The sequence below is a fragment of the Mustela putorius genome, unplaced genomic scaffold (assembly GCF_011764305.1).
Source record: "Mustela putorius furo isolate JIRA1106 unplaced genomic scaffold, ASM1176430v1.1 tig00000145_pilon_pilon_pilon, whole genome shotgun sequence".
NCBI lineage: Eukaryota > Metazoa > Chordata > Mammalia > Carnivora > Mustelidae > Mustela > Mustela putorius.
Window position 1 is genome coordinate 32,330,377 of NW_025421294.1, and position 254,133 is coordinate 32,584,509.

Below are 254,133 nucleotides of genomic sequence, written 5' to 3' on the forward strand. Positions count from 1 at the left end.
AAGGTCTTCATGTTGCCCTATTATAACCGTACTTACTTTCTTCCCCAGTCTTTAACGTCTGGCCACTACTAATCTGTTCTTCACTTCTATAATTTTGCTATTTGGAGGAAGCCTGTGTTTCTCTGTCACCTTGAAGAATAATGTTGCCGATATAAAATGCTAAGTTGGTGACTTTTCTTTCAACAGTTTAAATATTTCACTCCACTTGGGGTGCCTGGGTGGCTCAGTGGATTAAGCCTCTGCCTTCAGCTCAGGTCATGATCTCAGGATCTGGGGATTGAGCCCCAAATTGGGCTCTCTACTCAGCGGGGAGACTGCTTCCTCCCACTCTCTTTGTCTGCTTCTCTGCCTACTTGTAATCTCTTTCAAATAAATAAATAAAATCTTTAAAAAAATTTTTTTTACTCCACTCACTTCTTGTGTGTGTGGTTTCTGATGAGGAGCCCAGTGTAATTCTTATTCTTGTCCTCTCTAGATAAGGTGTTTTTTTTTTTTTTTTTTTTTTTTTTTTATCTAGGTGCATTCAAGATTTTCTTTGTCTGCTTTTTGCTGTTCGAATATGGTATGCATAAGTGTGTGTGTGTGTGTGTGTGTGTGTGTGTGACATTTATCTTGCTTGGCATACTCTGACCTTCCTGGACTTGTGATATGGTGTCTTTCATTAATTTCAGAAAGTTCTTGACCATTGTTACTTGAAGTATTTTCAAATTATTGAGCAATTCCAGTTACTTTCCCTTTACATATTTTAGAACAATCTTTTCTATGTATTCAAAAAGTCCTCCTGAGATTTGATCAAAATTGCAGTAAACCTATATCATTTTGGGGACATTTAATGTCTTTACTGTTTTGAATCTTCCAATCCATAAACACAAGGTATCTCTCCATTTAAGTCTTCTTTAATTCCTTTTATTAGTATATAGTTTTCAGTATATAAGTCCTATATGTGTTTTCTTAGCTTCACATATAGAAATTTTTAAAAGCTTTAAGGATTTTTTTTTTTTTTGGTATTTTTTTCTTATATCCTGGGACCTTGCTGAACTCACATATTAGTCCTAGGACTTCTCCATACATCTGTACTAGTGACAGTTTTACTTATTTATTTCCAGTCTACATGCCTTCTATTTCTCTTTCTTGCCTGGTTGAACTGGCTATAACTTCCAGCACTGTGTTGAATAGTAGTGGTGAGACCAGACATCCTTGCCTTGTTCCCATTCTTAGGGGAAAAATGCTTAATCTCCCATTATTAAGTATAATGTCATCTGTAAGGTTTTTTTTTGTAGATGTTCTTAATCAAGGGAATAAGTTCTTCATAAGAGAACAAGTTGAAAATTTCCCACCTCTATCACTATATCTCTGAGAGTTTTTAATCATGAGTGCATATTAAATTTTATCAAATGTTTTCTTCTGCATTGTTTAATATGGTCATGTGATTTTTCTTCTTTAGCTTATTAATGTGGTAGATTATACTGATTGAGTTTTGATTATTATATCAGTCTTGAATCCCTGGAATAAATCTCACTGAGTCACGACATGTCATTATTCCTCATTATTGCCAAATACTATATTGCTAATATATAGTGTTCCTTCCTTGTGATGGTTAATTTCCTGTGTCAGCTTGGCTAGTACACAGCACCCAGATATTTGGTCAAATATTATTCTAGATGTTTCAGTGGGAGTATTTTAAAAAATGAAATTAACATTTAAATCACCAGACTTTGAGTAAAGCAGATTACCCTCCATAATATGGGTGGCCCTCATTCAAACAGTTAAATATCTTAATGGAAGAATATGACCTTCCTTAATGGCTGGAGAATTTTCTCAGTACACTGCCTTCGGACTTAAACTGCAACACTAACTCCTCCTGGGTCTTCTGACAGCCAACACATCTTGTAGATTTTGGACTTGACAGCCTCTGCAATCACATGACCCACTTTCTTAGAATTAATCCCTCCCCATTTCCACACACACACATACATACTCACAGACACATGGATACACACACACACACACACACACACACACACACATTCTGTGGGTTCTATTTCTCTGGAGAATTCTAATACACTCCAATATATTCTGGACAAGATATCATAGAACTGGTGTTAATACTTCTTTAAATATTTGATAGAACTTGCTGGTGAACCCATTGGGCCTAAATATTTCTCTTTTTTTTTTTGAATTTCAAAATTATTAATGCAGTTTCCTTACTAATATAGAGCTATCTTTATTATCTATTTCAATCGGGCAGAGTTGTAGTGGTTTGTATTTTTCAAGAAATTGGTCCATCATCTACATTGCCAAATTAAGGTGGGCAGAGTTGTAAGCAATATTCTTACATTGTCCTTCAGTGTCCATATGAATATCCCCAGTTTTGCTCCTGATATAACATGCTGTCTACTTTTTCTTTTAGCTATATTGTTCTGTTAAAAAAGAAAGAAAGAAAGAAAGAAAGACCCAGCTCCTTATTTCATTGATCATTTCTATTCTTTTTCTGTTTTTAATTTCATTGATTTTTTCCCCTGTTATGTTATGATTTTATTTTTCTGCTTGCTTTAGTTTATTTTGCTCCTCTCTTTCTAGGCTCCTTCTCTGAGAACTTAGTTTTTTATTTGGGAATTATCATTTTTTATAATGTATGTACTTGAAATTGAAGATTTCTCTCCCAGCACTGCTTTAGCAATGTCCCACAAATTTTGATGTGTTGTATTTTCATTTTCATTCATTTCAGGGCATTTTTCAATTTCTTTTGGAACTGCTTTATCTCATGGATTGTTTAGAAGTGTAATATTTAGCTTTCAAGTTGGAGATTTTCCTATTGTAATCTTGTTACTGATTTCCAGTTTGATTTCATAGTGGTCAGAGAATATTCTTCATGTGATTTCATTTCTTTTACATGTGTTGAGATTTGTTTCAATGTCCAGGATATGGTCTGTCTTGGTATATGTTACATAGGCACTTGAGAATAATGTTTGTTCTCTTGTTTGAGGGAGTGTTCTATGAAGTGTTGATTAGATCCTGATGGTTATTGTTGTTGCTGAGTTCTTCAGTATCTTTGCTGATTTTTTGCCTACTTGCTCTACCGGTTGTTGAAATAGGGTTATTGAAATATTCAATTAAATCATGATTTTATTTCTCTTTTTAGTTCTAGAAGGTTTTGTTTCTCATATTTTGCAGTTCTTTTGTTTGGCATATATAGATTTAGCACTGATATATTCTCTTGGCAGATCAACTCATCACACTATAATGCCCCTCTCCAGCTCTGTAATTTTCCCTGCTCTGAAGTCTACTTTATCTGATATTAATATAGCAACTACTTCTTTATTTGATTAGTGTTTATGTATCTTTTTACATTTTTAAGTTTCCATTTATCTATAATGTTACATTGGAATGAGTCTCTTAGAGGCAACAGATAATTCAGACACGGTTTTAAATCCACATTGCCTTTCTCTGTTTTAATTGGTGTGTTTAGACCACTTCCATTTATATTCAACTGTTGCTATATTAGGTTTTGTTCTGCTATTTTATTTTTTAATTTTCTGTTTGTTCTCCTTGGTTTTTTGTTTGTTTGCTTGCTTCTCTGGGTTTTGTTTGTTTTAGGTTTATTTATTTAAATAATCTCTACACTGAATGTGGGGCTTAAACTCATGACCCTGTGCTCTTCCAAAAGAGCCAGCCAAGTGTCCTTCTGTTTTCTTTTTTTTATTTTCCCTTGCATTATTTGAGCATCTTTTGGAATTCCATTTTGATTCATCTATGCCGATTTTGAGTGTATCTTTTTGTACAGCTTTTTTCATTCTTACTCTAGATATTACCATATACATTTATATATATCTTACCAAATTCTGTTGTTGGAGATGAGAAAATATTGTACATTATTGAATTCATTTTAAATGATAGTTCTTTTAATCATGTGTGGATAATTTTCAAGGTGAGAAGTATGATAGTGCCATTTCATTACCCAGCCCCCTATGATCCTTTAAAATTCTTTTGAAGAAATTTTATCCACTGTGATTCTATAAAATTATTTCAAAGAAATATACCACAATGAAGACTCTCATAAGGTATTGTCCACCTGGAAGGAAAGTTAAGTTGCTTATTTTGTAAAGCTTCCATAATACTCCCTTTAGTTCAGTACAGCTAAGGTCACCAGGAAGAATGAAAAAGCATCTATGAATATCTAATATACATAAGACATGTATTTTCTCAAGTTGTCTCACTTTATGGCAAATTCTAATTAACTTTACTCTGGGGAAAAATTCTACCAAATTCATCTTAGAACAAATCTCACTATTACAAGTGCTGGCTGGAAATGACAGAAAATATTTAACTCTCTTTTTCCCATTACCTGGAGTTCAGATTGGCAGTTCCCTGTCCAGTCTTTAGCTGTCATAGTTAATTATGCTTGATCAAAACACATCTGAAAGAACCATAATCTAATCATCCATATAGAAGGCTAACTATGGTAGTGCCATGGGCAGGGGTGAAGGGAAACTTGTATCTCTAGTTCCCCTTTAGTAACACAGAATTTCTCGTTTCATCTAAGGACTCATTACTCCTGTAGAACATTCATTAAAGCAATAGAGCATTGGTATGTTGGGACTTAAAAATCTTAGAGATTTGCCACACATTTTCCTGGGGGGGGGGGATAAAAAATATTGCAACCCATTAAAGGTTAACACTAATAGTAGAGAGAACAGATGGGGTTTATCCTCCAAAAGGGTTTTCCATCTTTGGTTTGTAATTTAAGTATTTTATTTTCTGATTTTAGTTACTAAAGGAAAGAAATTTCAATATAGACACAGGCTCACTTTTTAAATCTAATTCTGTTTTCTTAGTATGCATTGTGTTCTCCAGTTCTTACTGAAAAAGTAACAGATGGGAATTTGTTCCCTGAAGTTATACATCACTCTAGAGGCCTATTCAGTTTCAATATTTGATGAGGTCTCAGGGATCTGTCAGTATGGTCTGATGCTTGCAACATCTCCCACTCTTATGGATACCCTCTTCCACAGCCCGAGCCCCTGATTTCTAAACATTTTAGGAGATAAGAACCATGTTTCAAAATTGGGAAGGGATAACAAGATGGAAAATTTTTTTTTCTTTGTTTTAGGATGTCCAGTTATTCAAGTTCTTAGCAAAAAGCAATCTAGAAAAACAACTGCATGGAATGAGTCTAAGTTTCTATGGTAAAATAGTAGGATTGAATAACTCCCAGAGGATAATCAGATTAATTTAAATTCTTGGCATCTTTGTGAGGCTGGAGGTAAAGTGAACAAAGGGAACCACAGCCCTTCTGCATCGGAGACTTTCCTGCAGGCTTCTGAGTCTGTAATTTGCAGCAGATTGCACATGGCCTGCCTCTCTGAAGGCCATTCGCCTCTGCAAAGTAGCATTCATCCCCTCAAGAAAGTCTGTGGAGGCTTTCAAAAAAAAATTTCCTCTCACCAATTTCAAATGTATTTATAAAAGGAAATGTGGCATAGAAAAACTCCCCTTCTCCTGATTTCTTTTTTACCAGCCATTTCTTGAACTCATTATTTAATAAACTTAAAAGGTGAAGTAAACAACCTCGAGGCTGTAATAAACTCTTAGTCTCTTTATAAATTTGGGATAAATCTACACATCTGACATGATTGATAGATCATACGATAAGTACAAGCTCCTAATAAGTACTCAGTAAATATTTGTTGAGTGAGGGGAAAATATACTCTAGGTATTAATAAGTCCCCCCAAATGGGAAATTTTACCAAAAGTGACAGTGTATTGAGGAGGTTTTGACTTAAATTTATAGTGCTCTATATAGTCTTCGAAATTGGAGAGGATGATAGGACAGAGAAAGAGACTTTGTTTTCTATAAAAATTGCCATATATGTTATCAGCAGCTCTATTTCTAGAGTTATAGTTTTAAATCATCTTTGGAGAAGCCTTCCTTTGTATTAGAAGACTCACAAAAATAGTCATTTAATTGCCAGAATATAAAGCAAATACCCACTTCTCTTTTTTAGGGTAAAGTCAACATATATATGAATATAGATGTGCAAGCTAAGAAACTTATTCTGTATTATATTGAGTATATATATAGAGAGGGAGAGAATGAGAGAGGGAGAGAGAGAAAGTGAGTAAGTATTCTGGAATATATTGAGAATATTTCCTCAATATATTGAGGGATGTATTGAGAATATTTCCTCCTAAGTATAGATATCTGTAAGAGTGTCAGTATCCCACAGAGAGTGTTATTTAAGTGTGAATAACTTGGGTTCTAGGACATATGCTTAGAGTCCATGAAGTCAGACCACAACTTGTAGGTGGGTTGGAGTTATCTCCAGAAAAATATTGTTATCATTAATCATCCTGGGATTCAAAGTGAACAGCTTCGGTTGGGTGAACTGTTGACCTGCTCCTCTCTCTGAGAAAGGAACAGAGCGTCTGCAGTGAAATGCCAGCAGTGGTAGGTAAGCTGATGTTTGCCACATGGAAAGAACAAAGAAAGAGCTTGAGATCTTAAGTTCAGGCCTATGAGTCAGTTGAAATAACTGTGTGGTATTTTACACCATATTTTGGGTGTTCCCAAGCATTTAATAAAGTTTTGTTAAATATCACAGTCTGAGGTGTCTGTGTTTTGGGGAATTGAGGGAGATGCTTCTGTTTGTGGCCTGAGCCCATCCCAGTACCACAGTAGAAGCATGGGGGAAAGGGGGTAGGAAGGCTGTCATAATGTGGCAGGAGGTGATAATCATTCTCTGAAGCTATAGACAGAGTGAGGATGCTGGGCTGAGGTGTTGAGTCACCAACAGTGGAATCTTCATAAATCTTTAGGGGAGAGGAACTCAATGGGATGCTGGACCCGGTAAGAATTTCTGGATAGAGGTATGGAGACTTTGTGCATTGCATTTTTAATGTGGACACTTAATAGCTTGGCTTATGTGAATCTCAATCTGGAAACTCATGTCCACACTAATTCCTTTTCTTTATTTTCTATAAATTAACTGAGTATTGACTGTAAGCCCTTATCTCATGAGGGAGGCAGGAAGTTCACCCTCAGTAATACTGAGTCTTCCATTTCCCTGGCTTTATGCCAGAATTCTTGATTCTGAGATCTTTCTTTGTCACCTGATGATGCTGAGTTCCCTGTCTTTCCAGTCAGCTTGGTCTCCTCAGGTCTTCCGCTTGCTTACATCCAAGGTGCATGTGGGTATGGGGCTCTTCATGGGGCCTAATGTCCTGGGCCTCCAGAATCCAATCTGCCTGGTATTCCATATAGCTTATCCTTCTGAGATTGTGCTACATCCCTGAAGTAATGTCAGAGAGCAGGGACAGGCTCCAGCTGCTGGTGAGACACACATGCCTCTCTTGTTGTCCTTTCAGTAGTGGTAGGAATCCTTCCCTGACTCCCATGTTCCTGTCAGAGGCACTTTTTCATCTCTTCTCTCTTCAGTGAGCTTAGACTTTGAAAAGAAAAATCTAGAAAGGAAGTTATCTCATGGTCAGCTTCTCCTTATACTCTGTTCCTTTTACACAGAGCTTCTGGGTCTTAGGCACAATCACACAGAGCAAGCCACCTTTCTATTGTGGGAATAAAACAGATCAATACATGGAGAAAAATGTATTAATAATTTGAAAAAGCATTCAAATGCTTTTTCGATGACAAAAGACATATGAGCCTATTTTTTCAGTCATAGTCTAGAGGAATTTGAGGAGCCCTGGATGATATATATTTTTAGGATGCCAAGTTGAGAACGGATCTGTGTCGAGAAGTGTTAGTTCCCTGATCCCAAGGAGTACTCTAACCTGGAGTAAGAACATCAGACTCAAGCCCAGTTCTGAAACTTACTAGCTCTATGACTTTGAGTAGTTCACTTAACTTTTGTCATAGAGGCTCAGCTATTTAGGCTTGCTGGTCATAGGTCTCTGTCACAACTACTCAATTCTGCCATTATAGCAAGAACAGAGCCCAGATAACACCTAAATGAATGAACATGATTGTTTTCCAGTAAAACTAAATTTATGGACAGCAAAATTTGAATATCATATAATTTTTGTTCCATTAGTTATTCTTTGATTTTTGTTGTTGTTGTTCGGTTGTTGAAAAATAGAAGAACTCTTCTGGGCTCACTGGCTATGCTGAAACAGGATTTGGCCTCTGGCTATAGTTTGTGGACTCCTGTTGTGGACTCTGAGATTATAGCTCTAATGTCTAGGGCTCAGTTTCCCCATATGCAAATGAGAAAGCTGTAACTCACAGGATCATCAGGATAAATAGAGGCATAATTTTTTACTTTGCTTTATAAATTTAAGGCATTATTGCGTAATATGCTCTATGCACTGAGGAGACCCAATGCCTGCATTTAAGATCAAGCAAATAGAGCTACAATGGATAATCTTTGCAGATGCCCGTAACTGATTGTCTTTGTTTCTCCACCTGTGTAGCATAGAATCCATGCCACTGACTTGAAGGGAGAGTTTTGTTGTCTTGAAAAGTGGACTATGTGTGGGATTCCTTCCTTTAGAAAATGCCAGTTCTGGTATCATACTTTCCTTGCTTACTTGTGTTGATGATGTGGATAAGATGACTTTTTGCTATCAGAATTCCCGTCTTCTACACAGCACATCAAAACAGAAAAATTCAGAAGCTGTCTTGACCTGATGAGGATTCTTGATTAGTTACTTTCTTTAGGTCTTAGTTGTGTTGTCTCTGTTACGCTTATGAGAATATGCATGAATATTGAATGTAGGCTGTAATATACTAACTTTGAGTGTATCCATTACATTCTAAATCAAAAGATCAAGGTGGTAGAATTTTTTTGTGACAACCACAACACATCAAAATTATCTGTGAATATTTCCAGCAGTAATTCTAAACCCATTTATGTACAGGGCCAGCCAGATAAGATAAATGTCTTAAGGAGCCTTAAGATGTAAGACAATTGAAAATGGTGAGGTCTAGAGAGAATTGTACTGTGCTGCCCCAGACTCTTAAAAACATTTATTTAAAAATCAATTTAAAAAGCAAGAAACGTGGGGAACCTGGGTGGCTCAGTTGGTTAAGTGCCTGCCTTTGGCTCAGGTCATGATCTCTGGTACCTAGGATGATGCAGCTCCCAGCTCCTTGCTCAGCAGGGAGCCTGCTTCTCCCTATAGCCTGCCACTCCCCCTGCTTGTGTTCTCACTCTCTCTCTCTGACAAATAAATAAATACAATCTTTAAAAAAATAAATAAAAATAAAAAGCAAAAAACATAATAAGCAAACAGACCCCAAAACACTATTCTGGCTAAACCCAATAAATTGGTTAGTTGAATGTCTTTGTTTCTGTAACCACACAGAGACAGTGAGTGTTGCAAAAGTTATACAGTCCTGGGGGTCACAAGTCTTGGTTCTAACATTTCCTAGTTGTCAACTTTGGGATTAGATATTTGATAAAAACATACCTGATGAGGATTAAGTAAAATCATCAATTTGAAAATACTTTGGTTAACTATAAATTGCACTGAAAATGTTAGCTGTGTGCCTATATACATAACTGATGGCTCGTAAATGCAGGCCCCCATCAAGGGCTTCCATTATTTGTGGTTTTTTTCATACCAATTTAATTTAATTAGCAGCTAGGCAAGAAGGCACAACTTTTATTATAAGACCTGTGATTATATTACCAACATTTTTTTCTTTTAACTAGAACTTACTGTTGTTTAGACCCCATGTGACAAAGAGCTAGTGCTGGGATAATTCTTTCTCTCCTATTCTCCTATCATCCTTTGTCTGTGCTGTCATCCTGTGAAAAAGGTGATATCAGATAATAAACTCTTGGTGGGACTTATTTGTGACATTTGGGAAAATGAATATGTCATGGGATTTTCCCACCCAGGAACAAAAATTTGGGTATTTTTGGATTTGAGTACTAAGGGTCCTCCTTTGTTAAACAAAAGTAAAGAAGTAAATGTAAATCTTATAGTTGGATGTGGTCAGACAGTTAAATGTCACCTTACCACAGGTTTGTGTTATTGAGAATGTATTGAGTATCTGATTCCAGATACTCAATTTCTTTGAAGCCGGGAATATGAACTGTTTTTGGTTTTGTTTTGTTTTTCCATAAAAGTTCTCATTTCATTAGGTATGGGAAATCTCATGGCCCTGTCTTTTACTGTGAACTTTGTCCCGTTGTACTAGTAATTTTATTTAAAAAAGGTTATTTCCTACATGAACTTGATTCTCTTCTGTTTAGCAAAAAAGCTCTCTTGTGTCTGGGAAATCTTAATAAAAGTTGTTGTTGTAAGAGCAGGGGAAAATTATCATACTGATTTACTCTTTACAATTTCCTTTTTTTTTTCTTTTTTTTTTCTCTAATTTTTTTTTTTTTAAATTACTGGAGTCAGACTTTTTGAATCTCAGGCATTTGATTAATCAAGTCTTTTAAAAATGTTTTCTTTCATCTTTTGGAATAGTGTTGTCTCTGCAGTCCCTCTACTTGATAATTGCTAAATAAATATTATTTTGGCTTAGGCCTGCAACATTCATCAACACTTCTCCATTTGTTGCATTAAACCCAAAATATTTTACTTCAGTGTAATGTGGAAGGGAATGATTGGATTTGGGGATAAGCAGGGAGGAGTGTAGGAGATAATTAAAATTTGATTCAATTCATTCTTTCCCTGAAATGCATTTAGGCAGAAAACATCATAGTTTCTTTGCTTTTGCTGAACTTCAAGGAATCCTAGGGCACCCCTTTCACATTTCTGAGCTGGTTTCTCCAAAGACATGGCTTCCTGATAGTCTTTAACAAGTCATTTGCTGTGATTTCAGCTTGCCATGAAAGTATGTAAAAGAACACCAACATAATAATAAAACTAAATTGTTAAATTCAGCATTTATTTAAATTAGATATTACACATTCAATTAAACTTTCTTGCTGAGAAAACTTAATGACTTGTGAGAAAAAAGGATTGAAACTATACATATATTTCTGTGAATGTTAGGAATATTAGGGAGCTTCTTGACTTACTTGTTAAGTGTTTTAATTTTCTGAATTTCTGGTTGTCAACCAGATGTTACCTGAAGATTTGCTAAATTTTCGTTAAGAAGTAGGGTCCTCAGTTTGCTAATTGTCTTGTAATATTTACACCAGATATTTGAAAGATTATTAGGTTGCTTCAGCAACCTGGCTTATAAGAAAATAGACTTTGCTACATTGTGGAGCATAATCTGATTTTTAGTTCATTTGAACCAGGGGTTGGGGGTATAGATCAATGGTAGAGCATTTGACTGCATTTGAACCAGGTTTTGAGCACAACTGAAGATTACTATTCACTCCTTTAGAGGAAGAGCCGAAAATGGAAATGAACTTTGGGGGTATACAGTGGTGTAAATCTCCAGCTGGGAATGTGAATTTTCCATTTAGAAAAGCCTCAGAGGACAGCAACACCTCTTCCCACTACCACTCCTCCTCCCCCAACTATCCCCATCCCACCCCATAAAACCTGGATATTTAAAGAATGCTTCTTACTAAGATTCACTACCAGAGATTAGTCTTTTCATCTTTAGATGGAACCTTCTTCCCACTTCTGATTTGGAGATCACCTGGACCTGAGTCTAGTAACCCAGAGGACCTTCTTGTAAGGATGGTTTTGCCAGGTAATGAGAGCCTTGATGTTGACTTCTTCACTGGCTCATCTTGGATATTTAGAGGTGACAGGCTCAATTAATTATTAACTTCATTTCTAGCCCTGCCTGTTATTTTATCTCCATTGTCAGTCTGCTTTCCTTCTAAGGGCTCACCAGGGCATTTGGAAGGGGAAATTGACCTAGAAGTTAACATCCCCCTATCTGGGATATGATGGGATTTTCTGTTCTCTCCTTCTCCACTTTCCATCTTTCTTACTTCCCACCCCACCCCATATCCCTTGGGATTAAGACAATCTCTGGTAAAATAAAGAGCTGGAAAATTGATAATCATAACAGCTCAAAATTTTGGAGATAGTCCTTTGTCTTGGAGATAGTCTACTCTTCAGAAATAGAGATTTAAAGCTTTCTCACAGAAATACACAATGAGAGCCATGTTGTTTGAAACAATGGGCAAAACTTCAAGGTTGGAACAGAGTGACCTAGTCAGGCCTAGAGAAATAGAAAGACCCAGGACATCAAAGGGTTTGAGGAGGTGAGAAGGAGAAGAGACCAGAGAGAATGGATTTCTGAAGTGGATTCTATAAGGGCTGAAGCACACTCCATGGAAGAGGTTCTTTTTGGAACCACAGAAAAGTACCTTGAGTCACTTTCTAGTGTAGGTGTGTGTTCATGATCAGGGAGTTGTAAATTGGTTTCATTTCGGATCATGGACTGTACCTGTACATACTTGCTGACATTACATGTGAAACTCTGAGATTATATACAAATATAGGAAGATTCTAGCTTTGTATGAAACAGTACTTACTGGCAGAATCTGTGTGTTTTGTTTTGGAATGAACACCTGAGTCAGTGTTGTAAAGCTATTAGGAGCCAGAAATTCAATCGCTCCCACCGCCTTTTTTTAAGTCAGATTTGGAATCTTTGTTTTATAGATAGTCAGGATCCATAACCAGATTATGTACAAGTTGCATTTTGTAGAAGACACTTCCCACTGGTTTGCAAGAAGCAATTTTCCTTTTGGGAATAGTCTTTTTTCTGGGAATGAAAGTGTGACAGCTCTGCTTGAACTCTGCCCTAAACCAACGTATCTTGAATTGTAGGAACTGAAATAACATTCCGCAGGAATACCACCTGTGTTAAAATGCATGTTCATGGGGCCTAAAACCAAAGACCAGAAATTTGAATTCTTGCTGTTTAATCATGCTCAGTAAATTTGAGAGCCTTTGTTAAGGAGCGTTAATCAGGTTTACTCTGTTAAATTCTCTCTTCCATTTCTTATCTCCCTTCCATTTGAAGAGATTCATGTGTGTCTATGAATTCTTGCATTATAAAAGTAGTGGTGATTCTCATGTTTGCTGTGATATTTCTGACTTCTATTGTTGTCTCTGATAGACAGAAGAGTTTCAGGGAGTATTTGTTGAACTGGTCTAATTAAATCAAGAAGTAGTGATGTAGTCAGACTTATGGGAGAGCTAGAGCTGTTTGTCTGAGTCATTCTGTACTAGCCCAATAAGAATTAAGTCCCAAAGTCTTTCCCAAAGTTAGTGCCTAACTGCTCCCTTTGTGTGGGAAATAGTTTACTTGAAGGGGATACGGGAAAGAGGAATGGGATACAATTCCTTCTAGCCCATTAATTACAGGGTAGCTTCCCTTTGCCCATCCTTTATTTTTCCCGACATAATTTTGTGCTGTCCGCACCTCCTTGATACAACAATAACAGAAGAGTATATTTTGTTTTGGTCCGAGTTTGGGTCCAACAGGAAAAATCAGTGTTGTCTGTTTTCCCAAGGAGATGTTGTCCCAGGACACTTTTCCCAAAGGACCACAGTGCTGATTCACCCATTCTTTATTTATTTTTATTGCTTTAATTTTATTTCACTTCTCCGCTCGCTAAGTGCTAATAAGAGACATGCCATAAAGAAATATAGTCTAGAGGATATGAAAAAACAGACCTCATGGCTGTTCACTCTGCTGGCAATGATTCTACTCTTCAGTACCCCTATTTCCCCCAGTTTGAAGCTTGCCTTCTATGACAGTTTTCTGTCCACAGGTGAGCTGCTTATGGATACAGGTATGGTGCCACCTTGCAATGTGATAAGACAAACCTCTGATAAGACAATGACACTATGTTCTTTGACCATCAGTCTAGCTGTATGTTTTTCTTTGTCCCGTGGTTATCTGGGATATCTAAAAAATAGTATTCTGCAAGTGTATAGGTTACCTGATGGCTGATGTCTGAAGGGGAAGTATTCAGGAATTACTCCTGAAGAATCCCCTTTGTTTTGTTTCCTTCCAATACAAAAGCTATGGGATCTATTCAAACCCATCATCTTGAACTTGAGTTTGCTACTGGGGAGACTAGCTGGGTTCTGGACTTTACGCTGGTGACACTTAATAAACATTTATTATTTTCTTACTAGGAATGCTTACATATCTTCATCAGAGACCACGGGGGTGACCCTATTATTAAAGAAAATTGGGGCTTCTTGTAAACCTTCTGGAGTGTCCTCAACCTCTTGGAAGGGCTGGGATCCCCACTCAGCTTCCAGCTGCTGAATTTTCCTTTCCTTTTCCTCTAAAACATCTTCCAGCTGGGTGATCTTCTCAGTCTGAAGGGAAACCTGTGTCGACAACTCCATAATCAGGTTAATTTTTCGATCACTTTCTTCCACAGGCGGGAGACCACCACAGGACTCTTCCCGAGCATTGTCTTCTAGGGCAAAGAAGAAAAAGAAAGTCTGAGCAGTTTTAATTGGATTTCCCAGAACTCAAAGAGAGGGAAGATGAAAAAGCTTTATTTCTCACGTTCTTAAAAGGGAACACAGATGTTGCGTCATCTGGTCAGATAGACAGAGAATGGAATCTGGATCCGGTGAGGGGAAAGTTTCTGGGTGCTCATGAAAAAAGAACTTGGAAGCCTCCAGAGAGGGAGGAGTATCAGTTTTTGCCAACTCTTTTTGGTACTCATTGAACTTTTAATTAACCATGGGAATGAGCACGCCTTGAAAATCCAATCTATAAACAACAGCCATCCCAAATTTCACAGTATCCTTTTGCCTAAGAATCTTTCACAAAAGTGACTATCGAGTAGAGATATACTTTAAAATTGAATTTTTCACTCAACTCGGAAAACAAAAAAAAGTTGTTATTGCCCCTTCTGGAGGATGTGATGAGGAAAGACTAGTTTCTTAACCCAAGTCAGCTTTACAATTGGCAGGGGTGTAATTTGAGGTGATCCAGTATGTGCCATTGAGATTCTTTTTTTGAGGTCTGAAACTTTCAGCATCTCAATAAAAATTACCAGTATCTCCTAGAGGTAAAAGCTTATCCTTTATAACTTCTGACCCTTCAGATAAGGATAAAAGCCTGAGGAGAGAGGGAGAGGGAGGCTCCAATAAGGAGATAAAATTTTGGTGGCTGGCAGTAGGGAAACCGGAAAAAAAAAAAAAAAAAAGAAGTCCCAGTAGACCATCAAAAACTGTAGCTGCTAAAAGCAAACCTCATCCTACTGGGGTTTAGTAGGATCACCCTGCTTTACCACTCTCATCCTGGTATTTTCACCATTAAAAATCATGTCTCTATGTTACATAAAGTGCAGACATTAGTTTTAAGTAAGGGTTGTCAATTGCTTGGGTGTCATTGTAGGAATAATGGAGCTAATAGCGTATGAATGAATGGTATTGACAGCCGATTACTGTGGTTAAAGGTCCAACATTTACTCAGTCCTCAGTGAACACAAACCCTACAGCTGCACCCTAGGGAAATCTAACTGCAGGTCCAGGAGACAGATGCCTGTTAATATTGTGTGAAGATGGGGCAGCTTTGCTGTGATGGCCCATGCAGGCAGGGAATCACCCACTTCTCAGCAAATAAAACTCATTTTTGTTTGTTTGTTTTCTAATTTCCCCCAGGGGATCCTGGGATGAAAGCTTGAACACTGGCGTGCACAGTGGCCAGGATGCTTTGGGCCTCCCAGAAGTGATGAGAAGGAAGATCAGGATGTTCTCTGCTCTTAGCAATTGTGCTTAGTGATGTCTAAAATTTTGAGAATCTGGGGGGGGAGGTTTTTTGTTCTGAAGATGGGAAATTTTAACACTAATACTGAAGGAGATGGTCGTTTGCCCGCCTTTCTTTGCAAGCTATGAAAAAAATCTCCATATCTCAAAGGAGCATGTAGTTTGTTGTCTGAAATGAGATGTACTGTGAATATGAAATACACATTTGATTTTGAAGGCTTAGTGTGAAAGAAATGTGAACTATCTCATTAGATTTTCAAAATTGGCTATGTGTGAAAACAATATTTTGGATCTGTTGTGTAATATAAGATACATTTTAGGACAGTATTCACTCATTTGTTTTTCTTGTTTTAAAAATGTGGCTCCTAGAAAATGGAAAATTTTGTATGTGGCCTGCATTGGTGGCTCTCACTTTTCTGATGGCTGGTCCTGGGCTCGAGTTTCCTTTTGGATAAGCACTTTCTGAAATCCAGGAAGATGGGTTCCTCGTAGGTGTCTCTAGCTAACATGTATGGTTGTTATTTGGGAGGGAGGATTGTTGACTCTCCACCTTTAGCACACAGTTCATTTTTCTGTTACTTCCAAAGGTGGAGGTATGGAAATCTGGGCTTGGGAGAATGGGTTCTTGTAGGTTGAAGTACGTTTCCATGGGAGCAGAGAGAAAAGACAGAAAGTGGCAACAAGAGGCAGTGAGAAGATAGAAAGGAAAGGAACAGTGGGCAGGATAGGGAAGGCAGGGCCTTCGTGAAGCTCCGGGATGGAGAAGGGCCTCGGAAGCCTCCCTCCTTGTTGTGCCGGCTTGTCCTCTTTCTCCTTGACCCCTTCTTCCGTCTTTTCTTTCTCCAATTTCTCCTTTTTTTTTTTCAGGGGGAGTTATTCCTACCAATTTACACAACTAAAAAAAGGTGCTTAGTGCCATTACAGAAGGCAAACTGGTCAAAAGTGTTTGTTTTTTAAAAGAATGCAGTGTAGGTAGAATACTTTGTTCATCTGATTCTAGTGATAAAGGGGTAAAAATGCAGCAGGAGGGCATTACCTAGGAATTGCTGTTACTAGGTCTACATCTGTAGAGTGCCCTCCCAGAGAGAGTAATCGAGAGAGAAGGTAGAGAGAGAATGAGGGAAAGAGAGACTGGGTGTATTGGTTAGTTCAGGCCGCCATAACACAAAACCAAACCGTTGCCAGGGGAGCTTGAACAACAGAGATTTATTTTCTCACAGTTCCGGAGGCTGATAGTTTGAGATCCAGGTGCAAGCATAGATGGGTTCTGGTGAGAACTCCGCCTGGTTTGCGGAGAGCAACCTTCCCACTGGGTCCTCCCGTGGCACAGAGAGAGACCACAAGCTCTCCGATGTTTTCTTCTAAGGTCACTCATCTCATGACCCTACCCTTATGACCTCACTGAAACTTAATCACTCCCAAAGGCACCATCTCCAAATGCTGTTGCACTGGGGTTAGGGATTCAATGTATTTCGTTGAGGACACAATTCAGACAATAGCACAAGTAAAAGACAATTGGAAAAGGAGAGCACAAGGGCCTTGATTCTCACTGTATTGTTTTCATGTATTAAATGGAAATGCTGATAAGTTAAAGTGCATCTACATACCAGCTTTTTTAGATTCCCCGCTTAAGTGATACCTTATAATATTTGTCTTTCTCTGTCTGACATATTTTACCAAGCATAAGGTACTTAAAACCTGACCTGATCGAAAAAGAGTGGAGTGGTATTTACTAAGAGATGGGGGTTAGGGAGCGAAGAATTGGAGAGGTATTGGTCAAAGTGTACAAATTTCTAGTTATAAATTCTGAGTAATGTGTAACATAATGATGATAATTAAAAATACTGTACTGCAAATTTGTAAGTTGCTGGGAGAATAGATCTTAAATGTTTGCTCCACAAAATAGAAATGGTAATTCTGTGATGGGATGGTATTCTTAGCTAACTTTGTGGTGGGATTGTTTTGCAAAATACACATGCATCTCGTGAATACATGGTGCACTTTAAACTTGCACCAGGTTTTAGGACAATTATAATCTCAATAAAACTGGGGAGAAAAAAGGAAAAAAGAAGTACATATGCCAAGAAGGAAATTTCTCATACAGCTATATTTTACAGCCCAATGACCTCTTCACACATACAATGAAAATATTTTTATTCTGTTTCTAAGCACATTACAAATCACAGAAACATTTTAAATTCTTCAATGAAGTGGGGAACTCCATAATAGGGACTCCTATCCTATCTGTAGTGGAAATAGCCCAAGGCCACCCCAGTGATTTGTCCAGACTCCACCACTAATCTCTGCCTGATCCGCTGTGCCCCATTCTTCTGGAGTCAAGGCTCCCTTACCTGGAAGCTCCTGACAGCTCTACTCATCCCCACATCTGAAACACTGGTGGTCCTTCCTAGATTTTCATTAGCAGCTCATATAGTCTTGCCAAGGTCACATCTGCCTGAAGCATGGAGGATTCTGTCATCTGACCAGATAATCTCAGGAATGGTTAGCCCCATTCCCAGGGGCTCCAGGAGACACAGAGACAAGAGAAATTCTCCTGTCACAGGGAAGGAGAAAACCTGATTAGCCATAGTCAGGGTATGACAACCCGATTGCTACCATTGCAGAGGTTTTTACAAGTACATGCTGTTTTTCATGATTTCCCCTCCTTCTGCTTCAATTTAAAATAGGCGTGAAGCAAGAATGAGAATGATGGCTTAGGGTCATGGTGACAAGGAAATGGGAGGTGGCAGTTGTGCAAGGTTAAAAAGGTTTAGAAAGAAGACAGACAACAGGGGCATTCTTTTACTCACAGCTGGGGCAGGCTGGGCTCACTTTTTGATGTAGCCTTGAAAGACAAAAGGCCCAGAAAAAATTGTGCCATTTGCCTTAGACCATTTCCAGCTTCTCATTCTTAATAGCATTAAACCCTTCATGCTCTTAGCAAAGTGCTGTATGTGAGTTACATCAAAAATACCAGTAACTAAAGAGATAATAGCAGAGGTCATTATAGTTTGAGTAGCTTAGAGACTTAGACTCGGCTTAGAATTGGTATTTGGGACCATCTGATCTGACCTGCACATTATACCTGAACATCCCTAGTAATTAGGGAATTCCATCTGCAACATCCCTAACTGATGCTTTTTAAAGTGGCTCTCAGGCATGAGTGTCTCTCCTGCCCTTCATAGGTCAACTGCCAGTAGTAATCAATGAGTAAAATTTGCCTTTTATCGTTCTTGTGTCTTCACATTGCTAGAGAGATACCCGGTGGTTAGAAAGCTGTGATGGGCAGACTGAAGGAGAGCAGTCCTTTCTCTGCTAATCAGAGAAAGGACATATGATGTAATATAGGTTCAAAGACCTAAATCACATGGAAACATTGCTTTGTGCATCCGGGAAGTTAGTAGTTTCATGTCCACAGTGATACATTGCTGAAGGGTGACCCAGTGAATGTCTGGGAGGCTTTTTTTAGATTTTCTAAACACTTGTTTCTAAAAATGGGTGTTTCCCCTTTGGATCCCTTCACTCATGCCACCAATGTAAAAATGTTGAATGAACACAGAAATGCTAAGAACCAGTGATCTAGTTTCTGCTTCCCATGCCTTTCATGATGGGAAGCACACATCTCCCCAGGCAGGTCTCCACAGTCATTTAAAAAATTAATTCATTAGTAATTAGTCACTGGGACCCTGCATGTAGAGAACAAATGAGATACGCACTTGGCTCCCACATTCACAGTTCCATGCTTGGGCAGGAGAGAGGCGGCGTTGAGTTGGGCCCCAAAGGACATTCAGGGTTTAGCCTAAACAAACATCTGTGCTGCGTACCACCTCATCAGTGTTTACTTTTCTCTCTGCTTTTCAAGCTAATGACCAAGACTGCCAAGTGTTTACTCAATAAGAAAGACTCTTCCCGGTGAGGTGATTAAATACCTTATTTCATCAGAGCCACCCAGGATTACTGTTTGGCCTAAAAGACTATGTCAGCTTCCTCCTCTGTACAAATGCCCATCACTCTGACTCACCTTCATGTGGTTTTGGAAGCTGTATATATTTCTCAGTAACCACAAGGGAGTCCAGTTTCATCTACTGCCATACTTGGACTTGAAAATTGGCTCATCCTTGTAAATAGCACTCTCTCACTACTTGAACAATAAACAAAACTTCAACAATAACCTTCCTAGTTTTCTGTCCTTCTCTAGACTTTCACAGTTACCCTCCAAGGAGAGTACTTTTCTGCAATAAATGATTTGCTTATTTTGGGGGTTCCTATAGCACAAGTATTTTACTTCTTGAAAGTCAGATTAGGGGACGCCTGGGGGCCTCAGTTGGTTGAGCTGCTGCCTTCAACTTGGGTCATAATCCCAGGGTCCTGGGATTGAGTCCCACATCAGGCTCCTTGCTCAGCGGGGAGCCTGCTTCTCTCTCTCTGCCTCTGCCTGCCGCTCTGCCTGCTTGTGTTCTCTCTCTGACAAATAAATAAGTAAATAAAATCTTAAAAAAAAAAAAAAAGAAAGATTAGTCTTACTACTTGAAGTTTTCTCTGTTTGCTCCCTTCAGTGTTTTTATTAATACGGAGACCAGGGTCTCTAGTGACAAACGGCCAAGTTCAAGGAGTTTTTAGTTACTTTCTGTTAATGCTGTGAATGCTTAGAATACATTTGAAGTTGGCACGTGTTTGTTGATTTGGAAATGAGAACAACACTGAAAAAAAACAGAGTTAATTGGGGCACCTATGTGGCTTAGTTGGTTGGGCATCTGGCTCCTGGTTTCAGCTCAGGTCATAATCCTGGGGTCCTAGGATGGAGTGTCACCTTGGGCTCCAAGCTCAGCAGGAAATCTGCTTGGTGATTCTCTCTCTCCCTCTCCCTCTGTCCCCCATTCCCCTGTGCTCTCTCTCCCTCTCCAATAAATACACATTTTTAAAGAAGAATAGATTTAATTGGCAAATAAGTTTGGTCAGTTAAAAGAACTGAAATGTCATTTGATAGATGCTTATAAATTTTCAATGTGTATTCAAAAACTTCCCACATCTTAGTGATGACCACTGTTTCGATAGGATTTTATATTAGCAGAAAAACCTAAGATGCAGTGGTGGACTGGAGCAAATATATATTTTCACCAGCTGCAGTCCAAGAGCCCCACACCTTAGATCCTGAACACATGTGTTTTAGTAAATGCTTTGGAAGGAACAAAATACTTCATTTAAAACTACGATGGCAGGGATACAGGGCTGATGACATGGGAAGTGCTCTGGAGAGTGAGCAAAGAGCTTATAGAGCACTTAATGAAGAAAACACTCAGGAAAAACAAGGACTGAGAGAGAGTATGTAGGAAGCATTTGTTGCTTCAAGTTTTGGGGCCTCCTGCAGATGTTGGGCCCATGCCAGTCCCCAGAACCAGCATGAGGGGTCTGGCTGATGTGGATGCTTTGAGGACTTGTACAGTGTTTGAGGACCAGGTAGGATGAAGAACACTCACCTCCAGCTGTTAGCATTGTTCTTGTGGCTGTAGGATGCTCTCACTGGGAGACATGTTGAAGAAGTAAATGGGTTGAGGGAACTGCAAATCCCTACCCTTCTTCCTTTGTTGACTTAGAGGCATAAATGCACATGATGCCCATGTTTTGTGTTTATTGAAATGGTTAGTTCTCTCTTGCCCAGCACAGGTACTGTAGTTGAAGGATTGCAATAGCTTCATGTCTGGTCCTATTGCTTCTGTGACCTGCCCTTTCAGTTTGGTTTCAGCTCTGTACAAAGAGGTCTCATTCAACTTTATGTTGGTCTTGACAGTCTTTTGTCTAAAATCTTCTGATGATTTTTCATCACATGTAGACTAAAAACTCAGCTTCTAGCATACTATGTGATCTGGCCCCCCTTTACCTCACGAACACATGTATTCTTTCTTTCCTTGTTCCTAACAGGCTAGGCATGTTTCTGCCTCAGGGCCTTTACATTTGCTACTTCTTCTGCCTGGATAATTGCAGCTTGGATGCATACATGGCTATTCCCTCAGGTCCTCGGGTCTCTCTTCTCCAAAGTCACCTTCACCCAGCGAAGTCTCCCCAGATGTCTTGCCTACAATTTCAATGCAGTCCCCACTCCTGGACAAGTCAGATTCTTGTTCCCTGCTTTTTTTTTTTTCTAAAATGCTATGTCTGACTATTCATTTTTGTCTTCTTGGTAGTTTCTTTCTACCCCACTAGAATGAAAGCTTCTTGAGGGCAGAAATACTTGACTGTTTTGTTCACTACTATGTCTTCTCTATCTAAAGCAATGCCTGGCACGTGTCTTAAGTCATTTGTTAAGTGACTAAATGGATGAAAGTTAAGTGCATATATGATCCAAAACCACGGTAGCAATGCACCAGTCTAAAGATTTCCATTGGTGCATAGTTCCCAGATTTCCTCCCCAGGCACATATTTTATTCACAGAAAGCTTTTCACTACTGCATCTCCACACCCTCACATCCCATAAAATAAACTGTCATGATTGTAGAACATTGTACTTAACACTTGTGAAGTTAAGTTTTTGTTAAATGAAAATGGAAAAGTTAGAATAACTCTCTTCCAGATCTGTGACTTAGATTCTATGAGCTATAAAAATGGTTCTTCACACTGGCACTTGGGGAGTTTCATCAGTATGGAGAATCCAAAGTCTCACTGCTAAAAGTCTGCTTGAGTGAATCTAGGAGGGTGTCTGGGAATTTATAGTTTTACAGAGTGCCCTAGGTGCTTCTGATGATTGGCCAAGTTTTGGCAGATGAATTTCTGCTGACCTGTAATAAGCATGGGGAGCTAAATTTCTGGCTAAATCCTAAAAGGTAGGCCAGAAATCTTCCAGGCATGCCCCTTCTTGACAAGGCTGCAGTATGCATAGCCGACAAGAAATCACATCTATTATACTCTCAGTGCCTCTCCCTTGTTACCTGACATGGCTCTGCCTGTGAATATTACCACTGACTGAGTGTATCCATGGTCTTCTCCTCCCTCCCTCCACAATTAGCTTAAATCTCCGCAAAAACTTGCCAGGTCTAACTTGGCAAGTTAGACCAAGAATCATCTCCAGAATCCCAAGAAAATTATGAGTTTGAAGGTTTGTTTTTGCTTTTGTTTCTGTTTCTCAGTTGGTGGATGGATCCATTTCCTCACAAGCTAGTCTGGAAAGGAAAAGAGGTGTCTCTAAAAAGAGAGATGATGCCTTGAGGGCAAGCACAGTGATTCCCCGGCTTCCAAAGCTGCCACCATCACACAGGGAGCAAGTGAATTCCCTTCAGCAGATCTGAATCCAGGATTTTCTTTCTGGAGCTTCCTGAAGCCAATTGATCTGTCCCCAAAAGACTGATAAGGATATTATATTAGAAAGATGTGTGAATACCTTGATACTAGCTTGGGAGGTGGGAGAGATTTGTGTGGAAGAGCAAATGAGGACATCTCAAAGATGGTGCCACAAAATGAATATAGGCTGGTCCATGATGGGAGAGAGGGGAAAGCAACCAGTGGCCAGACACTAGGTGGGGGCCTAGTGCAGTGCTGCATTCCACCTTCTCTCTTTACCAGGTGAGGGTAGAACAATGTGGGTTAACTTAGTCCTGCTCCCTTTCAGGGACGGGTGTCTTCCTACCCTCTTCAGGGTCTTAGATCTTACCAAATTGTTCTACAGAAAGAGTTCGTCAGCAAGATTGGGAAACAACACAAACACTGTTAGCATCACAATGCACATGAGTTATGCCTAAAGGAAATCAATCTAAGGGGAAGAAATGTTTTTTATTGGAATCTCTTCTACATTTTCCAGTGAGCAGGACCTGAAGTCCCCTCCTATAAATCTGGTTGCATTGAAGAGAAGAGTGGTTCAAGCACAATGACTGATGCCTGGTCAGAGGCCGAAAGGTGAAAATGGACTCTGGTAGGGGAAAAGGAAATTCATAGGAGGGAGATACATAGGAGACTGAGAAAAGAAGAAAAATAAGAGATAGTAGATGAAGGACTATTTCTATGCTTATTGGCAGTGGAATAAGTATGAACTCAAAGGCAATTGGAGAAATAAAAATAAAGATAATTTTATATTATTTGGACTGCATGTTGTACTAGAGTGTACAACTCTCCTGCTTTTCTTCTTGATTCACAGGGGTTATATGAGGCCAAGTCTATAGAATGAAGAATACCAATTTGGTTGTTTGCATTAATTTTCAGTTATTTGTTACAATTTCTGATGTTTCATGGCTTTGAGAATTTATATAATGCTGTAGTAAGAACAGTATTGGCAGTGTTATTCTTTGACAGGGGCGATGAAAATTTTCTTTTTAATGGAGAAAGGTAAGATAAATAATTCCTCATCTTTGTGGATTAGGGATTTGCTTGTATCAACAGGGCAGAAGAATGGGTTTTGTGGAGAAGAGTGCAAGTCATTTTGGTTGAGTTGACTTGACAGTGCTATTAAATGTTCCTGACAACAGGACACTTGGATGTGGTCATTTGGAGTGACATGGCAGCTATAGCTCACCACATATGGGTTCTTCTCTTCCTTAAGTCTTATCCTATCCCTCAACTTCTTCCTTTTGCTTAGCTTAGTGATGGTATCACGGAATTTTACCAGCCTCCTGGATTCAGTGCTAGGTCTAGACTCAGTGCTTCTTGGATAAAGATAAGAAATATATGCAGAAGATATAATAAATTGCAAAAATAAATACTACTGTAACAAAGACTCTTTTCCTAACCAAACTTTACTTAGGCTCCTCTGAACTCATCTTTCAACCTTGTCTCCAGGTGCCCACTTGCCGAGTGAAGTCTGCTCAATCAATTTTTGAGAATCCCCACCCTTAGAATCTGATCATCGTCCAGATCTGATGAAATTACTTATCCTCTACCCAGGTGACATCTGGTCACCCTGGCTTGCCTCCCCCCTTACTCATACCCCACCAACAAACTGCACACACAGCCCCTATTATAAATCCCCACTTTTCCTTGTCATAATGTAGAATAGAGTCACCCTTTCTTTCCTACTGTGTTAGTCTGGACACTAATTGCCATCAGTAGCCTTTAATAAAGTCTTCCTCACTGTTTGCCCGGGTGTCACTATTGCTGTTTTCTTAAAAATAGCAGCTGAAGGATCATACAGAATTTATTCAGATTGTTGATGTATTTCACCCTAGAATCCTAAAAATGATAAAATCAACTGCACCTAGTACTGTTCAAGTTCAGTTTTCACATCATGTAGAACAGTTGTCCAAGTGGTGAACACTCCTTCTTTTGATAATGACATTGCTCAGATTAATTACTGAGATTTTTAATTGTGTAAAACATTAAGCAGAGGATGCTCTCCTGGCTCCATCCATTATTTTAAACAAGCTTCTCAGAGTACTTTAGAAATAGAGAGGTAGGGTAGGCAAAATACTGCCCCTCCCCAATGATGTCCACACAGTTATCCGGAATAATGGGCCGCCAAAGATGTCCCCAGACCTCTGAATAGGTTTCTGAAGATGTTACACTGCTGCCTTTGAAGATGGAGAAAGGAACCACAAGGCAAGAAATGTGGCCTGTAGAAGCTGGAAAAGTAAAGAAACAGAATCTACCCTAAAGCTGCCTTGTGGCAACAAGGAACATAGTCTGTTGATGCCTTGATTTTAACGTGGCGACACCTGTTTTAGACTTTTGGTCTTCAGAACTTTGAGATAATAAATCTGTACTGTTTTAACCCACTAAATTTGTCATAATGTGTTATAGCAGTAATGGGAAGCAAATATAGAAGGGAAAACTAAGGAACATCTAAGTAATGAGGAAAATCTATAGGATTCCCAGAAAGCTCATTTATGTGCAAAGTCGGCAATGGACTTGGATTTCAGCTTAGGTTTCCAGACATCCAGAGAGAACTAGATTCCAGATCCTCCTGCATCCTCTAGAATCTCATGCCTTTGTTATTCTCCATTCCTTATAAGTTTTAACCTTTCCCCTGACTCTAACTCATTAGCATGTAGTCCTCTGATGCCATCTTAAGAAGGAAATAAAACCTGGGGCATGTGAGAGGCTCAGTCCCTTAAGCATCGGCCTTTGGCTTAGGTCACGATCCCAGGGTCCGGGGATTGAGCCCGACAACGGGCTCCATGCTCAGCAGGAAGACTGCTTCTCCCTCTGCCTGCTATTCTGCCTGCTTGTGCTTTCTCTCTCTCTCTCTCTCTCAAGTAAATAAATGAATAAATAAATCTTTTTTAAAAAAGGAAATAAAACCCTTTTACTACTTAAAGCCTCTTCAGTTTTTGCTCTGTAACTGTTCTCCCTTTTACTATCAGATCTCTTGGGAGAGTTGTCTATACTCTGATTCCCTTTCTCCTTGTGAACGTAGCACGCTCTAGATTTTGTTTTCCATTACATTATTCAACTTCACCTTGCTGAACTTACTGATGTCACTAAATCCATTGGACTTAACGTTCATCCTGTAGGGCCTCTGAACTTTGGCGGTTGTTGACAGCCTCCCATAAGACACTCTTTCCCTGACTTCTGTAATATGAAACTGTTTTCCTCCACACTTTCTGACTACTCCTTTGGTCTCATTTTGTGGGCTCTTCCTCAGAGTAATTACTGCATGGAGATCCTTTAAACTCCTGGTCTTAAGCTTTTTTCTTTCTCTCTATAGGTCTTTTCTGTGGCCTGGGTTGCATTCTGTTTGTATGGATGATGCTCCAGTTTCCAGCTCTAAGTGAGACCTGAGCCCTGGACATGGGACCCCTTCCTTTGAGACCTCTCACAAACATCTAAGATACAATCCATCCTAAACTGAACTCATTATCTAACCTCTAAAACTGAGGTCCTTTCAGTATTCCCTAGCTGAGTAAAGTGGCATCACCATGCCTCCCCTTGCTAGAGTCAGAAAGCTGAGCATTATTTTAGGTTTCTCCTTTACTTTCATGCTCTTCCATTTCTCTTGTCCCTAAGTGCTATTGGTTCAAACATCTAAATAACTCTTAACTTTGTCTAGTTGTCTCCATACCTATTAGATCAGGCTATGTATTCCTGTAATACCTTTCAACTTGTAATTCTCATTCAAAAACTAAGTTCTTAATCTCCATGGGGTACTATTTTATCAAGGACTTTCCCAAACTCCATTATTCCTTCCTCAGTTTTAGTCACTTGATGGAACTATAATAGATAGCCATAAGGAACTAACGGTTGGTGGGACCTACTTTTCAGATGACAGAAATGGACTTTATAGTGACACACCTGAGCATTTGGACATTTATTGTTGGAATCTCCAAGGTTTAGTTCAGAAGAGACCAAGAGAAATGTGGGTTGCAGAGAAGAAGCCCTGAAGTTCCTTTAAGTACATAAGAGGCAACAGCAGAGTTGAAGTGGGTAGGAGATATCAAATCTCACCCTTGAGAAGAATAGCTCACAAAAACAAGGATTGCTTCTCTGTGCCACCTCCTATACAAGTCTAACTTCATTTTTATTAGCTTTCTTTTACTGTTATGCAACTTGCTATTTGTTTACATTTCACGCTAAGAAGACAACAGTAAGAAATGGACTCTGGGAAGGGTGAATGCCAGGGATGTCTGTGCTAACTGAAATCAGCAGGTTAAATATGTTCTGTTCTTGACAACAGCCTATGGAACATGGTTCTTTCGATTCCTCCTCCCAGTGGAATGACATTCCAATTTTATCAGATTTATTTTATTTTTTTGAAATTTCAAGATGTAATTTCATCTTAAAATTTCAAAAGATAATTCAGAAGTGATGGGGAAATTCCTCATGAGGGAATTCACACAAGCTTTTCTTTATTTATTAAATCTGATATTTGGTACAAATGTTAATTTTCATTGATGTTGTTCCCATTAATTAACTTCCTTTATCATGTAATTTATATGCCTTCAGAACATTATCAAAGCTAATGTCAAAGGAGTTATTTTCAGGTTGGGCTTAAATTGAAGACACCGTAGAGAAACACAAAAATGTATCTAGGAGACTACTGAAATTCTTAGAAATTTGCTTCTCATACTGGAAAATTTTGTGGTATACTTTGGATGCATTGTATATTTGTATTTGTATTTGTATATTTGTAATATTTGTAAGTTTTAGAGCTATCAAAGAACTCCCACAACTATAATTTCACTTCTTCCTCTTTCTATGCAACTCCCCTCCATACTTGTAAGATAGGAGGAAAGAGAGAAAGAGGAAGTGGGAAAAGAAATAAACATTTCCACAGCACCTATTGTGTTACTTTACTAAGAACTAGTTCAGTTTTTTCTGAACTAAAAAATGCTAACATAATAGGAATCTTAGGAACTGGCAGCTAGATTACCATTAAGACTTGTGGGCATTTGTTCTGGCTACTTTCCAAGATGACCCTCCCAGTGTCTTCTGGTTTGAACCACCTGGATAAACAAAAGCTTAGAGACACTTTAATCTTCAGCAGGATAAGTTCTCATTTTGTTTCTGGCTTAAGGTACATCATTTAATTATTATTTAAATTAGTTAAATTTCATCTGCCTTATAAATGAATTGGTTACCTCTTTTCTTCACATTACTTAAACTGAATGTTTAAGTAATGATAATGATAAAGTATACCTAAAATTGTGAAAGTATCTGCTACATTTTTAAGACTCAGATTGGGTTTAATTAATTAAGATTATTTTTGCTTGGAGACAGCCTCAAAGAATTAATATTGTCTATGAATACAGGTGGTACTCAAGGTCTGATGGCTCAACTTAATGATTTTTCAGTTTTATGATGGTGTAAAAGTGATATACATTCAGTAGAAACCATACTTCAGATTCTGAGTTTTGATCTTTTTCAGGGCTAGTGATATAAGGTATGATACTCTGTCTTGATGTTGGGTAAGTGGCAATGAGTCCCAGTCCCTATCAGCCACATGATCTTGGGAATAAGTAATTGATATACTTGCAAACCTTCTTTACCCATACAGCCATTCTGTTTTGTAATTTCAGTACAGTGTTCAATCTGTTACATGAGATAATTCCACACTTTATTATAAAGTAGTCCTTGTGTTAGATGATGTTTCCCAGTTGTAGGCTAGTGTGTTCTGAGCACATTTATACCTATCTAGGCTAAACTACTATGGCTGTTCTGTAGGTTAGGTATATTAGACACATTCCTGATTAACAATGTTTTTAATTTACTATGGGTTTATCAGAACATAATCTCATTATAAGTCAAGGAAGATCTGTACATTAGTCAGGATTATTTCAACTCCAAATAAGAGAACATGTGGCTATTGCCAGCATAGACAATGGGAAGTTTATTATTGCACCTAAGGTGAAGTCTGGGGAATTCCAGGGACAGCTCATTTTGTGACTCAAGGAAGCCAGGTTGGATTCCCTTATTTTTCTCTCCTATTTGCAAAGTGGCTATATTCTTCACAGAAGGCTATCTAAATGTTGGAAGAGAAAAGAAAGTCTTGTCTCCACCCAGCCTTTTTTAAGAAAGTTTTTTAATTAAAAAACACTTTTTATTATGTTTAGTTAACCACTATACAGTGCATCATTAGTTCTCAGTGTAGTGTTCAATGACTCAATAGCAGCATATAACACCCAGTGCTCATCACAACACATGCCCTCTTTAATACCCATCACCCAGCTACCCCATCTCTCCACCCCACTCCCCTCTAAAATCTTCAGTTTCCCAGAGTCCATAGTCTCTCATGGGTTGTCTCCCTCTCGATTCTCTTCCCTTCGGTTTTCCCTTCTTTCTCCTATGATCTCTTGTGCTACTCATTATGTTCCACATATTAGTGAAACCATATGATAATTGGTTATTACCATATTGCCATATGGTAATCTCTGCTTGACTTATTTCACTTAGCATAATCCCCTCCAGTTCCATCCATGTCTATGCAAAGAGTGGGTATTCATCCTTTCTGATGGCTGAGTAATATTCCATTGCATATATATATACTACATCTTCTTTATCCATTCATCTGTTGAAGGGCATCTCAGCTCCTTCCACAGTTTGGCTGTGGTGGACATTGCTGCTGTGAACATAGGGGTGCATGTGCCCCTTCTTTACACTATGTCTATATCTTTGGGGTAAATATCTAGTAGTGTAATTGCTGGGTCATAGGGTAGCTCTTTTTTTAAAGTTTTTGAGGAACCCCCATACTGTTTTCCAAAATGGCTGTACCAACTTTCATTCCCACCAACAGCATAAGAGGGTTTCCCTTTCTCCACATCCCTGCCAACATTTGTTGTTTCCTGCTTTGTTAATTTTTGCCATTCTAACTGGTGTAAGGTGGTTTCGCATTGTGGTTTTATTTGAAATTTTTTGATGGCTACTGATGTTGAACATTTTTTAATGTGTCTGTTAGCTATATGTCTTCTTTGGAGAAGTGTCTATTCATGTCTTCTGCCTATTTTTTTGACTGGATTATTTGGTTTTGGGGTGTTGAGTTTGAGAAGTTCTTTATTGATCTTGGACATCAGCTCTTTATCTATACTTCAATTTGCAAATATCTTCTCCCATCCTGTGGGTTGCCTCTTAGTTTTGTTGACTATTTCCTTGCTGTGCAGATATTTTTATCTTGATGAAATCCCAAAAGTTCATTTTTGTTTTTATTTCCCTTGCTTTTGGAGATGTGTCTTGAAAGAAGATGCTATGGCTGATGTCGAAGAGGTTACTATCTATGTTCTCCTCCAGGTTTTTTTTTTTTTTAAAGATTTTATCTATTTATTTGACAGAGAGAGATCACAAGTAGGCAGAGAGGCAGGCAGAGAGAGAGGAAGGGAAGCAGGCTCCCTGCTGAGCAGAGAGCCTGATGCAGGACTCGATCCCAGGACCCTGAGATCATGACCTGAGCCGAAGGCAGTGGCTTATCACACTGAGCCACCTAGGAGCCCCTCTCCTCTAGGATTTTGATGACTAGGATTTTGATGAATTCCTGTCTCACACTGATGTCTTTCATCCATTTTGAGTTTATCTTTGTGTATGGTGTAAGAGAATGGCCCAGTTTCATTCTTGTATATGTAGCTGTTCAATTTTCCCAGCACCATTTATTAAAGAGACTGTCTTTTTTCCATTGGATATTTTCCCCTAATTTATTAGTTGATTAGTTGACCGTGTAGATGAGAGTCAATATCTGGGGCCCTATTCTGTTCCATTTATCTATGTGTCTGTTTTTGTGCCAATACCATGGTGTTTTGGTGGTTACAACTTTATAATATAGCTTGAAGTCAGGCAATGTGATGCTCCCAGCTTTGTTTTCCTTTTTCGAAGTTCCTTTGGCAATTTGGGGTTGTTTCTGGTTCCATACAAATTTTAGGATTGTTCTGGCTCTTTGAAAAATGCCAATGGCATTTTTTTTTAAAGATTTTATCTTTATTTCACAGAGAGAGATCACAAGTAGGCAGAGAGGCAGGCAGAGAGAGAGGGGGAGGGGGAAGCAGGCTCCCCGCTGAGCAGGGAGCCCTATGTGGGGCTCGATCCCAGAACCCTGGGATCATGAACCGAGCCGAAGGCAGAGGCTTAACCCACTGAGCCACCCAGGTGCCCCTGCCAATGGCATTTTAATAGAGATGGCATTAAAGTGTAGATTGCTCTAGGCAGTGTAGACATTTTTTTTTTAATTTTATTTATTTACTTATTTGACAGGAAGAGAGATCACAAGTAGGCAGAGAGGCAGGCAGAGGGGGAGGGGAAGCAGGCTCCCCGCTGAGCAGAGAGCCTGATGCTGGGCTCTATCCCAGGACCCTGAGATCATGACCTGAGCCGAAGGCAGAGGCTTAACTCATTGAGCCACCTAGGCACCCCCAGTGTAGACATTTTAATGTTTATTCTTCCAGTCCATTAACATGGAATGTTTTCCATCTTTTAGTGTCTTCCTCAATTTCTTTTATAAGTGTTCTGTAGTTTCTAGAGTATAGATCCTTTACCTCTTTGGTTAGGCTTACTCCTAGGTATCTTATGGGTTTTGGTGCTATTGTAAATTGAATCAGTTCCTTAATTTCTCTTTCTACAATTACATTGTTAACATATAGAAAAGGAATGGATTTCTGTGCCTGCCTTTTTTTTTTTTTTTAAGATTTTTGGTTTATTTTTGATAGACAAAGAGTGAGCACATGTGGAGGAGTGGCTGAGGGAAAGGGAGAAGCAGACTCCCCGCTGAGCAGGGAGCCCAACATGGGGTTCAATTCCAGGACCCTGGGACATGACCTGAGCTGAAGACAGATGCTTAACCAACTAAGCCATCCAGGTGCCCCTTCCCTTTTTATGAGTTAAATACTCCATGATGCACTCAGAATTTACCTTTTTTATTTTTGTCCATAGTTATATCATATTCCTAAAGAAGCCCTTGACAAAGAAACAGAATCACTATGATTGATTAAGATTAATAAATATTAATGTTTTGGGGTAGGTTGGAGGGTCCCTGAAGCACATTATCTACCCAAATGATGAATAAAGTTGGAATTGTGTTAAGAAGGATGAAGAACAGTGTCTTTTATGTAGGTGACAAATAGCATCGGCTGCAGTGAACAAAATTTTTAAATTAAAAATGCCAGTAGAGGCGCCTGACTGGCTCGGTTGGTAGAGCATGAGACTGGTGATCTCAGGGTCATCAGTTCAAGCCCCACACTGGGTTTAGAGCTTGCCAAAAAAACCAAAACAACAACAACAACAACAAAAAAAAAAAACCCCAAAAAGCCAATAATAGTATATCATTCAGTAATATTTGTGCTGCAATAAAGCTGAAAACCCAACTCTAACTGGTTTAAGTAATAAAGAGAAAGGTTAACTCTAGAGGTAAAGGCTAGTTTCAGGCAAGAATTGAACTAGTAGTCCCAGTACTGGGGACCCCAGTAACTGAAGATCATTTGGTCTTTCTGTTCTTCACAAGGTGAGCTTCTCCCTAAGCCTAGCTCTATTCTGGTACCCAGACAACTGCCAGGGTCTTCCTGGGAAGACTCTCCTTTCTATCTAGGGTTTCTACCTTATTTACTATGGAAAAACAGGAGACTTTTCTATCCCTTAATCTTCAACAAATATCCATCATGTTCCATTGGCTTATATTAGGTTATAAGCTCATTCCTGAATCAGTGCATGGGCTGTGCAACTGATGTTTAAGCTTATAACACTGTAATATATTTAAAGCAATGCTATTTATAACAGTAATTTTCTGACAGAAGTGGAAAAAAAATCAGGAAGACAAAATGAATGAGTGAATGAATGACTGAATGATGAATAAAGACCTCTCTTGGGGCACCTGGGTGGCTCAATGGGTTAAAGCCTCTGCCTTCAGCTCAGGTCATGATCCCAGGGTCCTGGGATTGAGCCCTACATTGGGCTCTCTGCTTGGCGGGGAGCCTGCTTCCCTTCTTCTCTCTCTGCCTGCCTCTCTGCCTACTTGTGATCTCTCTGTCAAATAAATAAATAAATAATCTTAAAAAAAATGTAAAAACCTCTCTCAATTATTATGAGTAGCCATTTACCTAGCAAGAGTCTCAATAAATTGAATAATTGTTGCCTGGAAGATAGCTAAAACCAAGCAATTCATAAACATCAAATTTATAGGAAACATCTAGTGAAAGCCACATGAGCCTCAAAATCTTAGCAGAAAAAGAAGCTGGTCGTTTTGGATGCAGTTGTTGGTTTTGAAAAAGATGAAGTTATTCATTTGACATTTTGATATTGAGGAAATTGAATTAATTATTTCTTGGCTAAAGAACACACACAGAATTCAATTCGTTTAAGTTTAAATTTGCCTTTGATATTCGTTTATCATTTGAAGAGACTTTTTAAATCTAAATAAATGAGAAGTGTTTTTAGTAGCATGGACTATTTAGTGTGCAAAGATGTTTAATGTCAGAAACGTCAACATTTCTAAAGTGACAACTATACACACCATGAAGTAAAACATATATGTGTGTGTGTATATATATATACACACACTTACACATATATTACACATATATGTATACATATATACAGTATATATACACATATATACACAGGTATATAAATATATATGTATAAATATAAAAATAAATATACATATATAAATATATAAAAACATATACATATTTATGTACTCTAAAATATACCCTTGGACAAATTAATAGTGTCTAAGAGCCAGAGAGTGAACTACATAGTTCAGTATAGGGAGAGAAAGTAGCTCTCAACAGATGCAAGGGGAGGGTTCACAGCCTACACTTATGGATTGCCACTGCAATAATTACTTCAACTCGTGGACAAATCAGCTCCTCTGTGCATGGGTCTCTTCATTTATAAAACAAAGATGTTAATATTTTTTTTTGACTGCTGAGTCCTATGATTGTATTAAAAATGTTGAAGTTCCAGGCATACATTCTAAACTATTTTCCAGTAACACAATGTGTTTGTTGGTTTATCTCTTGGCATTTAAGCTCCTTATGCTTGGTATAACAACCCACGCTATGTACTTATTGCCTATAGTGGATACATATTAAGTGCCAGATTCTTGTTGAATTAAATGGAAAGCAATGAAGCAATAACAGTGATTATGACCTTGTCTTCTTTAATAGATGGAACGGTAGGAGTGAATACCTTATTTAGAATTCCTCTAATGTCACTATGACCCCCCAAACTGCTTGTCAGTCTTTTCTTATAGGAAAACAGCCAAAGGACAGAAGTTGGACAGAAATAATACTTCTTTAGCTTTTTCATCCCCTGGAAATTAGGACCCCTATTGATGATAAACCACAAAGTTATATATTTGCCTAAGAGCATGAATCTCTCACGTGTGGAAAATAAGAATGCTGCCAAGTAAGAATTTCAATTAAAATTTTAAAAAACACTTTTAAAATTTGTTCTATAGTATTACTACTATAATATATGTTTGAAAAGCCAGTAGAGCACATAAATCCTTAGATTAACATCTCTCTGCAAGGGTGACCTAGAGATGCAGGTGTGTATATCTGTCTGTGTATAAACAAGTATCTGTGTGGTCGAAAAATATCCAGAGAGGAAGTAGATAATGTGACACAAGAAGTAAGAGAGGGTAAGTGGCTACAACCCAATGGGGATCCTTAATCTGGACTTAACCCCCTTAATGTTGTACTCTTTATTGGAATAGCTGATCCTGCCCCTGTAGTATAAGATGGATAGAAGTACAGAGGGACAGAGAGAGAGAGAGAGAGAGAGAGCGCTAGAGAAAGAGACCGAAGGGAAAGAAGGAGAATGAGATCTAGCAAGGCACCGTAGTTGAGGGGAAAAGCTCCAAGACTGAGTAGTCATTGGGCAAATTTTGCAGAGAATGCTTTGGAAAAGAGTAATTCCTTTTTTTTTTTTTTAAATTTTTTAAAATTTAATTTTGTGTGTGTGTTCCATAATTCATTGTTTATGCACCATACCCAGTGCTCCATGTAATATGTGCCCTCCTTAATACCCACCACCAGGCTCATCCAATCCCCGAGCCCCCTCCCCTCCAAAACCCTCAGTTCCTTTCTCAGAATGATTCATTAAAGTCTCGGCACTGTATTAGGTAGTAACAAAGTAGAATTTGCTATAAAATCCCAGTGACAAAGACTCTGTCTCAAGGAAGAACTCTGTAAAACTGCAGATAGAGAAGCTAAGAATTCTATGCTTTGTGTATAGTATGAGAAAGTGGCGCTACCATATACAGTCTGAAACTGGGACAGTGCAAGGGATTGGAAAGAAGAGTGGATCTTGTGGATCAATGGTAATGATGCAAAGTATGGACAGAAGCAGGAAGGAGTTGTTTCCTTATCCACAAATTCCTTAATGAATAGGATTGGAAATTAACATAAGAACTACATACTTTGCTCAAGGTAACTTTAGAAAACTGTGTAGAGTGTGTTCCATTGTATGGCTTTAGGCCTTCCCAACCTTTCATCTTTACAACATTCTGAGTCAAAGAACCCTTTAGATAGTATTAGAGATAGTCATGGGAACCAGGTGGAAGCATGTGACTATAGCAATCAAGCATCTGGAGTGGTAAGACTGGATAGGCAGCATCATTTTCCAAGTGCTGGTTGAATAAGTCCTGATCCTATCTGGATGTGTCACACATTCCATGTGCATATGTACATTATATATGTATATATGTATAAGCATGGCTAGGAGTTGGAAGAGAAGAGTACAATCATAGTCAACCAAATGCAAAGTTCTAAACACCCTTCTATCAAGGCTATACTTTTATACAAAACAGATTAACATAAAAGTTTGATTTCATACAAAATTCTAATGGATTAACATCAATTAAGAGAGAAGTCTAAACAAATGGAATACTATAAATGAGCATTTCTGAATGGGACTTACTTGTTTTGGAAATGTGGATACATTCATTCATCCCACAAAGTGCCCATTATACACATACCTCTTAGTTAGATCTTAAGGATAAAACAGTGACTAGAAACTAGTCTACCCTGAAAGGGAAAATATAATTGCTCAGTTCTTCTTCTGTTAGTCATAATAATCGTGTTTGTGTCAGCACTCTCTTAATTGTCTCAGTTGCAAGACAAAGAATTGCAAATGTTCTCCAATACCAAACACACGCCGTGATGAAAGCAAGCATCCTAAGAAGTATTGAAGTAACTGTACGTGTACTATATGTGCCTTAGTTTCCTATAGTCAAGAGGAATGTGAGTAGAATGATATATAAGAGCTGTTCTCTTTCTGTAGAACTTAACACTAGAGTCTTAAGATTCATGGAAAAGAGAAATCTGTGTTCAAACCACGGCCCTTCCAATCACCTTGCTGTGTGAACATGACAGAATTACTAAGTCTGTGCTTCAGTTTCTTCATCTGTAACTAGGTCTATCAATACATCAGTATTGTACCTCATAGAACTGTAAGAGACTTAGGTAGGTTAATTCATGTCAAGCTCTTAGGATAATGCCTGTCACATAATATTTGCTAAAGAAATGTTAACTGTATTATTGTTATTGTCTACCTACGTTTTCTAAGCATATTCCCTGAATTAAAGTTTCCCATCTTTCTATAAATTGATAGATGAAAATAGATGTTTCCATCTAGTAGAATGCTCAGATAGAAGTTTCCGTTTGTATAGGTTCACAATCCTGTAGCTCTATTTCCGAAATCCTAAAAGTTCTGGAAAAAGAAAGTTTTTCATAGCTCATCTGGTGGCAAAACCTGACCTGACCTGATCTGAATTCATTTGGCAGCAGAATCTGATTTGAGCTGATGGGAAGCTATTTATAGCATTATATAACCCATTCAGTGTAAATATTATATGAATATATTTGATTATGGAATATTGTCCCTATAGGGAGTACCTTTCAAATTTGAAAAATTCAACCTTCTGAAGCATATTTGATAAGAGATTGTAGAGCTATACTAGTCAGGATAGACAGTATAGAAGAAATTTCCATCTGTGGTTCTGCAAGGCAAGATTTATTAAGCAAGGATGTGAGTTTCTCCAATTATAAACATCCTGAACCAATCAGCTCTCTAGATCCAAAAAATGTGAAACTTGTTTCCTCCATGACATTCATTATCACTAAATCAGTCTTCCCTCCTACTTGTTCTTCCTGCTGTAATTTCCAAGGGGCAGTTATTTTGGTTTGGGAACATATATTAAATTATAATAATTCTACCCCCTCCACTTGTTGTATGGTCTTACCTTCTCCAATCTCTCTCCACATTCATACAAACACATCATAAAGTACAGGTTAAAACAGATTGAAACTGTTGTCCAATCACTATGTTGTACACCTGAAACTAATACAACATTTTATGTCAGCTCTACTTCAAGTAAAAAAAAAAAAAAACCCTCAAGTGTCATGTTGGTGGTAGGTATGTATTCCCTCAGCCCTATTCTTGATTGCTTTTTCCACCTTCCTCAAGCTGGGCTAAGTGAAGGATTTAAGAAGGATGGGTCTTACTAAGCATATGAACTCCATTTTGCCCTCCAGCAAATGTCCTATTATGCCTGAGCTATTGGTTGGAAGAACTGTCTAGTCTTCAGGCAATTCATCTGGTTTTATCTCAGGAAGTTGACAGTAGATCTCAATCTAAAAGGCCTATTCTTTTAAATGACTCCGAAGATCTTCAGAGATGTCTAGGAGAAAATTCTTCTACAGCTCCTTCCTCTGTGTCTCCAGGGGATCTAAAGTCATATGTTTTACAACTCTCCAAAATAGACAATCTCCACATCAGATTAACTACAGTAACTACAGCTGGATTTCAAAATCTGATCTCATCAAATTACTTAGAGAAAGCAGCAGTCTAGGTAGAAGTGAACCTGAAAATCTTTTTTCCAGTGTGCTCAGGATGTTTTCTTTTTCTTCTGCAGTCAGGGAGGCCTCAAGATGTACAACTATGCAGTTACCAAGATGGCCAACAGTTAAGAGGTAAATGTAGGGGGTGCCTGGGTGGCTCAGTGGGTTAAGCCTCTGCCTTCAGCTCAGATCATGATCTCAGGGTCCTGGGATCGAGCCCCTCATTGGGCTCTCTGCTTGGCAGGGAGCCTGCTTCCCCCCCACCCCTCTCTGACTGCCTCTCTGCCCACTTGTTATCTCTGTTAAATAAAAAAAATTTTTTTTTTTTAAAGAGGTAAATGTCGGCTTATTACAGATAGTCATCCAAATGAGTGGGGCATTCAAGCTCCAGTGAGGTGCAGACCCAACTTTAAAGGAAATATGTTAAAATGATATCTGCATTTGAATTCTCCCTGGGCCATTTGTTTATTATGTATCCTGGAGTAAAGTACTTCTCTGGGCTTCATTTTCTTGGTCTGTGAAATAGGCATCCTCATACTGCTTTTAGAGAATTGCTCCACAGTATAGCAGAAAATTACTCAGCTGGACTTCAAATTTAGATCTCTTTGACTCCAAAACCACTGATCTTGTCATGATACCTCTGGAAAATTCACACATAAAGCACAACATTTCTGCCTCTGCTGAACACCGTGGGAATGTATTAACAGACTGTGGAAGAGCTTTTGGATAGTGTAACTTTTGGTGAAAGGACATGGTGCTGATCAGGGCTACATGCAAAACATAGCTGTAGTCAATTTTAATTTATTTTTAGATTGCAACCACTGCCTTGTTCTAAGTAATGAGGTGGCAGGAAAAGCAGTCAGGAGCTGGTCATGGATAGGTGTAAACCCAGTGAGATGGTACCACATAGCAAACTTTAAGAAGTCTCATTGCAAGCATTGTGGAACTCATTGAGAGGTGAATGGAAGAGAAGGAACTGTAGCAGAAATGTCACCGGTTTATAAAAATCTAAACAGAAAGTCACGAGTCCCTCTTCCTGAACAATCCCCAGGGGTCTCCACTGAACACCTTCTTATCACCCAAAGGAATCCAATCAGATAAGAGGGGGGCCAGTTTTCTCCCAAGCTTTCTGTAAAGGCAGAAGCCCTTGGCTACCTGGAATGCTTTAAATTCCACCATCTCTTTGGTATAACCTTTAAATATCATACTTAAAAGGAAAAAAAAAAGAGTAAAGTACAACGTTTCTTCCCCCCTAACCCCATGAACTTGTTCTCATTGGCGATAATAGGAAAACAACAATACATCTGTTGTTACGATGAGGATGCCGGTCTTCTGTTTTACTGGAAGAGCAGTCAGAAGATACCACCATATGTGAGTAGCATTCTTTGCTTGATGTTTCCTTGTTCCCTGACAAAAACTTTTATTGGCAGGAGATGGTGGGGGCTGGGGGATAAGTGGGTCTAGGGGTTAAAATAAATGGGTAAAAGGCTTAACATGAGGCAAAAATAGGGAATTGTGGTATCACTTCTTTCCCTCTCTCTCGCTTGTACTCTATGTGGTCATCCCCTCTGTGGCCCTAGAAGAAAAAAGTCTCTCTATGAGTATCTGTCAATCAATACATACAAGTTATGGAGCATACCAACTTGTGCTGAGAGGAATACCATATATGTGTGTGCATTTAGCTTCCTGTGATCACTTTATGGGAGAGGGTATAGGATATGTCCATTTCGATGACAAATAAACGGCACCATCTCTGGAATCATGAGGATTTCCCAGGTTTAAATAACGGCAGCAGGTTTGTTGCTCAGTTTTCCTTCACGCTTCAGAACATGGTGGATGATTATTAGTATTTGCGTATCTCCATCTGCGTTCCTCCTCTGGCTTGTAAACTCCTTGGGGACAGAGACGGGGTATCACCTGGCTTCTTACCTCCAGGACTTGAAGACCTACGTGACCCACAGTCATGTTCCACAAATGTGGTTTGATGTCTTCGCAATATTTTGGGACGCACTGTTCGCCTTGTGAAATTTAAGAAAGCAGTCTCCATTCTAGGATTTGATGATGCGACTGGTTGTAAAGGGGCATTGTGGGGAGCTATTTTGTGTTCTTGTTGGATGATGTGCTATATATAGTTTGAAGGTCACATTTTACATTAAAGTAAATATCTCAGTGGGCTACTATAAGTCATTCAGAGCAAGTTTGTTTATGTCTAATAAAATTACACAATGCATGAAGCTACAGGAAACTCATATTCTATCTTCATTTTCCAGCTAAATTAGGCTCCAAGAAAGGAAATAGACTTCTCTCTCATAGCCTGCCACTTTTAAACAACCTCAAAGGCCTATTCCCCATGGATTATACTTTGGCAGAACACTGCTGTTAGCCTGCATATGGGGTCATGTGAAATACTGTGATCTGGATAGTCAGTGGTCCACTGTTTACTACTGGACACTACCTTTCCATGCTCCGGCATGGGAACAAAAATCCCCACGTTTGCTACAATGGCAAAACAATGGGAATGATTGGGGCAACTGTGCTACATACAATTATTTAAACTCCTGTATATTTATTCAGTTCCGAACAATCACTCGTTCAACTCTGGGAGCTTATTGTTGTCTGGATTTCTCTATTACACACCCAACCCTTTAGAAGCATAGCTGGAAGTTTCCTTTTATACTGTTTCATTCTGCACCACTTACTTGCTAATGAAGATGGATACATTAACCAGCAAATCTGAGAAAGGTACAGCATTGGTCCATTTGATCGTGAATTCTTCTTAATTACTTAGGAAGCCAAAATCAAATGTTGCTACTTGTTCTTGTCTGTTGAGCTTTTGAATTTTCTCTTACATGAGGATGTCAAAGGCTTCTAGGGACCCACTTCATAGTGATGGGGCTTAAAGGTAGATAGAGAATTTTACAGTATATCACCTTGAAAGCAAAATAGGCATATATAATTTTGCAGATGTACAAACAAGACAGGAAGGGTCTTGCCTCTAGCTTCAGGGAGAAGCTAGAGATCTGAAATCACCTTGAGGCTGTGGAGATTCAGGAAGGTCAACTTTTCTTTCTAACACATTCTGATTGTCTCCATCTTCTTAGACTCAATCACTCCCCCTGTTTGTTCTGTTTGACATGTCTCTTTCACACAGGTGCTTGCCTTGGCAGACATAGCGGAAGGAAGGAAACTGTGCCAAATTAAAATGAGCACAGTCTGAAAATACTGAAATTTGATCCTTATACTGATGCTTTTTCACAGGAGACGTAGTAAAAAAACAGACCAGAATTGAGATTCTGTTCTTCTCTGAGAAGTGAAATAATATATATAAGCCATTTAATCAAATCTTGAATTTTTCTATTTGTCTATCTTGACCAGAAAAATAAAAAAAAAGAAGCCATTTATCATTAGCTCAGTGAACTTCAGTGTATCATCATCTTTGTACTTTATAACTAAAATTTAAAAAACAAACAAAACAAAACAACAAAACCCTCTGTTTATTAGAAAGCACTCTTGGTCTAGTGTCAAAAATGACAGTGCAGTTTATAGTTCTTTCACTAACTGGCCCTATGATGATGGACAAATTGTTTAGCTTTCCAGCATTTATAGCTGTTGAGATTGGGACCATTGAATATGAAGGGCATAGAAGTCTACAAAGAAGGCAGCAAATTAAAAAGTTGCATATAGGATAAAAATAGGAAAAAAAAAGTTTCCTAAATGCAGCACATCTTGAAGAACATATTTATCCATGTCTGGCATGGTATGCCTCAAAATTTAATTGATGTCTTATTTTTATTGATCTCTTATTCTCACTTGGGAGCCAGGGAAAAATAGTGAACCTCATTTTGCCCACTCAGGGTTGCTATTTCCTTGCAGTTGAAAATAGTCATCTCTCTGTCCCTGTAGGAGTGAGGTCAGTTCTGGGGTCTTCTCACCTTCTTCTTCCATACTTTGCCATTATGACTACCATACTGCTGTGGTTTGACAGAAAGCTGCCTGATACTTGTACAGTGTTGCAGTGATCACTGTTGTCCCAGTGCTCTCCTGAGTCCATAGCTGATTGGTGTCTGAGATACAGCTGGTTTTCCCTGCTTTTCAGATGTTACAATGGAACTGGCCATTGGACAGGACCTATTCCCTGGTTTCTTCTCTAAATGTCAAAGCTGTCTTCTTGCCCCAACCCTAGCCCTCTTTGAGTCTCCACTCTTTTGCCCCTGACTCCTCATCCCAGATGGGGACGCAAAGGAATTCCTGTTATTTCCTTGGCTAATATCTAAGGCATAGGGGATCAGAAGTATTCCCACTTCTGTCCTTTCAGCATGGGGTATCTTGGAGGGCACACTGCTCAGGCTATGTGGTAAAGCAGTGAATTTGCCCCCATTTAACAGGGTGTTTATACTACTGCCTATTGCTTTCTCCTAGAGATTTGACCTTGTGTCTGTCTTCACATTTTTTCTTTTTCTTCTCTCTTTGGCTCTTCCCCCCAGGGACAGTAAATTAAGAATTTTCTTTATGTCACCCCACTTAATATCCTTTCCTTTTCTAGGGTATTGTCTTGAGCCATCTTTCCAAGCTTGTGTTCTTAAAATCTGTTGTAGGATATAGGAAGAATAATAATAGGTTTCCATTCTTATTGGTAAAAAATGCTTGAATATTAGAAGCTTCATATGAATCAACCTATGAAAGAATATGATTTTGAGAATCTGAGATAATGACCCTTTTTGAACCCTGATTTTCAAAACTATTATCTTCTTATGGATTTAAAAAATCTCAGTTTGAATGCCAAAGTTAAACAATTATTCTTTGTACTATACAGTTGGTACTCTGCCCTGCCCTATTCTAAGGAGTAAATCTTAGTCTCAAGGTCTACACTTAATGGCAAAAGGAAATTCGAGGAGAAATAAAAATAAAAACAAGTTACTAAGACTAGAAATTATATCAGGATATTTCAAAACACTTTACTACTGCTATAAAAATTCAAATAAAAAAAACCAGTAATAACAGTTCTAAGTTTTCCTTGAGCAAGTAATATGATAGCACTAATGTACTTAGATTTTTATCATGGAGAAGTATTATTAAAATTTATTTCTGTTCTAATTTATTTGGAGTTTTTATTCTGTTTTGGGAAGGTGAAAGATGAGACAAGAATGAATGATAATGTTAGCTCATAAGTAATCGTTCCTAATACTTCTGTAAAAATTCAGATGTAGAAAAACATCTTCATATAAACTTTATTTCATTTAGTTCTTAGTAGAAACCTTTAGACCTTTAAGTTCTAAAGGGAAAACCTGATCTGGCCCAAGTCAAAGAGCTCTCAAATTACATTACCAGGGGAAATTACTGATCTTAGACTATTACTGCATTTTAAATATTTCCTTCTTTTAAAAAAAAAATCATTGATCCTGAGAAAGAACCATAAAGTTTGCTGTCCTAGAGATGAACAAGCTATGAGTATGTGTGGAAGATGAGGCATCAGATGGCATGACTCTTCTGCAGAAGAACAAAGTGATGGCATTAAGCCACTCTGAATTGGGAACATATTCTTAGAAAGCACCAACCCTGAGTAAACAATAAGCACCTACATTCCTTCACAAATATACTTCCTGTTTATTTCAGTCTAGCTGCCATATCTGAAGAGTTTATACACTGTTGCTATTGTGTCTAGAAGGGCAGAATGCTGTGGGCTACTGAACCAAGTATCTCACCTGTCATTTCGGATTGACTCAGTTGATTACAAAGGGGATAAGGATTATTATAGGTTTCCTTGGTTGCGCCATTTAGTGAAGAGTCACCACAATACCAAAAATTTTTGGTGACTTACTTTTTTTTCATGTTTTGCCTACAAGTTTTAGCTGCTGCTAGTATACTTAATGGAAACTTGAAACCTCTTGAAGTAAAATTGAGGTTAAATATTTAATTATTTGAAATAGCTGATTAAGATAGAGCCAATTTAAAGTAAAAACTTTAAATAGGTGTTAGACTAACATCTAATTATCTAATTCTTTCAAGAAAAAATAATTGAAAGATTTTGTGATGTATCTAAAAATTCTGTGATATTAACACTGAATTACACTGACTAAAAAATTATAATGTGCAAAAAAGCTTTTTGATGTGAATGACTTGAGACAAATTTATAATCTAAATCTAAGGCTTTAAGGTAAATGAAACATTTCAGTTTGTTCTAAAAGAGAAAATTTGAAAAAATTTTGCCCCTATATAAATGAATTATTTACTTGTGTTGCTTTAAAAGGATTACAAAGCTAACTTGTGGGTTAGTTCGACATTGTTCATTGGTGTGATTCCTCTTGTAAGCAGGAAGTCAGATGTTTTCAAATTCAGAAAACAAGTGACACACACACACACACACACACACAAAATAAGGTAACATTTCATACTCATTAAGATGGCTACTATGAAACAAAAGAAAACCACCCACACCCCCCAAATCCCAGAGAATACCAAATGTTGGCAAGGATATGGGGAAATCAACACTTGCACATTGTTGGTGGGAATGTAAGATGGTACAGCATCTGCAGAAAATGGTGTGGCAATTCCGCACAAACGAAAAATAAAATTACCATATGATCCCAGCAACTTCCCTTTTACATGTATACCCACCCCCAAAAAATTAAAGGAAAAACTCAACAAATATTTATACACCAATGGTCACAGAGAATGCTGCTAGCTATATTCATGATAGCCAAAACATGGAAACAAGCATAAAGTCCATGGACAGATGAATGGCTGAATAAATGTGGTACATATTTTCGATATATGATTACTTGGCCTTAAAAAGGAAGGAAATCCTGACACATATTCCAACACAGATGAACTCTGAAGATACTGTGCTTAGAGAAATAGGCCAGTCACAAAAGGACGAACAATGATTGAGTCCATTTAGAAGAGGTACCTAGAAGGGTCGCAGTTATAGGGACAGAAAGCAGAATCTAGTTACTGAGGGCTGGGGGAGGGGAGGGAACAATTCATGGGCACAGAGTTTCGGTTTGGGATGAGGGAAAAGTTCTGGAGATGGATGGCAGTAATGCTAGCTAGCTACATTATAATGCTAATAAGTAATGCCACCAAATTATACACATGAAAATGGTGGAAATGGTGAATTTTTATATTGCATGTATTTTATTACAATTAAAAAGATGTTAGTTTTGGTTCTCTAAATTGAGATTAGCCTTAACAATATAGCTACTTTCTGAATTTCCTGTCCCTATTGGTTACTGGCATAAACTAATAATCCTCAGTTTTGTCTTCTATCAAATGAGTGAGAGGAACTGGGTAATCTCTGGCTCTTCTTGAGCTGTTATTATCACTCTGGATGATTAAATGGAAAATATTAAGCCATTTGTCTGTTTAAAATGGACTGATTTCAGGTTTACTTGTTTTGCATTCCGGTTGTCTTAGGAAAGCATTTAAGACTATGAGTTTACTTTTCCTTGTCAGTTATACTTTTAGATGGCCATAAGCATACAGTTCAGCTAAAATTCACTGGTATCTTGGCAGATATCTTAAATGTAAAATATTGATAGAAAGCAGCAATTTTCATCCCACAAATATAAATCTCCATCATACAAACTTAACACTGAAAGTGTAGAATCTCCATTATCATTACCAGTCAATGACAGAAAAACAAGACTGTTGTTTCTTACTTAAAAAAATACAAAATTCCTTTCTATTTTCTAAATTAAAATTCATTACTGTATGATGAAAACAACACAAATGAAATGAATAGTCATTTATAGAATATTGACTATTTTCCCAAGTGCTGTATAAAATTACCCATATCCCAGTTGTACATACAGAGAAATTGAAGCATAAATGATACAACTTAATAGGTTAATAAGAGAGGGAATTGCAAAGTAGTTTCCCTATTGAGCTAGATTGGTTGGTTCCTTTGTCTCCTGAGATAGCTTTATTCTGATTAAGTATACCAGTCAGGGTAGTCTTGATTAGTCTATAGGAACAAATAAACCTGGAAATGTCAGTAGCTTAAAATACAAAAATTTATTTTTCACTCATGCACAATCTGTTGCAAGCAGTTCTCCAGGCAGCTCCTTTTCAGCAGACTCTCAGGGATCCAGGCAGGATGTTTGTATCTTAGGACACTACCATTTCTTCAAGAGCCTTCCAGTTTTCCCAGGCAGAGAACTAAAGAGCTGGGCAGGGGAAGAGCAGGGGCATTTCATTGTCTCAGCCTGAGATGCGATCTGTGTTACTTAAGTTCGAAATCATATGACCCTACCCACCTGCACAGAGCTGGGGAAGGTGGGTGACACATGCATGTTCAGTGAGCAAAAAATGCCTCTGCCCAAATGGGGCTCTTCAGTCTGAGCTATTCCAAATGGTATGAACTGATCACATCCTAAGTGCCAGAATAATTGTGAGAATTTTTTGCTGCTGCCTAACAAAATGCCACAAACAGCAGCTTAAACAAGACGAATTTACTCTTACCATTCTGGAGGTCAGAAGACTAACATAGGTCCCTTGAGCTAAAATCACAGTGGTGGGCAGTCTGTGTTCCTTCTTGGAAGCTACAGAAGAGAATCTGTTTCTCACATTTTCCATTTTCCAGAGGCTGTCCACATTCCTTGGCTCCTGATTCCCATTCTATATCTTTAATGCTATTTATGTTAAATCTCTCTGACCCTTCCTCATGATCATGTTTCCCTCTGACCACAGCCAGGCAAGGTACTATGTTTTTAAGGAGTTGTGTTCTGAGGTCCCACCTGGATTACCCAGGATAATCCCCACATTGCAAGGTCCTTAATATTAATTGCACATGCAGAGTCCCTTTTGCCCTGGAAAGTAACATATCCACAGGTTCCAGGGTTTAGGATTAGAATATCATAGGCAGGTAGGTGTTAAATTTAATGTTACTAACTGGTTGCCATCTTAGAGCAAAATCATTTTCAGTAGAAGTTTCCATTTCCCTGGATTTTATTTCTCTTAAAAACTATTGGTTTAAATATGGTACGGTAAGACGAACTTGAGACCAAGTTTTTTATCATGTCTATTTGCAGTGTACAGCTATTTTTGTTCGTTCCTATTAGTGCTACTATTATTAGTAAAACCAGCTTAACTTTGTTTGGGTGATTTCCCCTTTTCTGCTCTCAGGCCATATAATTCGGGTGCAGATGACCTTGTTAAAGGCTCCATGGTGCCCATGTAGACCAAGCATACCCATCTAAAACTTCACATTATCCAATTGTAACTATCTACTTAAAAAATTTCCCCGAGAGAGTGAATTGCAGAACTTTGGAGAGACGGCTCTAAGAAAGGAGTTCTTGTCTGATGGGGGGTGCTAAGCATGTGCATTGCAAGTGGGAAGCTACTTGCTGGTGTCCACCTCAGTCCAGCAAGTGGGGAATGAACCCACTATAGAGGAAGGCAGGATGGAAAGACAGGGACAGAGTCCCGGATCCCGCTGACATTATCCACGCATCTAGATCTAGCCATGCTTGAGATTTTTATTATAAAAGTCTACACTTGCTCTTTTTGGTTTAAACAAGTTTAATTTGGGTTCCTGATACTTGCAACCACATGTGTCTTGACCGATGAGCCAATAATCGGTACCTAGTACCCTGAGGCACTAGGGTATTTCATAGTCTCTGCCCACCCGGAACAACTGGTGTCATCATTTATACTTCTCTCTGCAATGCCACACAGACCCAGAAAATTGTTCACAGCCATGGCAAGCAGAAATTTTTGTGGGTATTTACTTTTCTCTTTATAGTCATGCAGAGTGTTGAATGCTCTCTTGACGACCAGTCCAACAATACTTTCATGGCCAAGTATGATGTTTGTTCTACAAATGCATAGACATAGGAGGCATTTGGAAATGGCATTAACGATCAAGTAAGCAGTACTTATGACAGTCATTTGAAGAGCATTTACTAAACTATTTGAATGAGGGCAGGAAGGTTTTTTGTTTGTTTGTTTGTTTGTTTTTAACAAATATGTTGTCAATGTCGGGACCCAGATTCAAGAATGGAAAATACTGTTTTATGGCTTCCTACTGTTGCTAGACTTTTCAGTTATGGTTAAAAGAAAGATTCACATCCCTCAGCAATTATTCTTTTGTATATATAACTTATTTACCAAATTGGGGATCCCCACAGTACTGAAGTTTGAAAGATCTTATTAAAGTAACAGAATATATAATACAGCACTTAAATTATAAAACTATGTATGAATATAACTTTTTATTTAGAAAGAGCTAATATGAAGAAATAATATTTTGTTGGGACAATGAGATTATGAGTTACTTTTATCTTAAAAATTTGGTTAATATTATTAATGAAATAGTTTTTAAGTACTATATTTTTAGTGGAGATAAGACTTATCAGCTTATATGTAAGAATGCTTATCTAAATATGCTCTGATTTTTTGGATGTATGTAACAGTTTCATGGGTCTTTGATTTAAAGTGGACTACCATTAACTTTCAAAGTGTTACCGTTCTCTCACTCCTATAACATTTTCCCCTGACCTCTGTTTCCTAAGGGTCAGAAAGAACATGGTCCTGGTAAACTGTCCTAAACTTGCCTCTTAAAATCCGCCATGACTTCTGAGCAGTTGTAGAAGTAACATAAAGACAATTTGTATTGATCCCCTTGTTCTAACCATGAAACAGGGATAAGGCACTGGGAATCAGTTCTGAGTTTCCTGACAGCAGTTTGGTGTAGAGAGAAGGGCCATAAGCTTTCCTCAAGTCCCAGGAGGATAAATGAAGCTATCTGCCATAGTAGAGTCCCTATGTTTCTAATTTGGGATTTTGCTTTGTTTTGTTTTCTGAATTTTCTGAACTGAAGTAAACTAGGCAGAAGAGGTTTTCAGAAACATCTCTCAGATTTATCAGAGGCTGCTGGTCTTCCCTCACCACAAAACCCAGAAGGCTCTCCAGCATGGGTTGAAAATACAAATTCCTGTATGGGCTAGTGAGGTAAATGTGAGTGAGCGAACAGGGTTAGTGAGGGCTGTAGTGGACTCTGGAACACACGCGATCTCAAAAGGAGGCGACACACAGCTCTCGCCATTTATCCTGTGCATGGAAAAACACCAAATCTGAGAATTGCTTGGAATCTTGTTAAACAAGTGGATTCCAGGCCCACCCCAGATATTCTAATTTAATAGATCTGAGGTAGGCCCACGATTTTGCATTTGTGTCTCTCATCCAAAGTAATTTGGATGCCAAGGGTCCCGAATCCTTCTTTGAAAAACACTCTTGAAAGTTGCAGACTGAGGAACAGAACTTTCCAGGTTATAATGGGTGGCCAGTGAAGGAGATCAGAACACGCTACCCCAAAATATGCTGCTTTGGCATGTTGGTTATTTGGAGCTGAAGGAAGTTGAGAAACAGCAGAGACAGGAAGGACGTTGTCCCCTCCCCCTTTCTCCCTCAGAGCAGAGCAAAAATTTCCCACGAGAAAGGTACCTTCCTTGTGCCATCCTTATCACTAGAAATACAGAGTTGATGCTGAGCGGAATCTGTACAAACAAACCTTGCTAAATGACCCCAATCCTTCATTAATTTTTCCCTATATGTTTACCTTTCCACAACTGACTCCTTCTAAAAGCCCAACCCTTTGTTCTTTGTCTCCAGCATATCACCCTTTGTTAAAATGGTGTCTGAGCTCTCAGGACTAACCATGCTTTGAGGTTTTCACTTCTTTCCTGTGAAGCTCTGTGTCATATAAAAATATTAACATCAAATATATTTGTATGCTTTTCTCCTGCTCATTGTCTTATTTCAGTTTAATTTACAGGCTCCAATTACAGAACCCAAGAGGATAGAGAAATAGGTTTTCCTCCTCTACACTAAGTCTTGACTCAGTTGAAGAGTGAATTCCCTGCCAGCTCCTTGACCACTTTGCCTTAACCATTTAAGACCATTTACTATCTGTGATGGAGCCACAGGCCTCCATCTCCCTAAATAAGATGTGTGTGTGTGCAGGGAGATCAGGAAAAACTGATTTTTATTTATTTTTGCTGGACCAAGGTTGGGGATGGTACCTGGTTAGTGTTGCCCACTTTCAACTTTGGTCTTGGTGCAGAAATGTGCTCCAAGGACCTTTATAAAAAGAATACCTTGAAGAAAGCTCATATGTTTCATCCAGCTTATTACCCTGATACTCTCATCTATACTTCATTCCACTTGGCACATTTCCATATTGAGAAAACGAGGTTGCTCACTGCTCCTCTGACTCTGTGCTTGAACGACTACTGTAGGTAGACTCCTAACTTGGGTTACTGGGGTTGGTTTGACAAAGCTTACAAATAGGACAATTAGGTAATGATAGAGAATAGAGCACAATCACAGGTGAAAATAGGAAGCATTTGATTAGGACTACAGGTCAGGGAGGAACCAAGTTAAAATAGGACTGGAATGTTGCAATCACTCCAGTGTGGTGGGGTTTGAGATGAACCATCAAAATTGTGTGTGTTGGGGCACCTGGGTGGCTCAGTGGGTTAAAGCCTCTGCCTTTGGCTCAGGTCATGATCCCGGGGTCCTGGGATCAAGCCCCACATCGGGCTCTCTGCTTCAGCAAGGAGCCTGCTTCCTCCCCTCTGCCTGCCTCTCTGCCTCCTTGTGATCTCTGTCTGTCAAATAAATAAATAAATTTTTTAAAAAAAAATTGTGTGTGTTGGGGATTGATAAAAGGTGAAAAAGTGAGCATGAGAGGGATTCTTGACTTCTCTTAGGCTTTCTTTAAAGCTAGTGTAGAAACAACCTCCTTCTTTTTTCTCAGTCCATCATCATTGAATTATTTTTGCTTTTATTTTTAATTGTGTTTGCTTTTCATATCTAAACTAATGTCTCTGATTTATCTTTTAATTTCCAGACTGTTTATATTTGTTTACTTTTCTAATCAATCAAATTCAATAGGGATGTGAATATAGTTTTATAAGGTGTCTGGCACCTCATGTATATATTTTTCTCATCAGCAAAAACTTTTACTAATCATTCATAAAAATGAAAAAGAGACACAGGTTTGGCACCAAACTCCTAGGCCCTCCTCCTTTGCCTTACGTCTATCTAGAACTGTGGATTACTAATGATTGTTCATGCCATTTCAGTTTTTGAAATGATTGATTTTTTGCCATTTGGAATGGAACTGTTTTTTGTTGTTTTAAGTTTCTGTTTATCTATCTAGGAGAGGGAAAGAGCAGGAGCAGTGGGGGAGGAGCAGAGGGAGAAACAGTAGGGAGTAGGGAGCCCAATGTGGGACTCAATCCCAGGATCCTGGGATCATGACCTGAGCTCAAGGCAGACACTTAATCAACGGAGCCGCCCAGGCGCCCCTAGAATGGAGTGATTTTTCATGCCATTACCTAGCAATGCTATAATTTAACGAAACAGTTTAATTTCTTGAGGAGCAGTTCAGTGAAACAACATAGAATGAGTAGCAAGCACTACGTAAGCTTCATGAAAACAAGGAATCTGTTTTTCGTCTGCCCCAAGTATATGCTTAGTTTTATGGTGTGAAATAAACTTGATGATAATCCTGTCTAATTGTTTAGATTAATTCATATTTCTGCTTAAAAAATAGCCTATATAAGACTCATGTTTTTAACCAAACTGTATATTGTCTTGAGAAAAACATTTTATCCTGAATCCGGAAGTTAAAGTGTTTTTCTCAAATCAGTCCTTTTGCAGAAGAGACACCAGCTATTCAGTAAGACCTGAGCCACGCAGCAGCATCATCTCTTATGGCGCATACTACTTTAATAAAAAATAATTTGAAAGGAAACCCAGTTAAATAAAAGAGTTTGCTCTGTTTCTCTTACTTGGTATTTAAGCCTGTAGGAGGCCAAGCAATTATGTCCATGAGGCCCAGGCTCAGGATTCTTATCTGTTTATCTGAGTCTCTGGTGAACTTATGAGAATGTTTTACGATACGTAATGTGTGTTTCTCTTTTGTCTTCCTGAATCCCAAATCCTTTGTACTCATCCACTCTAAGTATTTATCGGCCTGAAGAGTAACTGGAATTTGTTACAAAGAAAATAGGAGCAGACTCTACTCTGCTTTGGACCCTCAAAATTGGGTTATGCAGCCAGCCACGTGTGGATGACCATCTTCCCAAAGATGGCCATGCAATATATCCCATCTCATGTACTCTTCTGGAATACAAACTGGCTACCACCTCCTATCAAGATGTAGAATCTAATTTCCCTCCCCTTGAAACTGGACCAGCCTTAGGGACTCTCTTGTAACTAATAGAATAAACATTACTCCATTTTACATCTGAGTTTAGGATGAACTGAAATAAGCCACATGGCTTTATGGGTGTAGCATCTCTAAGAAGAGATGCCTCTGGGAAAAGGAAGTGGCGTGGAAGTTTCTATCTGTTTTTTTCCCAACAAACTCTTAACAATGTTATTCCAGTTTTAGAGCAATGAGGAAACGGGGGCACAGCCGAACTATTAGGATTAGCAGAGCTGGGATTCAGATCCCTGTTTTTCATTTTCTGTTCTCCCTCCTGAGAATGAGCTATTCAAGACAAATGTTAAAATGTCTCTATCAAATAATGGATAAACTGCCACTGATGCAGGTGCTTTTTGGATCTGGCTGGACACTTTTCTCTGGGGATCTGAGGCTACTACTTGAGCATCAACAGAAACACGGACTTGACTGAGGTTAACCACTCAGGACACCTATCATCCCACCTGGAATTTAGAGCCCCTTCCTCCTTATTATGCTCATTGCCTTTCCTATGGAATGTTCACACATTCATGATATCTGGGCAAATATTCAAAGACAAATGTGCAAGTTCTTTTGAGAACTTACATTTGTGGAAACACTGCACACAATGAGTCTGGTAATAGAAGATTATGATCAAGCCCGGATCTTCAAGCTCACAGATGGGCTCTGAATCTGCAGGGTCTCTTGCTGGATGACTGGGTTTGCATGGACAGTAGCTGAGTTCTCCTTCATCCCATTGCTCCTTTTTCTTTTTTCTTTATTTATCTGTGGTGGGAGGGCATGTGTAGCCCCCTTTCATATTTATGGGTGGCATTTGAGAAGCTGTATATATATATATATATATATATACATATATATATATATATATATATATATATATATGCCTTTAAATTCGGAAGCAGGCCTTCTGCTTGCTGACTTTGGAGCTTTATAATTAAGTCAGCCCTGTTGTTCCAGAAACTGTCTCTCAACATTTCCTCTTCTGCAAACATTGTGTGAGCTGATGGAGGCTCATTCAGCAGCCTCAGAGCAGAGCCTGGGTCTCTGCTTCTGGGTGTCTTCGTTTTTCCACTGCTTGTCTTCTACATCTGTCCTCTTCAAGCAAATGTCAGTTTAGGATAGTTGTTTTTTTAGCCCTCTTTTAACCCATCTTAAACCACATCTTAAACTTTTTTATGGGAAAGAAGTCTCCCCTATCCCACCCTTATGCTCTAAAAAAAAAAAAAAATGCAAAACAGAAAAATAAAAACATCATTCTAACTTTTAATCTGGAGTTTAAAATGACCAGCATTCTATAACATTGGAACTCCATTTCAAAACACATCCGTGACTCATGAGTCATTTACTAAATTTTTATTCTCTTCCTAAAAAGCTACTTGACTCTAAGAAACCCACTCTCTGGATGTTATCACTGCCCTGGAATCCGGAGCAGGCGCCACAGAGAAGGCAAAACTGAGGTCAGGGACCCGTGCTCACAGAGCAAGTCTGTCTTCCTCAGAAGTGACCCACGTGGTCCAGAGCCCCAAGTCTTGTTGAGAAACCATAGTTCTGTCCTAAGTACAGAATTGCTACAATTTACCCCAGAATCCTTTTGGCCCCAGCGGCCTCCATCCTTCTACCCTCTCCCTCTCTCCCACCTCAAGCCTGAGAGCTGGTAGGACAGTGCTGGGGATGTACATCTGGAAATGGGCCTCACCGTAAGTCTGGTCCTTCCATATCCTGGGTACTTCATGGGATCCAGCAACCTTTCTCACTTGCGGTGCTGTGTTAGTGCCCATCTCCTCCCTGTTTATCCTACTTCTCCCTTCTTCTACCCCACACCAACCTTCCTGCAAAACAGGGCTACTTAATGTTGCCTAAAGTAGGGCATTTTTTTTTTTTCTTAAGTTACTGCACCTATAAACAAGCCCTCTAGTACATAGGGAACTCTGATTCTGGTAACTAACTCAGCTCTCCTACTCTACTAGCTAGTATTTGGACCACATTAAGAATTCTTTCAGACCCTTAAAATATTCTTTAGCCTGTTTTAAAGGTATCCATTTGCTAAGTTCCTATGTTAATGATAAAGCTGAAACTAACTTTTTAAAACCTCTTTTAAAAACCGCTACTGTTGGGGCACCTGGGTGGCTCAGTGGGTTAAAGCCTCTGCCTTCGGCTCAGGTCATGATTCCAGGGTCCTTGGATAGAGCCCCACATCGGGCTCTCTGCTCGGCAGGAGCCTGCTTCCCCCTCTTTCTCTCTGCCTGCCTCTCTGCCTCCTTGTGATCTCTATCTGTCAAATAAATAAATAAAATTAAAAAAAAAAAAAACCGCTACTGTTGTACTACCCAGTATCTTAAAGTTCTCCTTTGATATCAGGAGGGGCTAAATTACTGGATATAATCATGTCAGATAATTCCTTCTGAAGCATATTAACCTATGTTTCAGTATTATAAAAGTTACTTTTGAAGTAAAACACATTAAAAAGACTCTTAAATATTTTCACATCCTCAAGTAATTTTTTAAAGGGCTTTCCTAAAGTAAAACATCTATTTTAAAGCAAAATGTTGAAGGATAACAAAGGAATGAGAAAATCCTCTCAAGTTAATTCTTAAGAGAAAAACTGAGAAGAGAAAACATTATATATGCCCCTTTCTGAAAATTGTATTATTCCATATATGCATAAGGTTGGTTTCCATTAAATGATACTAAAAATCTTCCATGGCCTTACCTCTTCTTCTAAGAGTGGCCTGATTAGATATGCCTGCTTTCACATCAAGAATTGCTTTATTGTTTGCACTTATAACCCGAGAACCTGAACTTACACATTCAAAACTAGACTACTGGGAGTTCAGCTCTGCTTCTATGAAATTCCCCTTCTTTCTTGTTATCTTCTGTAATGTGGTATTACTTCTGCAGACTTTCGGTATGGATTAATTGAAGACAGATATTCCTTTTTTTGGCGACCTCTCCTCTCTAAGAAACTAATATTTTACCTCACTTTTTTTTTTTTTTACCTTTTTTAGACTGAATATAGAATTTTTCCCTTTAAAACTACTTTGAGTAAGATAAGCTTAAGTAGATTTTGCTCTAATATAGCATATGAGATCTAGTTCAACTGGGTGGAATCAAATCATGGTCACATGGGAGGGAACTACTATGTAACAATATTTATTTTGCTTTTTTGGTTATATTAAAAATCTGTCTAACAGGCATAGGAGACAAAGTATAAAACCTGTAAAAGATACAAATTTTAGGGAAGAAACAAAACAAGTTGACTTCATGTTTTAAATCAAAGTTTTAAAAATTCATGGTAGACTTGGTTCATAAAGGACTTTTTTTTTTTTTTTCAGTTCTAGTTGAATTTTTTTCAATTCAAAGCAAGTTTTCTTTAGGAAGAAGAGCTGAATCCATAGACATATAGAGTCCATAGAGTGGGTAGAAGATACTATAATCATTAACCTAGTCACTGAAAAAAACATTCCAATAGAGCAATTATGTTTAGTGAATTACATTCGGATCCCTCTACTCTGTCAGTTGTATCTTCTTTGGATTTTTCTTTCATAAATCACAACACAGAGAACACAGAAAAAGAAGGAAGCTAATGCAGGAACCATGGTGAACATCCATTCTCTGAGTGAAGAGGACAAAGCCCCATGCTTAAGGTCTGGAGCTCGAGATCAGAACTGAATATCTGAAAGTGACCTCTTACTGTGACAAGTATAATAAATCACCTGTGATACTCATCAAAAATGCAAATTCTTGCATTTCACCATAGCTTTAGTAAGTCAGGACCTCCTCAAGAAAGGGCCTGGGAATTTAAATTCCACTAATTCTCCATGTGGTTCTGAGTGTGTATTAACATTTGGAACCCAAATAAAGGCAGTTTAGAAATTAAAAAAAAATTATATGATCCAATTGCCTGAAAATAATTAGGCCTCCTTTTAAGAATATATTTGTAACCTAGGATTACAAATTTTATAGTATTTTGTCTGTGGTGCCATTACTTTTTACCTAGATATTTCAATCCTTATAGATATTGCTCTGGATTGTATTTTTGTGCTTACTTGATCTCTTCAGAAGTAGCCAACACTCTAATACTCATCAAAGACTTTCTAAAATGGGAAAACAGGGCGCCTGGGTGGCTCAGTGGTTAAGCCGCTGCCTTCGGCTCAGGTCATGATCTCAGGGTCCTGGGATCGAGTCCCGCATCGGGCTCTCTGCTCAGCAGGGAGCCTGCTTCCTCCTCTCTCTCTCTCTGCCTGCCTCTCTGCCTACTTGTAATTTCTCTCTGTCAAATAAATAAATAAAATCTTTAAAAAAAAAAAAAAAAAAAAAAAAAAAAAAAAAAAAAAAAAAAAAAAAAAAAAAAAAAAAAAAATAAAAAAAACAAACAAACAAACAAACAAACAGCTGTGTGGGAGAACTAGGTCCAAGAGCTAATATCAGTCTTTTGATCTCTCTGAGCTTTGGTTTTTATCTCCTCTCAGATATGGTTTGGACTCTAGCAGGAGCTGTGAAGGTAAGGCCAGTGTGTGGAACTGACCTGAGTAAGCCCATCAGCAATGATGGGAGACGGGCCATTGGAGCACACTCACTGCATTTAAGGGGGCTACAACTGTTCAGTTCTAACAAAAGGCTGGCAGGCAAGACTTCAAGACCCAGAATTACCATGGTGTCCTGATTTTCCAGGGAAGCTAGAAGCCCGCTTATAATGGGAAATCTCCTAATTGTTAAAGGATTGAAACTAATACAAAATATCTATCATATAGCACAGGCCCGTACTTCAAGGAGTAAATAAAGCACTTTGGTTAACAAGATTTAGCCTATAGGCCTCCTTACAATCCTTCCTAGTTATGGAATCCTTTCCATCTCCTACCTTTCTCAACCATCCAGATCTAAGTTACCATATTGGCAACTCTAGGCACATGAAGATTACCTAAACGGTAACTAGCAGAAACCAGTTAGAGGGTATTTTCCTAAAAACATAATCCTGTCTAATTAAAAAAAAATCACATTAATTTTTAAAAGGGCAAGTCTAAAGAGGGCATTCAACAGAGCAGATGCCTGATTGTAGAAACTTAAATTGTTCCTCCTCATTGATTATGTCATGGCCAATGACTGTGTCTATAAGGTACGTTAGCATTAGATAGGACTGAAAGGTCTCAGCAGTCAGATTGCCTGTGATTCATTAAGTCTGTCATGTCAGTGGTAGGGCCTGTATTTCCACGTTAGGTACACTGACAATGGAGATAGCTAATTAGGACAGATAAACATTTCAGCTGTCTTACTCTTTGATAAATCGTTGTCTTCAGAAATCTTCCTTTACCTTCCTATAAATTCATTCAGTCTTTGAAGTTTTGAAGTTTTTTTCTGTCTTAAAAGGTAGATATATCTAACACAATCTTGTTGAATTAAAAAAAAAAAAAAAAGGCCATTGTGTACTTAGAAAGCCTAGTTTGGCATCTTGGGGCACCCGAGTAGCTCATTTGATTGAGCATCCCACTCTTGGTTTTGGCTCAGGTCATAATCTCAGGGTCGTGGGATCAAGCCCCGAGTCAGGCTCACTCAGCATGGAGTGTGCTTGGGATTCCCACTCTCTCCGTCTTCTTCTGCCCTTCCCCTGCTAAAATAAATAAATAAATCTTTAAAAAAAAAAAAACAGAGTTTTGGCATCCTCTATGAAGCACTGAAACCCCATCTCCACATACATTTATGTATTGAAGATTCAGTTCAGGAAGTTTCCCTCAGTAGTATTTAGAATGTTTGCACCAAGTTACTAGATTTCTGCTCCTTCTGTTCAAGTGTCCTTTACTCTGTTTAAGAACTGGAAAAATCTGGAAGTTCCATTTGGCATTTTATACAGTAGTGACTCATTAAATATTTCCAGGTTATTAAAAGCCCAAGTATTTATAGAATAGTGTATTACCCTTACCACACTCATTTTTTGGGGGGAGGAAGTGTGACTGGGGATCTCTGAGGATATATTGAGGATACACTTGGATTGAAGAGGGCTTCCTTGTTCTGCCACTAATCCCAGGATTGGGGAGAATAAGACTTAGCATTTGCTGATTCTCTAGGTGCCAGATGCTTTGTGCACTTTATTTCTGACATCATAGACCCTCTCCAGAATAGTTACTCCCAAGTTGTAGCTGAAGAAATTAGAGTCAGAGATAATAAGGGGCTTGTCTGAGTAACTAAGCTGGGTTCAGACCAATTCTGTGTGGCTCTAAAGTCCATAGTCTGTGTATTACTTGGCTGGTGCTCCCAGCACCTGCAGAGTGGAGAGAGGGTTTTCTAGGACCATTCTTCTCATCTGCAAAACATGGGAGTTGGACAAGATGATCACTAAGTTCTGTTTCACTTCTAACATCCTATACTGGCATTTTAGGGCTTCATGCTGCAGAGAATATGACTCATTCTTAGGCGAAACCCCCTTTGGATGTTTTCAGATACCTCTGATCCTGGCTAAGATTTTCAAACAGGATGTTGACAGATATACTTAGTATTAATCTTGTCTCCCATGGCACTTGGATGCCTGCCAATTCTTTGTCACTCTGAACAATGGAGAGCATTATTTTCTCTGTTCTTTTATTTTCACATAAACCTACTCTCTACTGTTTCTTTTCCTAATGCTGGCATGGGTTTATATTTAACCAGACTCTGACTTTTTTTTTTTTTTAATCTTTATTTGCACATTTGACCAACTCTCATACACATTACTAAAATTTTTTTTTAAATCCATAAAAATCTAAGTTTTTTCAGAACATCATGTGAAACAATACTGTACCTTCGTAAGACTGGACAACAATGATAATGTGATTTAGAGAACCACTGCAAGTTGCCAAGTGAACTGTTAGATTGATAGAGATTAATTCTCTCTGTATCAGTGATGTATCTAAAAAGCTATGTATGCACTTCGAAGTACTTCTCATTATACTAGGAATCTGTATTAAGCTCACATAGATTATTCTAAGGCATTTGGAAATCTAGGCTGCATCTCAACTAAGGTGAGAAACTTAGATACTAAGTTAGAAATGACTGCATCTGTACTTTACTGCTAGTTCCATCTAGGACTTGATCTTTCTGATGATTAGATTTACATGGTAACAAAACTAAACAATGACAGCAGCAAAACACAGGCCCTCAATTATCTCAGGATTATCTACCTTTTCTCTTGAGGTAACAAGGTTCTATAATGTTGAGTTTGTTAACTTGGGGGCTTTTAACTCTGTTCCCAATCTGTAATGACACCTTAATTCTGATAAAAAGAACTTAAGCAAGGCACCTGGCTGGCTCCGTCAGTTGAAGCCTCTGCCTTTGGCTCAGGTCATGATCCCAGGGTCCTGGGATCCAGCCTGATGTGAGGCTCTCTGCTCAGCAGGGAGCCTGCTTCCCTTCCTCTTTCTGCCTGCCTCTCTGCCTACTTGTGATCTCTGTCTGTCAAATAAATAAACAAAATCCTTAGGAAAAAAAGAAAAAGAAGAAGAACTTAAGTTGGGGCTTAAGTGACTCAGTCCGTTAAGTGTCTGACTCTGGTTTCAGCTCAGGTGTCTTAGGGTGGGGCTCAGTGCTCAGCGAGGAGTCTGCCTGAGATTCTTTCTTGCTCTCTTTCCCTTTGCCCCACCTCTCCCGCTTTGCATGCCCTGTCTCTCTCTCTAAAATAAATCAATTTTTGGAAAAAAGAACTTAAAAGTCTTCAAATAATAGTTTTTGAAATTCAAAAGTTGGATGCTTAACTGACTGAGCTGCCCAGGCACCTGGGCATAACATTTTTTCCCCCCATTCCTAATAATGATATTCTCCTAAAAACCAACACATGTTGACTATTTTCTTTATGCAAGGCAACAATACTTGGTACAGTGAGAGAATACAAATATGCTAACAATGTAATACAATTCCTTTAAAGGGCTTATGGTGTAGTAGGTAAGAAATAGACACAAATGGTTTATAAGCCAGAAGAGGTAAAAGTCATTAAAAGAACATAAGTGCCTGAAGAGGCCTGAAGAGGTGGCATTTCACCTGGGACTTGAAGATCAGGACAATTTTGAACAGGGATATGAAGAATTAGGGAGAGATACTCCAGGTAAAAGAAATAAAACAAAAATCATCATGACTTTTATCACTGGGTCCTTTCTTTTTCAATTTTCTTCTGTATCCAGCCAACTCCCATGCATCTTTCTCTATATGGTTAACTCACGTTAATCATTTAAGACTCAGGGGAGGCCTCATCCCTCAGGAATCCTCCTTCATCCTCAAGGTTATGAACTCAGTTTGATTGGGATTAAAGTATGTCTTTCTAAGTGTTCCCCATTTCATTCAATTAATCCCCTGAAATTTATTTTCACAAGTTAGAATCCTAGGAATCATCTTTGTTAACTTCATATCCATCCTCACATCCAATTCAACACGTGTCTCACTAATTCTATTTCCAGAGTAAAGATCAAGCCAATTTTAGATAAAATATGTGGCACATACACACAATGGACTATTACTCATCCATGAAAAGGAATGTTGTTTTAATGTTTACTCTGACATGGATTACCTTGAAAACATTATGCTTAGTGAAATTAGCCAGAAACTGAGGTATAAACATTGTATAATCCCTCTTATATGAAGTACCTATAATGGACAAAGTCCTAGAAACAGAAAGTAGAGATTACCAGGGGCTGGAAGGAAGGGCGAGTTATTGTGTAAAAAGAAGAGAATTTTTTTGGAGATAATGAAAAAGGTTTTAATATCTTTAGTTGTGATGGTCACACAACACTGTGAGTGTATTAAATGCTCCTGAGTAATGCACCTACCAAGAGTTAAGATGACAAATGTTTTATGTCTATTATACCACAATCAAAACAATTTTTTAAAAGTTAACTGAAATCCATTCTATTCAATTCTGCTTCTTTGGTCCCAGCCACCACTAACTCTCACCTGGACTACTGAAATACTCAGATTTGATCTAGTCTCTGCCTATCCTTACACACTCATCCTGTTATTTTCCCCCCATTTACTTCTCTCTGGGGATATTAGACTTGTTACTATTATGAAAAAACACAAAACTACATTTCTGAAACAGTTTTAAGACTTGCTATTTCCATCAGAAAGGATGAGTACCCACCATTTGCATCGACATGGTTGGAACTAGAGGAGTTTATGCTGAACGAAATAAGTCAAGCAGAGAAAGACAATTATCGTAGGGTTTCACTCACACGTGGACCATAAGGAATAGTGCAGGGAACCACAGGAGAAGGGAGGGAAAACTGAATGGGAAGAAATCAGAGAAGGAGACAAACCATGAGAGACTCTGGACTCTGGGAACCAAACTGAGAGTTAGGGAAAGGATGGGGGTGGGGGGGAGATGGGGTGACTGGGTGATGGATATTAAGGAGGGCACATGTGGTGGTGAGCACTGGGTGTTATACATAACTAATGAATCATTCAACATATCAAAAACTAATTTTTGGCTAATTGAACATAATTTTAAAAAGAGAAAAAAAACTTGCTATTTCCTTTTGGAATATGCTTTTCTTCTGCCTCTCTGCTTCACTGACTCTTTCTTATAATTCATGTTTCAGTTGAAATGTCCTCTCCTTCTTAAAGAGTTTTTTTGCTGACCTACCTCATCAATGTGTTCTTCCCTTCTATTCCAACCTTTACTTTATATCATAGAGCTCCATTTATTTATTGCAGTGATCTCAATCTGTAGCTTTTCTTCTTACCAGTGTATTTCGATTGAGCAATTGGGTAGTGGCGATGCCATTGCCTAGGATGGGAGAAGATAGGAAAAGACCATGTTTGAAGCACAGTTAAATTGGAAGATTAGATAAACAAGAGGAAATACAAAGTTCACCTGCAAGTATATGAGTCTAGAGTCAAAAAGTGAAAGATGGACCTGAGATACAAATATAAGAATTATTAGACTATCAGTGATATTTGAGGCCATAAGAATGAACAAATTAATTCAGGGAAAACCTGAAGATTCAGAGGAAGAATGGGTCTTGAACTAGGCCTTAAAGATCTTTAGAGATTCTATAAAGTAGATTTCAATAAATTAGACAAAAAAGTAACTAATAAGGAAGAAGAAAAACCAGGACTCTGTGGTTTGACATAGGCCAGGAATGGAAATCTGTGAAGAAGAAAGGGGTGGTCATTTGTGTTGTACAACACTATAAATTCAAGTAACGGGAGCATAGCAAGGTTTACACTGGCTCTGGCATCATGAAGGTTGTTGGGGACCTTGATTGCACTTTCAATGGAAGATGATCATCTAAATGGGGTGGAGAGACTAAGACTGGTGGATTAAATGGCAAATGGGAAGGGTGTGAGCAGTTGAAGACTGTAGAGTTGCTTATCTTAGAATAAGAGTGGGAAAAGGTACTGAATGATGAGAAACCAGAGCAAGCTTTTGCAGAGATGTGAGATACCAACATGTTCCTATGCAGATAAGAATGATCTGGAAAAGAGGAGTCTGTGATGCAAGTGTGAAGCAGGGTAAATTTTAAGGGACATACATAGGAAGGTGAGAAGCATGGGGACTAGAGCACTAGTGGAGGATAGAACCTTGAAGGTGAGGAGGAACACTTTTTCCACTGATAAGAAAAAGCAATCAGGAGAACACATGTGACAATATGAAGCAAGAATTTAGTTTTGGCAGTGGAAAGATGAGAGAGTCCCCTTTTGACAGCCAGTGTATTCATAGTAAATTATAGGTGAGGTCATCAGCTGGGTGTAAGTGTAGGGGAGGGGAGCAAGGTTTGAGAAGAGATAAGAAGGTAGAGAATAGTTGTTTTAGAGAGTGAGAAAGCAGCTTCCTGGAAAAAAATAATCTCAGCCCTTTGGCTGGGCAAAGTTAAATGCTCATCTGAGATCTGTAATCATGCAGAGTAAAACCAATCAGGCAGGTTTTGTTACTTTGTCAGCAGGAGTAGAGACCAGAGATAGAGGGCTTCCATCAAAGGTTTTGTCGGCAAGGGATAGAGAGAGGGAATATGAGTATGTAAAGGGAAATTTTAAGAAATAAATCTAGAAAGATAAGGTGAGTCTACTTTATGGAGGGCTCTGAATGTTGGCTAAAAAAAATGAATTTTATTTCACTGGCAATGGGAAGCTGTTGAAGTATTTCTGACTATGAAAAATGATATTACCCAAAATCTACTTCTGCATGATTTATCTTCCCTTAATGTAAAGTGCTGAAATGACTGAAGAAAAGAAACCAATGAGGCCATTTGTGAAGGACCAGAGATTAGATAATCATGATTTAAATGAAAGTAAGTAACAGCTGACTTGAGCCAGACCACTGAAGGTTAAATTTCTAAGAGATCTTGGTATCTATGGGAACCAGACCAGCTTGATGGGAGCATCAGGCCACAGGGGAGAGAATCTTAATGTCTGGGCTAGGATTAGGCAGGATATTACCTAAATATCTGTCTGGAATCTGTCTGGATATTATCTAAATAAATGTCTGGAAGCAGATATACATCAAGGGATATATTGGTCAGTCACTAAATGAGTGAGAATGCAAAATGTCACCTAAAGTATTAAAACCAAATAAATCATCATAAAATTGTTGACCAGTGATAAAGCTAGAAGATGTCAAGAAGAGTTCAGAAAGCAGGAGGCCTGATGAGCAGGATCAGGGTGGCTCAAGGTATAGGCTCTAGCCAACACAAGAATGCTGGTTACAGGTCCGAACAGCTGAGTAGGGCAGGGAGACCAGACAGTTTTAAGAGTAGATATAAAGGATTTTGGAACTAGTGGTCAGTCCAGTTTTACAGGATTGACCAATGTAATGACAAACCCCTGACTTGAACACGGGTGTCAGATTTTAAGCCATCTAAATATATGTACATGACATTGGTCACAGCTGAAATAGTAAAGTAAAAAGTCACAAAATAACACAGCTAGAGATAGGTCAGAAGCAACTTATGATACAGTGCAGCACAATCAGCAATCGTTCAAATCACTCCCAGGATTTGATAATCTACTTCAACCTGGGAGCCAGTAGCTGTGCTAACAACTCCGTGGGTATCTGAAAATACAATTTGTTCCCTGGGAAATCTGCCATATGAGCCGGTACTGAATTTTTAATTTAGTAGGCAAACTCATTCCATCACCTAGCAATTCATAAACATATTAAGCAATAGAGCACCAGGACCCATTAAGTTTTGTTCAATATCCATCCATCTAACATTTCATGACCCTGAAGCATCAGGCACTGTGCTAGGCTGTGGATACAAAGAAAAATAAGACACCATCTCTTGTTTCTTTTTAAGAAACCTCAAGTCTATTGGTAATAAAGAATAAGCAAAAAGATACTTGTAATAGATTTTATGACTTTGGTATACTCAAGATCTATTGGTTATGTAACTCATGGGAAGGCCAGGGGGTGGGTGGGGAGATGCTAGGGGTGGTGGAAATGGCTGCAAAAGAGATTCTGAAAAAGGATCAAAAGACAAAAGAAGGCAAGGTTGGGAGTTGAGAAGAAAGGTTATGACATCTTAGAAAGAGGAAGTGGTGAATGCAGGCAGCATGGTACTTTGGGGGAAAATTCCTAGTCATTGAATATGGCTGTCATATTTCAATTAGGCTTGAATTTTGCTCATTTCATGTAGATTTTATTTCTCTCATATAATCTTTTTATTATATTTTCCTCTCCTGCGATTTGAAGTTCAATCAAGATTTTTTTTTTTACCGTTGCTTCACTTTTATAAGCACCAAATAGTGTTTAATATAATGGATGCATGTAATAACTCCAGGAATAATATGAATACAATTTCACCAAAATAGAAATACACATGTGAAACCAGTCATTAAGAATGGAGAAGAGTGTTTATTACTTTAAATTAACCCAAAGGAAAGCTGATGTAATTGAGGCAATAAGACTATAGGTCTATCACTTTTCTTTCGGAATGATTTCAAAGGACCAAAGTCTTTTTATATAACATTAATAGGAGTGTTCATCATGTGCTCATGGGGAAGGAAAAAAGAAAACCTCAAACCAGTTTCCATTTCCTTAAGAATTTATTCAGAACTGAATTCTTAGCATCTTGGTACTGCTTTATTGACAAATAAATTAAGGTGCTTTATTTTACTTGTCAATATTCCCTCATATACATTGTTGTTTGGAACTCACAGCTTCTGCTAAATAAATTACTTCCCTTTGGCTTTAGATCAAAAGCAACTTCAAAAGAAGGCTCAAATTCAATTACTGACTCTTGGGACTTATATGGAAAAGTTATGATTATGGAAAAGAAAAGATCATCCACTTGCATCTGGAAATGTTTATAGCATTAATATAGATGGATTATATAAGGTCTGGTTCCAATATTTTCTTATGAGTAATTAGTGAAAGATAAGCCCTAAGTCTCGCTTTCAGAGTAGGCAGCTCTGTGTTTCGTTCCATGTCCCCTGACATTCTGCTGGATTTGTGGTGTTAATTACATTCCACTAACTTTCTCTTCTAAGACCCTGGGACTCTTAGCTGCTAAGGTTCACAAGTAAAATCAATTAGATAAATTTGGCATTTCAACTATCTCATGTAATCCTTTTTAAACTCTTAGTGATAACTATATATGGGATTTTGTAGCACAGTCTTGGTTTCAAATAGTTGTGGGTTTTTTTTTTTTTTTAAAGATTTTATTTATTTATTTGTCAGAGAGAGAGTGAGTGAGAACGAGCACAGGTAGACAGAGTGGAAGGAAGAGTCAGAGGGAGAAGCAGGCTCCCTGTGGAGCAAGGAGCCCGATGTGGGACTCGATCCCAGGACGCTGGGATCATGACCTGAGCCGAAGGCAGCTGCTTAACCAACTGAGCCACCCAGGCGTCCCGGGTTTTTTTTTTTTTAAAGATTTTATTTATTTATCTGAAAGAGAGAGAGAGAGAGCAATCCCAGGAGCATGAGTGGGAGAAGGCAGGGCAGAGGGAGAGGGACAAGCAGACTCCCTACTCAGCAGGGAACCCAATGCGATGTGATGCAGGGGTGATCCCAGAACCCCAGGATCATGACCTGAGCTGAAGGCAGATGCTTACTGGACTGAGCCACCCAGGCACTCCCTGGTTTCAAATAGTTTTTAGTATGAATATAAATTTATATGTTAGATTTTATGGCAGTCAGTATCTTGATTTTTAGTTCTAGTAATATGATTTCTGTAGGTATGTGAGATATTAAAACTTAATTGAAAGTATATATTCAAAGAGTTCTCCTTTTAAAACTCCAGGTAATCTTTGAAAGAGAGCCAACAAAACTGATATATGGATTAACATTATATGTAACTTTAAGATTTTTTATTTATTTATTTGACAGAGAGGCAGGCAGGAAGAGAGAAGAGGAAGCAGGCTCCCCGCTGAGCAGAGAGCCCGATGAGGGGCTCGATGCAGGGCTTGATCCCAGGACCCTGAGATCATGACCTGAGCTGAAGGCAGAGGCTTTAACCCACTGAGTCACCCAGGCACCCCACATTATATGTAACTTTAAATGAAAATGAATAGCACCTGGTTGTGGCATACTTGGCAAAAAAAAACAAAAAAAACCAAAAAAAACCATATTGAAAATTAACTACCTTTTATCGGAAATTTACTTAGCAACCTGGGATAAAACTGTACATTTTGGCACTCATCCAGAGTTGGAAAAACCTGTTTACCCTAAAGTGCCACCAAAAGTGTTTCTCTATTGAGCTGGGATAAAGCATCTGGAAAGAAATCTTTGTCAAATAGGTTTTGAACTCTTGGGATCAGCTCAGAAGATGAGACTTTTTTATCTTAAGTCAGAATCCTCTTGTATACATAGCTCAGTGTGGTAAAAGTTTTATTACCCATTACCTTATAAATTTAGGAATATTAGAGTGAAGGTAATGTTAGGATTCTATAAAACTAAGAAGGTTTGATCCTATTGACCTGAGTTTTGTAAGTGCTTTCTTTTTTTTTTTTTTAACCTTTGAGGCCTCATAATTTATAATCCTTGCTTTTGGCCATTCGTGAAACATACATGTACCTCTCCACCATATGTCTTGTATCCTTTAATTCTTTAGTTTCAGAAATTTCACCTTTTGGAATTATAATTGATAAGTTCATAAGAATTCAAGATCGGTTTGTGACTAAGGGGTCTTCCCACTTTTGTTTGCCAAGTTTGAGTCAACATCCCTTGGAATGGGAACAGTGCTCTTTCCTTATTCACCAGGGTTAGCCAGTGAAAAAAAATGGGCTTAGACCATGCTTAGACCATCTTTGTGGAGCTGATGTTCTGCCAGTGGGCTTAGGTCTAGAAGACAGCTTGGCATGGCAAGACTTCCAGGTCTTACTGGAAAAGCAGAGCAACATTCTCAGCTGTAATTTCTGGGATTAAGGAAAGCATCTCTAGAAGAGCAAAAAATGTTCTCAGATCGTACAGGCACCAATTATTATGCCAGCTTCTTCTGGATCTAACTGCATATTACACAAATCAGGAATAATGATGTTCCTCTTACATTCCCTCTTGATTTCTTCTTAGTTACATCTTTTTTGTCCAACATGAAATTGTGGCATTATTTGCTAAGATAATCTGGTCCAAGTCAGGGTATCTATTTTTTTCTTTTTTTAAAAAAATTATTTTTTAAATTTCTTTTCAGTGTTCCAGAATTCATTGTTTATGCACCACACCTAGTGCTCCATGCAATACATGCCGTCCATAATACCCACCACCAGGCTTACACAACCTCTCACCCGCCTCCCCTCCAAAACCCCCATATTGTTTCTCAGAGTCCACAGTCTCTCATGGTTTGTCTCCCCCTCCAATTTCCCCCAACTCCCTTCTCCTCTCCAGCTCCCCATGTCTTCCGTTTTATTCCTTATGCTCCACAAATAAGCAAAACCATATGATAATTGACTCTCTCTGCTTGACTTATTTCACTCACCATAATCTCTTTCAGTCCCATCCATGTTGATTCAAAAGTTGGGTATTCATCCTTTCTGATGGAGGCATAACACTCCATAGTATATACGGACCACATCTTCCTTATCCATTTGTCCATTGAAGGGTATCTTGGTTTTTTCCACAGTTTGGCAACTGTGGCCATTGCTGCTATGAACACTGGGGTACAGATGGCCCTTCTTTTCACTACATGGCAGTGTATCTTTAAAAACAAATATTCTTATAGACCAACACAGTGCACATAGGGGTATGTATCTAATAAGTATACAAGAGTATGTATCTAACACTATCATACTACCAGAAATAAATCCTGTGCTTTCAAACAAAAGACCCCCACTTGTCCAGTGGAATCTTGCTCTGCGCATCCTTTCTCGATTTGATGAGCTCAAGCCCCCCAAAAGTACCCACTCATTCCTCCAGACTTATTCATATGACCAATGTAGCTATTCTCTACTTCAGCCTCCTATCAGGAAACACTGAGTCATTAAATGAAATCATACTGAGGTTTCTGGGGAATGCAGGAGAGAACAGCATTCACTTTTTCTACTTGGGCACCAAGATGTTTGTACCCGGAAAAGCTACACTGACTTGTGTTCCAGCTGGCTGACAACTGTTTGCAACCCCACATTCTCCAGTTCATTTTATGTTGACAAACCTCTGTCCGTTGATGTTTGACAAAGGAGTGTCCCACTGTTTATCTGCAAATTGCCTGCCTTCTCAGCTCTAATCTGGGTTGTTTGACAACATTGCCAAACAGCACATGCTCTTCTGGTGATCACAACAGTCTCCATGGTTAAGTAGGAAACCTTTGAAATTGATCAAGGTCCAATTCCCATGTGCCTGGTTTGACATCAGCTGGTGCTTGCCCTTTTATCCAACTTCTCTGGATCTAGAAGCTGGGATACTTAAAAAAAAAAAAAAAATTCCTACGGGATGGACAGAAGGAAGGGACACCATTTCCGGATAATAGTATAATTCCAAAATTAGTCTTACAAACAAAGGAGGGAGGAGACCTTGAGATCATTGAATTCCCACAGCTGGTATAGCTAGCAAAGGTCCAAATTTTGGACCCCTACCAAAAATCTCAGAATGGATCTTCTTACCCTTTGTTAATTATAAAATGAATAGATTTCCAGGCCTTTTGCAAAGGAAGGGCCTAAATATGCAGTTTGAAATTGAAAGTAGATAAGTTTTGTACTTTCCTGACAAGATATGACTGATGCTTCAACTCGTGGGTATCTTCTCTAAGTTTATAAGGTAAACTAAAATAGATTAAAAGAGGATAGTGAGAAGTATTTTTTGTCTTCTGTCCAGAAAGCTTTCCCATTTCCCTTTTTCTGATAACATTTCCTTGCCCTTGACCTCTGGCACATGACAAAGGTATGGTCAATAATAATATCCCATGGCCTTGGCCGCAGCGATTGATCCATGGGTTAGAATGTGATACAAATCCGGTCGATCAGATTCCTTCCGTAAAATACTGAATAAATACTGTGAGAAAGAAGTTCTGTTCCCTGGAGTTGGGTGTAAGTTAAAGTTCTTTGGTTGTCCAAGTATTGTAAGCCAATGCTTATTAAAGTTACTTAAAAAAAGAAAGAGAGAGAAAGTTAATCAGAAAGAGGGTAAGATAGCTATTCACAAGGCTTCCCTTGGCTCAAGGGGGAAGGGACATTGTGATGAACCATCGCACTGGACTTCAGAGAATGGAAGAGGAACACAGGAGATCATGCTTCTGCTATGGAAGAAAGAGGTAAGTGGTTCTGAGCAGGTAGAAGCATATCTTCACTCAAGATGAGCACAGCTGGGCCATCCTTCCTGATCTGCACCTGAGGTCGTTCAACTGGAGCCAGTAGCAAAGAGGAGCCAAATGAGCCATCCAAAAGCCCTGTGTCTCTGCCTCCTTCCTTCTTTTCTGCTTACACTTGCATTTCGGTTAAAGTTTCATTTTGGTTTTTGTCACTGGCAACCCATAAAGTCCTCAGCAACACTTAGTTCTCACATGAGTGATTTTTCAGGCCGAGAGGTTTCCAGAATGTCCTTTTAAAAATTAGAATTGCCCTAACTTTGCCCATCGTAAATAAGTAACATATCTTGGGATCTTCATGAAATTTCTGCAGGGAGTCCTGGAGCAGTGGCTTATCCTTGAAGGAAACCTGAAATCAGACTTTGGCTGTGGGGTTCTATTTTAGGAAGCTGCTCTATTTCAGAAGGACTTCAGTGGACTAAAGAAGAGACAACTGACAGGAAATCTCTTAGTGAGACCTAGAGATTATAAAGATAAATATAAACTATTTCTATGAGGTAAATACTGAAACTCCTCAGGAACGTCTTATACTTAGCACATGTTGAAGTTACCACTCCTACGTTCTCTCATTGTCCCTGTTGTTAACTACCGACATTTATTGGTCTACAATGTAGAATATCCCACCTTGCGATAGCTTCTATTTTTTGAGGATTAGGTAGAAGTGCTTAAAAGAAATCCCTTTTCTGAAGATGTTGGGATAATGTGTATGTCTGAGGGGGGAAATCTCCACTTTTTGTTTTCCTAAGTTCTTGTAACCTCTGTCCAAGATAGTCACACCCTTGACAGTGGTCGGGAAGTATAGGCTGTCTGTTTATGCTTCCACCAACCATCAGATGAAAGCCCATGCAGCCTCAATAAATGGCTGGTGAGGAGAGCCTGGGTGGCTCAGTGGGTTAAGCCTCTGCCTTCGGCTCAGGTCATGATCTCAGAATCCTGGGATTGAGCCCGGCATCGGGCTCTCTGCTCGGCAGGAAGCCTGCTTCCTCCTCTCTCTCTCTGCCTGCCTCACTGCCTACTTGTGATTTCTCTTTGTCAAATAAATAAATAAAATCTTTAAAAAGAAACGAAAAGAAAAGAAAAGATAGAAATGGCTGGTGAACAGTATGTTTTGACAAGTCCCACTATTTGAAACAGTGAGATCCCAGGGCCTTCCTTGATACTTTCTTTGAAAACTCTGGTAAGATAAATATCTGTGTTCCATAGTGAAAGGATGGTTGTATGTAGAACTATTGATCAAATAATTGGTTCTTCGTCTGAGGAAGAACAGCCTTTCAAAGAGCTAGGCTGATAGAAAATCAAGAGCACAGGATGGCATTGTTGAAAAAACCTAGACCAACATGAACAACTACACAAGATAAACAGGAATATGACCTCTTTCTGAATGTTTGGAACTCTACCAACTCAAGATTTTACTTGGGCCCAAGGCACTCTCATTAAAATACACTTAAAACTGACAGGGTGTTAGTCATTACATCCTAGTGAGGATCGTTTTTCCCCCGGTTGAGATAAAATTCACATAACATAAAATACACCATGTGTACAATTTAAGTGTATAATTCATTCATTTTCCTATATTAACAATACTGTGCAACCACTATCACTGATTAATTCCAGAATGCTCGCTTCACCCTCAAATCCTAGGGTTTTTTGTTTGTTTGTTTTTTAATACCTCGTTACAATAGGAACTTTGATCCGGGGGAAGTTTGTAGGAGGACAGAGAGTAAGAGGCCTGAGTTCCCTGGGGTGGACATCCTGATAAAAGATACTCTTGAAAATATTGATCACAGTTGGCTCTGGGATGTTGACAAAGAGATAAATCTCTTGATTCTTTTTTTTAACAATATAGAACAGCAATAGTCTAATTCTTAAAATTAATAGTGTTTAAAAACCATCTTGAGCCCCTGAAAATCACTGTCGTGTCGATCGATCGTTGTTCATGCCTCCCTGAAAAGAATGGCTGGCTCTGGCCGGACACGGAGTCCTGGAGAAGCTTGCTCTGGGATGTACCTGCATTGACTCAGAGGATCTTCTTAACAGGAATAAAACCAAGAGATGACTCAGTGCTGATATGGCTGTTATCCGGGCAGTGAGAGTTTGCACATTGGGACTAGATACCTTGCTTGGTATAAGAGCTGTGCATATTAGGAGAAAAGAATTGAAAGAAAAAAGAAATCCAGAAGAATGCATCATAAACTGGCTTGAGATCTATGAACCAGGTCCCTGATGTTTTGGTCAAAGATAAGAGCTTTCATCATAGCAAGTGACCTAAGGCTCATGTACCAGCAACACTTAGTCACGAATGATTTTTGCAAAGTAACTTTGCCCTCTTCAGACAAAAGAAACAAAGATACTTTTTGAAATTTAACCTTAGCTTCCTGCATACTAAGGTTTACTAAAAGGTGACCCTGAAGGCGTATAATAGACATTTCACTGAATTATGCTAGTAAATAAAGCCATAAGCACTTTAGGTGCAGGCTGTGGAAACGTAGGAAGGAATCTGCCTTGGGCTGTGATTATTTGCACAAAGCAAAATCAACAAACAACACTCAGGCTGTAAGTAAGTTTCCTGCTGTGCCAGTTTTATAATAAAGGTGTTTTTCATTTCAGTTGAACTTTCCATTGACTTAAATCATTTATTTCCTTGGAGGTAATTTAAGTACATAGCCAATGAAGAAGTTTACTGTGTTTATATAAAAAAGTTTGGTAGCTCACTGCTTCATCAAATTGAGAATATGCTTAAAGGTATTCCTAATATTCTGGAACACTCCTCTGATTAGAAGAGCTGAGCAGCAACCTAATATATATAGACTGACTTAGAAAATGAATCAAGCAAGGGGGAAAATGCACATTTGGGTAAAAAAAATATTCTACTAATTTATTTGGCAAAGTCTTAATCTGCTTGTTAGAATATAGGCATCAATCTGTAACTATAATAGAGAAGTAGTTTTATGTTAATCCAGGTAACACGTCATTTAGAATAAAAACCTTTTTTCCCTCTTTCAATTTCAATTGTTAAAATAAAGTACGCCTTCAGAGTAGGCAACCATGGTGTCACTTGATGGAGGCTGGAAGGGGATTCCTTTCCCAAAGTGGTTCACTCTCCCTTTTTATGGGGTCTGAAATTGTATCATGGGACATTTATTACTTGGATCACAAAGGTCTTTTGTTCATCAAGAAGAATCTATTTAAAAAATGCAAACACTCATGGATGGGTGACTCATTAAGCATTACATTATATTTTAACTTGACCACTGTTAAGAGTGTTTAGGACATGTGGGTTTTGTCCCTCACTCTTTCTTTCTAGGAATGGGTTATCTCTTCCTTTAAGTAAGTGCTTCTCTCCCAATCCAGCCCTGTGCTTCTGGTGGGAGCTGCCAGTCAGAACATTCTCCTTTTCCACCCTGATTTTCCTCTGCCCTGCCACCCAGTAGCAGGTGCTTGACTCAAGCTTGTCCAACCATAGTTCCCTACCCTTGGCCACAGACTGGTTCATGTCCCTACATGGGAACCCACACAGGGACAGAGTGCTTTATTATACTTTTTCTATCTAGAATTGGTGGGAAAATGCTTTCTTTTTCTCTCTGGAGGAAAGATGAGAACAGCCCATAGTTGCTCATGGCCACATTTCCAGTCTCTTCTGACATCCCACTTGAGCGAATTAAGTCTCAGTGAAGAGAGAAGCAGCAGTGAGAGACGCAGTCTTTTGATGGTATCTGAGACCCTGCATCTATTGTACTATATATGGTTAACGGCATGCCCTTTCTTAGTTTGTTTACACTTATGACAATAAATTACCCTTTCTTCTTAAGCTGTAATGTATGACTGGAACATCTGTCATTTGCAAACAGAGGTCTGAGAACTGAAAACATTTTATAAAAGGACACAAGATAGCTAGGGGAGGGGTGTTGTTCTGGTCTAGGAATGTGTGTGGGAGGTGGGTCAATCCTCATTGTTGTATGGCTAAATGGAGGTCATTGTGTGTTAAAGTAACCAACATCTTTGCAGACTTTACTTTCAAATATGTTGAGAGGTAGAACAAGGTGACCAAAGTCTCTGAGAATGAAAGCTAATAAGACTCTGGGGCCAAAAGTGCTTTGACATTCTCTTGGGCTATTGAATTCAGGTTGAGGGGCATGGGAGCAATGGGAGAGCAATAAAGTGCAAATATTTTATTTAACTCAGTGCACTGATTCAGTTTTTCCACAAAATAGAAGCAGCAACATATGGTTCAAAAGGAATCACTGTTTCCATCCATAATGACCTTGGAATACCTGTCTTTATTTAAATTTATATCTGTTCATTATACATTAGGGTTTTGTATTTTTTTTTCCTGTACTGGTAGTTGTTTTTTGTGTTTTTGTTGTTTGTTTGTTTTTTTAAATTAGAAATATAGAGAGAAAATTGACAAAGGTAGGATTTCATGTTTCCTATCCTCTCTCAAACCATTAGAGTCCTCGTACCTCTGTTATTTTGATTTTGACCTACTAAACTATCAGAGGGACAAAATTGTTATTAGACAACAAATGGTATTTTTGTCAACAATGAGAATTATATACCTTGCAATAAGATCTTTTTTCACTAAATTCAAAATACAGTTGAGAAGTTGAAAGCTTCTCTCAGGTAAACTGGAGAACTTTCTCCAACGTGATGTACAATCATTATCAGCTTCTTGTGATGCAGCTTGGAATCTGGCTATGATGCCCTAGAATAAAGACCTTTAAGTGGATAATATCCTTGAATGGATTTTATTCTCTAAGTTTTCATGGTGGTAAAAGTAAATTCATAAACTATCATTATGTTCTGTGGAAAGGGAAAAACAAATTGACCTTCAGCATGTGTTTCAAGATGACTGTATTGCATGCCATTTCAACCCCAGGAAAGTACTATTCAGAAGAGAAAATTAAAACCAAACTCATTTTAAAGGTTTACCACGTGGCCAGGATGCGGCCGTGTCTCCCCTTCTAAAGCCACCACATCGCCTACTTTCTCCTCCTCCATTTATTTCCACGGTCCTCCTCTTCTTCCAGAATTATTTATGAGTAATAAAGGAAGCCAGGGTAAGAATAATAGCATGTTTCTGGCTTTACAAGAGTGCCACACATGAAAGAAAGACATTTATCCGGGGGAACCACTGTTTTCCAAGAGATTCACCAGGCAGAATGTCACAGCTGTAGAACAGAGATGAGGATCCCTGTGCGTGGGAAGGGTGCAGGCACACTGGGGAGGGTAAGTGGCTGGCAGGAGGTTCCCTGCCTGGGTGTTGCTCACACTTGTTTAACCTGGGGCAAAGTAATCGACATCCCTAAGCCTCCGCCGATTCCTCAGGAATCCATAAATGAACTTACTTCAGAGGTTATTCTGAGAATTAAATACATGTGAAGTGCTTAGCCAAACGCCTGGCACATACTATTAAATGTTCACTAACATCATTCCTGGGTACAACGATCCAAGGGGTTTTCCTCCCGCACTTAGAGAAGACTTGTTCAGAACTCCAAACCATAGTGGCCATTACAGGTTTTCGGAATCACCCAGATTTCATCCTCACCCAGCATTCCCTGCTTGTTTCTGGCTCACTCATTCACGGGTTGTTCCAACACTCACTTCTTAACTTCCCTGCGCCTGCCCCAGCATATAAGCCTGTCTACACTTGAAGACAAGCTCCTCTCTTTGCCCCACTTCAGAGCTTCATCGCTTGGGTCTTCCTTAGGAGCGCCCTTTCCCACGCTGCCACCCAGCTCATGCAAAGACCCTTCTGAGATCCATTTAGTCCAGCTCTTCAGCTTCACGGACTTTTCCTCTAAGGAACCCTTTATTCATTCCCTACCTCACAGACAGTGAACTCGAACCCAGCCTGGAGTCAGTTATTTGTGTCATGTCTGCTGTTCGCAGGGAATGGAGGTGGGGTAGGCCAGGTCAGCGTGCTGCTGGGCCAGGATTCTTCCTGGCCCTGGGGCCTTGCCTTTTGATCTGTGGCCAATAAAAGCATATACCTCACTCATGCCCTAGGGCCAGTGTAACTGTCACGTGGTAATACTGACCTCTAGGGGCTGGCTTCCCTTCACATAGAGTCCTTATCTTCTCATTGAGCTCCAGGACTGTGATGGCAGCCTCTTGCTTAGCTGTTGCCAAATCAGTTTGCAGCTTTTTCAGTTTCCTTTTGTGCTTTAGTTTCTTGAAAAAATAAGAGTTTCCGTCACTAGAGACAGACGCATCAAAGGAATAAAAAGAACTAATGAAGTCTGAACAAACATGGCCTTTGAAGCCCAGCTTGGGTAAACTAGTCCCTGTTTATCTAGCTTAAGTCCTTTCTGAGGTCTGTGAAACAAGTGCATGTGCTCCCGTCCGAGAGTTCCAGGCCCCAGCTCCAAAAGTCACTCTATACATCAGAGTATCTTTTACCCTCTTCAGGGTTTTAATCTGCAACTGAACCTTGTATTTTGGTTGCTTATAGTAGAGGCAATTAGAGAACAACTCTAGTTGATGGTTGGCATTTGACCAGAGAGGTGCCCATGCCTAAAAGTGCCTGATTTTTTTTTTTTTCAGTCTGTAAGTAAACTCACAAGAAATAGTGAGTGTGTTTCAGAGAGCCTTGCTTCTGTGTCATTTTCTACCCTAATACCATCAAGGTTTGCCTTCCAATAAACTCTGAAGAGTGTGATGCTACCATTGAAATGCTGATGTTTACAGATATTTACCAGGGTGTCTCTGCAGGGAAAGTGGTCAAGGGTACAAAATCATTGAGCAATAGAAGACAGGAACTGCTTTGCTGTAAAATAGTCTGGTTTATGACATCTAAGCCTTTGAAAGAACTACTTGAAGTTCTTACCTAACCAATTCACCTGGATACTTTATGACTAGAAAGCTCTGTTTATGGATTCCAGAGTGAAATCACTGTGTCAGAATTAGATTTATCTGACACTGTGGAAAAACTGTTGTGCAAAGTGTTGTATTTATACTTATGTACTGCTGCCCTGCTGCCTTTCCACTGAAGAGCTCACTTTGCCAAGTCTTTGTGGACTGGTAATTAGGAAGCCCAGAATATAAATGACTAACATTTCTTATCAGACATAAATCTTGAGATAGGGAAACAAATGGTTTTTCCACATCAGGGAAAACTTCAGGTAGCAGGGAATCACTTCCTTTTTTTTTTTTTTTGAGAGTAGAGCCAGTAGAATCAGTTCATCAAAGATGGGATTCTATAGTTGTAGACCACCCATTTTAAAGAGCACTTGTCTTTCAGACCAAAGCAGTATTAGGATTTCACAAAAGCTGAATTAATGGCAGACAAATGGTTAAAAGAGAATGTATTATTAAAATGGGAATGGTAGTCATGGGAATTTTTTAGTGGGAGTTGGCGGGGTAGAATCTGGCTTGGTTCACCAACACGGTCCAGGAGAGAGGTGCCCTCATCCACAACATGAGTTCCTGGTCTGTTCAGCAGTTCTCTTAGAGTGTGTGGTTAGTATGCATATTCATTTCATCTTTGTACTAATTACGAAGCACCCCTTTGGTGTCAGGCAACTGTTGAAATATCAGCGCTGATAAGGCTCCATGCCACTAAGACTTTCTTACTATTTCCTTTCCTCTGAGTCTCTTTGTTCACCAAAATCCTTCAAATTTGACCTGTTTTGTAGATTAACTCAGAGAAGGAGACTGAGCTGATCAAGAAATATCTTGGCCTGGGTATTTGATAGCTAGCTGTGTTTCCCACAGGAAATTACTAGGTTGGCATGCTCGTTGATACCTCCCCCTCTTGTAAGTTGGTTTGTGCCAGTTCACTCATGAGGACCTTGTCCATCCCAGGCCTGAGATGATAATGCCTATGAGGTCCCTTGTGGTCTTCAGCATCCTTTCCTGATACTACTTCAAAGACTGTCCTGTGATCAGATTTTTCACACTTTGTTTTTTACCATTTAGAACCCTGGGGCTAGAGAATGGGAGGAATGATATAGAAATGAGGGACAGAGTGGCAAGGGGATTCAGAAGAGAGTGCTAATTAAAAGTATCAGAAAAGAACCAATACCAGTGAGTGTGCAAACTGAAGCATGAGGGTTAAGTGTGTGGATGAACGCACATGTGTAAAAAAGTAAGACGGAGTGATGGACGGAAAGAGATACTGATAAACAGGTGATGAATGGAATTGAGCAAAAATGGTACTTGTGTCTAGTTATTAAGCATATGGGTGTTTACTATAAAATTCTTTCCACTTTTCTGTGTTTGAAATGTTTTATAATGAAATACTGAGAGGAGTAAGAAGGAATGTTTGCATTTCCTTACATTGCTTTTCTCTTAACTCTTAGTAGATAGTATTCACATTCTTTTCAGAATGTGTCATAATGACTCATACGTGGATCCGTACCTTTCTGGAAACTTTTCTCAAAGTAGACATTGATAGCAAATAAAGCAAAAACTAAAAGCAACTTGGAGAGACTTGGTGAGGCGGACACTGTCAGGGAGCTGGAGCCAAGAAGTCGTCTTTCAGGTTTCATTTCTGTTTTGGCTGGATGACTTGATGGATGGAGTGATTTGATAGCTATGTCTTAGTGGAAAGACATGATGCTTCTCAATATCATTTAAACATTTCAGCTTTTTGGTTAAAAAAACCTTAAGTCCCTTAAAAAAAAAAATCCAATTTTCAGGGGCGCCTGGGTTAGCTCAGTCGGTTAAGCTTCTCTCAGTTTTAGCTCTGGTCATGAACCAGGGTTGTGGGAATCCCCCCACATTGAGCCCCTTGTCTGGCTCCAGGCTCAGCAGGGAGTCTGGTTGGGATTCTTTCTCTCCCTCTCCTTTTGCCCCTCCTCCTGCTCATGCACACGCTCTCTCTCTTTCTCTCTTAAATAAACAAATAAATAAATAAATAAATCTTTTTAAAAAATCCAATTTCGAGACCACCTTTTTGTCTTATGGTGATCATATGTTTTGCCTTTATTATTGTTATAATACTTGTATATTTGCCATATGATCTGAGAAAGAAACAGGATATTTGGTTTGGAGAGGACGAGAGGACGGTATACAGGGGAGTTACAACATCTGACTTCAGTAATCTAAGGTATTATTCAAGAGGAAAGGAAGTTGAGTTAAACAGTATTATTCTAGATATACCATGGGGAACAATGGGTAAAAAACTCAAGAGGAGGCAGATTTTGGCACAGCATGAGAAAGCACCTCTAACAATCAGAGCTGTATTCATAACAAGATAGGATGGGTCCTGGCAAAGGCCTCCTGTTCTGGGAATGATCAAGCAGAGACTGGATGAACATCCTCAGGCAGGCCCATAGTAACCTCTGGGACCTGGGTCGAGGGGTAATTAAAGGTCTGGCTTACCCCCAGTTCTTTCCACCTCTGGCTTCCTCCAGCCTCTGAGAGGCAAATCCCATGCTTGAATGGACACCTCAGTCCTCAAAGTCTCTAAGGTGGGTACAGTTTTCAGGGATCCCTTAAAAATAATTCCAGAACTTGTGGGATGTTCCATCAGAGGGCCAAAGAGGCTTGTGGGGCCCTTAGAACTTAAGGATGACTGTGACTCAGAATGTGCAAACTTCATTATTAAGCTCCAAAGGAAAGGTGAAGGAACATTTAGATTTAAATTAAAAATTGAATAAAGAACATAAATTGATTTCTCTTGGGACCTCTCATTTATTCAGATAAATTTTAAGGGAGTTTAACATCTTTGTCCTTTCCCGCCCCCGCCTTTTCTCCAGACAGAACTGCTGTATGCCATTAATTCATAGCTCTAACCAAGCCCTTTGGGCATTTCTAAAAATTCAGTTTGCCAACATGTTTTTTATTAGTCATAGACATCAAATGATTTCAGTAATGCTAATATTTTCCTTTGCTTTTTTGGCATTTTCTAGCCAGGCAACCCAAGTGTTGTACTTGAACCTAATGGAGTCTGTTATTGTCTCCTTAGTAACTAGGAACTCCCCTCCATGATTACTGAAAGGGGAGGAAGGCTTTATAGCTTGGAGGTAAATTCCTATTACCTTGCTCTTTTCCTACTTCTCCTACAGGGTGGACAGAGAGAGGAAATCATGTATTTGTGCAATGTTTTGAAAAGGAAATATCTATCCGTATCACATTGCTGAATAGCTCGCATTATACCAAGTCATCGGGAATTAGAAATCATCAGGGAACTATTTATAGAGAAGTTTCAACACAAAGTTGCCAGCATTGTTTAAAATTTCTTGGTCTTTCCACACACTTTGAACCGTGGCCTCAGGTTCTAAGGCTGGGCTTTGTCAACTATTGGCCCTGAAAATTTGGGCTGGACATATGTTATCTACAGGCTCTCCATCCCCTATATCATATAGGGGATATCATATAGCTGGTGGGGAGTCAGTGACCTAACACATAAATGACAATACTCAGTGCTATGTTTGCCAAGTGGCAGGTAGGTCTTTCTTTTTTGTCATTATTTCTTGAAAGACATCAGAGGAGGTCTCAACCCTCCACTAAAAACTCAAGAGTATCTTTTCTAAAGATGTCTTTGTCACACTTTAGGAAATAAATTTGTATTTCATTGAAAACAAGATTTCTCTTTTTTTCAAGATTTGCCTTGTTTTCTTTCTTTCTCCTTCCCCATCTTCCACCACTTCCTCCTTCTTGTCCTTCTCCTAAATTAAGCTTTCTCTATAATTGCATTGCTCTCCTTCTCACTTCATAGACAACACTTAATGTCCTGAAGACAGATATGCAAATACCCTCGATCCAATCTCCTGCCAGAGCTGGCTCAATGCCTGGCAAAGTAGGTGGTTGCCTCCATGGAATGATGTGAGGAGCTTTCTAAAGCCCTACCTCTTGATGCCTGTGGCATCTGTGGCAGGCTTGCTGGAGCGTAGCTTCTTCCCACCTTGTCTGAAATCCACCCAATTCAGCCTACCTTCTTTACTTAGCATATGAAACAAAGACTGGTTTTGTCTCCAGAGGGCCCCTGATAAAATGCTCCCTTCCAAGGACATATCCGAGAATTTGATTTGAATACAGCACCTCTAAGCAGATTTCTCCTTTCATATCTTTTCTAATAATCCATTGTTAATACTAAAACTATTAAAAAGTGATGGTAGCTTTTGGCTACAACGTGGCTTAAAAAATCAATTTCACAACTCTTACTTTGTTTTGTATTAATGCTAACCTCAGGTAAATATTTTAGAAGCCCAAGAATGGCAAACACATGCCTCATAGTTTCCTTTCTACTCCAAAGGCAGGCCTTTGATTTGGGAATTCCTCCACCATGGGTTGCCTGCTTGCCTTCGCCATCCTTGATCCACAATCCCAGCAGCCACTGCTCATTGATTATACCTAATTGTTATGTATGATACTGTCTCTATTTTGTAGGTGAGAGAGTTGAGGGCCCTCAACTCTCAAGTTCACTAATCACCACGACTTCACCATTACTTTGTTTAAGTTACTTAGAGCTAGCTTTTTCTAGTTAGAGCGAGAATGGCTCTAATTAGTAGAAGTAGGCAATAAACAAGATTTAGTTATTAAAGAGTGACACTGAAGCATGATGGAGAGACACTGGAAGCATGGATTGCCATGATTTTGCCAGAGAGCCTAAGAAATAAAGGAAAGATCTGATGAACCCAGCTAAGGGCTATCTGTGTCCAGTGTTGCTTTGAGCCCTCTTAGTGTCTCTCATCAGAAGGTCTGGAATTGATCCTGGAGATTGTAGCCATTCTGTTCAGTCCTCTAAAGTGACAAAGAGTAGATTAGATGAAACTCTTGATATAATGCCTTGAATGAAAGACCAAGCACAAAAGCAAAATGTAACTTAGTCTTCTTTCATTTAATAAGGTCATTGGGGGAATTGTTAATACATAAACCTTTAGGCAGCATCTCAAACTTGACCAAGAATTGGGCCCCACATGACCACTATTGACATTTCATGACCAATAGTAAGACTTTGGAAATCATAGCTGATACTGTTCAGTTCTTTGCAGGTATCCCTCTGATTTGAGTAGCTTATTTTTGTTATCACATGCTACAGAAAGAAATTTTATTTCTGTTCCCTACACCCAGAGGGTTTGGAATTTCTAATTAAAAGAAAAGAAAATCCCAGTAATTAGACAAACATCTTGACTCACTACAAGGGAAGAGTTTACCTATAGCTGGAGCCAAGTCTCAGTTTTTTCCCTGTATGGGATAAGTAATTATTAGAGACAGAGGCGGAGTTTGCCAGTAGATGTCCTAGTTTCCAGAAATGTCTGTGTAAATGTTTATGTAAGACCAGTTACAAATTAATACAAGATAAAGAGATAACTTATACTTGGAGTGAATTCCAGTGATAAGACAGATGTTTCTAACAACACAACTGTCTAAAAGTCGGAATTTGTTACACTAAAAGACCATAAGCTACCCTTCCTTCGATGTAGTATACAGGCTACTATTGGAAATGTTCCAGAGAGAAGCTGATACTTACCACCTATAATATGCCAGGCATAGTTCTGAGAAGTTTTTACATACTAGCTAATTTCATTTTTGTAGCAACCCAATGAAGTAGAGCTATTATTAATTCCATTTTTAGGTGCAAACACAGAAGCACAGAGAGATTTAAGTAACTTTCCCAAAGTCAAATTTTGACTCACAATTTAAATCTGAGTGATCCAGCTCTAGACTATCCCTTCCATCCCTTTGCCATGCATGCCTCAATGTCCTACTCAGGTTCTTACATTGTGAGCAGTTAAATAAGATGACATTTCCTATTTATAAATCCTTTTCTTAAAGCAAGAAGTGTCCAATTTCTGATCATGAAGCTCTGAGACATAGGCTGACCCCCCTCAAGCATGATTTAGGAAAACAGAATCACTTAATCTTCAAGGGAACAGAATTGAGTATAATCTTTGAAATCAAATCGTCCAGCCCTAGAACTGTAGGGATGCTGAAGTATAAGCAGAGAAAAATTACATGATTTGTCCAAAGTCACAGCTAATAAAACTGCAAGAAACAAGACTCAAGTTCAGATTTTCTGACTCCTCATTTCAGTGTTGGTGGGTCGCCCCACCACCACCAACAACTGTATCATGTTGCTCCTTGGCCATACAAGCTGAAGGGCCATGAAATGGGTCTATGATTGGAAACTGGCCAGTAACTAAAATCACTGGTGTACAAGTTCCTAGTGTCAAAAATAGTTATTTAGGGAGGCTCCCTTCCCTTTAATCGCTCTTCAGACAGAAAGCCAGGACGGACTGGATCCAGGTCGGTCTTTACATTTGATAAAGAAAAGAGTTGTTAGGTAATTGAGATCCCACTCACTTCAAAGAAATTAACTGGACCAATTTTGACCAGTCAACTCACCCTCAAGACACCTGGAACATCTGTACTCAAACCAACTCATTCCTAAGATTAAGGGGTTTTGTCTACAAGCTCTTTTTTGTGTGAGTATAACCCTGCCTCATCAGTAAGCATTAATCAGGCTGACAACCAAGGTCTTTGAGAAAGAAAGAACTTACAGTGGCAGCAATGCAATAAATAAGTTTTCATACTGGCTGAGCTTAGCACAGAACAAAACCAAGTGTTCAGAGGGTCTCTCTCAAAAAAGAAAGTGTAGCCAGTGCTTGCTGAAGCCAAATCCAGTTTTTGGTCTCACAGTCTCAAATCACACCCTGAGAACAGAGAGAGGAGTGCACGGTCACACCTAACAGAGGCTACTGGGAAGGTGTTTTCCAGTCTAATATTCCCTGAGGACAGAGAGAACCCAAAGGGCCAAAGCTGTACATGAAGCAATTTCAGCTTCTCAGCCCCACCTGTACAGGTGTTGGTGTCATTGGCAAATTGCTATAAAAAGTGATGTGGGTGGAAGAGAACAGAAACCAGAGGACAGAACCTACAGGTGGGGAAAAAGAATTCCCATGTCTGCCTTGTGAAAGTACTGCTCAGCTCTCCTAACATGATTATAAAAATGATGCACAATTTTTCTCTGCAATGACTTTATAATTGGGCAGATACTTTTGTTTTGTTTTGTTCTGTTCTGTCTGTGCCCAGAATTCCTTTTGAACTTGACTAAGGCTACCTTCTGGGAGGAAGTCAGCAGCTATTGGCCATCCGTGACTTACCTTGAATCATAAAGCAAAGGCATGTGTTTGAAGGCTGGAAAATTGAGATGCTGGAGCACCAAGGTGCTTAAATCACCTTGAAGGGTTTTCTGGTGTGATAAAGAGAACCTCATAAGTTAACCTTCTCAGTAAGTATTTCTCTCCTTCAGAAATCCCATTCTTCCCTCAAAGCAGAGAAATTACAAGGCCTCCAGACAACTGGCCTTGTAAGTATAAGAGCTGGCTTCCAGACAACTTCAAAAATGATAAGCAGCTCTAAATGGAGGGAAGGAAAATAATCATAAGAGGAAAAATGATTCTCATATAGCTTGAAAAAGCTTTGTATAGTGTATAAGAGAAATTAGAGAAAGCAAACTGCCCACCTGGGAAGTTTTCCTCAGTATGTATGTTTTCCCAGGAAATACAATGTTTAAAAAACTGCAGCTTTCTGGGGCACCTGGGTGGTTCAGTCAATTAAGCATCTGCTTTCAGCTCAGGTCATGATCTCAGGGTCCTGGGGTGGAGCCCCACACTTTGAGCACCCCCAACCTCCAGTCCAGCTCCCTGCTCTGTGGGGAGTCTGCTTCTCCCTCTGTCCCTCCCTCCCCCCGCCCAGCTTGTGTTCTCTCTCTCAAATAAATTAAAAATCTTAAAAAAAAAAAAAAAGTCTTCTGCTTTCTTAATGCAGACTTGAAACTATTTTACCGCAGAAACTTCTTTTAAAAGATTTATTTATTTGGGGGGGGGCAGGGAGGAGCAGAGGGAGAGGGAAATAAGCAGACTTTGCACTGAAAGTGGAGCCCCACGTGGGACTCTATCTCACAACCCTGAGATCATGACCTGAGTCGAAATCAAGAGTCAAATGCTTAACTGCCTGAGCCACCCAGGGACACCATAGTGCAGAATCTTCTAGGTTTAAAGTGAAATGGACCTAATTTCATGTGGAAAAAAAAAGTATTTAATATGTTAAAACTCTGAGAGTGAGTGTTTTGTACATTGCTGATGTTAGTTAATGTTAACACCATCACTATCTTAAAATCTTTACTCCTTAGAACTTCTGAAATAGCTGTTCCTAATAATGAATTATTGAGAATAAATCTTTATGGTAATATCCATCAAATATTGTATAGCTGGAATGAAATGAGTTATTTGTCTATTCTGTAATTTTTCAATTGCTTTAATCTGGAAACAAAAGTTTCATAAGGGCTAAAAATCTCAAGTCAAATTTCCCAATAAGAAAATTTAAGTGTTAATCAGGTTCATTGCAAGCAATGTTTGACAGTTAAATTGACTAGGGACATTTAAATCCATGTGGAGAAATCACCAGAAATTGAAGCATTGTACTTGGTTCCTAGCTCAAGATGTGATATGCCTTTTAACTCTAATACTTTAAAGGGGGGAAAAAAAAGGATTCACTTCACTATTAGACTAATAGAGTAATATAAATTCAAGGGAATGGAATAAGTTGATGAAGCAGACAGTGGGAAGTCACAACCACCTAGTACTACTGAGCCACAGAACAGGAACCAGTGATGTATAGTCTGTCTCTGTCTTCTCAGTCAGTCACTATTATTAGAGGAAGTATATTGTAAAAAAGACTCAGGCAGTATAGCAAGTATCTCTAAACCTGTGTCCTGGCCTTCAGTTAGAAAAACCAGGTTCCTCAAGATGTTTGAGATATGAAGCAAAGAACAACTGCTAATTAAATAAATTACAACCCTATAGTCTTGAGGATACTTATAACCCAATGATTAAAACAGAACTACCCTGAAGTTCATTTGCCCACGATCAGCAAGGCAGGATCACCTTGGTGGTCTTCTTTGAGAAAAAAGAAAGCTTTTTTCTTGACTTATACTGAGGATGCATATGTAGTAGATGACATTTTATCTAGCGATTGTGACATTTTGGTCTATGTCTGTTGATGATAAGAAAACATTTCCAAAATTGCAACAAAATTACTCTTTTCTGAGCTAAAACCTTATACTTGGACAAAGTTTTCTTAGTCTCTTCCTTGGGGTTTCCCTGCAATTCCTGTTCTTCACCACTGGGGCAATCTCTACCAAAAAACTTTAAAGAGGGAAGAAACAACTGTGGTTTGCCACATCTGGAAACTTCCATACCAAATGGTGTCAGTCCTGCTCTGTGGTAGGGGCTTTGCATTTGGGGGAAATGGTCTCCACAGTAAGCAGTATTTGCAACTGAAATCCAGTTTCTTCCTTATAAACATTGTTCCAGCTGGGACTTGAACATTTTTGTCTTGTCCTCCTCCACTATTTAGAGAAGCTGCCTTGTTCATGTCACGAAGCCACATTTCATAGGTAGAGAGATGAGGATGTTTGGATTTATATATAGTTAGTTTCAATATTCCTTAGAACAAAAGATTATTTTCAGAATCTGATGTTATGTGTGAATGGAGTTATATGCATGCAAGATGGGGCTGTAAAAGCATAACCCAACAAAGAAAATATTTGATACTTGTGAATAGTCTGCAGAGAGAGAGGAAAGGAAAGGCGTGGTGATGATGTGAACTTTGGCTATGTAGATATTAGCTAGTTTCAGATTGCATATTTTAACAAGTCTAGACAAATGTCCTTGCTATAAAACAAATCATTGAATGCAGATCGTTCCTTGGTTTTGTTCCACTCAAGAGTCTGTCTCTCTTATTTCACTCTTTAGCAAGGTATTTTCTCTAATTCCATTAAGCAAGCTAGCAGTGAAAAAATAGCCCATGAATCTGAACTCTCAAACAGAAGTCTAATTAGATTTCAGAGTACTATCTGGTAGACCTCTAAGCCTGTTCCCATCAACACACCCTCATCTCAGATATGCAAGGATAATGGGTAGGGAGGGGAACAGTGGACTGGGCTTAAAGCCACTTGCCTCATCTCTTGCTAGTGACTAGCAATGTCATAACTTCCCAGAGTCTGACATTGCAAGATTTAGGGATAATCAGATGAATTGTTCAACAGGAACAGGTTGAAGATGTCCCAAGTTAGACAAATGGTGAGTCGTTTATTGTGGTCCTGACCCAGAAAACCCTTCAGGAGCCATATTTGATCAGCTCTGTTTTAGCCTACAGCTTCCAGGTGATTGTTAGTAGTAATGGAAACAACACTGGCCTTACAGGAAACCACTCAGGTCTGGAAATGTAAGGACCCCAGGAATATACATTTGCTATACCCTGGACTGAATCTAATCCTCCCCAGATAAGAATGAGGCTGACCCAGAAGCCAGTCAAGCTTCTATAAACCTAACCCAGGAGATACACAAGAAATATATAGTTTTTGACTGTCTGGATGAATTAATAGATAAGTAATATGGTCCCTAATTTTGCTCATATATCCTGTGTCAAAGTCATAACTGACTTCTGCTTGGTTTAATTTCAATTCTATAGTGCCTTATCTAAACTGGCAATGTCAATTACTGAGTCTTGCTTTTCAACTGAAGACGTTTCTTTTTTTTCCTTTTTAATTGTGGCAAAACACACATGGAATGAAATTTACCATTATAACTATTTATAAGTTTACTATTCAGTAGTGTTAACTGTATGCACATCATTGTGCTACCAACCTCCAGAACTTTTTTATATTGAAAAACTGAGACCCCACACCCATTGAATAACATCTCACCATTTTCCCTCCTTTCAGACCCTGGCATTCTACTTTCCGTTTCTATGAACTTGACTACTCTCATACCTCATATGTGGAATCACATAGTATTTGTCTTTTGGTAACTGGCTTATTTCACTCAGCCTAGTGTCCTCAAAGTTAATCCATATTGTAGGGTGTGATAGGATTTCATTCCTTTTTCAGGTTGAATAAATTCAATTGTATGCATATATCGAGTTTTGCTTATCTATTCATCTATCGGTGGACACATGGGTTGCTTTCACTTTTTGGCTCTTGGTGGAAGACGTTTCTTGAAATTGTGATCATAGCAATACACTAATTACAATACTTGCCTTTCTTACATGAACTAAAACTTTTCATCTTTTTTTTTTTAACTTTTCATCTTTTGATTACAAATTGCATTTTCCTTTCCTAAAAAATGTTTCCTTTTTGTTTTCATTGTTAACCAAGTACATTGGTCCTAAAGTGGGAAGACATTTAGGAGCCTCCCAGATCGTGAATGATTTTGGTAAGACGATTTTCTATCATTAGAAATCTAATCATTTCTGATCCTAAAACCAGGTGTTTTATGTCTGATATAGGGCCTTTCTTTTTTATGGAGAAAAGGTGTATACTCCTATCAGTATGACTTAAAATTCTTTTATGAGGAAATGCAAAAGTCCACTGCAAGCAAACAGGCCTGGAGTCATTAAGCAGATACAACTCAAGAATGCAATAACCTAAGAAGTGGGTGAAAATTGATAGATATCCTGTGGTTGTTGGAAAAGAAACACATAGGAGAAGATTATTATCAAGCAAGCTAACTCAGTGATGAGCTGTCTTTCTCTTTCATTGACCTTGCAGAAGTGGGCTGTTAAGGTTTCCCCTACTGTTCTGTACTTTGACATCTGCACATCAGATCCATCTGAGGAGCTTTTGAAACAATACATCAGCTCAAGCTTCTCTCCAGGCCTCCTCAATCAGAATTTGAGGGTTTGGATGTGGGATGGATAATCTAGTTTTCAAACTTTTTGGATGGTTCTGATGTGTACATCTGTGAAGGCTAACTTGAGGAGTATCTATAGACAAGAGCCAGGTGCTGGCCACAAAGGAAATATGAGTGTCCTAAGGACATGTGTGTTCTTGTATGCGTGGGGGCACTGAGGCAGGCATGAGTGTGAGTTGGGAAGTAGGGACAGCAGCAACTCTGGAAGGTTGCAGATGGGGGAGGTTTCTGTGCAGGCTTTGTCCATGTAACATGTCTGTCATTTTTTTGATAGATGGCCAAATTCAGCTATAGAAAGAAAGGAATTAATTGGAGCAAGGAATCTCAGGTTCTGGAAATGATACTATGTAATGGCAGTGCAGTGAGGGAACCTGTGGGGTCTATCACCTTCCTTCCTTAGAGTAAACGTGAAGAGATAGTTATCACAGTACCCAACTGCAACCAGGCCACTCAAAGTTCCAGTACTACTTCCCTCTTTGGCTTGGAGGAAGAAAAAAACCCTCCATCTCTTTGATTCTTATTTCTCACTCACAGTTCCCTTGGAACTCTTTTCAGGCTACCAAAGTTAAGGAAATTCCCATCCCTACTTTCACACTCATTGCATTGTTCAAAGTTATTTCAGTGACTTTCATAAGCTTCATAGACGTCTAGCAGGAAAATTCTAAGTCCTGTTCCTAATTCTGTCAACAGCACAGTAATCTGAGGCAGGTGCCTGATGTTCACTTTCTCTAATGACAAATGGAATTTTTTAAACCACCTCAGGGTTTACATATGGATGAATTAACTCATCCTGATTAAATGCATTAAGCCTTAAATGTTCAAAATGAGGTGGGGAACAGAGACAATGAAAGGATATTTCAAGAAAATCTTATTTTTAGCTTTAAAATTATATTTTATTTTATATTACATTTTATTTTTCTTGTCTAAAAATAATTGAAGATATTTTTAAAAAGTAATTAATGGTTCCTGAATGCTTTAAATCCCATGAAAATCCCTGTATGCACTTAACACACACACACACACACATACAAGGCTGAAAAGAAAAATAAATCATTTTTTTTTTTTTTTTTTTTTTTTTTTTTTTTTTTTTTAAAGATTTTATTTATTTGTCAGAGAGAGCGAGCGAGAGCGAGCACAGGCAGACAGAGTGGAAGGCAGAGTCAGACGGAGAAGCAGGCTCCCTGCGGAGCAAGGAGCCCGATGTGGGACTCGATCCCAGGACGCTGGGATCATGACCTGAGCCGAAGGCAGCTGCTTAACCAACTGAGCCACCCAGGCGTCCCAAATAAATCATTTTTGTGGCATTAAATATCTCAAAGATATTTGAAGGCTAGCCTAATTTTGTCCACTATGGAGAAAAATCTTATAGGACCTCAAAATACTCCAAGATATTCCAATATATGAAAAGGAGGAATCTAAAGAAGTCTGAAAAAGTTTAACATGGAATATAATTACTAGCCAGTCTTTGCTCATTTGTATTGTGTCTGTTTATTTTTTTTTCCTATCCCAACCTGGATTCATACTGTGCATAGTTTAAGGAGAGAATATACTATATCTAATTGTTTCTTTATTACTTTTTTTGTTACTTTATTACTTTTCTCTTTATTTTTCATTGGGACTGTTACTACTATTTTCTATGAGAGAGCAAATGAGGGGAAAAAACTATAAATTTGATAAGGAATTATACTAGAAGTGGTATTTCTGTCAACCTGACAGCGCCAAGACAGCATGTCCACAACAGTTGAACATTTCTACTGGATTGATCCCAATTTTCCAAGTACATAATCTACTAAAAAAACCTTTTAGATGAAGACTTTCAAGGATGTGTTTTTCTGACCAGGTTGATTATTTCAAAATATTATCAAAGTAGATAAAATTTAAAGAGAGAATCCAGTTCATTAGAAAGAGCTATTTTTCTGGAATTCTCAGTAATTTAGTTTAGTTCAACAAATGTGTTATGTGCCATCCTCTGAGGCAGATTTTGGGAATACAAAGATAAAACATAATCCCTTCTCTTTGGAAGCTCTTGTCTTGTGTGAGAGACATATATATTAACTTTCACTATAATGTTTTGTGGCAGAACACATATATGGTTCTTTGGGTGCACAGATGAAGGATCCCTACCCCTGCCTGGAGGGTCAAAGACAGTTTCCTGGAGGAGATATTCTGTGATCTGAGTCTTAAAACAAGCATAGGATAGGTGAGAAAGAAAGAGTTGCAAGGACAAGGTCATTCCAGTAGACGCAAGACTAGAGTTCATAAACATTGTCTATATAGGTAATCTCATGAGGTCAAGTTCAAGATAATTGAGATAAAAAGCAGGAGAGATATAGACTAGATAATGGGTGATCTTTTATATTCTAGGAAGTTTGGGCTTTATCTTGTAGAAAGTAGAAGAATTTTAGGCTTGGACAAGTAGATGCTGTAGATAGATCACCCTGATGGTATGAGGTGGGTACAATTTTAAGAAAGAAAATCTAAATGCAGAGATTTCAGTTATGAAATCATTTCACTGGTTCAAGTGAATTGGGGTTTGTAAAGGCAAGAATATTTAGGAAGTAAATTGAATTTGAGTCACAGGCTATGTGTTTGTGGGGTGGTGAATGTGGAAGAGTGGTAAAAAGGAAAGTATTGAATTCCATAATGCAGTAATTTTCAAACTTCATGTGTGATTTCCAAAGCCTAGTGTCTATAAGATTTACATCGTGAGTTTGTTAAAAGTGTCAGTCCAGACTGTTGATTGAGATGACAGATTGGATTGATTTGGGGAGACACCCTTCCCACACAAACCGTATGGTAATACAGAAAAATACATTACCCATATAAAAATATACGTTAAAAAGTCCCAAAGGAGAAATGTGAACTATCTGGATTTTCAAAATGCAATTGAAACTCAAAACTAGTAATCTTGAATAAGAGTGGAGTTGAATTAGCTTTCAGGGGTATTGTGAGCAGACCTAAAACTTAGGGGTAGGAATTATAATGGTCATTTAGAATTGGGAGTCAACCTTTGGAGTCCTTATGCCTGAAAGGGGCTGGAATAAGGCTGCCTTCCTCTAGCATGTAAACTTGAGCCAGGAAGAGTCATTTGATTTGGGAAAATGGCTGAAATATATCCCTTGATAACTCAAGGGTGTCTCAAGAATGCAGGAAAGAGGTCTCGGAGAAATTTGAATCTCGAATCCATGTTCTTTATTGTGTATGGTTCTGATTCATATTTATCTTACCGTAAAGAAACCATGAGCCAAAAAGAAAATATAAAGAATTGGTTCCAGAATTAATGGAACATGAAGAGAGGCAAACTTGAAACTGAGTATTAGGCATTCTCTTGGAAATAATCCCCACTGAATATAAACTCACAGACTAAAATTCCAAAGTACAAAAGATGACTCACTGCAGTGAGAAAGAGAGGGAGTCTCAGCATACACAAAAAAGGGAAGAACCATACCTGGAAACTCTTTTCTTTTCTTTTTTTTTAAGATTTATTTATTTATTTATTTATTTGATAGACAGAGATCACAAGTAGGCAGAGACACAGGCAGAGAGAGGAGGAAGCAGGCTCCCTACTGAGCAGAGAGCCTGATGTGGGGCTCCATCCCAGGACCCTGGGATCATGACCTGAGCCAAAGGCAGAGGCTTTAACCCACTGAGCCACCCAGATGCCCTGGAAACTCTTTTCTTGTTTAAGATTTATTTATTTATTTTAGAGAGAGAGTGAGAGCAGAGAGAGCAAGTAGAGGGAGAGGAGAGGACAGGGAGAGGGAGAATCTCTAGCAGGGTCCCACTGAGTGGGGAGCCCCACACAGGGCTTGATCTCACCACCCTGAGATCATGACCTGAGCTGAAATCAAGAGTTGGATGCTTAACCAACTGAGCCACCTGGGCACCCCCACCCAGGAACTCTTAATAATGGAAAAATCTGAAAGGGTTTTAGTGTCCAAAAATAATTTTGAAAATCATATGACAAGAATAAGGGATTATGGTGGGGGGGGAGGAGTATAAAAAAGAACCAAGTGAAAATTTGAAAATAAAAATCATTGAGGGACACCTGGGTGACTCATTCATTTAAGCATCTGCCTTCAGATTAGGTCATGATCCTGAGTTCCTGGAATTGAGACCCATGTTGGGCTCCCCGTTCAGCAGGGAGTCTGCTTCCTCTCTCCTTCTGCCCTTTCCCACCACTCATGCTCACTCTCTCAAGTCCGCTCTCTGTGTGTGTCTCTCTCACATAAATAAATAAAATCTTTTAAAAAAATCTTTGAGGGACGCCTGGGTGGCTTAGTTGGTTAAGCAGCTGCCTTCAGCTCGGGTCATGATCCCAGAGTCCTGGGATCGAGTCCCACATCAGGCTCCTTGCTTGGCAGGGAGCCTGCTTCTCCCTCTGCCTCTGCCTGCCATTCTGTCTGCCTGATAAATAAATAAAAAAAAATAAAATCTTTAAAAAAAATCTTTGAAAAATATATCTATTAAATTATAGAGTAGATAAAGCAGAAAAAAGACCGGGACATTTGTAGATAATCTAAGTGAAATCATGAGAACCTACAGAAGTGAAGAAATAGAAAATAAGAAAGAATATTTAAGAGATACAGAGTAGGGAGAAGAATTACTAATTTAAGATACTTTCCAGAAGGAAGGAAAAGGGGATGAGGTAAATTTTATATTTGAGGTAATTTTTGAGGAAATATGTGAGGTATTTAAGTTAAAATGTGGAGATATTTGAGGTAAAAAAAAATATGGAGAAATTTCCAGAAATGAAGGAAGACATAATTACCCAGACTTATTACACTGAGTTCTGGCAGCCAATGTTTAAAATAGGCATTTGGGGTCCTACTTCTAGAGATTCTAATTTACCACATATTTATTTTCCTTTCATATCTCCTGGCACACCTAGAACCCATTCTTGGAACACACAGTACTCTGACACTCCACTTGGTAAACTGTGAAATAGAGCAATACCTCAGTCATGTGGGCTCAAGACAAACCATTTTATTTCGCTTGGAGCTATGCGGTCATATTCAAACATTGACAGGAAGGATCTAGTTGAGATGAGTGGCTTAAATATACCAGAAAACAATGAATAGTTGATATTCTAAGATTCCTAAAATGGTGGGACAGGATTGGATCTCACACCAGCTGAGTGTTGGCCCAGAAGTATGCGCACCTATGTATGTCCTCGTAGAAAGGTAGGGTCTTGTCTGGTAACATTTCTAGGATAATTTTTAGCTCTATGCAGTGCTCTACCAGCCTCAAAACTCTCCCTATCCTAATCTCTGCTCAACAATTTTATTTAAACCATTGAGACCAATTTAAATACAGAAAAAGCTGAGAAACGGAGAATCAGACTGCAAAACAAGCTGGACACAAAAAAGACTTCACAGCAACCAGCGCAACCACTGAACTCACTGGCAGGACTGGGCTAGAGTCATAGGCAGCCCTGCTTGCAAAGCCTTCACTGTGGCACTGGGTGATGGATGCTTCTCCCACCTCCTGTTAGTCTTCCCTCTGCTGCTTTGGAAACTAGAATTTGCTGTTGCTCAGAGGAGTTCTCTCTGCCCTTTCCTGTGCATTTCCAACCCCCAGTTCATAGTCCAGGGAATGTACAAGTCACTGACCACATTCCTTTACCCTGGCTACAAGGGGACCTAGAAGGTTATCTGGCTTGCTACACCCGGTGTGCTCTGTTTCTTCGAAGGTCTATATAACAGAGAATTTCCCCGTTGTGGGTAAGGGGATCATAATTCTGAGAGCTCAAAAGGTCCACCAAGATCACTGCTGCATCCCAAGGAGTACCTTCACGGGAGTTAGTAAAAGACGCCCACAGAGGTCAGCACATCTTTGTGCATTAGATGGAGTACCTTTGGAAGAATTTTTTTAAAGGACCCTTTCCTCTAGGGGCATCCTTTCCTGAGCCAAGGTGTTCATTTAGATAAGCAGAATAAAACTGGAAGTGAGTCCCCACTTGCCCTTCAGCTGTGCATCCTCTTCACAGCATAACCTACCCGACTGTATGTGTGTTCTTGATGGCTCCATGCTCACCAAAGACCAAGAGATTAAACGTGATCAAGAAACCACATGCACAGAAGTGGCAGGTTTAGGTGGCAGCCCTGATCCCAAACTGTATAATCAGTATTTATTTTACAACCATCCTTAAAGCTACAAACCATTGCACAGTCATTTGGCAGATGTTATCAGGAAAGGCAGATGAACTCCCTTTTTTCCTTTGGTTGTTGCTGTCCTGATCTGACCTGGCCAGGCATGATAAGTTCAAGTCTTGTGTTCACTCAATATTTGAAACGTCTTATTTGAATTTTCTGAGTCTGTGTTGAGAGAATCTTCTTCTTCTTTTAAATTATATTCAATTAGCCAACATACATTACATCATTAGTTTTTGATGTAGTGTTCAACAGTTCATTAGAGAGAGTCTTGTTCACAGGAATTTCTTTAGCTTAGGAAACCCTGAGCTGTAGATACCTGGGTGGCTTAGTTGGCTAAACATCTATCTCTGGCTCAGGTCATTATCTCAGAGTCCTAGGATGGAGTCCTGCATCCTGCTCCCTGCTAAGCCTGGATCCTGCTTCTCCCTCTGCCTGCTGCTCCCCCTGCTTGTGTGCTCACTCTCTCCCTCCCTCCCATTCTCTCTCTCCCTCCCATTCTCTCTCTCTGTCAAATATTTTATTTATTTATTTGACAGAAAGAGAGGGAGCACAAGCAGGGAGAGCTACCAGCAGAGGAAGAGGGAGAAACAAGGCTCCCTGCCCGACATTGGGCTTGATCCTCGGATCATGACATGAGCCAAAGCCAGATACTTAACTGACTGAACCACCCAGGCACCCCAAGAAATAAAATTGAAAATAAATAAATAAATAAAAGGAAACTCTGAGCTGTTAGTCAGTTCAGTCCTGAAAACAGGACTGGCTTTGGGAAAATGTACGCTGAGAAGCTGAAGATTAGTTTCCACTCTCTCCACCTTCTATCTCTCCCTACCTCTCATGGGTCTTATGTGTCTCTAACCCCAGCTGGAGATAAATTACTTGTATAGCAGGGGCTGGCTGGACCTTTTGTGACTGCCCTAGATCAGAGTATCCAGGATCAGTCAGTATCCAGCCCCTGTGGGCTGTGGCTGGGCTGGGAGTACACGGACATAAAGCAGTAGCTGGAAATTCTGGCTAAAGAACTAGGGCCCAACAGGGTAATCTATATTCACTCATTTCAACTCAATTCAACATAAGGTGTAAAGAAAGATTTCTAATATTTGTACAGAAACCTTTATTTCAGGGTAGGTGATCAATTACTCCTATTGTATATATTATGTTCCATGTGACATTCACAAAACTAGGGTTATTCCAATTTAAACTATGGATACTGCCTTTCCTTCCAGGATGAACTAAGTGTCTCTAAAGTAATAATGAGAGTTGCCATATATTCGGTGTTTTCTCGGTGAGGTTCATATAATACCTTGTGAGAATTGTAAGAGCCCACATCGGGCTCTCCTCTCAGAGTCGAGTCTGCTTCTCCCTCTTCCTCTGTGATCTCTTTTGCTTTCACTCTCTCTCAAGTAAATAAATAAAATCTTAATAACAAGAACAAAAAAAAAGGCAAGTCCAGAAAATGGAAACACGCTGTGGAAACTAGAGGATTCAGTTCACTGTCGAGTTGGGTAACAACTGAACTCCTCCACAGCCCACCTGTTGTGAAGTTATATGATGACTTTCAAAATACAAGAACTGGGAATGTGGGGCCATGTCACGGGTTTACTACAGTCCAGTTCTAGAGGACCTACACATGCTTCCTCAAAAGTAATCATAAGAAAGAACCAAGTCTGTGCTCAGGAGCAGGAAAGAGGAGAAAATAATATTGCTCAACAGCTTAGCCATCAAATATGGAAAAGAAAAAAAGCTACTTAAACTAGAAAAGAATAAAGGAAATTTGTTTTATTTTACAGTGGTGTTATTGAAGGAAAACCAATTATGGTGGATCTATATTTTCCTCCTAAGTGAAAACCCTTATGTTCTGTTCAAGTCAGGTTAAAAATAAAACACAACCAAAAAGGTTAGATGTCCCTCCATCACTTCTTTTTACTTCCTATGATTTAATTCTCTGGTAGTGATGGTAGACATGTTAAACTCAGGTCCTGCTGAACCTCAGTAGTGGCTCCAGAATTTCTAGACCAGGGGCTTTGGAGACAGTAATCCAGATGATGTATTTGACCAGAGCACTGGCCTAGGCCTGTTTGCATAGAAAGCACACTCTCATAAGATAGCTCATGGTTTTATCTTGGGGTGCTTGGGAGATGAGGGAATTATCCCCCAAGCCACCCTTGGCTGCTACCTCTGACTACACACCATGGAAGAAGGAATGTCTTTAGTTTCCCATCCATTTCCTCCAAATCTTCACAAATACGGTCAGCACCTATGTATTAATGCAGGTTGCCTGAAGACATATCCTGTTTCTTGTTCCCTGACCCCAGCCACTACAAATCTTCTGGCTGTGGAGAATGGAGAATTTATTCACTATATCCCTTCATGGGCCTTCTTCCTTTTTTTTTTTTTGAAACACAAACCGCATTATCTAGAAGAAACTAATACATGGCATACAACCACAATGAATGAGATTTATTTACTGAAGCACCTACCAATTCACATTAAGACCATATTCCTGTCTGAATCTCAACTTCTTTTTTTTTTTAAACATTTATTTATTTATTGAGAGAGAGAATGACGGGGGAGGGACAAAGGGAGAAGGAGAGAGAGAATCCCCAAGCAAACTCCATGCTGAACACAGAGTCGACGTGGTGCTCCCTCCCAGAACTGTGAGATCATGAACTGAGCCAATAACAAGAGCCAGTGTTTCAACAGGCTGAGCCACCCAGGTGCCCCTGAATCTCAGTTCTGATGAGGAAAAAACACTGGAGCAACTGAGGAGTTAGACACATAACGGGGCTGACACAAGGAATAATTTTGTAAACACAGTTGGTATCTGCATTAAAACGTTTTAAAGATATTACTTTCCTTTCACAAAGGATATACTAACTTACATTCTCGCAAGCTATTTAAAAGTGCCTCTCTCTTGCTTCTCTTTTTCTTTTTAAGTATTTATTTATTCATTTAAGTAAGCTCTGTACCCATCGTGGGGCTCAAACTAATGACTGTGAGATCAAGATCTCATGCACTTGAGACTGATCTAGCCAGATACCTCTGTCCTGTTTTTTAAATCAAGCTTTTGTATTTTGCCAACTGGAAATACAAGGAGTTATTCTGGCTTACTGAAATCTAATTATAAAGTCAAATATACTATCTGTTTATTTTTTATGGCCATATGATTTAATAATACTGGGTTTAAATATTAACTTAAATTTGCTATTTTATCTTTATCTTATATCACTAACATTGTTACATATCTTTTAAAATAAGGGTTTTTATTTTTTGAGAAATACTATCAGTGGCAAAAAAGTAATTAGTCACTGTATGAATTTCAAACAATGAAGCTTATTGGAAGATGGATTAATAATGATAGGAAATGTGAAGAGTAATTATAACTTTACTATATGGGCTAAAAGGCAAAGTACTCTAAGCAGAGGAAGCAGTACCAGAAAAGTCATAAAATTATGAAAATATGGGTCAGTCCTGAATGGCAAAAGTGCAAAATGGAAAGAGACAAAGCCCAAAGTGTAACAAGGGATTAGAGTCTGCAAACTCTTAAAGGCCATGCTAAGGAAATTTATTCCGTAGAAAATAATGGTTCATATTTTTAGCCAGTGAATGGATATTTGGAAATAACACTGGACCAGTGGGGAAAAATTTGGGTCAGTGATCCTAAATATAGGACCAGTACAATAATCAGGTTGAGAAATGATGAAGGCCTGCATCGACCAGGACTGTGGGAATGTTGAAAGGGAAAAGTATTGATCAAGCTTTTTCCAAGATAACAGTGAAGGCTGTAGGAACCAGATAGTCCTAGAAATGAGGGATAGTGGGGCGGGGGGAGGGGATTCATTGTTCTTCCCCTATTTTTTTTTTTGCTTTGTTGACTATGTGGATGGAAACACCTTTAATTGCAATAAGCAAAACAGAGAAAGATCAGATTCTTTTGTGAGGGTGGAGGTGCTGGAGGGTGAGAATGGGTACAAAGTGAGTCCCATTTTGATTTTAGGAGGTCAAGGGGAAGAGTTAGCCTTGTTTAATGCAGTCATTCATTCAACAAATACTGAATGTCGATTCATCCAGGTCCTGTTCTAGTTTCTGAGATGCTGTTGTAGAAAAGACGAAGTCCTGGCCTTTATAAGGTTATAACCCAGTGAAAGTAGCCAGAGTATTAATTTCAGATGCACAAAGAATAAGTTTACTCCCTATGTACACTGAGGTACATGGAAGCCTTTTGTATAGGTAATATGCATAGCACATATATGTTCCTCTTGACTTAGCATGATTTTTTTTAAAGTTTGTTTTATTTATTTGAGAGAGAGAAAGCACCAGGGGAGGGGCAGTGCGAGAGGGAAAGAGAACCTCAAGCAGACTCTGCACTGAGCACAGAGCCCTATGTAGGACTGGATCTCATGACCCTGAGATCATGACCCGAGATGAAATCAAGAGTCTGACGCTTATCTACCTGAGCCACTCAGGTGCCCCTGAAGCCACAGTTTTACTCAGCAGTGAAATCCTCATTTATTACAAAGTTCGTATAGGAAACTGGGGAATACATTATAAAGATTTGTTTGATGACAGTCTTAGAAAATTAGAGGTTAAACTAGCCTCCCTCAGCCTTAGTTGCCTTATTTGTTAAATAAAGAGTTTGCACAGCTGATCTGAATTGCCGCCTCCCCAAGCTCTGGTGAGTCCCTCCGTTGGGCTTTCTTGTCCTGTCCCTTTAGCTCTCTTCTTAATATTGTCCACAGCTTTCCTCCATCATCCTCCCGTGTACGCCACCCTCGCACCCGCCATGCTTCACTTGGTCCTAGCCTTCCTGGGACTGACATCACTGCTACTACATTCTGTGGGAGAAGAACCTCACAACCTTGCATTTTAATGACACTCTGCAGGGGTCTTGGTTTCTAATATCAGTGAATTCCCAAAATAACCCAGCAATTCTTTTGACTCTCTGCTGCTGCTTGCTCTCCTTTCCAGCAGTGGCCAGCTTAGGCTCTCGTTACTACTCACAAACCTTCAAAACAAATTCTCCACAGATGACTTTGCTCATACAGAGAAAAAAACAAAAACAAAAAACAAAACTCACTCAGGGAAACAATTCAGACAGGAGCTCCCTCAAATTCAGGCCCCAAAGTCCGTGGTTACTTGCTTTGGTGTCTGTCCTTCTCTCCTCACCTTGCAGTCCCAGTGGAGGAAGTGCCCTCTGTCTCCATGTGGCTCATCCCTCCCATTGCCCTTATATGCTCTGGGTCCCATCTCCTCCTACCTTCATGGGGACTCTTTTCTTCTCTCATATCCCTTCTCCCACAATCTTCAGACTATCCCTCTCTGGGGTCATTCTTTTTTTTTTTTTTTACTTTAAATTCAATTAATTAACCTATCAGGTGTTATTAGTTTAAAGGTAGAGATCAGTGGCTTCTCACTCATATATAATACCCAGTGCTCCTTACATCACATGCCCTCCTTAATGCCCAGCACCACCACCCACTTCCCCTCCAGCAACCCTCAGTTTGTTTCCTATCATTAAAAGAGCCCCTTATGGGTTGTCTCCCTCTCTGGTCTTGTCTTGTTTTACTTTACCCTCTCTTCCCCTATGATCCTCTCTCTGTTTTTTTTTTTAATTTTATTTATTTGACAGAGAGAGAGATCACAAGTAGGCAGAGAGGCAGGCAGAGAGAGCAGGGGAAGCAGGCTCCCCGCAGAGCAGAGAGCCCCATGCAGGACTCAATCCCAGGACCCTGAGATCATGATCTGAGTCGAAGGCAGAGGCTTAACCCACTGAGCCACCCAGGCGCCCCCTCTGTTTTGTTTCTTGGATTCCACATATCAGTGAGATCATATAATTATCTTTCCCTGATTGAGTTATCTGACTTAGCATCATACCTAGGGTCGTTCTTTTTTTTTTTTTTTTTCCATTAACGTATAATGTATTATTAGCCCCAGGGGTACATGTCTGTGAATCGCCAGGTTTACATACTTTACAACACTCACCATAGCACATACCCTCCCCAATGTACCTAGGGTCATTCTTAACAGGTATAAATATATATAATGTTTTCCTTTCTTAAAAACAAATTAACAAATGAACCCCCTTATTCATCTCACATCTTCCTCCAGCTGTTACTGTCTCTTTTCTACCACAACCAAATTTCTGGAAAGGCCCACACTTACTATTTCCACTTGTCATCTACCACTCATTCCTCAACCCTCTCTAGAATGGTTCCCATCTCCATAACTGATCCACAGGTGTTGAGTAAATGAAAATATGTTTGATCGATTGAAAGAAATTAAACACCCCAGGTTACTTTCAGATTTTTAAAAATTTATGAGATTCTAAGTAAGGAAAGGTATACCAGAACATCTTTCTTCCTTTGAGACAATTTACACTGGATCAGTCATCCTAAATACTCAATTCCATTCTTTTGATCTAAAGCATTTCTTCTCTCTGAACTGGTCGTTTAATGAAATCTAAAGGGGGGAAAAAAAAAAGACTATCCTTTGATAGACCAGGTTTTGACTGAAAAAGGACTCCATTTCACAGACCCAGTATTTTGAAGTAAATATGGAGATGGAGTTACACTGTGAATGGCTAAAACTGCTTTCAACACGAAACTATAACCTCTCTAGTAGAAGTCATTGCCTGTCATAGATATGCCTGCAGGATACTCTTGTTTTGGACTACAGTGTTTCTTCACTAATAGAACAAGGCTGAAGCATATAGGTAAATAGGAAAGGTTTGCTGGTCTTACACACAATGACTTACGTCTCTTTACTGCAGCTGGATCCCAAATGCAATCTTTCTTATGATCTGTGCACACACACCATGCATCTCTGAGGAGTAACACACTTGATACACCAAGAAGTCCTATGCATGTCACATAGTTTCTTTGGATGATAGCAGATCTTCCTTAAAGTGAAAATTTCTTCTTCTCTGCTCTGCTTGGGTGCTGGCATTCACTTGTTTCATTCCAAATGTGATCTTTTCAAGTCAGTCCAGCTCCCTCACATTTTCTTGGGGTTATTTACCTTCCACACATAACCCTTCTTCAGAACAGAGAAAAGCAGTGGAATCTTGCTGTCTTCAAAGAACCACAAAGAAAAGGGTGGCACCCTTTGGTTTAAAAATAATAAACAAATAACAAAAGCCAGTGCCCTGTGAAATAATGGCACAAGGCCCTCTGTGACCGCAAACATTACTTCCTCCTGCCTTCCCAGGGCTACTTGGTATTTTAGGGGCACCTGCTGACGGTATCAGCTGGCAGAATATTGCTGGCACTGCATGGTACCCAACAACAAAGGAGCAAACATAGGGCACTGTTGGCCTGGCGGCCCGGCAGGCTGCCACCATGAATACACAAAGAGCAGCCACGCCATCCACATCCTGCTGTGTCCCCAGAACATCTCACTTGTCTGCCACATAGCCTTTCCCCCACCAAGTTTGTCTCTGCAAGAAGGAAATCCAGTCTAGCACTGGGCATCAAAGATCCAGAATGATCTGAGGAAGAACAGACACCCTTTCAGGGTAGGGTACACATTCCCTACACATTCCCAGAACAGAACAAAACAAAACAAAACAAAACAAAAACACCCTTAAATTAAATCCAACCCCTAATCTGGCTTGGACTAGGTCTCTGTTATATTTAAGGCACAGGTTACTTGTTTTTGACACTTTACTTGGTGGTCCTTTCTTACCCATATAACCCATACAATCTTTCAACTAAGTTGTCCGTAAATCTTACTACTCCATTAAGAAGTTTAATCTGTTTTGAAAATCAGACTTTGAGGCATACAAGGGTGGCATGATCATACGAGCAGCCTCAGATGTACCCTTTTACCATCAGAAATACAACCATTCCATGTTTCAGGATCTGTCCAAATACCTACTCAATTATGAACAGTCCACCAGAGTTCTCATAGGTCCCAGAATTCCACAGAACAGAACAGGAAGAAAGGTATGGAAATGGGGGCATGAAATCAAAGAAATGGAAGCTGGGGGAACTCTTGAAAAGATGTTATGGTGTTTATTTCACATTCTTAAAAAGTAAGTCGAAGTCCAACCTACAATGAAAATTTCTAAAGAGAGCCAATCACTATACTATCTGGCAACCCAGGAGAGCATTCTTTTCCAATGTACTGATTGATGATAAAGGAGATTAAAAGTCATGCTAGAAAATGATTATACATTTGAGAGTGTTATTTTCCCTGCCTCTTACATCACGTAGATTGTTACCAAAGCTGGTGACATGAAACAAGGAAGAAAACAAGAAATTGCCCACATAAAAGCCTGCAGCCCTTGGGTAGGATCTCTTAGGGTACCTCCTGCAGTAGGCTGGTTCTTAGAAGTATGGAGTCCTGGCTCAATCAAGAGATATTCCTTGGATAATTACTATATAAATCACAATAGAATTAATAATGGCTTATAATCACTAGGAAAAAATAGAAGTCACCCAAAGAGGAAGCAAACTTTCTTGGCAGATCCACCATCTAAGAAATTCAAGTCCTGATTTAAAAAGTACACACTGCCACAGATGCCAGAAAACTCGTATTCCTCAAGGATGGTAAGAAGTATGTCCAGGAAAAGCTGCTCCCAACAGGCCCAGGATAGTGGGTGTTCTCTACGACAGCCTGTGTTTCTATTTTCAGTCCTTGTGACTGTTCCCTCATCCGGAGGATAAGGGGATTGGCCAGGTTGCTTCAAGATCTCACAGCTCCAAGTGCTAATAAGATTCAAAGATAATCCCTGAGATGACACTCTACAGGGTTAAAGTCTGCTGCCCAGTACTAGATCTGTTAGCTTGCAAATGCTTTGCCTTCACCACATTTAAAAATTTGAATTGCCAGTATTTAAAAACTGGAATATATTACAGAAAACCATGGATGCACAGCTTTTCTTGAAGACAGGACTGGCTACATCATTTGAGGAGCCCAGTGTGAAAGGAAACATGCAGGCATGCTTCTTCAAAAATTATTAAGAAATTCATGACCGGGACAGCAGAGTGTTAAAGCAAGTATGGGCCCTTCTGAGCAAAGGCATGGTGTGACTGTACAGATTGTGTGCCCAGCCACACAACCAGCACCTGTTGAGAATTCAGAGGAACTGAAAACAGGCTCACATTCCTCACATGGCAGTCAGTAATAGGAGCCAAGGGGTGGCTGCCCCTTTAAAAAGGAGCCTACCTTCTTCCAGCCACCACAGCCTCCTTCAGTCTCTTTATCTCCTCCAGTGATGCCAAGTGTTGGTCAGCATTTGTCATTGCACTTGCCTGACTGATTTTTTTCACCATGGCTTCACTGAGCTCATTTAAACAACCTGCCTAGGCACTGTAGAAATAATGAGTTTATGCCCTGTGGTCCAAACTGCCCATATGAGGTCATGCTTACAGAACACCTAGTGGTGGCAGTGACCCACAACAAGGCTTTTATTGCTAATTCAAAGTGGGAGTCACCCCCACACGGGTTGGACAACTCTTTTGGTTCTAAGACAGTGAGGTAAAGGGGGAGGGTGAACATATGATAAGAAGCAGGTCAGCGTGACCCACAGGGGTCTCCCTCCTCCATGACCTCAACATGCTTTTCCTCTTCCAGGGGAATGACAGGGAATAATTTAAGACTATAAGATGGATGAAGCCCCTTTTGCTCTAGGGTTTGCAAAAGTCTATCATTTTATGAAAACCTCCAAGATTCTGTTCTCAAAATTAAAACCAAAAAGAAAAAAAAAAAAGGCAAGCACAAATACTGATTTTAAAAATCACTCTTTTGAAATCAATACCCATGCAAAGTGTTGAATGGCAGTTATTCCACTGACCCCATCTGTTGTACTTTGATGAATCTTTCTCCTTCCAAAAAGAAGAAATTATGCTCCTTGGGAACTTGGAAGACAGATCTAAAGGGCTTAGCTCTTCCTGAATGGTAATATATCCCCAAATGTCCTTTGTTCACTGGAGCCTCAAAACTTCCCCAAAGCTTGAATTTTATTACGGACCCCAATATAGCTGGCTGCACTCTAAAACTGATAGGCTTGCTAGGAGCACATGAAAACTGAAGGAATATCTTTCTATCAACAGTTCCTTTTGCCCTTTGTTTGACCTCTGTGTGATTTCTGGCACCATAGTGTATTTCATTTTTCTGGACCATTTCCAGACCAGGCCTTGCTTCAATACAAAACCTGAAAAGGTTCAGTGGTCAGGGTTCTGGCTGACTCATTCTGCCAGATTTCTCCCACTTGGTCAACATTCTTTATTTCCTAGCAGTAGGTTTTGCCAGCACTTTTGCACTCATCTAACTTAGGCACCCACATGGTAAATATTTGGTAAATACTTTATATGTGAGTAAATAAAAACAAATAGATCCATCCTTTCAATGACCAATATGATGAAAAATATTTTGTAATGCTTTTAATAACTTTCTTATTACTGTTGCTCATAAGCTAAGATTATTATGAATACATTGTATTCAGTCACTATAGTCTTTTAAAGAAATGCTTGAAGAAAAGCATTAATTTCCTGGAACCTTGATGTAGCTCAGGAAATGTGTGATGATTTACTAAAAACATTTTTAGCTTATCTCCATTTTTCGCTTATCTTTATTCAGCACTACTGCAATATATGCATTTAGGCATGTAAATTGCAAGTATTCCTGTATGCATATTTTTATTTATCATTTTATTCATTCATTTGCTTGTTTGTTTGTTTTTTAAAGGTTTTATTTATTGGACACACAGAGAGAGTGAGTACACAAGTAAGGGAGTGGGAGAGGGAGAAGCAGGCTCCCCACTAAGTAGGGAGCCCAATGCAGGGCTCAATCCCAGGACCCTGGGATCATGACCTGAGCCAAAGGCAGTTGCTTAACAAACCGAGCCACCCAGGCACCCCTGTATATTTTTATTTTGCTCACTTGTTTGGAAAGTCTTTAGGAAAAGACACCACGAATGTGCTTTTAACTTGTGGCTTCCTCTCCACTACACCCATGCCACTGCAAGGCTCTCTATAAAATAGATAAGTGAGATAAATGAGATAATTTAATGACTGCAATACTTAAAGCCACTCAACCTCAACTTGTCTTCCTCTTCCTCTTTTTTTCTCTTCAAACCTCAACTCTTCATACACAGTTATTTGGGAGTTTCAAGTTTTAGGATGCTACATAATATTGCTTTCTAAAACAATGGCTCTATTTTCTATTGGTAGCTTTCACATCTAAGCAAGCAAAGGTAGGGCATGCGGACTTCCGGTCTTCATAGCTAGAGTCATTCTTCCCTAATGCTCACCCACCTTCGCCCTTTCCTCCATGTTAGTCTACTTGCCATCCTGAGACCTCTCAAACTAGAATCTCTGCCTTCACTCTCAGGGTTTGTCTCGTCATAGTCCCAGCTTAAGTGAGTGTGCCATAATGGCTCACATTTTTTAAGCATTTATTAACTGTGCCATAATGGCTCACATTTTTTAAGCATTTATTAACATTTATTTTCTAAGAACTTTATGTATATAATGTTATTCAATCCTCACAAAAGCGTATGGAGTAGGTACAAATATTACTGTATTGCATCAGTGCTCTAACACATTTATTTCACTTTTCTTAAATAGGAGTGTGTCTTAAAATGGAATATTGGCAGCATTTTAAGAAACTTATTGGCACATAAAGTGGTGGTGTATGTATCTTACAATCCATGGAATCTTAAGTTCGATGAAATATATAGTATCCTCATTCACTTGACCAAGAAACACAAGCTCAGGGAAGTTAATCTAAGGCCATGAGGCCATATGTCTTATTCCAGAGTTCCATGTCTTGACTACTTCTCTGCAACTAGGGTAGTGATCTTTGGTACTTTTCTCCCTCATTTCCTTTTCATGATCAGATTTAAATGTATAATTAAAAAAAAAACAGTGATTGTTTTCATTTTGTGATTTTAAAACTACCATACATTCATTATAAAAAATTTAAAATGCGGGGCACCTGAGTGGCTCAGTGGGTTAAAGCCTCTGCCTTCAGCCCAGGTCACCATCTCAGGGTTTTGGGATTGAGCCCCGCATCTGGGCTCCCTGCTTAGCAGGGAGCCTGCTTCCCTTCCTCTCTCTCTGCCTGCCTCTCTGCCTACTTGTGATCTCTGTCTGTCAAATAAATAAATAAAATCTTTTTTAAAAAATTTAATGCAGAAATTTAAGGAAGAAATATAAATTACCTTGAATCCTAGTAAAATATTGCTATTGCCAATGCTGATATAGATTTCCCTGGCTTTTTTTAATAGCATTGGTAACATAGCATGATGCGGTTTTGCATCCTTTTCTTTTCATTTAGCATTATATGGTGAGCATTTCCCCATGTTCTTACATGTCCTATGAGCACAAGACTGAATGGCCATCTAACTAACCACTATAAGGTCATCCTATAACTGAACACTTAAATGGTTGCCAAGTTTCACTGTAAGTACATGTGGTGGGCAGCCTTATTATCACCTTAGGGTTTCAAGAACTTCCTTTTCAGTTATCATAATATCTTTAGCTTATCAGTAGAATTAAGAGTATGTGCCACTCATACAGAAGAAGAAATGTGAGCCTCAAGTGTCTGAAAAAGCCAGAGCTCAGTGGCCTTCATTTCCCTAAAGAGAACACACACTAATGGCTTCTGTGGAGTTACTACTCGACATCATCTAGCCTCTTTGGGGAGGATTTCATCCTCCCTAGAAAATGCTCAGGTGGCCAAATGTGGTTGAAGTTGAGTTACCATAGCAAAAGAGTCTTTGCTCCATCCAAGTCCTCATCATATCATTGACGTGGAGGCTGTGAACTGGACACTGCTTTCACAGTGTTGGGTTCTAGAAATTGGATGTCGGAACTAGAGACCAGGCAATCTACACATAATTTTTTTAGTGCTCTTCATTTTTTGGCTTCATTTTCTTTTCCCCTCTTTTTAATACTGACAAGAGAGGAGGAAAATCAGCAAGTAATCATCATAGCCGAGATCAATCTTGAGAAATGTCACAGTGAACTGAACAAAGGGAGGTTTAAGAAAGCCCATGGGAAGACTGCACCCTTCTGACAGCCTATCCACTAATCCCCAGAAAGACATTCTGTTCATAGTCCCACCTTCAGAGAATAACCGCTGTCAACTGTGGCTTTTATTTCCTGGGTGCATTCAAGCTTTCTATTGTTATTACAGTGTATCTTAAAAAGTGAATGTCCCTTGAAGACTCTGGTATTTTCTCAGTATCCCCAGTGGAAAATCTTCTATAATAAATTTTAATTTTCAGCAGAACAATCTAGAACTCAGTAAGAAACCTTAACTTCCTCTACAAAAAATGAAAATAAAGCACTGTACTTTCTCTAACTGTTCTATCCTCAACACTTGCTTCATGTCAGCTCTATGTGTGACACGTGCTTGATGCTCTACAGACTACCAAGTACAGATATCACTTTGCCAGAGGCTCATCTGAGGCAAAGTTTGAGACTGTATTTGGTATCGGGGGGATGAAACAGAAGAGCGAACAAAGTTGCTTACTTATGGGGTGGGGAGCCATTCAGGTAACATGTATAACTAATGCTTTCTAGAGTTCGTGTTTCAGAAGCCTCAATATAGATTCTGGCCTAATGCCTATTCTTCAGTATCAAATAATGAATTTGTTTTGAGACTAGTGGATGCCGTTTTCCAAGGTGACTCTTACACATAATCAAAGTGTAATCCCTATACACAAGGTATTTACATTCTAATAAGGGGAGAGGGATTTCTCCAGAAGCACCATGACCCAAGGCGTCATCTGAAAAGGGCCATCAGAGAGATCCAGCATCCAAAGGAAGAAAAAACTGTTTGGTGAAGGGCTCTCTAGGGACCTGACTGTACCAGTTGATTAGGAATTTAGCCTTAGAAATTGAGCAAAAGGAACCCGATGAGAAAAGACTCCAGAGGGGAAAATAACAGAGTAAATTTGGGAAATTTTGTAGATTCTTGGTTGACTGCTCAACAGTATGGGCTATTTCCTCTTGTGTGAGACCAATTTCTCTTTAATATTTTAGTTTCAGTAAATGTCCCACCTATTTGGGAATCCCTCTGAATTTCTTGTGGAATGAGATGGGAAGGATATATACCTGACATACCAGAGAGCCACATAAAAAGAACTAAACTTAAAAAAATTTTTTTTTGTCATGCCTGTTAGCTTAAAGAGGATTTAAAGCCATGATCATTATTTTTAATCTCTTCTCTTAAGTTGCAGATGCTTGTTGAGACAGTTGGTAGGCTTTGGCTGGAGAGAGAAAATTTTTTGGAATTATGCAGTTTTTATTTTTTATAACAAGTTTACCAATTATTTAAAATCTACTTTTCTCTGTGTTGTGAAAGAAAAATGGACTCAGGGCTCTTTAGGCTACTGGGACACCGAACAACACGTTTATCTGTATTTTATTATTGTGCAATCACATTTTCCTCACTCATTAGTTGATAATGTTTTTATAAGTCTAAGACACTCACAGCTGTCTTACCTTCACTTGAGACTCAGGCAATTAGCAGCTGACCCTAAGGGAGGGGATTGTTTGATTCTACCCAGGAGAGGTAGTTGTTTGCACAAGAACAGTTGATCTCTTTAAAAAATTCTTGCAGTGATGATTTTATACTATTTTTCAACCTGAAATCCTTGCCTGCAAAGTTGCTATGATTATGAAAAGTTACAGCATAGAACACACTCATATGATTTGTAAAGTTTGAGCACTGTAATAATTCACTGATGAGAAAGTTTCATTTTTATTGTGATTTCCATTTTCTTGATTTCTAATTACTTTTCTCTTAATCCTGAATGCTTAGTAAAATATGTGTAAGTTTCGGTATGTGACAAAAGAGACATTTTCAAGGTCTAGGTCTTGGTTGGAAATTAAGAAATTTCCTGAGAGACAAAGAATTCAATTTGTTTTTACATGGCTTTATTCTAACACTATTCTAACTAAGTGCAGTGATTTGATCTTATATAACTAGAAAATCAGCTCATTATATTAACAGGTTTATTAATTCTAAGAGTATACACAGCAATCATCTGCAAAAAAAAAAGTACTGATTTTAAGCTCTGGAACTCTCTGAAGGTCTATAGATATATAACGTTGCTTTGGTAAGGGGAAAAAAAGAAAAAAGTATTCTGCCTAACCAGTCATTTAAGCAGTATGAGATAACTGCTATATGTAGCAGAGTATGCAGAAGATAATATCCCTCAATTAGTTTACTATTTATATTTATAATATAGCATAAACAGAGACCAGAAGAAATAAATCAAAGAATCTCACATCATTATGTATATTGAGCACCTAATGTATCTAATATTGGATACTAGGATGGTGAATTAGAAGCTTAAATCATTTTGAAAGTGATGACCACTTAAAATAATTCTAACAAAATAATGAAATAATTCAAATAAAAGTCCTAGAATAGAGGGATAAATTACATGCTATAGGAGAATTAATTAGCTGAGTATCTGCTATCATTTTATCAGTGAAAGGGAATAAGGCAGGACTGTGAGATGGGAAAGAAGAGGCAGATGCAAATGTTGCCACTTGAATTTTGCTCCAAGCCACATTTGCTGAGTAAAGAGTACATGGAGTGGAGGGGGGGTCCGGGGGAGAAGCAACCAAAGAATAAGACTATGTCTTAAGGAAAGGGGAAGCCTTTTTAGTGACACTGTAATTAAATATTTCCCTCAATTTCTATCAGAATAACCCCTCTTTTTGTCTGAGTTGAGAATAAGTGCTTTAAAAGGCTAGTTATTTGGCTACCGTTTCAACAATTGGGAGATTTAAGCCCAAAGAGGGTCCCCAGTAGATTAGGGCTTGGACAGAACCTGATGGCACATTTCAGATAACACATGTGGCCTCCAAGATCATTCACAGATGCCTCGGCTCTCAGGTACTCTGGCTTGGCTGGGTTTAGTTTGGTTAGGTTTGGTTTTTCACCTAGATGTGAACAGGATATAAATATGTAGCTTGGCTTCTGGTGATTTGGTTTAGACATTATATAAATTACCATCAAGATAGCATTTTACCAACAAATTTAAAATCCACTTTGTTCAGTACCCACTGCTACTTTCCAAATTTCTTCTTCCCCAGAAACAGCTACTACTTTGAATTCCTTAGTTATTCTTTCAGATTAAGATTTTTATAGTCTATGTAGTTCTATTGATTCTTCTATGTGTACTTTCACTATAGGCATTTTTCTGCCTTTATTGTTTAATGTGTTTTTTAAAAATTCCACATTAGCAAAATTATACGATTTATAATAGTGTGTGTGTGTGTGTGTGTGTGTATTTCTATCTTTGTGATTCTCCTTCATTGATTTTCCTGGTGCAAGAACTTCTCTAAGAAATATACCCAGAAGTGGAATGGTAGGGATTTGGATGTGCACATTTTCATATGTCTAGCTATTGCCTGATACTTCTAGAGTGACTGTACCAATATAAACCCTTGCTAGCATTTTGTGAAACTTCCTGTTTCTCATATCCTCTCCAATATGTGATGCTTTTCCTAGTTTATCTATTTTATCATATGAAATTGCTTCTTATTGTATTAATTTCTATTTTCCTAATTACAAGTGAGATTATAAATATTTTCACATATTTATTGTCCATTCAGTTTTAGTTGTCAGTTTTAAGTAAATCACTTTTGCTGATTTTGTTTTCTTTTTCCTTTAAAAAAAAAACTGACTTGAGGAATTCATTATTTTTCCAATTTTGTATTTTATTCCTTCTATTTGAATTTATAGTTTTATTCTTTATCTAGCATTTTCAGATTAACAGATAAATGAAATTATTTTCAGTTTTTAAGAAATAAATACAGTTAAAGTTGTGATTTTCCTTCTAAATATCACTGTAAGTTATATTCATAGAATTTTTTAATATGCTATTCTTACTGTAATATTTTTCTAAGTATTTCATAATGTTCCTTGGTGATTTATTTTAAACTCATAGGTTAATTAAGAGTGAGTGTGTGATATGTATGTGCATGTGTTTATATAGTTAGTTTTCAAATGTATTCTTAACTATCTTTTTATTAAAAAATTTCATTAAAATTTCATTTCAGTGAGAGATCATGGCCTACATGATAACTGAGTCATTGGAGAAGTAGCCAGTTTTTGAAAATGTTTTATGTGTGCTTGAAAATGATATACTTTTGCTCATTTATGAATTCAGGGTTCTACATATAAGAAAGAGTTTGTCCATCATGTTTTTTAAAATGAACATATAATGTATTATTAGCCCCAGGGGTACAGGTCTGTGAATCACCAGGTTTACACACTTCACAGCACTCACCTTCCCAGTGTCCATAACCCAACCACCACTCTCCTTACCCCCCTCCTCCCAGCAACCTTAGTTTGTTTTGTGAGATTAAGAGTCTCTTGTGGTTTGTCTCCCTTCTAATCCTGTCTTGTTTCATTTATTCCTTTCCTACCCCCCAAACCCCCCACGTTGCCTCTCAACTTCCTCATATCAGGGAGATCATATGATAATTGTCTTTCTCTGATTGACTTATTTCACTAAGCATAATACCCTCTAGTTCCAGCCATGTCATCGCAAATGGCAAGATTTCATTTCTTTTGATGGCTGCATAGTATTCCATTGTGTATATATATATATATATATATATATATATCTTCCTTATCCATTCATCTGTTGATGGACATCTAGGTTCTTTCCATAGTTTGGCTATTGTTGTCCATGATGTTTTTGAATGTTTGGTACCCTATCATTTTTTCTTACTTACCCATTGTTTCTGAAAAAAGTATATTGAAATATCCACCTGTACTAGTGCATTAATCTCTTTTTCCTTTTAATTCTATTAGTACACACACACATAAACAAACACTTTTCTTGGTCACACTGAAATACTGTTCATGTTCATTGAGTCAATGTCTTCTTGGTAAATTGTTTATCATTATGCGGTGTCTTTTCCTATCACTATCAAACCTTTTTGCTTAAGATTCCATTTTGTTTCTTCTCAGTATGATTAGTATTTTGGTTATGGTTATTATGTGGTTTTGTCTTTGCCTAGTATTTTATATATATACCTTTGTATTTATATGTATTTATATATATACCTCTGTATTTATATATATACCTATATATTTATTATATATCTCTGTATTTTTACTAATTCTATGCTATTTTGCCTTAAGAGTATATCAGGTGAGCTGCTCAGAGTTGGATTTTATAATGTTAATCCAGTCTGTTTGTCTGTGACATTTAGTGCTGATGTTAGTATGTTTGCCACTTATTGTGATTCACGTTTGGACTTGTTTCTGTCATCTTATTTGATATTTTCTACTACTATTATTTATCTTTGTTTCTCTTTTTTTTCTTGTTGTTCTTTCAGGCCTTCTGCCGAACTGATCAGTTTTATTTATTTTTTCTCTCTCTTCTTTCTTTTTTTTTTTTTTTTGCTTTCAGAATTCTCTCATTTTGTCTCGTTTTTTTCTCTCATTACTAGTTCGATAGTTAAATACTCTAGATCCTCTATTTTCCTTTTAACTTTTATTTTTTAAACACATTTACCTGAAGTAACAAAGTCTAAGATTACTTGGTTTCTTTATGTTATATTCCAAAAGCGATGAGGACATTAGGATTTTTTAACCCAGATCTCACCCCGGCACCTACAACCTTCCATGTACAGATTGTTATTAAAATGATAGTACATCAGTTCATTGCACCACCAACTTTTTATTTCGATCAATGTCAAACCTACAGAAAAGTTTAAAGAAGAGTATAATAAGCACGGTGTACTCTTCATTTAGATCCACAAATTAACATTTTGCCACCTTTGCTTTCAAGATCTCTCTCCGTCACGTATGTCGTTCACATCATGCAACACTACTCCCTCATGGTTCAGGAAGGATCCCCTCAGAAAACACCCCACCCCTGTATGACATAAAGCTGCTCTCACATCCCGGAAATTCATAGCAATGTAGGAAACTCATCCAATATCCAGTCCTTATTCTAACTTCTCCCATGACTCTGAAAATAGCCCTTATAATATTTTATTTTCTAAATCCAGCATCATTTCAAGGATCATGCACTGGATTTTGTTGTCCTATTTCTTCTTTAATCTGGAGCTTTAATCTGGAGCAGTCCCTGCCCTTTCGTTTCTTGCATAATCTGACATTTTTTGAAGAGTTCAAGACAGTTTTCCCATAGAATGTCAGATAACCAGGATTGATTTATTTTTCCTTATGATTAGGTTAAGCATTTTGGGCCAGAAATCTGGATAGACAACATTTTATGTTTTCTATCAGGAGGGACATAATAACATATTGTGTTCTTATGGTGTTTTCCAGACAGCATTATTGTAAATGTCTTTTTTCCCCATTTGCAATAAGTAAGTAATCTTTTTTTTTTAAAGATTTTATTTATTTATTTGACAGACAGACATCACAAGTAGGCAGAGAGGCAGGCAGAGAGAGAGGGGGAAGCAGGCTCCCTGCTCAGCAGAGAGCCCAATATGGGGCTGGATCGTGACCTGAGCCCAAGACAGAGGCTTAACCCACTGAGCCACCCAGGTGCCCAATAAGTAAGTAATCTTTAAGACCTCCTATGCTTTAAGTTTTTTTTTTTTAATTATCGAATACTGTGTAGAAGAAAAGTATGTATATTGTTAGTGTGTTCCTTAGTAAAGTTTCACAAACTGAACATAATCATTTAAGTGACTGGACTGCAACCCGAGATCTAGAATATCTCAATTATTCTAGAAGCTCCCCTCACACCCTCTTTCAGGTACTTCTTTCTTCAGGGATAACTACCATCAGAACTTCTAACATCATGAATTGATTTTGCCTGATTTTACACTTTGACTAAATGTAATCACACAGCCTATACCTTCCTGTGCCTGGATTCTTTCACTCACTGTTATGTTGGTGAGGTTCTTGTGCATTGTTTCATGATGGCTATTTTTTCTTCATTCTTATTGCTATTTAATATTCCAGTGTATGGGATATAGAAATTATTTGTCCATTTTCCTCTGATGGGTTTTTGGATCATTACCAGAAGAACATTTCTTCTGGTTCAATATGTGCACCTTTCTATTTTGATATATTCTAGCCTAATGGATTTGCTGGGTCACAAGTTATGACGAAGCTCAGTTTCAAAGTGATTATATTAATTTACCTGCCCACAGGAGTGTTTAAGAGTTCTGGTTATTATTTATTCCTTGTCAACACTTGATATTATTGATCTCTTTCATGTTAGCCATTGGGGAGGGGCGGTTATAGTGGAGTTCTACCTCATTGTTAAAGCTCTATAACTTAGTCTACTGGAAAACATTTTTAAACACTCAATACTAAATTATATATGCCAAAACCTTTTACCCGTTTCTGTGCTTACCATTTATTTTTACATCCAGCTACTGCTTTCTTGGTTCAGTTTCCTTCCTGATACAGAACTTGAGAAGTCCCTTCCATGGGAGAATAGTATAATCTTTCTAACTCCATTGATCTTAATTTTACTTTCACTTAAGTGAGAATGTAGTTGGAATTTGGGGATGACAACTATCTCTTCTCAGCCCTTTAAGGATTTTTTTCCCATTCTTTTTTTATGATCATTGTTGATGCATAGTCTGATATCAGTTTAATTGTTTCTTTGCAGACAGTATATCTTTTATTTTTGGTGACCTTTAAGATTTTCTCTTTTTGACATTGATATGTCAAAATATCACATCATTACCTTTTGCCATGCCACTATAACATACCTCTATGCAAACTTCCATTGTTTTTATGGCTGAAAACAATGAAATCCTTCAACTTGGAGATGTATGTGTTTCTATTATATACTAAAAGACATTCATTATTACTTTAAATATTGCTTCTTTATTCTCTTTAAAAACTCTGAGCTCTTTTCATTCTTTTTGCCTTATGTCTTGAATTCTCTTGAATACTATTTATTTATTTTGCATGATTCTCTTGGATTTCTCTTTCTAATTCACTTAGTCTCTCTAATTATATTACTCTACTGTTAAATTTGCCCTTTTGGACTTTGGAAATTATAACTATGTATTTTTATTTATAGAATTTCTGTTATGTTTTAAATCTTCCTTTTCTTTTTCATACTGCCCTGTTTTTGTCTTATAGCTTTCTTTCTGAGCATTGTAAATAATTGGAAGTCCCTTTAAAGTTATTCCATTTTCTCCATTTCTAGTGTATTTACAAATCTGCCATTTGTTTGTAAACTCACTCTAATGTAGTTAATTTATTCAGAGAGGTTGTCATTCTTTTAAAATGATTAACTTTTTTTTTTTTCATAGGATTCCATTCCTGTAGCAGTCCTATTTGCCCTATCTTTGGTAGATTTTTTTTATATTAATTTCTCATATGGAGGATATAGTACCTTGTGTATCACATAAATTCAGATCTGTATTCTTGAATGGGGCAGGCTTAGGTTTTCAATTTCTTGTGATTGGTTATATTTCAACACATAGTAGTGGGTAAATAGCAAACTTCCTTCTAGTTATTCCAGGAAATTCTTGTTTCCATTTCATTTATGAAACAGTCTTACTTCACCCTTGGGTTTATGCATGAAGCTCGGTTCCAGCTCTCTGCTCCCACGATTCTATGTCTAGTGTCCCTTCCCCATGTAATCTAAGTACCAGCCATTAATTGATAACTTGTTCCTGATTTCCCTTAAGCCTCTTGGCACTGACTGCAATTTAACATGCTCACTTTGAAGTACTAATCATGTCTGGTATCTGAGAATTTCCTTCTTTGGGTTTCAGTCTGGACTATGTATTTAAGGTCTTTTATGGGGTGGGGTGATTGTTAAATATTGCCCAACATTTCAACATCTATGCAGCAGGTTGGGAGATTTCCTTATCCAGTATGTCTTCTACAAATGCTGAAAGTCCTGGGTCATTGTTGTTGACAGGCTACTCCTTTGCCTTGGAGCCTACTAAGGGAGTTACTACTAAGATAGATGGATTAGGCATCTACTTCTTTGATAATGCCCACCCTTACTAATTCAGTATCCTTTTGTAATGAAGGGAAATCGTCAGAGAAATAAGAAACTTGAAGTTTGACAAGTATCACTGACAGAGGAAGGACACCAAGATTAATTTCTACCACTATGCCATGATACTTGACATTCTACAATTAGGAAGCACTTTTAGGTAGTTATTTTTTCATTTTTAAGACTCTTAAAAACAAGTATGTCAAAATCAGTGATTAATACTTGTTAAATTCTTTATTAGCATTATCTGATTGTTTTCTGGTAACTATTTTAAAAACATACATACAATATAGGAATATTGTTTTCGATGGGAAAAAAGCTATATAAGGAAGCTCATACTAAAAAAATGCCTCGCATGCAACATGGTTCGTTCGTTTAATGACTGAAGAAATACACACTCACACACACACAATCTTTCTTATATTTGAAAACATAATTTCTTATCTAATTACAGATTGATTTTAAATTTATTTAATCTTTTACTATAGTTAGTGCTAAATGCTTATGAATTTTAAAAGATGTAACATTTCTTAATCTTTGACAGCACAAGAAATGCAAAAACTTTGGGACATAAGAAATAATTGAAGTTTTAGGGAAAAAACATTTATTTTGTTGTTAGGACTTACCTTTCAAACAGTCAATTCAATTTAGAAAGTCTCTAGTGCTTCTACAAAAAACACAAGCTACAGTTTGTACAAATTTAGAAATGACATCCCTCAGAATTAACTATAAACAACTCACCAGCCCTGGAGGTTTTGCCTCTTTGCCAAGCTTGCTAGGTGAGTTTGCTAAACACAGTGCATTAACAAATACTCAATTATGATTGCCATGGGTTGCCAAACTGTGTCCTTAAGCTATCATTTTACATTCTGTATTTAGATAAAGTTTTACTTTTCCATAAAAAAGAATCTTTTTAGTTCATTTTTTGGATTGTAAAGTCACAGAAACAAGAGAAAACAGTGTTCAATTCTTCTTGCTTCCAAAACCATTAGAGTTGTTCTTACTTTCCTGCCTATGAATTTGAGGCAAGCAAGGTGTTATGGGCTCAACTCTGTCTTCTCAAAATTCTTAGATTGAAGTCATAATCTTTTTAATATCTCAGAATGTAACTAGATTGTCTCTTGAAATGAGGTCTTCAGAGAGGCAATTGAGATCTCTAAAGATCCTAAGGACCCTAAGGAAGATCCCCACCTCGTCTGCCTGGTGTCCTTATTAAGAACAACATGCATGTATAAAAAAGACAGACCATGTGAGGACATAGTAAGAAGGTGGCCAATGCAAGCCAAAGAGAGAGACTTCAGGGGAAATGAACTCTATTACATCTTGATCTTGGACATTTAACCTCCAGAACTATGAGAAAATAAACTTCTTTTGTCGAAGCCATGCAGTCTGTTATGGCACTTTGTTATGGCAGCCCTGCAAAGTAATACACAGAATAATCACCCCTTCTGTTCAGTCTCTGCAGTAATTAAATGAAAACCCCTGCCAGAGCTCACTTTCTCTAGTGGCCTTAAAGGCGTGGACAAGACAAGAATGTATCTACTAAAGTCTTGACAAAAACAAAACAAAACAAACAAACAAAACACACTGGATGAATCTTTTATTTTTTTAAGAATGCAAAAGGCACCTGTGTATTTTTTGTATGTGAGCATTTTTTTGGTTTTTGTTTCTTTGCTATATAGCATATATAATTGATCCAATAATGTCAACTGCTTTGAAAACCACTCAGGTCTTAGAAATAAATTTGGAATGAATCAAAGGTAGATGAGAAATATGAATTCATATTTTTCATTCTACTTCAAAATGCAAATTTTCAACTTTTTAGGAAAATGGATAATGTACTGAGAAAAAAGTACTTTTTTTCATGACCCTTCTCAAGCTACCAATAGGTTATTCTCAATTGCCAAAGGTCCCTGTCTGTGTCTAGATTATCATTAGTAAATGGTTGTGAGGATTACAGAAAGGATAATATTGCTGTATTGAAGTATATTTAATGGCTTCCATAGAAGTCAAGAAAGACACAAAACACTGAATCTGAAAATTATTATTATTTTTAAAATATTTTATTTATTCATTTGACAGACAGAGATCACAAGTAGGCAGAGAGGCAGGCAGAGAGAGAGAGGAAGGGAAGCAGGCTCCCCACTGAGCAGAGAGCCCGATGTGGGGCTCGATCCCAGACCCTGAGATCATGACCTGAGCTGAAGGCAGAGGCTTTAAGCTCCTGAGCCACCCAGGTGCCCCATGATTCTGAAAATTATTAATCCAAGAAGTAGAGTAGACTTTAAAAAAATAAAGAATAGGGGCACCTGGGTGGCTCAGTGGGTTAAAGCCTCTGCCTTCAGCTCGGGTCATGATTCCAGGATCCTGGGATCGAGCCCCACATTGGGCTCTCTGGTCCGTGGGGAGCCTGCTTCTTCCTCTCTCTCTTTCTGCCTGCTTCTCTGCCTACTTGAGATCTCTGTCTGTCAAATAAATAACAAATCTTCAAAAAAAAAAAAAACAACTAGAGAATAAAAACCCAGTAAAATATTGTACTTGCTTCATGCATCTAATTTTTATTGCAAATATTTTATGAATAGGAAATATTTTATTTTCTATATTTTAAAAATACATCTCACAGGGTGGCTGTTCCTCACCTAGCTCTTCCTGTAGCAGTTTATTTTGTTCCCTATTGTCTTTTCTCTCTGGTTATCAGCAATAATGTTAAACAAGCTCATTAGAAATTACAGTGCTGTCACAGATATTTGAAGAACAAAGGTGGGAGATTGTGTTCTCTGGAGATTCCAGAATAAGTTTACAAAGTTAACTAAGTTAACTACCATAAAACAGTTCTAAAAATATATATAAAGGAGGATCTAAATTTCCCATTTTGTTACTTGACTTGTTAAAACTGTTTCCAAGCCCATTCTCATTTTTCACTTTAGATCTGCTTTTTCAACTTACTCCAGACCATGTGCATTTTACATATCCCCCAGGCAATTCAAAGCCAGTGTGTTTAAAATCAAATTAATTATCTTGCCCCCAACTTCTTAATCAACATCTTCTTTCCTCAGTGAGTAGTACCACCTGCTAGTTCCTTGCCCAAGCTCTCACTTCCTATCAGTTTCTCCTCTCCTATGACCCTTCCACACATTTCTAGTCTCTCATGGTCCCAAATATGTTGCCCCCATTTTCAGTCCCCCTGGTGTCTGTCCAAGGAAAGCCATCACCTCCTACCCGGTTACTGAAGTAAGTGCCTTTGGGCCATCTTCTCCAGTTGATTTTTCCCATTGTCCTCAGTTTGACATTTCTAAAATACTAGTCTGTTTATATCCAAAACCATTCACTGGCTACCAACTGCTCTTGACAATGTCTACCTCTTTGGTCTTATTTCTGGACACCTTCCTATTCCAGAAAATGCCCGTAGTCCTTTTCTTTTAAGATTTTGTTTATTCATGAAAGACAGAGAGAGAGAGGCAGAGGGAAAGGGATGAGCAGGCTCCCCGTGGAGCAGGATGTCCAATATGGGACTCAATCCCAGGACCCCAGGATCATGACCTGAGCCAAAGGCTGTCACTTTACTGACTGAGCCACTCAGGTGCCCCCATAGTCCTTTCTGAAGAAATGAACATGATAGTCTCTCTCACCTGTATTCCTATGTGCACTTTGGATCTCAGGTTCTATGTGATTTCTTCTGGGAAACCTCCCAACTACCCCCAGTCTCAATTAAGGTCTCTTCTTAAGTGTTGTCACAAAGACGTATGTCTTATTCATGCATATTTACCCTATTTTAGCACTTTTCATACTACATTGCAAATGGCTTAACTTGGTCATATCATCTACCAGTTTGAAGGTGCCAGAAGACCAAGGCAGTTTTTATGTTGTTCATTGTTGTATGTGCACACAGCCTGGCATATAATAGGTAATTAATAGGTATTTATTAAATGAAAAGATAAAAAGTAATCATAAACAGAGATTACACTATTTCTGATGGACCTTTTATTCTGACTTCTTGTTTGGATATTTTAATAAAATAAGTGGTCGCTCAAATGTAGTTGAAAAATCCAGAAGTAACTTTAGGTGAAACTTTATCTAATTCCTCATACAATTCTCAAGGACAGTATAATGATAGGGAAGGAGAGTTAAACGGTACAGATTCCAAATGGATCAGAACGTTGACTCATTAGGCCATTTCTGTTACTTAATAATAGAGCAAGTAAATAAGTGCCATGACTCACTGTTCTTCTCAAGTGTAATATATTTTTCCCAGGGGTTTCTAATTACTAAAGAGAAGTCAAACCTTTTTCCCAGACTGTATGTATAGAAAGTGAAGGATAATTTAAATGTCTTGAAAAAATGGGAAAGAGATTTTAAAATGAATTGATGATAAGGATATATACACCTCTTGGTTTTTCTGTCCAGGAACACTTGGGACTACTCCAAAGGAGTAAGGGGTTACTATCTGAGGGAAAGATCAAGCTGGAGGCAAGAGTTCCTTTATCCTTTATTGCTTTGACATTTAATGTTGGTCCAGTATTTTAGGACAGTCTTTGTGCATTGCACAGCTGTGTCTAGCACAGGGGAAACTTGCCAGCATTAATGGCAATCAGCAGCACAAGGCATTCTGCTGACCGCACCTAATTCTTTTACACTGATTAAATATTTAAGAACAGAAAGGTTCTGCATTTAAAAACACAGTAAACCATGCTAGTCCAAATCAAAAATTTTAAATTGTCATATATCTCCAAGACTTTATACTCATCATTCACCATTAGAATGATAGAATTTTCCTAAACTGAAGTGAGTTTTTAGATGCTGCCATTAAGAATGTCTAAAGTGGGGCAACTGGGTGGCTCAGTGGGGTAAGCCTCTGCCTTCAGCTCAGGTCATGATCCCAGGGTCCTGGGATCGAGTCCCACATTGTGTTCTCTGCTAAGCAGGGAGCCTGCTTCCCCTCTCTCTCTGCCTGCCTCTCTGTCTACTTGTGATCTCTGTCTGTCAAATAAATAAAATTTTAAAAAAATTAAAAAATAAGTAAATAAATAAATAAAAAGAATGTCTAAAGTGGAAAGAACTTCAGGCCAACCTTTCCTTCTTTCAGCCTTTATTCCCAAAGGATGCAATGAATATTGTGTGGGGTGTCAAAAACTAAAAGCAGTAAAAACTACTCTTTGAAGTTTACTACCAGGATCCAATGTCTCAACAGACCAAATGGGTGTGTACCTTCAAAGAAACCTGTACTCCTTTAACTCTTCCTAGAAGGAATTAAGGTACAGATGGACTTCTCTGGAAAAGGCTCTGTGCCTTGGTAATTTTTATGCCTTACTTTGTGGAGCCTACCCAGCCCTACCCATATATATCTTGCTTCTACCATTGCCAATGTCTTGGAACACAAACCTTGGAGAAACTGTATAGGTGACTTTGTTCATCTACTTCCCTAATAATGATTTATTCAGCCTTTCTATTTTATCTTGCTTTATCCTATCTTAAAAATTAGTATAACTATTTTAATATTTGATTTTAAATTATCTTTATAAGAGTACACTGAGCAAAACATGGTTCTTTAAAAAAATATATTTCATTAAAGTTATCACCAAGATGTCATCAGGACATTAAAAGGTAGAAAAACTTGAGAAGCAGTCTTTATTCTTGTTATTTAGTAAAAGGAACTTATTTCTAATGTCTGTCTTTACAAAATTCAGTTTGTGATTACTGCAGACCAACTTCTATTCAGCATACTATTGGAAGTCCTATCCACAGCAATCAGACAAGAAAAAGAAATTAGAAGCATCCATATTGGTAAGGAAGAAGTTCAACTGTCACTATCTGCAAAAGACATGATACTATACATAGAAAACTCTAAAGACTCCACCAAAAAACTTTCTGCAGTAATAATGCATTCAGTAAAATAGTAGGATACAAAATTATTACCCAACAATTGATATTTACATATACCAGTAACAAAGTAGTAGAAAAAGAAATTAAGATAATGATTCTATTTACACTTACACCCAAAATAATTAAATACCTAGGAATAAACTTAACCAAAAATGTGAAAGACCTATACTCTGAAAACTGTAAAACACTGAGAAAAAAAACTAAACACACAAACAAATGGAAAGATATTCCATGTTTGTGTATTAGAAGACAATATTACTAAAATGTCCATATTACCCAAAGCAGTCCACAGGTTCAATATTATTTTATTTAATTTTTTAAATTTTAAATTCTTAAATTTTAATTTAATTTAATTAACTTTTAATTAAGTCCTTATCAAAATACCAACAGCATTTTCACAAGCCAGAACAAATAATGCAACAATTTGTATGGAACCACAAAGGACCCCAAATAGCCAAAGTAATCTTGAGAAAGAAAAACAAATCTGGAGGTACTGCAGTGCCTATAGTAAAGCAGTATGGCACTGGCATAAAAAGAGACACATAGATCAGCGAACAGAATAGAGAGCTCAGAAATAAACCCTCAATTAAATGTATCAATTCATCTATGACAAAGGAGACAAGATATATACTGGGGAAAAGACAGTCTCTTCAATCAACTGTTCTGGGAAAGCTGGACAGTTACATGCAAAAAATAAAACCAGACCACTTTCTAACATCATACACAAAAATAAACTTAAAGTGGATTAAAGACCTACATGTGAGACCTGGAATCCATAAAAATCCTAGAAGAGAACACAGGCAGTAAATTCTCTGACAATTGCTATAGCAACAGTTTTCTAGATATATTTCCTAAGGTAAGGGAAAATAAAGCAAATAAATAAATAAATGACTATTGGAACAACATCAAAATAAACACTTTGTACAGCACAGGAAACCATGAGTAAAACAGAAAGGAAACATACTGAAATGACAGGGTTATTTGCAAATGATATATCCTATAAGATGTTAATATCCAAAATCTATAAAGAATTTCTAGAAGTCAACACCAATCAATCAGCCAATCAATAAACACACACACCACACACACACACACACACCCTCGATTAAAAAATGGGCAGATGTTTTTAAACAGGCATTTTCCCAAAGAATATACATAGATGGCCAGCAGACACATGAAAAGATGCTCAAAGTCTGTAATCATCAGGGAAACAGAAATCAAAACCACAATGAGATGTAACCTTACACCTGTCAGAATAACTAAAATCAAAAAGAAAAGAAATTGCAGACATTGGGGAGAAAGTAGAGGAAAAGGAATGCTTGTACACTGTTGGTGAGAATGTAAATTGGTACAGCCACTGTAGAAAATAGTATGGAGGTTTCTGAAAAATTAAAAATAGAAATATCGTGTGATTCAATACTTCTACTGGGTATTTACCAGAAGACAGTGAAAACGCTAATTTGAAAGGACATATGCACACCTTTGTTTATGGCAGCATTATACAATAGCCAAGACACAGAAGCATCCTAACACATCATCAGTAGATGAATGGAGAAGGAAGATGTACACACACACACACAGAGTGAAATCTTATACTGCCATAAGAAAAAGACAAGATCTTGCCATTTGCAACAGCATGGAGGACCTGGAAGGTATTGTGCTAAGTGAACTAAGTCAGAGTGAAAGAGACACACACCATATGATTTTACCCATATGTGGAATTTATTAAAAAACAAACAAACAACTGATGTGAATAAACAAACAGAAAGTGGAATCAGACCTGTAAACACAGGGAACAAACCAATGGTTGCCAGAAGTGATAGTGGTGAGGGATGGACTAAAATGGTAAAGGGGAGAAGGGGGTACAAGCTTCCTGGTTATGAAATGAGTAAATCATGGGAATAAAAGGCACAGCACAGAGAATACAGTCACTGGTATTGTAATACTGATGGATGGTGACATATGGGAGCTACACTTATGGTCACCATAAGTATAATGTTTAAACTTGTTGAGCCAGTATATTTGTACACCTGAAACTAATGTAACATAGTGTGCCAACTACACTCCAAAAAAACAAACAAAAAAAGATAACCATGGCCAAAACTCCCTGAGGAGAATGACCTTGAGAGGACACAGAGATTGAGCATAGGACAATCAAAAGAAGAGAAGAATTTTGTCACTCATTTAGTCTCACCTATGCTAACAGGGTTTCTTTGGCAATCTGACTACATCCTTAGTAAAAAGCAAAAAGGCTCATGTTTAAATGTCTCTGACTTTAGGGTGTTCTGTGGTTCAAAGAAGTAATTTTTCTACTTTTTAAAAAAAATTATTTGAGAGAGAGAGAGCGCACGAGCAAGCACCTGAACAGGGGGAGGGGCAGAGGTAGAGGAGGAGAGGGAATCTTAAGCAGACTCCCCCAGTGATCCCAGGACCCTGAGATCATGACTTGAGCTAAAATCAAGAGTCAGATGCCCAACCAACTGGGCCACCCCAGTGCCTGAAATGTTTTTTGTTTAATTGTGGCCCACTTTAGTGATGGAGGATTAGTGGGAACTAAAAGTTCTAGTCCATCTACACAATTCATTCCTCCTTTTAGACTAAATAATGCATGGATAACAAAGGAAAAAATCAATATTCAGTGTGAGCTTATACATGTGTACTATAAAATACCCTCTAAGCAAAAAAAAAAAAAAAAAAAATTATCACACTTATTTTGATAGTATGTTGACACTCACTCATCCGTACAAATTCAATTAGTACATCTACCAAAAATGTGCATGTTATTAGCCATTGTTGAATGTAGGTTGAGGCGGTAGTATGTGGGTTGTACACATCTTCTCTAGCATTATAACATGAATGATTCTTATTTAAACCTTAATATGCACATATATTAACAACTAGCTATTTGAAATATAAGCCAAAATTACCATTAATGCAAATATTCATTAACAAATGATAACCAAATTATCTTCAACCACATGATCCTCAATAACCAAAAAATGTTTAGTAAATTAAATTGAGAACAATAAAGCTACCTAGTAATTTGTAAGTATGAAGTGAAAAAAGCAACAATTAAAAATAAAAAATAAACCACAAGATTAACGAAGTTCTGAGAACAAAGCATCCTGATTGTTTTCATGCCTATTACTAGCTTTCCAGTATTTTGAGCACTGAAGCAACTGACTACTTATAAAGTACCTCATTTCTTAAATTCTATGACGTGCTGAGTTGTTTATGATCTTCAAATATTAGTAATCTATAATAACTCACTTATTCAACTGGTGGAAAATCTTAGTTCTATGTAAAGGTTAATATATACGGGATTATACTTTTTTTAGTAATAAATGAAGGAAAGGATTTGCATTTGGGGATCATTTGGAAGCCCACCAGAAGTCTTTTCCAGAAGCACCTGGAGATGTGAACCATTCATTCTTTGGGAAACAGCTATTACCTCCTGTGGTGTGAGTTGAAAGGCTGATTAACTGCTGAGCACCAGAGTCAGGCCTATTGAAGGATGTCATCCTTCAAGGACTGGGATGCTGCTGAGAGATTCCAGTCTTTCATGGACTTTGAGCCAGATGGCCTCCAAGTCTCCCACTGACCCTGGATGTCCCCATTTATGACTGACGAGGAGATGTTGACACGTGTTTCTGCTAAGAGTTTCAGCTACACATGTTGTTTCAAAGACAATACTCTTTATGTTCTAGAGAGAGATAACACTAATATGATTTGCTGGTTTCTGGGCTGTATCTCCAAACTGATACTCTGATGCCAATGAGAGTTTTTATATTCATTGTAAATTGGGAATGAGTTTCAGTGGATAAAACAGAAGTAAGGGCTGTTAGCAATCCCTTTCCAAGTATGCTAATAGTTTTTAGTCAATCCTCCTCCACAAGCCTTTTCAAACTAATAGTTAATAAAGGTACCTTAATTTTCAGTTTGATGACGATATCAAAATCTGGTCAAAGAGCTGGATGGCTCTGTTGTGTTCCTGTCAAGATATTCAGATTATCTTTTATTTTTATTTTTTATTTCTTTATTTTTCCAGAGAATGCACACGGAGGTGGGGGGAGAGGCAGAGGGAGAAAGAGAATCTTAAGCAGGCTCTGCGCTTGGAGCTTGATCTCATGAGGGCATGACCTGAGCCAAAATCAAGAGTTGGACGCTTATCTGACTGAGCCACCCAGGCGCCCCAAATTATCCAGATTATCTTAAAGAGCACCTCATGTGCTTGAAAAACTACCAAACTTGCCCTTTCCATATTAAAACCTTTCATGAGAACTTTCATTGTTTCTCTTGAAATGAGGAGGTTTGGCTTCAAAGATTTGGCATAAACACAACTTCATTTATCTTAACATGAGTGGTGAAAAAAATAGGCTATTTTGTAAGGACCTCTGTGACTTCCTGAGCATTCTCTTTTCCAGGAGGACATGACCCTGAGTGGAAGACAGTGTCTCCCATGAGGTAGGAGGAAAGAAGGCAGGTGAGTGATATGGTTAAAACTCATTCTACAAAGCACACAAGGCTTCTGTCTCCATGGGTCACGATAAATTTTTTTAACACAGACTTTGATTTCATCTCGATCTATCTAGGACAATGTTGAAATTAAATGGTATCCAAAGTCTAGGCAACAGTATCTTTGTCCTTGGATCTGTGAAATTCCACAAGAAAAGTGCTCAGAAAGAGTTGCAAGAAGTGAAGGATTTAGGGAGTTTAGGAATTATTCAAACAAAACCAGTTAAATTTATAGGAATCCCCAATGAGGAAAGCATTAAGAATGGGAGTTTTGAAATGAAAATTTTCCACATTATTTCAGAGGTCCTGCTTCCTGACTGAATGTTGCTTGTGTTTGCTCTTATAAATAATATTTCTTCCAACTGGCACCCTTAAACAGGATCCATTCAGACAAATTTCATGGGGCATTGAGCAATTCCGGTACCTTTCTCAATCAAAACTAAAGGTTATGTTATTCTCCTTATCCTTTCCTTTTGAGTGGCTACAAAGGAAGTTGTTGATATTATTGTTAATGTTTCAAAGAAAACTAGAGCTATGAGTTATTTTCTTATGTGAAGCAGGGCGCCAGCCTTGGAAATGTCCTTGAAGAAAGGCTTTTTTGGGTGCCACTACTCTTTCTCACAGGGCAAAGGGTGGTAATAGCAGTCTTTAGTTTTCCACTAGTTTGCTGTCCTTTCTTTGCTGTGTTAGGTTAGGTTATGGTTAGGAATCTCATTCTTGGGTGGCGGTGCACACAGCTAGTGTGACAATTTGGTTGGCCTGGTGTGCTGGGAGGCACAAGGAGGGAGCCTTCGGGAAATGCCCATGATTTCCATCAACAAAGAAAAAATTGGCTAGTTGGCAACTGAGGGTCAAATCAATAATGATTCTTTTGTGTGGGCACAGTTGGAACAAAATGCCTTTCACCAATTTTAATAAAACCTCTGAAACATGATTGTAAAGGGACATTGGGGAAAATCTTGTGACCTCTTTGGAACATATAAGAAGGACTCTCAAGATGACCTTTGAGTTCAGAGATGGAATGGATCTCTGGGGGTGGCTCTTTCCAATGAGCGCAGACCTATATGCTCATTGACTGTTTTAGAAGGAAAGAAGAGACTTCAAGAGAAAAAAAAAAAAAATAGAGGGCACCTGGGTGGCTCAGTCCTTAACTGTCTGCCTTTGGCCTGGGTCCAGATCCCAGGGTCCTGGGATAGAGCCCCATATCAGGCTCCCTACTCAGCAGGGAGGCTGCTTCTCCCTCTCCAGCTCCCCTGTGCTTTTGTTCCCTCTCTTGCTATCTTTCTTTTTCATAAATAAATAAAATCTTAAAAACAAAAGAAAAAAATAAAATTTATTGGGTAGCATGGGAGACAGAGGTGGACTCATATAACCCTGTGCCCTTTAATCCATGGGGTGGAAAGAGGCTAGTGTACTAGTAAAATAATGTTCAGTGTGGGATTGAGAAATTGGGGAAATAAGTACAGAGAGGAGAAGACTATGTTAGGGAATACTAAAATGTGAATTTCACTGCTAAGGTGGCATAATGGAGACTTCTGGATTATCCCAAGGGCATACTGGCACTCAGTAATAAAAAAACAAAGGGACTCTTTCTGACCAAAGACCTGGACAGATGGTAGGGGAAACAGGTGTGGTTGCAAACAGCCCAAGGCTTTTCAATATCAACTGTACCCACAGGCTTGAAAAGACTGACGTTACCCATACAAAATGTGGGAGAGACACCTATATGATCAGATTACCATCTGTACTATCGCTGTCAATAACTACTCAGAGGATGAGTACAAACCAACCAAACACCATAATAGCCACCTTTAGGGGAGGGCAGGTGTGCCTGGATTTTTCTATGGCCTCGCAGAGCTGACAGGCAAGGGATTTTGCTGGTTTGGGGAACTTCTTGAGAAGCATGGGGGGGCAATGGTTCCTATCCTGGAAATTTTGCCTTCAGGCCTAGCACCAAAGAAAGCATGTAGCCTATGGCACAGACATTGTCTAAATCTGGAGCTGTCATTCTCTGTGCCTCAGGGGCCTGAGGGAGTTGGAACAGCCTCTGATTGCCCGCAGCAGCCCCTCATACTTGAGGGCCATTCCATCTGTCATACTTCAGAACTTTTCATCTGCAGAGGTCTGTGCTCTAAAGCCAAACATGTGGCCTTTGCACTTCCTGGGGCTTCAGGTGGAGTGTCCTTCCGTCAACGTTCCCAAAACTTACCCCCTGCTGTCTCTGCTCTGATGATACCTCACCAAAAGCAGCCTTCTCTTGTCATTCTATATAAAATAAATCCTCTCAGGGCACCTGGGTGGCCCAGTTGGTAAGCATCTGTCTTTAGCTCAGGCCCTGATCTCAGGATCCTGGGATCAAGCCCCACCTTGGGCTCTCTCCTAGGCGGGAGCCTGCTTCTCCCTCTTCCACTCCCCCTGCTTGTGCTCCCTCTCTTGCTGTCTCTCTCTCTGTCAAATAAATAACAAAATCTTAAAAAAATAAATAATAAAAAAATAAACCCTCTCTCTTGGGATCCCTATCCCGTTTCCATAAATTTGTTTTTCTCCTTGGCCTTTGCACCATCTGTTACTTTATATATTTACTAGTAAATTATTTGCTTGGCCTATTTCTTGCACCACTAGAATATAAGTTCCATGAGGGGAGGGATTTTGTCTGTTTTGTTTACTGTAATATCCTGCCACTGGCATCTTGTGACTATTTGGAAAATGAATGAATGGGGCCATAAGTAAAACCTTTAATTCTTTCTGATCTGTCTCAATTGACTCAGACCTGTGGGCTGCTTGGGCCCCAAGGGGGAACAACAGATGTAAAGGGCTTTTTTTTTTTTTGGCAAAGTGTATAACCTAAACTAATCTATAGACCTAAGCAGCAAAGTGAAAGCTCTTCGCTCTGAGAAAGACAAACTGTTGTCAGGGTTTCCTATTTATCTTTCCAAGGCAGGGTCCTACCGCGTCCAGAATGTTGTGCTTGGAGTGACCGTGACAAATTTCTGGTCCTCAGTGAAAAAGAAACAGGACAACTGGGTCATACATGCCCCTGGCTCATGCCAACATCCAGTCATGATGGACTTGTCTCTGTATTTTAGGGTCTTTAAATCTTCTTTTTACTGTCCCTCGATTTAAGGTTTTGAAACCAAGGCAGCCAATAGAGCTTAGGAAATATTTATAGTTATCTTAAAATTAAGTTTATAGGAAGATGCATAAATGACTGTTCACCCTTCTGTTCCATGGTTTCTGAGTATCATCTTCTATTCCAAGGGCTTTGATGGCAGTTATGCTCATGCTTCCATGGAGGAAACTTGTCACCCATTAGAAAAGATTCTCCAAACATCAGTGGGCTTAAGGACCACCCAAAGTAGTAGTTGAACTCTCTAGTTCTCTTCTTTGTAACTCTGAATTCCAAATGTCAGAGACAATAGATTTGAGCTGGGTTTGATGACTTACTGCAGGATTCCTGGACAAGCTTAGCTTCAACATTAATACAATGGAGATCAATCCATCAAGTCTGTGAAAACCTGGTTGCCCATCTCCACATTAGAGATCTGGTAGGAATTTAGAAGAGATTCATGGGATCCTTAGAAAGATGAGCTCTCTGGTCTCTTGTCAACTTTGGATCAAGAAAAGGAGCTAAGATAACTTTTCAGATTTCTTAAAATAGGCTGGTCTTGGGTTGCCTGGGTAGCTCAGTTGGTTAGGAGTCTGCCTTCAACTCAGGTCATGATCTTGGGGTCCTGGCATCAAACCCTATGTCAGGCTCTGCACTCACTGGGGAGTCTGCTTGTTCCTCTACCTCACCCCCCACCCCCACTTATGCTTTCTGTGTCTTTCAAATGATTTCTTTTTTTTTTTTTAACAAAAAGAGGCTGGTCTTTAAATGGTGTCTCCACCAGCACCAGGATGCCCTATACAAGTCACAGCACCCTCTACCATCAGCAAGCACATCATAGCCTCAGTCAATGAATATTCTGGAGGCAGCTCATACAGGTGTGTGAGAACACGTTATTAACATTTTGGGAAAATTGGGAACTGGTTGATCTAACAACACTAGCTTAGAAGGGGCCCTGGTGGGAGGGAGTAAGCCACTGAAATAAGCCTTCTCCAGCACTCCATGGAGCTAGTTCTTAAACATTCACCAGCAACATCCCTCAACATTACAGTAAGCCCTTTGCCTTCCTGGGTTGTGTGTGTCTGTGTGTATGTGTGTGTGTATGTGGACATGCTTTAAAATATTTTGTAAAAACAAAAAAGGATAAAAGTATCCCAGAAAATGGAGATGAAAGTCACCTGACCAAGTTCAAGCACCTTACAGACAATGGACTATTCATTCATGCTGAGGAGCTGGAGTCTAACCTTCCTTCCGCATATTCCAAGTATGACACCAGCAACTTTCCAGTCTTAGACCAGCTGTTGACTCTCCCCATAAATTGTGGGGATCTAAGCAGAGAGTTAACTCCTTTATGAAAGCATGTCAGTGGCCATGAGGCCATATACAATATATGTTTTATGAACACATCTAAAAGAGAAACAGCCATCAGAAGATCTGGCTCCTGTACTAACTTTCACTGTAGTGTTAAATGTTTGCCAAGAAGTTAAGTTTCCTCCTCTTCAGATTTTAAAAATCTCATTATAGTAGTGACACCCAGCTTTACTAAAAGAGAATGTATATGATCATATCAATGGCTCCACCACATGAGATAAGGACAATCTCCCTAGAACTTCAAATATTCTTGTGGAAATAACACATGAATTGTTTATCCTACCTGAGAACCACCTCTATTTGAATAGCAGCCTAGAAAGATATTAAGAGTACAGGGTTGGGCCCCTGAAGCAGGGTCTGTTGACATTATTAGGTGTTGACTCCCCAACTCCCAAAGTTCTTTTAGCCATGAGAAGGAAAGAGACACCTCTTGCTCTATAAGGAAATCCTTTTCAGTCTGTTGCCTAGTGATTGCCTAGTTTATGCCTTTCTGCTCTTCTGGGGGTACTTAATATAAGGACACTAGAGGATCTTCACCTGGCACCAGGGGCTCAAATGCTTCTGGAAAAGCAGCTTTGCAATTGAGATGAGTAGATATGAATTAATCATTTTATTTATTTTTTATTACAGATTTATTTATTTATTTATCTATTTGACATAGAAAGAGAGAGAGAGAACAAGCAGGGGGAACAGCAGGCAGAGGGAGAAGCAGACTCCCTGCTGAGCAGGGTGCCCGATGGCAGGACTCAGTCCTAGGATTCCGTGATCATGACCTGAGCCGAAGGCAGACACTTAACTGAGTCACTCAGGTGCCCTCTTTAACCAGTTTAGAAAACAAATCACTCCAGGATTCATGGCAACAGCTATTCAGTTTACCAGGAAAGCCCAGCACTACTAGATTTTCTTCCTCTCCGGTCAGTCCGTAATCCAGAGTACTAGGATATTGCTACCTTTCCTCAAATGCAGGAAAATAGGAAGGTGCCATGACCTGAAAATCTCAGCTCTGAAAACTCAGGCTGGTTTCAGAGGAAACTTCCAGTGGATGAAACCAGCTACAATATGCATAACATGTCTGTTGTACTTTTGGACTTAGTCCTTTCCTCAAGGTAACATTTGGGTTCTTTCCTCTCCTTGCACAGGCTGCTACCTCTGCTTAGATCTCTTCTGCTCACCTCCATCTTCACTTGACCAGTTGCTCCCCATATTACAGTACTCAGCTCATTTGTCACCCCATGTCTGAAAGGCTCCCCTGGGCAATCCTCATCTCCAGCCTGGGATAAGGAAGGTTCCTCTGAGTTTTTATAGTAATTTTTTATTATTGCCATCACACCATAGGCCATAACATGCAATATAACCTCTGTATGATTAATGTCTTTCTTATAGCAGTGGTTCTAAATTTTGGTTGCATGTTAGGATGATCTAATACATAACTCTATATGCTATGCCATGCTCACCACTACTGTCTCTCACCATACAACACTATTACCATATCATTGACTATATTCCTTATGTTGTGCCTTTCATTCCCAGAATATTCATTCTATAACTGGAAGCCTGTATCTCCAACTCTCCTTCAGTCCTTTTGCCCATCCCCCTTCTCCTCTCCCCTCTGGCAACTATCAGTTTGTTCTCTGTTTATGGGTCTGATTCTGCTTCTGGTTTGTTTATTCTTTTTTTTTTTTTTTTTTTTTAGATTTCACATATATGTAGAATTACATGGTACTGTCTCTATTACTCTGACTTATTTCACTTAGCATAATACCTATCCATCCATGTTGTCTCAAATGGCATGATCGCATCCTTTCTTAAGGGTGTATAGTATTCCATTGTGTGTGTGTGTGTGTGTGTGTGTGTGTGTATGTGCATGGCACATGTATATCACTGGACACTGATATTGCTTCTATATCTTAGCTATTGTAAATAAGGCTACAATAAACACTGACATGTATATAACTTTTTGAATTACTGTTTTTGTTTCCTTTGAGTAACTACCTTGTAGTAGAATTACTGCATCATATCGTATTCTTACTTTTATTATTTTTTAGAAACCTCCATACTGTTTTCTACAGTGGCTGTGCCAATTTACATTCTCACCAACAGTGTACAAGCATTCCTTTTCCTCCACATTCTCCCCCGTGCTTGAAATTTCTTTTCTTTCTTATTTTAGCCATTCTGACAGGTGTAAGGTCACATCTCATTGTGGTTTTGATTTCTGTTTCCCTGATTATTACTGATATTGAGCATATTTTCATGTGTCTGCTGACCATCTATATATCCTCTTTGAGAAAATGCCTATTCAGGACCTCTGCCCCTATTTTAATTGAGGTGTTTATTTTATTTTATCATTATTATTATTATTTTTTGGTGTTGATTTGTATAAATTCTTCACAGATTTTGGATATTAACCCCTTATAGGATATGTCATTTGCAAATATCTTGTCCAGTCAGTAGGTTGCCTTTTTGTTTTATTCATGGTTTCCTGAGCTGTACAAAAAGTGTTTATTTTGATGTAGTTCCAATAGCTTATTTTTGCTTTAGTTTCCCTTACCTTAAGAAACATATCTAGAAAAATGTTGCTATAGCAAGTGTCAGAGAATTTACTGCCTGTGTTCTCTTCTAGGATTTTTATGGATTCCAGGTCTCACATGTAGGTCTTTAATCCATTTTAAGTTTATTTTTGTGTATGATGTTAGAAAGCAGTCTAGTTTTATTCTTTACATGTAGCTGTCCATCATGGTTTTTTGAAAAGACTGTCTTTCCCTCAGGGTATATTCTTAGCTCCTTTGTCATAGACCATAGTGTTTTCAAAGCTCTTCCATCTTGTAGCATGGATCAGTACCTCACCTCTTCCTATGGCTGTTACCAAACTGGCAACTGCTAAGTTAGTATAAATAAGTGAAAAGATCACACTGTTGTCTTTGTTTGACAAGTTAAATCCAAGCATAGCAAAGGATAAGATTTAAAGAAACAAATAGCAAGGAGTAAAGCATCACTTTTTTCCCAGGGGACAGCTGAATACGCCTCAATTTCTTTTTGTCTCAGAACCAAGAGTTTACCTGGCTAGGGATGCCAAGGAACCAGATTCATAGTTTGCCAGGCATAGTGAAAATATGCCCTTCTTTTTGCCTTCCAATAATTTTGAACGCTTTTCCTAAGAGTAGAGGTTTCCCAACGTTACCAGTTCTCACCTCAAGGTAGACATCCAAACTTTGCTACCTCCCTTGCATCCTCAGGTCAGGCGTGGGACCTCCTCTACCAGCCAAGAAGCATCCTTGCCCAAATTCCTGTCTGAACAGTTTTGGATGCACTCCACTCACTGCAGAAATACCCTGTGCAGGAAGAGCTTCTAGGGGAAGCTTCCAGAGCTGGCATTGGAGGTAGTAGTTGGAGTGATGCAGTGGTGGGCTGTTCCCCTGGGGCAGTTTTGTCATCAAACTGGGGCATCACCCCCAGTTTCAGCTTCCAAGTCTGGTCCTCTGGAGAAGCCCCCCTGGAGAGTCTGGGAGTTAATCATGATCTCCAGTTAATTCTTTTTCTGCTTAAATTGGTTACAGTGTATTTCTGTCAAACAAGAAGAGGATTGCTATCATGGACTCTACCTTAGAAACCCTGAACTGGTGCTGAACTGTAAGGAGATGCTTGCCCCAAATTCACTAATTAACTTTAGGGCCATACCAATCTCTTTTGCTTGCATGGCTCAATTTGACAAATTCTCTCTGTCACTCAGAATAAAAAGTTTCACAGGTGCAGTCTGAATAATTGTGACTGTGACATTTGACACTAATAAAACAATAATCCCAACAGTATTTTGTTGTCTCTGCAGAACACTCATTCTGAATCCTGATCTTTTTACCAAGTCCACCGTGCATGTTAATTCAGGTGACCTTATTTCTTTACCACCCTTCCTGACCCACTATTTTTCTCACACACAGGGGCTTTAAAATACGTTGTCTAGATATTTAAAATTGTTAGATCTTCTTGTTGGACAGACCCTTTGAGTATGATATAGTGTCCTTCCTCATCTCTTATTATAGTCTTTGGCTTAAAATCTAATTGATCTGATGTAAGGATTGCCACTCCTGCTTTCTTCTGATGTCCATTTGCACGGTAAATTCTTTTCCACCCTCTCACTTTAAATCTGGAGGTGTCTTCGGGCTTAAAATGAGTTTCTTGGAGGCAACATATAGATGGGTTTTGTTTTTTTATCCATTCTGATACCCTGTGTCTTTTGACAGGGGCATTTAGCCCATTAACATTCAGGGTAACTATTGAGAGATATGAATTTAGTCCCATTGTATTGCCTGTAAGGTGACTGTTACTGTATATGGTCTCTGTTCCTTTCTGATCTACCACTTGTAGGCTCTCTCTTTGCTTATAGGACCCCTTTCAATATTTCCTGTAGAGCTGGTTTGGTGTTTGCAAATTCTTTCAGTTTTTGTTTGTCCTGGAAGCTTTTAATCTCTCCTTCTATTTTCAATGATAGCCTAGCTGGATATAGTATTCTTGGCTGCATGTTTTTCTCGTTTAGGGCTCTGAAAATATCATGCCAGCTCTTTCTGGCCTGCCAGGTCTCTGTGGATAAGTCAGCTGCCAATCTAATATTTTTACCATTATATGTTACAGACTTCTTTTCCCGGGCTGCTTTCAGGATTTTCTCTTTGTCACTGAGACTTGTAAATTTTACTATTAGGTGACGGGGTGTGGGCCTATTCTTATTGATTTTGAGGGGCGTTCTCTGAACCTCCTGAATTTTGATGCTCGTTCCCTTTCCCATATTGGGGAAATTCTCCCCAATAATTCTCTCCAGTATACCTTCTGCTCCCCTCTCTCTTTCTTCTTCTTCTGGAATCCCAATTATTCTAATGTTGTTTCATCTAATGGTGTCACTTATCTCTCGAATTCTCCCCTCGTGGTCCAGTGGTGCTGGGAAAATTGGACAGCCACATGCAGAAAAATGAAATTGGACCATTTCCTTACACCACACCCAAAAATAGACTCAAAAAGGATGAAGGACCTCAATGTGCGAAAGGAATCCATCAAAATCCTTGAGGAGAACACAGGCAGCAACCTCTTTGACCTCAGCCTCAGCAACATCTTCCTAGGAACAACGCCAAAGGCAAGGGAAGCAAGGGCAAAAATGAACTATTGGGATTTCATCAAAATCAAAAGCTTTTGCACAGCAAAGGAAACAGTTAACAAAATCAAAAGACAACTGACAGAATGGGAGAAGATATTTTTGCAAACGACATAGCAGATAAAGGACTAGTGTCCAGAATCTATAAAGAACTTAGCAAACTCAACACCCAAAGAACAAATAATCCAATCAAGAAATGGGCAGAGGACATGAACAGACATTTCTGCAAAGAAGACATCCAGATAGCCAACAGACACATGAAAAAGTACTCCATATCACTCGGCATCAGGGAAATACAAATCAAAACCACAATGAGATATCACCTCACACCAGTCAGAATGGCTAAAATAAACAAGTCAGGAAATGACAGATGCTGGTGAGGATGCGGAGAAAGGGGGACCCTCCTACACTGTTGGTGGGAATGCAAGCTGGTGCAGCCACTCTGGAAAACAGCATGGAGGTTCCTCAAAATGTTGAAAATAGAACTGCCCTATGACCCAGCAATTGCACTATTGGGTATTTACCCTAAAGATACAAACGTAGTGATCCAAAGGGGCACGTGCACCCGAATGTTTATAGCAGCAATGTCCACAATAGCCAAACTATGGAAAGAACCTAGATGTCCATCAACAGATGAATGGATCAAGAAGATGTGGTATATATACACAATGGAATACTATGCAGCCATCAAAAGAAATGAAATCTTGCCATTTGCGACAACATGGATGGAACTAGAGCATATCATGCTTAGCGAAATAAGTCAAGCAGAGAAAGACAACTATCATATGATCTCCCTGATATGAGGAAGTGGTGATGCAACATGGGGGCTTAAGTGGGTAGGAGAAGAATCAATGAAACAAGATGGGTTTGGGAGGGAGACAAACCATAAGTGACTCTTAATCTCACAAAACAAACTGAGGGTTGCTGGGGGGAGGGGGTTTGGGAGAAGGGGGTGGGATTATGGACATTGGGGAGGGTATGTGCTTTGGTGAGTGCTGTGAAGTGTGTAAACCTGGTGATTCACAGACCTGTACCCCTGGGGATAAAAATATATGTTTATAAAAAATAAAAAATTAAAAAATATATATATGTTGTCTAATAGCTTTATCTGAGTATCAGTGATGGATAGAAAATTTTGAGACACACAAAAAAAACCCATAAATCTGTGATTTTTGACCTTGGTATGGACATGTTATATAATTAATAACATCTAATAAGAATGTATTCAACTGCTGATTTTGATAATATTCCTTCTTATACTTTTCTGTGTAAAAACACTCCCAGATTCCAGTGGGCAATCTAGAAGGCCTGCAAGAACATTGTTTTTGTGATGCTAAAGGTAACTTCCATGCAAGAACCTGTCAGAATATGGAAGTTATGTCAAAGCCCCTTCTCTCTCTACCCCACTTCATCTTCAAATGAACTACTGCACAGATCCAGCTTTAAGATACCATGTTTTGAGTTTCTGAAAGCACTCTGGAATGAAATCCGGGAGGAGAGAGGTAGCACTTCAATTGATATTCTGACATTTCTCCTCCATCTACCTGAGATTTATTTTATTTCGGCATATGGGAGTCTACAGAAAATATCACAAATATTAATGGACCTTTCCAAAAATATACAGAAGCTGATGATACAGTAGCTCCCAATACACATGGTGTATGCATACACCATATGGACCTAAGAATATACCTGTGACCATACCATTCTAGATTGAGAAACACTAGCCTGAAGTCTTAGTAACATGCATTTTTAAGGTGACATGTGGCCATTACAAAAAGAGAGAGACCTTGCTGTCATAATATTTATTCATAAGGGTTGTGGAGAATTATATTTTTAGGCTAAAATTTTTCCCAGAACATATGGTCTCATATGTAAAAATAAAACAAATAAAAACCCATCCATGAAAATGAATCAAAATTAAAGTATCCTAAGAACAAGAATTTGCCATAATTAAAGAAGATTTTTGAATACAGCTCTTTGTCCTTAACAATGTTTAAGATAATACAGATATGTAAGACATAAATGGGAGACCAATGAGAGCCAAGTAGCATATGATTTCATTGGCATGAGTTCCCAAAGGGGTCAGACTTGAAACTAACCAGCAAGAGATCAATTTGTTAGCAAATCATTCTGAAATCTTAAGTTCTTATGGTAAAGTCCATGGCCAAATGGTAAATTAATACTTCAGGCAACACACTTTTGGAGAAATCAAAAACTATCTTCTGATTCTCTCTCCAATTCAACTTTTCCAAACTGTACATCTATGAGCATTTAACATGCTAGTTGTACAGGCTTAAATCCACCTCAATCCTGGGTTTCCATCCAGTGTAACTTTTATCTACAATAATGACTAGCTGAGCACTATAGCCTTTTAAAGGGTTACTGTGATAGAACTCTTTAATTACTCTGGTTACCTCATGAGCTCTGTCTCTGGGGATGAGTGTGTTTCAGGCGTGGAATAGTGTTGAGGGGGAAACATTCCCATGAGCTCAAACTGGACATAACTTGTTTTTAATGCTTAACGTAAACATCTAGCTATATTCTCATTAGCAATTCCACAAAGCAGCATAATGCCTCCTGTTCTCATTTCCGCCTATTCCCTCCTCTGAGCTTCCAGTTTGACTGACTACGTTGTTCCAACTCCCACTCACAGCCTGGTGCACTATGCAGTTTCCCCTACACTGGCAGTAGCCTCCCTGTTTGACCACCTTGCCTCCTCCTCCTGCTCCTTCGAATCCTTCCCATTAACCATTTCTTGCAGGAGGACAGACAGTAACATTTCACAACCATGGCTCCCAGCACCTATTAAACTGAAGGATAAGAGACTGGCTTGCTAGTAACAGCAGAAAGAATTGAAGAATGATCACTTAATAACTATTTCTTTTGGTTTTGTAATCCATAACCTCTTCCTAGAATCTTGTCATTTACTTGTGTCTTCTCTATGAGAAGCCCAAATCTTCCATATTTCCTGCAACATCGTATTGCCATAACTTATTAATGGAAAAAGTTTAAAAGGTGTGGAGTTATTATTTTTGGTTTTATTTTTGAAATGACTCAGACCTAAGCCATTTGTCAACTCTGTGACCTGATTGTCCCTTTCTGAGAAATCACTCCCATTTAGATGAGTCTGTCTAAATCATTTATTTGTATGGTTGCTGACTATTATTACAGGTTCTAAGACTATAACAATAACTTCTCATTTATAAAAGCTCAAGAGATCTCTCCCAGACCCTTCTTCCTCCCTGCAGCCTCCTGGTAGGGTTTATGTCAGCTCTCAGTGACACTACAACCAAGGGAAATGATTGGACAAAAGGTAGAATTATTTATATTTGAAACACTACAGATGTTAAACATCTACACATAAGCAGCTACTTAAATTACCATTTAAAATTAGAAACAACTTCCTTTTTTTATTTTTCAAAACAGGAGATTGACATCATCAGTAGTATCTAGGAAACTGTATTAAAATTTTAAAAAGTAAATCCTTGACAGCTCTGAAGTTTCTCATTCAACTCAGTTGAGGGTGCTTCTGTCCTAGAGGAATTCCTCATGGTTTTTTAAAAAGGGAAGGCTAAACAGAATAAGGACAGAATAAAACAGGGCAAATTTAAGTCATATCTTAGGTACTGAAATCAGGAAAGTGAAGAACAACATCAGAAAGGTCTCATAGAAAGTTGTGTGCCCACAGACCCACCTCTGCCTTCCACTGGCTCTCCCACTAAAGACACATTTATTTCCAGAAATGTGCATCCAAAAACGAATGTCAAATAAGACTTTGGCTAACCCAGCTGCATTTCATTTAGCACTACACAGGGGCAATATGCGTCATCAAAACTCCCAGTGAGGATCTTTTCTTTAAGGGGTCAAGCAAGAATTGGACAGAATCAGGTAGGACGACATTCCCCAGAGGACTGAGAAAATAAAGGCTGGGAAGGCAAAGGTAGAAGGGCAGGAGTATGCTCAGAATCACCTCTGAGCATCAAAGATGATCTATTCCAGTTGCAAAACTTTTCAGCAGTAGTTTTCCATTCCCTGTGGCAATTGCATCTGTGTAACACAATCACTATGTTCTTGCTCAAGCGAAGGTGAGCAAAAACACCCTATTAGCTCCTCTGGGCTTCCTTTGGCAGGTGCAGATGATCTCCAACATGCCCTTTTCAGACACAGAAAGAATAAGTCCTTATTAAGAATAAATTCTTATAAGCATTAACACTTCTTTGGGTTCAGTAGGGACATGTATTTATTGTGACTACAATGAAGTACTTGAGAGTTAAACTCAATGAAATGGATTTTGGTACTGAAAAAAATATGCTTTTTGACTTATATAAACATCAAAGAATATGTAGCAAATGAAGATCAGGGTAAAGCAAAAGAATGGCAATTCTTCATGGGCTATGCCCTAGTCACAATTTGAAGCCCTTTACCTTTATCAACTCATTTCGTCCTTTCAGTAACCCTATTAAGATGGGTTCTATGATGATACCATTTTATAGATAGTAAGGATGCTAAATTTTCTCATCAAGAATGCTGTTAAAACTCAAGAAAAAGCCATAGGAATGTTTGCTGTTTTGTTTTGTTTTGGTGGTGGTGGTGTTATTTTTGTTGTGTTGTATTAGTTAGCAAGCACTTGTATAAAATTTACAGCACGGCAGGTACTGATCTAAGAATTTTCTAAGTATGACACTAACTAACTCATTTACTCTTGATGACGACCCCATGAACTAGATCCATTTATTAGAACCATTTTGAAATTGTGGGCTCTGAGGTCAAGCAATCTACCCAGAGTCATATGACTGGTAAGCTAGAAGAGTGGTGCCTTGACCCCAGGTAGTCTCTTTTGAATGTGCAGTGGGAAAAAAGTGCAAGCAGGTAATGCTTAAACATTTCTTGAATACTTAGCTAATATGCTCAGTTTATTGGGTGTATGTGTGTGGAAGGTGTGGGTCATGGGAAGGAGAGGTTGAGGAGGGGAAGGTAGGTGCTTATCCTCTCTCTCTCTCTCTCTCTCTCTCCCCTTCCTAGACCTTGCCAAAGACTCTGTTATACCTCATGACTAGTGTGAGAGCTCACACTTTCTCTTATGGATGTTACTGTCTAATATACCTAGTAACAATGATAGACGAATCCCTGGGGATTGGAAACTGAGATATGAATGAAAAGTCAAAGTCAATTTCAAAGCTAATAGCTAAAGTTAACAGTTCAGATTTTAGTTTAATCAGTAATCATCATACTTCTTCACATTGAGCAACAAAACCAACTAAAAATACACTAAATTTCTACTCAACTATCTAAGCATACATTTCCACATAACTCTTTAGACAGTCTGAGTTTCACATAAATCCAACCTGGAAACAACAGCCTCATAAAGAGGAATTGCCCCTAGGCCAACACCAACACCACCCTTGATTCCCATGCAAGGGAGGGAAATTAACATTCATTGATGAAGTTTTGAGCATCTGGAAAAGCCTTTGGCTGAGAGGCTTTGTCTCATTAATAAGAGAACCTAAAAATATCTCAAGTAGAAGAGAAGTGGAATCTGGTGCTTTGAGAAAGAAAAGAAAGTAAACAAACCTGAGAGGAGGAAGTTGATTCATCCAAAGAGAGAGGGTGAGGTATTGGGGGTTCTTCAGATGGCAGGGAACATACTCTACTTCTTCCTAATTCCTTTGGGCAACAAGACTGCAAATAGGCAGGTGTGCTTGGCTCTGACTGCTATGTATAAGCCAGAAGCTCCCACAAATCTTCTATTAAAACTTAGTGCTCCACCGAAAGAGCCACAGGTCTTCGTATGGACCCATACGCATGGGCACAGCACAGAAAAATGGCAGCCGTAAAGAACATAGTGCTCCCCAACTTCTGGCGAGTAAAATCCCAGGGGTACCTTGGCAAACCTCAGAGAGGAGAGGGAACCATTGTTCCTACCAATAACTGAGACCGAATTTCTGGATAACAGTGACAGTAGGGGCCTGAGTCAGATTTGATTTTATTTAAGGAAAAAAATACTATATTTTATACATTCTCATGAAGTTAGACATGGAGGTAAATTGTACATTCTCTCTCATACCTTTTGATTGTCTGGTATTTACCTGTTTAGTAATAGTTTTACTTGGTTTAGTAATAGTAGTAGTAGTAATAATAATAAACCAATTTCTCATGTCCTTTACTCTGAGGTAAAGTAAATACTTATAGATCCAGGATAAGTAAAATGACTTAAACTCTGGTGTGGTCAAATCTGATACTTGCTAACCAAAATCCATGCTTCCCTCTTCTTCCTGGGTATACAGACAGAATACCCTTCCCAGGATTCCCTACAATTACTGTGGCCTCACAACTAAGTTTTAGTCAATGAATATAAGAAGAAGTTAGGTGCATCATTTGCAGATAGGTAGCCCCCCTTATCGGTGGTTTTGCTTTCCACGGTTTTAATCATCCAAGGTCAACCCTGGTCTAAAAGCAGCTGGTCTTCCTTCTGGTGTGCTGTCAGAAGGCCAAAAGTAGCCTCATGTTACATCACAATGCCTATGTCAGTCACCTCACTTCATCTCATCACAGAAGCATTTTGTCAGCTCTCATCATCACAAGGAGGAGGAATATAGTACAATAAAATATCTTCAGAAGTAGAGAGAGACCATATTTACATAACTTTTATTACAGTATATTATTGTACATGTTCTTATTATTAGTTATTGTTATCTCTTACTCTACTTAATTTTTAAAATAAACTACATCATAGGTATATATGTGTTAAAAAAAATGTGGTATGTATAGAGTTCAGTACTATCTGTGGTTTCAGGCATCCACTGCAAGGTCTTTAAATATATCCCCCATGGGATGAGGTCGAGAATGGAGACTACTCTTTAGGTCATTATAAGCTTCCCAAGTACATATCTCCATGATCTCTTCTAGTCTGACCATCTAGAAAGGGGATGATCCCAAATCATCATAGTGGGAATCTACCCTTCGAAGATATTGGAGGCTTTGTTAGTCTTTATCACTAAATGACCTTGAGTGACAAAGAATTAGCAGAATCTCTGCACGAACAAGAGCACTCACAATACTTGAATAGGCAAGAAATTTCTTTTGTGCTAAGCCACTGAAATTTTGGGGTCTATTTGTTACAACAGCTAGCCTGTTTCTAACTCAAAAAACTAGGGTGGCTGGAATAGCAGCTATAAAAGCAAACTAATTCCTTCTCACCTACATTCATGACACAATCATGTCCTCTGTAAAGAACATCTCTCAAAATTGTAGAAAAGATATAAGAAAATGGTAGCTTAAAATCCGTTCTAAAATTCATATTTAGGCTACCTATAAATGTGTTTTGTTTGCTACACAGAGCATTCTATTTTTTTTAATTAGTTGCCAACATTTATAAGTGGGGAAATTTCACACAAAAATCTGGATTTTCGTCTTCTGAAAAACTTGATAATCTAGCCAAGTTGGGCTTTAGTCTCCCTCTTAGGGAAGCTATGCCCCCTCCAGACCCATATGACTTATTCTGGCCATCTTCCTTCTTATGCATTACTTACTTGGGCTTTGAATGCAATTGAATGTTCCCATTGAATTATCATAAAGAACTGGGGATTTAAAAAAATATGCAATACCAACTAGACTATACTTAGAGTGAGTAACGATTATTTTAACTATTTACATGCTACATCCTTGGCTTCTTTTGATGGGGCTTATAGAACTAGTCATATAAAATCTATAACTGCATTTGTTGACCTGGTATTACTGACAGTTTTTACCCTCTGATTGTATCTCTTAATATTCCTAATATAAAGTCCAACATAAAGTCTCATTCAGAATTAACTCACTAGAAAATAATTAATAACCTCCTTCCCACAGTACGATAAGAACTACTCATCTATCATTTTCTCCATTTTGCCTTTGGCTGTTAAGAACATCAGAGCTATATTTCTGTTTCAAGTATACTGCATGGGAAGTTATGATTTAAACATGTATATTCAATTTTTCTCCTTTTATTGCTATTTTGTTTTAATATATATTCTCATTTATAGTTATTTATGTACTTAAAAAATTCATCTATTTCATGCGTACATTTCTTGTAGCCTATCTCAAATTCTTTGTGAAGTTAAATAGAGTATAAATAAATAACTATGGTTAAATTAAACATTATAGTTAATGTTTAATAACAGTATAAAATTATATCAGGAGAACATAAAGTTTAATATTCATAAACTACAGGCCATATCCATTTGAGATATAACTTTTTTTTTTGCTTTTGTTTCTTCACTAGGGAATTATTAATAAGTAATTTCTTAGTATCTTTTCTAGGTGATTTGCTATCAACTAGAGGGGCACACTTAATTTGCTTTTTATTTATTTTTATTTTTATTTATTTATTTAAGATTTTATTTATTTATTTGACAGAGAGAGATGACAAGCAGGCAGAGAGGCAGGCACAAACAAAGGAGGAAACAGGCTCCCTGCTGAGCAGAGAGCCCTGATGCAGGGCTCGATCCCAGGACCCTGAGATCATGACCTGAGCTGAAAGGCAGTGGCTTAACCCACTGAGCCACCCAGGCACCCCTTAATTTGTTTTTTAAAATTCACATTAAATAGCAACTATCACATACAGATAGATTCTTATATTTATTTGGTCATTCATTCAACAAGGTATTTATTGAACTTACTTTACACCAAGAACTATATGAGATTAAAGCAAAGTCTCAGAACTGGGGAATTCAACTAACAGAGTAGAAGTGAGCCTGAAGGAAAGAGCCATAGAATATGCACTAGAGGGAATGATAGTTACAGCCTGAGGAGTCCAGAGAGGCATGTCAGTTGGGGGAGATGTACTCCTGGTTTTGAAAGGCAAGAAGTGGGTGAAGTAGCAGAAGGAAGGGTCCACCTTGGGAAGGGTTGGAGGCCAGAGACTAGCAGAATATTTAGTGAGTCCTAGATCTTCAAATCACTGTCATAGTTGAGTGTCAATTGTCAGTAGAAGGCAGGAGACAAGGTCAGGAGTTCAAACTGTCAAAGGAAAAGTAGTAAGGATCTGGTCAAGGTCCTTACCTGACCTTTACTCTCTTACTGTTCATAAGCAGCCACTAAGAGATTTAAGTAAGAGACTTACATCTTTGAATCTGTAGTCAATGGAACCAACTCTGGAATCAGTCTGATTACTTCCTTTATGATTCACTGATTTCCTTTGGTAATTATGCATTTCAGAAAAAAATTAGTATAGCTTGAAAAAGTAGGTATATTAAGTTAGAGGCCGCTGAAATAAACTTGAAAGATACGGTAAAAAGAATGTAAAGGCAGGAAAATAAGATGGAGTAAGTTCAGAAGTTTGGTTCACACAGTTCATGTCCTGACATCCTACCTAAACACTTGTTAGAGGTGAGGCACAAAGAACTTGACTCTCAACCTTCTGGTGGTCAAAATAACCATTTATAGAGACAGAATCCATGGAATAAAAGTAAGCCCAGTGCTTAATGAAGGTACCAATATTTGTGGGGCAGATGGCATATTCTCTAATATAATAATAAACTTCCTCAATAATAATCTGACAGTAAACAATAATGAGCGTTATAGGACAGGTTTTTTTTTTTCTTTCCTTCCTTTTTTTTTTTTTTTTTTTTCCTTTAAAGATTTTAGTTATTTGAGAGAGAAAGAGCACCAACAGGGGGAGGGAACAGAGGGACAAGCAGACTCCCCACTGAGGGCAGAGCCCAATACAGGCCCTATCTCAGGACTCCAAGATCACGCCTGGAGCTGAAACCAGGAGCCTAACTGACTGAGCTACCCAGGTGCCCTTAAGAAAGCTTTCTTATAAAGTCTTCCCAAACTAAGTTATTAGCATCATGCCATACGTCTTCTCCCACATTCATTGAAAACATTTCTCAAGCAACTTGATACAGTGTAGGAATTGGCTGTCTGCTGACCTCACTTAATTGAGAAAGGATTTTAGGATGTCTCTCTAAAAGAAAACGTGGACTTTATTTCAGGCAGTCCTCTGTGATATGCTTTCTCTCATCCAAGCTTTTTAAACCTAAGTATGGAGTGATACTACTGGTTAGACCCTAGAGTACAGTGAAGCCCAGAGCTCTCTCGTAGAAATGGCCAACTATGCTGGGGATATAGCTGATATCCTTTCTTGGAAATTGTGGGACCTGAAATGATACTTCTTGAATTCAACTTACATTCATCCACTCACCCACTGTCTGACTGACTAAGTCATTTGACCCCTACTTATTGAGAACCAACTGAGGAGCAGACATCAGGAATTAGATGCAGGCTCTACTCTTAGGAAACTTATAATGCAGAGAAATAGAAAAATTACAAGGAGATAGTTCTGCCAAAGGCTTAAAAATATATTCACCAGGGAAAGAATTGAGCTGAAAAAGTGCTGATAGAGCACAACCAGATTCTCTTCAGAAAGTAATTTTGTCTTTAACTTCCTAGTACCCCCTATAAAATAAACTGGCAGCTAAAATAAGGTACTTTATTCTATAAGGCTGTTAACCACAGTCCCATAAAAATGGTGAAACAGTTCATTTTAGAATAACTGTTAGTAGATTTTTTGAACCTTCATATTTGTTGGGCACTCTGCTAACTGTTTCATACATGTCACCCTACTTCACTTTTAAAACACCCTGTGAGGCCAAGTGATGTTATTAGCTTCTCTCCACAGATAAGAGGAACAGAACTTTAGGAACCTTTGCCAAGTCCTTCAAGTCCAGGGACTGGCTCTCGGTTACTACCCTCTCTCTGGCAAGAATCAGATAGTGGGGCCTTTTAAAGAGCCCTCATGAACTATATCAGAACCTTATGTTTCTTTGTAATGGAAAAGTATCATTCTCACTCATCCTAAAGTGATTTGAATTCTTAAGAAAAAATAATGAAAATATAATGTATACTAGATTCTGTTAACAATAGTACAGTTTGAGTTCTGTGTGAGCATTAATGGCTAGATTAATGCAGCTCGGAATCAAAAGTGAGAAAATGCTTTGTGTAATCATACATTATTCCCATCTGGTTTTTTGACAAGTAGATGGAGATTATAACAATGACCTATATTGGATGCTTGGACCTCTAAAACTTGTGTATTTCTTTGATAAAATGTTGGTGTGAGAAGTACATGCCTATCATATAAGGCACAAAAATAAGTGTTTGAAGAAATGCATAGGTAGCTAATAGGTATTTACAAAAAAAAAGTGAAAGCATTATACTCTGTATCCAAGTCAGTGGCAAAACCAAGATCCAGCACATGTGATGGTTCTAAAAAGGTGGAGTGGCACGAATTGTCTTTGGGTGCTTATTCAGCTTAAACTTAGTTATCATCTCTGGAACATGAAGAATAGCACTCAGATCTGGTTGAGGGGAAAGTGAGCCTCTTGGACATCAGCCAGAATCTAGGCTTGCAAGATGTGACCAGACTCATGCCTTAGGTCACTGTACCTCCAACTGCCCTCATTAGGAAATCCAGCAGCTAAGATTAGTGGTTCCCACAGTAATTTATTGTGCCTTGGATTTCTAGGCAAAAGAAACAGAAATATAAGTTGAATAAGATCCTGATGGAGTTCCAAAGTTTTATTTTGAATATCACCTCATCAGTATTTAGAATTTAGCTACTTAATCACATCTTACTACGCCAGGTCTGTTTGATGGCTCAAAGTTCAGAGAGCACTGATTCTAAATTACAAGCATCCTGCTGGTGTGAAGTGAAAATTCAGACCCTTTCCCCTTCCAAGACCACAGAGAAGTTTGGTAGTAACATTTATCCATGGTATTTGAAAGCCTCTGTTACTCTTCTCTGATTTTTAACCTCTCTAGCTCAAGCATGTGGGAGATGAACCATGGAATAACCAGGTATGGGATTCAGAAGAGGGACCACATAGTCATCTAGTCCAGACAAACCAACCAAAGAAGGTGGGGTGCAGAGAGGGTTGACTATAATATAATCAACTAATGTGATAAAAAATATTTCTGAGATTTATTCCACACGCAACTGTGTGGTATTCATAAATAATCATAGTGGAATTTTCCATTTTGATCAACATGTCTGGCTCTGAAAGAATGGCCCCATAGGGCAGGAATTTCCCCATTGCTCATTGGCTTCAGGTAGGTAGGGCACCATGTGCTTGTACCACCAAACCCTCTCAGGGTAATTAACAGCCAGGAGGTCTATAGAATACAATACAGCTAAAAGATCATAAAAATGAATTTATTGACATACTGGCTTATGCATGTAGGCATATATATTCAGCAAAAATTCTGATTTAAGTGTGAAATTTTAAAATGTGAAACCAAACTTATGCATCAGGGATCCTGAAGTAAATATACCTATGTTCGAGTCTTTACTTTGCCTCCTACTAAAAGTTTGCTGTGAGCAGGCTTCTTACTATCTCTGACTCTCACTTTCTTCATCTGATAGAGGAGTAGTAATACCTGCCTCACAGGATTGTTGTGGGAAATGAATGACATAATGTGGGTGGGAGCATTTAGAAAACGGTAAATCGTTAGAGTACTCTAAGGTGTATTCATTACTGTCACTTTATCTTAGAATTAGTCATGACAAGCTTTGGAAATGAAGTGATACTTTGAGTACATAGAAGTATGGGATTTGGATGGGAAGAGTAGGGAGATTGTTCCCATTTGGCTCATCAGTTGAACAAACATATCCTATGTGCCACAGTCCCAGCTTGCTGTATTAAGAATCAGGCCTAGAGATGTTTCACAGAGGTAGGAGCATGAGGACAGAGAGGTTGGCCCCCAACAGCAAGATGCTGTTCAAGGATTCTGATTCTTATAAAAATAAAGGGTCCAGGTTGAAAGTGGTAGGCTTTTATTGGACAGTCCAGCACTTCTCAGACATTAGCCATCATCACAATCAACTGGATGATTTCAAAAGCACTATCGCTGGGTCTGCCTCCAAGTGTTTCAGATTTGGGAGGTATGAGATGAGGTCTCAAGATCTGTATTTCAAACAAGTCCCAGTGACTCTGATGCTTCTAGTCCAGGGGCCACTCTTTGAGAACTACTTGGACAGCATAAGAATCACAACTTCTCATGTCTAAAAACCTAGTGTGATTCTGACTAGTTTAAAGAAAAAGGGAATTTCTTCAAACTGTGAGTATTGTTGGATGGTTCCTAAAATGCACAGGAATCACATTCAGAAATAGACGAACTAGAGCAGTTTTGGTGCCAGCAGCACAAACCCCTTCATCATGCTTCTTGGACCAGAGCATCACAGAAATATCACTTCCAGGTATTCTTCCTCTCTTGCTTCACCTGAATTAATATTCAGAATCTAATTGGCTTAGAGATGATGCCCACTCCTCAGCTACTATATTGATAGGGAATTTTGAATTATAGACCCTCCAAGACTGTGCACGATGAAAGAGATGTAACTGAAAAGGATATGAGGGTACGATTGCCAGATATGTTAATGGATGCTTTTGTAGCCAAGAAACACAATAACAACAAAAACAGTCCATGTCTTCTATCATACTAGGAAAAGACCAATTAACAGAGGGCCTGGAATCCTAGGGGAGAGGAGTTTGCTCTTGATCTGAACTGAGGGCTCCTGTAGATTCTTAGAAGGCAGCTGATAGCTTCTTTGGAGGAGGAAAGAAAGAAGTGAAATCAGCTCTTCAGGAAAACTCTGTCTTGGGTACCCACGGTGGGCCCTCCCATGCCTTGTTTTCCTGATTCCAAGCTTCAAGATCTTTATTGCTTAATCTTTATTGCTTCCAGGTTTAACTATGTCCTAAGGAACTTTAAGTCAGGAACTTCTGATTTCAAAGAAATACTCATCTGCCCTACAGCTTGAAGCATGCTATACAATTCATTGGAATGGTTTCTTCTTCTGGATATTCTTAACTTTTTTACTTTACTAGAAATATGTCAAGCATACAAGACAGTGCAGAGAATAACATAGCACTTGAGTATCAACCTCCTAGTTACCCAGATTTCTCTTTTTGAAATAATCCTATCGACTATGATGGAACTTTTGACCATGGTAAGGTCTTGGGGGATAGCTAGAACAAAAGATGGGTTGGCCATTGAGATGGAAGTGAAGCAGGGAGGCAAAACTCAGGGTTACTGCAAGTAATCAGATCATCAACAACAGAGTAGAGACTAAGTACCTATACCCCCAAATACTAAAAACAGTAAAGCAATGGATTCAACAATTTGGAAGGCACTAATTTTAAAAGGATATTTTTCCTTAACGTACCTAGTCCTGACTCAAATTGCCCTGACATGAACAATTACCTTTGAGCAATTATAAATATTTGCTTCAAATATTTGTTTAATCTTGTGTAGATCTCTAAGTAGATAAGTAATCATGTGGGAAGGGTTGATAAAAATGCCTCGGGCAGGTCAGCCCTCTGGGTGGCTGGAGTGGGTATTCATGTGTGCACTTATGACCCTTTGTAATCTTTGAAAAGTGTAAGCTGTGACTACATAAAGTTAATGAGATGAGATTTTAAGCTTCCAAATAATAGTAGTGACAACTCAGACTGAAATTTTTAGGCTTCCGTCTTCTCTACATTTTATAGCTATCAATTTAATTATATGAAAATATAAGTCACCTTTTGGGTAACAGGAAAGCAAACTCTGAATAAAAGAAAGCCACAGGTTGTTAATTTTCATGTTAAGACCATAGTTTTCTTTGGATATTCTTCTTTCTTCTTTTGAAATAGGGGGTTTGCAGAACTGTACTCCTTTTGCTACTACTTTTTCCTTCTATTTCCATTCTAAGAGATCATTACTTTTTGTCCTTTCCTTGTTATTCCTTGAAAGTATCATATTCAGATTATGATAACACCTTATGTAACTGTATTTTTAGGAAATAAAATTTAAAGTAGATGGCTATAAATACCAGAATAACTTTGTTTTTAATTTAGCCATTTTAGTAATTCATTTCAGTGAAACCTGAAGAAGGTATTGAGCTACACCCTGTGAGAGGCATAAAGATAAAGAGACTTGCTCCCTCTTCTCCATGAGCTCACAGTCTTGGGGAAAAGCTAGTTCACATTGCTTAATTCTCGTATGCGTCATAGTGTGACAAGCGACAAAAGACAGGTATAGAGATGTGCTATGAAAGTACTAAAGAAAGAGATTACTTCTGGTTGGATGGTCAGGAGAAACTTCCTGGAAGGAACAATTCTGATGAAGAATGGGGAAAAAACTGGCATTCTTCATCAGAATTGTTGGTGGGAACTGATATTCCAGATTGAAAGAAACCACAAGCGTAACCCCTAGGGCAGGAATGCATGGCATTTTTGGAGTCACAGATGTGTGATACGGCTGTGTGATACAGAGAAGTCGGGGAAGGGGGTCAGAGCCTCATTTTCAGTGTGATAAATGCCATAGTCAGGAGGTTGGACTTTATTCTGGAGTAATGGGCAACCATTGTCTTACTCTAGGCTTTGAAATGGGCGAAATGACATGATCAAAGTAAAATTCATTTCAGTTTAGCAGATATATTGAGTGGCTGTAATGTGTCTAGCCCTGTACTTGCAGTGATAGTTACAGAGACACGCTCTTGATGTTGCCCTCAATGACCTTTGAGTCTAGTAGGGGACAGATATATGAACAGATAATATCAACAAAAAGTATTATTTTGAGCTAAAATAGATGTATATACAGGAGGTTATGGGAGTCCAAAGAAAGTAACCTGGGGGCTAAGGAAGAGGTTTATCCCTGATACAAGTCTTGCAAGAAGAGTAAGAATTATTTGGATAAAGAGCAGAGGTAGGAATAGTCCAGACCAAGAGAACACAGAGAGTAAACTCACAGGGCATCAGCTGGCATGGGATGTATAAAGAAGACAGAAGTGCCATTTTATTAGCTTATTCAGTGGGGGGGGGGGGTCAGAGTTGGAGTAGGGTAAGAGTGGAGAGATTGGGGTAGGAATGGTCCTTTGGAAATCTCTTACACAGCAGAGGCAGGGAAACCAGAAGACTACTACAGGGTCACATCCTGCAGTAGTGTGACATTGAGGACGCACAGCCCAAAAAGGAATTCCAAGCTTTATACATGATTCCTAAACATTTAGGGGGATTCAAATATATACTGCCTGACAATTCCTATTAATATTCTGTTATTTCTTTTTTTTTTTTTAGGTTTTTTTTTCTTAACATTTTAACATTTTTCTTAATCATTTTTTTTTTATTAACATAGAATGTATTATTTGTTTTGGGGGTACAGATCTGTGATTGCTCAGTCTTACACAGTTCACAGAGCTCATCACAATATATACCCTCCCCAATATCCATCACCCAGCCACTCCATCCCTCCCACCCTCCTTCACTCCTCCGGCAACCCTCATTTTGTTTCCTGAGATTAACAGTTATTTCTTAATATTAGGCATCCCTAGAACTCCCAGGAGCCTACTAGTGTCCTATCCCAGAAGGACCCTCACCCCATCTACAGAGTTCTTTTCTGACCACCTTGGTCCTTCAATCCCTGTTCTCTATTCTGCTGCCCCAGTAGGTTTCATCCTCCCTTTGAACATTACTCTTTGTCTCTGTTTGGTTTTCTGCCTCCACCCCGCATCTTCACACATGAGTTTTACCCTTTCCGTGCTCTGCAAACAGGATTTGATGTTGTGAGAGCAAGAGGATTACATTGTGATTTGGGTTAGGGGGACAGACAGCAGGAGCTTCTGAAGCTGAATATGTTAATATTGGGGGGCCAGTAGCAATAAGATGAAAGATGGTGAGAAAGAGTTAGGGATATGACAGTATGATGGAATAGAAGACATAGAAGTGAGAAAACTTTCAAAAACATATCCATAGCCTGACAACTAACTAAATGGTGGATGGAGGCAGAGAGAGGTAGGATTTTAATACTGGTTGGTAGTTTGGATGTAGAATAAAAGACAGCGGTGTGATATTATTCACTATTGTGGGGATCCAAAAAGAGGGACATATTTAAGAGATAGGATTAGAAGATGATAAATTTGACCTTGTGTATGCTGAGCCTAAGGTGTCAGCAAGATACTTAAGTCATATGTAGCAAACATACTGCTTTAATTTGATGCAATATGCTAGCAGTCTCTAAACCTTTGTGCACTCATGGTCAAACACCCTTGGAAGAAAACATAATATGATCCTCTCTTGGCGATTGATTATACACTGATAAATCCTGCAGTAACTAAACCCATCTAACTTAACTTCATTTCCAGTGCCCCTCCCAATTTTTTTTCCCCCCAGAATACCTATTAACATCATTTGGAAGGTTATTTTCAAGGAACCATGTTTTAAGAAATTATTACAGTCCTAAGGAGCTTTAATTAGGGGATGATTAGGATCGAAAGAATTTGATGGGGGTGGAGGGGGTTGTTTATTTGCATGGAAGTGAGAGTTGCAGCATTATGTACTGATGAATCACTCAGAGTGAATAGAGAGACAAGCTTGCAGAAAGAACTTCTATAAACACCATTTGATACCTGAAATGGCATGTAGAGAATACAATTTGGAGAGACAGCAAATTGTGCTTGCAAAAGCATGGGTAGAATTGACATGTGTGACAAGTGATCTAATCTCTAATATTGTTTTCCTACCTGAAAAATAATGCCCACCTTGTTGAGTTGTATTGAGACTTAAAATAGAAAATATATGAAGCACCTATCACATAATAGACACAAAATCTACTCTCAATAAACACTGTTATTAATATTTTCATTTAAATCTTCTTGGTGGGTTGAAGCAAAGCTTTCGCAACCACCCTGCTCTATTAAAACCTAACTTTGAGCAGTTACATAGCAGAAATCTCCATTGTGGGTATCCATACCCTAATACAAGAAAGTAATCCCAGTTCAGACAAGCCCAGGCCAGGACCAGCATGGTGCAGGAATAGACTCCCCACAAGCTAGGCAATGGAAGAAGACACCCCAGGAATTTCCTAAAGGCATTTGTGACTATGGTTTTGTTTTGTTTTGTTTTTTAAATCCGCTTTGCATGAAGGGACGCTGGAAGCTAATATCAGAACCTTAGTGAACAATCTGCTCTCCTTAACAAATTTCTGAGCTAAACCCACCCTGGGCAAATGGCCTGCAGCCAGTATCAGTCTGGCATGAGAAGACTTCTCTGACAATAGTCATTATCTGGCACCCTCAGGGGCAGACTGGGGTGGGACCAGAGGGTGGCATCTGCAACAGAAAACTGAGCTAATGAGATATACTGCTGTCTGAATATGTCACCATGTCACAAATGCAGGCCTTAATCATTTTCACGCTTGGTCAGTTGAGCATACAAGGCCAAAAGAGTTCTGAAGTTAAAGCTAAAAGCTCTGCTAACCGCCACAGCACATTAGCTTTTCTTTCTCCATACCCAGCCCTCAGTCAATTACCATGATTTATCCAGATTAGCTTATTTCAAATATCAAAGGGATGGTGATGAGAATTTGTTATTTTGCAGTTATTTCTGTAGGACTTCTGGACAGTAGTCTCTCAGGTCTCAGATAGTATAAGACCTTGTTGTTATTCAGATTAGCCGTTTAACATGACCAGCTAATATACGTAATCAGGAAGTCCTCCCCCAGCGCCCAACATATGATAGAAGAAATCATTGAAAAGAGGGTGAGCAAGTCTTCCGGGAAACTTGTAAAATATCAGAATTGTTCAGATCCTTGGGAAGGGACAGAGGCAGGGTGACAACTGGTTTATGTGTGTGGAACATGCAAGGATCTTGTGGCAGGAGATGCTCGTTCATTCTCTGAGTGAAGATAGGCCAAAGTGTCAATGAAATACACCCTAGAGGGGCGCCTGGGTGGTTCAGTGGGTTAAGTCTTCTGCCTTTGGCTCGGGTCATGACCCTAGGGTCCTGGGATGGAACCCCGCATCAGGCTCTCTGCTCAGCAGGGAGCCTGCTTCTCTCTCTCTCTCTGCCTGCTCTCTGCCTACTTGTGATCTCTGTCTGTCAAATAAATAAAATCTTTAAAAAAAAAAAAAAAAAGAAAGAAAGAAAGACACCCTAGAATTTCATACAGCCTCTCTCAGTGGAGTACTTGTAGGGAAAATGAACAGTTCTGCATCTCTTATGGTCACCTGTCCCAAGAATTACTAGACTGGGGCAGAATGAATGCACACAATACAGTGCTACTTGAAATGTGGTCCAAAATTGGCAGCATCAGCATCACCTGAATCTAGGATCATCTGGAAGTACAAATTCTCAGGTCCTACCCAAGGCATGCAGAAATCAGAATTTCCAGGCAGTTTGTTTCTAAAAGTTTCCCAAGTAATTCTCGAAACACTGAAGTTTAAGCAACACTGTTCTAAGCCTGTATTCAATGTGCCAATCATTTCCACTTTCATTCACTCACTAAACCCTTAGTTTCTTGTTCTCTTATCCTGGTGGTCCCTGATTAGACCATGTGGTTATAGATAACACATCAATTTTATAATTTTTACCATCAGCAGAAATCAGCACTCTATTTATGGAAAGCAACTTCATATAGGCAGTAAAAATACTGATTCTTAGACTTGTGATTTTGTATGCAGCAGAAAGACAATAGTTAGAACTTCTGAAAAATGACTGACTGTTCATTCCCAGGATAACCGTGATGTAAGATAAGGGATTAAAAAAGGAGAAAACCACTTACATGGGCTGTAAGTTGCTCTTGGGAAGCTTTTACTTCAGCTTGTAATTTCTCAATGCACTGTAAAGGAGAAAAGTTTAGAAACAAAGAGTATAACTCTTCCTTTTACATTTTCAAAAGATTCCAGATAGAAATAGATACTAGCTCTCAAATCCTATGAATGGCAGCACTAACTTGCCTACATACTTTGGAAATCATCATTGAGAAATCCTTGCTCCTATCCCTACCTTTTGTCCAATCTATTGAAGAGCCCAACAACAAAGAACACAGATATGCTAAGATTTAGGAAACGAGTGAGAAAATAATGTTTGCTTGATGTATTGAAGGTATTGCTGACCTACTTTATATTACATATATATATATGTAGGATCAAATGGGTTTATACCTACCTTTGGAACATATGGATATGTTTTTGTGTGAAAATATATATATATACCAAAAATGGATACAAACCCATTTGAGTTGAACAAGAAAAAAAAAAAAAATTTTTACATAAATGCCCAGAGAGTCCAAGATTTTTAACTTCTTATCATTGATTTAAGTGCACGCAAACTTCCTGATCTATTTATTTTACTCCACAGAAGCTATTCATTGATTAAGTTCAACCTGAAAAACAAGGAAACATTTGTGTAGTTCATGCCACTTACAAGTAAGTAGAATATTCAGCTAATATGGTCCAAGAGGCTCCATATCAAACAAACTTTTAAAATATCACTAACAAAATTAATTTTTATATGTGAATATTCATCAGGAAATACAATTACATTTACCAAATACATATTTTTATGTGCCATCTTGAATTTAAATACGAACTTCCAGCCTATCCAGAAAGGACTACAGAATTGTCAGTTCATATAAGTTCAGGTAACTTTTTAAGAGAAAGGTTATTTTTTTCTTCTACAACATACCTGGTCTTTTGCAAGAACCATTTTTTCATATGGTTCCCCACTATCTTCCTTATGGTTCAGAGTCTCTAGTTTCTCCTCTAGCCAGGAAACTTGCTCAAGTAGTTTTGCTTTTGTTCCTTCAGAGGCTGCAAGCTAAAGACACTTCTTGTAAGTAAGGGCGTGCAAATACAGTGATTTTTTTTAAAGCTCCTTTTAAAAGTCTAATTATAAATATTTTGCATACCACTTATATCTATTAAATATGATAATGCTTTCTGGAATATTCCTCATAGCTGACAAAGATTAGTATAGAAAGATAAGGAAATAATGTTGATTTTATTTTTATTAATAGATCTTTTGGTGTAAGAGATGAGACTACATGGTTATAACAGGCAGAGCAATTTCTAGAGCAACAAGCTCAACACTCATCTTTCTTACGTTTTAAGATTATACTCTATTTGTACAGCTGAAATCTGAATTTTGGCTTGTATGTTGTTCTTGGAACTCTTGGGGGACTATAGCTCTTTAGAAAGAGTAGGGATTCTGACAGCCATGAATATTCACCATATAAGCAGCTGAAGGGAAATGCAGGAATTTCAAGGTAAAGTCTGATTGAAGGTAGATCTATGCTAAAACATAAGCAGAAAATGTCTGCGGGTGACGGTCTTCATTCTACTGTTTGCGGTTGCCTCTTGAAGAAAGGGTAGTTTGATAGTGCCTCATTCCTTAATTCCCTTGGAGAGCCCCTGGGCTAGCATTTCCTTTCATTCAGACAGCTTATTGTGCATTTTCCCTATAGCTCAGCAACAATTCTGAAAGAGCCTCTGGAAAGGGACACACACCTTGTATTCATTCCAGTTCCCAGTGTGTCCTTGGAGGCATGAACTATCTTTAAATATCTCTTTCATATGACTCCAAGGGTCACTGTGAAGCCTACTGTCTCATCTTGAAAAGTGCAGCAAGTTTTTAAAGACAGTTTACCAAATGTGGAAGCAGAAGCATGAAGAGGTTGGTCTCCATGGAAATGAAGTGGGCATATCACATATACCCTGGCATAGATCCAAATCCACTCATCCTCGCAATTATTCACTTTACAGTTATTTGTTTAGTTGTCACTCTCCACAGCCGTTGTGTTATTCACTGGAGATTCCGAAGGGCAATGTGGAGGACCAGAGGGGCACGTACGTGATCAACGGCTAGCTACACCTTTCAGCTCTCAGTGACATGGGAGACCCGTAGTGCTCCTCACAGACAGTGATGCATTTAACTCTAAAGTACATGATAGTTTAGAGATGGAGCCTGGTTTTTCTAGGCACCCTTCTATTTATTCCACAGTACGGTGTAATGGCTAAACATACAGATTCTTGAGTCAGACCGTTGGGGTAAATATCTCACTTTCCTATTTACTGTCTGTGGGATTTAAGCAAGTTTCTCAGTCTCTCTGAGCTTGATTTTCCAATCTGTAAATGGGAATGGAGATGAAAAGAATAGTACTTGCCTCACAGGTTTGTTTGGAGGATTATATAGGTTTATATAAGAGAGATACTTAGAATAATGCTCAAAACATATCCTGTACTCAGTACCTATCATTGTTATACTTTCTTCTACCTCCTCTAGATTATAGTAAGTATTGATAGGGATTTTATTCAAACATTTATTATTTATCAAATTATAAAACAACGTGTCTGAAGACATCACTGCATTTTTGAGCCAGTTGTCCTAAACTCGAGTTGCATTCAGTTCACTTACTTCCTGCAACCACTCCAGTGTTCGGGGGGAAAGGCCTCACTAAATCTGGCAATTTTTTCTCTCAAATACAGTTTTTCTCAGGCTGGCCTATTTTATTCTCATTATCCTCCCTGACCTTTCATTGACCAGTCACCATTTGGTTGTCTTTCTTTTAAATCTACGTTCTGTTGTTTTCAGGCTTTTATTTGTTCACTCAAGAGATATTCATTTATTCACTCATTTGTTAAAGAAATATGTTGAACACTTATTATATGTAAAACTTTAGAGGTAACACATGAGAGTGATATTGCTTCTATGCTCAAAAAACTCACAATTTACCTGAAAAGGCAGACCATTTTAGAACTATTATATAATATGAAAATACATCGGTGAATAAAAATGACATTAATAATTTACTGGGTGCTAACTACTTATCAAGCCCTCTGCAGAAACTTTTGTTTTCACTTTTATTTATCTCAGTTCTGCTTCCTACCCATTTTGCAGGTAAGGGAATTCAATAAGTTCAGTAAAGTTGTGTAAGGTTGTCCTTTGCCCAAGGGCAAAGCAAGTAAGTGTTGGAACACAAGCTTTCAGCAGCCGACATTGGATCTGATTCCCTAAACCCAAATTTGACCTCAACTCCTAAAGCAGGGCCTGAGAATCATGAAAACCCCATTCCTTTTGCTGCTGATTGGTTCAGGAATCAAGGTCTAAACCAAGTAGAGTCTGGCTTTTCTTTGGCCACAGTTAAGTATGTGAAGAGAGGTGAACTAATTTGGACCCCTCACACTGCACAGGAGGAAATTTGATGATTTGGAGAAGGATTTTTCTCTTACCTACCAGATATGAATGCTACTATAATCATCCTATAAACATCAAGGAAACCAGTATATGGTAAAGCAACACTCTGATTAAAGGGTGGACAACAGTATTGAAATGTTTTCTCAAATAATCTTGAAGCACATCCTACCTTGGACTCACTGAGAGTGAGCTAATAAGTTTCCTTATTGTTTAGAAATTGAATTTTTTGTTACTTGTTACCATAAGCATTCTTTTGGTATACTAACTGATTCCAAAGTTCAAGCTCTTGGCCAAGTAAGTCAAGTCTATGGAACAGCAGCTGTAATTAACATTTATTTAGTAGCTATACCTTACCACGAATTCTGCGGGGTACTTCTTGACATAAATTACCTTAGTCCATTGTTCAAAACTCTATAAGGAGTTTTGCTTTTATTTTTTGTTAATTATCACCATTTTAAAGAATGAGGAACTAGATACTTTTTGGAGTGAATTAGCTTGCCCACAGCTAATAAGAAGATGTTGGATTTGGGTCTACATTGGTCTGCCTCCAACTCTGGGTTCTATATTATATCCAAACCCCCTAATGCTAAGGCTGCCTGCACAGATGAGGCCTATGATCTGAGCACCACCCCCCTCCATCCTCTCCTAACTACATGACCCTCAGCATTCTTTCTCAGCATGTTTACCTATTTACCTGAAAGAAATTTATTTTCTTTTATTCTAAGACCTGAGAACTATGTCCTAACATCTTGCTTCTTTTTTTCATAGACATCAATACCATCTTTTTTCTTTTCCTCTGTCTGAATACCCCTTTGACTCAGGTATATTTACCTCACGCTTAGCTTTCCTCTAAGGAACTTTGACTGGTAGTCAAGAGATCTATGTTTTAGTCTCAATCCTACAACTCACTAATACTAGGACCTTGGTAACCATAATAGAATTTTACGTGCTACTTTGCTCTATTTTTATAGGGTATTTCTCCAGTCATATGTATTCAAACTAGATTATAATTCCCCAGAAGGATGAATGGAGAATTCTGTCAAAACTTACAATACGTAGTCAAATTGGCTGGGAAAAATCTTTGCTAAGATCATTCTACTTATTAACTTTGTAAACTTAATTCTCATATGTATGTACCATCACCTTACAACAGCAGAATAAAGGAATATTATTTTTTCTTCCACATATAGATACATTGGGGGCAAGAATTAATAATTTCCTGTTGCATTCCCTTTTATAGTGGTGAAAATGTTTATCGGCTTAAGACAATATTTCTGAGCTCTCTTTGAAAATAGCCTGTCAAATAAGACTGATAATCCAAAAGGATAGAAGAAAAAAGAGATGGGAAATAAAATGAAATAAAATAAACGTTAGACATCAGAGGTTTTTTTTTTTTTTTTCTCTAAATTTAAGCACTGCCTGAACGACTGTGCTCTATTGCTGAGTCACAACATGTTAGTTGCCATTTTGAATTTATGCCCTTGTTTAGATGGGGGTTTTAGGACTTTTTAAAGTCTAATTTTCAATTCAGGAAGCCTTTAGGAATGCTGCCTAAATTCAAATTCAAATTATGACACAGGAAAAAAAAAAAAAGCATCAAAGTAAGTAAGAGGAAACCCAAAGTTACCCTACAAGATATCATAATTGAATTTTTAAACTCTGGGGACTTTGGGCATTGCTTCTTTTTTGTTGCTTCCTTTTCTTTTTTAATAAAAACCACTTGGTTTTACAGAGTAATTGTTCTGGGGAGCATGGAGACAGTTTAGTCCAATTAGTGTCAGTATCTGCTTACATAAAGAGAGTAGAAATATATATCTTCTTTAAATGACCAATTTTCATATATCCTAATTATCTACTTTGTTGAAACAGGTTCACATGGTGTTGGAATGCTAATGTTCAATTTCTGACTCTTTTTGACAAACAGGTACCTTTCCTTCTGCCTATGGTTTTAACAAGTTTGGAGGCAATAGATGACTTTAAAAGTATGAATAATATTTGTGTTAAGAATTATAGAAAACAGAGAGGCAACATCCATATTATACCTTTGAGGCTATGTAAATACACTAAAAATAATCAATTTCCAATATTTATCCTAATGTTCCATAAAAGAGCATTAAAGAAGTATTATAGCTAAAAGTGAAAGAAGGTAAATTTTATCCATTGTGCAGTTGATTGACAGGGTCAAAGGGTACTGATATATTTTAGAATTGTATTCAAGATAGTGGTTAAAGCAAAACAACTTGGACTTCACTGAAGATGGCAGAGTAGGAAGCTCCAGGAATAGGTCCTTCCACTTAAATAAGTATTGAGCTGGCAAGACCTGGTAGAGCCAACCATTTCAAACTCTGGAGTCTAGTAGAACACCTGCAGCATCCCAGTAAATAATGGGTGAAGAAAGAGACTGGCACTCCAGGAAATCTGTCAGGTCACCTTTGTAACTATAGAGATAATGGAACAGGAGACTTCAATGATCATATATGAGAAGAAATATAGTCTTGGAAAGTTAATTTGGAAAAGTAACCAAACAAATATACAACTACAGTCCTTGACAAGCAACAGCAGCAGTTCTTGGTTTAAGGTCAGGAAAGAATCTGATTTCCAGAGTTATCATAATGCAGTATTCAAAATGTCTAGTTCTCAACAAAAAATTACAAAGCTTACAAAGTAAAGTATGGTGCATTTACCAAAAACAAAACAAAACAAAAAATCCCCACAACACACACACAAACCACCTTGATGAAAACTGTACTGGAAGAAACTCAGACATTGGACTTTTGGACTTATTAGACAAATACTTTAAATCAAGTATATTAAATATGCTCAAAGAGGTGAAAGAAACCGTGGAAAGGGAGAAAGTAAAGGAAATCAGAAAAATTACTTATGAGCAGATAGGAGATAGGAATAAAATAATAGAAATTATAAGAAAAAAAACAAGTAAAAATTCTGAAGTTGAAAAGCAAAGTAGTTAAAATGAAAAATTCTCTAGAAGAGTTGAAGAGCAGATATAAGCAGGCAAACAAAAAAATTGCAAACTTGAAGGTAGAGCAACTGGAATTGCCTGGTCTGAGGAGCAGAAAGAAAAGAATGACGAGAAAGGAATGGACTTAAGGGACCTCTGGGACACTAAACAAGGCATACTGGCATACACATTATAGAAGCAAATAACTAAAAAAGATGCAAAAAACCAAAAGTGAATCAAAATGGTATGCTAGGAAAAATTAAGCACAAAAGAAGGCAGCACTGGAGGACTTGAGGAAAAAAAGATGTAAGATTTATAGAAAACAAATAGTAAAGTAGCAGAAGTACGTGCTTCTTTATCAGGAGTACTTGAAAAGTAAATGGTTGAGGGGGTGGCTGAGTTGGTTGAGTATCCTCCTCTTGATTTTGGTTTCAGGTCATGTTCTTGGGGTTCCTGAGATTGAGCTCCACCCAAGTCAGGCTCAGTGCTCAGCGTGGAATCTGCTTGTCCCTCTCCCTCTACTCTTCACCGTGCTCTCCCTCTTTCTCACTCTCTGAAATAAATAAATCACATCTCTAAAAAAATAAATAGAAATGAATGGTTTAGACTCACCAATTAAGTGACAGAGAATTGTGGGATGGATGAAAAATATTATCCAACTATATGCTGCTTACAACAGACTAACTTCAGACTATTTGAAGAAACAAATAGGTGGAAAGTAAAAAAAAAAAAAAAAAAAAAAGATATTCCATACAAATAGTAGCCAGTATCTGGTGACAGATAAAATAGATGCTAAGTCAAAATTAGCACCAATTACAAAGAAGGGTATTATATACTGAAAGAGGTGTCAGTTCATCAAATGTACAAACATACATGCATCAAACAATAGAACCACCCCAAATATATGAAAAAAAAAATTGACAAAATTCAAGGGAGGGATAGTGGCAGTAAACAGTAATAGAATAGAGTAGAACTGTAATAGAATAGTATAGAATAGAATAGACTTCAATACCATACTCTTAATAATGGATAGATCATCTAAAAAAATGGACTTAAACAACATTTAAAACTAACTAGACTTAACAGACATATATAAAGGCAAATCGGGAACATCAGCAGAATACATATTCTTCCCAAGTGCATTTAGAACATTTTCCAGAATAGCCCATATGTTAGACATAGTGTTAAAAGAATTGAAATGATACAAAGTACTTTCTCCAACCAGAATGGAATGAAGCTAGAAATCAATAACAAAAGGAAAACTGGAAACTTTGAAAATGAATGGAAATAAACAACACATTCTTGAAGAGTAAGTGAGTCAAAGAAGAAATCACAAGAGAAATCAGAAAGTACTTAGACACAAAAGAAAAGAAAAATACAGTCTCCAGGGACTCTATCCCAGGACTCCAGGATCATGTCTTGAGTCAGAGGAGGATGCTTAACCAACTGAGCCACCCAAGTGCCCAAAAAAGTGTTGAACTTGAGAGAAGTGGTGGTTGCACAACCTTCTGAAATCCATTCAATGCCCCTGAACTGTGTCCTTCAAGATGGTTAATTGTGTGCTATATGAACTTCACCTCTGTAAAAATACAATGGCTTTCTAGTCAGCTCTCAGTGGTCATGAAAATTATTAGCATCACACCATTTCATGGAATGCTATTAGGAAAAAAAAAAAAAATGACAAAATTAGATTGACTGCTTTCAGTTTAACTTCATGAACACAGATCTCAGGGTTGAGTACTGCTGACCTGAAATCAAACCGTCATTCTATTTTTCTCTTAGTAAAGTGCATTTCCTCTTCTCTGAGATACTATTATGCTCTATTCTTTCCTCAAATATCATTTCTTACGTTCTCTTTCCTCAGATTTCCACTCCCACCCCTCAGCCCCAAATGACCACATCATCAATAATTTACTGAAAGAACAGAAGCTGCCTCCCCTTCCCACCAGCCAGGATATGAACCTTACTGCAGCAGACACTGCTTATTCATTTCCCAACAGCTTACCTATTTATCCCTTGCTACCAGGCACCCAATTTGGATTTGCTAGTAGCCATGTGTTTAGGGGAGCTTGGCCTTGTCTAGTCCCAGGGAATGAATCACAATTAAACTAAGCCAGCTATGTTGGTCTCATTCCCAGGTATATAAGATTATTTTAGGCCCGGGCCTGCACCCAGGAGAGGCCTCTGGAGCCCCAGGAAAAGGATTTTACCAGATTTTTTTTTTTTTTTAAAGACACACAGGAGGAAGTACATCACTTTTTCTTGGTATCTTTTGGCTGCATTTCATTCTTGAAATTGCAGCACATCTCCTACAAATATGGCACAGGGGATAGTGGAGTGAGAATGGGTAACACCTGTGATCTTGGTGACATTCTTGAGCCACTGAATTAACCAATGTTAATTGCTTCACCTTAAAACGTATTCTCCCATGCTGGCCTTACTACATTACTTTAATTGGATTTCTGTTTCTAAGAGGGGAAGGCATCCTTTATTACACAAATGGAGAATATATTCTTCTAACAAAGCCCAGCACTTTCAATAGGCTTTGAATCCCATCTCCTTGATCACAAAGCCTTCAGCCCTGTCATTTCTGCCCCCCCACACCCCTCCCCCATCCATTCCTGCATTATCTATCTCACCCCTTCTGGTTGGTTTTGGTTAGCATGTAAACATGTTAATAGTAATTCTCATGAACAAAAAATGTCCATTGACGGCCTAAAATAATGGCTTTTCTTAAAATAATTGCCTACCTACACTGTTGTCACTTTCTTAGAATATTCCCACTCTTCTGTTGAAAAGAAAAAAATATTGGCTTATATAATTGGGGAGCCAGAAGTAGATTTTGGTTTCACTCCCAGCTAGATGTACAAACTCAGAAGCCATCATACTCTGTCTCTTTTTACCTCTGTATCCGGTATGAATTGGCCTTATTATTTCCCAGTGCAGACAAGCTTTCTTCACACAGTAAGGAAAAAAAAAAAAAAGTTACCCATAGCTTTCCAGGTTCGTGACCTCAATGGTAAGACAGTTTGTCCTCCAGTAACACACTGAACAAGGACTCTTTCTGGCCCATTTTAGTTAATATGACTTCCCCAGGATTAGTCCTTATGATCAGGGAAATTGTATATCATAAATAGCTAGAAAAAAATAATGGACTAGACTAGAATCTAGGTCATGTGCTCAATGATCATTTCTTTGACTATAAGTGACAGCCACAGAATTATTATAAGATTGGAGCCAGGAAAGACATTTCTCCAGAAAAGTTAGACACAAAAACAGAGGCCAATTAAATTAAAGTCAAGCCTCTGGATATTAAGCACAGTTATACCGTGGTCATAAGAATATGCATTTCCCACAGTGCTCCAGCACAGGATGAAGTGTCTATTCTCCATGAGTCCAAAAAGGCACTCACCCCTCCCCCAAGAGGAGATAACCAGGAGTTCTATCAAGTTACTGCATCTAGCTCCACATGTAGATCTCCAAATTATGAGTATTCTACCCTGAGTCACATGTAGATGACATTCATCATGACATAATGCCTAAGGATTTAATAAGAAAAAAAAAATACCCTCCCTAAAAAGAGCACAGTCATAATTTAATTCCCCTTTTAAAGAAATGGAAACGGGGAAACAACATACAGTTGTCACTGACCATTGCAAACACCACATAGGATTGGCCAGTGATAACAAGGCCAGTCCTGACTGTGCAGTGAGTGACGTTTCTGATGGGTTTGAGTCTGCTTCTAACCTCTGGGAACCTTCTATGTCCTTTTCTTCCATGGCCATTGTCAAGAAAAAGGCTAGAGGGTATTCCTTTGTGGGGGTGTGTGTGTGTACTGAATTCGAGTTTCAGGTATGTCACCAATTCCTCTTTTTGTCAGAACCATTTTGGTTATGTTACAGAAATCCAACACAAACTAGCTTAAAGAGAGCGTAAGCTGGTTTCTTAACTAGGAAGTAGAGACACCTCTATGTCCTGAGTCTTAAAACAGATTCTCAGAATTCTCTCACTTCACCATCCTTGGTGTGCCCTCTCTTTCTCTCTCAAACTATAAGAAAAAACTTCCCAGGCACTGAATTTTATTTCTCTTCTAATCTCTCTTCAGTTGCCTTCTGCCCTCTACTAATCTACTGACACTGATCTTACCAACGTTACTTATGATCCTCATTTTAGCAAACATAATGGACAAGTTTCTAGTCATCTTATTCAACCTCCCAGTAAAATGTTATAAATGTTATAACACTTAAAACACTCTTATGGTTCTCTGGATTTCTTCTTGATTCTCAGTTTCTTTGGTTACATATTTTTTTTCTTTTACTTCTCTAAATATTGAAACCTAAGAGTTGGGTCTTGTCCCTTATCTATGCTCATTCTCTAGCTGATTTCATTCAGTGCCATAATTGAAACATGTTGGTTACTCCCATATTTTAAATGTATAACCACTTAGCTTCAGCTAATATGTATATATACCCAACAACCTACTTAATAGTGCCACCTGAATGTATATGAGGCATCTAAAAAGTAATGTATTAAAAATGGACTCCTCATATTTTATACATTCCCCAGACTTCCTTCTCATAATAAATGGAATGACCTATCCAGTATGTGTAAGCCACAAATACAGTTAAAACTTCTCTTTCTCTCATCATCCACCCAATCCATCATAGAGTGTGGTTATAAAAACCATCCCATTAATTAATGTGAATTTTCACATTTATCTCCTCTCATTGTCTTTTCTCCTAGAACTCCTACACTACCCATACACATACATATAGCAAATAATATTTCAAGAAAGGTTTCCAGTGTCACTAAACAACAAACTAAGTCTTGACAAACCTTGTAAAACATACTAGAGAGAAAGGAGTGATTTCATTCAAAAACAAAAGTTTTCCTTGTCAAAAATGCTCTGAAAGCTGATCTGGACTAGTACTAAAAACTGTGAAATATTTTGGCAATAAATAATGGAGGTAGGCACTTTAAAAATTACCTATTCAACCTGTGGGATGGACAGGCACCCCTCTGTCTGAGGATACATTTAGTTCACAGAACTTGGTTTGTCTTGTTTCACTTTTACAGTTGAAAACAAACAACACATTCCTCATCCTACCACCATCCTAGACAAAACAGACTTTTACATTTATTAATATTTCTGCCTTTACAAAGTTATTTCTAGCCATTTCTAGGTTCATGTACATCTTAAAATAGACTTCCTTAAGCCTATAATTTGGAAGTGTAGTTAACTCTGTATTAGTTTGCTAAGGTTACTATAAAACTAGGGGCACCTGGGTGGTTCAGTAGGTTAAGAAGCTGCCTTTGGCTCATGTCATGATCCTAGAGTCCTGGGATCTAGCCCCACATTGGGCTCCTTGCTGAGCAGGGAGTCTCCTTCTCCCTCTGCCTGCTGCTCTGCCTACTTGTGTGAGCTCTCTCTCTCTCTCTCTCTCTCTCTCAAATAAATAAATAAATAAATAGATAAACTATATGTCTTAAACATCATAAATTTATGTCTCACATTTCTGGAAGCTAGAAGTCCAGGATCAAAAATTTAGTGGGGTTAATTGCTTCTAAGAGGTATGAAGAATCTCTTCTATAACTCTCCTCTGGATTCTGGTGATTTGCCGGCAATCTTTGACATTCCATCTCTTGTAGAAGCATCACCCTGGTCTCTGCCTTTGTCTTCATGTGACTTTCTCCCTGTATGTCTGTGTTTAGGTATCTACTTTTTGTAAGGACACCAGCCATGTTGGATTGGGGCCCATCTTACTCCATTATGTCCTCATCTTAACAAATTACATCTGCAACAATCCTGTTTCCAAAAACAAAAACAAAAACAAATCCTATTCTGAGGTCCTGGGAGTTAGAACTTCAACATTTGAATTTGGAAGGGGCACAGTTCAATCCATAACACCCCTAAGTTGTTCAGGGAAAGAAACTCTGAGTAAAAAAGGAACATTTAAGCTCTAAGTGAAAACAGAGAGAAATATTTACCAAAAGATCAATCGATAATTGAAATATAAAGTCCCAGGCATAGAAATTCCTAAGATTTCTTTAATCTCCAAAAAACTCGCTGTGTCTTATCAACAGATAAGAATATCAGAGAGAAATGAGACATGGGGAAAGTGAGGCAATTTATCATTGACTTGGATATAAAGGTCAAATGCTTGGAAGTAAACATCAAAAAGCAACAATACCAGGTTCAGAGAAATTAAAGTCAACAACTTAGTGGCCTAGGACTCATTCCTAGGTTACTACACCCAGTCGGTCCAAGTTCCAGCACATTCTCAGAGCACTTTCACACAACAGGACACAGACTCCCCCGGCTGGTCGGGCTCAGCTTTGACTCTGCTCTCTGGTTTGGGGGCCATCATTCTGCCATTCTAGAGTTTCTTCTCCTCAAACATCTTCAACATCTAGCTTCATACAGCACAGCTGGATTCTGATACCTGCTCTATGTTCAATCTTTGGTGTAACATCTGGGAAACCTCTGCTTGTTAAAGAATGATAGTAGAAAAGGCCAATAACATGTTAGTAGTATTATGCAAATAGTTTTGACTTTGAATATCTCCTAAAGAGTATCAAGGACTGACCTGCCACTGTGCATCCATTCAGTCATGGCAAGAGACTTGCATTTATAGAACTCCAAGTTTAAACATTAAACAGTTCCTGAGGTTAATAAATGAGATCTTCATACAAAACACACAGACATCCAAAATTTTCTCCAGGAAGACTCTCCTTGAAAAGTGGGGAGGAGAAAAACCTATTGCTAAAATGTGGGTTAAGGCTCTGATATAATATCGAAGGACTACAATATTCACAAGATATAACTGAGGAAATCTAAATTACAAGGCTTTGAGAAGAATCCGGACCATACATGGCGTAACTTGAGCCTACATAGAGCCTTTCAGAGGAAATGAATCACCTTTAATATTTATTGATTCAAATATAAGATAGTTGGGGTAACCACTGATCACCCAGGCACCTAAAACTTGGGATCTGTCTTGACTATTACTTTTCCATTAATTAAACACTAAATCCAACTGTTAAATATTTTTTGTCTCTATCTTCTCCTCAGAACTAGTAGGCAGTTATCATTTCCAAACTGGATTTTTGAAAGAGCCCCCACATCAATGTGCCTGACTCTGGTCACTTCACAGATATGTTCATCTTAGCCTCCTCAGTGTTTTCTAAGTGCAAATATTTATATGCTCCCATTTAATGGCTCCCCCATTGTCCATAGGTTGACTCAAATTGCTATTTTGGAAGGGCTATGAACTTTGACACCAGAGAGATAAGTGGTTGGATTTGAACTTGATTTGAGACTCAGAGAAGTCACTCTCTAAACTTCTTCCATGAGGCACACTGTATAGCAGGATAATTACAATTGATGTGGAAATAGGAGATGGATTATGAGTACCTAGGAAGCCTATCTGACCCCAAACTGAAGGAAGAAGAAAAGCGTTTTTGAGGAAGCAGCATCTAACTGAAGATCTGAAAACAGGAGTTGGTTGGGATTTTGTGGATAATGGGAAAGAAGGTAAGAGGAAGTGGTGGGAGAAATTCTAGGCAGAAGCAGAATGAAAAGGATATATGAAATACAACTTGACTGTAGGAACAAAGCCTTTCGTTTTTCCTTAAATGAGAAAAAGGTAAGAGAGAATATCGTACACGCAAGGAATCAAAAGTGGTATAATGCAGATAAGCAGTGAGTGTTGTAAGAGGAAACTGAAGGAACAAGTAGGGACTCTGACCAACTCTGTAGGATCAGTTAAGGAATATAGATTTGACCCTGATGGTAAAAGGCAACTAATTTAGGAGTTAAGCCAAGGAGAAATATGTGTTGTGGAATCTTCCCTCTGGCTGTAGAGTTGAGGAGTCATTAAACAAGGACCATAAAGAAAGCTTCTGCTATTGGTGGCCTGAACAAGGGCAATGATGGTAGCGATAAAGAAGAGAAGATGGATTCAAGAACTCCTTGAGAGGCATCATTCATAGTACTTAGCAATTGACTGGATGTGTGGGATGAGGAAAAGACAAGAATCAAAGCAGCAGAGATTTCTGATACGCGTCACAGGGTGGCTGGGGACCCCCGTCCCAGTCTTAGGGGATGTGGGAGAAGAAATAGGTTTGAAGCAAGAAGCTAATGAACAGGTAGAGCTTGAGTTGAATGAGAACTTTGGTGGTACTACTCAGTAGGTAGTTGGATATTCCATTCTGGGGTAATGAGGAAGATCAGGACTTATGATGAAGAGGTGATTCTTGGCAGACTTTGTGCCCTTAGGGCTGGTCACCAAGGAATAATGTCTAGGAAGAGTAGATAAGAGGGCTGCAAACCCATGAAAGAGTTTCCTTTGCAAAATGGGGATAAGATTTCTCAGGGCCTTCGGAAGAAATGCATGAGCCAACATATCCGGAAGTACCTAGCAAAATGCCTGGGTCACAGTACAGGTTTAGTAAGTATTTACTGAATGAATAAATGAATAATTGATATAATGCATATACCTAATTTACTAATTTCCTTGCAGAGATTAAGGAACGTGAGAGTTAGTTTGCCCTCTCTGAGAAAGCTTGTAAAGAAAATGTCTATGCAAAAAGACACCTGCTTTTATCACCAGAGCCATGACTCATAAGGACAAGGCATTTTGGCTTTTTCTTAGACAAGATAGTCACATTTATTAGCGCCCAGTCAGCTATTTAAAACTGACCTCTGTTTGATCTTGACATTTACAAGCAAAAGGAAGTCTTTAGTTATGTAACAGGCCAGCAGTCCATGCATCCCGCCTGTAACAACAATAGCAACAGAAGCCCATTTGTCATTGTGCCTGACTCTATTCAAAACAACACATCTCTTCACTAGCTGGTCTTTTTTCCCTTGCATTCCCTTAAGCTCTCAATTAATGCCCAGCAATCCAGGAGGGGGTAAAAATTGGCACCTGCTTAGATAAGAGGGTGTGTGTGTGTGTGTGTGTGTGTGTGTGTGTGTAAAAGAGAGAATTCTGCCATAAACTCAATGAGAACAAAAGTGTTAAATGAAGTTCCCAGTAACTAGGTTTCATGGTGATAAGGAAACCCATTCCAGGTCAAACAGACAGCTTGTGATGTTATGGCATTAAAGTAGACTTCCAAATAGACTGGAAAACAAAAACTCATTCACAAAACCTCATGATTTCAGATTGGCATGTCAAGCATAATTTCTGAGCATTTGCAGAAATGAATACTCCTACCAAGGGCACATTACTTATTTCAAACAAATTTGACATCAAGGGATCTACTGTTGCATTTAAACAAAGAAAAAAGAACCAGAACATTTTTGGGGGGCAATCTCAGTATGTATCAAGTCACTTTTAGCCATTCATACACATATTTAGCATCTAAAAATTTGCTGAAGATCTTTATTTTTTTTCTATTCCCATACTTAAGGGAAATATTGATTGACTACTAAGAAGCAAATAATGGGAGTTTATTTTAGAGCCTTAGGTAAAAATTGATAAATAATGTTGGATTATTAGAGTCAAATGTAGTCTTTTGTCTTTGTGCGTGTTTGCTTACTTGCCATACTAAATGCTTAAAGTAGAAAATCAGTTAGAAGAGTCATTCAGTTTCCAGCTATTGTGTAAGTAAGAGAGGTCCACTGTGCATCTCACAGTAAAAAAGGATTAGTAAAGGACCCAGAAGACCAAATCTAAATTCCCTCTCAAAAATTTTTGTGGGATTTCCAACCAAAAGTATCTGTTAAAAGTCACGGAGTTATAGAGCAATGGAATGGAATTGAGAGTCTACAGAATCATGCATCTGTACACAATTGATTTTTGATAAGGCTGTCAAGACTATTCGGTGGAGAAAGAGCTGCCTCTTCAACAAATGGTACTGGGAAAACTGGATATCCCATGCAGGAGAATATCGAAGTTACCTGGACAAAGCACCAAGTGCAAAGGTATGGTCAAGGGGTTGGATGAGCTAGGCAGAGATCACTATTTGCCAACTTAGTATCTATTTTCCCCTTATCTATTTTCCCCTTCTTAGAAGAATTCCCATACTCTTTGGGTGGCAATGAACCCAACTAAATATTCGTTTTCTTAGCCTCCACGTAAATAGCAGTGGTCAGTTTGAGAAAAGTTCTTAAAAGTTCTTGAAAGGAGCTGCACAGCTGGCAGTTGTCCTTCCCTATTTTGCATCTGCTTTTTGCTTCTTCATGCTGCCTGACACGTGAATAGAATGGCTGCAGCAGGGCACCTGGCTGGCTCGGTCGGTTAATCGTCTGCCTTGGGCTTAGGTCATGATCCCAGGGTTGTGGAATCGAGTCCTGCATCAGGCTCCCTGCTCTGCAGGGAGTCTGCTTCTCTCTCTGCCCCTTCTCTCAATATCTCTCCTCTCAAAATGGCTGCAGCAGGTACATGTTGGATGCTGAGAGCAGAAGCCGTGTTTGTGAATGCATGGAGAGACATAGCCCAGGCTTTTGAGTGTTGTGAAGCAGCTACCATGCCTGTCCTGGGCTGCCTGTGTCCTGACTTACATTATATGAATGAAAAATAAACATCTACTTGTTTTGGCCACTCTTTTGGGGGGTTGTTTGTTTTATGTTCCCAAGACTAGTCCTAACTGATTCAATCAGTTCTGTGCCACTGGGACACAAGACAAGATTGAAGAGGACCTCTCACCCACAGACTGGGTTAGGACTAGAACTTCACTTCAACTTAGAGTGGGAACTATGAAAAATGCAAATTGTTGGCCCCCACCCCAGATCTAATGAAATAGAAACTCTGAGGGTAAGGCCCAACAATCAATGAACTCTCCAGGTTCTAGTTTGGAGATTAATTTTTGTTCAGTGCTGCTTGAGCGGGAAACTTCTTTTAAGTGGCATTGTCTTATGACTGTGTGTTCTTAACAATAGGGACTGTGACTTTAAAAGCCCTTAGGTATGATTTTGGGCAAATGACTTAATGTCTTTGAGTCCCATGTTCCTCCTGGGGCTCATCATAATTGTGGCCCTCCTAGCATTCTTGTGTTGGTTAAATGAAGCATCTGTACATCTAAACCCACTACCCAGAACACTGTAGGTGCTTAATAAATATTAGTTCCTCTACTCAGTGACTACCATTTACAGTGCATTGCAGGGGTCTGGCACAAGGTATGCATTCCTGTGGGATTGCTTAGACACCCTACCCCACATCCATCATCCCCCTTTCACACTTTATCTCCATTATTGCTTCTGTTATTTTTTAAGATGGATGTTAATGTTAGGGAGATACCAGGGAGCGAAAGTAAAGGAAAGCAGTCCTTTTTGAATGTAACATAACTGATCAAGTTTGCTACAGTCAGGATACAAGAAGACCCTGTTACCAGTTTTATTTAGGGCCTTTAGAAATGTCCTTCTTATCAGGTAAGGGAAAAATTATGCATAGCTGGCACATGAGCTGTTACCAAGAAGGAAAAAAAAAGGCTCACACAAGCTTTTTCCAAAAACTGGGAAATACTACCATATTCTTCTCCATTGAAATGTCTCTGTATCCTGAGGAGTATCAGCAATAATTCTCTCTTTATGGAAACAAAAAAGGCAAAGTTAACTCTATGCTGCAAAACACCATAATGGGGTTCCTTGTTGTGGCTTGTCTATGTCTCATTCCTACCTGGGAAAAACAATGCTTTGGAAAAAAAAAAAAAAAAAGTCAAGTTTCCCACCAAGCTTCCCACCTCCTAGCTCTTGCATCAAATTATGCCTCTTTCCCAACTAGTGTGTAATAATATTTTGTAACTAATGTAGCTAATATTTCGCTCGGTACTATATCCATAAGACACCTGAAGCTAAATCTGACTATGTAGTTGTTACTGGCTTCACCTCCTTGGCGAAGGAATTATTACAAATCTCCCCTGCTCCCCAGTTTCCCCCCTAAAACCCTGAAATGACCACATCCCAGTGCTGCCCATTTAGCTCCCATGTGGAGCAAAATCAGAGAGCAGGAAGAAACAGAAGACCCAAGAGATGAAGTAGAAAGGATGAACAAGGTGAAAGTATTCGGGTCCCTTTACCACATGAATAGCTGAGAAAGAGTAAAAGAGAATGCTGGATCCTCATATAGCCAAGCTAGGACAAGGGGCATGGAGTGGGAGGGGAGCTCTCCTGCAGAAAAGATTCTAAGGTTGTGAATGCTGAAGAAGTGCTGTGTTACAACTTAAGTGTCTTGCAAACACTTTGAGAGACACCAGCAACAATGAGAAAGTCCTTATACACACACACACACACACACACATTAGCCCATGATACATGACACAGAGGATGGTACATATTTTTGTTACAACTCCTGAAAGTAGAGATGAATGAACCTTTGTTGAAAAACTACTAAAAGTCAGATATCCCTCTCATTTAAACTTCACAACTGCCTTTGAAACAAGTATGTTTACCCCCACCCTTTTAGTATTTTTTTAGATTTGTTTATTTATTTGAGGGCTTTGGGCAGAGGGAAAGAGAGCATCTCAAGTAGATTCCCCGCTGTGCGCAAATCCCAAAGTCACAGGGCTCCATCTCGCGACCCTGATATCAGGACCTGAGCTGAAATCAAGAGTCAGACACTTAACTGACTGAGCCACCCAGGTGCCCCCACCCCACTTCCAGATATGACAGCTGCCTGAGACTTGGAGAGATTATGTGAATTGCTCACCTTCGTTAAGCAAGCAAGTAGTGGAGCCTGAGCTCTCCTGGGTCTGCTGCTAGGAGCTGGGAACCAGAAGCTGCTAATGAATGAGAGAGACGTGGCCCAAAATTGTGGCCAAAGGAACTGTCTCAGGAACTTCCCTGCTGAGTCCCTCTGCACTGGGGGAACCTCTGGATCTGTGCTCCATTGTCAAACTCTGGGCTTTCCTGAGACTCTCTTAGCATGAAAAGCATTGGGATCCCAGCACAGAAGCAGTTGGGTCTATTTGTTCGGTCATAAACTACAGCCCACCGAAGCCCATTTCTTCATCTTCTCATCTGTAGTAGTGCTAGAAGCCAGCACACATGGAAGAACTGCTTTTTGTTGTTTTCTCCAGAGACCTTTTTATTCTTCCTTCTGTCTAATCCTCTAACACTTACCTTTGTTTCTACCTGCCCCTCCTGGTCCTTTATCTACTACCAAAATTTCCAGACATTTCCTCCCACTGATCTCAACCTGCTAGAAATATAATCAAGTATTTTCTTTCGCAAAACTTGCTAATGATGAGTTATTTATTGTATTACCTAGGATAGGCGTTTGATTCTCATGGCCCTTTCTTACTCTGGCCCCCTGGGTTGTTGCAAAATTTTTATAGCTATAAATAGCTCAGACTATAAATCTTAATTGCAAGTTGTACTGATCTCATATTGTGTTTATTTTGACAACAGAGACATTACAGCGGAGAAGTAAAGAAAAATTTGTTAGCTAGAGGGAAACCAACAAAGAATTCTGTTTACTGTATGATGTCGCAGAGGAAGTGGGCACAATCTTCTTATTTCCTCACTATTTGTAGGTTTCTTCTTCATAGTGAACCAGCAAAGAACTTGCTGGACCTTGCTGACCTTAGAAACGTTCAGTGCAAGTAAACTGAGGCACAGGACCAATAGATTCTTAGTGCAGATGAAACCTTGGGCACCTATACTTTCCATTCTAAGTTAATTTTATGTTCTAGTCTAAGGCAAAGCCAGAAAGTAACAATTTGGCTAACAGTAAAATTTACTCTTTACCCAAAGGCGGTATCAACTATTGACAATACCATGTTCCACTCCTTGATTCCAGCACAAATCTCTGTCCTCACCATCTCCTCTGCTTCCCCTACCTGTTTCTAGCCTACCAGGCCAGACTGCCTGGCTAATATTCAGCCATAGGGCTGGCAAAATGATTTGGATTACCAGTGAACGCCAGCAAGCATTTCCCACCATCCTTGTAACAAGTCCTAAATTAATAATATTTAAAAGAAGATTTAACATGTATACATGGATACTGACAGAAATATTCCTACGTACACACACACACACACACACACGCACATCATTGTCTTAAATATTAGTGACAGCTTCTCTTTTTGCAATCACTTAGTGGCACAGCCTGCTAAGGAAGACAGTGGCACCCAGTGGACAAATGTTTGATTGTTTGACACAGGTGTCCCATTTTGAAATATTCTCATTATCTTAGCCTTAAGAAAGGTCAGTTGCCCCTTTCTCTTTTCCTATTCTTCTGCCATCACATTTTTAAAAAAATATCTCTTGAATTTAAAAAGAGAGGGAGAGGGGAATGTTCTTAAACTTTTTATCTGCTCAAGAATAAGACTAAGCTACAATACTGAAGAAAGCAAAAATTTCAGGATTAATTCCTCTGAGAACAGTGTCTCTATTTAATTAACCTTTTCAACTATAATAGAGACAGCCAAATCTAATAAAGTACTCAATTTAATTAAAAACATAACATTCAAAATGCCTATAATGTGTTTTTTTTTTTTAACATATCATACCTTCCTTTTCTACAAACCATTACCAACTTCCAATCAAAATCACTTGATTAGGCAACTCCAAAAGCAATACTTCAGGAAAATAACACATACAGACCCTGCAATTTAGTGCTATTGTGCAATCTATCTAAAGTCATACAGATGGCTGTTTTCACTCACTAACTCTTTCAATGATTCTTTTGGTTGTGAGTTACTTGGGTACAGAAGCCCTCCTTTTATGTCTTTCTTCTCCAAACACCCAACTAGCATCTTACTCATTGTAGGTACAAAGAAGTTGAGTAAAATCCAGTTTCCATTTTATATATTTAATCTGCTAAATAATCAAAAAAATGGGAGTAATTGTTTGATATTACAGATGACATCATCAAGCTAAGAATCTTCAGTATTAGGGGCTAACTGTATTAGATAAAAAATATTTCAGGGCTGCCTGGGTGGCTTAGTTGGTTCAACATCTGCCTTTGGCTCATGTCATGATCTCAGGGACTAGGATCAAGTCCCACATCGGACTCCTTGTTCAGCGGGGAGTCTGCTTCTCCCTCTCCCTCTGCACCCCCAACCCCACTTCTGCTCTTTTCCGTCAAACAACTAAAATCTTCAAAAATACATACTTTATAAAAAACAAAAGAGATGAGTGGTAAATGGGTGAATCGAATTTTAGTGGTTTAAATGAGAAATTATGAAAAGACATTCGATTGCAAAATCTTCTCAGTGCAACTAATCAGGACTGGGGTGCCCTGTTTCTGTTAGCCATTCAAACTTTCTCCCAAGTTTGCAGGCTCTGGTTCATCAGCATAATCTTTATAATTCATAATTTTGCTATAGTTTGAGACTTGTTTTTGTTTGGTTTAGAAGAAAGACCCATTGGTAAGCCAGGGTTAGGACATGTGGCTAACAAAGAAACTTTTCCAAATGGGTCTGGGCCTAGGTAACACCCTTTGTTTCATTGATGTAAGTTTTTCATCAATCATACTTGGTCAGTAAACAATAAACATATCCCAAAGTAAGAGATGCACTTTTTTGGTAAATTGGAAAAAGAAATGGAGGCCATTTGCATGTGTCACCACATTACATGTTAATTATATTTCTTTCTTTTTTAATTTTTTATCTTTTATTTTTTATAAACATATATTTTTATCCCCAGGGGTACAGGTCTGTGAATCGCCAGGTTTACACACTTCACAGCACTCACCAAAGCACATACCCTCCCCAATGTCCATAACCCCACCCTCCTTCTCCCAACCCCCCCCTCCCCCCAGCAACCCTCAGTTTGTTTTGTGAGATTAAGAGTCACTTATAGTTTGTCTCCCTCCCAATCCCATCTTTTTCTTGTAACACAGGCACATCTCTCCTACTTTCCGCCAAAAAATCTTATAAAACTTTTTATGCAATCCAATTTTGCTAGACAGACCTTGTTATGAAAAGAAAACTTAAAATTGTTTTTCATAATAATATACAACAAAAATATACCAATTCATGATAAATCAATAAATGTTTGTAACATTTCTGTCCTTTTTCCTCCACGGTGATCACCAGAAGTGGATCACAAGACTCCAGGTAGTTTTGCCCCTGGGGCCAAGCCTCCCTGCTCTGGCAACAGGGCAAGAGTGACATTCGGCTTTGCGGTATGCACTGTGCTATTTGCAAAGCACAATACTGGGGAAAAGGTCCAGTCCCTGGTCTGAGCTTTGCTGATACCCATAGTAAGTGTCTCTGGGAGCAGAGCTCTGCTGTGGATGCAGGTCTCCACTAGAGTGTCCAACACTGCCCACTTTCAGGTTGGCCTCCACAGCTCCTGTAGGTTTTAAAAACCCAAGAGGGAAGCCAGTATTTGAAAAAACTTTATTTCCTCAGATAATTTGAGAAAATTTCTCCAGTGTGGTTACTGTAGGTTTTATCTTACCTTTGGGATTATCTGTGTATAATGCAAATACACTTTGCTGATTCAGGAGAACCACTGGCTTAAAGATGGCTTCCCTACCTCATGGGCTAGACTGAATGGAAATCAAAATAGAAATGTAAAAGGAGTTTTAATAGTTAGGAAGGTCCATAAAGATTAAAGTATTGTTATATCTAAAATGAATGAAGTCCTCTGTGTGTGTGTTTGTGTATCAATAGGTGGAGAGGTCAAAACACAGATTGATTGATTGATTGATTTACCTTGAGTATAGTTGGCACAAATGTTACATTATTTTTAGATGTACAACATAGTGATTCACCATCTCTACAGGTTGTGCTATGCTCACTGCAAGGGTGGCTACCATCTGTCATCATACTGTACTATCACAGTATCACTGACTTTATTACCTATGCTGTGTTTTTTATTCCCATGACCTATTTGTTCCATAAATAGAAGCCTGTAGCTCCCCCTCCTCTTCACCCATTTTGCCCATCCCCTGACCCCCTTTTCCTCTGGGAACTGTCAGTTTGCTCTCTGTAATTATAGATCTGTTTCTGGTTTTTGTAAAACATGTATTTAGACTCACACTCGTTCTACTGAATGCTTGACGAAAATATATTTCTAGTCTGAATGACAGGTATTACCTGTTCAGATAAGGATTTAGCCTTTTCTTCTGCTTCCTTCAGGCAAATCTCCAAGGCCTCAAGTTGAGCCAAAGTAAATGCCATCTGTCCAGTTTCCAGGGACTCTTTCTTTAAAACAATAATCAAGTATTACTTTTTGATATGGATAGCTTCCTGAGTGTATCTTAAGCAACTTTATGGATTAAGGACAGGGTTAATAAACTCATACAAATCATCTTTTCTTCAACAGAGTAATAAAACAGTGAAATGTTATAAAAAACAATAGTCTTACTTAACAGTTTAATGTATAACGGGAGGGTAAAAAGCACATATTAAAGTATGACAACAAATGACTTTGGAAAGTGAGACTAAAATTACCCACACTGGAATTTGGTTCATCTGCAGCTTTTTGTTCTTGATACAAACAGAACTTCCCTTCAAGAGGCCAGAACGAGAATTTCACATTTCTAGTGAGAGCTATCACCTAGAATGCCTTTATTTTTAGCATTCACCTATCCTGAGGAACAGAACCATGTGAACATAGAGAAGCTGGTTTCCTCTGATCATCACTTCCTTATCACAAGTGTCATTAAAGCAAAGAAACCACAGGGTTTAGAATCAGATGATTCTGACCCGGAATATGGCTAAGATGACTGGAATAAGCAAATGTAGAGAGACTTTGCCTCTCCAAGTTTTCCTGCAGTTGATCTTTCCCATCGCCAAGCAGAAGAGTATACATTAGTATGGAAGTATCAGTTACAGGCCCTGCTGAGACTAGAGTACTTCCTGACGACTCTGGCTATCTTGACAATTAATTAGTAATTACACAGCAATGTGAAAACTTGAAAAGGGAGACCTCATACGTGCTAAGATTATGACCTTCCTCCAACCTTGGGTGTGTTCTGTACTTTTGTGAATGCTCGGACTCCTATAGTTGCTTCCAATTAACCCCATAAAAGAAAGAACTGTGTTCATTCTTTTCTTTTCCTTTTTTCTTTTCTCTCCTTTTCTTTTTCTTTCGTTTTTTGTTTTTTGTTTTTGTTTTTTTTTTTTTGGACTGCTGCTTTTTCTTCCTTTGGTTTAGGAGCCCACCAATTTAAAATGCATTTTTATACATTTCCTAGTGGTATAGTAGAGCCATCTGGTGGTAAATGGAACCAGCCATAAAGATAAAGCATTCATTCAGGTCCTGTAGTTGTTTGTACAGTACTCTGAACCCTAAGGCCCTGCCATGGGCCTCTGAGAAATTCCAAAGGATACAAGGCAAAGAAATGGTGCTACGTTCCAAAACAGCCTGGATCCTAGATCAAATAAGGCTGAATAATCTCCCCCAACCCCGCCCCCCACACAGAGCCGACTTTGGGGGATGAACATCTTGGGCTACAACAATATTTGGAATAAATCAATGATCCTCAGCATCCCATAATGATTCCAATACATTTCAAAAGTCAGTCCAGAAAAAATAAATCTCAAAAAATGAGCCTCAACACAAAACTCTTGTGTATTTACACCTATAGATAATTCATGCTACAAAACATTTTATGTAGAAAGGGGAAATGTCAAGAGACCAAACTGTTCCAAAAAGGTTGGGAATTCTGGATCTAGTTGCTATTTCCAGGGAGAAAACTTCTTGACTAATGTTTGCTCTCAAGAGGAAGTTTCTTAAATCTTTAGTGAGTAGATCAAGCAAGATCAACTGGTCTGTTTCTCCAGAACTTTGTCTCCAAACATCCCAGATTTCGCTAGCCAAGGACAATCATTTTCAGTAAGAGAGAAGCATTGTAAGCCAAACAGACTTACCTGAAAAGTGCTAGTAAATACCGTAAGAATTTTTATACACGTGGTTTTAAGAAATTACCCTGTGTTATGGAATGGGGAGAGTCTGAGCAAACTGAATTATGGGGTCTATCTTGGACACCTGTGCTCCAGCTATAAGCTATCATTCTCTACTCTCTGACTGGCCTTCCTATTCTCGAACTCCCTTAAGGGAAAGAGCCATAAAAAGCCATATATCTACACAGATATAATAGGCAAGCACTCTTTTTTTTTTTAAGGTTTTTATTTATTTATTTGACCGACAAAAATCACAAGTAGGCAGAGAGGCAGGCAGAGAGGCAGGCAGAGAGAGAGGGGGAATCAGGCTCCCTGCTGAGCAGAGAGCCTGATGCGGGGCTCGATCCCAGAACCCTGGAATCATGACCTGAGCTGAAGGCAGAGGCTTAACCCACTGAGCCACCCTGGCACTCCAGGCAAGCACTCTTGAATAGGAAGCAGCTCCCATTTACCAAACAAAGGAATAAAAATAAAACCAAGAATAGTTTCAGAAACAAGGCATACATGGGGTTTGAAGTTTTAGAGGTAGGTGTGTTGTTTCAAGGACCCTAAATAAGTTAGGTGTAGTTAGTCACTGTCCTAGTTTTGCAGGATGGAAAGCCAGAAGAGCAGAAAAAAGGACTTCTACCATTAAGTTCCTTCTGCCTCAAGTACACGTGGACAGACCCCCACATAAAGCCACTTATGTTTATTATGAATATAAAACTGTTTCAGTAGCTAAAGTAACTGATGAGTGAATTATACTAATCAAAAGTCTTTTAAATGCCATCACATGTTGAAAATATATGACACACACAAGTGTTTGGGTTTTGATCCTGTCTGTGGATTTTTAGGTGGTAAATTCTAGCGATCAATGGGAATTCCCGTTTTTAACTTCTACTTTTTTGTCTTAAAAACTTCTACCTAAATATCAAGCCAATCATCTAAGTACAGGTAACTAAGATAACCAAGATGAGTGAACTAAAAGAATGCTACAAACTAAGAATTCAAATTAAACTCTTTGCCTCCAATGACGACATGAGAGTCTTATGCATATGTGTTAAAGTTCCTCATTTGAGGATCTGGAGAAAAATTTATTCTTTTTTTTCATTGTCTTATGATGACCTTGCCCTTCTTCCTCAGCCATACACACTCCTTGTACTCTTAGGGACTGGTTCAAGGTCTCTGAACCAGATCCTCCCCCTACCTCTCAATCCACGTGCAACATGGGTAGAAAGGGTCCTGCCTGCAGAAGTCAGATTGCACAGCACTGAGCATTTAGTAGGATCCCATTAAGTAGTTATTGATGGATTGAAGGCTCAGCCATCAAATACAGTGTTTGCACCAGGGGAGCACTCCATCCTGCTGAGAGGCTTCTTTGAGCAATCCTTTCCATGTATCCAGCCTAGGATGCTGGCATGGGTTAGAGCCCTAGGGAAATTCTGCTCACCAAAGACCAGGTAGACGCTTAAGTAGCAGAAAGCCAAGAGGTGACCATGAATTGGGTGATGATGGCAGGGTTGTTCTGAAGACTGAGTAGGCTAAAGCAGGTAACTACTTAGAAATGCTCAGTTCATGTTATTACTAGTAATTCCTTCCCCCAACTCCTTTAAAGAGAATCATTTGATATGAATACTTCCTAGCTTATTTTTAAACCCTAGTAAAAGAATGTCCCTGTAGAGGCCCTTGTGCTATAGCAAATGATCCAACAGCAGCAGTGGGGAATTCAAGCATGCAGTGAGAACAAAGTTAATGTGTTAAATATATGTGTGTGCATTTGTTTAAAAATACGATTGCTAAATAAAGGTGTGCTTATTGCCAAGAAAGTCTTCACAGGAGAGAATCTTGATATGGGTCAGTTGAAGACAATTGAATGTTTCCAGCAACCTGGAACTTCAAATGCGGAGGGATCCCCAGCAGCCCTCACTCAGTGTTGCAGTCACTTCATGCCAGATAAAACATGCTTTCAACACATTTCGCAATGGTCAAGATTCACACTTGATGTCTCTTCTATGCTTTCCCCCTGCTTGACTGGCACTGAAGGCTGTAAACGTGTTTACCTTACTGTGACTTGCTCCTATCTCTCATGCTGATGGAAGGTTTTCCCTAGCCTCCTACCTCAACCCCTTACTCTGGACGGTTGATGTTATCCCTACCCACCCTGTTTGGTGATCAGAATTCATCTTACGGTGGAAATTTCGTCACTGTCATGCCCTTTTATGCTTAACTTTTGCAACAGTATCTTGGGCTAAATTGCCAGTTTCTCTTTAGGCAACCATTTAAAAACTCAATATTTTCCTCATTTCAATCCATTCTAACGGAAACAGTATTCCTCTTTGTTGGAATTGCCTAAATAGTCTGCTAATATGATATTTTTTATTCAAAATTGAACACAACTGCGACTCTTGTCAAAGTCCAGGGGAAAGAAGATTCTAGAAAGTGCCTATCTGGGGCGCCTGCGTGGCTCAGTGGGTTAAAGCCTCTGCCTTTGGCTCAGGTCATGATCTCAGGGTCCTGGGATCGAGTCCTGCATCAGGCTCTTTACTGGGCGGGGAACCTGCTTTCCCCTCTCTCTCTGCCTGCTTCTCTGCCTACTTGTGATCTCTGTCTGTCAAATAAATAAATAAAATCTTAAAAAAAAAAAAGAAAGAAAGAAAGTGCCTATCAACATGCCTGTAGGGAGATCAACATTGGGAAGATGACAGATGAGCATTGACTAAGCATAATACTGCTTGTAATCTGGTAGGCCTCATTCTGGACTGCACTGCATCCCTTGGGCTGTGTGACTTCTGGGTTTCACTTCTTGAGGCCACAGTTTTTCCTCTTTAAATGAGGCATGTATTGGGCACATCTCAGCGGGAAACAGTCACTCCAGTGGAGTGGTTGAGGGGAGTTTAATGAAGGGACTGTATGCAAACCTGTGCACACAGCTAAGGTCCGAAATGAAAGATGGCGGGGCACTCCCAAGAAGTGAAGGTCATCTTTGCCTCACCTTGAATTAGAGAGGTAGGGAAAGAGATAATGCAGAGTATTAATATGGATTCTAGAAAGAGAGATTGAGGAGAAGGCCATGTCTATGAGTTGTTATCCTGGTTAGAGAAATAGAACCACTATGCACCTGTGCTCAGACCTAGTGGTGGACAGACCAGTGGAATAAACAGCCTGATCTCCTTTTCTCTAACCACGTGTTCTTCTGTATCTCCCTTGCACTGAGCCCAAAAAAGGCAGAAGGTGAGTGATCCTGAATGACAACTCTAGAGAGACCAGTTAGCCTGGAAAGGAGCAGAGTAAGGAAAGGGTAAAGAATGGACCTTGAAAGGGAAACAAAACCTCTGGCCAAGAGGGTTTAATAATATGAGTGGTTCCCAAATGCTAGCCCATGGATCCACATTGGTTTGTGATAACATCTCCACCCACAGCAAGGAAAGGACAGAAGTAAAAATTTTTAAAATATTATGAATTTTTCATGAAACCAAATTTATCCCATTTAGAGAACTGTCCTTTATTCTGAGATTATGATCATTCTATATATTTTGGTGTTAAGAGGATGTTTCTTTAACAAATGATGGTGATAATATATGGAAATTATTCTTTTAGTGAATTTTCTTCAAAAAAAAAAAAAAAGAAAAGTTGGCAGTGTTATGAGATCTAATCCCAATTATTGTGGAGGTGGAAATTCTTGTGGAATCTTATGAAATCTAAAAGTATAGAGACCCTCTAAGTCATCTCTGTTAAATTATGAATTGAATGTTTATCAGGCAGTCTTTCCAGAACTATGGTCTCTGAATTCCTCTGGACCAAGCCCAACATGGACCTGTATTCAATATCAAGTTTCTGTAACAATGTGCAGGATACTACTTTTCTAGGAAAAAAAAAAAAAAAAGAGAGAGAGCATTTCTAAAGGTCAACCTTCCATCCTGTGAAAGATTTAACTACTTTTTCATTTCTATAGCATCACTGATATAAAAAAGAATAAAAGAAGAGGGATTCAAAAGGAATTGTTGACTCATATATTAACTTATTAAAAGATTGTTGCCATGGAAGTTAAAGAGAAATGACCATATGAAATTTGATAGCTTTGTAAATAACTTTAAAAAAATGGCTTACCGGAAACTCTTAACAAGCTAATTCTTGTTTTAATTCAGTTCAAAGCATTTCAACTCATTAAGTTAAAAAAGTATTTATTAAAGACTCACTCTTTGCCAGATATGATGCTAAACAATGGGGAAGTGAGCAGTAAGAAGACTGACAGTATTAATACCCTCACCAGAATTCTTAGCTTAGAATTTATCTCCAATACAAAAATCCTAGGATTTTAGTTTTAATGTAAAAATCAAAGAATGTCAGAAGTTTGGTGATTAATTTTATCTTTTTATGCTCATTCATAATATACAGTTCTTGGCTTTGGGGGCTTGTTCTTTTCTCTTTGATGAGTATTCTGGTGGATGTTAGAAAGAGGTGAGAGGCAGTACTAACCTGTTTTCAAGGATTCCAGATCTTTCTCAAATATATCACTTTATGGCTTCTTAGAGACTATGTATGTATAGTATCAGAGGAGAAGAGGGACCTAGGAAACAATATGTATCTTCTGTTGTTCAAGGTCAAATTAACAGCAAAACAGGGACTGGTTTTCAGGTGTTCGGGTAAGAGGACTCCTGGATTTGCGTTCGTATTATGTTACAGAATTTGTTCTGTGACCCAAAATAACCCTCCATCATTTTCATTTTATGAGACAATTTCTTAGAACTGTGAGCATCACAAACCTCTTTTAGAACCTGATTATATCCATAAATTTTTATTAGAAAAAAAATGCAGATGCATATGTTGCTTGCACATGCACACATGATCACACATGCACACAGGCACATGACCACAATTCTGCACATAATTTTAGACTATTGAAGCATCTTCTTCAATGATATTCATGTGGCCCAAATTATGGATTCCTTGTTCAGGAATTCATTTTTATTCCAGCTACCTTTAATTTTTATTTTGAAATAAAATATCAAATTTTAATGAATGAGAGTATCACTGCATTCTGGCTGCCCCTACTGTTAGTCATGCAAATGAATAAAAAAAATAATCTTTTCTTCCTAAGGAAATGACCCAAATTCAAAACAAACAATATAGTTTCTCTTTCGGGTGGGGAAAGCAAGTAGCATGTCTTCCCAGGGGAATCTGATTCTAGTCACTGAAACCTCACAGCAACCAATGATAACACATCCTATTGACCAAGAAGCAAACATTTTAATAATGTCTCTATATTTCCTTCATAATAAAAAGGACACAACAAGAGAATTTCCTATTAAAAACAAATTTTGATTTCTTTAAGAAATGAATGAGAGGAAAAAATAGGGTCTTAATGGATATAGAGTTTCAGCTTTGCAAAATGAAAAAGTTCTGAAGATCGGTTGCACAAAAATGTAAACATGCTTAACACTACTCAACTGCACATTTTAAAAATAATTAAAATGTGATACGGATTTTACGATTATTTTAAAAAGTAACAGTATAAAGCTAGTTATACAGCAGATAAATTATGGAGTGAATGAATTAGCTGACATTAAAATTAATTCAACTACTCTTTACCTACTTCACAGGATTGTTGTAAGAACAAAATGAAAAAATCTTGGATTTTGGTTTAATAAAAAAAAAACAAAATGCTATTTGTTTTTAAATCAAACTTTTGTTCAGTGGGACATGTAATAATACAAATACTTTTCCCATTAGTAAAGACAGTATTTTGAATAGATGAATCTTTTTGTGACAGGATTATTTCTTTTTTCCACACATCATACTTGGGTTGAGATTTTGAGTCCTTTGGCATATTAACCAACAATGTTTTTAGGTTCCTACTGTATCCCAGTCTTTCAGGAAATGCACTTGCCTCTCAGAAAAAGGATTTTCAGCATGGTTTATGGGGGACGTTATGGCTTTTTATTTTTCAGATTGGCTGTGGCTTTTCAAACAGTTTTGAAAATAAATTATTTCTATACTGTGTATAATCAACAACAGTTTTGTGATTGTTCGGTGTATAGGTCATTTTTTTTTCCACCAGCGAATTTTAGGCTCCAAATAAATAAACTTAAAAAACAAAAAAAGCCAAAAAATTTAACTTTAATGGTAAGAACTTCTGTACTCTAATGATACTGTTCCAGAATTTAGCTAGAAGATCCTCAGTTGAACTTGATGTTCCATGAGAAACCTTTTCCATGAAAAGCCTTCCCCCACCCTAGCCCAGACTGGCATTTGCACAGACTCCTTTCCTTACCAGGATCTAAAGGAGAAATGTGTTATGAATCCTTTCAGATCAGATAAAAGTTCAGCAAGAGTTTCCATAGTACATTCCAACATGATAAGGTAAGCAGAGGACAGATGGGAGAGCTCTCTTTTGCTGTGAATTTCCACTTCTTTTAAGGTCCTCAGTCAAAATATGACTAAGAGGCATGGCCAGCATATCAAAGAAGAGGACACAGCATGCCCAACATTAGCTACTCAGTAGGCTTCACTTTCTCATCTCTGAAAGGAGACCATTATACCCAATTCATCTTGTACCCTGAGATAGCCATTTGTCATGCTGTTTTGATGGCCGATTGTCTTTCCCTGTTTGGATAATTTCCCATCTTATGAATCCCATCTCTCCAAAGTGGAAAAGTCAGGAACTCCCTCTCAAGCATCCTTTGCATCCAAAGTGTAGGCCTGTGACTCAGGCTCCATCAACCAGTTGCACCTCCTTGAGACTTCAAGGTGGACGAGAGTGGTATGAAAAAGGTATCAAATAGAATGGAATGGGGCTGGGTAGACAGGGTCATCATCCTGTTTGCAGAGGCTGCAGTGACAGAAGACTCAGAAGTAAGCCTCATATTCAGGGGATGTGACAAGTGATGTGGGGCCTATACCCTGTGGCGCCAGTGGTAGGTACCTCCCTAGAATCTAAGGTGGCTACCTGGCCGTGATCTCCAAGCGTGGTTCTCCAACTTTCCTAGAGAACCCATTGAAATACCTCATATCTTTTAGTAACTCATTTTTCCCTTCATATAAACTGGAATGAATTTTGTTCATTCAACCTCCATTTCCTCACCTCTAAAGATAGAGAAAATGTTAAGTCTGTGGGGGCTGCTGTAATAATTAAATTTAGGAATACTGAAAAATACTTAGTCTAGCCCCTGAGCCATAGAAGAAAGTTTTTTCAAAGATCATCATCTTTTTAACCTCTAGGTTTTCAGGTTTCTAATGGGTAGCTTCTGGGATCTCACAGCCTTGGAAAGAGCTTAAGGGTTGATTACAAAGGCCAGCAACTCTTACAAACTCTAGTGGTCTTGGCATCATGTGACTATACCTAGACTGGTTATTCTTTCTTGGAAAAAGTAAATCATTATGCATAATGTAAGAGCAAGAATTTGAAGCATAGTACAAGAGGTTACTGCCTGTACCCTCTTCTGCCTGGTCAAGAAAGTTTTTACTATATCAGCTCAATTTCTTCCCTTCCTTAACTTTCTTGCTAGCCTGTTGTTTTGGGCTTTTGAAATGAAAAGAGGGAGGTAGAAGTGGAGCAAGAGGAAGCAAGTGTAATCTCTACACCCAACATGGGGCATGAAATCACAACCCAGACACCAAGAGTCATGTGCTCTTCCACTGAGCCAGCCAGTGTAAAAAGGCTAATACTGTGGAATCGACTAGAAATACAATACAATAGCAAAATTAATAATCTTCCTTTAGTCTCCTAGTATGTTGCCAAAGGTATTGAATCATTTTTCAAGGTGTAAAAGGGGAGACAGTATTTTTTATATTTTTGGCTTTCACTAAACATGGTTGAGAATACTGCATTTTTCGTCTTCCATTCATAATGCCCAAAGAAAAGAAAATTGACAAAGGAATACATTGCCCAGTTCGTAGACAAATCAGAAAGTGAAGATGAAGAGTCCCACTCTTGAATGGTACTGTGCCCTGCACTGGCCATTAACCATATGTGGTTTTTGAGTGCTTGAGCTGTGGTTTGAACTGAGTTTGTATTGAACTGAGATGTAGTGTAAGTGTAAAACACACAAGATTTTGAAGACTTAGCACAATATATGACAATGTAAGATATTTCAGTACACTTTTAAATTGGGTCCATGTTAAAATGACAGTATTTTGGATACATCAGGTTAAATGAAATATATTGTTAAAATTTGCTTTAACCTAGGCGCCTGGGTGGCTCAGTGGGTTAAAGCCTATGCCTTCAGCTCAGGTCATGATCTCAGGTCCTGGGATAGAGCCCCACACCAGGCTCTCTGCTCAGCAGGGAGCCTGCTTCCTCCTCCTCTCTCTCTCTGCCTGCCTCTCTGCCTACTTGTGATCTCTGTTGCCAAATAAATAAATAAAATCTTTTAAAAATTTTGCTTTAACCTATTTAAGTGTTTAATGTAGCTATTAGAAAATTTTAAATAACAGATATGGCTTGCAGTTTACTTATTTTGGACAGTGTAACTCTATAAACATTAATGTTGATAATAGAATTAATCATGCAAGTGAAATACACTATACATTTTCACCTCATAACTTCCTAGAGACTTAGATGAATATCCTCAAACTCACAAATCAATGAAGGAAAAACACATCTCTAAGGACTAAATAGGAAATAGGGTATTTTCTTAAAAGACAGAGTCTAACATAATTTTTTTTAAGATTTTATTTATTTATTCGACAGAGAGAGATCACAAGTAGGCAGAGAGGCAGGCAGAGAGAGAGAGAGAGGGGAGGAAGCAGGCTCCCTGCTGAGCAGAGAGCCCAATGCGGAACTCGATTCCAGGACCCTGAGATCATGACCTGAGCCGAAGGCAGCGGCTTAACCCACTGAGCCACCCAGGCGCCCCATAACATAATATTTTTTTACAAGAACTTGGACTTTCCTTTTTTACTAAGAGGATGGATAACCATAATTTCCCATCTTTTATGAGTTTATGTGCCACAGTTTTTACTAAATAACAAAGATATTTTCTATGTTTAAATTTTTTCAAATGTTTAATGAGTTTTTTTTTAACTATGCCTTTATTCTTCTGTAACTTATTTAAAAAGAACTTTAAAAAAACTTAGTTGGGTTTATTTGATCCAGATGGTAAATGATGACGATTTTTTTCCCTGTACACTAAGGGTTAGGAACTTGAGGAATTTAAAAGGTATCTTATGGGTACCAGACTGTTCTTTCTTTCTTTTTTTCTATTTTCTTAATTTATTTGGGGGAGAGAGAGAGAGCATGCGTGGGGAATGGGGCGGAGGGAGACCTCTGGACCCTGGGATCATGACCTGAGCCAAAGGCAGCTGCTTAACCAACTGGGCCACCCAGGAGCCCCGTTGACTGTTTTTTTTAAACCGCAACTCAGTCTTGAGATTGGACCGTTTCGATCTCAGCATTACATGTTTGGCAGCCATAAAGAAAGTTATGGGAGACTTTTTTCTAGATTTTCAGGGACATGATCATTAAAAAAGAATGTCAGAACACATCTGAAGGCAAGAAGCCCAAATGCTGCTTTATTCAGAGGGAGAAAAATTAATACGATTCAGAATATAGTCACCATGGACATAGATAATTCTATTTTAAGGAAGATTCTGAGTAGAAAGAGCCCCTAGGGAAAGCAGGCTGTTCTAGAATTTATAGCATTTTCCTTAGGCAGTTGAGGGAAGCAAAACAGGGCTTGCTCCTTTCCAAAGAATGTTCTGAACCACATTTAATTTAAAAATATCTTACAATTTAATTTTCCTTTGCATTAAATGTATGATTCAGGAACATTTTCTTCCCTAAGTGAAAAACACAATATGTCCAGTTATTCAAAAACAAACACATGAGAATCATTCACGCATTTATTGAGCTCTTTTTATGTAGGACCTAGAGCTAAACCCCAGGGGAATAAAGATGAATTAATCAAATCTGTTACTCTGCAAGAGCTCATAATGTGATATATAGGTTGATAAAAGGAGGAGAGATAAAGTAGACTTCAATTTTATAAGGATAGGAAAGGAGGAAAAAGACAGGTATTGACATCATCTCTGTGCCACGGATTATCTGTGTATTATGTCCCAAAACTTCAGACATGATGAAAGGTATAAAAATAAAGTGAAAATCCTCCAGATTCCTACCACCCAGAGACTGCTGCATGCTGTGGACCAAATGTGTCCCCTGCCCACTGGAATTCATAAGTGGCAGTTCCTGACTTCCAATGTTACAGGAGGTGTGGTGTCTGGGAAGCCATAGCATTTCCATGTTCTCATCCCGGTGGGGTCCTCATGATAGGATTAGTGTCCTTAAAAGAATAAAGCAGAGTAGTCTGTCCCTCTGGTACCTTTCCTCTCTCTCCCTCTCCTTTCCTTCTTCCCTTTCTTTCCCCCGGCCCCTGCCTTCTCCCTAAGACAACAATATGAGAATACAATAAGCAGACAACCATCTTCAAGCCAGGACTTAGCCATGCTGACATCTTGATCTCTGACTTCTCAGCCACCAGAACTGTGTCTGGTGGGAAATAAATGTCTATTGTTGAAGTCACCCAATCCGCGGTATTTCATTATGGCAGCCCTAGCAGACCAAGACCACAGTTGGTGCATTACTTTCTGTTTTGGGTGTGTGTGTATGTGCATTACTTTCTAGACTTGTATATGTCTACTCGGGAGATGCATAATGTGTAAAACATCGATTCACAGTATACATGATTATATATGGCTAAATTGGAATAATTTGCAATTAGCAATGTGTCATAAGTATAACCTATATTTGAATGATAATGGATGTTCTATACTGTATTTATTTATTTATTTTTAAAGATTTTATTTATTTATCAGAGAGAGAGAGGGAAAAAGAGCGAGCACAGGCAGACAAAGTGGTAGGCAGAGGCAGAGGGAGAAGCAGGCTCCGCTGAGCAAGGAGCCCGATGTGGGACTCGATCCCAGGATGCTGGGATCATGACCTGAGCCAAAGGCAGCTGCTTAACCAACTGAGCCACCCAGGCGTCCCTATACTGTAATTTTTTAAAGTAAGTTCTACACCCAGCTTACAGCTTTAACTCATGACCCTGAGATCAAGAGTAACATGCTCTAATGACTAAGCTAGTGAAGCACCCCCATATTCTATAATTTCTAGTTTAAAAATTACCATCTATTTAAAGGTCACAATAAATACTACTTTGTGAATATAATTTTCTCTACTGTTGGAGAACCCTGTAATAAGCATATTTATACATCCTTGTGGACTTATTTTTAATTTTCTTAATACAAATGTGAAAGTAGTTACTGGATTTTGGAGAGTATATACTCTTTAAAGAGTATATACTTGATACATATTTCTTTTTTTTTTTTTAAGATTTTATTTATTTGACAGAGAGAGAGATCACAAGTAGGCAGAGAGACAGACAGAGAGAGAGAGGGGAGGAAGCAGGCTCCCTGCGGAGCAGAAAGCCCAACGCGGGACTCGATCCCAGGACCCCGGGATCATGACCTGAGCCGAGGGCAGAGGCTTTAACCCACTGAACCACCCAGGCGCCCCTCGATACATATTTCTGATAGCATCCCCCAAATTAACTACAGGAATCATAGTTTTCATACAACTTTGCCAGTAATGACATTTTCAATACTTTTTTTTTAGGTATAAAAGACATACATTATGTTAGTTTCAGGTGTACAGTAAAGTGATTTGACATTTATGTACCTTGCCCAATGGCCACCACAATAAATCTAATTACTGTCACCTTAAAAAGTTAATACAATGTTATTGACTATATTTCCCATGCTGTACATTACATCCCTATAACTATTTTTTGTATCCACAAGTTTGGGTCCTGTTTTGTTTTGTTTGTTTCTTAGATCTCATGTATAAATGAAACCAAATGGTATTTGTCTTTCTCTGTCTGACTTACTTCACTTGGAATAGTAGCCTCAAGGTCCAACCATGTTGCTCAAATGGCAAAATTTCGTTTCCGATTTTTACGACTGAGTAATGTGTAATATATATGTAATGTAATATGTTATATATATATATATCTCACATATCACATGTATATATCATATATATATCACATATGAATAAAGAAAATGAGAGATATCTATCTAGATAGATATTTAGAGATATCTGTCTAGTCAAAGAAAATGAAAACACTAAAGCACCTAAGCGCCCATCAAAGGATGGATGGATAAAGAAAGTGGGAGATATCTATCTATCCATTCATCCTTTGATGGGTGCTTAGGTTGTTTCCATATGTTGGCTATTATGAATAATGCTGCATTGGACATGTGCGTGGCATATATCTTTTTGATTTAGTGTTTTCGTTTTCTTTGAATAGATACCCATACTTATGTATGTTATACATAAGTTGACCATATATATGTGGATTATTTCAGGACTCTTTCTTGTTGGAAAACTCTTCATCTCTTCTTCAGATATGAATGATAAACTTGCTGCGTAGAATATTTTTAGTGAGAAGTTTTTTGGTTTTAGGGTGTTTTTTGTTTTTTGTTTTTTTTTTCACTTTGTATATGTCATAACCCATTCTTTTCTGCCTTGCAAAGTTTCTGGTGAAAAAAGTGTCGATAGTCTTATGGTCTTTTCCTTGTACATAATAATCTGTCTTTCTCTTGCGGCTTTTAAGATTCTGTCTTCAACTGTCGACATTTTTATTTTAGTATGCTTTGGTGAGGCTCATTTGGTGTGGTTCATTTCATTTGAAACTCTCTAGAATACCTGAATCTGGATGTCTGTTTCCTTCCTTAGGTTAGGGAAGATTTCATCTATCATTTATTTCTACAAATAAACTCTCTACACCATTCTCTCTTTTTATAGGACCTCTATAGTGGGAATGCTATTTTGCTTTATATTGTTGTAAAGGTCCCTTAAGTTATTTATTTTTCTAAAAATTCTTTTTTTTTTTTCTGCTTTGTGAGGTGAGTTCCACTGCCCTGTCTTCGAGCTCACTAATCTTTTCTTCTACTTCTTCCAGTCTGCTATTGAATCCTCTAGCATGTTGTTCCCTTTGGTTATTGTCTTCCTCAGCTCTATGACTTCTATTTGGTACTTTAGTTTTTCTCTTTCTTTGTTGAAGTTCTCATTGCATTCAGCCGTTCTTTTCCTGAGTTCAGTGAGCATCTTTATGACCATTGTTTTGAATTCTTTATCAGGAGGGTTACTGATCTTCATATCACTAAGGTCTTTTTCTTTTGTTTGGAATATATTTCCCTATTCCCTCATTTTGCTCGACAGTTTGTGTTTGTTGCTATGTATTAGGCAGAACAGCTATCTTTCTCTGTCTTGAAAGAGTGACCTTGTGAAGGTAATAATCCTTCTCTTTCAACTTGCCCAGCTCTCAGTTGTCTCTCGAACTTCTGTAATTGTTTTAACTGCCTGACTTATTCTTGATATGCCCCCATTGTTAGGTGTGTGTGTGTGAAAACTTATCAGTCATCCAAGGGAAGGAATCTTATTTAGTACCTAGTTTCAGGTTGATTGGAATTCAGACTCCAGCATTCAGCTTTTAAAGTGTGCCAATATACACAATTCTGTGGGACTAAAGTTGTAAACTCTGCTGACTTCCAGACCAGGAGATCTAACGGTGTTCCCTGGATAAGGGTTGCGAAAATCAGGGCTCCAGACAAGTGTGTAAGTCCCTTTCTGAGTAGTGTTTTGAGTCTTACTGAGGCCAAGTGGTACACAAGGATTATATCTCCCTACTTGCATTCCCTGGATTCACTTCCTTAGCCCTAGGTGTGTGGCCAACCTGAAGCCTCTTTGTCAGACCGAAGTTCCAGACTAAGAAAATAAACATTTTTCAAGAAAGACTTGGGGTATGTTTCAACCCGCTGTCTATACAGTGCCCTCAGAGTGGTGCCTGATAAGAACTCTCTTTCTGGTTGCTGTGGTCCTGTGAAACTCTGGATCATTCATCCTGAAGACCACCAGGTCATCAAGGAGTTTCCCCTGTGTGAACTGCATGCATACTCTGGCTTTAGTAAGCCTGCTAGAGAGTGTGGCAGAAAGGACTTCAGAAAGGTGGTGGGAAAATGGTTTGATTGTATACAGTAGGCTTTAGTAGTGCAGCAAAGGAGTGCCCTGTCTGTGAGAGCATCCTGGTGTTAGGCTAGGCATAGGAGAATGACACAACTGTTTGCACTCACCTGGCTGGAGCCAGGGATCTAGGGAGACTGCAACCAGCTGTGCTGTCCTGCCTCAGCAAATGTCCCAACTGCTCACCGTTGGCTGTACCACCAAGGCATAGGAGGGTACAGGATTTGAGCTCATTCACTTGCCCTAGCAGGCTATGTGGAAAGTGCAACAATGGTGTTCCTCAATACCTCTATCTCTGAGTAGTGTCTCAGATATCCCCTACCCACCCCCACCCCCCAGCCAATGCCTCAAGATCATTAAATAAATCTCCTTCACATATACTCTAGGTACTTTTCAAGCTATGTTTTCATTAGGTCTTGGGATGAGACCACATGTGAGTCCCCCAAAAGGGGAAATTTTAGTTTTTTCTGGCACTTTGGGATTCTTGGACATCTGCCCTGTTGATTTCCCAAGCTGGGTATACTGGCAGCCCATCTTTCCAGTGCAGATACCAGGAGCTGGGGTGCCCAGTGCAGAGTCCCAATACCTTGCTCCTCTAGGAGACATGCCTGTCTGATGAGATTCTTCCCTATTGTGTTTGTGGTAATTGGTGATAGGCTTATGAGACTATGTTTCTGCCTCTCCTACCCATATCTTTTGGTTCTTTTGATACTTTGCTTTAAAAAGTAGTTCATCTAGTGTTCAGATCTTTTCAGAGGGAAATGATCCATATGTAGCTATAGATTGGGTGTGTCTGTGGGAAGAGGTGAGTTCAGAGTATTACTATATTGCCATTACTATATTGCCCCTCATTCTGAATGCTTTTTATATCTGTCACACTAACAAGTAAATATGATAAATAAATTTAAAAAATTTTAGTATATTTGCCTTCTATTATTTGGATGTATTATATGATATTTGCAAATTTGGACATCTTACTAGATATCTGTATGTCCCAAGACTTCTGTAAATTGTGATTTGTGTCCTTTGTCCATTTTCTTTTTTAAGGACTGATTTTTTTCCTCACTGGTTTATATGAGACGATAACACATTAGGGATATTATTTGTAATAGATGGTACAAATATTTTCTATTACTTATTTTGAATGTATATAAATGCCTCATAAATAGGTTGAAATAGTCAGAGACTAAATTAGCTTCTCATCCTTTCTATTAATGCATAAATCTGTCCGAGGAGAGAATCAACTTTGTGAAGAAACAAACTCTAATCAAAACTTGGAGAAACATTCGATTTATCTGAACTTCATTGAGTACAGATTATTAGCCATATTTTGAAATAACTAATTGACTGTGATACTTGATCTAACACAAACAGCTCAGCTATTGACACAACGACCTGGGCTATTATTCCCAGCAGCAAATTTCAGTTTGACAAAACTATCAAAACAAATTAAGCCGATGTTATTCTATCTGCCTAATGAGACAGAGGGCAGCCAGAGGCCAAGCTTAATCCCTGAGAGCCTGCATCCTTGTGTTTCTCCCTCAGGGGTCACTCTTCCAGTCTCAAGGAGACACTCCTTTGGGAAAGGCTCCATTGAGTAACTGTCCTAGCCCTTTGGGAGGATATTCTTTTTCAGGGAAATTTTGAAGTTTTTTATTTTTCTTTAGACCACAGCAATTGAAGAGTGCTCTCAGAGTCAGACTGATGGATTAGATGGTCTGAAAACACACTTCCCCCTTGCCATGTCTTCCTCTGATCTAAACCTTCAGATTTGAGACACTGAGAAAATTTTACATGAAAATTAGGTTTATTCGGAATACTAAATCAAAGTAGCCCTGGAAGTAAATTAAATATGTACTTAAATTTTATCTATTTAAATATGTATACATTTAACTTCTACCCCATTTTTGTATTTCACAACTTCCTTCCTTCTATACATACAGACTTCTCAACATTTCCGCCCTCACAGAAAATAAAATGTGTCAGCACTACACAGCACAAATTGGCATGCTTTCCCCAAAGAGTGCCCGTTGTTTGAAACTCTTTGCCATTTGAAAGAGCCAAATGGAGAAAAAAATGTCATGGGCATTTGATGAAACAAATTTGCAGATACTCAAATGCTTCAGCCACTGATGCCTCTTGGGGAAATTCTGAAAAACATCCTATCTGTAAACAATCTGTTTCAGTGCCACATGTTTTTTAAATTTCTTTGCCTGTTGACATTTAAAAAAAAAAAAAAAAGGGAAAACATTTGCATGTGAAAACAGGACCTTTTGTTTCTTAAACATGTACTGTATCATAGAATTAAAACGAAATAGGTCATCTGGCCCAATTGCTTGTGAAGGATCATTTTCTAAAGAACTCTTCCCAGTGCTTTGGCCAACCTCATCTTGAACTGCTAAGATCTTTCTTATGGCCTATGTTCTCAAGTTAAAAGAACTTATTATTAAAATGAGAAATTCCAGAACTAATGTTTTCTCTTTTATCTATCTATAGCATTTCTTTTTCTTTTCCTTAGATTGGATTCTTTTTTTTTTTTTTAAAGATTTTATTTATTTATTTGACAGAGAGAAATTACAAGTACCCTGAGAGGCAGGCAGAGAGAGAGAGAAGGAAGCAGGCTCCCTGCTGAGCAGAGAGCCCGATGCAGGACTCGATCCCAGGACCCTGAGATCATGACCTGAGCCGAAGGCAGTGGCTTAACCCACTGAGCCACCCAGGCGCCCCTCTTTTTTTTTTTTTTAAGTAGTTTTATATTGCTGTATTTTTTGTCCATCAACATATTTCTGAAAATTCTCCAAGGCTCATGATATGATTTCACCTCCCCAGCTTCTGAAGCTGTTTTAAGCCACGTGACTTCTTTGACTAATAAAATAGGAGAAGTGGTGCATTTAACTTCCAGCTTATGCCTCCTTCATTTGCAACCTGCGAGGACTGCAGAAGTGCATTCCTAGGTGATGTTTCCATTCAGAGGGTCTCTTAGTAGCTATGATGAATAGAGCCCCTCTCCATCACACCTTGGATGGATGTTGTAAAGAAGAAATAAATTCTTCTGCTAAATAAAATATTAAGCCATTTGCCACCTGTAACTGAGAGCCTGCAAAAATTTTAATGACAAGCAAATTAAATTGAAATGAACAGAAGATTTGGTCTTTCTTGATAATAACCAAAGGAATAAATATCTTTCTCACTGACTAAGTCTAGCATCACTGCCACCACATGACACACTACGGATCTGAAATCTCTGTTGAAGTTGCTTGTGTATAGCATTTAAGCTGTATAGTTTAGGTTAGATGAGCTTGAGATGATTGTACAGGGACAGAGTGGGGATGAGGACAGGAGAAGATGGTATGAATCAGGCCTTCAATTATTACAAAATCTCAACATGAAAGAAACTGTATGACAGGTTGAATGATGGGTAAAAACTGCACCAGATATGTTATGTCACATCCCAGCCTCTAGGAAGATAACATTACTCTTCCAGAGAGAGTAATATTAGATATTATCTAGATAACTAGCAGTTATCCCCAGAAATAAAGACCCAATTTCTATACTATTTGTATTCTTTTATGGGGAGAAAATCCATTTTTTATATCAAATAAATGGATATTATCATACATTATTAAGTATTTTGCTTCCTTAAATTCTGCAAACGTATATTCATTAAATCTTTTCTATGAAGGAATATTTCTCTGAAGGGCTATCGAAATGACAATGACAGCTTTTGTCTTGCCCTAAGTGACAGCACAGTGGCTGTTTTGCATTTCCTATGAATTTCCATTTGCAAAACCTTATGCATTAGGTTAGACCTATTTTGATTTTGTGATTTTATTAGGTTAGGGACCCTGGGGAGCAGATTACTGGAGGTGGCTCTTGGGAGTGACACCTGTAAAGGAAGGGGAAGCAGAAATGCAATAGCAGCCTCAGCAATTCTGTGGGGGTTGTGAAGCAGGTCTGCCTTTCAGAATTGCCCTCTAAGGAAAGAGACCTGGTCTTGTCTTCAGTCTAAGGAAAGAGACTGGCCAACCAGTCATTGGATACAAGATGATCCCATGAAGAGGGATGACCCTGGAGCATCAGAGCTCTTTCAGCTGAGGGAAATTCCTAGAGAGAGACTCGGGTTTGAGTCATCATCAAGCACAATGAACTCAAAATCAATCAATTGATCTAAATGTAAAACCTAAAACTAGAAGACTTCTGGAGGAAAACAAGAGAAAGTACTTGTGACCTTGGGCAAAGATTTCCTAGATCAGATACCAAATGCCTGATAAATGAAAGTACAAAGTGATAAATTAAACTTCATAAAAATTAATAATTTCTGCCCTTCTAAAGACACTGTTAAGAGAATGAGAAGAGTAACCAGAGACTGGAGGAAGTAACTGCAAAACACATAATCTGAAAAATTACTTGTGTCTAGAATACATAAAGAACTTTAACCCAATAATAAATGACAAGAAAGGGACAAAAGGTTTCAATATATACTTCACCAAATAAGGCATAAGGATGGCAAAGAAATACAAGAAAAAGCGCTCGACATCATTAGCTATTAAGGAGATGCCAATGCAAGCCACCCCGGGATAGGGCTACATCTATCAGAATGGCTGGAACTTAAAAGGCTGACCCTAACCAGGCTTGGAGAGAATGTGGATAAACTGAAACTCTTGACATGCTGGTGGAAATAGTAAAATGATACCACCACTTTGAAAACCAGTTTGATGGTTTTCAAGAAAATTAAAAGTATATCTACCATATGATTCAAGCACTTCACTCTTAGGTATTCACCCAAGAGAAAAGAAAGCATATGTCCACACAAACACCTGTATAGGAATGTTTATAGCAACTTTATTTGTAAGATTCAAACACCGGAAATAACCTAAATGTCAGCCAACAGGTGAAGGAATAAACAAACATACATTCAATACAGTGGGATACTATTCAATAAAAATGAATTATTGACACACACTACAACATAGATGAAGCTCAAAATAGTTTGGCCAAGTGGAAGAAGCCAGTAAAGGGGGTATGTACTGTGTACCTCCATTTATGTAAAGCTCAAGGAAACATAAAATAATATACAGTGACACAAAACAAACCAATGCTTCTTTGAGAATGATCTATAGGCAGGTAAGGAGAAGTGGGTGAGAGAGATGAGTATGAGAAACTCCTGGGGGTGATGGATAGTTTCCTTCTCTCTCTCTCTCTCTTTTTTTTTTAAGATTTTATTTATTTATTTCACAGAGAGAGAGCGATCACAAGTAGGCAGAGAAGCAGGCAGAGAGAGGAGGAAGCAGGCTTCCTGCTGAGCAGAGAGCCAGACCTGGGGCTCGATCCCAGGACCCTGAGATCATGACCTGAGCCGAAGGCAGAGGCTTAAACCACTGAGCCACCCAGGCGCCCCCATAGTTTCCTTCTCTTGACTGGTTTGTACATATGTCAAAAGTCAAGTTTACTTCAGTAAAAGAGAGACAGAAGGAAGGGAGGAAGAGAAGGAGGGAAGGTCGGAGGGAGGAAAGGAGAAAGAGTAAGGAAGGAAGGAAAGGAGGAAAGAAGGGAGGACAGGAAGGAAAGGAAGAGAGAAAAAAAGAGGAGGAGAAAGAACAGAGGAAAGAAAGAAATCCAAAACAGAAAATTCTGTGACATCATTTCACATGAATTAAAGTGGGAAAAATATATATATATTTATATTTATATTTATCTCCAATTTTCTAGAATAGATACAAATCTTTGTTTAAATATACATAGAAATAGAGTTCTATATTGATCTCATTCTAAGAATAAATAGGAATATTTCCTTTAAATCATTTGAAATGGTCCTTTAAAACACCAGTGATATATTAACAAATGATTTGAAAGTTTGGTCCTTAATGGGAAGAATATTCTGAAAGCCATTTTAGAACATTAAAATTTAGAAATACGAGAATGCGATGAAATACCTGCTTCCTACAAACATAATGCTATATCATACCAAGTATTAAAAGAACAGATTTTATACAATTTCACACAATTTAAGGCATTGCTTGCCTTGCCCAGTTTATCAAATGCAAAAACCTTTCAGCTACTCCAAAAGGTCATTTTGGAGAGCTGTCTTTCTATGTTGTATGCTATGAATTTGACCTCACAAAAATTTTTAAAAAGGTGCTTTCAGGGGCGCCTGGGTGGCTCAGTGGGTTAAGCCGCTGCCTTTGGCTCAGGTCATGATCTCAGAGTCCTGGGATCGAGCCCCACATCGGGCTCTCTGCTCAGCGGGGGGCCTGCTTCCTCCTCTCTCTCTGCCTGCCTCTCGGCCTGCTTGTGATCTCTGTCAAATAAATAAATAAAATCTTTTAAAAAAAAAAAGGTGCTTTCATTTTTTTTTGGCACCTAAGATGATTCTTTAATGAAGTCATCACTAAATTGCAACTTGGAAGCTAAAGGGTTTGTGAGATTTTATAATAAGCTTAGTTTTGCACAATGGGCGAACTACTTCATACATATTCTAGCATTGATGAATTCAGGCCCACATCCTCACTTTTGGAGGATGTCACATAACCAGTGACATCATGTGTTTTACATAATTCATCTCCGTGTGTCACAGTTGGCAGGAATAGTTCAGAGGGAGAAATCCTGAGCCAGGTATCCGGTTCAGGTCAAGCCTCCTTGCAATAGAATTTTTATTTCCTAAACAGCTTTGAATGAGATGATTTATATGTACTAGCTGCTCTCTGTCAGAACATATTAAAATGCAGCAAAGGCAACAGTTTAAATAACATCCGCATCCTCCAACAGGCCCAGAAGAATAGGGTGCAGATAAACAGGGACAACCTGGCCCCTGAGTTGTGGATCTAAAAAAAAAAAAAAAAAACTAACACCTCATTATGCTGGGATGTTCCTCCTATCGGGTACACACATATTCCTTGGTCACTCAACAGCTGAAATCATTCCCCTCCTCCCCGAATCTCAATTTCTTAATTTCTAATGTGGTAATAATGAAAAGGAAAGTGTCAGTCAGCGAGTGATGATTCTGAAACCCACCACGCTCTGCTGCTGTAGGGAATCAGCGGGACGGCCTCTGTTGATGACTGAGGACTATACCTCGTGCTCGGTCCATTTGTTCTGTTTCAGACAATGATGACTGAGTGCTGTTTTGCTCTCACAGACTGTCCCGTGGACATAGAGATAAACAAAGAAAGGCCAGTTCTCCCTCTAAGAATGTAGTTTACCAGGAGAGTCTAAAAATTAAAGTAGTGTTCAAAGAAGAGTATAGTAAAGACAAAATAGGGAACTACCGCATCCAGATATCCAGATGGGAGGAGCTTGTTTCTATATGTGGGTGGTGCAGACATCCTCACAGAATTCAACAGATTTCATCCTTCAGTGTCAATGTCTTGGGTGCAAGCAAACTGTCACTGTTTAAAAGAGGCATCTGGGATCCACCTGCAAGCTAGTGTGTATTGCCTGGTACACAGCAGAATGAGGCTCTGCTGAGCGACCATTCTAAGAGTTGCAAGACTTGAAAGGCATTGTGGGATGAGCAGACAGCACTAACTGTGGATGTCTTATGGCCTTGAGATCTCTAATTCTAACCTCCTCCAGCTAAATGTATTCTTTTGGAAATGTAAAAACACTGTAGAACCAGCTACGTGCAGCCCCAGGGCTCCCAACTGTATTAAATGTAAATTGAAAGCATTAGATTCTGAACTCCAGGAAGCTAATTGGGAGCCCTGGGCAGAAATCTTACATGTGGTAATTGGCACCTTGTCCTTTGCCTTGTCATAGGCAGCCAACCAGAGGGTTATCTCTAGGGTGCTAATTGATTAGCATTGTTAGAGGGAAAGGCAGTAAATGGAATTGGTGAGCTGAAGTCTGTAAATTTCCAAAACTGCAATTTCACTGCTAATCCAAGGGTTCCAAGAGGAGAAACAAAATGGTTTCATATGGTACTGGTGAGTAATACTTTCTCTGTGGACAACAGAATTATAAACAGCTCCAACATATGTATTAAAAATCTTCATTATTAGGCTTTTTTTTTTTTTTTTTGCCAACTGAAAAAAAAAGGCAATGTAGGATTAAAGGATCACTACGGTTAGTAAGTAGATTTTTTTTTTTTTTTTTTTTTTTTTTTAAAATATTATCTATTTATTTATTTGTCAGAGAGAGAGAGGGAGAGAGAGCGAGCACAAGCAGACAGAATGGCAGGCAGAGGCAGAGGGAGAAACAGGCTCCCCGCCCAGCAAGGAGCCCAATGTGGGACTCGATCCCAGGGCCCTGGGATCATGACCTGAGCTGAAGGCAGCTGCTCAACCAACTGAGCCACCCAGGTGCCCCCAGTAAGTAGATTTTTAATAAAATCCATGTTCTACTAGTCTTAGCTGGCCTCCCTTGATGTCCATTTCTTTAACAAAACCCTCCTCCTGAAAATAAGTATGGATTTCAGAGATACAACCAGTCTGTCTGGGTCAGGATAAGTGAACGTAACTCAGAAAAGAGATGTTAATGTTTTTGAAAAAATAAGGACAAGAATGGGCTTCTGGATAAGCACTTCACTAGATCAGTGGTTCTTAGCTGGTGATGCTGAGATGGGATAGGAGTGGTAGGGCAGAGCTGCTGAATCCAGAAAGAAATCAAGAAATCCAAGAGCAAAGTCCCCCCAGCCCACAGGGGAGCCCATTGGAATGCTATTGATTCCAAATAACTATACTTCAGTGCACCGGTAGGTACACCAACCATTTCCACAACCCAAACATCATATTCAAAGTAGAAGTTCATCATCCTGATTTTATGGGTGACATACAAGACCCTGAGAGCTTAAATGACTTGGTTATGGTCACATAGCTCGGAGGTGAGACACTTGGGCCTGATTCCTAGTCCTGTGATCTTTGTTCCATACCACACTGCTACAGGGAGTAGTTCCATTAGAGCTGAAAGTGTTGTTCCAGAAATGTCTATAGTGGAGTCTAGGGGATCCTTACTAAAACTGAATCAGGAGTGTAAAGATAGCTTCTTTTTTCTTTTTTTAAAGATTTTATTTATTTATTTGAGAGAGAGAGAGAGTATGAGAAGGGGGAGGGTCAGAGGGAGAAGCAGACTCCCTGCCAAGCAGGGAGCCCGATGCGGGACTCGAGCCCAGGACTCCAGGATCATGACCTGAGCCGAAGGCAGTGGCTTAACCAACTGAGCCACCCAGGCGCCCAGCTTTTTTTTTTTTCTTTAAGAGAAATTCTCAAATTCTCTCATAAAAGTGGAGGACTAGTGTAATGCGCTCCCATCTCCCCATCACCCAGCCACAACATTTCTCAACAGCCTTCACACTTGCTCTCTGAGGCCGAGATAGGTACAAGATGAGGCTCAAGGTAAAAAGAACCTCACTGAGGGCATAAGAGAGCTCACAGAAGAGACAAGATCTCAAGGGTCAGAACTAAGTATGCCATCATCCCCCTTGAAAGAGCATGAACTAGAAATATCTAGAATAGACTGTGATTTCACCCTTAGCCTAAATAAACCAGATAATGTGATTTACCCGGTCTGTACCTTGTTTGAATTCCAGAATTTCCTCACATACAAGCAAAGACTTTGGAGTAACCAGAATGTCTGTGATACTGTAGGGCCACACCACAGCACCCCTAACTTCCCTACGGCCCAGTAATATTGCTTAGTTGGCACTCTACCCACTTGGCCGCATTCTACCAGACAAAAAGATATTCCATGCTTTATTTTTACAATCCTTACTAATAAAATGAGAAAGCAAACTATATCAGGAAAGTCTCAGCATTAATTAAAGAAGTTTCCGTTTTATTGACTATAATGCTTAAAAAAAAAAAAAGAATTCAGGCAAACTTTATCTCTTACCGGTTTTTTGTTCCTTTGTTGCATATTTGACTCTGAACTTGTAGACGTGGTGCTGAAATAAAGTTAAAGAGTTTAGAATTCCAAAATTTTATTTCAGGTGTGCACATAGTTGTATACACACACACACTCCACATCAAATAGATCTTTACACTGTGTCATTGAAGGTAATTGTTATAAAGTATTTCCTCCAAATGTCAATTTCTGAACTTTTCTAAAGGAAATCAAAACTATGGAATGTAAACTTCACTCAAAGAAGATAAAATAGCCTTTAAAGGTTCTCTTGAGAATAAGCAGTCTGAACAGTACAGTCTGTTCTGAAAACCTGCAAAATCTCTTATTTCAACTAAAAAAAGAAAAAGGAAAATGTGGAAGAAAGCATACCATCCTGCAAAACAGCAGATGTGGGGAGTTCTTTGTCTCCTACACTCTTGGTCACTCAATCTCCCTTTCTAGGATCATTTCCAGTAGTTTACAAACATGCTGTTATTTATTGCATCTTGAGCCCTCTTAACCCTTTACTTTCTGCTTGATTACCCTGAGCCCCTTTATAATGAGGATGTATTCTCTCCTGTTTTCTGTTAAGGCAGCTCTGCATCCAGACTCTCACAAGCACTATTCCACAGAAACTGCACTTAATTCATCAGCGATCTCCACATCACTGTTGTAGTGATCATTTGTCACATCTCACTTTACTTGACAGCTTTTGACATGATTCATTGCTTCCTCTTTGACAGGCTCTCTGCACTTGGCTTCCAGGATGTCCTAAGGTCCCAGGTTTTCTTTCTGCCCTCCCCCTGCTGCTCCCTCTCAGTGTCCTTTGATGGTTCTTTCTCTCTCCCTGCACTCTCAGCTTTGGCATACTCCAAGGCCTCCTCTCTCCTCTAGTCACATGTCATCTAACCTCATGGCTTTAAATTCATCAAGATGGGAGTGCCTGGGTGGCTCAGTTGGGTAAGCATCTGCCTTTGGCTCAGGTCATGATCTTGGAGTCCTGGGATCAAGCCCTGTACCAGTTCCCTGCTTAGCAGGGAGCCTCCTTCTCCCTCTTCCTCTACTATTCCCACTGCTTGTGCCCTCTCGCTCTTTCTGGCAAATAAATAAATAAAATCTTTTTTAAAAATTAAAAAAATGGGGCACCTGGGTGGCTCAGTGGGTTAAGCCACTGCCTTCGGCTCAGGTCATGATCTCAGGGTCCTGGGATCGAGTCCCACATCGGGCTCTCTGCTCAGCGGGGAGCCTGCTTCCCTCTCTCTCTGCCTGTCTCTCTGCCTGCTTGTGATCTGTCTGTCAAATAAATAAATAAAATCTTTTTAAAAAATTAAAAAAATAAATAAATTCATCTGTATGCTAGTCACTGCCAAATATGCATTTCTAGACCTCTCCCTTGAATTCCAGATTCATTCATGCAATTGCCTTCTTGACATCTCCACTCTAAGATCTCTCTAATCATCATCTCCACTCTAAGATCACTCTGAGATCTCTCTAATCGAGATCTCAGTTTCACCATTTCCAAACCTAACTCCTTATTTCTACCTCCAGTCTTCTGCTTGCAATCTTCCCCATATCAGTTGATGATGACGGATTCCTTCCACTCACTCAGACTGACACCTTGACTTCTCTCTTTGTCTCAGAATCCATATCCAATCCAACAGGAAACTCTTGGCTCTATAGTCACAGTATATCCAGTATCTGGCCAACTCACCATCTTCACTGCTAACACCCTGGTCCAACCCTCACACTATCATCAGCTCTTGCCTGGGTTATTGCATTAATCTCCTAAATGGTGCTCTCTGCTTCCAACTTCACCTACTATGTTCTATTTTCAGTACATTGACTATAATAAAAATTATTTCACTGCTCTGCTCAAAACCCTCCAGTCAGAGATCTCATTTCACTCAGCATAAAAGCCCAAACCCTTATAATGGCATATGAAGTCCTAAAGATGTCTCACCCATTTACCCTTCCCATCCATTGTAAGGCTCCATTCTACTCCCTCCTTCCCCCTCCCATACAACTCCACCTTTGCCTCTCTGAATTCATCTGATATTCTCCTCAATCAGTCCTGCTGGTTTCCTCACTCTTCTTCAACCTTCTCATTAGACTTTCATCTCAAGTCCTAATGCCAGGAGCATGTACTCCATAGTTGTCTGCTTGACTCTTTTCCACTCCCTTCTTGTCTTTGTTCAAATATCTTTTCTCAGTGAGGCCTACCATATGCACCCTTCTTAAAAATCGATCTTTCAGGGAACCTGGGTGGCTCAGTGGGTTAATCATCCAACTCTTGATTTCAACTCAGGACATGAGCTCAAGGTCATGAGTTGAGCCCCAAGTCCAGCTCCATGCTCAGTGAGGGAGTCTGCTTGAGATTTTCCCTCTCCCCTTCCCTCAGCCCTACCCCTGACTTGAGCACTCTCTCTCTCAAATAAATAAGTAAATCTTTAAAAATATAAAATAAAATTGACCTTTCTGCCCTCTATCCATCCTCATGACCTTGCTTAATTTTTCTTTGCTGTACTTACCACCTTCTAGCATACTGTGGAATTTGCTTATTAATTATATTTATTATGTCTCCTTCCAACTGAAAATGCAAACTCCTTGAAGATAGGGAATTTTTTTCTATTGTTATTTTGTTACTCTTTCCTTCACATCTTGAACAGGCTAGGATGGTCAATAAATATTTTTTAACGAATGAATTAATAGATGGGTGATTTAGTAAACCCCCAATCTCAAAGTCTTGTTCTTCTGCTGCCAACCAATAAGCCTAACTTTAAAATCCCAGAGTACTTTTATCATTTTCTATCCTACTCTTTCCATAACAAACGTATTATTTGATTTCCATGTTACTGTGCATGTCTATCACTCTTCAAAAACCTTAAAACCTTTTAAAATGTTCACAAAGTAATCAGTGACTATTGAACAAAATTAATTAGATTCCCACTCAGTGGAAGGACATGCTGGGGTTCTAATGTAATTGCTCTTGTCTCATCCTACCAAATCAGTAAAAACCAGTATTTTGGTGTTTCTACTTGACAGTACCTCTTTATCACAAAATGGAAAACAAATTTTGCCATCACGTTGCTGGACAAAACAACAAATGGTTTTGAAGGACCTTAATAAGGGGCCTCCTCTTCCCATCTAACTCATTTTATCTTCTATCAGTGCCTCTCACAAACATGATATTCTCATCAAACTGTACTACTCAGTGGCCCCAGGCTATGTGTTTGTCCTTTTCTTTGGTTGTTTCCTCTGACAAGAATGCTCTTGCTCTCTTCTCTGTTTGTAAAACTCCTACCTATTCTTCACACCATGACTCAAATTCTACCTCTTCCTGAAGCTTCTTTGATCCTACTGGGCAAATTGTTTCTTGCCTCTGTGTCCACAAGTAGTGTATGGATATCTGTCTCTTATTATAGCCCTAATCACATTTCATCATATAAATAATTATTTGTCAACCTATGTTTTTGCAACTCCTCAGTGATACTTCCTAGCAGACAAGGAATATCTTCGTTTGTTTTTTATTCATTCGATGGCATACCGTCCAAGAAACTAATACATAGTTACTGAATGAAGCAAAAAAAAAAAAAAAAAAATACAGAATGTTGTGGGTACAAGTACCCTTATATACATATTCAGATGTGCCACAAGTGTACAAGAGAAAGAACTATTCAAAACCACCTTCTTTTAATAATGCCTGAAACAAAACTACTGGTTTAAATGTGAGGGAGCTTTGGCTGCCTGACAATAATATTTAAAGGTCATGAGTCATGGCCTCAGAGTAACCATAGCTACTCAGCATACACACAGTACGAGTCATGTTTGTAGCATAATTCAGGAGAAAAAAGCTTCAGAAAGCCTATTAACCTTGAGAGAAAACAAATGAGAATTAACAAACATATTTGTGAAGCTTGTTTTTATTGCAATGGTTTTGTTTTACTTCAGGGTTCCTGGAAAAACTGAGAAAATCCTTTAAATTTCTATCGGCAGGGAGTATTAATAGGACATTTCAGCTTTACAGTGATTTTTTCTCTGTAAGTGACAAGAACATAAATATTTCCTTCCTCTGAGTGAAATATCTGTTTTTCAAACTTTTTACCCCCCCCCCTTTTTTTTTAACAGGAGTAGTAATCAGTTACCACTTAGTCCATGTGAATAAAAGATTTTAATAAAACTGGTTTGGAAATATAGCTAGTGAGCACCCAAGTCTTATGGGAAAGAATTTCCTGGGAAAATGCCTCCTTTATTCCCTAGGTTAATTGCATCCAAGGCCTAATCCTCTTTTCTTGGACTAACATAGGAGCAAATTCCCAATTGGTTTCTATAAACTGTAGAGAAGATCTGTCTCAAGGGCCTGAGAAGAGAAGAAGGATGGAAAAAAAAGTAGGACAGACCACCGGGCACATGGGACAAGTTTGCTCCTCCTTAGAACTGAAGGAGCTGAACTGAACCCACCTAAGGGTTAGCCAAGGTAGTATGTACTCGGCAGTGTCCAAGCTCAAAACCCTGCTCTCCACTTGCATAAATACTCAGTTCCATATGATTCCATATGGAAACCAAAACACCAGTGATAATTTGCAGTGAGAGCACAGTCCTGCTCCTCATTTGGCTTCCCTGCTGGCTGTACACGGGGCTATTTATTTCAAAGTTGTTAATCGCAGAGCATTTTCTCTTCATTCAGTAACATTATGTTCACCTCTTGGATTGTCAGCACATTGACATATTATCTCTTTAGGTGCTGTGTTCAGGGAAATTAAAAGAAAATGAGCATTTGCTAAATTTCATTTTCTTTAACAGACAAAAGACTCTCTCCTTCCCAAAGACTATTAATCTTTTGAAGGTCACAGACCTTTTGCACACAGAAACAACATCTCACAAAAAGTTTTGGGGAATTTGTGATTTTCCCACAGCATCTATGGACCATAGACCCCAGGTGAAAAGCCAATAAAAACAAGGCCCACACATTTCATGTAATGAAAATAACTTTTAAAGCCTAACTAAGCAGAGCTGTAGTGTACATATCACAGGATACCACCTGTCACAATCTAGCTCTTTCTACAAAGGAGATATGGCTGTCTCCTATTCCAGGCTTAAAAGAAAATGCGAAGTCCACATTTGAAGGGGAAATACGTATTGTGCCTACTTGTGAATTTCCCCATGATTAACCGTAGATCAGTTAATTACAGGGGTGAGTTTTACATCCATGTCTGTCGCCAGAGATGATCTGGGTTTTTATTTGAGGAGAGTTGTAATGACCTAGCTTCTGTTGTGGGTATCTCCTGGCAAGGGAATGGTGAAGGTGACATTTCATTACAGTGGTTCCAGTAAACGGCTGGCTCGGCCTTCCCTCCCCATGCCAATAAAATGGTTGGGGTAAGTGTGTGATTGTGATTTTGAGAAGAGCAAGTAAGGGACATTTTATTCATTCAACAAATATTTATTGAATACTTGTTGTCTATCAGACCCTGCCCTATGAAAGCATCATTCAAAGAAAGGGGTCACTTTTCAGGATCAGGTGAAAAGTCTGTCTGATGTTTTCCCCCAGACTTCAAAGAAAGGTTTTCTTTGAAGCACTGAGGAAGATCGCCTTTATCTAGAAATTCCCATGAGTTTTTTTGCGACAGGCGGAGCTGGGAACTCACCTGATTCTCTCCAGGGTTTCAGACCCTGGGGCCACAGATTTCTTGCTATAACATTCTCCCATCTCAAGTCAGGCCCACTGATGTACCCCGTCCATGGGACAGACATCAACTATCCCCATTCCTTAGCTTCAGAATCCCTGTGACTGGTCTGCTGTTCCCTGTTGCTAGGCAACCACAATGGTTGTGGGAAGAACAGTTACTTCCCAAGGGGAAGAAAAAAAAATCTCAATTACAAAGCCACAGTAACTCTTCAAAACATCTCACAAATCAGATCCAATCATGAGTATTCATGTAGAACCACCACAGATTCATCATTTCTTGAAAACGCATTCAAAGCGGGCCAGAAGCAGTGGTTTTGTGCTCAAGCTATGTCCTGCTTGCTTTTGGAACCAGTGCTGACAGTCATGCTGCTGGTCTAAGAGGGTTGCATCCACAGAAATGGGTCGGTTTGCAGGCTGGCAGTAGTTTTTGCCCCAGGCTCCACGCACCCCCACTCCCCCCACCCCCCCGCCCAGCCTTGTGATGATCGTCTTTCCCTGGAATCCAGAGACTGCAAGGTTCCACCTGGCCACATCCTGATGAAGGCTTCTTTACTGATGCAGGATTGCAGGGGTGGTAAATCGTAGCCGATGAGCTGGCATTCTCTTCACTGTCACAAATTACCTGCACTGCTGCTCCTTCTTGCCTTTGTTTATCCAGAAACACTAGCCACTTTCTTCCAGCAGGTTGCTGTATCTCTCCCTGGATGTGTTCATGGTCCCAGGTCAGCCTGTCTGCACCACACTTCCTGCCCCAGCAGGAAGTGAATGTAGGACTTCTGCAGTCTACAGTTGGGAATCACTTCTGGGTTTGGATTCTTTCTATCCTAGACGCATCCAAACCAGATCACATAGCCTATCCCAAAATAACTTAGGTTGAAATGACAGCAATTTTTCTTATCACAGAATTGATTTCTAGGGATACAGCATATTAGATCAAATGACTGTAAAAGTAGTGAGCATAGTTGGAACTTATCAGTTAAAGGGTATAATTAATACTTACTTCTACAATAGGATTTTAAGTCACCCCAATCCTTGGTTTAAACAAAACAAAACCTATGAATAAGTTATGAACTGTGGGGGCACCTGGGTGACTTAGTGGGTTAAGCCTCTGCCTTCGGCTCAGGTCATGATCCCAGGGTCCTGGGATCAAGCCCCACATCGAGCTCTCTGCTCAGCGGGGAGCCTGCTTTCCCCCCTCTCTTTGCCTGCCTCTCTGCCTACTTGTGATCTCTGTCTGTCAAATAAATAAATAAAATATTTTTTAAAAAAAGTTATGAACTGTGGAGCGGTTGGTATTCTGAGTGAAAAAGTCCCCACTAACTAGGTAGGTGTGGAAATACAAAGACTGGGTATTGGCTTCATATCTAGTTAGTAGCCTCTGGAATTCAGAAAATCATCTCACCTCTCTATGCCTTAGCTCTTTTATTTATAAAAGACTTACTTGAGTTGTTTCTGTCCACCCTTCCAACTCTTAACATTCTGTTCTGTTTCCTTACTCCTCTTGTTAAAAAAAAAAAAAAAGAAAGAAAGAAAAGAGAAAAAAAAAGAAAAACACAAAAAACAAGAAAAAAACCACAGGGTAAATTATGCTTTAGTGGATTTTAGAGGAATGTGCAGATGTTTGACATGTAGCTGGTTCATAACAACTTATGAAAAAAAGGTCATCTCAATAATGGCTGGTGAAAGGCGATGTAAGCACTAATTATTTATAATGGTTATTAATCTTATCTTACATCTCACTGATCAAAAAGAGAGGTGGGGAGATATGGCTGGTCTAAAAACAGACTTTCAAAAAGTCCTTGAAAAACAAAGTGACTTTTCCACTGTTAATCCTCCTTAAATGAGTATTACTGAAGGATTTCAGAAGGAGGTGGTGAAGAAATTAGCAGGTTTATTGAAGATATGTTGGTCTGCAGAATTCTTGGCTGACCAGGCTAAATAATGAAATAAATGATACTTAAGGAAAAGTTCTTCTTTACAAATATCATTGAAATTGTCTTGTTTTTTAAAGCTGGACTGAATTAAACAAAAAAACAAAAAACTACAATTTTTCCCTCTAGTTTAAAGGACAAAGGGGTTGTTTCAACAAAACTTCTAGAAATATATATAATTCATTGGTACCTCCACCATTAACAATATTTTAAACTAAAAAAACTGTAAACTTGTCAGGGCTTTTGTAGACTACTACATACAATTTGCAGAGTCACCTTGTGATCTGTCAAAAATGCATCTTTCCTGAGAATCACAAATCGCATATATGCATACAACAAGGAGGAATCTTAATGAGTATACATACTTAATGTGCTCTTGGGCTAATGCTTATCAGGAAGCCTTATCAAACTTCGATGAGTAAGGGTCAGTAAGACCAGAAAGGAGGGAAGAAGAGGAAGCAAAGTAATGAGGAAAGACTTCAGAACAGACAGTAGATTTACAATGAGGTGGTGCAGCTGAAGAGAGGAAAGGAAGCCATAGTGGAGGTCTTTACAGGCGCTTTCGCCTTCATCTATCCACTCACTTTTAATCGTTTATTTAATTATTCACCAAATATGTTTTTGAAAACCGATTGTGAACGAGGCATGGCACTAGGCATGAATGAAATTGATACTGTCCTTCTCATGGAGCTGATCATTCTCTCAGGGTTATCATCTGGCAGGCATGAATATTCTATTGGGAAAAGAGTCAATGAAGCAGATCTTGTCTTTCCAAAGGGCTCTTCTAACTTAACAGATCCCAAACATCAAAAAGAATAAATAAATAAAAGCAAACAGAAATACCTTGTAGGTATTCCTCCTGCAGTGATACAATCCTGTGGAGACAAATGGCTGCTTTCACAGAGCTGACCTAGGGAAGTTCACTAAGCTTTCACTGTGATGGACCCAAGGTGACTGTGCCCATGTCTGAGAGTCTGGGTATGTCTATGCTAGGAGAAGAGAAGAGGGGAAGAAGATGAGATAGACACCAAAGGAACATGGCACAAACAAGGACACATCAGTCCATGAACCACAATAACCAAAACATTTTTCTACTGATTGCAAAGGCTTTCCTTCTGTTTCTCTCAAGAGTTAGCCAGCTCTCTTGTCATTGTTTTTTTGTGAGTTCTCCACTGTCTGCTGATTGCTTGACACAGTGGGTCTAATTATCTCTAGGCTTCCAACCTATTTTAACGGAGGGGGATGTTTATCTGTGTGAGCAGAAAGACTTGCCCACCACTTGATCTGAACGTTTTTCCTCAGGAAACATAGGAATAAAATTGAAATCTGTTAATTGATAAGTAGGAATGTTAACTTTTCATTTATGGAATTTTTTTATGGCAGGAAGTAAACATTCCTTTTTCCTCCTTATAGTTCTGTACTGCAGTGAGCATTTGCTATTTGGGGACGCCAAATAGCCCCAGATTTCCCTGTGGGAATTGCTTTTCTCCTCTCATATTCTCTTCTGAAAGGACAATAAATTCAGGTACTTACTCCCTAGCATATAACCCTAGATGGGGCAGACCCTGTCCAGACAAAGGGTTTGAACTTTGTTACAAGGCCTTCTTCTTAGTTTTTGGAATGGCCTCTTTTTCTGTCTTCCTCACCCTACCTGCAGCCTCTGTTGATTTCCTGAGCCCCAATAATACCACCAGTTAATTCTCTTTCTCTTTTCACAGCAGAATTGGCTTTTGTTTCCAACCAATAAAAACCTAATGTTTGCACTTCCATTTTTCATATGTTTTTGGAGTTTTATGCAGGAAACCCAAAATTGTTTCATTTGCAGCTCAATCTTCAATTATTTTTTTGTTTACTTTCATTGCTTTCCTTAAACTTCTTCCTGTTTTTTCTACTGCTTTGCTACTCTAGGCTCTATAGAATCTATGCCCTTTGTGTCACTATTAAATTTCCTAGAGATTTGTTAGCTATAAAATTAAATATAATTTTCCAAATATTTTATCTTTCCAATTAAAAAAAAATCTCGTTGCAAGTCAGTAAAACTGAGGTGACAGTAGGGAATCATAGGGAAATTGGAAGGGGAGGTGAACCATGAGAGACTATGGACTCTGAAAAACAATCTGAGGGTTTTGAAGGGGCAGGAGGTGGGAGGTTGGGGGAACCAGGTGGTAGGTATTATGGAGGGCATGGATTGCATGGAGCACTGGGTGTGGTGCAAAAACAATGAATACTGTTATGCTGAAAAAAATAAATTAATTAAAAAAAAAAAGAAGAAGAAGAAGAAGCCATGTCTCAGAAAAGCCATCTATGCCCAGATTTTCTCACATCTCACAGCCAATGGATGACCATGTTTTGATGGATATTGTACAGTGAAGATACTTTCAGTTACAAGTAACAGGAAAGGCAATTCATAGCAGTTAACTCATAAGGGAATTCACTAGAAAGTGCATAGGTTATAAGTTTTTCAAGGTTAATCAGTGATAGTATCACCATGTAATAATCTCACCAGTCTTTCCATCTCATCAGTCTTCTGTCAACAGGGTTGGCCTCTTCTGAAGGCTTGTTTTCTCCATGGGTAGAGGATGTTTGCCAATAATAACTGGGACTACAGGTGACTTTGTTTATGACAGAAGATAGAGAATGATACTTGATTTCCATAAGCTTAGAACAGAAGTCCTATGTTTTGTTCTAATTGGGAAATCCTAAATATCTGATCACTATGGTTGGGGACATGCTGATTGACTTAAATCTGAACTGTATGTTCTCTCCCAAATAAAACATTGTGGGAAAGGCAAAGAATCCATCAGGACTCATCCTTAGAATTCATAGTAGGATCAATTCCTTTCAAATCCCATGAATACTACATTGTGGGGAAGGATGGAATATTTTTGAGAGCCTCTGAAACTCTCCTATGTAGGTATATACTTGATATACTTGCATATAATTGGTATATATTCACATATATATTCAATATTTGATATTTTATTATACAGAAATAATAAAAACCACATCTTTACTAATATAGGATATTTCTATATAAATACTTTTTATATATTTTCTCACATTATCTAGACTAGGAAAATTTTCAGTAAGATTAATGTACCATTTCAACCCTTACTGAGCTGTATACCACCAAGGGAAACAAAAAGTTAAAGAAAAGGTGAGAACACTTAAAACTCTGCCACAAAATATAATTTGAGACTCACTGTCTTAAAACTATGAAGTTAATGAACAGTAACTATGTACTTGTTTATAGATAATTTATTTTTAGATTATAATATTTCTATTTAGAATACTTTGTACTCACTAATCTAATTACATTCATAGGGTTACCAATCACCTTGTAGCTGTAGCTTAGAAATTATTTTGAATTTTTTATTTTAATGTGTTTGTTTAACTTAGAAGAGACATCCATTTTATTATTTTTTTAAAGATTTTATTTATTTATTTGTCAGAGAGAGAGAGAGAGTAAGTGAGCACAGGCAAACAGAGTGGCAGGCAGAGGCAGAGGGAGAAGCAGGCTCCCTGCCGAGCAAGGAGCCCAATGTGGGACTGGATCCCAGGATGCTGGGATCATGACCTGAGCAGAAGGCAGCTGCTTAACCAACTGAGCCACCCAGGCATCCCAAGACATCCGTTTTAATCTCTTTATCCCAAAGAGTAATGAACCATCATCCAGACCCTCATAAACCAGTAACAAGTGAAAACATCTTGATCAGCCTGAAAATTCACTGAAATCTTCCTTCATATCCTTTTGTATTTTACTGTAGTTCACTTCATTAGTTATTCCTTTATCTTTTCAATTATTCACTGAATTCATTCACTTAATTGAATACTTCCTCTGTGCCAGGCACTCTACTTGGTACTAAATGTATTTGTGTGTGTGTATGTGTGTGTGTTGCTTGCACAAATGGACAAGGATTTTGAGAGGTTTCTATACCCTTCCTGAAGTACAAAGAACATTGAAGGTGATGTCAGAAGATTCTGAATTGGGATAAAGACGGGAGAGAACAGAGATGTGATAAAAGTACACATATTTCCTTTAGCAAAGTGCTAATACAAGGCCACTGAATAAGAGGAAAGAGTTCTCAACTCCAAATACCAGAGTCTGAACACCACAGACAAGCCACGTCTTTAACCTGTAGGTCACATCTTCATCATTATCCTTCGCCAAGAAGACAGCACTTTGGAACTTGATGTGAATGTGAGTTGAAAGCAAATGACCGGTAGGAAAGAGAGTCTGCACCATCAGTACTTATTCAATGCAGAGAACGTTTCCCCCATTCTAGAAGCAGTCATCATCAGCATGAGCCAGCAATGCGGTGGAGAAATTATTCCTCTCAGAACTGCCCATTTCAGCACAGGGCAATATTTGATTCACAGACAACTTTGGACAATTATCCAAAGATCAGCTAATCCTCAATAACTAAAAAGTCTTGAGAAATGTATTTGTAGTTTCAATTTCGAGGATGAAAATAATTATTAACTGCCATCTAAGTCAAAAAGAGAAGAAATCTGAAACTGAAGATGGTGAATGCATGACAGGTCAGAAGCAAGAAAAATTTTTTTTCAATAGTCAGTTTGAAAAGTAACGCAGGTTTGTCAGTGTTCTTAATATCAAATAGCAACACACTCAACCTATACCACATAGGGAAAAGAATGCTCATGATCTACCAGACACATGAATATTATTATTAATATTAAATTAACTATAATTAATAATAATTAATATTATAATATTAATTATATTAATTAATATATTATTATTAATAATATAATCAAGTGAATTATTGCTTGTCCTTGTAAGACATTAATGATTATTTTATTATATATATTTTTATTTATTATTTTTTATTATTTTTATTTTTAACTTTATTATTATGAGAAGGTTCATGGGATACTTGCTAAATCGAAAAACAATTTAGCATGAGTGTGAACTCTCAAAAATTGGTTAGATAGAGCTACTTACCTACTTTCAATATATCATACTCATTACTTATCATTTATGACAGGTCATTTGAGCCATTCTGTCTTGCATTAGCAAAAGAAGTTACGTGAACAGTAAATCTCAAGATTAGGTGGAAATTATACATAAAAGGAAGAAAATAATCAAAAGAATGAAAGATGGAAAACATGATTAAGTATAGTAATAGATAGCATTCTTAATTTTTACCTACAATTAATATTATTTGCTTTCATCTAAATGGAAAATCTAAATTGGAAAAATGAACAGTAACTTCGGAATTGATTTTCAGATTTTAGGTCACTAAATAAATTTTGCTGGACTATGCTACAAGTATAAAGAATACAAATAAAAAATGTTAAGAAATAACAGTTACATTGCCCAGCCTCCTTCTTCAGAAGCATATTGCTTACAAATAAAAATGCCATATACATTATTATAAGGATTTACTATTTAAAATTTATCAGATGACTGTGCCCAGCCTTCTAGGAACCATTTTGCCGTCTGTGCTGCTAGAAACAGACAATAATCAAAAAAAATTTTTTTTAATTTAAACTTTATTTTTTCAGTGATCGAAGATTCGTAAACATCGAAGATTGTTTATGCATCACACCCCGTGTTCCATGCAATAAGTGCCCTCCTTAACACCCATCACCAGGCTCACCCAAATATTTAACAAAAAGATATCTTCCTTACAATAGGAAAACCATTAATAGTAGTAAGACAACTTTGTCAAGAGAAGACCCTTCTCCATGTAGCAGACATCGGCTGTCCCTTTCATCAAGACATAGTCTGATAAAGGGGAGGCTTTCTGAGATTGCTCCAAGAACAAAATAATCCTCATGATAGGACGGTTCCGAAAATAAGCTGCCATGTTTGGCTTGTCTCTGTGGGTATATTGAATTTCCTGAATGATCTTGCTGTCATTTCACACATGGCAGATGCCAAATATCAGCAACCAAACAAAATGCCTGCCAGTGAAGGTTGTTTCTCCCTGTTAATACGGAACTGCAAAAAAATTAAAAACACCATAAATATCATAAGGACTATGGATGTAGCTTATGAAAAAAAATAATGAAGCAAACAATCAGACTTCGTTAGTTGACCTAAAGCAGATCAAAACCACAAATGCGGAAATAACCTGAGTTATCCTAGGGTGACAACATCTCCTTAAGTTATTTCCCTGATTAATTTAAGATTTCATAAGTGAAAATTCACAAGTTGCCTAATAGCTAAACTGTATCTCCTTGGGATTTTTTATATCTCTCAAAACATACTTTTGAACATATATTAAAAGGTTATCATTGTGATTTGTTTTTATTAGTAGGAATATCCCATTCTGCTGGCAGGCAAGTCTTCAGAGTCTATTACCTCTTTGTTATTTTAAAATATTGAGATAGTATATTACATCAACTTTAATGGGGTATTGAGGCCAGGGGTGAAGCCAGTAATTTAGTGATAAACTTGTCACATTACTCATTGATTTTCAGATTTAAATATCCAATTACTCCCAGTAGATACTGATATGCTATGAGAATAAATACTTTATAGAAATTTCTGAAAAATACTTACTGGAAATACAAAGCTTAAAGAAAAAAACTCTTCTGGGAGAAAAAAAGATCACTGTGTTTGCTTGTTCTTTAGTACAGGAAAAGCATTAAAGGAAAAGTATTAATCAGTTGGTGTGATTCAATAGTAGCCCCTGACAGAAATTCTGAAAGTATATCAGGGAGTGCTCACTAGATGAAAATCTTCTAGGGACAGCATGGATAATAAGCGTGGGTTAAAAATAATTTTATCTAGCAAACATTGTGGCATTTCACTATGTTTCAGACACATTAAATACCAGTAATCTGTATAAGGTACTTCACTAAAACTCACTACATGAAAATTTGTGTTTATACAACAGATAAATTAAGGGTTGGTTTATTTGCAATATTGAATGTTTATTCATTTTTTAAAAATCTCAGCTTTGCTAGAAGAGGTCCGTGTACCCCTTTAATGACACACAAAGTTTTGTCCAGGTAAGGACTTGTGCATTGGGCCAGAAAGAAGACACACAGCTGTCATGAGGTTTTCAAAAGACTATATGTTTCAATAGTTTAAAAATTCTATGTTTTTAGTGTAATGCCCGCCCCTCATTATCTGATTGATTTATTTTGTTTTACAAAAGAGAACATACCCACATAAGAGAAAAATGTTGCTATAAGATGAGAAGTACACATATGTGTTAATTATGAAAATGAATGGAATCAGAATATCATTAAAATATCTTCCACCGTCTCTATTTTTAAACACTTAAAGGGTGCATCAAAACTAATACAAGCAGAGTCACCATTTATTGAGATCTTACAATGTGTCTTAGTTCTATTTATATTATTTCATTTTAAGTCTTAAAACTGTGGTTGGCAATCATTATGGTGATTGTCCCTTCCCACAGGTAGAAATCCAGACTTGCACCAGTTATGTACCCAAGATCTCACAGCTAGTAACTAAAAGGCCTAAAATTCAAATACATAACTTTTTAGAACTAAAATCCATGCTCTTCACTGCCAAGCTATAGTGCATTTCCTCCAACCTACCACTGCTCAAAATATTGTAAAGTCATGAAGTACAGTACTCAGATTCACACACTGAAAATTTATCAGAAGGCCTAACAATCACAGTATATACTTTGGGAAATTGGTAAGATTCCCCTTCCCTCCCAACCCTCTGCCTCAAGTCTTTTCAAGGACAAATATTAGTTAGTACAAACTCAAACTTAACTTTTTTTTAGGTTCACTTTCTGGCGATTGCAAAAAAAAAAAAAAAAATGTGGTGACTTAATTCAAGGGTTGGTTTCTTAAACTCGAGTCATCAGAAAGGGTCGTCATTTATGTAAACAACCAGCCAGGCTTATTTTAGTTGTGTGTGTGGTAACTGTACAAACTTTGCAGGGCTCTTCTGTGCCAGGCATATCTTTAGATGTATCCTCAGGGAATGGAATGAAGATTCAAATCCTTCCTGCTGCCTGTGAGTGGCAGTTACATTTCCGTCACTGCATCTGTGTTTGGACAACTAAGTCAGGCTGCTTCTCTTAAGATGTTGTGGAATTTATACACACATGTAGCAATAAAAATCATGAGTGTAATGTGGAGAACAAGATATTTCACACTTTTTAGCCTCAGTAGATTTCAAAACAACATGGCGACATAGTGGTGAGAAAACTGAGTTGTCAAGAGTTGTAATGACGTGTTCATATGGGTGGAAGTACTGGGTGAAATCACTGTGTTCTGATTCCAAATTATGTCTTCTGTCTCCATCATCCTTTGTGGCATATCTGTTCGTTCTGGAAGTACTTCAGTGAAGAAGGGAGAAGGGAAAACTTGTCCCTTCTTAGATATTAATCACTCATCAGGGAAAAAACCTGAAGGCATTTCTCTTCTTAAAGTATTCTATAAATGAGGACTGGAGCTACTCATAGTGGATTAATCCCCATCTTCCTACTGAGATGTATGTTCTGTTGAGCTTTCCTGTGACAACAGTCTTTCCCCTTGTATTTCTGGCTCATATCTGGAAGTACAATAATCTCTCCACTCTGTTGGATGCTCAAAAATTTTATTTCTTTAGACGTGCCAAGGCTGGGAACTCTTTTAGCCTTTAACACAGACTTTTGGACTTCAATCTCTCTCTCTCTCTCTTTTTTTTTTTTTTTAAGATTTTGCTTATTTATTTGACAGACCGAGATCACAAGTATGCAGAGAGGCAGGCAGAGAGAGAGAGAGGAGGAAGCAGGCTCCCTGCTGAGCAGAGAGCCCGATTCGGGGCTCTATCCCAGGACCCTGGGATCAAGCAGAGGCTTTAACCCACTGACCACCCAGGCACTCCTTGGACTTCTCTTAATAAAATAAGATGTTAAACCAAAATAAGATAGTAAACTTGGTAATAAGAAGGAATCTGACTTTGGGTAGGAGGGAAGCAACCAAACTGTTTTGTTTAAAACAGAATGTGTAGTGGTCACTCAGACATGGCTTTACCAGGGCTAAAATTATCAGTGAGATGACATGTTGCCCCTTCATCCCTCTCCCTTCTGAGCTCTTCTTGCCCACATCAATCCACCTGTGGCTCTCACCTTTCAGATTCTTGTGTTGTCACCTTCCTTTGTATGAGGAAAAAAATACTTGGTGGATAAGAACTTAACACTTGTTTTGTTCACTGCTGAGTTCACCATTTTGTGAAAAGTTGGTGAATTTCACTTGGTGGATGTGTGAAGATAGCCCCTATAAGGCATTTTAAATTTTTCTTCTAACTTTCCTCTTCCTCCTTAAATGAGCGGAAGAAAACTGTTGCCCTCCCCTGTCCCAAAGCATCTCTTGAAGCAGCATTTAACGTGGTGAAGGCAAAATCAAGGAGTCAAGGAATGGAAGCAATGTGGAAAGGGAAGAGAGTTTTTCTTTTTTCCCACTGTTATAATTCCTCTACCCCTGAACATGCCTTCTAGGCAGAGAATCAAAGGAGAAGTCATGGATAAATCCCTTACATTAATAAAACTCTTCAAGTTTTTAAACACTTTCACCCACATTAACATAGAAATACTGAGGGACAAGTATTATTATTCTGGAGAAAAGCAGAGATACCCTCAAATCCTCTGGAGACAGAATGAGAGAATGGGTGTGCCTTTATACAACCCAGCTCCCCTGCCAAGAAACATTTCCCAGGGGAATTAGGAACCCTAGGATCAAGAAGTAAGAGATTTATCTTTTTTGCCTTTCACAAAATCTAGACAAGTCTGGACACAGATAAGTACATGCTGAAATCTATATAACTACAAGTACATGCAAATAATTTGTATAGAATTTCCAATCTTTATTGTGAAATCAAAGCAGAAGAGAGTCATTAAGAATCCCCATTCTAAGGGTGCCTGGGTGGCTTAGCCGTTAGGCGTCTGCCTTCAGCTCAGGGTCCTGGGATTCAGCCCCAAATCAGGCTGCAGGGAGCCTGCTTCTCCCTCTCCCACTCCTTCTGCTGTGTTCCCTCTCTTGCTGTGTCTCTCTCTGTCAAATAAATAAATAAAATCTTAAGAAGAAGAAGAAGAAAAAAAGAATCCCTGTTCTAGCTGAAAAGTAAAATATTGAGAAGGTATCCATTAAGTCCTATAAGAAAAATAACAAGCATAAACATAAGAGTTGCCTTTAGCTTTTTTGTCAAGAATAAATAAATCTCAAGCCCAATTTCCTTTTGGCTATTCTAAAATGCTCATATTGCTATACAGTCTATGATAACTTGGTTATATAGGAATTTCAAAATAAGTATTTGAGATTTATACCATAAGACAGAATATGTTCAAGTCACATTTCCATACATTGGAAAGTACACATTTGTAAACTTTGAAGATAAAATGTGCCACAGGGGGCATCTCATCGTGAGACTATACAGGACCATGGGATGGAGATAGCTGTGGCTATGATAAAGCTGGCCACCAGGCCCAGCCACACATCTGAAGACAGAGCAGGGAAAAGAACCGATCTCAAGCTTACATGGCTGTTGGTAGGATTCACTTCCTCCAGGGCTGCTGGAATGAGAGGGTCAGTCTTTTGCTGGCTCTTGGCCAAAGCCTCCTGTGGGTTCCTTGTTACATGGGCCTCTCCAACATGCAGCTTGCTTCAGCAAAGCATGCAGCCAAGAAGCCATAAGGGAGAAGCTGCTCACAGATGGAAGTCATGATGTCTCATAACCTAATCACAGAAGTGACACCCCCCCCCCTTTGCCACGTTGTATTGGCAGGGCAAAGGAGGGAATCACAAGGCCAGCTCACTGACCTCAAGGGGCGGGGGTTCCAGAAGGTTGTAAATACCAGGTGGCTGGGATCATTGGGGGCCATCCGGTAGGCTGCCCACCATATGAATGCATTTTGGAAATTTATTTAGACAATGGCTTAAATATTTAGAAGAGGGCAAAAATACAGTTTCTAGCAAAAGAATAAGAAAATGATGTCTAAGAGCCATCTTTTAAAATTTTTTTAAATTGAATAGAAAAAAAGATGTTTTTTTCCATCTTCATTGGCAAATGAAAGCAACATATCTCATGTATCAAATTGGAAAAGATTAAATATTTAATTGTTAATATCCATTGTCGGTAAAGGATAAACAGGCACTTCGTAATCTGTTTGTGGGATTAAACACTTCTTTTTTTTTTAATATTTTATTTATTTATTTGGGAGAGGGGTGCCTGGGTGGCTCAGTCGTTAAGTGTCTGCCTTAGGCTTGGTCCTGATCCCAGACGCAGCCCCAGTCAGGCTCCCTGCTCTGCAGGGAGTCTGCTTCTCCCTCTCCCGCTGCTTGTCTTCCCTCTCTCTCTCTCAGTCTCTCTCTGTCAAATTAAAAAAAAAAAAAAAAAAAATTCCTATTTGAGAGAGAGAGAATGAGAGTGACTGAGCATGAAAGGGGGAAGGTCAGAGGGAGCAGACGACTACCCACCCCCGCACCCCACCTGCGGAGCAAGGAACCCGATGGGGGACTTGATCCTGGGATTCCAGGATCCCTTTTTACCTGGGATTTTGCCTGAAGTGAAGATTAGGAATCCATTGATCTTAAACTAGAGAAGTGGTCTGGGTGGTGTAACCTAATCACATTAACCCTTTAAAAGCAGGGTGTTTCGTAACAAAAGAGAAAGCCAAAGAGCCTGAGCTGAAGGCAGTGGCTCAAAATGAGCCACCCAGGTACCCTGTTTGTGGGGTTAAACATTTCTGAGGTCAATCTGGAAAGAGCAAGATTTGCTCACTTTTTTACTTCTCACTGGTACTTAGACATGCTTAGCTTACAGAAATAAGTAAGCCAGAGTACAAAGATTTATGTACCAGGGGGTTATTACAGTGAAATGTATACTCAAAAAAATTGGAGATGATTTAAAACTGAAGATGATTTATTTAGTCAGCCCATCAGGAAAGGCTGACTAAATAAAATTTGTTATTACAACCACATAAAAAGCTATATTACAGCTATTAAATTTAATGGTTCATAAGTATGTTTATGATCCTAGAACTCTGTCTATGGTATACTTTTAAACAAAAGAGGCAGAGTATAACAACTCTATGTAAAATTATCTATGTAAAATTATACATGTATGTGCTGGTATGTTGTTACTTGTGGTTGCAGAGAAAAAAATCTGAAAGGATACATATCAAAATATTAATATTGATTATCTTTGAGTTGTGGGATTATGGATTATTTTTTCTTTTTCATACTCGTGTGTATTTTTCTTCTTCTTCTTTTTAACCTTAAGCATATTCACATTTCATAATAACAAATAACAATAAAAGTATTTCCAAAATAATCTTTTTTTTGGGGGACGCCTGGGTGGCTCAGTTGGTTAAACGGCTGCCTTCGGCTCAGGTCATGATCCCAGCATCCTGGGATCGAGTCCCACATCGGGCTCCTTGCTAGGCGGGGAGCCTGCTTCTGCCTACGCCTCTGCTGCAACTCTGTCTGCCTGTGCTCACTCTCTCTCTGGCAAATAAATAAAATCTTTTAAAAATAAATAAATAAATAATAATAATCTTTTATCCCCCCAAATAATCTTTAATATCATTTCTTCCTATGCCCTATGGGAATATTTTAAGTTTTCATCATAATATATGTTGACTGAAACATACATCATAAGATTCTTTCAATCTTAATGTATTAGCTGTTCTTATTGATCAATGAATATATTTCAAGTCTTCTTAGCAAATTATACTTGCTTTAAAAAAAAGAACTCTGGAATTTTATATACACATAAGTATCATCAATCAAAAGGGATCTGAATATTAACTGTCAGCTTTCCCCTTAACCAGACTGTTCTGGAAAAACAACTCACTGAGGGAACAGCACTGAAGACTTATATTAGTTAAACAAGAAAATAAATCTTTGGTTGTCAAAGTCAATCATTTACTTATTGTTTATCCTTCATTCCCTCAATATTTCTGATTATCTACTATGTGCCAGGCATTAAGCTGAGTTCTGGGAATGCAGCAGTAAATCAGAAACACACTGTGCCTGTTTTCACAGCCCAATAAAGACAAATCAAAGAATTTCACTGCTGAAGATGTTTCAAATATTATTGTCCAGAATTTCCCAACCCCGAATTCATGAATTTGAGAAGCACATTCATCCTTTCTTTACCCATTGTTTGATAGCCACTCCAACACATTTCTCTCTTCCATCCTGTGGCAGGCAGAATTCCAAGATGGCCCCCGCAGTCACTCCCCCAAGTATTATTCTCATGATTGTGTTATGGTAAAAGGGATTTTGCCTGAAGTGAAGATTACGAATCAATTGATCTTAAGCTAGAGAAGTGGTCTGATCACATGAACTCTTTAAACCCAGGGTGTTTTCTCTAGATATAACAAAAGACAAAGCCAGAGAGATTGAAAATGTGAGAGGAAGGAAGTCCATGTGAGGAAGGCTGTCCATTGCTGAGATGGAGGGGACTAAAGGACATGAGAACATTCACTAGGAGCTGAGAGAGGTACCCAGCAAGAAAGTGGCAGCTTCAATCCTACAACCTCAAGGAACTGAATTCTGCCAATAAAAGGGGTGAGTTTGGAAGAGGACAGCCCAAGAGGATACATTGAGAATGTGGTGAGCTGCCACCTGGATTTCCGCCTTCAGCAGAGAACCCAGCCATGCAATTCATGGCTTCTAGATTGTGGGACTATGCAAAAATGAATATTTTTAAGCTACCGAGTTTGTGGTAATTTGTTACACAACAATAGAAAACTAGTACATATTCTTTTTCATCTTTCTCAGGGACCAGGTAGCACACTAGAGTATAACTGCAGCTGAGTGTGATTCCTGGGTTCAACTATTCTCCCTTTTGTCCAGGTGGTGAAATTGAGGGCCAAGATTTCAAGCTATTGGTCCTTATACTTTTCAATTAAGTGATTTATTTTTTATTTTGCAAAAATCTCAAACTTGTAGAAAAGTTGAAAGTATACAGCACAGAATTTTTTCCCTTTAATTGTTTGGGTGCATAGATTACTGATGGGGTGTTCCATTACCCGCCCCCCACCAAAACCTTAAGTGCATTTCTTATAAACAAGGGCATTTTCCTCCATACTTGTAATAAAACTATCAAAATCGGGAACTTCATGTCAATTCATCTCTCAGATCCCATTCAGTTTTTTATATTGTGTTTAAGAAATGTCCTAGCCAAAGGTCCAATTTGAAAGTTACATATTGTGTTTAGTTATCGCCTCTCTTGGGTCTCCTTCAACTTGGAACAATTTCTCATTCTTTCTTTGGCTTTCATCATCTTGAAATTTGAAGACTACAGGCCAATTAGTTTGGAAACTGTCCCTCTGTTTGGATTGGTCTGGCTTGTCTTCATGACGGTTGTGCATTTTGGCAAGAACCAGAAATTATATTGTGTTCTTCTGAGTGATTGCTATAAAATAGCAGACAATTTCAATTTATATGGTGACTAATGATGTTAACTTTGATCCCTAAAGGTGGTATCTGCCAAGGTTCTCCATTAATTTTTGTTTCCTTTTTTTAATTAAGAAATATTTTGTAGGGAGGTAATTTGAGAATATGTGAATATTTCATTCTTCACCACACTTTGAATGTTTATTCATGTGTAATAATTACATCTACTAGGGACTTGTTTCCTATTTTTATCCATTTTTTATTCAATCTTTTATAATGTGCTATTTTCACTATATATTTTGATACTCAAATTACCAGAAATTTGGTCAAATTAATTAAAGCTGCCTTTGCTTCAGTGTCATTTTGACAACTCCTCTCTATTCTTTGAGGCCTTTCTTACATGTCTCATCTTATACTTGTCCTTCTCCAGTCCTGGGATTGTCCATTTTTCCAGGGAGTCCTCATTTTTATTAGTAAAGGATGACATTTAGAAAACAGGATCCACACCATCTTTAGAGTTCTTGCTGCTTCCAACCACATTGGGCCTTCTTTAACTTTTCCAAAACATTGTGCTCTTTCCTGCCCAAAGCTTTTGTACATGTTATTCCCTTTACCTGGGATACTCCTCCTTCCTCTTCACACAGTGAACTCTTCCTACTCATCTTTAAATCTTGTCTTCAAGGACACCTTCTGTTAGCACCTGGGCTAGTTGAAGTCTCTTGATAAGCATCATGTTCTTTTGGAAATGTTTATAGTATGTTGTGATTTGATAACATAGGTTTCCTCCTCACTGAACAAGTAAGCTTTTGAGGACAAAGGCTGTTTAGTTTTGATCAACATGGCATCACTAGAGCCTGGCATAGTGCACAACACATAGTAGTTATCAACATATATTTGTGGAAAGAATGAATGAATCTGTTGGTGAATGAATGAGTGAGTGAGTGAGTGAATGAATGAATGAACAAATTAATTACTAAAGCCAGAACTAGGTCTCAGTGCTTTCCCAGTTATTCCACAGTAGAACTAAAACTTTTATTTATTTATTTATTTATTTATTTATTATTAATATTTTATTTATTTATTTGACAGAGAGAGAGATCACAAGAGGCAGAGAGGCAGGCAGAGAGAGGAGGAAGCAGGCTCACTGCTGAACCTGGGATTATGACCTGAGCCGAAGGCAGAGGCTTAACCCACTGAGCCAACCAGGCGCCCTGAGCTAAAACTTTTAAAGGTAAAAAACTCACTGAAACAGTACTCAGACATAAAGGCACAATTTGATTCTTTCTGACAAAACCCTGAATTTTGGACACTGAATCAAATAATTTTCCACACTGATTCTGAAGTTAGTTTTTGGAATGGATTCAGACAAAAATGGAAAACCAAGTACGCTCTGAAAAGGTCATAGAGTTTGCCACCATTGATTTAATCACTTGGTTTTATTCTCCATTGGATTTATTATATTCTGAGTAACTTTGCTAAGTTGTTAAGAAAACAAAAAGCTGCAGAAGAATATTTAATTTGATTGCATAATGGTAAATCTTTGCCACCTCCTGGGTCCCTAATTAAATCTTGTTTTTGCACAATGCCTTGTCCTTGAATATGGGCTGCTCTGAGAATGTCAGGAAGGGAACTCAGGATAGAGGAAATCCAGAAACTTGCTTTGAGACAATGTGGACGCCTCATGGTCCTCCCATTGTCTCTACAGGAAGGCCAAACATACAATTGTCTTCTTGGCTTCATGCTTTTATGGTTTTCCTCTGGTTTTGAGTCAGACCTAGACTCAACAAAGAAACAAAGACACACCTATGGTTTCTGCCTCTCCCCAGTAGTAACTCCATTAACTGTGCCTGGGAATTATGTCAGACCTTTTGGCATCCTATGAAACATTTGATTATTGAATTCTGTTGACTCACTAGAAGGAAAAGTGGGGTCAGAAGGACATGCCCAAAATAGTTATAGTTCTTTCAGTCCTGAGAGATACAGTAAGAGAATTTTCAGAAGACTTTTTCTGATTGTACATTTTCTGAGATGGGCTTCTGGGACACTTGGTAATTTCTCTTCCATTCATTTTATGTTACATGGTATTTATTATAAAAACAGAAGCTTATAGCAGCTTATACAATGGAAAATGGTTATTCAACTATTTTTCCTTTTCCCTGACTTGCTTTGTGGCTTTCTTCCATTCGAAGATGTCTGGCTAAAGTGAAGGTCTCCTTGAAAAAAAAACTACCTGTGGTTCTATTCGCAAGAGCTGAGATGAGCAGAACACTGCCCCATGTGCATTTGGAATCTCTCCTCTGTTCCTCTAAGTCTGTAGTGAAAGAAAGATTCTTGGCCACCTCAAGGCTCCTGTAACTTAATATTTTAATACTTCCCCACCATAGAACTTAACCAGTATCTACAAATTCAAGAGAAATCCCTCTACTCATTAGCTCCCTTCCAATGGTATATTTTCCTCGTTTGCTTACTCATGCTTCAGATGGTTTAGCATTTATTCATGACCCATTTAATGTGGTTTTAAAAAGGAGCAGTTATTAGCTATCACATCTCTAAAGTGAGTGTGATGGCAGCAATTCATGGATGTGATTTAATTAACTAGAACTCTTTACCTATGCTGAGAAAATTATAATGTGGGCTTTACTAAGCAAACTAAAATATCCTGACCAGCACCCATTTGAGTATTCAAAGAATCAAAGGCAAAGAATGAAAGCAAGCTTACAAAAATCTCCTGTAATGAGAAAGCTGTTGGAAAATACATTGTTCAGCTTTGAAGTGAAAAACAGCTGAGCCAACTAGGCTCTAACACTTTCTAAACAGAGATACATTTTAATTGTTGGATCACATTTGAATTAGAGAAGGGAGCTAGATTGACAGTTTAAGTGCTATTTCTAGCAAAGGGAAAAGAGAGATCTTTGCCATCTTCTGCATCATGTCTTCAGTAATGGCCCAGAAGACAGAACTGCAAAAGTCCCATTCTTCTCTCTCGAACTTCATTTGTCAAAATAAATATGCGCTATCCAGTCATTCCTAATATTTAGTGATATTCTCCCAGGTCAGCAGAGCATCACTGTGTAGCAGACATTAGCAAAGTAGAGCACGCTGATGAGAATGGAGATGCTGGGAATATTGTAGCCTTGCCAAATGACCGCCTGGCCACGAAGGATGTTTGTTGGGGTTCTGTTAAATCATCTGAAGAATTATTAGCTATCTGGTTTATTTGTCTGTGTAGAGACTCATTTTGACATCCTACTGAAAGCTATTTAAAGGAAAATAAATATCCTACAAGGACCATCTTTCTGGGAGAACTCTAAAATATCTCTTATCCACCAGGACAGAAGAGTAAGGGTGATGTTACTGATGGTACATGTGTATGTTTCCGGCATAAATGTCTTCTTGCCTCTGTTTGTCAATGATCGAGCAGTTTCTCTGTCCTCTCACTTGCAGTCATAGGATATCCAGGAAGTCCTGGATATCATGCTTTCAGTAATGGATATCCTAGAGTCTTGGGATGGAGTCTCACATCAGGCTCTCTGCTCAGCTGGGAGCCTGCTTCTCCCTCTGCCTATTGTTCCCTCTGCTTGTGCTCTCTCTCTCAAATAAATAAAAAAAAAAAAAAAAACTAAAAAAAAAGAAACTACAATTTGTAAGTTCTGTGAGATCAGAGACCATTGTAACCTCAATACCTAACTCGTAGTAAGTAGTTGATTATCATTTGCTAAATGCATGAATAGACAGAATATTGACAAAATCAAGGTCTTATCAGTAAGAGATAAGTAATAATAGAAAAATCATATAATTATATAGTTCTTTTTATAATTGAACATAATTTTGATTTATCCAGTGGTATTCCTAGTGAATTTATCTATATCTACAAGAAAGACATTCTGGGAACTTACATTATTATGGCTGGCATTAATAATATTTCCAATTATTCCTTAGCATGAATCTCTATATTGATGCTGTACTGGCCTTTCTTTACTTTATTAAATGTATTTGCATGCATGTTTCTTGTAGAGAAAATTTTAAGATGGCAAGGATAACCGACTCTGAAAATAGTATAACATGCTGAAAATGATAATAGTAAACACAGAAGCAAACCAGACTGTTTACTTGGCAATTTTAAAAGCTTGTTATATCTGTGATTGTCATTTTATTATAAATCATACGGTCAAAATTTAGAAAATTAGAAATATTCATTTCTGTATTTCAGAAGCCTGTTTTGTCTTCAGGAAACAGAAATCAAACTGTTGTCAAAACTTGAGAAAATAATTTGAAACAGTGACTTTCACATTTCTTTTTAAGCTAGTGTAGAACAATGAATCAATATTTAGCATCTACTATATACCAGCAGCCATGCTAAACACATCACAGTATATGGAGTATATGACATGGTCACTACATTGATGTGACATATTTCTTGTAGGGTAAAAATATAACTAATGGCAAAAAAATAAAAATAAAAAAGAAGAAGAAAGAAAAAATAAATTAGAAGATCTAATGGGCTTTTTCAATGGTTCATGAATTGGGCAGCATCTCTCTCTAACCAGAAGGATCTCAGCAGACTTTTCTAGGCAGACGGAGTTGGAACAAGGAATACTAATAAAGAGCTGATTATTTCATGCAAAGTCACCTTCGTTTGGGGGGACCCCCAGGGGTCTATTTGGTGGATTACCTCACTATCTCTGTCCAGGAAATTCCAAGGTTAACTGGTTAAGATTACATTCCTGGTGCTAGTATCAAAAAGACAATGGATAAAGAACATGTGAGATATATATGTATGAAATATTATTCAACCATTTAAAAAATGACATCTTGTGAGAACATGGATGGACCTAGAGGGTATATGCTGAATGAAATGAGTCAGAGAAAGAAAAATACCATATGATTTCACTTATATGTGGAATCTGAAAAGCAAAACAAAGGGACAAACAAAAAGCAAACAGACTTAAACACAGGGAACAAATTGGTTGTTGCCAGAGGAGAGTAGATGGAGGGATGGGCAAAATACTAGAGGGGATTAAGAGGTACCAACTTCCAGTTTTAAAATAAATAAGTCACAGAGATGAAAAGTACAGCCTAGGGATTATTGTCAATAATGTAATAATGTTGTATGGTGACTACCCTTAACATGGTGAGCATTGAGTAATATATAGAACTGTGAGCATTGAGTAATATATAGAACTGTGGAATCAATATGTTGTACCCTTGAAACTAATATAACTAATATGCATGTTAATTATACTTTGATTGAAAAGAAGATTACATTCCTGGAAGAAATTAGGTTAGGTGTTAAGTCTTGGTTTGGAGATGTGGGACTAGCACAAGTGACCCCATTTGGGTTCTGTTGTCTCTTTTTTTAACACTAACAGAAAGAATTAAGTCTTAGCTAGTTAGAAAAGAAATGTGCTTAGGAAAGATGTCATAGGTGGCTAAAATGGACCTTATGTCTATGGATGAGATCCAGAAAAATGAAGGACAGTTGTGAACATGTCCAGCCTGTAGACAACAGGAACATGTCAACAGAGGGAAAGCACATTGCACGAATAAAATCAGAATACTGGCCCAAGGAGAACTAGTGGTGTTTTATCAGAGGAGTGTAGGACATGCTAGAATCCTTTTTAGGGCACCCTACAAATTATTGTCAGCAGAGCAATGATGGAAGGATTTTTGTTAGAAACCAAGTTAAACCTGAAAAACATTCACCTGTCAGGGGGATCATTTGAAATACCAGGTTTTTTTCTTTCTTCCTGTACCCCTTCCATGATGGATCTTGAGATATGGGCCTGCCATTTACCTAGGATCTGATGGGGCTGGAAAGCAGACTCCCAGTCAAAAACATTGAAGCAAGTATAATGTATGACCAAAAAGATTTGAGAAGAAAAACAATCTGGTGAAGCAGATTCATGCTCCAAGCCAGAAAACCTACCCCAGACCAGAAAACCATCTAAGCTGTATAGGAAAGGGATCAAATTTGGAAGAGAATCAAGAACCTCTAGACTTTCCTCTGTCTTGATGCCTGACCCTGACCCTTCCCATCACTCTCCCTACATACAAAGGTGGGGAACGATACAATGGAATTGCCATTTAAATTTTGGTTTCTGGGGGTGCCTGGGTGACTCAGTCTATAAAGCATCTGACTCTTGGCTTTGGCTGAGGTTGTGATCTTGGGGTCATGGGATCACGCTCTGGGTCAGGCTCTGCAAGCAATGTGAAGTCTGCTTGAGTTTCTCTTCCTCTACACCACCCCCACTCGTTGCACACATAACACTCTCAGAAACAAGTGCTCTCTCTCTGAAATAATTAAATCAAATCATAAATAAATAAATAAATAAAGTTTGGTTTCTGATACCAAAAGGAACATCTCTTGCATCACGGGTGAGGCTCAATGAGAGAGCAACGAGCATGGAGAAATCGCTGGCACCATGATGAGGGAAGAGAATACCTCACTGGTCCAGTCTGACTTCCTGGAGTTAGCCCCCAAGTCAATGTTCTCCTTGAGAACAGAGTTTGAAGATAATAGAGCAGAGGTGGGTAATAGACATTATTGGGGACACAGTAAGAGACTCTGATCATCCCTGAATCTTGAATCTCAAGATTGGGCACAAGGGGTGGAGGAGAGAACTAGGACAAGAGAAAGAAGACCAAAAGAATCCTAGAGGTTGAGCCAATGAAAATGTAACATGACAACCAGAGACCATGGCAACATCACAGACTACTAAATGGATAAACCCTGAGCAGTGGCTGATCACCAAATGACCAAACTTGAACTATAAAACTGTATGTTCTTGTGGGCGCTGAAACACAAGATATGCCTGAAAATCAAAGCAAGTTAGTTATATCTCAAAGGACATTTGCATAGGATCAAAACACATCAAAACTAAGAAGCAACTGGCTTCCTTCCCAGCAATATTGCATAGCTTTTGAGCAAGTTTCTTTACCAATCTACCTTAATCCTCCAACTTAGACTCAAATCCAGGGAGAATAGAAGGGAGAAAAGCCAGAGAAAGCTTTATCCAGAATATGCTTAGATTATCATTATTATAAGGTGCTAGGATTGCCTGAGAAATCATCGTGTTTTCACTGACTTTACCTAGAATAAATTATGATTATGTTTATGCATTTGTGCACATGAACAAGTAAAGACTCAAAGTCAGAAAATCTATTGTAATTATATAAAATTGTGTTACATTTTTTAACTTCATTCCAAGTCCTTGAAACGCAAGCTTGCTAAATTTCTCATGAGGGTCCTCCAACTGCTGGTGACTTCAATTCTCCCCTTTGACTTTCCCTACCCACCCATGCTTCAGAGAACAAGAATACAGAATTATTTGGCCCAAAAAATCAAGAGTGCTTCTTTTGAGTAAGGCTGTTGTAATGAAATTCTCTTCATTTCCTTAGTGATAAAATGAATATATTAGTTCTACTTTTACCTGTGGGCAGAGAAAACAGAAATAATTTTTCTGGATTTGTCCAAGGATCTGTAGTGTTTGAGTGAAACCCTGTAACTTCCAGGGCTCATCAAGCTGTAATTTTTGTCCTTAACCCACAGAATATTGACAATTATGAAAAGTTTTTTGAGTTTTTCCTTTAATCTGCTTTGTTATTCAGTGTCTTTATGGGACACCTCTGTCTGAAACACCAGTCTGCTTAGATGTGGCCTAATCATCATCATCATCATAATGATATAAGCCAAAGCTGCCATTCATTGAATGCCTACTCTGTGTTTTACTTTTTTTTAATGTTATTATAGTCACCATACAGTATAGCACTAGTTTTTGATGTAGTAGTGTTTCATGAGGCATTATTTGCGTATAACACCCAGTGCTCATTGCAACATGTGCCCTCCTTAATAACCGTCACCGGGCTACCCCATGCTCCTACCCCATCCCCTCTGAAACCCTCAGATATTTTCCCAGCGTCCATAGCCTCTCATCATTTATCTCCCCCTCTGACTCTACCCCCCTTCAGTTTTCCCTACCTTCCCCTAATGTCCTCCATGCTATTCCTTATGTTCCACATATGAGTGAAACAATATGTGTGTCTTACTTTTGATATATATTTCCTCAATTTATTTCCACAACAACTCTATGAGACAGGTTTTACTATGCTAAACCAAGGATCAGAATGAATAATTATCATTCCAAAGCTCATGTCACTGGTAAGGGGCAGATCCAGATCTATCTGATGATAAAAAACTGTTCTAATGACTGTTTATACTCCACTATCCCATGCCTACCATTTTTTCATTAATTATTATTAACATATCATATACCACCCTCTTGCAGTTGGCTGTGCTAGATGGTTCATATTACTCTAACCCCTATGATCTGACTCCAATTTTGAATCAGATCCATCTAGAAATGCCTTTGTTTTTGCACCCTCACCAGATTGGAGATGAGTATATCCTAGAATGTCAACTCAAACTTCACACACACCCCAGTTTACACATTCCCGTAACAATGTAGTTTGGAAAGCTCCATTTTCTTCCTCTGTCTCCCATTCATGCTCTCTACAAGTTTCCGTCTTCCCCTGCTCCTGGAACAAACAGTTCTAAACCTGGATTTGTGACCTTGGTACCCATTCTTTATGCCCATTCTTTGTTATTCTTTGTGTAATTTTGTGTAAGACTGTGTATCAACATTCTGCTGACATAATAGCATTCCAGCATCCAAATCTACAGAGATAAGACCTTTTTTTTTTTTTTTTTTGCTATAGCATTCCTGCTTATTTGGGTCTAGCATATTATATATTTATTGGTCTGTTATTTAATAATATGAAAATAAGTGGTCTACAAATAAATAATTTATCTCAAATTTTACTCATATTCAAATGGCATCTGAATGATAGGGCTAGGAGATTTCTACCTTTGTATCTTTATATATCTGTCTGTGAAAAATAAAGTCAGCAAAGCCAACATAGATGCTCAGTGCTCAATATAGTCCATATTTTCATGACAACAATTAGTTTAATTTGGTGGCCTAAAATTTGGAATGGTTAGGATTGGCTGTGATACATACTACCTGTTACCTTGTTCTTCAGAAAATTCCTCCACTACTCTTCACTTCCTAGCCTACACTTAAGTTGCAGGTCTTCACATAACCACTCCTTGGTAAGCTATTTAAACTTAAAACAAACAAAAAAACTTGTTATTTTAAATAATATCACCCTTGCCAAAAAGTTGCAAAAATAGTATTGTACTATGCCTATATGTCTTTTGCCCAACCTTTCCATATTGCTTTACTATTAAATAATCTACTTATTTTGTTCAAATTTTGCCAGGTTTCTCTTCATATCCATTTTCTGAACTAGAATCCAATCCAGGACCCCATGCTGTATTTAGTTGTCATATCTCTTTTGTATCTTTCAATCTGGGATGGTTTCTCAGGCTTCCTTTGTCTTTTATGACCTTCACTCTTTTGAAGAGCATTAGCTCGATGTTTTGTAAAATTTCTCTCAATTTGAATTTGTTGGATGTTTCTTCATGATTAAGTGCAATTGTGCATTTTTGGCAAAAATACCAAAGACATGATACTGTGTCCTTGGTCTAGAGATGAAGTCAAGGGTGTAACTGCAAAATCTTTTGAGACCTCAGGAAGATCAAAGGTAGTGCCTCAGAGAACTATTCAGTCATAAAGAAGGCCCTTTGAGATTAAACGTGTATGAAAAGGACAGAAACAGTATAAAAGTACAAAGAGACAGTTAGATCCCCCAAAATGTCAGAAATTAAGCTGGGAAAGCTACTCATTTGCAAATGTATGGTATCTTTCATGAAAAAGGAAGGATGACTCAGCAAGCAGAAATAAGAGTCCTGTTTTGGTTTAGATCATGTCTCCCGAAATTCAGATGTTGAAGTCCTAATCCTCAATGGAATTGTACTTGGCTATAGGGCCTTTAAGGAAGTAATTATGGTTAAATGAGGTCGTAAAGGTAGAGCACTAATTGGATAGGACTGGCATCTTTTTTGGAAGAGGAAGAGACACCAGATTGATCTCTCTCTCTCTCTCTCTCTCTCTCACTGCACATGCGCAGAGAGAGAGCAAAGGCCACTTGAGGATGCAGTGAGAAGGTGGCCATCTGCAAACCAGGATAAAAGATCTCATCAGACACCAACACTGCTGGTCCTTTGATATTTGATTTCTGGCCCCAAAACCGTGAACAAATAAACTTCTCTTGTTTAAGCCACCCAACCTATGGTACGGTTATGGTAGCCTGAGCTGACTAAAACGGTCCCAAGACCAAAGCCAAAAGCCATGGAGAATGATTGTAGGACCCAATTAAGGAATTTCCAACATTTTGTCATTTAGATTTCTGAATTGCTGTGCACCAAGGTCTCCTTTATGACTACCATTTTTTCTCCTTTTCTGACCACAAATGCTTATAATGGTTATCTTATACCTGTTCCACCATTATGTGTTGAGTGTATCAGGAGAAGATTACATAGACCTTTAGTTTCATAGGTCTTTATGTTGAGAGAAACTGCACTCAAGTTGCTGGGTGGCTCAATCTGTTAAGCATCTGCCTTTAACTCAGGCCATGGGATCAAGCTCTGCCCCCAGGTTGAGCTCTGTGCTCAGCAGGGAGTCTGCTTCTCCTTCTGCCTCTCCCCCAAGCTTATGCTTGTGCTTCCTCTCTCTCAAATAAATAAGTAAAATCTTAAAACAAACAAAACAAAACAAAACAAAATAACCACTATGCCTTAATGAGATAGAAGCCTCATATACACCTAGCCCAGATTTAGATGATGAGACTCTAGACTTTAAGCTACTGCTATAATGGAATGAGACTTTGGGGACTCTGTAAGCAGGTGAGTGTATTTTGAATGAGGAAGGAATGTGAACCACTGGGGCCTAACATGCAAGCTGTAACAAGCAACCACTCTTATGGCCCCCCACTGGGCCTCATCTCCCAGGTATTTTCATCTTATGTCATCCTCTCCTTTGTGGCCTGGACTTACTGACATGCTTCTAAGAAACAGAACACAGTAGAAGCAATGGTATGTCATCTGAAATTAGGTTACATGAAGATTGTAGCTTTCATGTTCAGCTTGCTCTCTCAGTCACTCTCTAAAGAAAATGACTGCCATGTGTGGAGCTACCCAGTGGGGAGAGCTATGTGGGCAAAGAACTGAGTTCTCAGGCCAACAGCCAGTGAGGATCTGAGACCCGACAAGAGTTGCATAAATGAGTTTGGGAAAAGATACTTACCTAGTTAAGCCTTAAGATAATTTAAGCCCCAGTGAACAATCTGATGGCATGAAGGACCTGTGTAGGACCTTGGTCCAGAAACACTCACCTAGGCTGTCCCCAGGTTCCTTTCCCATGGGATTTTGGGATAATAAATATTTTCTGTTTTCAGCCACTAAATTTTATTCTAATTTACTGTGCACTGAATGATAACTAATGCATTTGTTATCACTGCATTTCTCCATCTTAAATTATCTCTAGGATACCTTTAAGTTTGTCTTTCAACCAATATTTGCCTTTACCCTCTAATTTTTAGTAAACAAATCTCTTAGATTGGCTTATGCTAATTATATATGGTTGTATATAGTATAATTATTATATAATATATATAATTCTTTTTATTTTATAGTATATATTAACTAATTGTATATAAATTATATACTATATATAAGATAGAACAAAATCAGTTATTAGAGATTGTTTTATAAGCATATACAAAAGTAGAGTGAAAAAAATGGAGCACCAGGGTGACTCAGTTGACTGAACAGCTAACTCTTGATTCTGACTCAGAGAGATGAGATGAGATCTAGCCCTGAGTCTGGCTCCACACTCAGCGGGGAGTCTGCATAAGATCCTCTCTTTCTCCCTTTACCCCTCCTACCCTACACTGTCTCTCTCTCTCTCTCTCTCTAAAATAAATAAATAAATCTTTTTTAAAAAGTTGAGTGGAAAATGTAATGTCATCACCCACTTTCAACAGTCATGATCAATATTGACACAATACAATACTGATACAATTAGTCATCACTACTGTTTCATCTCTTGCTCTACCCATTCCTTTCCCCCAGAGTATTTTGAAACTAGCCCCAGACCTATCAGTTCCTCTGTAATATTTTCAGCTTGTATTACTCTTTAGAAAAACATTTTAAGCTTATGAATTGATCACACAAATTATATCATGGAGTGTTTTGGTGACAAAGATAATGTCTTCACAGCAGAGCCTCATATAGCCACTTCTGGTAATATTCTTCTATTTTGAGATATAGATAAATTATTATACAGGAATTTGGGGGTTAAAAATTAGCAAGGTGAAGAGAGAGGGGAAACAGTTGAAGGAAGAGAGGAGAACCCAGCAACACGACAGTAGAATGTGGCCCAAGTCAAATATACAACCAGTGAAAAATAGCTGTAATGGAATGGTCCACTTGAAGAACAAGGCTGTCTAACACTGAAGGTTAGATTCCATCAAATACGCTGTACATTTTACATAACTGTCCTATACACTGGCAGATCTTCAGGAAAACCTACTCTACACATTGCCTAGATCCAGAGATATTTGGGTAATAGAGAGATTCAGAGAGTGTAAAACAGAGTGAAATAGTGCAGAAGGGCCTGACAGATAGCAAGTGAAAGACCAAGAAGAGATTGAGAATTCAATAGAACAAGAACCAGAAGTCAGAAGTTCTCAGAGAAGATGTAAGCAACATCCCTCACCAATCAACAAAAATCAGTGTCACTGTTGGAAAATATTCTACATTTCCAGAAAGATGTGAGGAGTCAATAAACTTTTTGCTTAATATTTATATTGCGTAATAATAATAAGCAATTTATATTGCTTAATATTTGTTTAAATATTAAGCAAAAAGTTTGTTGACTCTAGAAATCTAGCATATGCATAATTGCTCCAAGAGGCAAATGTCTTGGTTATACACCCAGACACAAAAGCTCAGATACAGACATAGGTCCTATTGATGGAATCAGAAACAATACTACTACTGATGGCCTTTATAACATCTACAACTTCATATTGGGTTTTGCAAAAGAAAAGAATCAATTTTGCCACCTGGTTCTGCCATGTTGGTCAACTTCCAGATATGATAGTGTGCAAATAGCATTGCTCAGCTGAGTACATCTGCAGAATACAAACATGGCTGTTCCTTCACAGGTTGCTCACAGAGGGTTGTTTAAGATACAGTAATAGACCTAGAATATCATTTTCAATTGACAAGAAATAAAATAGCATTTAAATCCTAGTCTGTGGGCTACAGTAGTTTTCAGTTAAATATGAAGCAATATCTTTCTACAGGTTTTAAAATTCCTGTGGCAAATCAAATCCAATTTACTATGTTTCAAAATTTTAAAAAACAAAAACAGAAATTTTGGCCCCTTTGTTTTACACAATCAAAGCAGCAGAGAATATTGTGAATTTTATATAAGAATTTTTTATCTTGGTCACAGAAACCTAGCTTTTTTAGGAACAGCATCCATGATTCACAACTCTACTTCAACCCATAAAACTGGAAACTTTCATCTCAGTAACCTAACTCACTGTACTGGAGGAATATTTTATTTTTCTTGGATTTTATTGCCAAACACAGAGGGATAATATCACAGAACAATTTTCTTTCTATTGCTCATAGTAATGATAAACCAAAAATGCATACAAGTTAAGGGTAAAATATGATGTCAATCAAAAAACAATCTATTTTGCCATATAAAGAGTTCTTTTTTAATAAAAATATCTTCCTAGAGTAAGTATCAGCCTGTCCTTGATTTCTGAAAGGAAGATGGTTTTGCTGGTTATAGTCAAGGGCAGCCAATTCCTTACTTCTCTCTCATAACCTCTCATTTTATGGGTCATTCATTGCAGATTCAAAAATTACAAATTGAGGGTGCCTGGGTGGCTCAGTCACTTAAGGTTCTGACTCTTGATTTCAGCTCAGGTCCTCACCTCAGGGTCATGAGATTAAAGCCCACATCAGTCTCTGTTCTGGGAGTGGAGCCTGCTTAGTGTTCTCTTTCTTCCTCTTCCTCTGCCCCTTCCCCACCTCCCACTCTCTCTCTCTCAAAAAAAAAAAAAAAATTTACAGATTGTCATCTTCTAGCAACCCATCATGTTTGAGTTTATCAGAAACATCTTAATAACTTGTGTAAGGCAGGTATTATTTGGAGATAAATCTATGTGTACACACGTAGTACACATTCATAGGCAACCATAAGGATGGATGGATGTAGGAATGTGTGTGTGCATATACAGAAAGCAGGAGGGAGGGGTACTGAGGGAGAGAAGAAGGAGAGGAGTGAGGAATACAAACCATCATCATACCATGCTCATTTCCCCTCTCTGGGTTCTCCTTCGTCTTCAACTCGTTGTTCTTGACTGTTGTATCCTTCCTCTCCTTTCCTCGTCCAGTTTCTCTTTCTCGCTTAGGACACTCTGTGAGTCTCTCCCAGCCCACACTGCCCCTCTGCCTCCTCCCTCTTTCCATCCTCCTAGTATACAATCTGATACACCACATGACTTAGCATTTAACTGCACCCTGACTTTTCTTACTCTCTGTTCTATGTGTCATTTTGTCTCCCCAACTAGATTATGGATGACTCAAGGGCAAGGACTCTATGATCATTATGCATTACAACATTCTCTCTTGTATGCTGGATCATGGATACTCAGAAAATGAGCATTGATATAATGAAATAACAAAATTTCCATTTAGCTTGTAAATTTGATTAAGGAATTATAATTGGCTCTTACAGTGGGGCCTAAACTTTTGAGACCGTTTCTATGCATTCCAGACACCCATGCTCTCCATTTGCAATATAATATAACTTAGTGGTTAAAGCCACACTGTCTTTGGGGTTTTGTTTTTAAGCTTTTATTTTAATTCATATACAGTATCCACACAGTCTTTGAGTACCAGCTCTCCAACTTACTAATTGTGGGATCTTGAGCAAGTAACAAAAATGTCCTCTGCTTAGACTTAATCTATAAACTATGGATAATGATAGCATCTAACTCACAGAATCCTAGAATATTTAAACACATTAATTCATGATCAGCATATAATATACCTAATAAGTAGAAAGCATTCTACAAATGCTATTATGCTATGGTTGAATGAAAATCATAGGTCATTTCTAGACTAGCAACTTCCACAAAAGGTTGGCTCTTAGTAGCTTGGGAAAAAAAGTAAAACAATGTCATTTTAGGCTCAGTTTCTAGAAGAAACATAATATATTAAGAATATATAGGGAGGCAAGGTCTGAATGAAATCATAGGAGGTTTATGCCAAACACAAGTTAAGAATGATCAAGGTTAGTTTCTGCCAAAAGCCTAAAATGTAATCTTTCCCCAGGCCTAGACATTTTTTAATTTTGTCACTTTCCAACCTAAGAGAGTTTATACCAAATTAGTATGGCAAAGTTGATTTCAGGAGAAACCCAAATATAATAAATTGATGTTTGGAGGATTAATATGCCCAGTAGCCTAAGCAAGCATCTTAAGCTGACAGAAATGGGGTTTATTTTGGGAGGGGGGGGATAAAAAATTTATATATATAAACTTATGAATCTACTATTTGCCATATTCCATATACATTTCTCTACTTCTTGACAACCTCATTAAGAAGAAAGATGTTTAGGATAAGTCATAAATGTGTCCCTAGGCCATTTTATCACTTAATAAAACCCTATCACAGCATGAACCCTGAAATATACTTCATAAGGCTTTTGTGAAAACTCAGTAAGATAATGTTTATAAAGCTCTTGACATAGTATTTGGCCCATAGGAGAGGAATCAAATACTATGAGTTATCTTGTATTATTCTAGTATTACGGTTAGAAAATAAAAACTCAGATACATGGTAGTTTCTCTAAATCCAGTTCGTGGCAGAATGACCCTCAAATCAAAACGGGAATTTCTTACTACTCCTTTCTTACGGTGATTCCCTTTCTCTCCTGTCTTCTGTCCCTTCTGAAACCTGGATAGGCCTCAGCTCAGGAGTCCCTCATTCTAGCACTGCCAGACCTGGCTCTCCCTCCAGGCCCCTGCGTGGGCCCCTTTCTCATTCACCACACCACCTTCTTTCCTGTCCCCTCCGACTGCAGCATTCCTCAAGGCTCTCTCCTCTCCCTGAGTTTGGTTACATCATTGGACACCACCATTCAGCGATCACCCCCTCAGAACCAGTTCCCAAGTTGTTGTTTGTTTGTTTGTTTGTTTTTTAAAGATTTTTATTTATTTGACAGAGAGAGATCACCAGTAGGCAGAGAGGCAGGCAGAGAGAGAGAGGAGGAAGCAGGCTCCCTGCTGAGCAGAGAGCCTGATGCGGGACTCCATCCCAGAACCCTGAGATCATGACCTGAGCCGAAGGCAGTGGCTTAACCCCCTGAGCCACCCAGGCGCCCCAGTTCCCAAGTTTTTATCTCCATTCGGAGTCCTGTCCTGCATGCCAAATGGTAACTCTTCCTTCACAGTTGCAGACTACATATTTCTTAACAGCTATTCCACTGGTGCCTGTAAGTCAAAATGAGAATCATTCCTTGATCTTCCTCTCTGTTCCCTCTCTCTCCCCACTCACTTACATCTTCTAACATTTCCAGTTTTAATAAAGGAGTCGCTCTTCTTCTTTGAGACTCAAACCCTCACTTATTCTTCCCCTTCTACTTCCAGGCTCCAATAGATCTATAATTTATTGTTATTCTAGAGTTACAGTGAACAATATGGTAGGCACTAGCCACATGAAGCTAATCAAGGCCATGAAATATGGCTAGTCTGGATTGTGATGAGCTGTAAGGACAAAGTGCACACCAGATTTCAAACACTTAGGATAGTAAGCAATAATGTAAAATATCTCACTGATACTTTTTTATATTGATCACATGTTACGATGACAATATTTTGGATGTATTGATTTAAATATATTATTAAGATTATTTCTCTTATTTTTTATCTTTTGTTTCAATGTGGCCACCAGAGAATTTAAATTATATGTATGGATTGCTTTATATTTCTATTGGACAGTATTGTTCCAGATCATTCTAGTCTTTTTCTCAACAGTTGTTGAATCTCTTTCATTCCACTCTTACTATTATCATCGATTAAATCTTCCTAAAGTGCATGCTAGCATGTTTCTCCACCTGTATAGTCTCCTTCCTCCCCTGCCCGTCATGCATGCTGCATTCTGTCTCTAGGTCAGTATTCCTAATGAAAGGTTCAAATCAAACCATTTCCTACACAAAAATAAAAAACAATTACTTCTGTCTGCCTAGCAAATGAAGTCCAAACTGTTATAGCATTATAGCTCTCCAGTTTCTTGCTCCTTCTTATATGCATTGGGGTAATAAGGTAATGCAGAGTGAGATAAAACTCTTTTGGATGGAAAAATTTCCACCACCCCTTGTTCTGAGGTTGTGAAAGTTGAATTGCGTTTCCACAGGAGTTGTTCAGTGACTTTAAGTTTAACTCTGATCTGGTTCAAAGAAAGTTATCTTTCACAAGTATTTCACAAGCTGCAATAATACATCTCCTTGCCTGAGTTCTTAAAGCTATCAACCTGTTGACAAAACCAGCAACTTGGTAAAAATAGGATAGAAGGAAGGGCTTCTGATGCCATTTGAAGGTCTTGGCTCCTCCTTTGAGATGCCAAGATTGATAATATTGTGACTTAAAATCTCAAACGGTGGAACAGATTCCTCTCTGAGAAGAGTAAGAAGTAACCAAACTTGTCTAAATCAACTAATTGGAGCAACTGGAAATACAGAGGAAAGAGTGACAAAACCCCATGCAAATACCTGGCCATTCAGTTCTGTCTTCTCAATGTCTGCCATGGGTGGAGCGGACCCGAAAGTTCTTGCTCTTGAAAACTAAAATCTAATACTGTTTCCATATTGGATATTGTTATTATTGCTAATATTCTTCAATCTCAGTATGATATTTAAGATCAAACTCTATTACTCTCTCTTTCAACATGGACCCCCACACACCAGCTCCTCCTGATTATTCCTCACTCCAGACAATCCGTACTAATTTCACGCCCCATCAAGGCCATGAAATGGTAATGCTGGGAGGTGGGGAAGGGTGTTGAAGAACACCTAGTCCAATCACTGATTGTAAATGAAGACCCTGTGGTCCTAAAGCTCATGAAAAGAGTTTCTGACAATGGCCAGAACTCAGATCTACCACTTTCCAGACCTAGGCCTCTTAAGTCACGTCATTCATTCTTCCTCTTTCTTCTGGTTTCGCTTATTGAAAGTTCACCTACTCTTCAAGATCTAAGATAAATGGCACTGCCTTCATCGTTACCAACCAGCAGGGACCCATCTTTCTTTGCCCATCCTCAGTCTGTAGTCTGCCGGATATTTGTAATCCTTAAATTTCTTCTTAGATTTTAAACATATCAAAGCCAATCATGCTGACACGATGTACATCCAGTACAATGCCTTCTACACAGGAAACTCTCCATGTATCTTTTGGTCAGATAAATGATTGAACAAAGGAAAATGGCATAGCAACTTCGAGCCTTGGCTATCAGATTGGTACTATGAGAAAACAGATGCATGAGAATGTAAAAAGCATAAGGCATAATGCAATGAATTTTGATCTCCTTGAACAAAAAGGCCCCACATTCATTTTAAAGTGTGTTATTGATTTTTTTAACAAAATAATTTCATCCCTCCTCTGTAAGCCTTTCCTTTCATTTGAACAAGCAGAAGGGAATTAGTGAATTATAACAGAGACCAAGCTGTAAGGGGTTTAAAGATTAAGTTTGGAAATCCATGTGTCTCTTTAAAATATGAAGAGTGCCAGTTCAGCTAAGTGCAGAAAGGCTTCTGGCCAAAAAGATTCAGTCAAGTTAAACTGAAAAAGAGTTAGTTAGTTTTTGCCAGTGGATGTTTAAATGTAAGATAATCTATCATTCCAATTCTTCTGTCCTGGTATGTTTATTAAGTAAATGTTTATTATACTAAATTCCATTTCCAACTGAGGCTGGGGAGTGACTTTTAAAAAGCTGAAATTTAATATAAGATGGGATTAGCTTAAAAGGGACAGAACCATTAATATAGTTCTGTTTTTAAATATGTCATTTACATAGGGCTCAAAAGATGGTTAGAAAGCAAAATTTATCCCTGATGAAAAGTAACCCTGAGGAAAAGCCCACACAAAAAAACAAAATTTGCTCACAGAGGGCCTACTAGTAATTTTTTAAATGGGAGAGAATGGTAGAAAGGGGGGTTTAAAAAAAAAAAAAAGGCAGTCACAAGTCTGCCATGCTTTTGACCTTGAGAATCAGAGGATGGAAGTTTATCACCACCAGTAGTTAGTGGCCACAGTGATAAGTAGGCATTTGGGCACCCAACTAAATTTGCTTCTGTGCTATGTGACAAATAATCAGTGCACATTTGTTATATCTAAAGCAGTATGGTGGCTAGGAAATATGAGGTAGATAAGGATGATAACAGTAATCCTTATCCTGAAATTAATCGGAGCTTTCAGACAGTGTGGATACTGTTTACAGATTAGGTAATCTGAATATCAACCCTCTCCCCCTTTATAGACTTTAGCACTGGTTCCTTAGGGCAGAAGGGGTCTGGATTACATGGATAACTCTTTTTCCCACCATTTGCTTCCTTTAATTCAACTTCCTAGAATTTATAATTCTTCATTTGGCATAAATCCAAAGGTTTTCTTTAAATCCACTTGAAAGACATTTCTAGAAATGAATCATTGGGTAGTTCTGGGATATGAATACCTCATTTCAAGGTATTTACATATATCAGTAACATTTGCTCATATATTGTATTTTACTGAATTTTATGAAATGCTTTAAAATTATATCCATTCAAAAAGAAATAGAGTGTAATTTATTGTCTCTAGAAGGTATATTAAAACACAAATCAGGGCATCCAGGTGACTCAGTCAGTTAAGCATCTGCCTTTGACTCCAGTCATGATCTCAGGGTCCTAAAATTGAGTCCCATGTCAGGCTCTCCACTCAGCAGGGAATCTACTTCTTCTCCCTCTATCTCTGTGTTCTCTCTCTCTCTCTCTCTCATAAATAAATAAAATCTTAAAAAAAAAAAAAAACCCACACAAATTTAATTCAAGAGGCACCTTGAGCAAAATTTTATCAAAATGCTAACTTCTTCAAAAATTACTAAGTAGTGAGTCATCAGAATATGAGCTTCTTCCTGCTTCCCACCTAGAGTGTATGCTCCTTAATAGTCAGTGCTCTGTGTTTATCTCTGTAAACCTAACAAGGACCTAGCAGAGTGCCTGATACCCCTTAGGCACTAGTGATACAGGTTGATGAATGAATTAATAGATTAATGAAAATTATGATTTTGCAGCTTTTGGAAGCTTTTGCTTCTTTATTTGAAATTTCCCAGAAATGTAAGCAAAGGTAGAACATGACCTGTTAATGCAGAACAACCAAGGAAATAGGCAGGTACTTCCTAGTGCAAAAGAGAGAGATGACATTTTGAGAAACTTCACTGGGTGGAGCGTGGGGGTGGTGATAGCAGCTGACCATGGGAGTTACTCCACTGAGCCTCCCAGTGGTATATCCTATAGCATTCACCAATAGGAGGTTTCTCCCCAGAGGCATTTGCCCCATAGAAACCTCACTGCAAAAAGCCATGGCCAATAACCTGATATCCTGGAAAACTGTCCAACGTCCTGAGCAGAGCTATCCAATTTTAAGGAGTCAGCCCAAGTTATTGCCAAGAATTCCTTTGCAAAAGTTAGAGGACATATCATTCTCATATTTTGCCCTCCTTGGTAAGATATTTAAATAAACACATAGTTTCATTCCTGGGTATTCTTTGAAACTTCAGTTACAGATCACTCAAAGGAACAGCGTGACCTCCGTGAAAGCTCAGTCTTGGAACTCTGCGAGGAGGGTAATCACAAGATTAATGTTTTCCCTATTTAAAACTAATTTAAAACTAAAAATAGCGGCAACAGCCTTTACTTATCTTAGAGGGGGAGGCAGGCTGGCAAGGGGCAGGGATTATCCTGCTAGAAAACATCCACAACCAATTCTCCAGAGTTTCAGCATCAAATATGTCACTCAGGGACTACAAAAGTAGCATTGGCACCATGTGCAATGTTTCTTGTTTTATCAATAAAATGTGTGCTTAATTTACTTCTTTTTGGAACACAAACAGAAAGTCATTATTTTTAAATATTCACATTTCGATATTTAATATGAAGGCAGGATTTTAAGCACTCAAAAAAAGATCATTGATGATTTTCTAAATCGTCCCATTTATTATTTCCTTTTTATAAGGGACCATGAAGGAATTCAATTGACTTTATCAAGGTCACCAGCAAAACAATGATGAGAAACCTGAGAGTGAACCCTTTCTGCTTCCAAAGATTTTGCAAGTTGGCTCTTGCAAAGAAAAAAAAATCTTATGATGAAAGAGTACCTCTGGGGAATGGAAAAAGAGAAAGCTTGTGTCTCAGTGCCTAGAGGTCTATGCTAGTTCCAAAGTTAAATCTTTTATTATAACATGAGCAGAGCTCGAAGGAATCGTCAGTTAAAATGGACATTTTCCACATTATATCCTCAACTTGGAAAAATAAATGAAATCATCACAAAAGCACAATTTTATCAAATTTGCCCTCAATGACCTAGTTTTTAATGGCAGAGTTTTATGTTTGAAGCATATAGCTAAAGGACACATATCTAAATTAGCATCTCAGTGAGATATGCCAATAAAAGACCGCACCCACATTGTCACAATCATTAAGCCAAAATTTGTTAAAAGCTTTCTAGTCAAGTACTAGTCTCAACTTCTCATTTAGTCCTTGCAAAACAAACAAACAAACTGGGTGGCATCACAGATGCTAGGAATCTCATACCATTGTACAGATGAGAAAATGAGTCCTAAGAAAGGTAACCCATTCTCCCAAGGTCACAAATTTAGTGAGGTTTGGAGGCTGAATGTGACTAGGCTGAGTATCGGAAACAAAACAAAACTCACTATATTAAGAGAACCTCCAAGCCGTGGCCAAGGCCACTTTCTAGCCCTTAAAAACCTCGTTTCCAGGTAGTTTCTTAAAAATAACAGTAATAACAACTAAACCTTCAGCAAAATGTTGGTTCAATGAGTATTTCTAGAAAATGTGATTTCTATTTCTGGGGTTTCACTTATTTTTAGAGTTTTCCCTCTTGGTCTGACTCCTAGTGCTATTTTGTAGAGAGCAAAGCATTCAAGGCAAACTGGGTTCACATATTAACGTTGCCCCCAACTGGCCATGTGACCTGGGCATAGCATCAGATTCCTTAAGTGCCTTTCATATTGGCATTCCATAAAGGATTCCTCAATTTCTAGCTATAGCTGTTTTTTTGTTTTGTTTTGTTTTGTTTTTTAAGAAGTAAAAGGATATTTGGAGATTTAGCAGTCTAACATCTCAATTTACAAGTAAAGAAAGTGAGGCCCAGAGGAGTTAAGTGACTTCAGAAAGCTTCCCAGCTCCCTTGTCATCCTTGAACCAGTAATGAACCCAGGCTGTCAGGGAACCAGGCAGGAGCACTTTTCCTTAGTCCGAGCCTTCTCATCTGGATTAACATATGATTGATGATCTCTGCCACAGGGGGAGAAGTTTTCCTCAGGCAGCGATTACATGATCATTTTCATGTAAACCAGAGTGACAGCGGTTGGGCAGAGAGGTGGGTGTCGCCAAAAGTCTTTTCACTGCCTCTGAGTCTTAAACTGGAGGGAATGTGGATCCAGTCCCTTATTGACATTTGTGTGACTCCCACTTGCCAATTTGGATCCCTAACGTTTCAGCTGAGCACTGCAAGTTACACAAATATCAATTTGGCGGTTTCCCTGTCATCTTAAGCTCTGCTGCAGACTTAAATGAGTCCTCCTGCTTCCTGCTCACCCCTCACTGAGCGTCTCCATGGAGCGTCTCCATGGAGCTTCTGTGGGGAACAGTTGCTTACAATCACCACTGCCAACTCATGCCCGAAACGCAGCGCGGATCTCCATGGCATGGCCCGGGGCTCTCCCCTCAGCTCCAAGATGCTCAAAGTTTCATCATTAATTCGGATAAATATATAGATGGCTTACTCTGCCAATTTACGGATGTTGCAATGATGGTGAGCCCACGGAAGAGGATAATGAAGGAATCAAGTTATAAAAAGCCTAGAACAGTAGTCCAAAGGGAATACAGCGAAATCACAACCGGGAAATTTTAAATTCCTGGACTCAGGTGTAAAACTTAAAACCTGTACAAGAATAGGGTGGGAACTTACATTTGACATAACATTGGCATACATTAATTTTCCCCTTGGTGTCAATGAGAAGGCCCCAGAGTTTAGGTTGATGGTGAATTCGGTATGAATCAACAGCAACATGGCTGCCAAAAAGATCGTTTCATCTTGGGCTGCCTCACAACTTGTGGCTTTCAGAACAAAATAAAGGACAATTTGTTTTCACTCATTTTAGTCATATTGCGTGTGGACGGTTATTTTCCTTTCTAGGCAGCAGAGACAGAGTTAAACCAAAGAGCATCCAGAATATTTGATAAGAGCAAGAGATGATTCAAAACACCTGACCGTAGGAGATGGTTAAAAGAACTGCATTTTTTTTTTTTTAATCCTGGGGGAATGCTGATATGTCAAGAGCTATGAAGGAGCTGAGGTTTTACCGTACTTGGAAGCTGACAGTTTAGCGGGACACAGTTTCACGAATGCTGGCAGAAGACGTGAGGCTCAGAGACAAAGGAGGGTTCATCACAGCAATCACAGCCCCAACAACACCAGCATTTTCTTGTGCCAGCTCCCCAGGGCAACACAAAGAACCACCAGACGATGTCTGCCCTCTGTGGGTTGCATTGCAGGAGAGGAAACCTGTCCATAGAAAATCCCACTCTTTCATGATAGTGTCCAAGCAAACCCATCAACCATTTTCCTAGGGGATGACAGAGCCTATCTCTCAACACACGTCTTTGAAAAAGAACAAAGTGCTGTCATGCCTCTTCCAGAAGCACAAGCAGAAAGAAGAGAGATCCATACATTGTTTTCAACATAAACTACATTGGATCACTTCAGGAGGAATAAAACAATGTCCACTTGGTGAAAATTGACCAAAAGACACATTTATGGTAGATAGGTAAATATTTCTATTAAAAAAAAAATAGGCAGAACAGAACAAGAAAGAAGAAGCAGAATAAGCTCCAAGTGCAATGGACTCCAGAAGAAGTTGGATGTGGTCAGGCAGAAGCCAGGCAGCCATTCGTGGTGACTGTTAAGGACTATTAATACTCACATACCAGAGAAGTGCTGCATTCAATGTTGCATTGAGCTTCTTCTAACACTCCACTTATCAGAAAAGAGAGGGAAAGAAATAAATGAAGTAACTAGGAAAAAATGCATGACAAAAAGGGATAAAGAGTACTTTCAAACTTGAAATACTTCATTGTGTATCTTCTGAAGCTCTATCTGGGCCCCAAGAGGATCCAGACGTCTCTTTGATAAGCCAGAGATAGGGCCACAGCCAAAGCCTTTATGAACATCATGCTGTAATCTCCCTCGTCTGCCTCTTCAGCTAAGAAAAAACACTCAAAAATCTACTTGGAAATAAAGACCCTTTGAAGCTTTACCCTGGATTGGTTATCCTGCATTTTGAGAAACAGAATCTTTGCTAAGGCATCCTTTACAATCCACCTAGAAATATTTCTGGGTGTCTAGACATTTAAACTAAAGTTGGAGAAGACCTTAAAAGAAAATACAGTACCCATAGGGTTTTTGTTGTTGTTGTTGTTTTAAGAAATAAAATGTTTGTTTTCCCCCTCCGAGAGAGAGAGATTACTTAAGGATAGCCATCATGACAGTTAGAACATGGACATCTTTTTACCTTGTGGATTGATTACCTGCCCATTCTGTTTGAATCCCTCTTCACACTATTTACATAAGGCAAACAGCTATAACCAGTAGGTGGAGATGACAGAGCGTGCCTCTTTGACCTCTTTGCCTCTCCATTTCTTCATAAGCGAGGTGAGGGGCTTGAAACAGACAGCAGCAGTGTTTCTTTCTAGCTCTTCAGGCTCCAAAGAATCCAGAGAGAGCCACTTTCTTAAAAGCTGGCATAAATTTGGAGCTCTTAGGCTGGGTAATAAGGCTTAGAGAAAAAGTGAGGGTGGAAATCACCTTTGAAAGATGGTTTAAAGGGAATCTCTCCTGCCTTAAAGCACAGTAACATCAATCAGGATACTGGGAAATGAGACAGGATGGAGGGATAGAATAGTATCTTGTGATGCTTTGTGACAAGACGTGAGCATAGTTTATGGCAGGAAACTGCAAACGAAACTTCCATTCTATACTAAATTCACCCAGGGAATGCTCTTCTCAAAAATGACCTTGGAAAGGGCCCCCAGCTGGCTGAAATGTTGGACCCTGGCTCATCCGGCCAAACCACACTGTAGGACAGAGAGGCCTTGCTTCTGATGAGGTAGATATCTCATATCTCTCTGGAGATAATTCACTGATTCTTTTAAGAAACAAGAGATACAAAGTTTAGAGACTCTTTCTATCAAACCTCACAAAGAGCAAATAACTTGCCACCTGGGTTACTTTGATCCCAGATTGTACATACAATACATATTTAGTGATTTGGGCTCTTCCGAGATCCTGGCTCTGCTCTACAATTCTGTGACTCATCAACAATTAAGACTCCCTCAGTTTGTTTCAGCAGACCCACACCTCAAATCTCATAAATCAGAATTTGTTCAGGGCTCTGGGGTTAAATGATTGGGTTTCAACATGCTTTACATATCAGCTTCGGAAGTTGACATCTTCTTCACTACAGGGTTTTTAAAAATTATTTACAGTGGACAAGTAAAATTTCTTATCTCCCCAAATTTACTAATACATTTACAACAGGAAAGCTCCAGGGTTTCAATAAAACACTATGCAACGAAGCCAATAAAAAAGGAACTTGAATGCATATTTTTCCTACATACATAAGCATCTGTTCCAACTTCTGCCTCCTAAAACTTGCTTATTTTGTTTCAGCTTTAACCCTTAAAAATAGTAAAAGAATGATCTGGCTTGGAATGTTCATTACTTCAACAGCAGGAGTCAAGTTAATCTGCTTCACACCCCATGTCAGACTTACTTTGCTCCATGCTTAAGATATTTAAAAGAGGTCTCTTGGAGGGAGTACCGATGATCTAGAACTTGGGGTCCCTTGGGGGCATCCACCGGGCAGATCTTAGGCGGACAATGAGTTAGCCATATTTTTCTGAATCAAAAAGCAGCTCTACTCCAGACTGACCTTGGGAAAGTAGTTTTTTTTTCATCCTGGGATGCAGATATACACGATAGAGGGCAGCTGCGCTTGTTATAAATATCTTGTAAGGTAGGCAAAATGCTGCACTGTAACTCCTGAAGTCAGAAAGCTGGGAAAGAGAGGGCTTATATGACCTTTGGAGAATATGCTGTTCACCCCAAGGAGCCATGAGTAATTAAAACAGAGAGTTAGCACTTCTCACAGGAGGGATCGATTTACTCTGAATAGCCCAAAGCTTCTTATCACTTGTTATGGTCCTCCTGCTCTGGACAAGGGAGGGCTGGAGCACGGGAGACCCAGTGAGGGCAGGCTGAACAAGGAGCAGTAATCTGAGAAGGGGAAACAAAAATGGGGCGAGGAATGAAGGGAGGGAAGAAAGAGGAGCAGGCTTCCGGAGGCCCCCTTGCACTTACTGGCAATCCTGGGCTCCAAGCCTCAGAGGGCAGGTGGCTAGTTCAGTCCGTTCCCATTATAGAAGCAGATCGCCACGTTGCCCCGAGGAAGGCTGCACAAACTGGAACTGACAGGCACCCTTCTTGTCATTTTCTTTCTCGCCAACCTGCACTGACTCCACACTTCATTTTGCTTTTAAGGACACTCTGGTGTCCACCTTTATCCCTTCTACACAAACTCTGGCTGCGCCCCAACCATCTTCCCCAGCCAGGCTGCTCTCCTCGTGGCAGGCTCCACACCCACAGAGTTTTCCTTACTCGGTTGTTTTCCCCTCCTCTCCTCTTTTGCATATATCCCAAACCTCTCCATCCTGTTAGGTCAAGATATAATTTATTTCATAATAATGACTTCCATTGCAAAAAACTTTCTACCAAACATTTAAACGTGGACCATCGCACCTAAATCATTCTGTCCCAGGAGAGTTCCTTGAATGTTTTGG

General features: G+C 38.6%; 1 protein-coding gene and 1 long non-coding RNA gene across 4 annotated transcripts; one reads left to right on the forward strand and one right to left on the reverse strand.

Annotated features, from left to right (window-relative positions):
- Window positions 1-13,444: 13,444 nt before the first annotated feature.
- On the reverse strand, window positions 13,445-211,159 carry CCDC192 (coiled-coil domain containing 192). 3 transcript variants are annotated; one of them, XR_001179189.2, is made up of 8 exons: window positions 210,658-211,159; window positions 205,022-205,073; window positions 179,386-179,493; window positions 156,924-157,055; window positions 156,019-156,075; window positions 75,737-75,869; window positions 61,610-61,753; window positions 14,198-14,327 (listed from the first exon to the last, which is right to left on the reverse strand). XR_001179189.2 is itself a non-coding variant. In XM_013055554.2 (7 exons), exons 1-7 carry the CDS (start codon window positions 210,717-210,719, stop codon window positions 14,041-14,043), a joined length of 828 nt encoding a protein of 275 aa, XP_012911008.2. In that variant the 5' UTR covers window positions 210,720-211,150; the 3' UTR covers window positions 13,445-14,040. The 3 variants fall into 3 exon arrangements, 2 of the variants coding, with proteins under 2 accessions (XP_012911008.2, XP_004737487.2); XM_013055554.2 differs by lacking the exon at window positions 61,610-61,753 and having other exon boundaries at window positions 13,445-14,324; window positions 210,658-211,150; XM_004737430.3 differs by lacking the exon at window positions 61,610-61,753 and having other exon boundaries at window positions 13,445-14,327; window positions 210,658-211,148.
- Window positions 37,866-127,291, forward strand: LOC106005670. The gene is made up of 3 exons (XR_001179211.2): window positions 37,866-37,934; window positions 39,091-39,173; window positions 126,733-127,291. It is a non-coding gene; the product is annotated as an uncharacterized LOC106005670 (long non-coding RNA).
- Window positions 211,160-254,133: the final 42,974 nt, after the last annotated feature.

Bases quoted from the DNA above. Each gene is read 5' to 3' on its own strand.
- CCDC192 (XM_004737430.3), bottom strand. From the start codon at position 210,719: ATGGGAGAATGTTATAGCAAGAAATCTGTGGCCCCAGGGTCTGAAACC. The intron at 205,074-210,657 runs GTGAGTTCCCAG...ACTTTATTTCAG, and splicing joins GAAACCCTGGAGAGAATCAG to CACCACGTCTACAAGTTCAG. The intron at 179,494-205,021 runs GTAAGAGATAAA...ATTGTTTTAAAG, and splicing joins AACAAAGGAACAAAAAACCG to AAAGAGTCCCTGGAAACTGG.